This window comes from Rhinolophus hipposideros, assembly GCF_964194185.1.
Source record: "Rhinolophus hipposideros genome assembly, chromosome: 1".
Classification (NCBI taxonomy): domain Eukaryota; kingdom Metazoa; phylum Chordata; class Mammalia; order Chiroptera; family Rhinolophidae; genus Rhinolophus; species Rhinolophus hipposideros.
The window spans coordinates 66,118,572-66,406,929 of NC_138047.1; the positions used below are offsets into that span (position 1 = coordinate 66,118,572).

Below are 288,358 nucleotides of genomic sequence, written 5' to 3' on the forward strand. Positions count from 1 at the left end.
TTACATTTTTTTCCCTTTCAAGAAAAAAGATGCTAAAAGAAACCTATACATAAGGACAATAAAATCCTGTGCTAGCAACAATATCAAATTATTTCTGTTTATAATGAATCAAATGCCCGCAAGACATTTGCGAAATATCAATAGCACAAAAAAGAAACACAACCAGATTATAGATTTTAGTCAAAGTTCTCTGAAAGGCTAAATAATGTTGAGGATATGTTGCAAAAAATTATATAATTTTTCTAACAATGAAAAGAAAGATAATAAAAAATGCCAGGAAATACACTAAAATATGCACAAAGAATGGTCTTTATACTGAACAAAGTAAAATGTGTCCTGTTTTTGAGTTGTCAAAAGAATTTAAGACGAGCGCTATACAACTGAGGCTGAAGTAAAATAGCATTGAATAGCATAGATAGATAGGTAGATAGATAGATAGATAGATATAGATATATGTTCATGGGATGTAAAGTACAGCATAGGGAATACAGTCAACGGTATTGTAACAGCTATATACGATGTCAGAGGGGTAGTAGATTGAGAGGGGTGTTATCACTTTGTGGGAGGTGTAAATGTCTAATGATTACATTGCTTTGTATACCTGAAACTAATAAAAATATTTTTAAAAAGAATTTAAGAACAGAGAATCCATTTGAATTTGATGTTTTGAGTCACAGTAGTCATGGCATTAGACCTATTGAGAAGGAAAGGTAAATTCTAGTACACTCTTTGGCTCAGGATTGGACAAAGACATAATAATGAAATTATAATTTGTTTTTGAACATTTTGATCAAATTTTTGACTAAGCACAGATGAATGAAATGCAATGTTATTGTCCTTTTGACATTATAATAATGAAGGTATCTACATGGAATTTTGAGATTAAAAGAAAATAAAATGTAGGGTCCGTCATATACTTTCTTTACATAGTAGGTCACTTAGATCTCTGTCCAAAGTAATTGTCATAGAAAGAATGGCTTAGAAATTTTATTTAAAATTACTAAGGTAATCACAGGAGTTAAAAATAAAATACCTAGTGTAAGAGTGACAAAGGCAAAAAGAGAGTGAATAATGTGAGAATAAATGCTGATCTTTCAAAGGGAGGGAAGAATAGATAACATCTAAAATGGTTAGTTCAAAAAATAGATGATTTTTTTATTTAGCGTTAAGGAGATAACTGCCAGAATAGCACAAAATAGAAATGGAAAACATAGTTGCCTTTGGGAAATATAATTATGGGCATTATAACATTTTACACTGTCAAAATCTGCTTATAAGAAAGAAGAGATATAAAGAGAACAACTTTTTATTTGTCATTTATATTCTCAGAGTGTCAAAAAATTAGAGTACCAAAAAAAAAAAAAAAAAAGAATAGCTACTATTGAAAAGATAGCTTCTTGAAAGTCAAAAATGTCTTAGCCTTCCACAATTTTTTTCACTTTTGATTTTCTCTTTTAACTTAAGAGTTATTTAAAAGAGTGTTGATTTCAATTTAGGTAGGTTTATTTTATTATTTTTTCTGTCTTTTCCCTGTTATTCTATTCCCTAGAATGTTATTGTGCTCAGAAAATGTAATGCATTGAAATTCTACTTTTGAGAATTTTAAGAAATTTTCTTTGCAGCTGACGAAATTCCTTGTAATTTTCATGGATTTTTAAAAAGAATGTAAATTATCCTTTTTGTCAGGTATAAAGATTTCTGATACCAAGCTATATTATAATGCTATGTAATAGTGTAATGCTTTTGTTTTAAGCTATATATAATTATTTTAGGCTATGTATAATTATTATTTTAGGTTATGTGTAACTATTTCTGAAAGTGGTCTGCTAAAGTCTTGATCCTTGTGGCCTTGTCTATTTATTCCTCTACATCACTGTATTTCAAAAACATGTTTGCAACACAAAGACCATAACTATTTCATATTTAATAAAAAATAAAATGTTTATTCCAGCCATTAATATGTTTTTTCTTATATAAAGAGTATTTTTTAAGCAGTTTTAGGTTCACAGCAAAATTGATAAGTAGAGAGTTCCCATATACCCACTGCCCCCCACACATGGGGCCAAATGGGGAATGCATCATCCCCATTGTCAACACCCTCCACTAATGTACATTTGTTACATCTTAAGAACCTATATTGAAATTTCATAATCACCCTAAGTCCATAGTCTACACCTGGGTTCACTCTTGGTGTACTTTCTATGGGTTTGGAAAAATGTATAAAAACATGTATCCGTCATTATAATATCATGCAAAGTATTTTCACTGCCTTAAAAATCTCTTCTCTGCCTATTCATCCTTTCCCCTCCCCAACTTCTGGTAACCATTGACCTTTTTACTGTTTTCCATAGTTTTTCTTTTTCTAGAATATCATATAATTGGAATCGTACAGTATGTAGTTTTTTCATACTGGCTTCTTTGACTTAATAAAATACATTTAAAGTTCTTCTATGTCTTTTCATGGCTTTATAGCTCATTTCTTTTTAGCACCAGATAATGTTCCATTGTGTGGATGTACCACATCTTAATTTATCTACTCACCACTTATTGCAGGGCACCTTGGTCGTTTTCAGCTTTTGGCAATTATTAATAAATCTATAAAGATCTGTGTGCAGGTTTTTAGGTGGGTGTACGTTTTCAACTTTGAGTACATTACCAACAAGCATGATTATTTGATCTTTTGGTGACAATATGTTTAGTTTCATAAGAAACTGCCAAAATGTGTTCCAAAATGGCTATACTATTTTGCATTCCCACCAGCAATGAATGAGAGTTTTCTTGCTCCACATCCTTGTTAGCATTTGGTGTTGTCAAGGTTCAAGATTTGGGCCATTTTAATAGGTATATAGTGATATTTTATTGTTTTAATTTACATTTCCCTGATTATATATGATGTAAAGCATTTTTTCAAATGCTTATTTGCCATCTGCATATTTTCTTTAGTGAGGTGTCAGTGAAGGTCTTTAGCTCATTTTTAAAATTAGTTTGTTTTCTTATTCTTGTGTTGTAAGAGTTCTTTGTTTATTTTGTATAACAATCTTATGAGATATATGTTTTGCAGATGTTTTCTAACTGTGGCTTATTTTCTCATTCTTTTGATATCATCATTCATAGAGCAGGAATTTTTAATTTTAATAAAATTCAGCTTATCAATCATTTCTTTCATGGATCATGTCTTTGGTGCTTTATCTAAATGCAATCACCATACCCAAGGTCATCTAGATTTTCTCCTATGTCATCTCCTAGGAATATTATAGTTTTGTGTTTTACATTTAGGTCCATGATATATTTTAAGTTAATTTTATGAAGGGTGTAAGGTCTGTGTATACTTTTGGCTTTTTTGGCATATGGATGTCCAGTTGTTGCCATTAATGTTTTCACTTTGAATTTTATTTTGTTGACTCTAAATATTGTCAATTATACATCTTTTCATTGTTATATTTCCCTAATATTCTCTAATTATTCTAAAATGAAAGAAAGAAAGAAAAAGAAGTACTTGCAGAATGATGTGGTAACCCTCCCCTCCACCCCTAAAAGACATTTCTTCATTAAAGAAGCAGGAACACTGGAAAATTTGTCAAAAACAACCTTTTTAGAACTCAAAACTAACCAAAGGCTTTCAAAAATCAAAAGAAATTTTATTTTAGAAAAATCTTTGAATCTGGTTAAAAAAATAAACAGTGATCTTTATGATATTTTAGTTTGCCTTATCCCCATTCCCCTCTCACAAGCTCCATGGAAGGCTTGAAAACCAACAGAGTCATAGTTGCAACCATGGTAGTTGTGAAAACCACCAGTATGGAAGCCAATGGAGAGGAAAGAAGAAGCCTGGAATACCTCCCAAATCCCATCCCATATTATTGTCACCATTTGTGCCTTATGAACACTAACTGAAAAGTGCCATTTTCAGGACTTATCTTCATTTGACCTGATTTAAAACTTGTTCTGTGAGAGACACATATCCTAAAGGTATGTGTCTAAAACAATCATTGACAATTATTTAAAATCACAACTTCCTGAGGTGAAGATACCACTTGATGCTAATAAAAAGCTGACAAAGAATCTTAAAAGGAAAAATTAAAGACTTATGGGCACTGAGAGGGCTTTGGAGAGCTCCACATATTCCTGATAATCTACAAAGCCACATGCGTGTACAGGACTGTGAGTCTAGGGAAATCACCTGAGAAGGTCCAAATCTCTCACTTGTGGCTGGCCTTGAGTCTCTCAATCAGGGATTGAAAATAAAGGCAGAGTTATAAATTGTCTGCTCAAATATTGAAGATATATCCAGTCATTAAGACAGAGCCTCTTGCAAAAGCTATGAGATTTATTGGTCCAAGACATTTAAGGAAATGCCTATCTAATCATTATCTGACAACTACATTAACCGTATAGAGACTTAAGTGGCTGCACATAGCAGAGAACACAGATTAACAAAATTAGTTCAGGAAAATTACAAACTGACAAAAGGAAAGTCATAAACAAAGAGAAAAAAAAAACAACAAAAAGCAAGCAACAAACCCTGGAGAGTAGAGGGAGTCCGATTTCCATCTGATTTTGAATTGCCCCAATGTGTTATTTTAAATGTCTCATTTTTCAATAAAAAGTTATGAGACACACAAAGCAGCAGGTTAGAAGTATGCCCCATATATAGGGAGAAACGGTCAGTAGAAACTGTCCCTGAGAAAGGCCAGATATTGGACTTAGTAAAAGGTTTTAAGTCAGCTATTACAAATATCTTTAAGAACTAAAGGAAACCATACATAAAAAAAAAATAAAGGAAAGTATGAGAGTATTTCAGAGAATATTGATGAAGACAGAGGTAGACAAAAAAATAAGTAGAAATATTTCACTTAAACTAAAATAACTGATATAAAAATTTAGTAGAGGGGCTCAATAAAAGATTTGGAATGGCAGAAGAAAGATTTTTTGAGCTTTTCCAGTCCAAGAAACAGGAAGAAAAAGGGAATGAAACATATTGGTAGAGACCAAGTGGCATGTGGGACAACCTCAAGCATACCAGTATGCACAAAATGGGAGTCCCAGAAGGAAGGGAGGAAGAGAAAGAAGAATTAGAAAATAAGTTAATAGAAAATAATTTTAATGAAAATACAAAAAAAAAAGTGAAGTGACAAGCTACAGAATGAATGTATAAAACCCAATAGCTTTTATATACAAAAGCCTTTACCAGCAAGGAACTATACTGAAAAAGATGTGCAATTTGTGACACTACCCAGTGTGTAAAATATTTGTGAATAGATAAGATTCTGGGACAAATATTTGTAGCTCATACAGTAGAGCTACAAATATTGCTAATGAATCACAAGTAGAAATAAGTATGCAAGAGAAATACTGTGTTTCCTGAAAATAAGACCTAGCCAGACCATCAGCTCTAATGTGTCTTTTGGAGCAAAAATTCATATAAAACCCATTCTTATATCATATTATATTATATCTCATCTTATATTATAGTAAAATAAGACTGGGTCTTATATTAATTTTTGCTCCAAAAGACGCATTAGAGCTGATAGTCTGGCTAGGTCTTATTTTCAGAGAAACATGGTATTACTTACAAATCAATAAGATAAACAAACAATATAACAGAAAAATAGCTAAGTATACAAACAGAATTTATCTGATAAATAATTTAAAGTGATGAATAAGCCACTTTACAAAGTGTAAAACACGATCAACTTTGTGAAAAGCAGGAAAATACTAATTAAATTAGATCCCATTCTGTGTATAACAGCACTGTTCAATATAGTAGACACTGACCACATGTGACTGTTCAAATTTAAAATAAATTCAATTTATGATTCAATTCTTTAATTGTACTAACCAAATTTCAAGTATGAAATAATCGCATGTAGCTAATGGCTACTATATTAGACAGCACAGATATCATTTCCTAACTGTAGAAAATTTTGTTGGGCAGAGCTGGTCATTAAGATTTAAATTGAGGGGGTGGGAAATGGACCCTGGTTTACTACTGGTAAAAGTGTAAATGTGTCCAGCCTTTTTAGTAAGAAATGTGGCAAACTCTATCAAAGTTAAAAATGGACTAAGTATATTTTATATATGTGCAAAAAATATAGTAAAATGATACTCATAGCATTATGTTCATAACAGCAAGTAATTGGAAATACCCTATATATCATTGAGAAAAAATTAATTTATATAACCTATTTGGTAAAAAAATGAAATCACAAACAATAAACAGTATGATATAGTGTGTGTGTGTGTGTGTGTGTGTGTGTGTGTGTGTAAAATCAATGGGTATTTGTAACTGGAAAAAAAATAGGCTTTAAAGGATACCCAGTAAACTTTTTTAATGATGTAATAGTCAACCTTAGATGGAGTTAAAGCTTAAAAGAGACTGTCATGTTGTGCTCTTTCTCTGTAATGTTAGTTTTATTCCTTTTATGACTAAAAAAAAACAGAGTTCAAAGAAGTCAGGTATAGGTGAAAGCAATGCCCTAAGTAATTTTTTCACCATTGTATAAATTTTGTACTTATCAGGGAAGTGGTGTTTGGTAAACATTGCCACATATGCTAAATAGTTATGTGTGTGTATTCCTTATCTTAAACATTGTTGCATTTAGAAATTCTCAGTATTAATATAAGGAATCGCACATACTTGAGAAAATACATAAAAGGATGCTATAATATTTTCCAATGTAATGCTAAATACAGTGAATTCAAATAAAATTCAATTAATGGCTTGATTGTATCTATACCAACACAGCAGCAGATCGAACTATTAAGCAGTTCTTCATCTCTAACTCTTGTGTATGCTATTCTCTTTAAGCCTGATTCATTCCATGAAGGCTCATGGTGACATACCCACTCATGCAGAGAGCTGTTCTAGTGTGCAGCCACGAGAAAGGAAATTTGAGTAATTGATTTTGTAGAAGTGAGTATTATACATATATTATTCTAGCGGCAACCTTAAGTCAGCTAGTGGAAAAAGAGGTTTTATTGTAACATCAGTGCTTACTGATATTACAGTTGCAGCATTAAAAATAAATGCCATATATCCGGTTCTCCTTAAATAAATGCAAATGACTTCTGGTGAGGAAAACATTCATGTCCTGTACCTCCGCATCATTTTGCATGCTAATTTTAATTTTAGCATGGTTCGGATGAGTCACACTTAACATTTATAAAGACTTTTAGTTTACAATACACATGACCATTTTTATGTTTTCTCAACTAATATACCTTGGTATATTATCTAGAAAAATACTATTTGTATTTTCATATCATTATGTTGATTATAAATACTTCCATTGAATAAAACAGTAAAATAGTAGGATGTATTTCTAGGATGTTCTTTGCTAACCTTTTCAATATTTCTCTCCCCACTTTGCTATACTGCTTCCCCCTTCTCTACCTTTAACTCAGGTTTGCTACTGCATTAAGGTTCCTATCACAATGCTCCATGAAAACCAGCCCTTCCTTATCATGGCTTAATGTTTCTTCCAACAAAACTTAATTTTCCCACGTCTTATACCTTTAGAATGTTGGGGTCAGCTAGTTTTCTATTGGGAAGTAATGGGGTAAAATATTGGTGGTAACAAAAAGCCTTTTTCTGAGATGTTTATATCTAGATGTAACCATAGGAAAGAAAAACTAAGGCAAAGTTATAGAAAGTGAAGCCAGCTAAAAAGGGAAAGCCTTTTGAGGGGGAATCCCCAGGGCCCTTTAAGACACATTATCCAAAAGCCCATTTTGGCCCTAATTTATGTTTCAAATTAAGTATTAAAATTAGTACATCCAATATGTTTTATTTGTAAATGTTGAATTTTGCCCATTCATTATATTTCAACAAATGGGGGCGGGATATGTTATTAGCTACAGAATTATTATTGTCCTATAGTGGCTAAGACACAACCTCTCAAACACATTTGTGTCAAAGAGCAGCAACAGAAAATTGACACCAGACGTCCTAAGTTCAGTTGTGCTCAAGCTTGTTTCCAGGATTTTGGGGTATTTTTGCCAAAAGATGATTTCTTAAAGAACAGCATGAGGGATTTTGTGATATTATTAGTACTAAGACTCACAAGAATTGTTCATAAAAAAGTCATCTCTATAACAGGCTATAGATAGAAATGTAGCAACCCCAGAGTTAGAACAGAAAAGAATAGATATCCAGGAGACTTAGATATCAAGGAGTTCTCTTCCAGACTATACATAGATTTGTGTAATAAAACCAGTCCGAGACTGGGATGCTGAGTGATTTTTACAGGCTCTGTCAATAACGAGCTATATATTGCCCCAGTTACTTAACTGCGTTGGGCTCCCTTATATCATTTGTGGAATTATGGAGAATTAATAGTTAAATTTATAATGTTTCCCCCAGCTGTACTGCTGTATGAATTGAGGTTCTCCTCCTCACCACTGACTTTTAAAAATTAAACTTTTTGTTTGAGGTAGTTGTGGATCACATGCAGTCTAAGAAGTAACACAGAGACATCTCATGTACTATTTACCCAGTTTCCTCCAAAGGTAACATTTTATAAAAATATAGTTTCCTCCAAAGGTAATATTTTATAAAAATATAGTACAATATTACAACTAAATATTTACAGAATATTTACAGCGATTCAATCACGATACAGAACAGGTCACTGTAGATTTGATTCCCTAAATTAGTTAAAGGGGGTAAACATTTTTGAGGGCTTATTGTGTGGTATGCTTTATCTGCTTTGTTTCATTTAAATTTAATTATAGTCTATTTTAGAAACGAGGCCCAGCTAAAAGAGGAAAAGTCAGGTTCAAGGTCTGTCTGATGTCACAGCGTTCATTCTTCCTCCCACAGCACACCGCCCCTGGAAAAAAAAAGTCTCAGAGGTCTTTATTGCTGCTTATGTGGCACGAAGTTGCACTATGCATACAGCTGCATCAGTTTCCATCAGGAAACTTGCTTACGCAGCTTTACAGAGCCACAGACCTAGGAAGATTTAAAACATACCCAGGTCTAGGTCACCCTACCCATCAGCCAGGATTTGCAGTGGCTGTCTTCTGGACTCCTTCCTTTCTTTTTCACCTTTTGTACCATAGTTTCATTTTGTGAATGATAAACGACGGCAGAGCACAGCAGAGAAAGAAAAGAGCATTTTGAAAGGAGTCATTTGTATGTTCCAAGGGAAGAAAAGGAATTCCACTGTAAAATTTACCCAGATGAGTTACTTAGTGATGTAAAAAAAAACACACAAAAAACCAAACCAAAACAAAAACCCATATACTTTATTATGAAAATATAAATGCAAAACTGAAAATCATGCTTCTTGGACAGTCTTCTACCATCATCCTTCCAATCTCCCAGGGCAGCAAAAACCAGTCTTTCTGAGCCTGGAGGGATTCTCAGACCACTGATGCCTGAGGCCCTTAGAAGTACAATACTAGAGTAACGATTTATGTATACAACTATGTATTGAAAGCCCACAAAGTGTAGGAATTAGAACACTAGGGACATATAAGTGGACCAGAGAGAAAACTCCTGTCCCCTTCGGCTGGGCATAATTGTAATGAATAATTATATGAAGAGATACATACTTATATTCCATATGCGTTATGGAGGGAATTCACAAAGCATTATGACAATTCATAAAACAGCAATTTAATCGAGTCTGGGGGTTCAGAGAAAAGCTTTTTGAGGAGGTGACATTTAATTTGAGAACTAAAGGATGAAAGGATCGGTTTCCTGCTCAGAAAGAAGCCTTGCGACCTGGGGACTAGTGTCATCTGATGCTTGCCCATGCACTGACCAGTCACTCCTGTCTTCTGCATCCTTAACTGAGATTATCAGCTGGATCACTTACAAGTGGTCTTTCCTCCTGGCCTGGGCTTCCTCGCAGCATGGTGACTGGGTTTCAAGGAGGAAAAAGGAGAAGGGGAGAGAGTTAACATGTGACAAAATCTACTTGTAAATCTGCCCCTTATTCACTTAATTCCTAGAGATCTAAATACCAGGGGTGCCAAAAAAATGTATTCATCTTTTGTTATCAGTATATATCGAGTATTACAATTTCAATACAGTTTTTTTCCCTTTCTTAAAATGTGTATACATTTTTTGGCACCCTCCATATAATTGATATTTGACATATAGTTAAGTAAGTAAATGGAAATCAATATGTGAAAGAATACATGTTAAATGTTTCACTTTTTACAAAATGTAAAATCTAGAATTATACATTTAGATTTACATCTGTAGTACCAAAATGAAATTGTAGCTTTTTACAACTTGGCTAAAAGCATTCAAGGTGACAGCTGAAGTGTGCTTTATTTTATAGGTTTGAACTATGAGAATTAATTCTTTCAGTTTCTGCCCCTCAGGAAAAAAAAAAAAAATTGCCTTCTAAATGAATTGACTCCATTCACAGTAACCAGTGTTACCTTCTTTCTGTTTTGGTTATTCTATCTTGCATGTTTCTTATTCCTGGGTAAGCAAACATAATATTATGACTGTAACAAATAATATTCAGCTGTCCTCAATAGAGAGATTCTCAAGGGAAGATGGAAATACACAAACTGAAAAAAAAAAATGTAGTTAGAGATTGAGCACACAGACTCTGAAGTCAACCACCTGGGTTTGCAATCAAGTTTCACAATTTTCCCTTTGTGTGACTTATTTACTTAATGTCTTTGTACCTTGGTTTCCTTTCTGTGACATAAGGTTAACAACAGGACCAAACAAATCCTGTCGTCTAAGTATAGAACGAGATAAAGTTTATAAAATACAGCCCGGTGCTTGGTACATTTTAAGTCCTCAGGAAATGTTAGCTCTTAAGCCATAATCATTTTTATTAAAAAGAAAAATGACATCCAGTTCGTCTTTTCAATGAGGGTCGGCACAAAGGGAAATGGGGCCTGTGAGTGTTACCATGTGCTGTATTCTCAGGCATGTAGGCTTCTAGTACAATAGGCTTTAGGTAGACGCGGGAGAAGAGCTTAGTATCATTGGGAATATAGCATGCGCACGAGTGATATGGCCTCTCTGTTTACCTAGACCTCTTCTACTTCCCCAGGAATCTGACTGGGTTAGCCAAATTATTACCCACCGGGGCCTCTTCATTTTCACCTCAGCACATATCCTTTGGCTCAGTGTCCAGTCAGGTGAGGTTTGTTAATTTTTGTTACACTGGCTCAAGACAATCGCTTGTGCTGAAAAGGGAACTGTGGGCCTGGCAGGATTCCAGAGTCTCACAAATTCTCTCTGAAAATCGGCATATTTAGGCAAAAAGAATACACAGCTGCATTCCTCCATCTTAGGGAGATGTATATGAGAGAGAGAGAGAGAGAGAATAATAGGAAATTTGTCACAGAAATTTGGCTTGGGTGGTTATGGAGGCTGAGAAGTCCCACCGTCTGCTATCTGCACGCTGGAGGAAAAGCAGTTCTGTCATTCAGTCTGAGCCCACTGAGCTCATGCACATGAGAACCAGGGTCTCCAGTGGTGTATTTCCCTGTTCCATCTGAGGCTGGAGACCCAAGAATCAGGAGGCCACTGGTGTAAGTCCTGGGGTCTAAAGGCTGGAGAACATGGAACTCGGATATCTGACGACAGGAGAAAATGGACATCCTATCTCAAGAAGAGGGAGCAAGAATTTGCCCTTCCTTTGCTTTTTAGTATTTTATTCAGGCCCTCAAGGATGAATGATGTTCTCCACTTTGGTGAGGACATATTTTCTTTACTCAGTCTACTGATTCAAATGCTAACCTCTTCCAGAAACGCCCTCATAGACACCGCCAAATAATGTTTTACCAGTTATCTGGACATCTCGCAGCCTAGTCAAGTTGACACATGAAAAACATCACATTGACCAAATGCCTATCGTTCACCATCATGGACTTGTCTTTGGGACCTAAGGTCAGTCTGCCTCATATCCTGATTTTTGCCAGCCAGCACTCAAACGTAGACTCTTGGACTAAGTGGTGTGTTGTCTTATTCTCATATCAATACCGCTTTATGCTTCTGTTTCTTGATCTATCTTCTCTCTCTTCTATTCTTCCTAAACTTCTTTCCAGGTCCACCATTCCATTATTAATGGATTCCATTATTAATGGATTCCATTATTAATGGGTTTTGAAACCCTTTACAAAATATTTTCTATGTGCAGGATTTAAATGAAATCTTGTTTTCCGTTAGAGGATCTTGATGAATCTTTTCTTTTTTCAAGTACAACTACATATCCTCTTTTTTCTTATCTCTCAGTGTTGAGAGTCACTTTCAGACTGTTATTACTCTTCTGCTTTCTTACAAAAGTTTCAGGCCCCTTAATGGCTCATGCCAATCTGCTATAAAAATCTTCATCTATGTTAGGGCTCAGGAACAACCCAGAAGTAGGTTTTTAAATGGTGTTTGTTCTTTGTTATGGGTTACATGGTCTTGCTCCAGAACCCTCAGGATTTATGCTGTGTAATTCCTACTGGGGATTGCCAGAAATTCCATATATATCTTTCCACTCCAAATGACAAGCCACATTTTTAAGTTTGAATCACTGAAGGATCTGTGATGTTACTCTACTACAAGTTAACAAGTTAGTTGTCTTTTTTAAATCTATCATTATCTATCTATCTATCTATCTATCTATCTATCTATCTATCTATCTATCTATCCATCCATCTATCTATCATCTATCTCTATATCTATCATCTATCTTATTAACAGAAATGGCAGACCTCTGGATGAGAACAGTTTATTCACAGAGCATCTTAGGAGTGCCCTAAGTCCCTTTGGGGAAACGCAGTGAGGGCCAGATGTCACTTGTGCATGCAAAGGTTATGCTGTAAATGAGGAACCCTGAAGTAATAACAGTTTAAGCTTATAGAGTAGCTGACACATCTGATCTCTCCAGAGAGAGGCTTTTGCTCTGGAATATAAACACATTTTCTCCAGGGAGGAGAAGAAAAAGTCTCTAGTTTGTTTGTTGGTTTTTTTCCCCTCCAGTGTTTTGGAATATAAATCCATGACTCCAGGGAAGATTTATCTTTAGGGTTGCTGTTCAATCATCTTTTACTCAGAAAGGCTGGATCATGCAGAAATGTGAGAATGTTAGTAGTTTCCTAAGACTGTGGCCCGAGTGGTAGAACTGCTTTCATAGCAGCCTGGAGCTGCTGCAGGATATTTTCCTGTCCTGGATCCCACTCAAGTTTGGCAGCCTTTCCGGCTATTCACTAAAGGTCAGACTGCTATTCCCACCAGCAGCATATGCTGCCACAGACCCAAAGATGCTTTCTTTTTGGGTTTCCTCACACCTAAGTCATTTTTCTATGTAAGATGTAATAATTTTGTAGGAGACATTTCAACAGGGTCCAGACCATTGGGACCTTCAAAACTTTATCAATGTAAGGGTCCCTGATTCTTCATCGAATTCATCTCCCATCCTCTGAAGTTCATGCATTTAACCAAACCCTCTAACATAGTTGTGACTTCTTGCTCATCTGGTTTTCTTTACATGATTTTATCCACAGAGTGTAATAATGTGGTGTTCAGACGTCCATATCTCTTCCAAATAAATTATGAAGGATGGCAGATTTATCATAGCCCTTGGGTAAGACCATAAATGTATACTGCTGTCTGTGCCAAATGACTACAACTTTTAAAAATTCTCCTTCTGAATAGGGATAGAAATAAAAGCATTTTTTAGATCATTGGCCATATACCATGTATCTGAGCTCATGTTAATTATCCTCATCTCACACAGCAAAGAGACTAAACTATTTTTTTTCATTTTTATATCCTTTACTTTATTGAATCTATAACATACCCAAGAATTGAAACCATTACACCAAGAAAGACAAACAAATATAATCACTTAAACACAATGCAGGCTCTTGAAGCCAAATATAGTGTTTAGATTAGGATTATGGAGATTGGGTCTATAATATGCTTCCTGCAACAAACTGGAAAAACAATTAACAGTGACACCTGAGCAATCTATTGGTCTTAACTAGTTAATTAATTTGGGATATAATGGGAATCATCACTCCTGCATCCTTCAAGTCTTTGTAGGTGGGACTAATCTCAGCCATTCCCTCCAACATACAATATTGTTTTTGATTTACTAACTTGTCCAGTGGGGGTAAGGTGCAATGGTGACAGTTTCAGAGGCTTCCATTTGGTCTTCTCCACTGTAATATCTACTCAGGAGAAGAAACGTATGTGGGGATTCTAAGACTAGCCAGGTATATCCATACCAATTATATATTCAGCACCAGGTACCAGAGACATGATCATTGGGTGGTTCTGGGGACCCAGTGACAGACTGTGAGCCAACCTAGGACAGTATTACTTTTATTATATGCTTCACATCCCTGAGCATCAAGTTAACTCGGAACCAGTGTCCAACATTCTTTGAAATAGTTTTGTATTCCCCCTTCTTAGTATATAGTTACTTGAGTAAACGGCTGTAAGTCGCTTTGCGGCGGGACTGAGGGGATCATTTTTCTAATACTTTCCCATTTTCACGGTCTTGCAGGAACCTTTCTCCTGAGGACTTCAGTCAGTGTGTTTCAGATCTGCAAAATGGCTCAGGTCTGGAAACTGAGCAAGAGTTTGAGATATTTTTTCGATCTGGCTCCCTCAGCCTCCTTTCTTGATTTAAGCATAGGCATTCAGTAATACTCTTGCTGGTTACTTATCTCAGGGGAACTGTGTTTTATTAACCCCTAGGGAAGCTATGTTTTATTAACCGTTTCCATGGTGCCCGATGGTTTACGTCCCCCACCTGCCACCCCAATCTTGCAGCTCATAGAGTTCATTGTAACAGCCTGACATTGAATTTATTGTAACCTCTGACAGGTAGGTGCTACCACTTGGCCTCTGTTATTTTGGGATTCTGTCCTTCCCAATTCTATTATTGAGCCCAGTTGTACAGAATATCCTGCGGTTTTCCATCACTTATAGTAGAAGCAAACTCACCACTGAGCCTTTTAACAATATTGGAGCCCCTCTCACATTCCTCAGCATATCACTTTGGTAGAAGAAGTGTCTTCCAACTCCATCTATGGAACATGGTCAGCTGGCAGATTTTCTAACTTATGTAGATACCCATTCCAGCATGCCTACTTCCATTATCTGCTACTGCAGCTATTCCACTTCTATTTTGCTTACCATGAGCCAATGCCCTCTCTAAACTTCTAAGTGCCATCCAAATTAGAATTAGAACCATCAATTAGTATATTAAGAACTAGCATGTTAGCACCATCTTCTGAGGTCCTTGCCAAATTATTAGATCCTGTATTATGGGAGAATACTCCCATGTCAATAAAACTCTTCATTATCCAGCCTTCTGTCCCATTCACCCACCCACACAACTCCACAGTCTAGCACCTTCAGGAGTCCGTCCCATACAACATTTCCAGGTGGGAACATGTTGGCTAAATCATGCAGCTTTGTGGGGGCTGATATAGTCCAATTCTTCTCTTCCAGCCTCAACACTTCACTGACCATGCTCTATTATTGTTTGATGCTACTTCTTGTTCTGGTAGCTAGGAGGGGAAGTGGGGTTAGAGTCTATGGTGGGGTGAGTGTTCAATCTAGAGGTCGCTGCATTGTCTTCAAGCAAGGGAAACGTGGGAACTTTTGATTCCTCCTCTAACAGGGAGGTGTGGAACCTTCCTGTATAGCGGGTTCAAGGGGGATCCAAAGCTTCAATATTTTCTATCCATGTGGCCCCATCCCGTGTATCAGAGTGTCACTGCTATCCAACCAGAGCTTTGACCTGATGTAGTTGAGACATCAACCTTCTTTGGAAATCCACTACTGACCAAGATCATTTGTCATTTTTTGTTCTAGGCTGTAAAAGGTAAGAGTTGCTTTATATGCCGCCATGGAGGACCTCTAGCTTTCACGTTTTGCTTTGGATTTGAAAAATTACCCTCAGCCTTTCAGTGTCTTTCTCCAGTGCTTCAATTACAGTCAGCAATGCCGTCTGATTCTGTTGTCCTTATAATTAGCACTTCCACTGAACCTTCCAAAAGCCTGAGGTCTTGTACCAGCTTGTGTAATTTCTTTTTCTGATGTTTCATCCATTTCAGCTGGGGAAAGTTTAATAATGATCACTTGCATCAAACTTCATTCTATCTTCTTGTTTGATACTTTCTTTTTGTACCAGGCAAAATTCAGACTGAGTTGTAAGCCCCTTTCTTCAGTGTCTGGCATGCACAATTATTTGATTTATTAAACACATAAATATTAGATTTCTTTTAGGGTCTGTGCAATGACTTTCACAAAGTCCAATAACTTATTCCTTTTTAATATAGTGCAAATAGAATAAGGCTAATTTTAATAGTTTATATTTTGGAATTGAATTCTGTCTATTAGAATGTATCTGATTCACAATAAGATATTGATTGTAGCTAAACCAGTGGTTATAATTGATCTAAAACTGACCTGGTCAGGCCAACCTGGTGTGTTGGAGTCTGATATAGACAGCTACATATTATAAATTTTGCTCAAGTTCGTTGGAAGTAGACACTAGGACTCTTGACAGAGGCCTTTCTACATATAATTAAATAAGCTCCAGTCATACATACCAGGGGTGCCAAAAAACTGCACATATCGTAAGACATGTTGTCTATGTATTACTCTTTGAAGTTGAATTGAATTGTGGTGGCAATGTGTAGTATGATGTTCACTCAAAAGATGGAGTTAATCAGATGAATGCTAGCATCATTCATTGTATTACAATTTTCATACATTGTTTTCCTTTCTTAAAATGTGTATACTTTTTTTTAGGCACCCTCTGTAGTTCCAGGTTAATTTTAGAATCTACTGTGTTGACATTAGTTGAATCAATCATATTACTTACATGGAGAAGTTATCACCACACACACACACAGACACACACACACATCCTATTAAAATTGAATAGCTGTGATTCACAATGGATACCAGGAAAATTCTGGTAATGCAACTTTAACCCATGGAATTTATGGGTTATTTATGATGGAATAAATTTTCGCAGCCTTCCTTATCTACACACACAAAAATCTCTGCCTTTCATTCCCAGTGCAATTCCTTTCAAAGCAGCATGGCATGCTATCACAGAAGGAATGCCATTCTAGCTAGTTTGCATCCTTGAGGGTGAAGGTCAAGAGCTCCAAGATTAATTGATTTTCTTCTTACAAAGAAAGAAAGGACAAGAAAGATGAGTCTTGTGGAAAATCCCACACATGTCATTTGCCAGTGTGCAAAACAGCAAGGCTTTCATCTTCTCACAGACATCCATGCTTGGTTCCTGTCTTCCGTGCACTGCTGGTATCTGGCCCCACATCTAACACGTTGCTGAATATACAATGGAATCCATTGTGTTTTTTGTCATTTCTGTTCTTGCTTGAGCCCCACTGATGCTGCTCCAGCTCAGCAGTCAGCTGCTCAGACAATGAGAGCCTGTCTCTTCATCTTGCAATTTCCTGCTTTCCATTCTCCACTCCCATGATCCAATACAAGGAATTCATTAAAGGAGTTAAGTGCTTGGTTATTATCCAAGGGAGAAAAACAAATTTAGCTACTTTTGACCACAGAGATCTTTCACTATGGCCACTGAAGTCAGTTCTTTCCTCACAGTGTTATAAAGATTCACCCACAATTTTTACTGGTCACTTCATTATGCCACCATAGAATGGGCAGAGAAGTAACTATGGTTTGTCTTATTTAAGATTCAAGGGCAGATTATGGAATTATTTGAAGAACTCAGTTTTTCCTTTTGTTCTTTGCTTATTTATATGCTATTGTATAGTCACTGAATTCTTTGGTATATTCTGAATGTTAAAGCAAGTAAGGCTGACACAGGATTATTAACTCTCCTGGAGAACAAGTTAAAAAAACAAAACTTTAGTAACTCCATGAAGCATAGTTGGTAACAGAGTAAAATCCTTTAATCTAAAAGTAGTCAGCAGCTCTAATATTATATAATACACAAAAGAAAACCCTAGCTTATTTTTAAAAAGACATCGGATCCATATATTTTTGATGTATGTATTAGTATATAGAAGAGTTACTTTATTCTTTTATCATACCATTAAGTTTTCAACTTTCTATAAAATTTAACAGAGTTGAATGATTGATTGCATTTCAAATCCAAGACTTTGCAAAAAGCGCAAGCAAAGGGGAGAAAAGAAACATTAAAGCCGGTTGAGATGAGGTTTGTTTTTTTTTTTAACTCAGGTGTTTACTTATATAAAGAAAATTGCATTTCATAATACTTCTTTCTGTATACTGCAAAGGAAGACTGAGCACATATTTTAGTTGTATCACTGAACTGAGAAATAACCTGCCCATACTGGTAAGCAAAAATTCTTGAAGTTAGAATCTTCAACTTTGATAATTACTGACATTTACTTTGGGAAACTATCACGCTCTTCTTTTTGGCTGTAGGAAATAGTTCTTGGGTTAGTGTCTAGCTGACAACCATTCTCCCTCTCTGGAAACTGACCCAGATACAGAAGAGGGGTCTTCATCAGACGTGGTTGTTTGGGTCAGAGGTAGACACTTCATTTAAGCGTAGCCATCACATAATCCCAGGAATTTATGAAATTGACCTGAGAGACACACAGGCTGGGAGCTTTCCGTAGTTGAGTTTTATTAATGGCAGTGACCCCGAGGCCTGTGCTCCAGTAGCTGAAACCTGTTGTGATACCTACTTTATCTGAAAGTCAGTTGTTCTGCTCTGGCTAAGTAAGTTTCTGTGAGATGGGCCAGTTTCTTCCTAAAAGTATGCTTATTTGTTTAATCCAGTGCCAGTTGGTGTCTGTTACTTGCAACCCAATGAAATTCAACTGACATATGAAGTCTATTTCTATTATGCATATACATTGGTTTTCACATTGTAAACATTAGTATCATTTTACATATCTCCTGCCTATTAACAAATAAATGTATGGCAAATATTTTTCTCTGGAAACTTGTACTCAAATTAAAATGTTTGCATTAACCACAATTAAACAAAATTTCAAGGATATCCATTCTGAAAAAAAAATCTGCATTTAATATTGTAGTGTACTGAAATAATTTGTTGCCAGAGTATGCCCTTAATCTAACTATATAGAAGGTATTCATGTCAGTCAAAATCCAAATAATTTAAATAAATTTAGTTATATATTTGAAAAAACTGTATTCTTAGAGAGCTCATTTTTACTTTCAGTGCACCACATTAATTTTTGGTACTTCAATGTTCTAATGACAACAATGTAAAAGAGTTGTTAAAAGACACAATATAATAAAAATCAGCTCAGCATTTTAAATATTGTTACATGTATAACAAAAAGCTTTTTAACACCATAGATTCTTTAATACTCATAATGTTTATTTAAATGTACACCCTCTTGCCATTTTACACAGAAGGAGTAATAGCAGCTTCCAAAGCAAACTTAGTAATATCAAAATAGCATTTCCCGGGGGGTGGCCGGTTAGCTCAGTTGATTAGAGAATGGTGCTAATGGCACCAAGGTTGCCTGTTCATTTCCCGCATGGGCCACTGTGAGCTGAGCCCTCCTCAAATAAAAGCATTTTCCAAATGAGGAATCAAGTAAGTGATCCCCTATCTCATTTACTACACACCAAAAAAGCCACTTATCAAAAAGTTCATTTTGTTTTTGGTGGATAAAGTAGCAGCTGTTTTTTTTTTTTTGTCCTTTGCTCCCTTAAGAAATTGTCAGCTTCTTCCCATCTTGAAACAGATCTTCCCAAATGCATATATTCAGTCTCATGCTCATTATGTGTAGGTACTCCATAAATATTGTTGAATGAAAACTTACCTCTCTGGGAGGCTAATGAAGAACAGATGCAGGCAAAAACAAGATGGTGTGGCAAGGGGAGAGCCCAGAAGCTAAAAAAAGCATTAGCGCGAGCAGAGGGAATAAAAGAGAAATACCAGTTGTCACCTTAAATGGAGTCTTTGGGTATAAGTGAACAGCTGATAAAGTAGGTAGGAAGAAAAAGGATGACCTGCAATCTATTTTCTCTCTTTAGGTTACAGCTGTGCTTGTTGTAGAACTAAAATGTGTTTCTGATTCATTCATAAAGAAGATAAATCCTATAGGCCTCTGTAACGTAAGAAGCAGTTACGCAGAATATTTGAGCCTTAAGAAGTATAACAATGTAGATTCACTATTGCTCAAGTTTAATTAGTACAGTGATTTTTTTGTTTTTTTTTTTTGATTTTGTTTGTTTTGACATTGATTTAGAATGGATTAAACTTCAAGTCCTGGTAATCCTACAGATAAAAATATAGCTCTTGGCTATACTTAACACACTTTACACAATTTCAGTAATGACTATTTCCTGGACCTTGCTGGTAAAAGTTCTTTTGTTTTTTTCCCTGTCTTTTACTATTCTGATCTCTATTTTTTTTTTTTTCAGTATAGCTGGTGACTAGCTAGGGAGGAAGTAATAAGTATCCTGAAATAACAGAGACAGGCATTTGTTTTTTCAAAGGTAATTTGCCCAGATGATTAAAGAATATGTGGCTATAGGGCTTGACTCAAAGTTAACCACCAAGGTAAAGCCATTTGAAACAACATGGATGGATCTTGAGATTATCATGCTTAGCTAAATAAGTCAGACAAAAGAGTGAAGAACCATATGACTTCACTTATATGTGAGATATAAAACAAAGCAACGAGCAAGACAAACAAAAGCTCATAGACACAGACAACAGTTTAGTAGTTACTGGAGGATAAGAGGTGAGGGCAGTGGTGTAAGATGGTAAAGAGGGTCATGGATATGTTGATGCAAGAATTGACTTTGGGTGGTGAACACAATGCAATATATAGATGATGTATTATAGAATGGTACACTTGAAACCCATATAATTTTGTTCATAAATGTCACCCCAATGAATTTAATAAAATAATAAAAAGACTATATGGAGAATTACTCATCTAATTGGGACCCGCCAATCACCTTCCCTAGTTGTGCAAAACTATAGTAATTGCTCTGGAGAATAGTATGACTTAAAGGCACAGTCACTGTTTTACTCACTAAAAATTAGTGATTTGAATTGAATTATAAAATTCTCACTTATTATGTATCACTGAATGTCTGGTCAGGAAGTGCAGTCTTAAATTACCATATCCCCAAGTATTTTTTCTTAAAATATTAGACCTGGAGCTAAGCAGTGCTGCTAAAAAAGTTTCCCTTCATACGTGACTTTTTGAAGCACTGCCTGCTGTATCACACTCTTGGAGATGAACTATGTTCATTAAAATGTTAATGGCTCTGAAAAATACTGTAGTAGACAAGTTTAATTTATCCATTAAATACTTTTATATCTATTTAACTCCCTAGGAACTACTGTTTTATGGAATAAATTTCACGAAAATAAGGTTTTAATCAGTAATTCTGAGACACATCTAGAAATTACATGTTATTCTTTAATTAACCTCTTCTGAGTCACATCCATTTTAAAAGTGGTGAAGACAATAAATGAAGACAATAAATGTTGCAGAAAAAGTCATATAGACATATGGATATTACATTTTCCATAAAGTTCAAAAATTTGCATGTTATTTAAGAGCAATACTTAAAATCCACCACCATGGATTAAATCCAGCACTATGTTAAAGAAACATGAACCTTTTGGTTCACTCACAAATTAAGCTTCCTTTTTGGTGCTGCTACCATGGAGCACATTCATCTGTGGTAACTTAAGTTTTGTAAAGTTTTACTATTGTCTTTGGCTTAATGTAATATGTGCTTATGCCTTTACTGTGACCCTTTAGAACCACCTGCAAGTGGAAAGATAAATAGAAGTTATCAGAGAACCAAGAACAAGAAAGCAAAGGTTGATTTTCCCCTCTTGTATGTATTCTAAAATACAGAATTTAGAATACAAAATTTTAAATGCATTTCGTTAGTGAATAAAGCTCAAAGACGTATTAGAATTTCCTTACTGTATATTGCTGATATTCAGAAGCATAATATTGAGTCAGTTCAACAGTCTGCAAAACATTTCTGTGCTCTACTATAGCCAAAAGCACAAAATAGATACTGTATTTGGTTGAAGTTCAGTCTACTTCAAATATATGTCTAAGGGTGGAGTATATAGTTTTTCTATTATCCTTTTTTCTCCATGTAAGATGGGATGGTGTAAGTAAACAGATTTTGCTTTCAAATTCAATTTAAATTACTCTGTGTATTCACTAAATCAAAAAGCTTTTTGGAAATTATCAAAGTCTCTCCATCATAATGTATAGGAAGGTATTTCTTCACTTGTAATAAAGTTGGAATCTTTACTTGAAACATTTTCCTCTGGTTTCTTTTTGCCTTTTTCTTTTCTAATATTCACCATTGTAATGGAAGCAGAATTACTACCTTTTCAGCTCAAATGGATATGTTTATTTGAACTGCATATTTATTTGAATAATATCTATATCATTTTAATTTAGTTACAACTTACTCTTAAAATTTTTGACTTTTTTTGTAACAATGAAGATTAGGAAATGGAAATGAAAGACTACTCAATACTAAGAGTAATTTAATGATAGTGGAGTTAACTTAATCTTTACCACAAAGTATATATAAACGCCATTATTTCCAATTTACATCTAATTTTCAGAGAGACTAAGATATTTACCAGGGTCACATTGTTGGGATGTGGTAGAGGTAATGTTTGAACCTAGGCGTTATGATTTTAAAAATACTTAATGGTTTTATTTTTAAAAAGTAATTTTGAAATAGCTAGCAGAACAACTTTTGGCATGAGGTTGCTGAAATAAGAATTTGTCCTTAGAGAAATATATTCCTGAAATTAACAGCATAGGAACTGTTGAATTGGTTTGCACAGTGATGGGGATATGTTTCGGTTTTTTTTTTTTTTTTTTTTTTTTTGTGGTATCTAACTCTCACATTTTTCCCCAGGCCTATTGTCTCTTCTCTAGGATCCAGATTTATGACATGTCATATATAAAAACACTCATATCTTTTAGTGCATTACACAACTGTGTATCTTTTCTAAAATATGCTCATTCCCTAACCTCAATTGTGAAAGGCCTTAAGTGGCTGCCCTAGTTTGGAATCTTGTCTCTTGCATATTTTCTGAGTTCACACCTGCTGCTTCTCCATCTGCTACATTTTCAGATTAGTAAAACCTTCTTGAAATATGTGGGAAATGGCAACTATACTCCCAGAAAAGTGCTGTCTTTTTTCAAACTGATGTTATCCTGAAATGACTGAGGTTTTAGCTTTTCCTAAAGAACAGCACTCACCTCTCCTTTTTCAATGATCTAGAGAGTCTTTCTCTTTTATCATTATTAGTTTCAGGTGATCAATGATCTAGAGTCTCTACTTAAAGGATCAAGACAACCTGGTCATGGTTTAAGACCAGAGAAATGACATTTCAAAAGTAAATGTCATTCTACTTGACAGTAGGCACTTGAAAGATTATCTATATTTATAAGACATTGGTTGTACACTTGAATGATGTTTTAGTCATATTTTCATATATGGCTAGTATACAAAGGGGTTTGTTTCCATCTCAATCTTAATATAATATAGCTGGTAGAAGATGTTTTATGTTTAGGGATAACACATCTAATAGCTTGCTTCAATCATTCAGATATTTACTCTGAAGAAGATTCTACCTGAAACTGTACTCTGAGGGCCCAAAATGTGTTCAATAAGGAAATTGCTGAAATCATATTTGTGTGGGTATATGGGTCATTTTTTAACTTAAATATTCTTATTTTTTTGTGCTTAGAATTTAGACATGGAATTTTATGTCTATTTTCTGGTCTACTCATATATAAACTTGTACTTTTTTGAGAGTACTTAAAAAATGATAAATTTTTCCTCACAAGAAATAAGGAAGATATGGGAGTTAAGAGCGAGTACAGTGGTTCAAAGAAGCAGGCATCAGTGAATCCCGAATCTTGTATAGAATTAACACTAGGGAGCATTATGTGCTTCCAGTATATATTGGATTTTAGTGTCAATATTTTTTATTCCTTCTAGAGACATATACTAGAACATTGCCATGAGCCAGGGTGGAATTCACCTAATAGTTTTTGCAGTATTAAAGTATTATTGGTTGAAAGTTTGTTTCAATTCTATCCACTTCAACACTGTGCAATCTTGGGTTTTTGCTTTTTATAAATTGAAGGCATCAGGCAGTTATAAAGATAGGTCATTTTCTGACCCTTAGCCAACCTACAGCTTGTGGTTACACGGGGGCAGGTTTGCTATTCCACTGGGAAGGGCTGATGGAGGAGGAAAGGTAGAATCAGTCTTCTGGGAGAGCCCTCATCATTGTTTGCTAGACACAGAGGTAGAGAACTGCCGAGACTTATTTTTTTCCTCCATCTGTGTTAGATCCTAAATCTTGACCTGGTCTCACTACTACATTTTTTTGTACCTTTTAACAATTTAGGCTCTTTTGAACTTTTCTCCCTTTGCTGTCTCTTGGGGAATCTCACTATAGCAATCTCACTCACCACTCCTATCTGAACTTAACAGGATGAAGGCATCCACCAAAAAGAAAACTAACTAAATAACCACAAGTTACACAAATTCAGTCAAGATTCTACTGAGGAATTTGAACTTTTCCAAATATGCGCTTTGAGGATTTTCAGAAAACAACACAATGCCAATCAGTCTGCTTCCTGGAATTCATTTGTTAGTGGGCATTGATTTTTCCCTGAAAGAAAACAAAGCATAGAGTGAATATAGCATGCATTGTATCTAAGAGATTGTGAGGCCCAAATACATGGTAAAATAGCATTTTTCACATTTCTGCCTACCTTGGCATATATGAATCATTTGGTTCTTAAATTCTCAACACAGTCCTTAAAAATTTTAAAGTTCTCACAGTTTCGAGAGCATGGTAAGATTATTTTGTCAAATGCCTTTGAGTTAAGGCTAACATTTTGGGTTATCTAGTTGAAATGGTGATAAGGCATTTTAAGTAGAGCTTATTGTTAACCTCTTCAGAACCCTGGTCTTTTGGTATGTGGCCTGACCTTATTATTGCCAATTCACCACAGGTTCCAGAATCCTGCTTACTGAAGCCCTGGCTTGGGTGTGGTAGTGCTGCTGTTGGCCATCAGACTTCCCTGAAAAGGCCTGGAGGAATAATACCTCCTACTGGTTCCTATATCCTTACAGCTGCATTTCACTCACAGGCTTCTGGCTACTTCTTGATAGAGCTTTAGTGTACCATCATTTGTTGGATGTTTTTTCCTCTGTTGCCTATGTATCTAAACTTTTTCCCAGCATTTTCTTCTTCCCAGGGATGGATATATTTCAAAATGTGTTTGCTCTCAACATTTTCTGTACTGCAAGTATGTGAGCTTTCTGTACCTGAATGCTGTGAGATACCTTCACAATTTGTACAGATCATTTCACTGGGCCTTTTCCTTAAGGAAAAGTAATTTTTTTTTTTTTTTAAACTCTGTCACTGGGAAGGCAGCAATTGGGACTTGGGCTCATTTATTCTAAAAGCCTAGAAAAAATGACAAACTCAAACATCAGTCCCTGTCTAGTCTGGTTCTAATGTGGGCTTGCATTAATGGGAAAGACTGTAGTTTGTCTGGTCAGTCATACAGGATGGCCTGGGACTTTCATTATTTCTTCTTCTGGAAAAATCCTGGTTATGAATATGTCTTGACTATATAGGGAGTTATGATTTAGAAAGGTTCCACTTGACTATGTTGCTTTTTTTTTTTTTTTTTTTTTTTTTTTTAGTTTCAGGTGTACGAAGCAATGTAATAGACATTTACACCCCTCACAGAGTGATAACCCGGGCCCCCAATCTACTACCCCTTTGATATCATATATAGCTGTTACAATTCCATTGACTCTATTCCCTATGCTGGTTTTAAAAGAGCTGGTTGATGATAAGTTTCTACCAGACATAAAAATAGGAAAAATTAGAATGGCTCTTCTGCCACTCAGCAAAATAATAATAATAATAATAATAATAATAATAATAATAAAATAAAAAACATGAACAGTAACAAAATATCTTATTCCTGCAGACATTGAAAACTATATAATCTTTGGGTTTCCCATTCAGATTTGGCTACCAAAAAACTTAGATATAAATGTATTGTTTAAATGTATTATTACACACATATTCTCAGTAGACTTATTTCATCACTCTCTATAAATCACTTCATACACACACACAAACACACACACACACACACACACACACACACAATCCACTTTATTTTACAATCCAGTGTGATTTTGGTTTGTTTATTTGTTTGGTGGTTTGCTTGTGTGTTTTATCATAAATCAGGTCTGAATTTTTTGGATGTAAGTTGGATATAAATAAAAAATGCATCTGGAAATCAGAAGAATTATACAGACATTTAGTGTTAAAGGTTAAAACATCAGCACCCTCGTATTGAATGATTCCACAATTAAGCATGCAAGATTGCAAGACTGGTCTGTCTGAAGCTTTTGATGAGTGTATGGGGGACTAGAGATGAAGAGGATTGTCAGTAAAGAAACTGCTCGATGAATTCAAGTCAGTTACAAACTGTCAAGATGATTTAACATTTATAAAAAGGTGCTATCATGTGGAAATCACTGTTATTCTAGAAAGAATTACTTTTAACAAACTGTTTCTAGTACATCCAGGAATTGTTGGCATGAAAACGATCACTAAAAGCTATGTCTAATGGCCTGGAATGATATCTGATAGTGAAAAACTGACAAGAGTATACTATTTCAATGTCTGTTCTCACTATGGGCAGTGACAAAATAACCAGATCACTACTCCTTAATATTAATTAGCATAGACACTCTTAGATATGACTTCGAGTTGTGCTAGGTTCCTTTTCAGAATGGCACCATGTATCCACCAGTATTTCATCTCCAAACATTGCTGTGATAATCGACGCTCAGTATCAGTTACTAACAATATATTGATTTACAATTGCTTTACATCACGTGTCATTTTTGGTTTAAACGAGATTAAGAAAATTGTGGAAAGAGTCTGTATCTTAGCTTCACCCTTTCCCCCATCATTCTCAAGCAATTGGCCTAGCTAAAAGCTTGGTACAAGTTGCTAAGGGTGCCCATGGCAGATTGTCAGGGAAATTTGCCAAGAAGACTTGCCAAGTTTCTCATCTTCAACAGCAGGACTCAGTCCTGCTGAATTACAAATGCTTGGCAGCCTCTCAAGATTTGCCCTCTATAGAGATTTAGGCAAGGCGTTGTATGACAAATAATATGGTTTAGATGCTCATCTCTCTGGATTTAGTTTTTGGTTATTTTTAACACAGAGTTGATCTTTGTTAGGAAATAAAGTCTGAATAATAATTTTCTGTTACTCTAGGCTGTTTCAAACAGACCAGAAGGTAAAAGGACAAGTGTGCACTGTCCTGCTGATTGGTTTTCAATGCATACTGCACAGGATGATCTGACAGAGCAGAACCATGGCAAGTGTTTTACCAGCTCATTGCTCTTTTTAGGGGGGGCGGGGGCAATGATTCCTAGGGATGCACCAAAGACATAAAGGGAAAAGAGACAGAACTTTTCCTGGAACTATTGTAATTGTCAGTATTTCTGTTGCTTCTAATATAAACCAGAAGTTGTCGTGCAAAATATTTCCTTCTTTTGGGTCAAAATTAGATTTTCCAAATGGCAGGAGTATGGGTGAAGACAGTGGAAAATGGATGAGATTTGAGAAATGGATAAAATTTGGGAAATGAATGGAGATTCAAGTGGCTTTTTTTTCCCCTTGTGGTTGATAATAATCTGTTTTAGACCAGTGAATTTTACATATATATGCTTGTCCCTTTTTTTCCCTACTGACCAGAACCAGATTCAGTGAATATATAAATATAGAAATAGAAATAGCAAAGATATCTACTTGGATGTGAAGATAGGTGACTAGAGTATAGCTGAGTCTAAAGATAGATGTGTTCCATAAAGATAGTGTTTGTGGAATTGTGCATATTTACCTCTTAGTAAATTATGCTTTTACAATACTTTTTGGTGTTAGGTGATATTATACTAATATCCATACTGGTTATTAAACCATTAAAATGCTCCCATAGCTATTAGGAAATAGCCTTTGCTCAAGTCTCCAAATTGTCTCTACTATCATCCTGATCTCGATTAAAATTCTCTCTCTCTCTTTCTCTCTCTCTCTCTCCATATATATATATACACACACACACACACACACACACATATACATACATACATATATAATTTTTGATATATAATTGATGTATAAAATATGTATAACATATTAGTTTCAGGTGTGTGACATAACGATTTGATATTTGTATATGTAGCAAAATAATTACCATAATAATTCTGGTTAACATCCATTATGACACATAGTTGAAAATTGATTTTTCTTATAAGAACATTTAAGATCTATTCTTTTAGCAACTTTCAAATATACAATACAGTACTATTAACTATAATCCCCATGATGTACATTATATCCCCATGACTTATTCATTTTATAACTGGAAGTTTGTACCTTTTGATCCCCTTCACCCATTTCGACCACCCGACTCCCTGCCTCTGGCAACCACTAATCTATGTTATGTATCTCTGAGTTTCATTGTTATTCTTGATTCCACATATAAGTGATAATTTGTCTTTCTCTGTCTGACTTATTTCACTTAGTATAATGCTCTCAAGGTCCATCCAGGTGGTATGGCAATATATTCCTCTTTCTTATGGCTGAATAATATTCCAGTGTGTGTGTGTGTGTGTGTGTGTGTCACATTTTCTTTTTTAATTTATCCATCAATGGATATTTAGGTTGTTTCCATGTCTTTGTTATTGTAAATAACACTGCAGTGAACTTGGGGGTGCACATATCTTTTTGAGTTAGTGATTTCATTTCCTTTTGATAAATACCCAGAAGTGAAATTGCTGGATCATATGTTAGTTTTTTTTAATTTTTTGAGGGACCTCCATACTGTTTTCCATAGCGTGTGTAATTTACATTCCCACCAACAGTGCACAAGGGTTCCTTTTTCACCACATCCTCGCCAACAATTTTAATTTGTCGTTTTTAAATTGAATTTATTGGGGTTACATTGGTTAATAAAATTATATAGGTTTCAAATATACAATTCTATGATACATGATCTATATATTGCGTTGTATTTCTTGTCTTTTTGGTAATAGTTATTCTGACAGGTGTGAGGTGTTATCTCATTGTGGTTTTGGTTTGCATTTCCCTGATGATTAGTGATGTTGAGCACATTTTCATGTGCCTGTTGGCCATGTGTATGTCTTCTTTGGAAAAAATATTTATTCAGATCCTTTCCACTTTTTAATCAGATTTGTTTTCTTATTAAATTATATGAGTTCTTTATATATTTTGCAAATATATATATAAAAATATGAGATTTGCAAATAATTTCTCCCATTTTGTAGGTTGCTTTTTCATTTTGTTTATAGTTTCCTTTGCTCTAAAGAAGTTTTTTACTTTACTTTACAAGTCTTTCTTGTTTATTTTTTCTTGTGCTGTTACCTTTGCTTTTGGTTTTGGATACCAAAAAGAAAAAGAAAAAAAATCATCACTAAGACCATTGCCAAGGAGTTTAATGCTTATGTTTTCTTCTAGGAGTTTTATTGTTTCAGGTCTTACATTCAAGTCTTTAACCTATAATATTTTGAGTCAGTTTTTGTATATAGTTTAAGATAGTGGTCCAGTTCCATTCTTTTGAATGTGGCTAATCAGTTTTCCCAACACCGTTTGTTTAAGAGACTATTCTTTTGCCATTGTATATTCTTGGCGCCTTTGTCATAAATTAATTGACCATATATGTGTGAGTTTATTTCTGAGCACTTTATTCTGTTTTATTGATCTATGTCTTTTTTAAAATGCTATTACCATGCTGTTTTGATTACTATAGTTTTGTAATACAGTTTGAAATCAGGGAGTATGATGCCTCCAGCTTTGTTCTTCTTTTTCAAGGTTGCTTTGGATATTATTACTATTTTATATTGAGAAAATATAAATGAATATTTTGAAATATTTTAGTATCTGTTATTTCTTGTTTCTTTTTACAAATACAGTATGCTCTATGACTACTATTACTACTACTATCATTACTAGTATTACTACTACTAATAACATCATTGATCCCTTTCTATGGGCCAGGCATAGTCCTAACTATTCTATTTATGTTAACTCATTTAATATACACAAAACTGCTGTGAGGTATTTTACAGACAAGGAAACAGACACACTGTAAAACAGGCCAACATGCTCAAAGTGAAAAAGGTAGTAAGTGACATACTGGGAGTCAAACTTAGATAGTGAGTTTTAGAATCCTGGATCCTCACTGCTACTGCTGCCAGCCTAATTAAGCAAGCATCTTTGACTATTATAGGTAAAGAGCATTGTATTCTCTTTTAAGATAAACATATAGACTTGTTACTTTATTTGTTTAGATTTGACTTACTGGAGCCCAGCTTAGCTTTGACATTTGCAGATTCCGGTTAGCTTGCATCTCACTGCAAGTTATAAAGCAACCTGGCATTTAATTTACCTGCAAAAGGCAGTTATGAAGCCCTAGAGGAACCTAATTAAAATACAGCACATTTCCAAGGCACCATATCTTGCTGTGTTGCCATAGAAACAGTGGGAATTTCTGGTCACTGACCTTTAAGGGACTCTGGGATATATTTTCATAAGGTTCATAAGAGAAGCTATTCCAGTACATTAACCTGTGGCTGCAGGATGAACTTTGGAATGTCCTTTGCAAGCCTACCTGACTTTAGAAGTATATCAGAAAAACTTACTAGAGGCTCAAACTCAGACTCTTTGAAGGAATTTTTTAAAACTGCTTCCAATATACCATCTGTGCTATTGGAGTTTTCAAAATCAAAGATACTAGTGTAGCAGAAAAAAACATTAAAGGAAATCTCAGATAAATAACAGATATAAGAACTAAAATCATATTTTGAAATACTTTGTCTTGTATCTATTCTATTGCATTTGAATTCTTCAAATCTAGGTTTACTCAAAGGATAAAATAGAGCATTACTACATCCAAAAAATATACCTAGAAAAATCCAGGCTTATTATAAAATATTAAAGTATTAATATTATTTAAAGATACAAATTCTTCATTCATGGCCTTTCTGGTTTATGATTTATAAATTTGTTAACTACATTACTAAGTATAAATGAAAATCATAAACTTTATATATATGTAACTTTATTGTATATATACACATATACATACATATATGAGTATCACTTATACCAGACATAGACATCTGAAGAAAAATAGAAACATACTAATGAATATATGTAGAAAACTGAGGCTACTACCTCATTCCAAAGACTTCTGAAGGGTTCTTTTACATAGTCGTGTGTCCTCACTCTGCAAGACAATGTCACCTAGGTGCTGAGAGTACAGACTCTGGCCCTATATTAATTGGAATTCCACACTGGCAGGAAGATTTTGAGAAAGATCCAACTTGGAATGCCAAACCACACAATGGATTCTTGTGCTGCCAGTTGTATGCCAGAGCCCACCCTGACCTGCTTTGCTAAAGCCCTCATAGAATCATATGAGACTGAGTAACTCAGACTTGGGTGAATGATGTCGGCAAAAGAAACCTATGATCAGACTAATCCTCGGGCCACTTGTCAGGTGACATCTGAGCCATAAATGTGAGACAAGCTTCCTGAAAAGGCTCATGTGCCTTACACAACTTTTTGCTTAAGTGCCTGGCACAAAATAACCACTACTGGTGTATATCTTCCCATGGTGTTTTCTATGCCCATATTGGTATCAGAATGCTTTTTGTACAAAAATTTAAAAAATTTTCCATGTTGTTTTCCTAATTAGGAGAACACATAAATGGAACAAGAGATTTACCAGTTCTCTCCATGTTGAGACTACACAGGCAGCTAGCTTAACATTGGTAGTAGTTTCTTTCCAATTAGCTTAAAAAGAGGTTTCTATGGTGACCATAATTACTTATAATCATATGCATTCCTCCTTAATTCCTCGCCAATGTCCAATCTACATTAAATGACTTATCATTACATATAATCTACCTAGTACTTCTAGAATATTCTTTCATAAAATTATACTTTATACTAGTGACTTTTTTCTCCATTTCCCAACCCCTTCCCTTTGACAACCATCAGGTTGTTCTCTATATCTGTGGGTCTATTTCTGTTTTATTTATCCATTAATTTTTTTTTTTTTTGGATTCCACGTATAAGTGAGATTGTATGATATTTGTTTTTTTCTGTCTCACTTATTTCACTTAGCCTATTACTCTCTCTCTAGGTCCATCCATGTTGCTGCAAATGACAGGATTTAATTCTTTTTTATGTTTGAGTAATATTTCATTGTATATATGTACCCTATCTTCTTTATTAAGATACTTAATAAATGGATGGACGGTTAGGTTGCTTCTGTATCTTGGCTGTTACTAACAATGCTGCAATGAACATAGGGGTGCAGATATCTTTTCAAGTCAGTGTTTTTGTTTTCTGCGGATACCCAGAAGTGGAGTTACCATATTGTATGGCAGCTCTATTTTAAATTTTTTGAGAAATCTCCACATTTTCCATAGTGGCTACACCTATTTACAATCCCAACAGTGTGTGAGGATTCCCTTTTCTCCACATCCTCACTAACACTTGTTATTTGTTAATTTATTGATGACAGCCATTCTGACGGGTGTGAGATAGCATGTCATTGTCATTTTGATTTACATTTCCCTGATGATTAGTGATGTTGAGCATCTTTCCATTTGTCTATTGGCCATCTGTATGTCCTCTTTGGAGAAATATCTATACAGGTCATCTGCCCATTTTTCAATTGGATGTTTGTTTTTGGTGTTAAGTTGTATGAGTGTTTTATATATTTTGGATATTAACCCTTTATTGGATGTATCATTTGCAAATATCTTCTACCATTCAGGTTGTGTTTTCACTTTTTCAGTAGTTTCTTTTGCTGTGCAAAATCTTTTATTATTATTATTATTATTATTATTATTATTATTTATTTTTAAATTTATTGGGGTGAGAATTGTTAGTAGAATTACATAATTTCAGGTGTACAATTCTGTATTACATCATCTATAAATCCCATTGTGTGTTCACCAACCAGAGTCAGTTCTTCTTCCATCACCATATATTTGAGCAAAATCTTTTTAGTTTGATGTAGTCTTCATTTGTTTATTTTGTTTCTCTTGCTCAAAGAGATATATCCAAAAATATATTGCTAAGTGTTATGTTAAAGTTTACTGCCTATGTTTTCTTCTAGAAGGCTTATTGTTTCAGGTCTTAAATTTAAGTTTTTAATTCATTTTGAGTTTATTTTCGGATGTGGTTTGAGAAAATGGTCTAGTTTTTTTTTTCTTTCTTTTTTTTTTTGCATATATCTGTCCAGTTTTGTCAACACCACTTATTGAAGAATCTGCCTTTACCTCATTGTAGATATCCTTGCCTACTTTGTTGTAGATTATTGACCACATAAGCAAGGATTTATTTCTGGGCTCTCTATTTTATTTCATTGATCTAACTACTTTTAAAAGTGTCTGTGCCATTTTTCTCCTGAATAAATAAAATGATAAACCAAAAAAGAAAAAAAAATTCAGTTTATTTATATGGGGTTTTCACTGTCACGTTTACTGTCAGTACCCAGGAGTTATTACATCTTTTTAAACAGAAAAACCTTTCCTAAAGAAGCATACTGGAATTCATCAATTTAACAGAATTTAAAGGAGTCTGTGAGATTTTTATAAATCTGAAGAATTGACACTTCTTAAGGTGATTTTCTGGTAGTTACCAGAGATGTTTGAAGTTATTTCCTGGGGGGGAAGGTGGGGAAGAATTTCTGATTATTGAACAACAAAAAAGAAATGCTGGGTTAGACAGAGTTAGGTTCTTTCCCTCAGAGCCTTCAGTGTGTCTCATAACTATCTAAAGGGGGTGTGGTAAAGATCACATTTTACACTCATCATGCCAAGGAGTCTACTTCTTTAGTATAGCCTCTTAAGGCACCAGTGCACATCAGAACATACTTTGGGTAGTGTTGCTTCAGGTAATTCCCAGAGTAAAGGGTTAATATTCCATTGTGTCTGTTTAACTTCTTTAAAATTTCTCCTCCTTCAAACAGCTGTCAACAACTTTATATTTAAGTTAATTGTGTCAGTTCTTATTTCATGTTGTTTATAAGCATGATTTTATTAGAATAAGATGGATAAAAAAGATTTTTGTAATGAGATAACATTTTAATTTTCACCATTTATATACAAACACAAGTTAATAAAACACATCACAAGACAGTAAAATTTCATAGTTAATATATATAGGTGCATAGTTTCATGCTCACATATTTTTAAGTATTGTATATATTAACAAATTTCACAATACATCATTATTCTTAGAATCATTAAAAGACACCTAAAAATCTTATAATATACGCTAGTAAATCACACCTTTTCAACAAGAGCAACAAAAAAAAAATAGTGAAGATTTAGAAATAAGTGGTAGTCACTTAGGTGTTGTTAATTTGTTTTAATTTTATATTTGAAGCCACAATATCCACACAGCACACAAGGACCCTGCTACCATATATTCACTTCAGTGAGACGGAAGCACTGAAATGCTGAGTGGGGCAGGTACAGATACTTCAATCACTGCTGATGGAAGACTTCAAAATACACTATTAAAAACTTTGGGAGAACGTCATGACTGGGCATGTTGGAGCTGAGCATTTGTACAGGTTGGAACGTCTGTTAACATATCTCGAGAAACTTGGAGCAAAGATATTTCTTAGGCTTCAGGTTCGTAGTCTTGATATCCTTCCTAATATTAGAAAAATCAGAAAGACAACATGCAGAGTTAGTATAGGTGATCAGTAATTAAGGATTTAGGGTGAATGAGCTAGGACATGGCTCACTACCTGTAATAAAAGTTATACACATAATAGTTCTGAAACTATTCTGCTATACACAATATAATTTTATTTTTAAGTTTTGTCTTCCTGTCAAATACTAAAGTGAATTATGCTGGTAGTCAGAGTTAGGGTATCTGTATTCTACTTCCAGATATTCCATTTAACAATCATATGACCTACTCCTGTAGGATAAATTAGTTAGCCTCTCTGGCTTTCAGCTTCCTCACCTGTAAAATGTGAGAAGCAAACCAAAAGGGTTAAAATGCCTCTTCCAAAGTTCCTTTCCTTCTTAGATGGAAAGTAAGACATTTAAAGGTAAGTTACATATTTTTTCTCCTTTCATTCTCCCAATGAAAATTCCATCTTCTTCCATGGCTTTAATTAGTACCTCTATTCAACTCCCCACCCACCATACAATATATGGAATAATTCACAATAAAAACATTAATGGCTTTAACAAAAATGGTCAGATTAGTCCTCTGAAAGAATGACTTTAATAATATCAGGATCCTGCTTAAAATCAAGCAAACATACCTTTAATAACTTGTTGCTTTCTGAATAACGTACAAATTTAAATGAAAAGGTTGTTCTACTACTCTACAATTTGTCTGACCCATTGCTGCAGCTGTAACCTGTCACTATTCTCTCTGTTCCTAAAGCTTGAATCATATTTAATTACTGTTCTTCAGATAAATCTTTATGCACCCTCAGACATACATGCTTCTCTTCTGACATTGCCTTGTGCTAGAATGTCCTTTCATTTTGGCCTATCCTATTTCCCACCCCGCCCACGCAGATCAAAAACTGTCTCCTCTATAAAACTTCTCCTAAGTCATCTAAACAGATAATTTAAAATGTTATATTTTCTTAGCTTGTATAGTTTTGCTTCTGTGATAACTGGCAAAGAAGATGGTCAATAATGTTTGTTAAAGGAATCATGACAAATAAATGAAGGAATGAATTTGTATTTGTTTTTAGCAAACCTACTGGAGTATACACTCCTGTGTCCTGGTCTTATCAGTTACTCTTATTTGTATTTTATGTAGTGTTTAGCATTGTACTATGCATAAAAATATTCTAAAATATTGGTAAAATCTAATTAGGCAAAGAAATAATTGAATCTCGATTTCTGTAAAAAGGATTATTATCAGTATGCCTTTTAATGATGCAGTGAAGAATAATATATAACCTAACTACAACACTCTTTAACTCAATTTTTAGTGACGCAATAATACATTTTCTTTTTCTATGACAGCTTGTTTTGATATCAGGGTAATATTGTCCTCAAAGAATCAGTTGGGGAGTGTGCCATCTTTTATTTTTGGAAGGTGATGTAATTAGTATTAATTGTATTTAATTGGTATTACTGTAATTATTCTTTAAATGCTTAGCAGAAATCACCAGTGAAGCCATCTGGTCCTGGGACTTTTTTTCTGGGTAGGTTTTAACAATAATTCATTCTCTTTGCTATAGGTCTTTTCAGATCTCCTATTTGTCTTGAGTTGGTTTCATTCACCTAAAAGTATTTTTTAATTGCCCTTGTGATATATTTAAAACTAAAGAAACTTCATTTTCAAATAAAATTCATCAAATTATACTGTTTAAAATGCTGTACTGAATTATATCAGTTGCTGCAAGCCATTTATCATCTTTCTACTGTATAGTTTTTGTGGTTAACTTTTTTTTTTACTATGCAAACATTCCACTGGTAATGTATGGCAAATAATAATTACTTTTTTTTTTTGGCAGTCAGTCAGTTTTCTAACTTTCCATTTCAGAATGTAAGATTTCTAATAAAATAATTCCTTAATGCAAGTTGGCAGACTTTTTTAATAAGGGGCCAGTTAGTAGATATTTTAGGGTGTGGGCCACATATGATCTCTGTTGCTACTGCTTTTTCTTTTTACAACCCTTCACAAGTGTAAAAAACATTTTTAGTTTGCAAGTTGTCCACATAAAACATATCCTGGATTTTGCCAACTGGTTCATCTAGAGAGTAAGTCATTCTCACTAAGGAGAAACATAAGGGAAATCTGACAGGGGCAGATTTTGGTACTGCTGATTAGAAAGACCCAAGTTAAACTCCTAATCTTTATTTGTGGAGATAGGTATAGATATATATGTATATATAAAACCTTTTACCTCAGAAGGCATTTCATAAGTCTCATTGTCAGGATCCACAGGCATGTCTTCCAGAATTCCTTCCTGTGGAGCTCCTTCTTCACCCTAATATTTAAATGGAAGCAAAAAAAGAATATGATGAGGTACCATTTTTTACTTTTGAACATCACAAACATTTTGAAAAAAATCTTATGTATATTACTGGCAGGGATCTTGTAAAAATGGCACTCCTTAGTATTACTGCTAGCATTATAAACTATACAGGGCCTTTAAACAAACATTGTGGCAACATGTGTTGTTTATCCGAAACATGCACACGTTTTCTGCCCAAGTAATTCACTACCCAGGAAATAGTCCAAAGGTGGTTTTCACAGGATCAGTGACAACAGTAAAAAATTGTTAAATGTTCAATAGATGAAGAAGAGTTAAAAGAAATTATCATTCAATGACTCAGTATTATGAAGACACGTATTAATATGATGTGAGAATTATACGAATATATATCAAAATGAGAATGTATTCATAATAGAATGTTGAGCAGGATATAAAGTATCATATACATTGTGGACAAAACCTGTGTAGAATTGAGATGCAAAGGTAAAAAGATTGAAAGGAAACACAACAAAATATTGAAAGTGCCTTTTTTTGAGTAGTTGTGTATGTTATTTTTACTTTTTAAATAAGTGTTTATGTTAGAACCATTTATAATGTCAAAGCATACATACTTTTAAACATATTTTTAAATGATGGCAAGTAAATTTTTTCCTGAAATTTCAAGATTTAAACTATATATGTATGGAGGAGAATATATATATATATATATATATATATATATATATATATATATAATATATATATATTATATATATATTTGGAGGAGATATATATATTTCCTATATATATATATATATATATATTTCCTATAACACACACACACACACACACACACACACACACACACACACACACACATATATATATATTTGGAGGAGAAAAATCAAATACATGGTCAGACAATTTTCCAGGTACCTACCCTTAGAAATAAGATACCACAATACTCAACTGGAAGTAATCATGGTTTTATTACTATTCTTCAATAAATGCTTTGCATTTATTCCAGCAAAGTAATTATAAAAAGATAAAGTTCATTGAAAATTGAAAGAGCAGAGAAGCACTGTGACCCTAAACGAACTTACCTAAAGAGATCAAGTAGCCCTTCAGCCAATATACTTGTAGCTTATGTTTAAAAATATGCCTCATGCAAATAATATCTCCTCATGTCTTCATCACGGTAGTGACTGACAGGAAGAAGAATGAGGAAATGGCTGACCATGAGAAAAGGTCAAACCAATGCTCATGCTTATGTTAGCTGGGCAGAGAAGTTTAGTGATCCCCCCTCCTCTGCCCAACTCTTTTTATAAACCAAAAAATCCAACTTATATATAAATAAAATTAAATATAAACCATCCCCCTAAATGTCTTACGTCTAAAGGTGGAGTAAAGATATTGTTTCCATAATGCTTCACCTAATACAAGTCAAGAATACAGGTTCTGTTGTGTGTGGTTAGACAGGAAGGCTATAGCATCAATGAGACTTGAGTTCAAGTCCTAGCTTCTTCAACTTCCAGATCTCTTATGATGTTGGGCAAGTAACATGTTTTCTCTAAGCATCAGACAACCATAATGATAAATCGGGGCAACCATACCTCTTTTAACTAGGAGGAGCCGATAATATCATTAACCCTCTATTAGTATTTAGGTAACTTTTAGTGGCAGTCAAGTATGAAAAAAAATAGGTAAATTTTCTGTTTCCATGCATTTTTAAACTGAGAAAGAGATTTATTTTTCTAACCTGTTAGAAGATTTTATATAGACTGGACAAATAAATATGGTAGAACTGGCTTGTTTGTTGTTTCACTATCACAAATGAGGTACAACTAGACTGGTGAATTTTACTGGTGTGTGTGTATTTTGGTGTGTTGGTGTACAGCCTTCAAAGTTCAGCCAAGTAATGTTGGACGTAACTTGTGAATTCGTTTGGTAGATTGGTTATATATTGGGATCAAGTGAAATCTATGTTAATTTCAACTACTGATTCAGTCAGTTTGCAAGTACATAATAACTGCTTATTTTTAAAAATATGTGCATTTCTAAGCATGCATTTACCCACTCCTTTTAAAATTGTACTTTGAATGTCAGCAGTTTATAAAGTAAATATTTACCCCTTATTCTGATCTAAATACAGGTCATAAAATTGCACTCATTTATGTAACCACGAAAGTTTATACTGAGAAATTATCTTAATCAAAAGTTTAAAAGAATTGTAGAACTGACTTGATTGTGGGGCCAGAGTTTGAGAAACCATAGAGGAAATTCTAATTACAATACCGGGGTGCCAAAATAATGTATGCACATGACGTGTATTCATCTTTTCTTACTGGTACATATATCGAGTATTACAATTGCAGTATAATTTTTTCCTTTCTTAAAATGTATGTATATTTTTGGGACTCTCTGTATTAAAAGAGAGATCAAATAAATGATGAGACAAAGCTATAAGAATAAAGATACATAGATAAATGGAAGGAAGAGGGGAGAAATGAAATAAGAAGGATGAGCAATCCAAGACAAATTCTAAGATGTTCAGTAACTATCAACATGTCACAAGAACAGGCCAATACTTTTAGAAAACTTTACTTGCTAAATGTATGAAATATATGTTGCTTTTACAAGTCTGACTCTGGAAAATGAGATTATTGATTTCATTAAAATAAAAATACATTGACTAGAAAAGAATATCCAACATCGAGGTAGACTGCTTCCTTCCAACACATCAGATCAAGAACATTTCTTTCTATTCCTTCTTCCCTCTCTTATCATGCTTTTTCTAATTCTTATACCATGAAGGCCTTTATGATTTTTTTGTTCACCTATTGTCTTGCTCTGGTTGAAAGATAATGCCGCTGTTCCCATATCTCAGGCTATTACAAGGGAGGGTAATCCAACCTCCAAATGACTGTTGAATTTGACACAATTCTGGTGTTCCTACAGTTGTCAGTCACAGACTTTTCCCTGACTTCCAACGCCTCAGTTTCTCTGAAACAATCTCGGCCTCCTCTCTATCGTATAAGGTTCTCTAACCCTACGGGAGCATTTCCCTGCCTCTGGTTAACAATCTCAAACTCAGGGTACTTTGCATCCAGGCTCTGTACAAAGAAAGAGGCACACAGCAAAGGTAATTAAAATAAAACCACCTGTGCAGTCTCCAGACCCTTACAATTTACTTGCCTCCATGCCTGTCACCTTTCTAGTCCCAAGCCACAGACTCAGAAGGGAATTACAGGAGGAGTTCAGGATTCAAAATTTGTCTTATGTCACAGACCCCCTACTCCCCTGCCTTGAAGTGAGTGCAATCGAGGCTCTGATCAGGAACCTCTTCTTAACTCTTGAAGATAGTACAGAATCTGCTGCTAAAGCAATAACTGCTCAACAAAAATCCCTAGACTCTCTGGCAGAGGTTGCTCTTAATAATAGGATTGCCCTTGATCCCGTTAGCTGAAAAAGAGATGTTTGTGTTCTGCCTGACACCACTGGCTACCTTTAAATGAACACTTCCCGGTAAGTTGAGATTCAGCTCTGTGAGGTCACAGAATAGGCCCCTTGGCTTAAGAAAGGGACTCCTTCAACAGGGTCTTTCTCAGACTTTTTGGATTCTGACTGGTTTTGGTTTTGGGGATGGGGGCAATGGCTCCAAAGTGCACTCCAGACATTAGGAATGATCCTGTTTATAATAACCATAGTAGTTTCCCTCGTGTGCTCTATTTTCTCAAAGGCTTTAAATGCATGTTTGCAGCTGCTAACCACGAAGCAAATGATCTTCCTAAAAATGGCACATAGGAAAAGGTGCAAAGAGAATGACCAGCTTAAAGAATGCGAAACTGAAGTTGTGACCTTTGAATACTACACAGATTTAGCAAAAACTGCAAGAACTGCAAAATGGTAACTGGGAGTAGCACAAATGCTTTACATCTTTGATCAAATCTTTCATTTAGGCTGACAGTTTGAGCAAAAGGGAGAAGTTGTTAAAAACAAACAAACAAAGAAACAAACAGACAAATAAACAAAAAAAAAAAAATAAGGCACGATGCTCGAAATGAAATCACTTGCACTAAGCCCCATGTCACAAACCCAGATTTAACTTAATTACAGTTTCAGCTCTTCCAGATATGGAATCTTAAATCAGTCACACAAGAATCGCCTGATCAGCACTAGTGAGGTAATCAACTTGATAGACGCCTGCCTTCCCCTAAAGGAAAGTAACCTTTCAATAACCAACATGCTTCATTTTTTTATCTAAGTATAACTTCCTAGTTTCCACTCCCTTCTGCCCATAAAAGTCTCTTATTTTGTACAGCTCCTTAGAGCCCCTTTCTGTCTGCTAGATAGATTTGATGCTGCCTGATTCAAATTGATTTTTGCTCAAATAAACTCTTAAAAAATTTAACACGCCACAGTTTATCTTTTAACAAATACAGATTCATACCTTGTGTAACAAAATTAGTTTTGTTCAACTGAATGACTCATATTTCATATTATATATTTAATGTAACTCACAATGGAGATTAAAAAAATGCTTCCCTAAATTGCTTATCCAAAACCTACAGTAATCTGCGGTCCTTGTTAAAAAATGCATACTGGGGTTCTGTGAATGTGTGATATGTTCCTTGGAAATCATTACACAATATTACCATATATTTGTAAACTCTGTGGCATCATTTGGTACAGAATATAGCAATGTACTTGCTGTAAGTATGAGTAGATCAAAAGGAATTTTTAAACACTCTCCCATTTTGAAGTCTGTGAAAGATTGTTGGCAAATGGTCAGGCTTTCCAAAGACTCTGATACACAATACATGATGATATTTATAATAACAAGGCTTCGCCCACTACCTGGTATCTATGCGTTAAACATTCAAAGGAGCAGAAGCACTCTTTTTTCTACAGCTTTTACACTGCAAGATATTTTGGGTAGACCATTATTTTGCTGCACTGTGGAACAATGATAATCAATGCCAGATAACTAAACAGCTCAAATAACGGGAATGGGGAAGAAATATAGCAACCTTAAAAATAAAGGAAGAAACTAAACAAAGAACTCTACTTAAAAGGGAAACAAAACTTCAACATTAGCAGTCATTTTAAAGAATCCAACATTTCTGATACGTCACCAAACTTAGAACTCCTGTTCAAGTGAAAATAGCTTAGACTTTTCAAAAATGGAAAGTATATGATGTGTGTTGGTATTGTATTTCACTAAGAGCAGTGCCATTTATTTTATTGAAAAACTGAAAAATGAAGTAGGTGGGTATGAGAATCCTATTTAAAAGTAAGGTTAAGATATAGTCAATTTTTTGTTGTCAATTCTTAGAGTTCTAATAATTTCATTTGGTGAGGAGCAAAGGGCATCTGATTCAAAATCAGATTAAGTTTTTTTAAAAGAGCTAAGTAATTTTATAAAGAAAAGACATTAAATTAAAAAAATAAAAAAAAAAAACCTTGGGACAATTAATTTTTAAAACCAACACAACATACACAGATAGAATATAGAATAAAATGTAAAATAAAATAATATATAAAATATAATATATATTATATAAAATAATATATAAAATATAAAATAAATATATATATATAATAAATATATAATAAATATAATATATAAAAATAAATATATAATATATAATATATAAGATAAAATATAAAATAAAATAGAATAAAATATAAAAAATTATACCTCTATATTTTAAGTCATAATGTTATGTTATGAAATACCTCTATATTTTAAGTCATAATGTTATGTACAGAGAATATAAAAATAGTAATGTAATGATCACATTTATTGTTAACAAATTATGAAGAGTGTTTAAATTCATTCTACTGATTAACTGACATGAGAAATGATGAAAATTGTCATGTTGTGGTATAACACCCAAAGAATAATAATCATACTAAAGAGACACTGAATGAATCTTCACCTGTTTTTTTCAGGTATGTATAGTTTAATAAAAATTTAATTTTTATTGTTAGTGAAATACAGTTATAGTTTAGATCTAGGGCAGGATTAAAGTGACAAGTGCAATGCATCCAACATGGCAGAATCAGCATTAATGGCTATCTGCCACTAGGGGCCTTGTGGTTGAAGCCCATTGGACTAATCTGTGCCTCTTGAGGCAATTATGTAGACAACGGACTAACAGTTGCAACATTTACTTGTACAGTGAGGTAGATGTAAAACAGAATGGATAAGTGGAAGGGCAAGACATTGGCAGGACTTAAAGAGTAATAAGCCTGGCACAGTCATAGAAACAAGTCTATAATTATGGTATTTTGAATGTTTTTGCACTGGTATTTCAATGGAGCTATATTTTAGATTTTGTTGGCTTATCTTTCAACAAGATGAAACATTTCAAGTTTTGATAATGTAGTGTCCTGTTGTATTTTAGATGTCCTGGCTCAAAATTTTTCTACCAACAATTGCTACTTATACAAGACATGCTCTAGGATGAGAAAACACACACACACACACACACACACACAAACACAAAACATACACTAGATCACTGATTATCTCTGGGACTATATCCAGAGACCATCTTGAGTCTCCTAATTAAAAAGTTCAACCACAGCATGTGATTTTCACCATAAATTGCATATGCTGCAACAAACAAAACCTAGCAACAGGCTGAGTGAAGATGCGGCTCCTGGTTATCTGCTAGGCTTTCTGATTGCTAAAATGACCTGCTCTCCTCATCAGCTGTCTTATACACCTCCTCAGATGGTGTCTCAGAAAATTTATACATTACTACATCATCAACCATCTGGATCACGAGAATAGTCAAATTGATAACCACTGTAAGTCATATAGTAAACACATCATACTACACATAGTTCATACCTACAAGGGAACTATCTCAGATTAAAAATGAAAATCTATTTTTATTAACTGATACTTTTAGAGAAACCAGTCTTACATAGCCATTCGTGCGCTATTTAGGATAACCTACTAGCATATTGCTTATTTTCTTTATTTTTTCCTTTCTAACTACTTCTTTGGTTTTGGCAATCCTGTGTGTGTGTGTGTGTGTGTGTGTGTGTGAGAGAGAGAGAGAGAGAGAGAGAGAGAGAGAGAGAGAGAGAGAGAGAGAGAGAGAGAGAGAGAGAGAGAGAGAGAGAGAAACAGAGAGACAGAGACAGAGAGAGACAGAGGGGTGGGGAGCAGATGAAATGAAAACAAGTTTGCCTGTTTTTAAAAGCTTTGGCAGTGGAGAAGAGAGTAAACCTAATACATTAAATCTATTATGGAGTTATTTTTGGATACTATTTATCAGTATTATTCCTGAACCCAGTTTAAAATGTATTCAAGCACACGTTACAAAATAATTGGTCTATAATTCAAGAATCAATGTGGAATCATTTTTTAGAGGAAATTTTCATTGTAGAGCAAAGAGGTAGTATTCTATCTTAACTCTTTCTTCTCCTTGGTAAGCAAAATCAGCAGCTTGGAGATTGCTGTATTGATGACGGTGCCATGCAATTAGCTGACTCATCTAATAAGGCTTCACAGCAGAGAAACATTGCCAGCTTTCTTCCCCCATTACTTGGATAATGACCTAGTTGCAAATACTGATACACTATGGGACGTCTGAGAATAAACTGTTGTCAGATTCATATCTAAAGATTAATCCCCCTCCTCCATTAATAAAAAAATACTATTATATATGTTTAAATAGATATCTAAATTTGCTTATTATTTTAAATTTGCATAGATAGGATTCTTGTATATCAGCCTATTGTCTAGTGATGGAATAAGACATCAAACTGAAAGTGGGTCAACCTGAGAAAGATCTTCTTGTGCATTGAGCTCAGAAGCAGCCAGTCATTTCATCTTTGCCAATGCACTGATACATGGAGGTGAGTCTTAAAACAACCAACTGAGTGAAGAATCCGTGGGGAGTGTAAGCTTTGACAAAGAAAGAAATGAGTCTATGTTTTAGGGAAGCTAGGGAATAATGAAAGGCTCCTGGAAAGAAATTTACTGTAGGGCTCTTAGTGATTCAAGGCCCAGGTGTTTGCTTTCAAAAATAGTTGGGAAATGGGTCTTAATATCTAACGAGGAGAGAATACTTCAGGCAAAACAAACTGTTCGTACACAAAAGGGTGAATAGCACTTCTAGGGCTGTGAAGCAGAGTGAATAGCTTCAAGATCAGTGGATATAAAACCCAGGAGAAAAACCTTAACAGCAAGACAAAGATGTGTCTTCATCTCAGAAAGTAAAGACTAAGAAAGGCTTTGAGAAAGCCAGAGCACAGTAGAGTCAGGTGCATGTGACAACCTGAGGTTCCAGGAGTCTCCTCACTACTGGGAAATGATGCCAGTCAAATGTGAAGGGCTGTCAAGATCTGGAAGGAAAACTCTTCAAGTGGATCTCAGCCTTCAGTTGGAATACCTTTGCTTAGCATCTCTGACAGACAGGAGGCATTGAGGGAAGGATCCCAGACCACAGTAGTCAATTTCAGTATATGTTGCAATCATTCTGCCCTGTAAATTCTTTCATCATTAAGCTTTGTCACACAAGTTGTGTTGTTACTTTCTTTTGGTTATGTAGAAAAAGTTTCCTCTGAAAACCTCTATGCATGTCTCAACAGATCTGAGATAACAGGTAATCAATTTACAAGATTATCAAGACAGATAATAGACTGGGTATATCCTTAGAAGATCATTCAAATGAAATGTTATTAATATACTTAATTTTTCATCTTACATGGAATAATGATACTAACTAAGGTTTATTTAAGGCTTACTCTGTATTAGGTACTATCCTAAGAGTTTCACATACATTATTGATCTAAGAAGGAAGGAAAGAAAGGAAGGAAGGAAGGAAGAAAAGAAGGAAGAAAGAAAAAAACCCTATGCAGAAGTTACTACTATGATCTCTATTTTATCAATGAATGAACAGAGATAGGCAGTCTGGCTCTAGGGACAGCACTCTTAGCTATTATGCGATATTATTGGTCAAGCTTCTGAAAACAAAACAAAACAAAACAAAACAACTTTATACTTACTAAAAACAGTAGGTTGAGCTGCTTACACAGGTAAAATTAAGTTTCAAAAAATTAATCTCAATGTAAAATATTTTATGATTTAACATCTGAGCTATCTCTATTATTATTAGAAGATTGTCATGATTTTTATCAGAAAAAAATAAGAGGCTAAAAGAATTATATATATACTTGGGGTACCAAAAAAATGTGTACATATTTTAAGGGATGTTATCAATGTATTACTTTTCGAAGTTGAATTGAATTACGGTAGCAATGTGTAGTATGACATTTCGCTCTAAAGATGGCATTAATCAAACGAATGCTAGCGTCACCATTTGACAGGCAGGAATATCAAAGAAAATGGTGGAAGCATGGTTGTCGTTTGAGGAGTGAGGAGCGCAAGATGATTTTGTAGTGGTATTTGAAATTCGAGAACATTGTGGAAGTACAATGCCAATGGAGGCGTGAGTATGCACCAGAACCTCCAACACGCCTAACAATTGCACGTGTGTCATGTGCACCAGGGAAGGTCCAGGAGGCCTCGCACAGCAACAAGTCCTGCTTCTTCTGCTGTGGTGTTGAAACAGTTTACATGCTCGCCACAGAAGTCTAACAGTGTTTACTGTAAATAGAAGTGTCTGAATGCTTGTGGTAACCACTTTGAGCACCTCTTGTCATTGCAGAAGTCAAACATGACTTGTATTTATCTTTTGTTATCGGTATATATTGAGTATTACAATTTTAACACAGTTTTTTCCTTTCTTAAAATGTGTATACATTTTTTTTGGCATCGTGTGTGTGTATCACACATACACACAAGTGATATGTTTACAAGGGCAAAAACAGAATGTATTTTTACTACAAGGCTGTTAAATCTGCAAACACTAAAATGAGTAACTTTTTAAAATTAAAATTATTGGGGTGACAATGGCTAGTAAAATTACATAGGTTTCAAGTGTACAATTCTGTAATACGTCATCTATATGTCACGTTATGTATTCACCACCCAGGGTCAGTTCTCCTTCAATCAACACATATTGGATCTCCTTTACCCTCATCTACCACACCCCTCCCACCTTTCTCTCTGGTAACCAATAATCTATTATCTGCATTTATGAGTTTTTGTTTCTTTGTCTTGTTCCTTTGTTGCTCTCAGTTTTATGTCCCACCTATGGTATCAGTGAAATCATTATGGTTCTCGACTTTTTTGTCTGACTTATTTTGCTTAGCATAATAATCTCAAGATCCATCCATGTTGTTGCAAATGGCACTGTTTCATCTCATGGCAGAGTAGTATTCCATTGTGTATATATACCACATCTTCTTTATCCAATAATCTATTGAAGGACACTGGTTGTTTCCATGGTTTGGTCAACATAAATACAGCTGCAATGAACATTGGAGCACAGATCTTTACAGATAAATGTTTTCCAGTTTTTTTGGGTATATATCCAGGAAAGGGATTGCTGGGTCATATGGTAATTCTGTTCTTAATTTTTTGAGGAACCTCCATACTGTCTTCCATAGCGGCTACACTAATCTGCATTCCTACTAACAGTGTATGAGGGTTCCTTTTTCTCCACAACCTCTCCACATATTGTCTTGTTGATGATAGCCATTCTAACTGGTGTGAGGTGAGATCTCATTGTGGTTTTTATTTGCATTTCTCTGATGATTAGTGATATTGAGTATATTTTCATGTGTCTATGGCCATCTGTGTGTCTTCTTTGGAGAAATGTCTATTCAGGTGCTCTGCCCTTTTTAAAATTGTATTGTTTGTGTTTTTTTTGTTGTTGTTGTTGAGCTGTAGGAGGAGTTCCATATATATATATATATATATATTGGATATTAGCCCCTAAAAGTGATTAACTTTTTGTTACAGGGGGAAAATAGCTTATTATGAATTCAATACATAGCATTTTTTCTGGTTTAGATCTTTTCATTAGAGTGAGTTCAAACAGAATAAAGATGATACAATTGTCAGAAATAAATTGTTCATCCCCCCCCCCAAATATGTGATACAGAAACTAGTTTTCAGATTGGTTTGAAATACAATCACTTGAGTTTATTTCTTCATTCCTTCTGACCAACTACTGAAGTTTTTGCTTGGGTCACAGGCCTAATCTTCACACTGTAAATAGTAATCTCTCTGAAGCCCCCACCCACACCAAGTTCATTTTGATTATCACAATAAAACATAATGGTCCATTAAGTCCGTGGGGCAGATGTTACACTTAGTCATGATGTTTGTTCCTTTACCTTGTCTTATTCCACAGAGAATTTGAAAAGGAACACAAGATTATTTCTTCATCACAACAAATGAACACACTTTGCTTTGTCTAATGTTGTCTTTTTCTTTCTTTAAGCACAACATGCTTGTATTGCTTGAATTACTTTTAAACCAGCCATTATTTCTGGATTACGTTATTGAACTCTCAATCAATACAGAACTCTGTATTTAATTTTTTCAGCCATTCTTCCTTCTTTAATTTGGTTCATTTATATCGCGCTTTGGTTTTTACTATGTGGGAACTCCTGATTTCTGTATCAGAGGGAGAAAAACAAAGAACAAACAGAATATCCTGTATTTAAGATGGGGCAACTGTCTCTATGTTGCAAGAAGATGGGGTGGGTGGATGTGTGTGTGTGTGTGTGTGTGTGTGTGTGTATGTGTGTGTTGGAAAACTATATATTGAGTTTGATTCCTAATTCTGTCACTGGCGAGGAACTCAAACTGTGGTTATACAATCACTCTTCTTCGTATCATAGTATCCTCCCTCCAACAGTTTGTTGTGTGGAGACCCAAAAGAAAATATTCTTGTAAGAGCATGGGATTTGGTGCCCAAATGACTTGGGGCAGATGAAATCTGTGATATCTGTGAGCAATTTAGATGTCTCAACTGGAAAACAGTAATAAAACCTTTCTCAGATTGTTGTATTAAATGAGATGATATGCATAAAATAGCATATGTTAACCAAGGTGCAGTCATGATAATGTCAAATATTTACTGAGAATCCACTAGGTGGTAGGCTGTCCTTAAGCATTTTACTTTTGTTACCCAAGTATCCCAGTAAATGTATATTATACATATTACTGATTGTTGTTATATTTTCATCTTATTGCTAATTTTATTTTTATAAAGATTTTCTTGGAAAAGATTGAAATAAACAAACAAAAAACACTTCATGGAAGCATTTGCCTTATTTCATTGACTAGCTACATTTGACTCTCTAATGCACCTCAGTGTTTTGCCTTTCTCAAACTGGTGCTTAGGTCCTCCACTTTGTTCCCTTCCTCTCAGCTGCCAAGGAATACAGCTGAAAAGTATAGTGCTAAATAACAGATAGACCTTGCTGTATCCTGAGTACATTCTAGTTATATAGATAAGAAGCAAATGCAACAAAGATATTAGTGCAAATATTACAAGTACAGTGTTCTGTTTTTTACTGAAGACTTTTAAGCAGAAGCAGAGTTATATTTAGAGAATACCAAGGGTGAGAAATATGCCCAGCACCAGTACTTGAGGATGAATATAGTTTTCTTGATATTTATAAAGCTGGTAAAAAAGTACCTCTTATTCTTGAAATAACTAGCTTCACATAATTGAAGCAAAACAAGATATGTATTAGCAGCCATGACTTTTCCTTTGTAGACTCGGGGTCAGCCTCATAAAATGGTCACTACTATAGACCATTATATATAGAATACTGTATCAATCAATTATAACCTTTACATAAGAAACACAACATTGGGGAAAAATAAAGAGTACTGAGATCTTAGAAATAACAAACACCAATAGTGAAACATTAGTATATATGACAACATGTCACAATAACTGGTAGGCCTCTGACTAGCTTCCAAAAGTGTGCAATACATTTGTGTTTGCGGAACTGTAAGATTTTTGGAGGTGACTATAGAATTAAAATTGTTTTGTACTAACAAATGATCTAACATGATAATTTTGGTGATGTTATTTATCAATAAGCACCTCCAAATTATATATATATATATATATATATATATATATATATATATATATATATAAAAGAAACGTATGAAATAGAAGATGCTGTGTCTCTGTAGTCTCAAACAGATAGAGTTTTCATATATTGTGTAATGTTGTTACAAAATATGCAATCTTATTGCCAATACCAACCTACTCAATGAATCAAAAGAAAGTAGCACTATAAATCTAATTAACATTCTTACTATGTAGAGTGCATTATAACAGGAATTGTTGGCTGTACAATGCTGTACAGGCATGGTCCCTTCACATCAAGCAACTTCAAGTCTAGATAGAGAAATAAGAGATACGTAAAAGCTGGTAAAACATAGGTGGTAAATGTGATACAAGGCAAAGGGAAGGTAAAAGTAAAACGTTCAGAATGGGGTATTATGACTTCTGTCTTGAGGAAACATCATTAGAATTGGATCTGAATGTTTTAATGATGACTGGCAGCTTTAGAGAAAGGACACATCGTGGACAAAAAACGAAGTGATTTTGTCTGCCAGAGAACAAGGTGTGGAGATAGATAAGTGCCCTGATAGCTATTCAATGTGGAGTTTGAACATTCAAGAATTGTTTTGTGTTATCATGTGAAAAAGTTAACATGGTACAAATTTTGTTTTAGGAAGAATGTTCTAGCAATGATGTGTAGAAGAGTTGAGTGGAAGGGAAGCAGAAATGGATGGATCATGTGATTAATTGCAGCAGTGATTCAGACAGAACTGGTAAAGTGACAGGAGGAATGGGAGTGGAAATGGAGCCAAGGGATTGGAGCCACATGTTAGAGAAGAATGGACAGAATGTAGAAACTGTTGTTTAAGACCTGTGATAAGTCTGAGATTTTATGTTCCTTGCAAAGTAACAAGTTAGTCTGCCAGTTTCATGGATGCAGCCCAAAGACACAAGCTTCGTGGGTCAGAGACAAATGACTTGATTACTCATGATAATAGCAGAAGGCAGAGTATCATCATTTTCTTGAGCTGAGTCCCCAAGACCCAATTCCCACAGGGAAGTTCTGGTGACACCTATACAGCTAGTGAGTTGCATTATAGAAGAGGAATCTAGAGCTTAGGGAGCATGAATATTTTATCGTAAGCAGTAAACATATCTTTCCTTTGCTCTAGAAAGAGACATTATTTCTAACCAAGGGTATAAGCACACCTGCCCTTTGCTTTAGAAGAAGACAGTATTTCTACCCTCCAAGGCTGTTCACTGTACAAAAATAATTGAAATATAGCCTCAAACGAAAAGCAGTTAGTGTCTTCCTTGCAAAATGTGCAGAAATGTGAAATTGGGTCTCCCAACACTGCTTGAATATGGGCAGATAACACAGGACAAGGGGTAAAAACAATTAGGTTTTGAGTTTGACTAGGAAGATGGAGACTGTTATTATTAGCAATTGAGAAAAACAGAACCAAGTAGATGTTAAGGGCAAGTCATGTTTAGGCTGGGTACCCCCATAAATATACATTGAAAATACGAGATGAGTGTCGAGACTTCAGAAATAGCAATGTATTTTGAATAATTACTCCACAGAAGTATTTGAGGAAGTCATCAGAATTCACAAAAGTGGAAGAGAGACAGTGAAGGAAAGCAATATGGCATCACATGAAGAACTTTCTCAGTTAGAAAACAAGGCAAGAAAAAGAGGGAAAACAAAGGCAAAGTAAAAGATGGAAGATGAAAAACAAAAAGCAACAATGTTTCAAAAGCTAAATGAGAAATGCCTTTTATTAATGGATTGGTACTGTCAGTTTGAAGCACGGAAAAAAAATGAAGAAGAGAACCACATATGTGCATTTACTTTTAATACTAAGCATTATATGCATGGGGGATACATACATGTCTAATAAATGTTTAAGTTTGTTGAGTAGTCCAGAAGATGGAAGAAGTCAGATTTCAGGAAATAAAAGCAAGACCATTATAGGCTGTGATGGTGACAAAATTTTGAGTTTTGAGTAGAGAAAATTGTTGGGACAATTAATTTTGAGGGTGACAGGATTTGTGATGAATAGGCTTTTCGTTTTGGTGTTTCTTATTTATTTTGTTTTTCTTTTTTAAAGAAATGGAGAAATTTGTTAATGATTTCAGTACAAGTAAAGTTTCAGGATACAATGGAGAGAGGGATTGACAAAGCATGATCACAAATGATGGGGAAAGGGACGAGTCAAGAACAAAGGTGATGTTTACTTTGGAAGAGGCAGGCCCAGATGAAGGTTTTAGGAGTGGGAAAGGCAGGGGAGGAAACATATTTATTGAATAATCTTGTAGGTAGTTAATCATCCCATTACGTTGATGAGAAACATGAATGTCAGGCATTTTGCCTAAAGTCCCAAAGATGATTAATAGTCAAACTCAGTTCAAAACAATATCAGTATTATGCTAAAGATAAATTTTTAATTTCTGTGGTGGGGTTGTGGTCTTACGGGAAGTGGACGAGTTTTATAATGGATTCTCTGAAAAATAAGATAAAATATCCATTAGAAAGCAATAAAACAACTGCTGAGAAGCAAGCAGGGCTGAGTGGAATCTGGATATCATTGATTTTTAATTGAAATAATTAGCCCAAAATCTTGACTTTTCTTTAGCAGACAAAAGATTTAGCCTAAGTTTTCAATCTTTCACTTGCATCGACTTTATTGTGAACTGTGTTACAGCAATAATGTAATAGCATTCAATAATAGATAAAGAAGGAAAACAAACAAACAAAAAAACACTACTGCCTCAGAGAGCCCTACTGCCAGAGTTTTTCCTCTGGAGTGACTTTCCAGGCCTTATAGCTAGTTTGTAAACAAATGATTTGAATGACTCAGTTATGTTAAAAGCCAACTCCAAAATGTCTATATAATACCATATTTGTATAGAAAACCATCTTCTATTCAAATTCCTAAGACATACAATAAAAAGTTTTTAATAATTCCAAGTATTTGGAAAGAAGAAAAAAGTCACTTTGACATTTACAAAGGAGAATGTGCATAATGTGTTTTAAAATGAAATAAAAATTGAAATATCTTTAATATTAAAAACAATTTGATATAAATCTATTTAGTTATTCTGAATGAATATGTTTGTTTTGTACCCTCCTTCCATATAAACTTTTACTGTTTGCTTACCCTCATCTTAGATTCCTCTTACGTTTGTTTAATTTTGATATCTCTGAATTTTAAGTCTGGGAAACTAGTCAATCTTCTGTAGCTCTAATTTTTCCATTTCAAGCATTCTTTTTTCAAGTTGTGGTTTTTCTATCCCGTTTTTCACACCTCAAACCACATTTTGGTGTGGAGTACCCATGCATCCCATCTCTATGGAAACCAAGATGTGGGCAGCACAAAAATAATTTTATTAGAAAGTCCACTAGAGCAGAAGAGCCAGTGAATGCAATTTACTTTCCTAGCAGACTCAGCAAATTTACCCCAGGAAAGAATGTCTGCCTCTGCTGAGTTTTTCTAGGCAAATGGAATAGTTGAAAGCCACCGAATGTTCCAAACAAAACAAAACAAATGTCAGGCAGTAGAACTGTATTGGTGTTCTCATGGGCTTAGGCCTGAAAATAGCAAGTTAGAGGTTCTCTATGATTAATTGTGATTACAACATAACAATTCCTGCCCAGATTTGACAATCCAATCATTTAAACCTATGTTTTAGCATAACTATTCTCATAACATAACTATTATGAAGTATAAATCACCTATTGCTTTATAAAAAATTAAAAACAAATCTTTGTGTAGATAGATAAATTGTTCCTGCCCATCATTCCCTTTCTCCCTGGAATAGGGGACTTAGACACATTAAAGGAATTCATAGAGTCCTTGGAGCAGGTGTGCAAATCACAATCATCAACTAAATACATGTTTCCATCAAAAAAATATAAACATGTTAATTCATGAAAAAGGTGGCATGATATAATAGAGTATCACTGGTTGCAGAACTTGAAGCCACTTCCAATGTACTGATAAATTATTATAATTTGATAGATTATCTATACTTCGTCTGAATACCTATTGAGACTTTCAGAACACCTATTCCCACAAGTTACACACAAGTGTTGTAAACAAGTATCCAGTGAGGACCTAAATGCAAAAACTCAGACCTTTAGTTTTATTTTCTTCACAGCCTAGCAGAGTATGTGTTGAATGAATTAATAAATTCATGAACAAGATTGACATGGGTTAGTTTTAATCACATGCAGACTAGAAATCATTTCCATACACTGTTTAAAGATGAACCTGCACGTCCATTAACCCTAAATCTCTTTCTTAACTGATATCCGGATTAGCTATTCAGCCTTGGCTGTTAAACTCTGCTCTCTCCTCTGGTCCTCTCTTTAAATGTCACAGCTATTTCTGGCAGGTAAGACAACTGTCGAAGGTAGTGCGAACACACACCACCATGGAGCACAAGGCACCTGAGAGAAAAGGCTGCCAAAATAGGAAAATAATTCAGGAAGAAAGGACAGGGAGTGCAAAATAGAACATTTAAGCATTTGTCTATTTATAATCTAATTTATAGGTCAGGCATTTTTAAAAAATATATATGTATAGGGTGTTTAGAAAATAGAGTGTTGCCTCTGGCTGTAGTTAACACTGTGACCACTTAGTACAAAGCAGTGTCCTCGCAGGGTCTTGCAATTTAAAATTGAAAGCTCAATCTCTAAGGACTAAGGATGGTTTGTACATTCTTGAGACAACAAGGAGATAAGAGTTTACCATTTTCAGAAAACACTGACATTCTCCAAATGAGAAAGAGAGAGCTAAAGGGAAGATTTTTTTAAAAAAGATATAGAAGGATCATGATGGCAAGTTGGCTTTTAACAAAAACAAAATACTTGTATGTCGTTTCTGACTGAATTTATTAAGTCCAGAAACTCACCCAAAGACTTAAGCTTGCTTTTATTTATTTATTTATTTATTTATTTATTTATTTATTTACTTACTTACTTACTTATCTATTGCAGTGGGAAAAAAAAAACGAGTATTATGTTCACTATTAATTGGGAAATTAAACAAAAGGGAAGTTTTGCTTATGGGTGGTTTTAATGTTCATGAATGTGATGCTTCAGCATTTTCTCCAATGTTTCCCCAGCAAGACCACTAATTAATGATCATTTTCACAAATGGAACATATCATTGTCTGATCCTATTTTTTTCTTTGCCAATAGTTAGTACTTCTTATTTTGAATGTTTTATTATTCCAGTCCATTTTCTTTGTTTCTACCCAAGAATTTGTTGATTGTTCTTTTTCATTCAGTCCTCTTATTCTCAGTAAGGGACTTCGAATAGTCTGGTTTACTGTATTGAAATCCTCCAACTGTGAATCAATAATGTCTTCATTTCTAGGGATCCATGTGATATTAAGCTGACTTTGTGAAGCATAAACATCAACATGAAAGAAACGATTTTCAAAATAATGTGCCCTAATCAAACTAAGAGGTCAAATTTTGCAGGGTATTTTGTGTCTTGAAAATTTTCCTGCTGTAATTATCTGAAGCTCTTGGCTAGATAATTATTAAGAGACTCTGGCAATTGTCCTTTTTCCCTACATAGAATGTCACGTTAATTAAGAGAAGATCATTGGAGATGGGTTGCTGTTCCGCATCTTTAAGTAGTTTTAGTTCTTCATTTTCAAAAGAGAAAAAGTGCATGGAGAAAACAGTTGCTTTTTAGCCAAATTTCCTGAAATACAAATAGTCTCAAAAAGTTCTCTGGCATGTGCCTTAATCTTATTTCTGCAAATTTTGAAAAGGAGTTCATAATGAATTTTGCATATATTTTATTACCAGTAATGTACTTATCTGATTTCAGTTGATCTAGTAAAGAAATATGAATCGGGGGCTTGCTGTCACCAAGACGCTAGAAATAAAGTTATACTTACACTATATTTCACTCAAAGTTTAGTGAGACAAGAAGCTAACTGATAACTGATTAGTCTGAGAGCATTGCAAATCTACTTAGAAGTATCTTCCCAGGTTAATGAGGTTTTGGGACAACTAGGTTCCTGGATATAGGAATGTCAACAAATATATCGACTCCTAGACTTTGGAGTACGTCTTATTACATTGTACTGTGTTAAAATAAAAACACAAACAAAAGCAAGCAAACGAAGCAATAGAAACTGCTTCAGTTTCCTCCTCAGTTTCCTTAAGTACCTTTTTCTAAGACCAACCTACATGCCCACTAGGAGAGAAGGGCTATGAGAGGACCCTAAAGTTATAGTTAAAAGGTGACCTAAAGGTTTTCATCATAACCCTATCCTTAGATCCTAGAACAGTGCACACACCTAGTCCTTGGTTTGTAAATATTCATCAAATGACTACAACTCTTTTATAAATTCTTCCATGATACTCTTTATCGCAGCTAATCTCTCTCCTATGTGCTCCCCTAAACATTCACCCCCATGAGTCTACTTCAGTATAAAGTACTGTGTTTTGAGATTACTGGTGTAGGTGAATGTCCTCTACTGGGTTGTGAGTTCATACAATATTCATTTTCTACAGTTCTTTGTCTAGTGTCTGGCAAATATTGCCAAGTAAAACAAACAAACAAACAAACAAACAAACAAGAACAAATAAATGTATATGAGACACCAGTGGAGAAAACAGAAAATCAAGAGTTACAAAAAAAATTAATTCAATTGAATTGTTTTTAAATAGGAATCTCCCAGTGATTTATAGCAGAAATTAGGATTCAGTTTCAAGTAAAAATAGGGTACGATTGCCCCATGAAGATATCACGATTTGTTGTATAGAAGGTAAAAATGTTTGATTTTAAATTTTTGTATCACATTTAAAAAAATCATTTGCCTTTTCTGTATAGCTACAGAGCATTAAGACCAATATACATGGGCATCACCTGTGGTCCTACATTATACTACATTATAAATGTAGATTCTCAGGCTTTGTACCTTAACTACTTAATCCGAATCTTGGGCCAAACCAACAGGAATTTTAATTTTATAAATAAGCTTTTCATGTGATTTGTAGAGATTACAAGAGACTATTTTTTTGTATCTGTTGTTGCAAAATTATACATATGCAATGGCTCGTAAATCTTCTTTTTCTGAGAAAAAAACCTTTTCTCTGGAGAAAATAAAAAAGTAATCAGCTTTCCTGAGAGCATACAGTTCTAGAAAAACCCTGATCCCTATATAACACTATCATCCAAGGCAATGAGAAGGACCTCCACCTCTAAACCTTACTCCATTGCAAAAGAAAGTCCCAAATCCCAAACATAGTCAATCCTTTTCCTGTTCTAGGTGTTATCTAAAGGACTCTAACAGCAGCTTAGAAACCTGGATAAAAAAGGAATGCACAGAACTTAAAGTACTTCATTAAAAAAGAGTGGTCTTTCCGAATTACAAAAAGTGAATGAGTATAAACGATATTTAAATCTAAAATGTCTTGACTATAAAGTGAATCTACAGGCCAGATAATAATAGTAGCTAATCATTTTTGAAGATTTACTACTTTTTAGATACTCATTAGGGGGCTTTACCATAACCTTAGGAGGTAGGTACTAGGATGATATCCACTCTAAAAGCATAACTTATTTACCCCAATTTTCTCAGCTTGTCGCAAATGGAACCAGGAAGCTTGGTTCCAGAAGCTATGCTATGAACTACCAGGCCATGTCACCTCTTAAAGCACATCTAGATGTGTGTGGGTGTCTCTTTAGACACATACGAATACCATAGTGCTATTTATGTTGAAAATGTCTGCCAATGTTTATCTTCATGATTGGGATTTTAAGCACATGAAAAAAATATCTTACCTTCTAAACCATTAAAATTTTAGTGGAATTCGTTAAAAGTCTGCATCCCTATATATTTCAGTAGTACATCTAAAGTGCAACAGTTAGGTGGGTATTTTTAACAAGTGTTTGATTTGAATACAAGCATAAGATATACTGAAGAAAAAACACTTTCTTCATTTAACATCTATTCATAAGTCTCTAGTTCCCTCTGGATTTGACTTTAAATCTTGCCACATTTTCCAGAAAGTAATATCTTCTGACTTCTATTAAAGGGTTTGGAAAAAGAAGAAGGATCGACTACAATGCAAGTGATTGTTATAATACTGTTTCATTCTCCCATTCTCTCTCTTTAGAGCATACCATTTGCTCTAAAATCAGTAAATAACAGTCTCTCAGTATGTTTTGTTTGGTTAATATACATATATACATGTGTAAATACTTTGTGCACACACACATTATGGAATAGAATGCTTCCGTGGAGGTGGTCTTGGGAATGTCTTTATTGATGTCTCTATTGTTATTTAAAATTTTCATAACATAATCATAAGAATATTTTATAAAAATTGGGATAAAGAGGAGTACTACTTGTTCTATAAGTGTTATTTTTAACAGGCTTATCCAATGATTATTAAATTATCTAACAGAGAACATCTAAATTAGACTTTGCTATTAATTATTTGATTAGAGCTCAAACACCTTGAAATAGTATGTTAAATGGTAGATTTTTCTCCAGGAGAAAATGTAATTCCAAAGGTTACTTACAGTCATTGAACAGTAAAATGTTAGCCAGTTTTGTATCTATTAGCCATTTTATTAGAATTCCTTTGACTCACTGTTTCTATAAATCTTTATTCCTCAAATTCTTCTTTGAAGTGTACCGCTTTCCACATTAATTAATTGAATAAAACCTTTGACATGTATTCATTTTATTTCTGTGTGAAAGTCATAAATGTTTACTTTTTGAAAGCTATATTTTAACACTGTAGAAAGCTATACTTTAACACTGTAGAAATCTTTTACTTATTTTGTAGGTTGAACTAAAACATTGTTAAATCATATTTTCTAAATTTAGTTTTAACATTCCATACAATTTTAGATTGTTTAAAATCTTAGAAAATGTTTTAGGCTCATATTTATAGTCTTCCTAAGTAGTATACTCTGTTACCTAAATTAGGAAAGTAAACTTCTCTGGAAGCTTTCATACTTAAAGGTAAATACATAAAACAGTAAGAACAATTTTGCAGATCTCTAAGCCACACTCAATATAATGACTCCTGAATAGGAAACTCAACAAGAAGATGAGGTGAATTTTTTTAAAAACATATCTCCCATGGGATGTTTCTGTTAATTATTTGTATAAATTATATTGTCTCTGCATTTTCCTTATTATTTGAAGTGCACTATACTTTGGTCGTTTCAGAGAAAGCATGTATCTTAATCCAAGCATCTTTTCTGAAGAGCACAGGATAGTATGCCAAAACATGAACAAGAACAATGGCTACCCATCTAATCAAGTGGCCTTGGAAAGAGAAAAGTCAGAGGATCTAAAGCAGGGAAGGAGTCTGACCATTGAGCAATCCCTTGAGAAATGGTTGCCCCATTTTCTTTTTCAAAAGCTTTCCACATAGAGCATCTGTCCACTTTCCTATAAAGATGAGGTTAACTCCCCCAGATAATTACTCTCTCCCTCCACTCCCTAGTCTACATACAAACCCAGAGAGATTAATTAACACTTGTTCCAGGAAAAAGCACAGACAATAGCATCTGACATTAGAATAGTCCTTTGTGAATAAATATAAAACTTACGGAGGGGGAGGGAGATATTCTGAGAGAGGGAGAAAAGCATTGAATTTTACCGCTTAAAGCCAAAAGAAATTGGTAAATGCAGTAACAATATGAACAAAACAATGACATTTTGTATTCAGTGTCTACTATATTTGTGGCAATGGTCTGTTATCTTAAGAGGCTTACATAAATTGAAAACTTATGCCTAAAACATCTATTATGTCACGCTCTGGGAATCTGAGGATCATTAACAAATGGATGGTTGTGATGCTACAGGCAGACACATAAAGGCACAAATAGAAAGGGATTCCGTTTGTATATAATATGAATCAGTTTATATAACAAGTTATAAATATAATTTGTTTTTTTCAAAAGAAAATATAGTCAGATTTCAAATCTCTCTACTCTGGGATGGACACTTGACAATATAAATCCAAGTTTCCTTTTTTTTTTTTTTCTTCCTTGCTTTCTATGAAAGAAAATACTTCTGAGAACTTGACTGAATCCGATCCCATTTCAATAAGTAACTTCTACATTCACTTTTGAGTGATCACTTTGGAAGCTGTTCAGACCTACCAGTTACAATCTTTATAGAGTTACTTTCTTCAAAAAAACAAAATATTTCATAAACTTTCTAGCAATTTCTTCTCACAGCATTTCGGGAGGATTAAGAATAGGCATGCATCATTTCAATAGATATTGAGATGTTTCGCATTAGTGAGCTGCGTTCATGCAATAAATCCTGAGGTTAGCAATAGTCCCCAATAAACCCTGATATTCATAAACTCACGCACACTCACATTTATATTAAAATTTAAAATAATGTTTTACATTGTGAAAATGAATATAGAAGCATTTTGTGACCAAAATCATCACCAGAGTTCCATTGTTGACTTTCTTGGGGGTTTGTTTCTCACATATTTTTGGTTACAAATTATAACACAAATAGGACAATGTTAATACCCATCACATAAAACTTCAATGCCTTCCTAGAAGCCTATACATAAATGCAAACTTCTTAATAATTTATAATCTGGAATAGTTTCTCTGCATCTACAGCCTCTGTCTCTGCCTCTCTCTCTGTCACTCACCATATTCTAGCTACTCTGGCCTTTTTCATGCCATCAAAAACACCAAGCTGTCCCAGCCTCAGGGCCTTCACATGTGAGCTTGTTCCACCTGGGATACTTCTGCTCTACATCCTAATCACCTTGTCCCCCACATTCTCTCTCATCACATGGTTGGCCCCTTAAGATCTCAATTTAAATGTCACCTTCCTGTATAAACTTTCCATAAATTGAATTGTCTGACTGGATCTAAATGGCTAACGGGTTTTTGTTCTCATTATGTGCTCTCTGTGTTTCTATTTTATGATGCATTGTTTGGAAATAAAATGACAGGGAAGTGGTCTTAGAAGAGTGTAGTACTGGTATAGAGGTATGAGAGGGGAAATAAAGTCTGTTCCCCAGCCTGGCTCCAGACATCTTAAGAGGGGGTGGAGAACAGGTGAGGGGAGGGAGAAAGAGAACTGCAGCAAATGCTGGAGGCACTGTTTTGATTAAAGTAATTGGAATACTCAGGGCACAAGAAGCAAGGTCACTGGCAAGGGTGGCATTGGCATGATGCCTCCCTTAGTAACTCAAGGGCAGCAAATTTCAAAAAGGAAGCAGAGGAAAGTGAACAGACTTGTTCTTGAGAACATGTGAGATACCCATGGAGATTGTAATACATCACTGGGGAGACTGAGGGGAGGCTTAGACTCTGCAGATGGTTTTCTGCAATGGAAAGGAATTGTGTTTATCCTCAGGCTGGCAGGTGTGAAGATAGTTGGGTTAAGTAATGACCCCTGGGATGTCACGGTCAGTGATTATGAGCAGTTATAGATCTGTCTCTATATTAAACCAGATAACAGCATCCAGGGATTACCAAAAGCCATGAATCCATCCCAGTGTCTTGTCATGTACACAGGTAACACTTTTCCCTTTCCTTGTAGCTTCTTAATGGATACTGGCAAGCTGTCAAATAGACAAACAAGGAAGTGAAGATAAATGATGCTCCCCATATTTAAGGTGAGTCATCAGTTAGATTTAGTATCGTCAGGGAATTTTATCTATTGTCTGACTAGCTTTATTTTTGCACAACCATAAATCTAGCTGTAATGGGTCTCTAATTCCAATGATTCAATACATTTAAGCATTTCATTTGATTCTCAACCATGAAAAATTGCAACTGATTTGACAATACTAATATGCTCTCACTTGCATGGATATGAGGTTGTCAGTACAACATGTGCTTTCAGTATCTGGTTTTTAACTTGTGATGTCGATAGAATATCACAAACTATCTTATCTCTCTCCTAACCCTCTATGGGTCTTAGGATAGATTTTAGAGGCAAGTTAATATGGTAGAGTTTGTAGCCAGCTATTAGATTTGCCCAATATGAAACAAATTAGCTGTGTGGAAATTGAACAGAGCATAGGAACAATTATTTTTAAATAAATCTACCTACTTCAAACATGACCTCAGTCAATGAAGAAATTATATATATTCTTAATTGATAATACAGATTATTTTTAACTGGGATGTAACAGGCAAATTACTATTTTAATCACTAGGATCACCATTTAAAACAGATTGGTAAACATTTACTTTTTAATCTGGAAACAAGTGAAAGCAAATAATGTTCTATATTTAAATCACATTTAACATGTTTTAAAATAAATAATATACTTTTTAAATTAAAAAAAAATGTATTTGATATTTGTGGGCATTCCTGCACATGATTAAGACCTTCATTTCTCCAGGGATTTTTATTCCCCCACAGATCAAAATATCAAGGTTTTGTAAGGTTTTATCAAGTACTAATTTAACATCTAAGTTCTTTTTAATTAACTTGTAAAGGTTATAATAATGAGATTCAAAGGAAGAGGCATCATCTGTGGACAGCTCCATTTCCAGATTCCAAGAAAACTATAAAAACATTTATAGCACTGAGCATGAATCAGACCAGTACGTGAAGTCGCTTTTGTGGCCATATTGTATAGCAGTGGGGGGCTCAGAGTAATTAGGTTCAGTCATCCATTTCATCTCCAATTGGAGCTCAAGCAACTGCAATTTATGGTTATTATGATAAATTTCAAAAAATATGCAGTATTTGTGGACCCATATTAAAAATTATTCACTGGAACTAAAAAGTCACCCATTCTGAAAATAAAAAGACACAGACATACAAATGAAAAATAAATTAATTTGGAAGATTCTGAATGCCTGCTTGCAATATAATTATCATGAAATGCAAATAGAAAATGAACTCAGCATATATTTCTTAGCATTATATTTTCATTTCATCAGTCCTCCCAAGACAAATGTATGAATTAACCTCCACAATGTATACTCTACATGACCTCAGGGTAAAATTTTTATAATTCTCAGCATATGAAAAGTATGAACTTACTTTTCATAACTTTAAATTATTAAATATATTTTAATAGAAAAGGAACTATATTATTTTACCAATAGTTTAAAATCTTAAATACATATATGACTTCAAAACATACAATGTGAATCTGTCCTGAAAAAGAATTTTAGCGTAAATATCCTCCTAAATGCTTTGTGAGACTTAAGATAAAATATAGTCCTTCAGAGCTCCTGACAAAAGGGGATAGAAAAGAAGTAAAGATGTATATACAGCTCAGAGAAAACTGAAATAAGTCATTTGTCATATATTCCTTATATTTTTAAAGAGCAAATGGTAGATAGGTTTCTAATGAGCCTGAAAAATTGCTAAAATAAATGTTTGAATATAAATGTGGGATGTAGGATTCACTACCCTATTTTTAATTTAATATTTTTCAAAGGCAAATTAAAAGTAATTATAATTTTTTTAAAAGTGCTCAACTATAAATGAATATTATAAGAAACATAGATGTTTAAGAACAATTCATGTTAAACACCCTAGATGACATGCAATATAAAAATAAGTATGTTTACAAGTCATGCATTTGTTTTTGTTTTAAGTGTGTTATCTGAAATTTTTAATACCTTTACCCCTTTTGACTGTTTTATATGAACATTCAGCAAAGAGGTAAGCAAAAACTTAAGTGGAATAACTGGAAAAAACCATTAAATAAACCAGTATCCTTTAACCTAAATAATAGTGATGTTAGATAGGAATTTTCAGCATTATTTGGACTTATAAACTGTCTAATATTCTAATAATAAACATAATGGTTTATTCAAATAATTGGGGCTGACATCCTTAGAGGCTATTAGTAACTCAAAATAGTGAATTCCACCCAAATAAAGAGTGCTTTTGTATAGACGTTTGTTCTTTTTGCTAGTCAGTTATTCTCCAAATTCTTTTAGGCACCAGTTACAAAGATGGCCATATAATAAAGAGAGATAGGTGGTCATTCATTAAAATCAGGTGTCTAATGCCACAAAAATACTTTTTTGTTGAGGCTAAGTTACTCTGGACTAGACAAATATATAGTTGGCTCTCTGTATCCGAGGGTCTGCATGCACAGAATCAACCAACCACAAATCAATAATATTCAGAAAAATTGCAATTAGAAAGTGGTTATGCTTTCTAACATTTGGTGTTGAAAATCATGTGTTCGTTATCTTTGAAAAAATGTACATATGTGAAAAATCTCATTCCTCAGTAGTGTCAGGTAAATCATCCTAACTTCTATTACTTGCTGTATCAGTTATTCAAGATGTGGCCAAGTCAAAAATTCAGTGAAATAGTATATATTATACATTGCAAAATAATTTGACAGTGTGTAGCAAGATCTATGGTAAGACCCATTGAACCTCTATATTAAGAAAATAAAATTAAATATGGGGGGAAACATTGTGAATAATTCACTACTGCAACAAGACGGCATACAGATGGCCAACAGACATATGAAAAGATGCTCAGCATCGCTAATTATCAGGGAAATGCAAATTAAAACCACAGTGAGATATCACCTCACACCTGTCAGAATGGCTATCAGTAAATCAACAAGTGTTGTTGAGGATTCAGAGAAAAGGGAACACTTGAGCACTGTTGGTGGGACTGCAAACTGGTGCAGCCCTTATGGAAAAACAGAATGGAATTCCTCAAAAAATTTAAAATAGATCTAGCATACAATCTAGCAATTCCATTTCTGGGTATTTATCCAGAGAAAACAAAAACACTAATTTGAAATGATATATGCACCCCTATGTTCATTGCAACATTGTTTACAAAAGCCAAGCTATGGAACCAACCTAGGTGTCCAGTAGATGAATGGATAATGAAGATATAGTATATATAGAGGGTGCCAAAAAACTGTATATGCATTTTAAGAAAGGAAAAAACTGTATGAAAATTGTAATACTTAATATATACCGATAACAAAAGATGAATGCAAGTCACCTTTGACTTCTGCAATTACAAGAGGTGCTCAAAGTGGTTACCATGAGTATAATTTTAATACAGTTTTTTCCTTTCTTAAAATGTGTATGCATTTGGTTTTTGGTGTGTTTTTTTGGTCCCTTCTGTATGTACAATGGAGTATTATGCAGCAATAAAAAACATAAACTCTTGCCATTTGTGACAACAAGGATGGATCTAGAGCATATTATGCTAAGTGAAATAAGTCAGGCAAAGAAAGATAAATACTATGTGGATTCTCTTATAGGTGAAATCTAAAAAGAAAACAAAAAACCACCAAACAGATTGAGAAACAGAGACCAGAAGGGATGGCGTGGGGGGAATGGCTGAAAAGGGGTAGAGGAATACAGTCAATAATATGGTGACAAGTTTGCGTAGTGACAGGTGGTTACTAGAATTAGTGGGGTGCTCATATTGTAAGGTATAAAAATGTAGAATCACCATATTATATACTTGAAATTCATATAACCAATATAAGATTATATACCAACTATACTTAAATAAACAATGCAAAGAATTTAAATAACAATAAAAAACAATTAAATATTTAAAAAAATATTCAGAAAGAAAAAAGTGACATTGTTGCTCATATGCGCTATGTAGTTAGGCCTGTGGTGGTAGCATCTGCACTGAACACGTATAGACATTTTTCTTTTTGTCATTACTCCGTAAATAACAAAGCATAACAATTTACATAGGACTTACATTGTATTAGGTATTGTAAGTAATCTAGTGATGATTTAAGGTGCACAGGAGGACGTGCGTAGGTTATATAATCGTGTGCAAACACTAAAACATTTTGTATAAGGGGCTTGAGTGAGCATCTGTGAATTTTGGTATCTGCTGGGGTCCTGGAACCAATCCTTGATGAGGGACAATTGTCTTTCTTCTTGGAACCTTTTCAGTCTATAGTCCTTAAATATTTCATACACATTTACACTGGGGGTTTGGTTTATTACTTCTTTGCACCCCCAGTCTCTTAAACACAAGTATATACACTTGCAGCAAAAGCTGTACATAGGACATTTCTGATGGAATGAGAAAGATTAAAATATTAAAATATAGATGTTTATTTCAGAGATGCTGAAATGGTTTATAAAAATCCTATGACTATAAGGAATACATATATAATGCAATATATCAAGAAAGAACTGTTACCTTAAGCAAAAATGTGTGTGTTTTGAGAGGTTGGAATTTACTGTTCTGTGTAATTTTTTAAGGTGTGCTTAACTCACAATTGACAGCTTGGGTTGAAATAGCCTTTAAAACAATGTCAGTTTTAATGCAATGAATCCTGACATGGAAATTCTTGGAGCTGACCATGGTACCTTTTATAGTCAAAAATGTTTATGGGAGGAAAGGAAGATTTGAAATTTAGGTATTAGAATAACCACCATAGCAAACATTTAAACAGTGGAGTTCAGAATTGAAGTTGTCAATTCTATTAGTATCAAGTGTTATAAAACATAAAGTGAAATAAATGTTACATAATTTTAAAACTACAATCAATCTTATTTCAGAAAACTGCTAATTTCCTAACATATGCACAGTTTTCAGTGTCTTTGAAACTGTAAACCCTGCCAGTGTGACTAGCAGATGATGAACAGGTGGTGTGATATTATCAATTGTACAGTCAGAAATCAAAGTCTTTTTTTCACTTTATAAGCTGTTTGGGAAGAAGGTGGATGGGAGGGCGAGTGTCTGCACGTGCGTGTGCGCGAGCAACAGAGAGTAAGAGGAGATTAACTGGTAAGCCATTATCTGGTGCAAAAACAGACATTTACTGTCATCTATGAGGAGATGGTTCAATAATAGCTAAGCATTCATATAAATCTTCAGGGACCCAGATTCTCTCAAGTGTGACAGAACATTCCTCTTCACTGCCAGCACTCCCATTTAAAAATACCTCATTTGGCAAATGGCTGTGGTGTTTTGAGTTCTTTTCAGTGACAGGTTTGTTTTCAATCTGATTAACGTTATCTGAGAACTAAAAAATGACCTTCGATTAAAACCTCTTCTAAATTTTGTCTGTGTGAGCCCCACCATGGTTGGTGTTTAGCTATACTTTAAGAATAATCTTTAAAACGTTCAAAGAGGATGATGAAAGAGATGTCTGGGAAGCCATGGAAAATAACCAGCGTTCATTGCTGTTCTGTGGTCCACCAGTAATACTATATAAGAGGACAAAATATTATCCCTGAAAAAGAATATTACCTAACCACCAGAATCCAAGTGGATTCAGCTAAGTGGACAATGCATGAAACAGATTTGTGGTGGAAAAATGTGATGCTCCAGTGCATATATCTAAGGTTCTCACTCCCTGTCCATCATCTAATCTATTTGATACCTGGTCTTTTTATAATACAGTATGTGAACAATGTCCCAGTTACAGAACTTGGACGCATACATCACACATTTCTCTAATTGTGCTTGTGTAATCACAAACCAATGGACAAATGCTTCACCGGGCTACACTAACTTCTGCCTACACATCCACATTGGTTTTGTGAATTTTGGAGTAATTTACATGGGGCATGGCTCCCTCATTTAATGCCCCTGGGGATAAATAATGCTGAATTAACTGGGGCCCTTTATACTTCACATAGAGTAAGGAAATCTAATCAATAATCCTTCATTTGAGAAATCCATTTAGAATTAATTATAGAAAAAAGGCAGGTTATTTCTTTACTTTTTTATGACAGGGAAAAGACAAAGGTAATATTCACATAGAGGGAACAATCTAAATTGTAGACACATTTACTTATGTTTCCAGACCTGTGGCCAAAATCATTCTTTTAAAAAATGCTTTCATTTATGATACCGTACCTCTTTGCTATACAAAGCAGGATATTTCTATACACATAATAATACTATCATTTTCATTATTTATAGTTCCATACATCTCCCATTTAATGTATCCTTTTAACACTATTTTATTTATTTGTAATGTTTTGAGATGGTTATATTTATTGTTCTAAATAAAAGATGTACACAAAATCTATTAATATTAGGCAGGAAATAGTTAAGAGATTTTATGTGAAGAAAGCTAGAGGTTTACAAATGAACTACAAGCTCTTTAAATTTGACTTTGATCTGAGCCAGCTTTAGGAGGTTAAGGAGAAGGCTGTTTGAAGTGAAGAGAGGACAAATATATGGGTCACTCGATTGCCTGATGGGTTATTCTTTTTTTTTTTTTTGGCCCATTTATTTTTATTTATTTATTTATTAAATTTATTGGGGGTGACAATTGTTAGTAAAATTACACAGATTTCAGGTGTATAATTCTGTATTACATCATCTATAAATCCCATCGTGTGTTCACCACCCAGAGTCAGTTCTCCTTCAATCACCATATATTTGATCCCCCTAACCCTCATCTCCCTCCCCCCACCCCACTTTCCCTCTGGTAACCACTAAACTATTGTCTGTGTCTATGAGTTTTTGTTTCTCATTTGTTTGTCTTGTTCTTTTGTTGTTTTTGGTTTATATACCACATATCAGTGAAATCATATGGTTCTCTGCTTTTTCTGTCTGACTTATTTCGCTTAGCATCATACTGTCAAGATCCATCCATGTTGTCACAAATGTTCCTATATCATCTTTTCGTACAGGTGAATAGTATTCCATTGTGTATATATACCACAACTTCTTTATCCATTCAACTATCGAAGGACATTTTGGTTGTTTCCATGTCTTGGCCACCGTAAACAAAGAGGCAATGAACATTGCAGCACACATGTCTTTAAGGATAAATGCTTTCAGATTTTTTGGGTAGATACCCAGGAGAAGGATTGCTGGGTCATATGGTAATTCTATTCGTAATTTTTTGAGGAACCTCCACACTGCCTTCCATGACGGCTGCACCAGTCTGCATTCCCACCAACAGTGTATGAGGGTTCCTTTTTCTCCACAGCCTCTCCAACACTTGTTACTATTTGTCTTGTTGATGATAGCCATTCTTTTTTTTTTTTGTGATCAAACAATGTATTTACTCTAGAAGTCTGAGACACTTACAGAATATTGTAAAACTCTTCAATTTTCTTTGAAGATCTAATTGTTAGATAGGAATTATGTGTCAAACAATAATAATCTTCATAAATATATGATCACTACCTTGTCCAGCATATGGCATAGAATAGGTACCAATATATATTTGTTGATGACTCAGACTCAGAAGTTAGAAAATGAGAGTGCTCATTAATCATGATTTACATCTACAATGCAAATTATTACAACAGCAAAGCTCAGAAGGGTACAGTATTATTATATGTAAAGAGAAGACCAAATATATGTGGGTAATTTATAAGCTTTGTCCATTTAGAAAGAGTCTACTAATTTTTCACTACTTCTTATTCATTTTTTGTTTTACCCAAATCAGTTTAAACTAAGTCAACCAAAAATATGCATGTAAAAAATCATTCTTCTTTTACCTTAGCCATCTTTTGGGAATTACCTTAGCCATCTTTTGGGTTATTCTTTCTCATGGCACTTTACCTAGAATTTTTGCCTTTCCTCATAAAGCCATAATAACTGACAAACACCATGAAGCTGGGTAGGCATAGCCAATAACTATCTTAAGAGCCAGTTGGTATGAGTTACATGAATAAAGGATTAGAAGTGTTATCTGAACAGTGTGACCAGAGTGGCTAGGAATGAGAGTGGAAAGTAGACTAGATGTGTGTCTAGATATGGTTTGGAACAAAAGAACAAGTATTAAAGGCATTCCTAAAATGATATCTACTATTTAGAAACTGGGTCAAGAAGCCTATAATTACATATCTGCTATATTTACATAGTGCTCATTCATCAGAGGGCTCTTCCAAGAAGAGATGTCAGTGCATAAAAAATAAATTCCATTTTTTTTCTCAATCCCAAAGTACCTAAAACTTGGCATGAGATATTTTCCAGCTAAAAGCAATTATATATTCTAACATCAGCTTTAATTTCTCAAAAATCCATTTTCTCCTACAATAAAGTAACAAAGCCATTTTATTTCATGCACATTTGTTACATCTTATTCTTTGATTTTCATTTAGATAAATAGGCCTTTATACCCTAGGTACTGTAGGAAATCCCAAAGCTAAGAAAATCACTAATGAGACTAGAAGGAATTACCCATTATGAAAGCTGAAGCATGAATCTACTATGCAACATTGCTCAGAGTTCACGTAACAGTGTTATCAGTGTAGTAAGCAGCTGTTGCATGAGCTTTATTAGATCTTGAGTTTCATGTCCTAAATCTGAAATATCTATTTTTAATCAAAGCGATAACTTTATGTTTTGCAAAAAAAAGGTCCTCAAATGTCATTTTTTTAAAATGAATTAACCCTTGGTCTTTCTTCAGACCTTTTCTCTTCTTTCTGTTCTTATTATTTTTAATAATATTTCAAGGATAAGCCTACAGAACAGTGTAAACTCTTGGTACAATGCCTCATTCATGTAAGGCACTCAACATATATTTGTTCAATAAATAAGTTTGAATGGGAAATCATACTGAATTTAAAATGGGTTTAGTAAATTAATCTCTAAATTAGCTGAATTACGGAGGGTTAAGCATATTGATATATTTTCACTAAATTTCTCCTTATTCATTAGGAAAGGTGATGGTGAAGAGTCATATAGTTGATGTATTATCTATAGCTTTCAGTATACCAGAGAACATGAATTCTTGTAACATGTAACTTACAATATAAGTTCTATGATATTTAAAGCTGTAACACTTTTGACTAGTCTTTTAAGGAATTTCAGATCAATATTTGCTTTCCATAAGAAAAAGCCTATTAATGTACAAAATAATGAAATTTAATACAACATAAATCCGATGTACTATTCTTGCAAGAAACCTGTAAGAATGAAGTCATGAATATAGATAGCAGCAGACCCAAACAAATGACTACATCTTTCAATAAAGCTTTATAGGTACCCAAAGACTTCAAAATTCCACTATGTAAAATCAAAAGAAAAATGATAAAAGGACCAAAGATATGGCTAGTAATACATTGCTGCCTAACTACAAACTATTTATTGTAAAAGTTGTGCTGAAACCAGTATGTTATCTCTTTTAACCTTAGCTAAAGATTATTTATATACACACCTTACTATGGAGAGTTATCTTAAACCCGAGCTTATCCTTGAGGAAAAAGGTAATGGAAAGATATGAAAGTTCTCACTTATTTCTAATCCCAACAGATATTATTTCATTGATATTCAATTTCTGTATAAATTCAGGCAGAATGTGAACATTTATCATAGCTTAGTTTTACTGAAAATCAAATTGCACAGATCATTTTTGGGCTATGTAGTACCCAGCTATATTGTACTGTTAATTGATTTGACATCATCAAGTAACATTTTAAAATGACGAGGTTAAACGTACTAGTTGAAGCCTTGCTTGGACATTAATAAATCATGTACTTGATCTCTAAAGAGGTGTATTCATCTCTTAATAAGCTTTATTCTTATGTTATCTGTACAAATTTGGAACCTATTATTTTTAATTTGCAAACTTTTATTTCCTATTAGAAACTTAAGCTCCAATTGTAATAATTAAATGATGATTTGAAATGCAATACTACCTATGGTTGCCTCTTACCTTTTGGGTTTTTTCCAGATTTTTTTTAGGGATGATAATTATTTGGAAACCAGATGTTACAATTGTCCTAATTTTTAAGCCCCAAATTTCTCATTTCCATTTTAGCAAAAGAGGCCAAAAAACAAAAACAAAACAAAACATGAATAACCTTTTGGTCTTTCCCTATACTAACTCCCAAACTGGCCTCAGTCTTCCTGCCATTGAAGGTTTACATTTTGCAGTCATCCTTTATTCTTCCATTACTATCTTTTTAAGGTTATTCTATAACCTCATTTTATCATTATATTTCTATTAGAATATATGGATATTCTGGATATCACGGATATAAAGTCAATAATCTTCCATTTATAATAAATAACCACCACTGAATTTATAATTGTTATGCTAAACTCCTATTTAGCCCTTAGCAAGTGTACTATGCTAAACACTTTATTTAAATCATATGAAGTAGGGTCAACTTTTATTCTCATCTCACACAAGAAGAATTGAGGCACATAACGATTAAGACATCTTGCCCAAGGTCTCATAGTTGGCAAATGGGTTGACAGCAGAGATATAGCTCTCAGTCACTATATTATAAGGTTTCCTATGTTATCACTTAAGCCTTTTGTTGCATAGTCTTTACATTTGGGATCTTCAGTCTTACATTTGGGATCAAATTTATTTATCATGCAGTCATGGCATTGGGTTTTCACTTGCATTGGGAATCAATTGCTAGAAAATTAGTCTGCAGAAGAAAATAAAGCTAGGCCATAGAGTACCTGAATGTGTTAATAAGAGGTATGGAGTTTATTTTGCATGGGGTGGGATGTCACTGAAGGGTGAGGATATGCTGGAATGCTTTGTGGAGAGCTCTAATTTCAGGCTAGAGGAAAGATAAGGAGGACCTGAACTACGTTAATGATGATAAGTTTGGGAGGAGAAATGGAATCAGAAAAAGTATTTGGAAAGTGAATTTTCTAAGCCCCAGTGATTGATTGGAGGGAGGGATGGGGGGGCAGAGCTGTTGACTGGTATATATTAGATACTTAGGATTATCACTGTAACTATATTAGAAAGGTGGTTTGCTTCTGGGCCTGCTCCGAGTCCTACTCTCAGCATGGACTAAGCCCTCTCACTCTCATTGACTGCTTCCCAAGTAATAGAACTCCTATTTCCCAGTCACCCAACTGGATCGTAGAAATAGGAGAGAAAATGACGTCTGAGGTTGCTGGGCTGTGACTGAACAGGTGGGCTGTGTTTGCCTGTAGATTGGTGTATATATCAATCATTGACAAACTTAATTCAAATAATGTTCTTTACAAGAAAAATCTGGTCAAAAATACGATTTAAATGGTTCCTTATATTTCTAAGTAAAACTCCTCTTTGCTTCAAAGCAGCATTCAGAGCACCATGGATGGTTACCAAATTTAGATGATGTATTATCATGGCTATGCTTCTATAACTTAGGGCGATCCATAACTCTCTCCGTCTCTCCGTCTCTCCGTCTCTGTCTCTGTCTCTGTCTCTCTCTCTCTCTCTCACACACACACACACACACACACACACACAATATAATTAAAATCATGTGATTTGCAAAACAGCCATTTGCAAAAGTAAAATAGCTGTCATATCACTTTACCTCTACTACTTCAGCAGGAAAGCTAATTTCAAAATTCATCTTCCTTAATTTTACTTATGAAATCCTGTGACAATCCATGCTTCATACCAGACAGGTTAGGCCAGGTTAGGAGGACTCTGGAAATACATAGTGCTCACCTAAGCTAATGCTCACGTAGATCAAGACAATATCCATGAGCCAGATAAGAAGGAAAATGAACTAAATCAAGGTACAAAACAATGCATTCATATAAGAAAAAATTATTTACATGAATATAATTGTCTATGTGTAAATACAGAAAAATTTCTGGAATAGTACATTCAAAACTTTTAACAGTAGTTCTATTAGGATGAAATATGTGTTTTGGATGAAAATATAGTTTGCTTAAAAAATGGTTTTGAGAAGACAGAGATTTTCATTTTTTTTTTTACTTCATATGTTTATGATTTGAGGAGTGGAGGGAGCAGAAGACAATATAAGAAAAGGCAGATCAAGCAGGGACTAGCACAAAGAGAAGCACATAGTAGGCACTTCATGAATAACTGGTGAATGAAGACTGAAAGGGTAGCAGCAGTTAGGGCTTTTATGCCGGTGATACACAAATTGACTTGGCAAGGTGCTGATCTAAGATGCAGTTTTGACTTTGGTTCCAGACTGAATATTTTATTCTGAGGAAGTGCAGGTGTATGCAGTAAAAACCCACTATACACAGAATTCCCTGGACTTAAAAATATATGTACAAACTATAAGAATTTTGACTGCTTAGAGGGGACAATTGCTTCCACTTGGGTAGGCTCCTGGGCTGGATTAGACTCTGGGGCTGGGGGTAGAAAGTGTCTACCTCCTTCAGGAAACTTTTTGCAGCCAAATGAAAGCCTGTACCTCTTCCCCACCAAAGCTGCTTTATCTGACGATGGAAGCAAGAAGCCGGAGATCCAAAGGTAGGAACTCAGATATGCTCCTTTGTTTGAAGCTGTAGTTGAACTGTCTTGTCTTAAACGCACATGGCAAGACTCCAGAAACACACTCTTAAACAGATGTGTAATTTTTCCATTTCTGTCACCTAGGGGGATATTAGGGACATAACTTCGATAGTTCCACTCTCCATTTCCAGAGGTAATAAAATCCAATGCTCATTGAATGTTAGCATTGAATGTTTCTAAACACATTGTAGCTTGTTTATTTCATGTGAGTATTCCTATTTTCCCCCATTGGAAAGATTTAGGAGAGAGGCAAAGTGACTTGCCCAGAATGGCAGGTTGGTAAATGGGAAAGCATAACTCTAACACCAGCAATCCAACCTGGAAACGATTGTTTTAATATGTTTACTATATTCCTCCTAAGAAAGCAGAGCAAATTAAAAGTACATCATGTCCTATTAATCTGAAAAATCTCAAAAAAATCCAATATTTCGCAAAATGTTTATTAGTTATAGAACATAGTTTCTTTAAGCAAAGCAATCTTTTTATGAACTTTGCATGAGGAATTTTAAGTGTCTTGATAGTTGTTTCCCTGAGTCTGTGACTAAATGCCTTTGTTCGTGGGCATATTTCACATGCTTTCTCCCTCTGGTGTAGGCATTTGTTTCTATGCAGATACCACAGACCTATGAGTATCTGCATATTGTTTCTTTTTTTGTTATGTTCCACCATTGTAAAGGAGCACAGGAAATAGATGTATTTGTAACCATGTCCTTGCATATCTATAAATAAGTCATCATATAATGTGAAAATATGAAATGCTCATTAATCTATGAACTAAGATGAAACAACCATTTGAAAATAAAGCTTAGTAAGTGGATACATTGGTGATACTAAGGTTATGACTTGTCTTTTAACATTTGGATTGCAAATAAATTTGGGAGCTAATGTCGGTAGTATAGTGGTTTAAAGCATGAGCTTTGGAGCCAGACATGTCTGTGAATTCTAATTACTAGGTCTTTGATCAAAGGCAAGTTATCTAATTTATTAAAATAGCTACATCCTAGGTTGTTGTGAAGATTAAATGAGATAATGCATGCAAAGGCCATAACCCAGTTCCTGGAACATATTAAATACTCAGTGTATATCAGTGATTACAATAAGTTGCTACCAAGTCATAGTAAACTCAGTAATTTAAAATATTGTGTTTATTTGATTTAATGACCCACAATTTTCCATATTTTTCAGTTTTCTGATATTGAGACATATTTTAAAAGTTAGTATTTATATCCCCTTTTCCTGTCTCCCCAAGCTCTTTCAAACAATGTTAATGAATCCATAGTGTATCTCATTATTAGGTGTTAGATTCAAGAACATATGGAAATAATATTATGCTGTTTTGTTCAACAACGGAAATCTAAGGGCAGCTAATCAAGAGATGAAATATTATTGATTGCTCTGAAGATTTACCCTCCAAGGCTGCTCTTTATGCTGTTAATTTTCTCCAACAAAGCTAATTCTGTCCCTTGTACATAATTTTATTTAACTCTTCAGCAAACATCTTCCCTGTGACTAGCATAGTGTGAAGCGTTGGAGTTTCCTGGAAGAATAAAATGCTATCTTTGACCTCCTAGGATCTCAAAGTCTACTGGGGTAACAGACACATGAAGACATACTTACAGCATAGCTGTTGTCTATAGCAATAGATAGGGACCCAAGGGATGAAAATATATGCAGGGGAGAGAGATTTGCTTGAGAAATTCTTGTTGTATGTTTGAGTATAATTAAGTGCTCAACCACTGGTAGAAGACAAATCTGTGATTTTGCAAGCCATGTGATCCCTTTCTTCTTCAGGACACTGAGGCTCTTTCTCACTCAAATGTAATATTGTTAATTCCTTACATGAAAGGGGTACAACTCCCAATCACAAATTCCCTGACTAATGGAGAATATCCATTAGTTACAGAGTATGTGGAGGGAAAGTCTGCTGATCTAAGAGTAGCCCAGTGATGTAGATGGCCAGGCAGTGATTGTACTCAGGAGCCATGTTACCCCTTCTGCTGGCGAGCACAGAGCCAAGATGCAAAAATGTTATTTAGATTCTTGCCCACGTGGGTAAAAATTTTGACATTTGAACTGTGCACTGAACTAAATTTCTTTCTAGATATTCCTCTCATAAAATCTGAGGAAAAGAAAATGAGCGTGGAGCTATTTTTGAAAGCAATGAGAATTTGTTGTAATTCATTTAATTATTTGCAGATATCCTCTTTTAAGTTATTAGAACTTCTATATTAGCTCCTTTTAGGTATATACATTATATTCAAGATGCTTACAATTGATTAAGCAAGAGCAGATTTAAAAATACAGAACAAAATTAATTATTTTAGGTATAGAAGCAGATTCTGTTCCTCTGTAAACAGAACTGGCATTCTATTTCATCTTAGTCTGAGATATGTATTTTTGTTATTACTAGTATTTCCATAGGACAAGATTAGTGTCATTAGCATCTAAATGTTAGTTAAAATATTTAAATATTGGGTGGTGATATTAAGAAAGAAATAAGGTAAACAAATAGCTGGCTACAAAATTGACCTTATAAAGTCTCTCAATCTATTGAAAATATACTTGATATTTACATGGAGAAGTAATTGTTTTACAGAATTATTTATCTAAAAGAATAAAATGTATAGCAATAAATAGATCTATAAACTAGTAAAATCAAGAGTTCAGCTATCTTTATCCTTTCCCTTCTGCAGTTCATTCATATATATATATATATATATATATATATATATATATATATATAATTTTAGTTTTCAAGTCTGCTCTTGCCTAATCAATTGTAACCATTCTGAATCTTAGTTTAGAGGCATAGAAATTCATCTTCAAGATTAAAAAATTTGTTTTTATCGGGGTGGAGTTACAGAATTGCCATGGCAACAGCTACTATCCCCAAAGCAAGTTAGCAACAGAAAATTTTAAAAATGCAGAAATCAAGGTAGGGCAGTGTAGAGAAAGAATATTTTCAGTTCCTTTTTACTCCACATCTATTTTACAAGATTTGTAGTACTTTTAAAACATTTTGAGTTCATATATATATATATGTGTATATATATATATATATATACACATATATATATATATATACACATATATATATATATGGCAAGAGAGAGACAGCAGAAGTAATCTTAAAAACTATGAAATGTAAAGAAAATGGCAAATGACTATAAAAGCAAAATGACTATAAATGGCAAATGACTATAAAAGCAAAGGACCCTTATTCTGAAAAATGAGAGCGGTCTCATATAATCCTGCCTCTTGCTGCTTCTTGCTTCCTATTATTTATTAATAGAATTCTGTAGCCAGAACCAGAACATTTCTGGTGTTTGTTCTGGAATCATTTTTAAGGTTAAGCCTGGTGTGTGATACTAAGCACAGAAAATTTGGCATTTGGTTCTAAAAATATGTTTGGGATTAGTTAGACTCAGCAACAGGCTCTCAGCCAAATAATTTTTAATCAAATATCAGAGCCCAATTTTGCTTTAGCTACTGAGATTCTATTTCAATTTCTGATCAAGATAGGGGGAGAGTTAAATACAGACACTTGTGAGATTCGAAGACAAACTAAATCCATACATTTTTTGTTTCTACATTAAAATTAAAAAAGATATATAAAAAAAAAGTGTAATATTTTCTACACACTTGATTGGTTTCTTCTACCTTAAAGTCCTAGTGAATATTTCTTCCTTCCTTCCTTCCTTCCTTCCTTCCTTCCTTCCTTCCTTCCTTCCTTCCTTCCTTCCTTCCTTCCTTCCTTTTTTTCTTTCTTTCTTTCACCTACACTTGGCGGAAGACAGAGCATCAACATTTTAAGCAAAATATTAAACTTCTAGAATAGCCAGTCTCTTAGAATCAAAACCTTAGATATTCCTTATACTGAGTCTTCAATTTATGTTTTACAAAAGTAAAAGGAAGCTTAATTTTATTTCTAAAAGATTCAGGAAAAAAGAATAAAAACCATTTTGCCTCTTTCATGTACTTAATACTGATATTCAGTTCTTTAAACACTACGTTAAAATTCCGTATTTTCTTTCCAAACAACAATGAAATGAAGTATTTTCCTTTAATGTGTAATTAATAAAATTTAAATAAGAATTATGGATTATTTTCCATCTAATGGTATACCTATGTAGGTGAATTTTTTTAACATTTTTTAAAATTAGTTTCAGGTGCACAAAACAATGTAATAGTTAGACATTTATCATTTATATCCCTCACACAGTGACAACCCCCCATCCGTTACCCCTCTGACATCACACACACAGCCATTACATTTCCACTGTCTCTATTCCTAATGCTGCACTCCGCTTCTTAACCTTTGTTTTTTTCTTCCTTAACCATGAAACAGTGGTTCCACATCTTATTTATGTCTTAAATTAGAAGTTAGGACCTATAATATCTTTATCTTAGTCTCTACCAAAATTCCAAATAACCAATATTCTACATGAAGTGGTCAGAGCTTTATTTATCTCCCAAATTGTAAAAGAGTTCCAGGATTTCACCAAGACTAACATTTGTAGATTGAAAGTCTGCCTGCTTTTCTCTTTCTCGCATTTTGCTATGACAAATGTGCATGCTCACTAGGTTCTGCTAATTATTACTTTAGTTCTAAATCATCCCTCCCACCCCAAACTACCCATGTCCACACCAATCTTCTCCTTTGGTTACTTGTAAGATTATCTCCATCAATAAGTATCTCCATTTATGCTGTCCTGCTTTCCTAATACATAGTAACAGCTGAGGTGCATTACTCCCCTCTGAGAAAAGAAGAAAGAGAAAGAGGGCATTACTCCCCTCTACCTAGAAAGGAAACAATCAGCAAAGTGTCCCTTCTTTAAGGCGAAGTGGCTTTACCCCAATATACTTTCAAGATATACTTTCAATATATTTCAAATTATATATACTTTCAATATATTTCAAAATTTCAACAGATCCTTTTCAGTTATTTTACTTTCACGTATTACAGAAAAGGCCAACTTTTAGATTGAGGCAATGGAAGCCGAGACAGTTTTACTGCAATGGCTTCTGGCAAGAGCGCTGTTTGCTGCCGCAGGTGTACAGCCTACTTCATTGTATTGTGCATCACTTTATTGCGCTCCACAGATGTATTTTTTGCAAATTCACCAGCAAAAACTCTACAACTCACTTTATTGTGATATTTGCTTTATTGCGGTGTTCTGGAACCGAACCCACAGTATCTCTGAGGTATGCCTATCAATCGATAGCTAGCTATAACTGTTCCTCTGTATAGGTTTGGGGAAGTTTAGGGAATTTTGACTCTGAAACATGTAAATAACTGCTTTTCTCTTGAGCTTGGAGTACAAATTACAAGTGAATAAATGATAGATGTTTTTATCAACTTTGATAACATTTTTCTTCTTTTCTTCTTTGTGCCACAATCTCTATGGCCATAGAGATTGCATATTTAGAAATGTTTTTTTAAAAATTGTCAGGGAGGATTATGTAGATTGATCATAATGAATAATAAAATATATAACAAAGATAGCTCTAGTTAGAAAGAGAAACACTTTCCAGCTAGCAAAATGAGTCTAGATATAGATATCATGTACAAAACCACAAAACATTGCCAGCAAAGAACCAGGTCTTTTTTCTCCCCCAGAGCTGGAAATTTGCTTTATGCTTTATCATTTTTTCCCTAATATTTTAATTTGTTCACACATTTATAAATACATAAAGGTTTGTTTGTTTCTTCAAAGAGACAAATATGAATGCTCAGAATCTTCTGGTATAAATCTTCATAATGTCATCCACATTCAGAAGGAGGGGATGAGTAGAAAAGAGGATAACAAACAAAGACAGATTATTATTTTTTTTTCTTCTCCTTTCATATCCAATCTGTTAAATCCTCTTGATTATACATAAGTAGCTTCATGCTTTGGTTCAAGATGACATTTCTCTTGTATCTGAATTATTAATCTTCAAAATGATTTTCTTGTTATTAGTTTTTGATGCTCCTAAGTCAGACCTCAGTATTGGTGAGAAGATGCCACTCTAAAGTACAAATTTAAGATCCTTCAGGAACTTCTCATCCCTTGTGCGATAAATTTTACTCTCTCTAGCATGAGCCCCTCCTTTCACAGCTTCCTTTCTAGCTTCTTTCTTTCACAAGCATACCTTTTAGTCAGAAAAGGCACAGCACATCTTGCCTCCTCCTGAAGTTAGTTTGTGCTCTTTGCCACCATGTTTTTTACACATGTTAATCCGTTTGTCCAGCATGCCTTAGCTCAACTGTACACAGGAATGACTACACATCAGATCAAAGTGCCACTCCTCACAGTCCCTTCCCAATTCCTCAGATTCCAGCCAGTGCTGGAGACACAGTTTCTTATGGGCTTTGATTCATTTTGTGCCAGCAACTTGCCTTTTTGCTTTTGGCCTAGTGGTTTCTCCTGTGCCAAAGATAAGACGATAGCCCTGAAGAATTGTGGGGAGTTAATATTCTAGTGGCAGCTCTAAAAAATGGGAGACAGGAACTGATAGATAATATTTCTTCCTCCTGTCCTTCAAGCAGATAATTCAGGGAAGCTGTCTATATGATTCTTCAGAGGTTGCCCTCAATAACATCCCTTTATATTGGCTCTTTTTCCTTCCATGTTGCACTCTCTCCTGTTTCTTGGGATTACCGCCCAAATAAATTACCTGCCTTTCCCACCATATTTCAGACTCTGTTTTCCTGAGGAAGCCATCAAGGCTAAGACAAGGCCCAGCTCCTGTTTAAATACACCCTGCTTCTGTGCAACCAGGTCCTGTAACCCACTTCTGTTACAGAGCTTACCATAGAAATTTCTTTATGTATGAAGTTTCTCTTGTTCATCTTTGAATCGCTTGTGTTAATACAGTCCCTGACAAACCACAGAAGTTGAGTAAATGTTTGGTGGGTAAATAAATGAACTCATAATTTCCATTTATGGACTTTTCATTTATGGACTGTGAGATTTAGGAAATGGACCTATAAAACACTTGTAAGTGTTATAGCACCTAGTACTGAGTGACAGCCCCAAAATACTTGTGGAATAAAAGAAAAGGAAGATTTTCTTTTAAAAAGAACAGACATGGCCACATTCTGAAAAAGTAATATTCCCCCAGTGTAACTTCTGATAGTCTGTGAGGGAGAAAAAAAAACAAGGTGGGCACATTTTCTCTGGCTTCACATCTAGCAATATTAACATGGGGAGGGGAAAAAAGTGTTGCCTGAAGTAAAAAAGAGACTAAAAGCAAGTGTCGCCTCCTTTTACCACTCTCAGCCCTGCTGCGAAGCAGCCCCAAGACAGCTGTTCCTGACAAGGTATTTGAACTGTGACCATCTCCATTTTCATTTTAAGACCCAGAGCTGTAAATATCTAGTGTTTCCCAAATTTTCTTCTTTGTCATTTAAAGTTTTAGGAAAACACTACAGAAGAGCGCAGATACTGATGTTTTTCTGGATCCTGCATAATTTCACATCCCTTTGACCTTCTGATGGCGGTAGTCAGCCTTAATTGTTGTTATTCAGTCTCACTATGCAACATTCACTAATCCACCAATGAAAAGTTTGAGATTTGTAATAATCAACCCAGAGGCTTCTGACCATTTCCTTCATTGCCATTCTATAAGTTTGAAAGTGAAATTTATATTGGTGTGCTTGTACATAAAATACAATAAAATCTTTTACTTGAAGTTAAAATCCATGCATCTTCTTATAACTACATTAGCAATAGCCTTAAACAAATAGTGTTCAGATGTAAATGTGGATTCCAGTATGATGGTTAGGGGTGCAGAGGTATGCCTTCTAAGGTTTAGAGAAAAGATTAGTCCTAGTAGTATAAAACTGTGAAACTATATAAAAAGCATCATTAGAAATAGCTAGCAGACAAAGTTGAAGTATTTTTCTCATCATATCACTTTTTAAGTAATCCGAAATATTTTACATAATAGTTATTTGAAAAATGATTTAATTAGTTAATTGTAAAAATAATTTAAATAATATTTCTGTTTTTTATTTGTTTGTTTGTTTGTTTTTTAATGGGGAAAATACTTTTACCCAGTTGTAAATTTTTCAGGTTAAGGAAATATTTTGCTTACTTGAACTATTACAAAGATCAATGGTTACAGTAAAAATTTATGAAGGTATACATAAAATTTCTACCCATACTTAAGACACCTGGTTAGAAAAAAAAGGCTATAAACTTTTCACATAAGATTCTGAAGAATAAGTAGAAGTCATTTGTTTTGCTGGCCTGGGATTACAGTCGTGTTTGGAGGTAATGGGGATGGCTGGACTCCTTTGTCAAATCAGGTATATGAAAGAGGTCGTGAAATGAAGATTTATATATTTTCAGTCTGCAGTTGAAATGAGACGTTGCAAGCATTTTGCTTTGTTCAAAAGATTAAGCCTAATTAGCTCACATACTCAATTTTTTATTCACTCCTTAAAAACAGTTGCACACTTAGTCATTCTTCACACCTCTCTCTCTTTCACCTCTCTCACATCCAAATTGTTAATCTTTTTTCTCCATTCTCACATTAGCAATCTACTTCAGACATTGAGTGATCTCTCACGTATACTTATGCTTAAATTTCTTAATTGGACTTTCTGTCTCTAATTTCCTCTCTTAATTCTAAGTATACCATCAGAGTTTTATTTCTAAAATCCAAGTGTGATTTCACCACTTCCCTGTTGGAAAACTGTCAATGTGCCATATTGTTACTGGCTAGAATTCAAATTCAAGTGGCATAAAGAGTCACTCACTACGTGGCTCAGGATGATGCTGAGGATATAAGAGTGAGTACAACAGCCATTGCTTTCAATGAACTAGCTGAGGAGACAGACAGACAGATCATTGTACAACAACTGGGCTAGTGCAATGACAGACCTGCCTGGGTGGCATGTGAGCATAGAGGACAGATATATAATAAACCAGGCTGGGAGGAAGAGAGGAGTAAGGGAGGGTTCCTGGAGGACGCAGTTCCAGTGTAAAGTCCTCAAGTGTAGGGAAGAGTTGGCAGAAAGAAGGCAAAGGAGAGAGCAGCACAAGAGCACCAAGGTAAGAAAAGCCTGGTAAGAAGCTGCTGATATTCAAATCGCACTCTGTGAAGCTTTCTACAGTCTTCTTGTCCAGAGTTCAATTCTTCATTCTCAGTGTTCTCATATCACTTTACACCTACTTCCATTACTGTACCCATCACATTGACTGAGATGCCAAGACCCCTACTCGTATCTCCCATCTATACTTTAACCCACACAAATGTTCTGTGAATGTATGGGTTGTATAAAATTAGATTGTTCATTTAATTTAGATTAGATGGGTCTGGAAATTTTATGACCTTCTGTTGTAGAATCACAAACTGGGAGACAAAAATTCCCTGTTGTTAAGACGCATGTGCTCAGAAACTATTCTTGTAAACTATTAAATCTAATAAACTGTGTTAAAAAAGTAGAGACAAAAGAACTAAAATCAAAAAACATATTCCCAACAATTTAATATTTGGTGTCTCAAACTACCATAAAATTAGTTATAATCAAAAACAAAATACCCCACACCATTTCTCTAAATTGCTGTACTTGCTGGACCCACTGATTTCTCACAGGGCTTAGCCACGTCTCACATTCTAGAAGCTTGACTCAGTGCTTCAGATACTTAAGCAGCTCAAAATGCCTGTCTAAGATACCACTCTAATGGATCTCTTTCCTATTTCTCTGCCCATAATATGTCCTTAATTCACTTCTCTTTGGTACTCAGACCTGGGACCCAATAAATGTCAAGTCACCTTCCTAATTAGGTTAATCATGAAAGATCCTGGGAACGTATCACTAGGTATCTACCTTTTTATTTAAATCTTCCTTAATATTTATCTGTTTACAGGCTAATGGTAGCAACCTGTTCCTTGCTTTCTGTGTCCCACAATATACATACAAAACCCTGCGTGACATACAAGGCCTTGTCCAGAGAGGAGCGTTTCAAGTCTGTATTACAGAGATATAGTTCCCTTGCCTGAGGTGCCTCAATTTGTAGAGCTAGGATCCTACTTTGAATCCTGCTTCTTAATGCCAAGTACCTGTACGCACTTAGGCTGGTTCCACGCCATGTTCCTGTGGAAACAAACTGAGTCCTTGATGGCCATGCAGGATGCTTGTCTATATTGTCATGGCCCTCCCTTCCTGCCTCATAAATGCTTACTGAGGTGTATGTGTGTATGTGTGTGTGTGTGTGTATGTTTGAACATAAGTGTGTGTGGTTTTCACTGGAATCCCGAGGAAGACCTTCCATAGATCCCTATTCACATATTCTGCTACCTATTGGCAAACCCTCAGTATAGACATTTGGTATCACTGGGTTTTCTGACCTATGCTATATATCTTGGATGCTGGTTCTTTTTGATGCCTGTTGAGATGTACATCTCTAATTCAAACCCAAACACGAAGATAACAAATGTTAAAGGTTGATTATTACAAACCTTAATCTTCCATCGGTGGATTAGTGAATATTATATAGGGAGACTGTGAATAACAACAATTAAGGCTACAGCTATCAGAGGGTCAAAGGTAGATGGGATTATGCATGATCCAGCAAAACATCAATATCTGTGCTCTTCTATAGTGTTTTCCTAAAACTTTAAACATGATGAAATTATTTCAATAATATGAGAATGAGTATGATCTAGAAAACAATAGAATCTTTAGGTTTGAGAACAGGTTGTTAATAATTATAAGAGCCAAAATTATATCCAAGGTTGATGACCTACATGCTGAACTTGTTTTCCTTTTTAAAAGCTATTACCAATTGAAAATATGCTGCTTTAGTTAAACCAATACTTACAAACCTTTAAAAAATTTTTCTTTGTATGTTTAGAAGAGTATTCTTGCCACTGATATCTCTGGAGCCACACTGAGACCGCATGTGGTTACTCCTTTTTGAATACAACATCCGTATGGAATGGGCAGTTTCTTCAGGCATGAGCAAACATGTTATAGCATACCAACACCTTAAATACTAATTTTACTGGAATAATTTTATTAGAATTCCAAGGCTAATTCTAAGACTGACTTCTATCAGTGGTACATTATTATTTACCTTCTAGCTAACAGCTACTATAAAAGTCCAATAATTACAATGTTGGAAGACTCAGGTGAGACAAAAATTATGCTTGTTCTAGTTAGCAACAGAATGTTAAGAAAGATCTGTAAGAATAAGAATGGTGTTCTAGGTTGCAGTTATTTGATACATTCCACCAGAGCACAGGAAAGACAAACAGATTAGGTCTACAATAAATTTTCAAGGTCAAGGTCTACTATTTAAAATTGATTTTTATAGAGGTGACTTTAGAAAAAAAATATATTTTCCTAATATTTATGTATATTTTTGATGGATCATACACTCTTATTCGAGCTAGGTGATCTCATGTGATTACCTGCAACTATTTTTCTTGTCATCAAGTTAAAGGGCAATCAAGACAAACTTAATTTTTTTTTTTTAGTCCAAATTTAAGTACACCTAAGGTTACATCATGGGGAAAACTTTTCATTCATATATGAGATAAATCTAAGATTTAAATATTTCATTATCTCCAGCATCAATATATGCCTTTACTAAAATTTAATTTTTTTAAGAAAAAGAAGTATTTGCCATTAAATTTTAAAAATCTAACATGTAAATGCATGCTTAGAAAACCATATTCTCAATTGTGGGTTTATGAATTGAACGGAGAGCCTGGTATTTATAACGATAGGCCTTTATCCAGAGTGAATGTCTTAAGATAACTTTTTTTTTTTAATACTGGCCTGCAGAATGGGGATGAAAGTAGTAAAAACTACTTATATTATTTATATGAAACCTATATCTATTTTCAATATCTGTATTTGAAATATTTTAACTATAATTTGACATGGTATTAGAATTTATATTCTGTGGTGTACAGTAATCTTTGGATCATTTTTCTGAGTTAATTTGATAAGTGAATAAGCAAACAACGTGAGCAAGAGAATAATCTATGTTACAGAAATTAAACTATAACAAACTTAAAGCACAACAAAGAGGCTAGGGTCAGGGCTAGACAAGATGGAAGTAAATCTGCTGAAAAAGAAAAGAATATGCTGTGGCTTCTCTCCATATTGCTCCATGACAGATGACAGAAACTAAACCCAAGAGCAACATGATAGTAGCTAGTAATTACCAGCTGAAGGAGTGGTTGGATTGGTGGGTAGACGAATGGGTGAGTGGGTGCTTGTGAGGACCCTTTGCCAACTTGCATCAACAGTCCAAATCTCTTAGACAAATGCCATGTGATGTGTTTCCTTCACCTGTGAATAAACTAGGACAATATGGGACTGTGACACTCAGATTGTTAAAATAAGAGGAGGGAAAAAGCTTGGAAGTTTCTTGTTGAAGAAAATTTTTGCACTTGATAATTGTGTAATAGTTCTACTAATAATAAACAGAAACCGTGCCTCAGAAAGAAACATTTTTATTGAATGTCATTTCTATCAATCATCTTGCAGATAAGGAGGGAGGATGACTATATATTTTTTAACAAGTGCCTTCTAAGATAGGCTAGGAAGGGGGCTAGAAGGATTGTATTTTTACTGCTTAGAACTATGAAACATATCAAGGAAAGGACATCAACAACAGAGAGTTTTCAATATTTTCAAAACATTAAGGGCTTAGTAATAAGAAAACTATAGCACTAGGGAAAAATACCTATCCTAGTGTTCATAAGATTTAAACATTCATTATCTCTAGCTTCAACATATGCCTTTACCAAAAGTTTTAATATTTTTTTAAAGAAAAACAGTATTTGTAAATCTTAAAAGTCTAACATGTAAACCATATTCTTAACTGTGAGTTTATGAATTGTATGGAGAGACCTTCTAGTTTTGTGACCTTGGCTAGTCAGTTAATTACTCTGAGTCTAAAGATAAATCCGAAGATGAAGGTCCATGATAGTCCCACCCAATACTAAAACTGGTGATTCTGCAGCCACAGTTATATCTGGAAAAATCTCTGATATTTTTTAAGCTTCCCAAGAGTATTGGGAATTCAGCATGCATTTATAAAATACCTATGGTAGCATTTTCTTAACAACACTGCCATGTGTGTGAAGAGATAGCTTTATTAAAATTTCTTTTGTTCCTTCCCAAGGTACAAAAGCAGAACAAATCATAGAAACTCATATAGAATTAGTGATCATTCTATTTGATTAGAAAACTTTAAAATCCAACCATTTTCCTTTTTTAATAACAACATATTTCATTTGAAATATCTGAATAATCAGTTTAATCTATATGCATAAATTTACCTTAAAGTAACTTTTTTTCAGAAATACGGAATGGGACTATCAACCAATATTTATCAAGCAATGTTAACCCGTTTAAGATAGTATGGGAAGAGAATGTGAAAGTTTAGCAACATAAAAGAGATTAATCCCACAAATCATACAGGTTAGGAAGATGGGTTGGGAAATTTTTATTGTTGTTAAAGAAACAAGCTGTTCTTAAGGAACAAGAACACTGAATTTTCCTGTTTTCTGCTTCTATTCCCACTATGCCCCTGGCATCAGATAACCGCTGCCAATCAATCACATCCAGAAGGTGGGATAAGATGCCAAATTATACTTTTGGCAAGATTCCACAGATTCTGTTTTTTTTTTTTTTTCTTTCTCTTCTTTAAAACTTACCATATGAGCTAGGTTTATTTTGAAATGTCCGTGAAAAACAAGTCAGATTTTTCTTGAAATTGGCCTTCTTAGAGATGAAATGTTTCTGGATATGCTTCATATAAGTCCATTTGTTCATTTTATTGTTTTTAATCTTTCTTGTTCATAATCTGTCCTCTATAAAGCATTTCAAAATTTCACCATGTTCTGACATTACTGTAAAAATATACCCAATATGTTCATAGAAAGACAGTGATTAATATTATTTATTAAGAGAAATGTCTTATTCATCAATCGTAAGAAATGTTAGAGGGAAACCAATATAACCTGAAATTAAAATTGAAGGTCATTCAATGAAGTTGACCATTTTATTTATCAAAAATTAATGATAGTAATTAAAGTATGCAGATGCTCTTTGACTCACAATGGGTATACATCCTGGCGAACCCATTATAAATGGAAAATAAGTGAAAATACATTTAATACCCTTATCCTACCAAATATCATAGCTTAGCCTAACCTACCTTAAGTGTGCACAGAACACTTACATTAGCCTATAGTTGGGCAATATCATTTAACATAAAGCCTATTTTATAATAAAGTGTTGAATAGCTCATGTAATTTGTTATGCATATTGCTTTTGCACCATCGTGAAGTCGAAAAATCGTAAATCAAATTATCATAAGTCAAGTACCATCTGTATATTGTTTTATCACTTGTAAAGCACTTTGACTTACGTTTCTGTTTGATTGTCATAGTAACCCTGCTAGATCAATAATATTATTTTCTTATTACAAATAAGATTCAGGAGGGTAAATGACATAAAATCACAGAGCTCTTAAATTATGTGATACAGATTATAACTCCTAAATTATTTCTATATGTGCTCGCATCGGCAGCACATATACTAAATTATTTCTATAGCTACCTCCATTGATATCAGCAGATATATACAGTTATGGCTTGTAAAATTCTTCTCTTCTTAGTGACCTTATATGGGTTTGTTCAGGAAACTACTTCAAAAACAAGGTGAATTAATTAAAAAATAAAAAAAAGATATTTACTAAATGAATGTGTTTCTTGTACATCAAGAGTTATCAATATTTTGCATCTTCAATATTTACTTCTCCAATCTTTCCTAAGGAATTTATAAAGATATAAACAAAGATTTAAATGTAATGATGTTCATCAAAACATTTATTATACATCAAATTACAAATAAACAGTGGCACTTTATGTAAACTGAGTATTGAGTAAACTGAACAAGTCAATTGACATCCATAGAGGTCACAGGATTTGATCTTGGAGCACAGTAGTTACAGACATATTTGAAATTCCAACCTATGTTATCTATTTCTAGATATAGAACTCTGTCTACCAGGACACTCTTTATATCATACTCTAACTTCAGGATTGATGGTTTGCCCAGTAGTTTGTTGGATATGAGTATGGATTTATGTATAATTGTGATTTAAATTATTATTCTTTTAAATTAAAAGGGGAGGACAAATATAGCACAGCCAAGTAGTACATCAGTGTTCTGCTACGTGTACCAAATGCTAGATAATACACTTCAAATTAAATATATTTTCAAGGTATATAAGGAGTGTACCTCAACATAAGCAAGGACATGTATGACAAGGCCACAACTAACATCACACTCAATGGTGAAAAGCTGAGGTTTTTCCACTAAAAATCACGAAAAAGACAAGTGTGCCCACTCTCACCACTTCTATTCAACATAGTACTAGAAGGTCTATCCAGGGCAGTTGGCAAATAAATAAATAAATAAATAAATAAATAAATAAATAAATAAATAAATAAGGCATCCAAATTGGAGAGAAGATAAATTGTCTCTGTTTGCAGATGATATGATCTTATATATAGAAAACCCTAGACTCCACCAAGAAACTGTTAGAACTAACAAATAAATTCACCAAAGTTAAAGGATACAAAATTAACATATAAAAATCAGTGGTGTTTCTATACGCTAACAACAAACTATGCAAAAATGAAATTAAGAGAATGATTCCATTTACAATAGCATCAAAATGAATAAAATACTTAGGGATATATTTAACCCAGGAGGTGAAAAATACATATGTACACTGAAAACTACAAGACCTTGATTAGAGAAATTGAAGAAGATACAAATAAAGGAAAGATATCACATATTCATGGGTTGAAAGAATTAATATTGTCAAAATGTCCATATTACCCAAAGTAATCTACAATCCCTATTAAAAATATAATGGCATTTTTTACAGAAATAGAAAAAAAACAATCCTAACATTCTTATGGAACCACAAAAGACCCTGACTAGCCAAAGCAATCTTGAGAGAAAAACAAAGCTGGAAGTATCCCATTTCCTGATTTCAAACTATCTTACAAAGCTATAGTAACCAAAATAGCATGATACTGAGATTTAAAAAAAAAAAAAGACAATGGAACAGTACAAAGAGTTCAGAAATATATGATCAAATAATCTTTGACAAAGACTCCAAGAACACACAATGGGCAAAGGGTAGTCTTTTCAAATATGATGTTGGGAAAACTGTATATTCACATGCAAAAAGAATGAAACTGAATCTCAATTTTATATCATTCACACACACAAAATAACTTGAAGTGGATTAAAGACTTAAACATAAAACTTGAAACTGTAAAATTCCTACAAGAAAATATAACAAAAATCTCCTTGTTTCTGGTCTTGGCAATGATCTTTGTTTTCAGATATGACACCCAAAGCACAGACAACAAAAGCAAAATTAACAAGTGGGACTATATCAAACTGAAAAGCTTCTATGCAGCAAAGAAAATAATCAACAAATTGAAAAGGCAAACTGAGGATTGGCAGACAATATTTGCAAACAATATATCCATCAAAGAGTTAATATCCACCATATATACGGAACTCATAGAACTCTATAGCAAAATAAAATAAAATAGAACCCAATTGAAAACTGGGCAAAGGACCTTCCCTGAATAAATATTTTTTCCCCAAAGATATACACTTGGGCAACAGATATGTGCAAAGATGTTCAACTTCACTAGCTATTAGGGAAATGCAAATCAAAACCACAAGGACATATCACCTAATACCTGCTAGGTGATATCTATTTGATATCTATTTGATATCTATTATCAAAAAGACAAGAAATAACAAGTGTTGGTGAGGATGTGGAGGAAAGGGAACTGTTGTGCACTGCTGAAGGCAGTGTAAATTGGTACAGCCACTATGGAAAACAGTATGGTGGTTTGCCAAAAAATTAAAAATAAGACTACCATATGATCCAGCAATCTCACTTCTGGATATAATCTCATGCATAATAAGAGATAATATTATCTATCTAGAACGGTTATTGTGAGAATCAAATGGGAACATATGTGAAAGTGCTTTATAAGCAGTAAAACACTATACAGGTGGTCCCCAACTTATGATATTTCAATTTACAATTTTGATTTTACAATTGTATGAAAGTGATATGCATAATAAATTACATGAGATATCTGAAGGAAATAAAATCAGTATCTCAGAGACATACCAGCACCCCCGTGTTCATTGCCCCATTATTATTCATAATAGCCAAGGTATGGATAAAACCTGTTGATAGATGATTGAATAAAGAAAATGCATACGTATACGTGAGTGTGTGTGTGCACAAACCTTGGAATATTATTCACTCAGGAAGAACAAGGAAATTCTGTTATGTGTGACAACATGAATGAACCTGAGGATATTATGCTAGGTGAATTCAGCCAGACAGAGAAAGACAAACAGCATATGATATCACTTATATGTGAGATTTGTGTCCAAAAAAGTTGAACTCATAGAACTAGAGAGTAGAATGCTGGTTGCCAAGGGTTGGAGGATGGGGGAAACAGGGAAACGTTGGTTAAAGGGTGCAAACTTTCAGTTATAAGATGCATAAGTTCTGGGGACCTGGCATACAGCATGATGACTATAGTTAATAATACTGTGTTATTAGTATTGTGTTCATATAGTATTGTATATTTGTATTCTCACCATAAGTATATAAAAAAAAGAAAATGGTAAAGGTGAGGTGATAAATGTGTTAATTAATTTGATTGTATTAATCATTTCACAATATATATGTGTATATTAAATCATCACCTTAAAAATCATGTTGAACAATTAAAATACATACAATTTTTATTTCTCATTCATATCTCAATAAAGCTAGAAAAAGTATATTTTCAAGGTCTTTACTCCATCAGCAGTCGCAGTGTAGTATGATAGTCTGGTAAGAACTAGAAAGTAAATATAGACCTTCTTATTTATATTACAACTAAATGACTGAATTAGAAGGGTCTTAAAATTAAGTTTATTAAAAGGTTAGGGATAAACCAATGTCAATATTTCACCTGAGTTTTTTTTCAGAAATAAACTTTACTGACTAAAAAATGTACTTTGGATGCTTTTAGGAAAATCAAAGAGGAATGACAGAGAAAAGATAACTTGGAGATAATAAATGAAATTCTGAGCTAACATCCACAGAAGCTTCCAATGCTCATCTGGCATCAGATGCTGCTAAGAATGAATTATTTCCAAGAAGCCAAGTTCAAGCTGGTATGAAACCTGCATATTAATTACTTGAAAAAATGCCCAGTAGGGCAACATCTATCTATCTATATATATATTGCAGTGAAAATAGTATATAAAGTTGTTATGAAGATGATGATCCAGCCAAGAAGGTGCCTGACCTCCAAAATAAACCCACTGACAAAGACCTAAGGAGCATTCGGATAAGAGTAGATAAGGAAACCTACAATACAGATGGGTCTCCACATTTTGGCCTTGTCTGCACATGTAGCCAGAAAAATCTTAATAGTTCAGTTCAAAGCAGTAAACATGATTAGTTGGTTGTAAAAAAATGGAGCTCTTGGGTTAAGAACATTTTCTATTCTTGTCATGGTTATAAAAACACAGTCTCTTCCTCCTGAATGTTAGCAGCTATAAATATGTTGAAACGTAGAAAAGTAAACCTAAAACAATTAGGAACTGTTTTTAACCAAAATTATTAACTCCTAAATCCAGAGAATCTTCTTCTTCTCCCTGACATAACATTCAAAGATGACTTTTAATCATCCCACAGAAATTTATTGCTAAAATTATACTCACGGATATTCATTTTTCTTAAGTGACACAAGCCCTATTTAGGTACGATTATATTACACATCCTTTCTGAGCTCCTTGACGTAAGTAACTATGTCTGCTTGTAAAATCACCTAGCTCAGTTCCAACCAGTGGAAACGTGTTCAATATATATTTGCTGAAGGGAAGAATATCTCATTCTAGTCAGCATCTATTCACAAACAATGCTTAATAATAGTTTGCCAGCTGTCCACCAAAATCTATTTTCCCTTCTTTGTCAGGGCATGTGGCTATATACCACATATTCTAGTCTACCTTGAATTAATTGTGGCCAGTATCCAATGGAAGGAGAGAGGAAACAATGTATAGACTTCAAATTGGGGATGGATATGTCCATCCCCCTAGAGGATGTGAGGCTGCAGAATGGGAGGAGTTGGGTTCTTCAATCACCCCATGGAGGAAACATCCAACAGCCCAAGACGACTATCATAGGTTTACATGAATGAGAAATAAACTGCTATCGTGTTTAAGAATTTTTGTAGAAATTCATCCTATTAAATTCATCTAATATACAAATGTTTAGTAGATATTCACTGAATGAATTAATTCTTTTTTGTGTTCTACAGAAAAGTGTCAATAAAAATACAAAGAATCCCAGTATCCCCTTCATCCAGAATCCTTAATTATTAGTATTTGATTCTCATTTGCTCTCCCTGCCCACCACATATATACACGTGTATGTGTATACACATATATATGGCATCCACCATATGTATATATAGATATTTTTTTCTGGCATTATGATGCATTAACCTAAACATTCTAATATGTACTTGCCCAAAAGATTCTTGTATACTGACACCATACAACTCCCAAAACCAGGAAGTCAGCACTGATACAACACTACCATCTAAGCCAGAGGATGTTGAAATTATTATATACTTATTGTATATTTAATTATTTGTTCAGTGTGACAAATATTATAACCACTCTGGCTGCCTCTTTCACCCACCATTCCTGCATCCCTCCTTTTCCCCTCCCACTTCTTTGGCTGCTAGGCACACTGCAGCTTGGCAACCCCTTCCCTCAGGCGTGTTCAGATGTCAGGCACCCATGTTAACATGTCTCCATACTAAGAAGAGAGGAAAATGAGAAAAGGAAGGGAAAATGGGGAAAGCAAGGAGAGATGGAGGTATTAATTCATTTTTAATATAATGCTACAGGAAAGGAAATGTCAGCATGTAACATTTTTAAAAGTCAGTAGTAAAAACATCCCTCAAAGACTACCTGATGTGGACATTTATATTTCACTTAGATTCTGTCTGAATGGAAAAGAATAGCTGAGAGGGCTGAGAAATCAGAGTTGGCTGCCTAGACTTGTAGTCTATTTGATGGCCAGCATCTTGGATCAAGCAGTCAAAGCTGAATTCTTCACTCAGATTGAAATCTAAATCTTCTCTCATTCTCTTCATTGCGAAATATCTTCTTAGGCTTGTTACAATCTAAAGATTGTCTGAACACTGAAAATTCTTTTCAATTGTCGAGTAGCATAACTCATTACTCACAAGCCCATATTAATGATGCTTAATGTTTTTTATATTTTTATTTCCTTTATCACAAACTAAAACACTGACAACATAAAATATATGTGTAAGCCAACTAGACTTCTTTTTATCAAAGCAAAGCTTTTCTCTGAAACATAGCTATGAAATAAAATAGGTTTATAGGAAGTGTATAGTACACATTCAGAAACATTTTGTCTCATAGATGTTTTGGTAAATGCTTCATGTCTATGTAGGAGGTAGAAGATTCCTGCTAAAAATATATTTCTTGCCTTGAATGTTCACAATGGATGCCAAAAATTCTCACAAATGAAGAAAGACAGGTCTGATTAGCAATATCTTATGTAATGTAATAACAATTTAGATTTTATACAATAATTTCAACATCTACTCATGTTAATCTTATAAAAAGCTCTTGATTAACGTACTACATATAAAATGTTATCTAGTACTTTGACAAATTAACAGAAAAATAAAAGTTTTCGTCAACATCTGTAAAAAAAATGCCAAATTGGGCTAAAAGGTACCAATACATGTGAGAACATATAAGAAAACAAATTATGGCTTACAATTATAACAGGAAGAGAACATTGTTACCTAGGTTACTGTCTTCTCAATTATAAATGTGTTTCCTCCAAAATGTGTTTGTAAGTCATTTGCTGAAACAAAGACCTTATTTCTACCACAGAAATTACATTAAGGATGCATTTTAGTTCCCGAGACAAAACAGACTCTCATTCATTATGTCATGAAACCGCAACGTGGTATTATCAGTACTATGTATCTAACAAAGAAATGCTAAGTCTACTTTCAAGACCCTGGTTTCTCTACTAGTTCTAGTTGTACTGGCAACTGTAGTTCTCAGCAGTAAAAATTCCTAGTTCTCAATAGTAAGCTGAGAAGTCCTGAGATTCTAAGCAGGAGAGGGGATCCTGAGTAACAGTAGGGAGGCTGCAGAAAGGAATGAGCCACCTTGGGCAGCATGCATAGTCCAGTTCTTGGTAGGAAGTGAATGTTTTCTAAATCTGTGTGTTCTAGGCCTCTAGCACCAATTGGCAGAAAGGGGACCAAATATTTGGTGACAGTGATGGTGAAAGAAGCGTGGTGAGAGGTACAAGTAATGGCTAAGGACAATGGAAGGGTGAAAGGACAATTCCAGCAGCAGCCCACGTGAGTAACGGGAAAAGGGAAATCACCATTGATATGTATATGTGTACATACACACATGTCAGGTATTAATTTAATAATACTAATTGAAATATTGCAAGGTAGTTCAGAATAATAGTTACTTTTCAATATTTTAACTGATCTAATACCCTAATGCAATATTTTATAGCATGCTTTCTGACATTAGTGAGAATTATGTATACTTATACATATTTAAGTAATGTTTTGGTATATAACTGTTACTAAAGATTTTGTGCTATGTGATATTTGTGGTCTCATCTCACCTATCTCGGGGGACACACTGACATAATTGAGATAGCTCAGCATGTCATGTGGAAAAATCTCTCATACGATAAAGGTCAAAGATTAAGCAGGATAGCCATTGAATTAATTTGCTTTTCTTAAGAGGAGTTACTCCACAGGTCAAAACTAAAGTCACTGATAGACATGTTTCTCATCCTGTTTTGCGGGTATGAGGAGAACAAGTCATTAATTTCCTTTGGTGGGTTTTTGTTTGTCTCAGAAGAATACATTAATAAATTCTACACAGCTGTGATTTAGCAGTGTGACAAAAATGAAGAATGTGTTCTCTGTTCACAGAGAAAACACAATACAAATCCCCTCCTCTTGCCACCCTCCCCCATCATCACCACTTAGCCATCTGAAGTGTTTTTAGCCCCAACCACTTCAAAGTTAATGATACACTGTCCTCTCAAAATCATGCTGATTAAAAGTTTCCAGCTTTTTGTAAATATACCTCCTACTGAATTGACTGTTTTTATGCTATATGGCTGTTGTTCCTACAGGTAAAAATGTCTTGCAGACAAGTAATTTTTGACCTAGCTACCCTCAAACTTGGGTACTGACCCTTCCAAATTACTTCATTTAGAAAAATGAAAAGTACTCAAAAATGAAAGGGGCTCTCCAACTTCAGGAAATCAAATCCTTCCAACTTGTACTAATACTATCACATTTTCTCTCCTCTGGATGATTAGTATTATGTACACTTTTGAAGAAAAATAGTCAAAGCAATCTAAACATTTTCGATGTTTACTTCTAGAATGCTTATTTTTCTTTTTTTTTTTTTTTAAGATTTTATTGGGGAAGGGGAACAGGACTTTATTGGGGAACAGTGTGTACTTCCAGGACTTTTTTCCAAGTCAAGTTGTTGTCCTTTCAGTCTTAGTTGTGGAGGGCAGAGCTCAGCTCCAGGTCTAGATGCCATTGCTAGTTGCAGGGAGTGCAGCCCACCATCCCTTGCGGGAGTTGAACTTGCAACCTTGTGGTTGAGAGGACGCGCTCCAACCAACAGCCATCTGGGAGCTCAGTAGCAGCTCAGCTCAAGGTTCTGTGTTCAATCTTAGTTGCAGGAGGCGGAGACCATCATCCCTTGGGGGACTCAAGGAGTTGAACCGTCAACCTTGTGGTTGAGAGCCCACTGGCCCATGTGGGAATTGAACCGGCAGCCTTCGGAGTTAGGAGCAGGGAGCTCCAACCGCCTGAGCCACCGGGCCGGCCCCAGAATGCTTATTTTTTATATTTTGTTTTTTAAATGAGTGTTCCTGATATCCCATAGATTTAAAATATCTGTAATATAAAAGTAAAAGTCCACTTTGGAGACAATAGAGATTATACAATTTTACAGTTGGGAAGAACCTTCGAGATCCTGAAATACATACCTTCATATTTACAAATGGAAGCCTGAGTGATTTACCTAAGCCTAAGCTAGTGGGAGAACTGGGTTACATCACCCATTCCGTTCAATTTCTCCTTAGTAAAACCTAGTGATGCAATAGGTACCAAATTCCTTCACAATAGCCCAACTTCTGACCGTTCTGGGGACATGCTCCCATATTAACACAGTCCCTGGTTTACTTCTGCTATGGTTCATTATTCATAATTAATTCACTGGTCATGACTGTCACTAGTATATAAAGTGTGTCAGTCTAGTCTCTTGATGTTTCTATCATCTCTTTATTCTTAACACATACAGTAGTCAGAATCTAATCTATCCTTTAGCTTGCATTTTCCTTTTACAACCCTATCAGGGATCTCTTATTGCCTTTTAAGTTAGATTTAACTCAATAAAACATTCAGTTTTTCCTTATTTGATAGCTGTCATCTACAATTATACTCTCTATTTAACCTCTACTTCAGCAAGGAAATCTTATATCTCTTTACATGTATGCCACTTATTATAGACCTTAAAATTTGATAATGATGGTAATATTACAGCATGCATTACTTTATGTCAAATATTGTCATTAATGCTTTAAATCCATTGTCTTCTTTAGCATTTGCAATTTGGATTACTTGTCACATTTACGTTTTATTGTTTTACGATATAAATATTTTGATACAGTAGTATTCAATTGCTGCTATAAGGAATTATCACAAATTAAGTGGCTTAAAAGCACATGAGTTTATGAGATTAGCATTCTGTAGGTTAGAAGTCCAACAGGATTTTCTCTGGGTTAAAATCAAGGCATCAGAAAGACTGTTTACTTCTGGAGGCTGTAGGGAAGAATCTGTTTTCTTTCTGTTTCTAGTTTAAGGCTATTAATAGCTCTTATCATGACCCAGAAACCTATATATTATACGTTTTTGTTTGATGATTGTTTGCCTAACCTCTGTGAGAATATTAATTCCTTGAGAGCGGGTTTTTTTATTTGTTCTGTTCGTAGCTATATCCTGGTGTCTTAGAACAATGCCTGACACATAATAGGCACTCAGTCAACATGGATTAATCAATAAATGCTACTTAATAACTCTGCTACTTAATAATTATTTTATCTCTGTGAAGATAGACATTTTAAGCCTCAATTTTCACATTTGTGAATTGGGGGTGTTAATAACCAAGATATTTTGAGGATTAACTGAAGTTGTATTTGTGAATACTTAGTAGCATAGTGCCTGAAACATAGAACAAATTATGTTATTATTGTTATGAATAAAAATGTACTTTGTTTAATTTTCTTGGTAGCACCTACAGCAATCCAAATTAACTTGTTTATTTCTTTACTCATTTATTACTTATTCCATAAAAGCAGAATCTTTATGTTTCCTCTCTGTATCTCTAGTACCTAGAATAGTGACTGGTTTATAGTAAGAGTTGAAGAAATGTTTGTTGAACTAAGTTGTGTATAGGAAAAGAAGCTTTGGAGCTTTTTACCCTAACACTTCAGGCTGTACCCACTGTTACGAGGGCTCTGCTGTTGTGTTCTTAAGGATTCAGTTTGGGATACGGGGTGTAGAATTATGGTTAAGTTGGTGTTTGGTATGGAAGAAGCCTTGTAGTCTCCCTACTGTAAAATTTCTTCATTGTTGTGTCTTAGTTAACCCTATCAGAACCTGATGAAAGCTATGAATACTTCCCCCCCAATTTGCACATCCCTACCTATTCAGAGCATTTTGCATAAATGTCTAATGACCGCCGAGGATCTGAAGACTATTAATTGATCTAACAGATGTTCCCAAGTCTCAGATTAAGAACTGTAGGGCAGGCTCTTTCCTAGAGGTTATAGTGTGTGATTAATACAGTGCAGTATGTTGATGTAGGAGGAATATGCTATAGTGAGAGAGAGCACATAGAAAGTTATTATTACAGGCCAGGTGCAAAGCCAAATCAGTAGGCTGGATGTTTTGGAGAGTGAGGGAGAAGTAATCATCTTTAACTTCAATATCTGTATCCTCTGTAGATCCATATTTTGTGCATATAGGTTGAGTAAGTTTAAGTAAATATATATATTTACTTAAAATGAAGAGAAGGGACAATATTGCCTATGAGAAGACCTTGTGACAAAAGAAATAAAAGTTCCAGAGTACTTTAATTTACTTTTCCTTCATTTGTGTCCCACATAATAAACATTGAGCTATTTTAGTTCTCATCAGATAATAATCTAGAACTCATTCACCACATGATTATTATTTGGGGATTCCCTGACCTATAAAGGGTGGATTTAACAATTGTTAAAAAGTCTGTAATACATGATCCCATGGAACTATTTCAATTACCACCGCACTAGAGTATTATAACTAGAAATATCACTGATTCATGCAATGGGCATAATACTCCTTCTATGTCCGGGTGCTAGAAAGAACCCTGAGCTAACTGATCTTCAGATAGAGATAACAAACAGCTGTTCACTTCACAGGAAGTAGTCACCATTGCTTACAGGTGACAGTAAATTTTATTCTCTTTGTGGAGGATTGACACCTAGAATTGGTTCAAATACATATAGAGAAATAGACTGAAAAATATTAAGTCATCTTCTTTGATATTCCAAAAGAAGAAAAACAAAAATAAAAACACCCCCCTGGGAGGGTGGGAAGTCCAATTTGGAAGCCTTTTTGTGGTATTCCAAGGAAACTAATTTATATTAGAACAGAAAAATCTAGATTGAGATTTGCCCCTATTAAAGGTAGAGAGAATTTAAATAGATCCTGAGCCTTATTTGTTATAATATCATTTCATGGGAAGGTAATGAAAGTCTTAATTTTTTTCCATTATCTTGCACCTTATGGAAAAATATTTAGGAAGATGATAGGAAAAATAACTTAGTTTTTCTAAAATGCATGTCAAACTCAGCACTATTTATTTTATGTAATAAAAAGATTATAACTTTTACTTTTTATTAAAAATATAAAGAAAAAGAGAAGTAACCCAACAAACAACAACTGCTTTATTTCATTTTGGGCTCTTCTGTGTTCAAGGACTTTGTAAACTGCTGAGGATTTTTTAAAAATGAGAAGGACACAATCCTTGCCTTCAGAAAGTTCAATGTCAAATTTTGGAAATAAATTATTAAACAAAGTTCCTATGCATCAAACACCGTAATATTCATGAAAATATATGCCAAGAGAGCACCAACTAACCAGAGTCCAAAATATGGGGCAACAGAGGCAAGAGATGAGGTGGGAGCGAGCCTGAGCTGGCACACAGAGGGGCTTGTACAGCCAGGTCCATATCCTGGAGTGTCCTGAAATTCAAGAAGAGCTGCCAATGGGTGTTAAGCAGGAGGCAGCTCTGACAATTATGAGACATGGATTTGGATGGCGTCAGGGAGAGGAAAAAAATATATTAGTTGGGGATAATTGCAGTTGTCCATCTAGAAGATTCTGAAATTCAGAGATAAATTCCAGAAATATGGAGTATAGTTAGTGAAATCACAGAACCTGGTGATTGACTAGAAGTGAGCAAGGTGGGTGAGGCAGAGGAAGAGCTGAAGATGATTGAAAAAAAACATTACAGGAGGAGGAACAATTTTAGGGTGGAGAAGGTCAATTTGTTATATGACAAGTACGGAAAAATCACTCCTGTATAGCCAACAGCTTCGTTCCACATGTTCTGAAAGTTAAATATCTCATCAAGCAAAAAGACCCTTCATATTTTATTTCTCTGGCCCCCTTAAAAGATCTTCAGTGTTTTATTCCCCTGAACAAACAAACAGTCTAACCCCTTTGTAGATCCAAATTTTTATACTCTATTAAAATGTATGTTATTAAGAGCCCTGTTCTGTAGCATTTTTGAAGTTTGTTCACTTAGGACAATGCCTATCTTCCCCTCCCTTGCTAAATGTCACAGGTTTCATCTTCCACAAGGTACCTTCTGCTTTACTGATCACAAGGCAATTAACTTTTGGAGGGGAGGGGGTTCTAAGTTCGTTCTCATATATCAAGAAAAACCTGTGAGTTTTTAAAAAGTCAACTATGAGGAGGTATAATTTACCTATAATAATGTGCACTAATTTTAATTAATATTTCTAGAGTTTTGATGCATTAGGAAGCCCATTTATTCCTCACTATAATCAAGAAATTATATATTTTCATTATCTCCCCAAAATGTCCTTTGTGCCTGCCCCCAACCTCTGCTCTGACCCAGCATGGTAACCACGAAGGTATATCTCTTGGATCTCTACTCAAAAGCCAATTAGCTGCAAGAGGTGCTGTCAGTCTCCTGCTGCTGCAGGTATAGGATCCACTGCAGGATATGGAGCAAGGCCAGCCTCCAGCAAGTGACGAAGAACAGCAGTGTAACTCGGGACTGGACATTTCTGCTTGGTGCATGACTCCTCAACAAGCAATCTTTGTATCAGAACTTCCTGTTGGAAGCCAAGACTTCCTCAAAGCGGCACTGCAGCCTGAGACTCTCCTGACCTTATTTTACATAACATATCAATTCAGGCTAGCTACATTTCAAGTGTTTATAGTAACATGAATCTTGTGCCTACCATATGGGACAATACAGGTATAGAGATCAACAGGAAACATTTATTGAGTACCTATCATATGCAAGAAATTGTACTAGCTACTAGGGAAACCAAGAGAAAAAATATCACAGTCCAGTATTAAGGTAATTACAATGAAATTGTAGAAAAAGATTTTGTAGTGGAAAAGATAATTAACAGCAGCAGCCATCTTTGACAAGTTCAACAGGAGTAGTATAGGCAATAGGTGCTATAAGAATTTAAGGTAGGGATTTTGAAATCTTGAACAAAAGTATGTGTTTTAGATAGCTGATATATAAAACTGGGTTTTAGGCACAAAATATGTGCACATACACAAAGGTAGGAAAAGCCCAAATTGTTCTGATGATAATAGATGAGCCAGTTTTAGAAACTTAATATGATGGATATGGAATGTCCTTGGCGTTCAAAGATTAACCAATTCTTAAATGTATGAATGAACAAATGACAAAAGATACATTATTGGAAAAAATGTAAACACTAAAATATCAATTTTATGACATGAACTTTGGCTTCTAATAAATGAGGAGCCTCTTAAATATGTTTGAATGGGATATGCTGTGGGAAGCGGTACTTGTGGTAGTTAAGTTTACTGGGAGGAAAAGAAAAGGTAAGCCACGCATAGATGAGCTGACAGCCTGTTGCACCAATGTAGGCATGAGCTGATGAGAGTTCCTTCCAAACCCAATGAGAGAGATGGGAGAGAGGCTGGAAGGGAGAATGGAAAAATAACATCCTAGAATTATGTTATGGCTAAATGTGGGAATGAGGGAACTATGAATACACCATAGGTTTATATTGTGGGTCATGTGGTGGGTCACAAAGGTTTATATTGTGGGAAAATTCTGGTGTCAATGGTGACACTTGATATGGAGGGGCTCCTGATAACTGATATGTTTGAGGGAAAGATTAAGTTCAACTTTAGACCTGTTGAAATCAAAGTGACAGTGTGATATCTTAGTGAAAATGTGCAGTGGACAAAGAGACATATGAGAGTGTATATTAGGAAAGAGATCCCGCTAGAAATGTACAAAGGGATAAATAACCATGAGAATATATGATAACGCTGAGGGAAAAAAGGCAAGCCTCGGGGAATGAGTCAGGAATCTATACAGCGGATTAAAGGCTTAGATTGTAAAACTGTGAGAAACAATTTTGGTAGTGAATGCTCTTGGGAATAAACTAGAGATGAATAAAACAATCAAATATCAACTAGGTAGAAAGGCCATGCATATCGGTGTGTGCAAACATATAAAGCTGAATGTCAAGTTTACTATCTTACATAGCTATGTTACTATGTACACGATAGCCTTTAACAGTACAGAAATGAAAGCAATAGAGGATTGCCTGTAGTCATGAAATCCTTTATTCTATTACATTGTCCATGTTTTGCATAACGTGACTGACTATTATCTGAGTAGTCTGCCCTTTATTAATAAATCCTTGAATAAATATCATAAGGATTTCTTTGAAAACAAACTTGGCCTGCTAAATATTATGCACTGCAGGTTGAATTTTAATAAATTCCATAAAACACTACCAGATATATTTTTGAGACATCTGTTTTTTTCAGTGCTAATTCTTCTCATGTTTGCTATTTCATTGGTTTATTTGTGGAGTGTGCTGGTTTCTTTCCTTTTGCCCCTTCAGAAAATCTCTCTACTCTCTTGCTCTGTGCCCTGGGAAGATAACTTGTATGGACTACATCAGGGTTTCTCATCCTTGGCACTAGCGACATTCTGAACCAGATGTCATGGAAGGAGGATGTCATGGGAGGGTGTCCTGTGCATTGTAGGATATTTAGCAGAATCCCTGATCCCTATCCACTAGATGCCAGTAGCACTCCTTCTCCTCCCCTAGAGAAATGTTTCCTGGGATCAAAATCACTCCTGTTTGAGAACCACTGGGCTATATCAATGTACTCCTCTGTCTTTCAGTTTCCATGTCCATGTGTGTTTGGCCAACAGGAGCACCAGAAGGGTAATATAGGGAGGTAGGAAAGTAAGATCAGGTCACTCTCCCCCCACCCCCCCAGTTATTCACTCCCAGCCAGGTAAGCACAGGCAGGCTATTACTCCAAAGATCACAGATCCTGTCAAGTAGCAATCTTCACACAGCCCTTGTTTTTTCACTTATAGTCTCGTTTTCACTTCCCCTCACCTCCAACACCCTGCCCTAAGAATCTGTCCCTACTCAATTCAGCGTAGAGGTTGTAATAGTGCCTACTGTTACTATCCTGAAGTACTATGCTACTTCTGCTTTTCCTAACTCTATCCAAACCTTCATAATTACTTTATAAAAAAGTCCCTGTAAATTACCTAATTTGTGAGCACCATCTGTTTCCTGCAGGAATTATAATTGATACAGGGTAAGTAAATATCAAAATATTTACAGAAAAGCAAAATACCAAATAGTTTTCTCCATATCAGCCCCAATCATTGCAATGTTTTATGCACACAGCCTTATAATAATCACTGATTGACATCCACATTGCTTTTTGTACTGTGATTTGATAGATGAAAGCTAGCTATCGATAAAAAGATCATTAAAAACATTTTTTTCCCATATTACTTTCATGTAAAATGAGGATATAAATTTATAACAAAGAGTGGCAAGTCAGTGGAGCTGTAAAATAGCAGTATCTCATGGGAGAAGTATTAGGATTATAAAGAAATGAGACTTTCACTATGTCATACTTGCACCTTATACATAAGCAGGGAACTACGTATAAATAGATGTTTGTTCATTAATTTAATTATGCAGTCACTGAGTCAACAAATTCTTGGGGCCTATTGTTTTTGAAGACAACGTGCTAGATTCTGTGGAGGCTACAAGGTGGTTAAGATACAATTTTCATCCCAAAGAGAATTTATAATCTGAAGTGAAGAAAAACAAGCAAGACTGTAGGTGAAAATGATATTTGTATATTAAATCACCATGATGACAAAGAGTATCAGTGTCTAGCGAGGGCTACGCCATAGACCCATAACAAGTGTTAGTTGAATGTGTGGTTAAATAAAATTTGAAGGAAAAAGAAAACACACACACACACACAATGCCCCACATGCTACATGAGAACTATTAGTGTAACATGGTTCTCCCAGGTTCTCATTTCATTCCTGGCATATCTTATGTATACATCAATCTTCTGTTGATTAAATGAACATTGACTGCTCTGTTCGGCTTACTTTAGAAGCAGACCATTAATTAAAGATTATTTTGAAATTGAAATAATTCCCCCATAAATATTAAATTCAGATATTTGCATACTAAGTCTTATTCAAGTGAAGCACAACTATATATGCAGGATAGGTGAAATAATGTGAAATAAGGTTCCCACCATACTGGTATCAAATCTGGACTTTACAATGTTTTAAATGGACTTTATTTTTTAGAGAATTTTTAGGTTTACAGAAAATATGGAGAGGTGCCATATACCATGCCCTCTACAATTTCCACAAGATGTTATTAACATCTTTCATGAGTGGTACATTTGTAAAATTGAACCAATATTGATCCCCTATAGTTTACCTTAAAGTTCACTGTTTGTGTTGTATAGTCGTATGAATTCCAAGAAATGCGTGTCATGTGCCAACCATGACTGTATCATAAAGACGAGCTTCACAGCCTCAAACATGCTCTGTGTTCCCTTCATTCCTCTGTCCTTTCCCCGAACCTCTAGTAACCACTAGTCTTTTTATTGTTATCACAGTTTTGTCTTTTCCAGAACGTCATATAATATACAGCCTTTTCAAACTAGCTTATTTCACTTAGAAATATGCATTTAAGTTTCCTCTATGTGTTCTGCGGCTTGATGGCTCATTTCTTTTTATTACCAAAGTATTTTCTATTGTTTAGAGGACCACAGTTTATTTATCCATTTGCCTATTGAAGAGCATCTTGGTTTCTCCCAAGTTTGGGCAATTCTGTATGAAGTTGCAATAAACATTCATGTGCAGGTTTTGTGTGGATGTAAACTTTCAGCTCCTGTGGGTAAATATCAAGAAATGCGATTGCTGGATCATATGGTAAAAATATGTTGAGTTTTGTAAGAAGCTGCCAAAGTGCCTGTACCATTTGCATTCCCATGAGCCACAAATGAGAGTTCCTATTGCTCCACATCTTGGCCAGTGGTAGGTGCTGTCCATGTCTTGGATTTTAGTCCTTCTAACAGTGTGTAGTGGGTTTTATGGTTTGATAGCTATTTTATGGCCAGGAAAATGGGCAAGAAAAGAGCAGAGGACCAAAGATTCTGCTTTTCTGTTGAAGTGATAAGGAAATGTATTGAAATTAGAAAAGGTATGCAGGATTTTCTAACAAACTGTTTAACGAGTAGTTGAAAAAAGTTGATTTGTGACATGCACATAAATCTTTCGTTGTCCATTCTTGCATTGATATCAATGTTTCATTTGGTAAAGATTTAAGCACTGATGACTGTTAGTACCTGTTAATTGTTATGTTGAGTAGCAAGATACTTTTTCTGATTCATACAAATATATAATGAGAATCATATGATACAACATTTCAAACTGTCTGGAACATGTAATGGTCTCTGTGATGTTGTAAGGCAAGCACTGAGCTTAGAATCAGTGGATTTCAGTTTGTTCCATCTGAGCCACTCACTAGTCATGTGCTCTTAATTCACTTGATTTCTTTGTGCCTTGAAAATGCATTTGTAAAATCGAATATATATATATATATATATATATATATATATATATATATATATATATATATATATATACATATAGTTTTTTTCTACCCATTTTACTGTGCGGCTGTTATAACAAAGGCAACAAGCATTGAACTGTCCTGTGTATCTGACACTAGGCCAACAACATGGAAATCATAAAGCGCTATGTAATATAGGGTCATATCGGTGATGACCTTACCCAGAAGAGTTCAGAATTTGGCAGAGAAGCACACGTTATCCATAGTACAATTTGATCAGTTTTGTAGGTGTGATGCAACTAATGTCCTTTGAAGTACTAAGAAAGGACAGGAAAGGACTATAAATATTAAGTTCTTTGTGACAGGCTCTCGGCCCACATTTGTCCCACGTAATCTCCATCACACCTCTGAGATTTGAATTTTTTAATTCTCTTTTCATACAGATGATATAAATGAATAATGAAGCAATTTGTTCATGGTCACACAGCTAATTAATTCAGTGTAGTTCTATTTTTCATAGAAAGTTGGAGAAGGGTATATTATACATCCTTAATTATAGAAATGGCAGGGGCCATTTCTATAACTCACATTTCTATAATTCAAAATATATCACATACAATAGATTACTCCACAGCTCATTGATGGTGGGAAAATGTGGGGTCTCTTTAAATACATGGAGCTCAGTAAGAGTAGGATTCCTATTTATTCAAGAATCAGTTTTAGACATTGGCCCAGTGCTCATATTCCTGTTTTATTTTTCTCTTCTATTAACCAAAAAGAAAACAGAAAAAAATCAGACACACAACAACCTCATTGTATTTGTGACCTTCAGTACCAAGCAAGACTGAATAGAATATCACATTTGTGGCAGATTTAGTATCTTCTCTGTCTGATTTTCATGGTTGCCCAGAGGTTAAGAGACTTGGAATGATTCCAGTCTGATAAGGAGAAAAAGACATTGAACTAGGTGTCTAGTCTAAAATAGCGCTGGGAAAACTATTCCTTTAGCTTTACTGAGATTTGTCAGAATAACTGTTATACAGAAATGCTATGTTCCTTTTCCCCTATGATCTAAGAACTTTTCTTATCAATTCATATATCCTAGAATTTATCACAGACTATGACACTGTCCATAAATTTATGAAATATTCGTTGAATGTTAGATGTGAAAGGAGGTAGTGATATAAATAGGACCTCATATAATTTTTGTGGGCTCACTTATGTTCTGTATTTGCCTTTATGGTTGCTTTTTAAATAGTGTCACTGTTAGAATCATTACTGGTTGCTATCTAGTGGCTTGCTTCAACCTTCGTTCAAAATGTAATGTTTAAAAAGAATGACAATTTAAAATGTAAATGTGTATCTAACGTCGATCACATAAAGGATCTGAACTGGGCAAATAAAAGATGACAAGTTTTAATATCTATGCAATAACAGGTCCTGAAATAAGTCCCTGAAATAATATGTACTGACTCTATCAACTTGTGTGAAATGTGCCTGAATGAAGCAAAACAATGGTATTCTCAGAAGCAATGCATTAAAGGAAAGTTAATATCATATCTACCAAGTATGTTATTAACAGTATCATGCCAACTTCTCTCCCAGTGCGATATACAGAAAACCATGTATCTCTAACAGGAAAATCTCCAATACTGTGTTAACTGTTGATTACATTTAAAATATTTTACAACACATTCCCTAAAGTATAATTCTAAACAAATATAATTCTAAAATAACTAATAAATCTTCTTCCATAATGTGAAAAGGAAAGATAGCAAATTAAGAAAGGATATTTAGAAATTAGAGAAGTTCTTAAGAACTAACATTAAAAGCAGACTGAAAATCAATTTGAACAATGAAGAATACAAACATATAATTAAAGGAAAAATGGGGAAAGTTTATAAAAAACACTACATGAGTAAAATTTTTCAAAAGCATATTTTACCAAATTTTAAAAATTAGCTTTAAAATAAGAATTACCTGCATCTTAGTAAAAGCCATCTCTATGTATATTTAGCTGATTTGGGGTCAGTCACATGTTTGAGTAAAGAACAACTAAATGAAAATTTGGGGCTGAAATAATTCCATACAACACAATGAATACATCAAACAAAATTTGGCATGCCGATTCATATAAACAATTTTCAATATTTTTAATGTAGTGTAAAGTCTTAATTCCAAGCAAATATGCAAATTTGGGCATGAAAACATGAGGATAATGACCATCACTGTAGTTGCCATTACTTCTTCCTTTGAGAGGCAAAAGAACTAGGGCCACAATGGCCTGCTTGAGGACTCTTCAAATTTTACTCGATCAATTAGAAGGTGTCGAGAACGGGAAGTAAAGAGCTGTGGCCCTCAAAACATCTTACTCACACAATTTTCACTGGCATTAAGATCTGAGAGATATGTCTTAGACTAAGAAAGAGCAAATATATGCACAATTTGCATATGATGTGAACCTAGTGGCCATTACTTATAATTTTGCTGTGGGTTATCAGTTGATTCCTACAGAGGAGGAATTTTTAAACTAAAGTGGTTTCAACCAGATCAAACATTACAGGAGGCAGAATTTATCTGCTGTTTAGAATGGGAGTCTTCATTTATTGTTAAGAAGATCTGTCACAACTAAAAATACTCCTGAGATTAGAATTTTCTAGGTAGATGAGCAGAGCCTACAGGTAAATTACAAAGCCTTCCTCTTGGATCTTGATCAATATTTAGAGATGACTGCTCCACATCACAAAAGCTAACTAGTTTTTAAAGTTTCTCTGCTTCTAATGGAATCTTTATTGCTGAAGTATTAGAAGAAATAACAAATCCCAGTCTCATCCATTGCCTTTCAGAGGTCCACATGGCTGATGAGCCACAACAGTGAAAAATGGCACACTGTGCCTCAGTGTGCAGCCTTTTTCTCCTTCTCATCTTGCAACTGAACACTGTCACATCCCTTGCAGAGGAAACATACATTTCACAGCTGTCATCCGTGCATAAAAGGCAGAGGGAGGGAGAAATTTCTTTTTCAATCTGCCTAAGCTTTTCATTTTATTACATAAGGAAACACTGAGTATGTGTTTGGATATAAAACATGGAAAGTTATTTTGGGAGTAATTACTTTCAAAGGAAAACACATAATGGAGAGTCAGGAGCAAAGGATCATCTTTTTCAAGAGCAATCAGAGACTTCCTGCCTCCACATTCCTAATCTTCTTTCTGGTATCATACACATTCTCACCAACTGCCTAGTATTGGATGCATGTGGTTCTGCCCATCTGTGCAGCAATCAATCTCATTTGTGTGATTTACTAAGAAAATATTTAATGGAATATGAATAATGTATAATGATAAGCAGTTTTTAAATCCCCAACATTTTTCTCATGAGTGAAACAATTGCTTTGTTCTTAAGGAGAACGCTAATTTCATGTATACATGTAAAATCAATTAGATTGTTATAAAAGTGTGGAAAAGCAAGAACTTTGGTGTATGAAAGATACAAGTAATTTCATTATAATGGGTTCATCTTCTATAATATACTAAATTGCTACTATGCACATGGCAATCTGAAGTAGAGAATGATATCGTTGTCATTTTATAGTACATTCCATGTAGTTTGTCCTTCAAAATTTAGATCATAATTCTGGGCAGTCAGTTTTTTTCAAGAAGACTATGCTATTTATCATTGCCTCCAGAAGAAGGAAACAGTCTACAACTAAATGAATAAAACTCATTTTACATGAACTTATTGAGTATTGGAAATGTGCTTGGCAGCTCTGAAGAATAGCAGGGAGGCCAGCATAGCTGGAGGGCAGTGTACAAAAAGAAAAGACATGGGAAATAAGAACTTAATGAGCTCCAGATAATGTAGGGCCTTTAAACCAAAAAAAGGATTTGTGTTTCATTATTTGTGTGATAGGATGCCATTGGATGATTGAGAGCAGGGGCAGAATTATTCGGTTTTTGTCTTAAAAGAATTACTCTGACTGGCTGGGAACAAACTAACTAGAATGTATGAGTGGGAGCAGGGAGATTAGTTAGGTGGCCAGGAAAGAAGGCCTGGTGAGAAATGAAAGCCTAGTCTAGGGTGGTAGCAGTGAAGAAAGACGTGAGAAGATCGAGGCTGTATTTTGAAATACAGGTAAACTGGTCAGCTAAAGGTTTTGGATGGAGGACGTGAAAGGAAAGGAATCCAGGATACTTTCATGCCTTTGGCCTGAGCAACCCAATATGTGCAGTATATCTGCAAATGCTATGAGAGCTAAGTAAAGTGAAATTGCTATGTATTTGAACAGTTATGAAAAGCTTTTTGGAGTTCTGGAGACGTGAGCCGGACTTTTTAGCCTGAATGAAATTCAGATAGTAGGCATAAAAGCCTTCCCAAAAGTAAGGCAAAGTTAGAAGTTGCACATTGTATTAAGTCACTGGGAAGTATTTTTGAAGACACTTGTCTGCCTGGACCAAAGAGTTTTGCTGAGTAATTGGGAGCCATATGGTTGAAAAGGAAGGAAGGCTGGATAAACAGGGACTTAAATAACAGGATTAGGACTTGGGGTTTGCTGCTACAGATAGTGTACAGCCAGTGGCAAATTTTCTAGAACTAATCTGGATAGTAACATCCAAATTTTCAGTGTACGATATTAGAGGAAGTACTGCCAAAGGCCATTTCATGGATTCCAAGATAAAGATCTGTGTAGACGCATTTATAAAATGCTCAAACTCTGAGAAGGTCAAACATATTTCGGAGAAAGTGCTACCATAAATTTCATTTTACACTAAACCACCAGCTATAACATTAAGCCAGTACCTCTCTCCACTGAAGTCAGTCTCTTACAGTGTCTGTTTATAAAGGTACCTGTTAGTTTCTAATACAAAAGAGGAATATGTGAAAGAGGGATGACATTTCAGTCTCCCGATAAAGGATAAAAGCACAAATATTTGTCGGATATAAGTAATACACTTTTTTTTCTAATAGTTACTCTGGGCAATTTGTCCCCCTAATGCCTTCAGGTTTTTTTTTTTATACATTGTTGACTATATTCTTTAAATCTGAAAAAACTGCTTTCTATTTGCAACTGCATTCTACTTCCAAATACACACATCAATGGTTCAATCCTTGTTATGCTTCAATAAACCAAGGTCTTAGGTCCAAAAATACAACTTATTTAAAAATGTGACCCTAAGCATTTGATATGATCAAACTTGTTAGTTACAGATAACAAAAAGTAGTATCTGTTTACGAGATGATATTCAGAGGTTATAGGGAAACCTTAAAAAATATAAAGGCCATCCCAGTACTGGTACAAAATATTTGTTCACATGCAAAATAAACCATATACTGTGAATGGGGTTATCTAACTCCAGTAGAATTAAAATTACTACAGTTAAAAAGTTTACCAAGAAAGTGTATTTTTACAACTTCCTACACATTTATCAGATACGTTAACAAAAAGCATTGAAAGGTTATTTGGGAACTTAGGGGTATTGGCATGCTGTAGATAAAGGATATTACAATGAGAAAGGCAAATTTTTGAGGGTACATGAATATAAGAGGATGACATACTTCTCAGAGCCCAAAAGGTTTGTAACACTTTGCAAAATCAAATTGTGAGTCCCTGAATGATCAGACATACTTGTCAAAATTAAGACAGCAAATTAATTATTCAATTCATTTGGGCAGTACCACCCATTACTTCTGAAAAATCTTGTTAAAATTTCTCTGAAAATTTGGATGTGGTACACGGTATAGCAAAACAGAGAATTGCTGAAATGATATTTTAATTTGGTTTGATAATTGAAATCATGAAGTGTATTGTAACCACAGTTTTTGGAGAAATAATAAGAGACTATGAATACTATGATACCTTACTCAGAGATGGCCTTACTTCAAACTTGAAGGGAAGAGAAGGGGTTTGGAGAAGAACTATTCAAACAAGGTCCATAATATTCATAGACTGACAGACTCCTACATATACCCATTATGATTAACAGCCAGATGTCAATGTCTAGAGCATAAGAAATTGGTCTTATATGTCACTGTAATTCTGATGATGCCTGCACAGTATTTTATATCTAGCATGACTTTAACAGATCTGGCCCACATGAATGAATCAATAAATAGATGAACGGATGAACAGTGAATACTATAACTATACCTGTAATATACTATAACTATACTATAACTATACCAGTACCTGTGAAGCTACGATAATTTTTTTGAATCACTCAAATGAATGTAATAGCCAAGATATGGAAACAACCGAAATGCCCATCGGTAGACGACTGGATTAAGAAGCTGTGGTACATTTATACAATGGAGTATTACGCAGCCATAAAGAAGAAAGAAATCTTATCATTTGCAACAACATGGATGGATCTAGAGAACATTATGTTAAGTGAAATAAGTCAGAAAGAGAAAGACAAGTACCATATGATCTCACTTATATGCAGAATCTAAAGAAAAGAATATGTGTATGAAAAAATCAGAAACAGTTTTGGGGACACAAAAAACCGAGAGTTGTTAGATGGGCGGGGGCGAGGGGGTTGGGGATGGGGAGAAGGGTGAAGGGATTGGGGGGCGGCTGGTGACCACAGGATGGCCTCAGGGTTTTTTGAGAATTACTTTGGGGAACTTATTCAATAGTGTTTGGGGATTTTGTTGGGTGTCCGATGGACATGTGTCCTGTTTGGGAGACCACCTCAGGGATGCTGTGGATGCCTGGTCATGACATTGTACACCAGAGGCTGGACATTAATGAATGCCAACTATAATTTTATGTGTATAATGTGATGGCTCGGTGTGAGGTCAGGGTGGTGGTGGATGGGGGGAGGGGGGTTCACGGTGTGAGGGATGTAAAAATAAAATAAAATAAAATAAAACTAAAAAAAAATGAATGTAAGTGGGAACTGGAACACTAAGAAGGAAAATTTGCAACTTTAGTTTCTAATTGTGGTTAAAGCAGCAGGATGCTTAATCATATAAATGTTGAACAGTGTGAAATATAAATATCATTTATTATGGTTTTGTTAGGAATCTAATACATAGCTATTAAAGGAAATTGAGGAAATATAAATAAGCAAAGGGAGACCATAAAATGACTGCTATGCATGACCCAGAAATAGTCACTTGGTTGCAGTGGTTCCTCAAGGAAAATGTTGAAGGTTTGTGTGTGTGTGTGTGTGTTTTTGTTTTTGTTTTTTTTTTTTTTTTTTGTGGTTGCTACAATGCCTGGGGAGCATTACAGGCATTGAACAAGTAAGACCTGGGGCTGGGAAACATCCTACAGTGAAAGAGACAGTTCCCCAAGCAAAGAATTATTCAATTAGAAATGCAAACAGAGCTTTATTAAGGAGAACCGAGAGCCTGATGATACATTTACTTCAGCTTTTTATAAATACATATACTGTGCACAGAATTTTTAAAAACAAAAATAGGTTATCCTATACAAACTATTCATACTGTTTTATAATCTGTTCTTTTACTTAGTGCAGCAAGAGCATCCTTCCACTTTATTAACTATTCTTCAACACCAACATTTTAATGGTTGCTCAGCCTTTTAATGGCTACTGACCACTGCATGGGTCAACCATAGTGCATTGAGCACAGTACCTATTGTCAAATTTCTACCATTTTCCCCTCCAATTTTCTAACAGAATCAATGCTGAGATGAATATCCTTATATTTAAAATTATGATCATTTAAATTCTTAGAAGTGAAATTGTTGCATCAAAGAGTACACATAATTTCAATGCTCTTAATACAGATTTTCACTATGTCCTCCTGAATGATGTGTATCAATTTATTGTCCAACCATATTATTGGTGATTGAATGGACATCTGTCATATAAAGTTGCTGGAAATGTGAAACACCAACTGAGGGCATTATGACCCTGAGTGATAGCTGGTCCCTTCCCAATCCCACATCTAAGTAGAAGGTGCAAGGATTTCTACGAAATAATCTCACAGCTGAGACAACAAAACTAAATTCCTAAAGTCTAAGTGCCATACCCTTTCATTATTTGTCCACCAGTAAAATAAGAAGGAAGGAGAAGAAGTTTTCAGGGAAACAAATTTAAAGGGAGGTATTGGTGGAACATTTCCTCTGTGGAGGCAAATGTTAACTCATGAGATTTGGAGATGTCTGTGAGCAGTATGGATTCATGCCTCATTCCTTGGTGTGATGCTGCCTGAAGAGCAGGACCTGCTGATCTTTCCCAGTACCATCAGAGTGTGAACAAACAACCATACAGGCACGGGGGCTGGCATACCTAGTTGGAGAATTTAAGCTTTCTTTTCCCCCACACACTCTAATTCCTCAGAGTTGAGGCTGGTGTGATAGAGATTCCTAGGTTTCCTATGGGCCCAGGTCAGGCCTTGGAAAGAAGAGTAGTCATGGGCTGGCCAAAAGAAATGTGGAGGATAGAAGCAATGAGTAACAGGAAAGTGTGGTTGTCCTAGACATCTGAGGTTACGAGGGTACCAGCCAAGCACATGTAGACCATGTAATATACCACATCAGAGAGTCACCCCAGGATATTCGCGATTGTGTAGGATGAAAACCAGACCTCACCAAGAACATAGATAGTCCTATTCTTATCCCGCCTCCTTTACCCTTTGCAGGCATACTACTTTCACTTTCAAGTGAACTTAGGGAGAGGGAACTTTGAGTACCTATTAAGCTCTGGCAACAAATAAATCTTGAATTTGATTGAATATTAATATAATGAGTCTGTTACACTAGAGATAACTAAAATATGATTAAATACAAGGTTTTAAACTAGGCCTTGGTGCTTATCATGAAGGTGTCAAATTCAGATGAACTTGAGGTTGTTCCTTCTCTGGAACTGTTCACATTCTAGAAAGTTCTAGCACCACAAATTAGCTTGAGGAGAAAATCTCTGACCTCCTTCTCATTAATGGGCATTCCTGTCTTTGGGCATATGATAAAGGAGCCAAGAAAATGCCTCAGTCAATTTTCACAGTTCCAAACTACTTAAACCTGCCCCATTTAGGTCAGGGAGCTTCATCAGGATTTGGCAGAAAAGCCTCATGTGAATGAAGGAGGTCATGTCTTCTGCCTTGTCCCAAGGGATCTTATAGAAAATAGCTATATGTCTTCAATTTCTTTTTGACTCTGAGTGGTGAATTCACAATATGATATATAGATGATGTATTACAGAATTGTACACCTGAAGCCTATGTAACTTCACTAACCGTTGTCACCCCAATAAACTTTAATTAAAAAATAATAAAACAATAAAAAATAATTTAAAAATTCATAGCAAAAAAAGAAAAAAAAGAAAGAAAAAATAGCAATAGAAGAATAGGATCCAGATATGGGATGCTGAGTCCTGATAATCTCTCTAAATATCTCTAATTCAGGACCTAAAAATCAGCCATTATTTAGAAAAGGAGGAAAAGTGTGAGTGGGACAGTGTCAGTTAGCCCAGAGCATCTCAATTCTGTTTCATTGAACACCGAGAACTGTTCTCCCTGGCTTTGGCATCAAAAAGGCATTAGGAAAAACAGTACCTGTACCCCTAACATATTACTGCTTTGAGATTGTCTTCAGTTTCAAAGAAAACTTCTTTAACTTTGTGAATCCAGCATTTCCCAAAACCATTTCTTCCTAATTACAACAGGTGTGTAATAGTCAATGGAATCACATTACTTTCAGAAAATCTTAGGACAAATAGTAGTGTGACTTCGTTTTATTTAACTAAATAAAGTGGAATGTTCAAGGAATAGCTTTTCCCTCTTTGTGTTACACAATTTACTTACTGATTATCATCAAACTATCAACAAATATGGAAAAAACCCCTTCTATAATCATTTAACAGAACTCTAAGAGAAAATGCAGGCTTGTCTTAGAAAAATGTGTTAACTGTATAATGCATTATAGTTGATTGTTTATCTTTTGCCCACATTATTTCATCTCATTCACACTTTGTGCAGTGGCTGGCCAGTTACAGACAAGCAGCTTTCATTTAGAAAGATTAAATGAGTCGCTAGAGGTCTGGCAATGTGTAATTGAACATATTGACCTAACATTGAAGCTATTAAACAGACTGAAAGCATTTCAGACTCGTTTAATTCAACACTTTTATTTTACGGATGAGAAAAATCCATGCTCAGAGAGGTGAAATGATATCATCCTGCACAGGGAGAGTGACAAGACCAACTCCATATTCCCTGACTTGAAATTCATGACCTCTACACTAAGCCATGCTTTCCCTATACCAGGGGTGCCCCAAAAAAACATATGCAAGTGGACACTTTGGTCAGCGTTGCTCAAGCAATAGATTGTTATAATCAGAAGTATCTGAACGCTGATGGTAACCACTTTGAGCACCTCTTATAATTGCAGAAGTCAAATGTGACTTGTATTCATCTTTCATTATCTGTATATATTGAGTATTACAATCTTAGTACAGTTTTCCTTTCTTAAAATGTGTATACATTTTTTTGGCACCCTCTGTATATGACCAAATCAAATGGTGCAGGTAAACAAGGGACCTGATATGAAGACAAATGCCAGCTGGCTATCATTGTGGATCAAACCACAGATATAGAGCAGCATGAGTCAGAACACGTATGAACTAACTGCCTTTGTTTCAAATAAATAAATGTTAGTTTCCCTTTGCAGGAAGAATACCGTGGAGAAGAATTGTTACTATGAGCAGTTGTTAGTATTTGGCAGAGATTAATTTTTAAAGGTGCCTACTTTACATATATTATAGTATTAGAAAATAAAGATAGAGCATTTTCAAATGTCATTATATGCTTTGCATGGCAAGTATATTAATCCTCATAATCAGTGACATACCTTCTGTCCAGTTTTCCTAGAGATAGAAAATAATATATGATCCTCTCAGAAAAAATTGGAGTCTCAGGTAAAGCTATATAGACATGATCAGAAAACCCATGTGGCATGAAATATTATAGTGTATATTGAAAGATCAATTTTCCTTTTTTGAGAATTCCCAACATCAAATAAAGTGTATATACATTATATATATATATGTATATATATGTATATATACATGTATATATATATACATACATATATATGACATATATAGAAGATTATTTGCTATTATGGATTTTCACTTATACCATTCCCATGTAAGCATACTATACTATGCTTATATAATCAGATAGTTAAAATCTGATTTCCTTAAATTAAAAATTCATATTATCCTTCACAATCCATAAAGTTACAATTGAATTCAATCTTATGAATTAAATTCCAAATAGATTTATCATACTGTGTTAGTATAAAGAACACAAAAGAAATGTGAGACAGTTTCCACCTCTAATCAGGAAGATAAAATATATACTCTTGGCTTTATTTATTTCAGTCATTCATTTAATTACTTGTTCAACAAACATAATTCCTGGCTCAACGTTCTTTGTATTAACATACAGTATAGCCTTAATAAGAATTAAATACTATTTTTGGAATGTTCATAAACATTTGTTAGCGATTCCAGAATTACCTGGTAGAGAGGTATTTAAAATGAAACTTAAGTATTCAAATGTTTGGTAAACTTTTAATAAAGTTCATTATAAAAGAATTACCTCATATATGAGTTGACAAACTACTCATTTTTCCCTCCTACCGTAGAAGAACAGTTAGGTTTTTGAGCTGTATCATTCAACTCTAGTTCCCATAATTATATAATTGCATGCAAAACACAACTGGCATCTCATTTACCTTTGTTCTACTTACTTGAATTCAAGTAAACATATTTTGTCCTCGATTTTTGTGTATTTCGAATATTTGAGAACCATAAGCTCTCTTTTTCTATTTTCTCTTGGTAAAACAAACATACCATCAAATGTTTCCCTAAAAATTAGAAAACTAAAAGCTTATATTTAAAGGGGGGAAATCAAGGTATTTCTTTCTTTTAGGGACAAACAAGTTGATTATCATTGAAATTTGGAATAAGACTCTTGTATATCATAATATATATAAACACATCTCAGTCCCTTTATGCCTATCGCCTAAACACATTGATGCTAGTTTTCCAAGTTTCCACTGAATTACAAGGTGAAAATATGGCTCAGATACTAATAGAAGTTAAAAAAAATACCTAAGTTTGAAATCATCGTACATATTATAGTATCTGATTAATAAAACACTATCAAAAATAGGTCATCTTTACATGTAAAGGAACGTTAGCAATAGATGTTACTACATGCACAATGAAGACAGGTTCATAAAAGGATGACCATTGTTCTCACATTGCATTCAGCAGAATTTTAATCCACATTAAGCATATATGAAGTAATAATCCAATTGCACAAATACGATTTAAAGCTGTTTGTTGGTGTGACTTGAAGCCGTTCTATCACACTCTTGCTATGTTCCTCTAACAAACAAAACTATCATCATCATCAGTTCTTTGAAGACTGAACTTTGATTTGCAGCCATATATATGCAAATATTGTGTGGTTGTAATGCTTACAGATTATTAACCATTGGTCCTATGATGCTGGTGGAAGCATTTGTAGTTTTCTATGTCCAAACAGCTAAGTTATCGTGGCTATTATCTCTACATGTATGAGGTAATTTAACAATACATTGACAAAAACAAAATTTAAAGTACAATATATATTGAAAAATAGGTCTCTGTCATTTCTAATTTCTAACAAAAACCATTTTTTTTCCGGTGATGGATATATACTTGTTATAACTGCATACATGTTTTCAAAGACTAGAGATGTTCTCTTCCCCAGGAGTAAATATGTCCGTCGTCCTCTCTGGACTGCACATTTCTTCAGAGCAATACACAGACAGGAGCCATCCATGTGATTCACTTCTGTCTACTCCCCACAGTGCCCAGCTGACTGTCCAGCATGTAAAAAGTACCCATTAAATGACTGAATGCTATTGAATTTTAATAATAACAAAACCATAAGCCTATGTTCCTTACCTCTTTATATATAATTATAGTGTGCTTTCCCATTTACAACCTTATAAGATTAAGGGTCATTAGGAATTGTGATTCATCCATCTTGAGCCCAGTGAAATATTAGATACAAAGAAAGCCCATCATAATGGATGTATTTCTAAGCGGAGACAGTGTGTGCAGCATTAGCAGACTCTTACATGAGTGTAAAATATTGATTTTTACATACCATGTGGCAAAATGTTACTGATTTTATATATTTTGAAATAAATCAATTAGGTCAGTTAGGTTTTTTCTTTAATTAGTACATTGTGCTTTAATCTAAGATTACAATGCTATTAATAATATATGCCTCTCTCACCGCAAATACAAATCAGGGAATTCATTGTGCCACAAAGATTTTAGTTTAAGTGTTATCTTTAGTTTAGGCTATCTTCTGAGGTCAAGCACAAAGGCAAGAATCAAACTTCTAACCATTTGGGACAAAAATGTTATTAAACATTTAAGGAGAAAGTTTACTATAAATTAAAATATGTTACTAATGTTGACATCTGTTATTATTACCTTCTTATAAATAATAAGATTACGCCTATGATCTGTGTATGCTTCTTCAAAGAAATCTGAAAGTTTGTGACCTTTGACTTATTTGCGAAATCAACATAAAATGAGTTAGGTGATGGCAATATCCATCATCTGTAATCATTAAATCAGAAGGTCCACAACACTCAAGTGTTTAAAAATAAATTGGTGTTAAGCTAAACGTGATAGTCAAAGGAAGTAAGTAGAAGGATGCTTAAATGTTATAGATCATAATGTCAAACATGACATTTGACTTTCCCTGCTTTGTTTTATTCATCTAGCACACACTTGGTTGGTTATCCTCTTGTGAATTATGGCGGGATTACATAGTATGCCTGCATCTATCCATTCGAAATCAACATTTTCTATGCTGGGGAGAGTAAAAATTCTTTATAATCTGATCTAATTTTTTCAAAATGGCACTTTTAGGAATTTTTTTCTGATTCTAAAGAAGACAAAAAAACATAAACCTGCATGTTTCAACTATCTGAGGCAATAAATATTTCAAGCTTAATTCTTGCATGAAAACTATCCACCTCTGTGTAAATTGGTCAGTGCCTCAATGAGATGTGATAATTAAGCTGACTGCTGTACTACTTGTCAGGTAGTGGCTTTGTAGTTTACTCAAGACTTTCACTATCTGTAAACCCAGAAAACTATAAAAATATAAACTTCAGGGACACTCAGGATCCAACTCTACTAGGGCATTCCAGATAGCATGAGAGAAACACTCATTTGTTCAGCAAGTGTTTGCGCCACTCGCAAAACACTGTTGAGGGATTGAGATTGAGCAAATGTTCTAGTGACTAGCTGTGTATTGTAAACATAGTGGCACCACAGAGCAACTTTTATTCAAATTAACTGTCTTTAGGCAATAGTCTTGGTACAAAAATTCATTTGTTCCCTGTAGAAGTGGGAAACAAATTTTATCGCTGGTTATTTGAACTTAAAACTTGAATATTTCTGTGAACACATTTGTTATCTGTGTCCACTATGCCAATCAAATGAATGAGCTTCAGGAAATGAATTGGGTGGCGGATAACCGCTTGTGTGCACACAGATAAAATGTAGATCAGAAGATGCATTTACTATTTTGGAAGTATTAAATAGATCTAATAATATTTGAATAACAAATTCTTAAAATTCAAGATATCTTATTTGTCCTTTAATCTCCAATAATTAGAAATTATTATTAAGGGTGACTTCATTCATATGATCAAAGTCACAAAAATACTTAGGTATCTGCCATATCTCTATGTTAACATCAAAAGGAGACAGAGTACACCAAACCTAGCATGTCCCAAAGGGATAGATTTAGCAAATAAAAAGAGAAAAATAAAAATGAGCTACTAGAGCTCTTGTTTTAAAAAACAAAGCAAGGAAACACAAAATGGAACAAAGAAGAAAAAGAATGAGAGAAGGATGGAAGGAAAGAAGGAAGGAAGAAAACTTTGTCCCCTCAATCAGAGAGTAATGGGCTAAATATCCTTAAAAGTCATGAGGTCTGAACTCTCTCACAGCCACTCCTCTGCAGTGTTCCTGGTTTTCAAGAGAAGCACCAATGACCAAGAGACTAGCACAGAATTTTATCCACTCTGCAAGTTAACACCAAGTAGCCCCGATTGTCACATCCCTCTTCTCCCAAACCTCATGAAATGCATGAACAAATTTTGTTGATATTACCTCCCACATAGTCTTTAATCCATTTCTTTCTTCTTCCCACCAATACCTTGGTATATGCCATCATCTCCTCTTTCCATCACAACCCACTAACTGTTCCCTGGTAACCCTCTGATCTCCCTTAAATCTGTTTCCTCCCAGTCAGGCAGAGACATTTTTTTTTTTTAACATGCAAACCTATAACCTGACATCCTTGCATAAAAGGTTGAATAGATTTCTTTAGTCACAGAATGAAGACCAACATTTTTAACATGGCCAGCTATGATGTGGTCCCAGCATACCTCTCCAGCCTCTTCCTCCTTATTTTCTCTGGTGCCAACCACTTTCCTCTTTGATTTCCACATGGTGCCCCATACCACATGAGGTGTGCTCCTGTTTTTGCTTTTGCCTGGAATGCTTTGCTTTTAACTTCTGTTTGTTTATTAATTGCATATATATATATTTAAAGATATCAACTCCAATGTTAATTCCTCAGGGAAACTATTGTGATGCCCTCCCTTACCCTTATCCCACACTAGCTGGGTTGTCATCTTTTTGATAATTGTTGGCATTACGTATACCATAGCATTTATCACAGTTAATAATCACACACTTATTGTGTGATGATTATCGATCTTTATTACTACACTATACGCTAAACGAAGAGAAAACCAGTGTATGGTTTTCTCATTATTTTAACCTTAATACCTAGCAAACTTTCTGGCACATGGTTAGGAAAAGCATTATTTCTTGGAGGAAGAATGGGTTTCTCAATGGGGTCATTAACACATGGTTAAAACAATAATAAATTGCTTATTTCAAGCCATAAGAATGACTTTGATCAGTTTGAATGATAAAATTATTTCAAATTTTCTAATGAACAAATTCAATGGTTTTATTTGAACTCCCTAGATTTTTTTGGCATCCCATAGATGTGGCCACAGTGAAAGAAGTTTATTGGTGTTTTCCTTAAGTTATAGAAACACAGAATTTTATTGTTAAATTGGGCTTTGACACAATTTTCTAGTATAGTTTCCTCATTATACGAGAAAGAGTCTTAGGAGATCTGCAAAAGGTCATCCAGCCTCATAGTGACAGAGCAGGGATGGAAATCAGCCATTTTAACTCCCAGTTCAATGTTTTTTTTCTATAGCTATACTGCCATTTCTAGGTTTTATGGCTTTATTTTCATATTAGAAATTTGTAAGCACCTATAAGTACCCATAGGAGAAATATCTCCAAATGGTTAATTTTGTCACATCATTTAGATTTCTGCTTTAAAAATTAAACAGCAGTGTTTTAGAAGGATAAAAGAAAACAAGCCTTATTTTGTAAGAAAGAAAGCACTTTCATGCCTTATTTGCAATTTATGTCACATGTTTTAAATGGGATGGGAGGGGGGTGTGGTACATATTTTCCTGGTTTCTTAATATTTTAAAGCAAAGAATTTTTCCAGTTAAATCTGGTGGTTCACAATTTAGTTTATAAAAGCCCCAAAGGAAGCTATGTTTTGATGGATGGAAAAGCATTACTTATATCTAGTCTGTTGGAGGTGGCAATGTTACCTTGGACTGCTTACTTCCCCTCTGTAGATTTCCCTTTCCTAATCTGTACAGTCAGGGAATTGGTCTACGTCATGGGCCCTATCTGTCAGTGGGTTTCTGCGATCCTGCTACGCCTTCTGGTGTGTGTATGTGAGTGCACATTTTTAATGGGAAGAGGGTCTATCGCTTCTATTAGATTGGCAAAAGGGTCTGGGACACAAAACAGGTTAATCATCTTTGTACTAATATTTGAATTTCTCCTAGCTTTTGCAATGTAATAAGGTTAAAAATGTAATTCCAATTTCAGATAGAAAATAGGAATCAGTATAATTATTGGCACAAGTAATAAGATTATTTGAAAAGCAGAGGCTGCACCAAGGAGTACCACCATCATCAACCATAGACTCAAATGTTCGCTTCACTAAAAGCCCAGTCTAGATTTTCCATAATGAGCATCAATTGCCCCAGACAATGTAATTCCATGAAATCTAAATATGTCACAGGTTTTTGGTCCTGTTTTTTCATTATCTATGTTTTCACAATCCATCATGGTAGGCCTGCTAGATAGGATTAAATAGAATGGAGGCAGCCCGGCATAGTTTGCCAGCAAATAAAGCTACTTTCTTATCGTTTTCAGTATATCTAGTCCCAAATCATTTTGATTATAATTTTTGGATGGTTGAATAGCCACATTTACTATACGATCTGTATAATTGTTAAAGACACAGATTAAAGATCACTCTGGTTATTTACTTATCTCTTTCCTTCCTTTCCTCCTTCATTTAATAAATATTCCTTAATTGTCTACTGTGTCAGGCACTGTTCTAGACATGTGAGATATCAGTGAACAAAGTAAATATGTTCTACCCTCATGGCACGTATATTGCAGAAAGGGAGAAATAAAATAAACAACATACATAAAAAATAAGTAAGTGATTTTTCACTTTTAAAGGTGATAAATGCTTTGGCAAAAAAGGAAAAAAAAACTACAGAATAAAGAGATTAAAAATACAAGAGGTGAGGAGTATGGTTCCAATTTTAACCAGGTCAGGGTAAGCCTCATTGAGAAGGTGTCATTTAACAAAGATCCGAGGAGATGAGGGAGTAAGCCAAGTATATAAGACCTTTCCAGGGAAGAACTTTCCAGACGGAGGGAGGAGCCAGAGCAAGGGTATGCTTGATTTGTTTCAAGGAATAGCAATGAGACCATTGTGGCAGGGAAAAAGCAAAAATCGTTCTGTTGCTACGGTCATGAAATTTATAAAATTTCATCTAGTCAACACCTTATTTTTTATTCTTTATCTGTTTAAAATGAAAGTCATAATATATTTTATATAATCATACGAGAGTCACATTTGCAACCAGAAATGAAAAGTAAAATTTTTTTCTGAGAATTCTCAAATCACCCCAAAACCATGATTTCTGGTTGTTACGCCTTTTAAGTTTCTCAGTTCCCATTAAACATATATTTGGTAATAAACTCTTATATGATAAGCAAAAATGCCATTTAGTAGGTGATGTCATCATAAATAAATCAAGTAAAAGATCTTAATTTTGAAAATTTGGAGATTGGGTACAATGTGATTTGCTATATTTCAACAAAGAGAAATTCCAAGATTCATAGCTAACATGAAAACACCCATTCTTTCCGAAATGTCACTGTTCCTTTGGCATTTATTACATTCATTTCATTAACTTTCTTCCAGAATATGAAACAATCATGATTATTGTACATTTTTCATGACATTTATCTGAGTTACCACCTCAAAAAAGAATACCCATATAAAGGCAGTTCATTTTAATGATGGGAGGGTCAGTCAGCCCTCCCTAAGTAAGCATTTTAATTGTGTTTAGTGCCTTGCATGAAAATGCACTGTGATCTTACAGGCTTGCAAGTGTAACATAAAATGCATGCAACCATACCTTGCCCAGCTGGTCCTTTTTGCCAAAGCCAGTAGCGGCTGCAATGCTTCCTGCTCCCTCCACTGTCTTCTGTGCAACTGCTGTCACCCCTGTCACCACTGCCTCTCCAACATTTGTCACTTGCTCTTTGGTTTTCTCAGCCACTGGGATAAATCAAGAGCAACAACAGAATAAGGGATGATGGAAAGACAGCAACTTAAAATAATTTTATTTCCACTAGCTGTCAAGTTCTAAACATCTCTATTTACATACACACACCATAGAGAGCTGAAAAGTCAGAAGAAATAAAAGCTACAGAGCTTTCTACATAAGTGTGGTTCAGCCAAATACTGAATCTTTGTTAAAATATTTTGTTTTAATTATTAAAACTTGCTTCAAGTTTAATGATCATGAATTTAGATCCATGAGTGATTTGGGTTTGGTTTCCATTTTGTTAAGAAAAGTTTGCAGAAAGCTAGGCATGCAGGTACAGTTACAGTTGTATCAGACTCGGCATGAAATGTTTCTTTATTTCAATTTCAGTGTCAATTCTTTTACCTCACTAAAGAGGTTCATTTTTACCATATCTTCTGAGTCACGTGACATATCCATGCTCATATATGTCACTATCAGATATAAACAGTAGAGTAAGGGATGGTTATGAGGAAGCTTTGATCTTCCATAAAACTTCAGGTAGTTGAAACAGGAGAGTTTTTAATAATAAGATTGGTTTTCAATAATTTTAATGGAAACAAAGGAGCCAGACTTTAAGTAAAGTAGGAAAATGAAGAGGTTTGTTGAACACACTTAAAATTTCTTTTCATAAAACAAAATAGAATATGGTTCTGCAGTAGATTTTTTTGAAATAAGTTAAAAACTGAGAAAGACATTATAAATAATTTGAGATTGGATTTAGGAGAAATTGAATCTTATATCAAAAATTCTCCAAGACACTAGCCAATATAATTGTTGAATTGATCTTTCTGTATTACCTGCAATTTACATGCAATTACCAAGTAAAGGAAGCAGCAATAGAAAAGTTTATTTCCATTAAATGAGGAGTTCTGTGAAGGAGCGGCAAAAGATAAGAGAATCTGCTCTTTTAATAATTTCAAGGTCAATATAGAAATGAAACAACCCCTCTTCATCTAAACCTTATAACACTTGTGCTTATAAAGCCTAGGACTTGCATCTCTTATTTCTATCTATGCAATGATTGCCTTCTTTAATTTTTTCTCCCAAAACCCATTTTTCGTCTGCTTTTTCCCCACGTTTCAGAAATTTGGGGTTTTGAATGATACTCTTTCTCCGGGTCTCTCTTAAGCAAACAGAAACACAATTTCTTGTTATGCCTTATGCTTCTATACATCCTCTTTAGATAAATCACGGTCTGAGGAACATGAGGAATCACACTATGTCAGCTGTGAAATGTTATGTTCTTGTCACATGATTATTACACAGATTTCGTGTCACCAGTTGGGAGAGGCCAATGATTAAACAGTGTGGACAAAGCAATTTGGTTTTGAATAGACTATGTAGGCCATGCAAGCTAAAGTGGTCTGTGAGAATGGATAGGCTTATGCTGTGGTCTTAGGCAGTGTGGGAAGCTAAAGAGGCCCTAGAGTCTAAAATCAGGAAGAGTACACCTCAAGTATTGTGTAATAGTTGCCTTTTACCACTTCCGGTCTATGGCTGTTGCCTCCTAATGAGTAATGGCTATTCACAAGGCAACATTCAATTTAAATGCCAGTGAAAAGCTACACTGGAAATTTCATATTTTAAAGCATTTCAAGAATATTTATCCTTTAAAAATAGTGAATTATGTGCAAGCTGCCATTTTATCCCAAGAACATGAGTAGAACATTTTGTTTGCTAATGAACATTTTTGTTATAAAATCACAAAGACAAAAATAAATTTTGATCTTTTTACAGACTCACAATTTTTTTGCTAGCCACAAAAATTTAATTTTACAATATCTAGATAATTCTTTATATGTGAATAAAACAATCTAATGTAGGAGTATATTACTCCTGTACAGAAAACTATACAATAAACTGTGCTTTGTACTTTATTATAATTTCATTAGATTTTACCATTGTAAAAATAAGTAAATTAGTTACATTACAAAATGACAAAGTGTACAGGTAGCAATAAAAGATATATTTTAAAAGATTTCTGTAGGACTTGATTTATCAAGTGGTTTATACATTAACCTTGGCTCCTTTTTTCTCCTATTAAGGCCTTTTACACTGTTTCTCTGTTTATTGACCTTCCAAAAAAAAGGGTGAAAAACAAAAGAAAAACAGACACTTAAATTAGTACATTTTGCATCTAATAAAACTTTTTTTTTCTTAAAGGAAAAGACCTTATAACCAGTATCAAAAAGAATAACTTTCCTCCCAACCAATTGATAGTATATTTCAACTCGCTTATGTTTTCCTCCAAATGAACCAGTTTTTCCCATTTTGGTTCCCATTTTAGTTCCATCTGGCCAGAAGCCTTCATCCCTCTCAGCTATCTGTCTGTTTACTCAGCAAATTTAAGTTGGTGTTAAAACCTCTCAGATTCCATTTTAAAAACCTTGTTTCTCCTCCTGTGGTCCAATGAAATTCTAGATATATCTCTACTATTGAATTTTGTACATTGTATCATAATTATCCATTTCCCAGTGTGTCTGTCTACTTCCACCGGAGTATTTTAAGTATATTAAAATCACATTCTGTTTTATTTTTCTTTATATTATTTCACAGTAGGTATTCAATAAATAATTTTGAATGCATTAAAAGGAATTTTGTATATATCTGTAATTTATACATTAACTTCAATAATTAGATTTATATTTAACTTTAACTTAATAAAAATCTAGAAAGAAACGTGTTACCAACTTTTAGGATATAGCAAATCTAACCTTTGACATTAAAAATATATATAAAATTCACCTGAAACTAATAAAAAAAAGTTAATTTAAAAATTAAAAAAATAATAAAAATAAAAATATATATAAAATTAAGAAGATCTAGTCCAAGGAAATTTAAATGGTAACTTGTTGAAAGTTAATCGTGTTCATTATCATGTAATAAATTTCTATGATCAAAGTCTTCAGTGAATCTCCAAGAGAAATCTCTTTACACCATACATTTATGAGGGGAAAAAATGAATAAGCTGATACCATAATTTATTTTTAAATCACCTCAAAGACATGCCATTCAATAAGTCCAGATTAAGTACACTCTCATATTTTTCTAAAATGTGATACATTCAGTTCACAAGTAAAATAATGTCCTGAAATCAAAAACCAGGATTTAAGGTAGCGTTTTCTGGATTTTGTCTTGAGATTATCTAACTGGGAGAATTTATTTCCCTTGGTTTTACAAGTAGAAAAATTCCTGACCTAAGTTTACTAAAGTCTGTATTTCTGAAAAAAAACAGCTAATGGATGAATCTTGGGGAAGTTTTAACATGAGCTGATAAGGTATACTATATAATTGTTTCTCATTTCCATACTTTTAATAACTAAAAATAACACTTAATTCGCACTTATTATATACCTATAATAACCACTTTAGACCAAGTATAATGATGAGCAACCAGTTCTCCGTCTCTTTAACCACTGGAGTAATTATCTTAATCTTAGTTATCTTCATAATTGGAATTTGGAATTTTATAACCCTACTCAACACGTTAAGTAATTCATTTATTTGATATGGAAGAGGGATGATACTATTGCAGCTGATTTATACTAATACATTTCTCTTGCCAGACTATTAATGATAACATTTTTGATTTATACTAGTACTAGGCTGCTTGATTGGTACAATGGCTGTAAAGATTTTGGCAGCATTTTCCATAGTGTTCTGGGCAACACTAGTATTTAACAACAATTACTAGTAACTACTGAAAAAAGGTCAACAAAGTTTGAGAAACCCGGGCTTAAACTAAATTATGCAAATTCTTTATGGGAGGAAATCTCAGTTTCTTTAATATGCTATAGAAAGACACAATATGCAGTTTCCCAACATTATAGAACCATGAAAACATAAGCTGGTGGGCTACCATTCTTCAGAAAATATTTTGTAAAATATTGCCTTATTGTTCAAACCAGTTGCTGTGCATGCACACACACACACACACACACACACACATACACACACAAATACATACCCAAACCCAACTTTACATCCTATCATTCAGAAGGCTCACAAATTCTAACTTTGTCAGTAGTTATCCTTGCAGCCCATCTCCATAGTCTCTGTTAGATGATAGTGTTAGTTGTATTCTTTGATTTTTACCCAGGCTCAACCTTGTAACATGCCTATCTACTTTCCCAACATAGATTCTCCTTCAACTATCAGAATGGAATACTGTTAATCTAGGTAGGCCCTCTTCAAATAGTACAGTCTCCAACTGTCTGCTATTTAATTCTTATTAAAATCATGCTTAATAACATCATATTTATGGAAGGTTCCCTAAAAGGCAATTTACTTGTCTTGTCCAATACTGGATTGCAATAGAGCAAATGTAAGCTGCATACTTTAACTTAGCTTCTCGCAAAATCAGTTTCAATGGGTTCTGATTTAATTTTACACCCTCTTTTTTCATCAAAAATATGTATAAAATAGTCATTGAAATACTTTTCTCCACTAGCTGTAAAAATGCTGCTCAAGATAGGTCCGCTATAAAGTAACAAACAACACCTATATAATACATATTATTTGCCTTCAGTATTCTAGATGCTTTGTATACATTAATTTACTTACTTCTTTTAGAAAAATCCTCAGCTAGTAAGAAGTAAGCAGAAATTTGAACGGAGGAGGTCTGGCTCCAATGATTACAGTCTCAGCCACAATACTATTGTATTGTATAGTACTGTTAAATCTCCCCTCTGATTTTTCCCCATTTCAATTTTACAATTCAGTGATAGAAATATGTTATTTTTGTGAGGCACTATTATATTTATTGCTTTCTGATCATGTGAATTACATTTCTGATTATATCTCTTGTTTGATCACATTTCTCTGGAAGATTGCAGTACATACAACATGAAACTCAGTTATAGCAGGTATGGGCTCTTAATGTAGTCAAATTTTGGTCCTCCTTTGTTTTTTCTATTCTTTGACTACCATCCTCCTTCTCCTTATCAGAACCATGGCAATTTTCATCAGTTTTGCTGTTTTTTTCTTGTAATCTTCTTATAGATTTATTTAAATTCTTGTTGAAATTAGGCCAAATAGAGATAAATACAATAAATATTTTACTGATCATCTCAAGAGTGTTTCCTAAAATGTCTTCTGAATCATCATATAAATGTTATGATTAATATAGTTTAGTGTAATAATATTTTACTGTATATTACAAGAGGTTTTACTTTGAAAAATCACTCCTTGCATGTTATTTATGTTAGCAGTTTGCCAGAATATTAAGTTGGTCATAATACTCACCTAAAATACTATACTATTTTATTAACTACACATAACTGTTAATTCAGAGTCATGATTCTTGACAGTTAACTATATTGTGTTTGATTTATTTATAGTAAATACTTATTTAAAAATATTTAATAAAGAATTAAGGTTACAAAGTTGATGTTCCTTTAGAATGCTCCTCTATGGACACAGTGATTGATTACAATTGCATTCTGAATGATCTATGCAATTATTAGATATTTTCAATATCATCTCTGGATATAATAAGCTGATGGAGCTTACCTGTTGTCACACCGTGAACCACTCCTTCCTTGGTTTTGGATCCTATAAAAACAAACAAATTCAAAACATGAATTTCAAACTGGACTATATTGCTGATAGCTCATTTTAAATACAACTAACCAAAAAAAAAAAAAATCTCAACCTTTCAAAGCCCATATGCAAAGATATCCTCAGAACTACCAAACCTAAACCAAGGAAATGCGATAGTTACTATAACGGATAGAAGGAAGCAAAGCTAACAGGAGGTTCACGCCAATTAAGATTTTAGCACACATGTTGATTTTTTATCCCCTGGTGTCCCACTTCACATATCAACATAGAGAGAAGAAGAAAAACGTGAGATTACACTGGGCCTGAGCAGGAAGATGATTTTGGAATCAGAATGTAAAAGTTTTACTCAAGTTCAGTACAACAGAGAGATTACTTAACTCATGAAAAACAACTAGAAAGGGGAGAGAAAGAAGGAATCAACATTCCTTTGAACACATATTATGTAAAAGGCATTTTACATCTTATTTTATTTGATCTTCGTAACATACATTTCATATAGGTGTATTATGTTCATTTTGTGTATGAAGAAATTACAAATCAAAGTTAAATGATCCGTCAAAAGTTGCACAGTTAATAACTGACTACAAGCACATTCAGATTAAGATCTCTATGACTTTAAATGTATATATACTCTTCCCACTAAGCCAGGAAAACCTTTAGAAGGAATGCAGTACTTTATCATTCATGTATTACTAATGAAAGTTTCAAGGAGGGGCAAGATAGGATCTTTCTCGAAATCTGACCAACTTTTATACAAATAGTTTATTAACATCTGTCATTAAAACTGTTTAAATTTTTTTTTCAGAAGCTCTCTAATGTTAGATTTTTCAGTGTAATTCATACCAGTTTTTTAATAAAATATTTTTGAAGAAAATAACAATGGATTGGAAATTCATTTGAGAACTAACTAATAAGTCAAATAATGAAGTTCTATCAGATATAGAAGAATACAAAGAAGTGCGGACATAAAAAGTAGGAAATGATTGAAACCTGTATTTAAATATTAAAATAATCACCAATCTTAAGTTTAAAAACGCAGTTTTGCAAACCCTTACTAAGTATGCTAGAAATAACTGTAAACACATTTGAAAACAAAAAGTGTGAGCCTCAGTTTCCTTATCAGTAAAATTAATACATAAGATGAATTAAATAATTTTTAAGAAGGTGGGTTTTCAACTGGCAAGTGCAGCAGAATTAATTGGGTGGGAGTGAAGTTAAAAATGCTGACTATTGAGTCAAAACCTCAAATATTCAGTAAATATTAGCTACAGGTATTTACATTTTTAGTAACCCTCATGACCTAATGCAGGTAACTCATGGATTAAATTTGAGAAACAATGGTTCAAGGCATTTTCTAGTTCCAAATTTACTTAAAATTTAGAAGTACATAATTATGATTTAAATAATATGATGATCGATAAGATGTTCTAAGTAAATATACAGGATCACATTGAAAATGTTCATAAACTATATTTATGAAAATATAAAAATATGGCATTAAGTGAAATTTGCCTGTATCATATTTCAATTTCCATTTTACAAAATAGTCAAGGGAAGTTTCTACATTTAATAAAATAATTTATATGTATTTAAGAGCTTCCAATTTGAGTTTCTTTAAAGAAGTCAATTAAAATAAAACATACTCTATAGTTTTGTAAAATAGTTAAGATTGTCGGCTCTGGATTCAGAATTTCCAGATTTAAATCTTTATTTCACTATATAATAAAATATACATGATTCAGTCAATTTAAAGTTCAAAGGAAATTATACAGAAAAAGGTCTTAAAACTGGTGCATAGTAAATACTTAGTAAGTGATACTGTTATCATTATTTAAATACAATATTTATAAAGGGATTTGCAGTTTAAAACAGGGAAAAAATCACCAAATTATAAGTTCATATAAAGAAAATTGCAAAGTGTTAAATATGTTAAAGAATACAGGATAGTAATATATATACGCATATGTATATCAATGTATATATGCATATACATATACATACATTTACATACACATATGCATACTATGGTATGTGTGTTTGTACTTTGCAGGCAATGCTCATTTTGCATAGTCCCATAGGATTATAAAATGACTCTACACCAGCTGAGTTTAAGTTGTGGAAAGTGATATTAATAATCACTGATAAAATGAAGAATAATTAAGTGGTAAACAATTGTTCCATGACCTTTAGTATTTTTTATCAAAACTCTCTTAATCATTTATAAATGTACAGGGGAATAAAACATTAGAAAATTAATATGTACTTAGTATACTATAATTTAAAACACTGAAAATTAAAGTGTTTTATTTCTTTGTAAAAAACTTACTGAGTACTTTAAACACTGCTGTCTTCTTGTTCTCATATAACTTCCTATAGGGAGAGAGCATCTTTTCTAAACCTTAGAAAATTTGTAAATGTGGAGCAGTTTCCACAATGTTATCCTCTATGCTTTTGATGTCATGACATGTCTTTGACTATTCTTTGAAATGGAGGTGTTTTTGTGGCACCACTTCCTCTGGGATATCTTCCCCTTATTCATCACATGAAAAGGAATTCATCACAATTCCTTTTCAGTTATGCATTTTTATAAAATATTGTGTGAATTTTTTACTGGGAGACAGGGCAGCAACACAAGTACAGGTTTTGCTCTCTGCATGAACTGACAAGCAGTTGTGCAGTGACCAATCACCAACAGACTTTGAAAGAAGCAATGTGATTTGATCATGGATTACAATGGGTTTCTGTTATTTATGCAGTGATTTGTGACCTAAGAGCTAAGAGCTGTTTGTATTTTTTGCAACCACTCGCAGTTTATGTATTGTGGTCACAGAAATTTCAACTGTGTTGTTAGGGACTGGTGTTATTTGATTATCTGTGGTGACTGAAATTCGTGTATCCTGGAACTATGTTCAGTGAAAACAGCCTGTACTTGAGAGCATATTTCTTATCACTACCCACCTGCCACCCCTTGCTACCCATATGGTAAAAAAAATGACTAGCAGAAAAAAAACGTTTAACAACTTGTCTATGGTCTTTCCTCTCTGCCTCAGTAGTAACTAAGAATTTGACCATTGGCTAAATTACAGACTGTATCCTGAATCAAGATAAATGAGAGTCTTGATAAGGTTGCTTCTTTTAATTGATGAAAATCTGTAATTGAAAACATGTAGCTACAAAATAGGTGTCAAGTGGCTATGTGACTAGAAAGATATAAAAGCCAAAGGAACACTAGAACTGATGGCTTTCTTGAGCTAAGGTGGCCCACATGTAGCCCATCTTTTCTCGCATGGCTTCACAAAATTGTGAGTGGAAAGTGTCAGAAGTAATGCTTAGGAGTCACAAGAACTCAACTATGCTGTCGTTGTGCATGTTCTGTTGACTTTCTGGTGCAGGTTAAGCACATTGTGAGTTGAGAGTTTGATTTTAACCCACACTCTGGACTACTATTGCTTATTGGAAAAAGTGTCATTTAGAAGACTTTTGAAGGTCATTTTCTCGCCTTTACTGTTGTAGTACTTGGCATTATACACAGAGAACAAATTTTTTTCTGCTTTTGAATTTGACTTGCAATATATAATTTCTGAGGCATTTGATTGAGAACCTTTGTCTATTAAATTGAAGTATATTAATTGAAAATTTGCATATATCACAAAAGGAGAATGTACTTGCACAATCATAAATAAAACATTGGTTCTTATGATAGTTCTTCAATTAATTAAAATATAGCTTCCAAAAGTATGATACTATAAACGAATAACATTATTTTTTACATGATGTTTATGAAAACAGTGTGCTAAACTTCTTCAGCCATAGTGAAATTAGAAAATATATTTTAGTCACTTCCACGCTTTCAAACTAGTATTGATAATAGGTTTTGTAATAAAGGATGAAAAGATAAAAGAAAATATATTGATAAAGTAATTATTCTGTTGCAGAGTTTGATAAAAATAGCCATGGCTCCTACATATATTAGTGTGCATTACAAAAATCCTCAACAAAATGTTAGTGAATTAAATCCAGAAATGTATAAGAAGAATTTTATATACCATAACCTAGTGGGATTGATTCCAGATATTGAAGTCTAGTTCAATGTTCAAAAAGTAAAGTAATCCATCACATCCACAGGTTAAAAAAAGACAAATCACATGATCTTATCAATAGATGCAGAAAAAGTATTTGCCAAAATTTATGATAAAAACTCCCAGTAAACTACAAATAAAGGGGAATTCCCTCAACTTAAAAGAATATTTACAAAAATCCTACAGCTAACATAGTATTTCATGGTGAGAAACTAGAAGCTTTCCTACTAAGACCAGGAGCAAGGATGCCCTTTTCATCACTCCTTTCCAACATCATCCTGGAAGTCCAAGCTAATGCAATAGTACAAGAAAAGGAAATAAAAAGTATATTTGGAAAGAAGAAATAAAACTGTCTTTATTTGTAGATGACAATAGTGTATGTAGAAAATCCAAAAGAATCAAAACAAAACAACAAACACAACAAAACAAACCCTTCTGAAACTAATAAGTGATTACAGCAAGGTTGCAGGATACACAGTTAATAAATAAAAGTCAACTACTTTCCGATATATTAACAATCAATAAGATGAATTTGAATTTAAAAGCAAAATGCCACTTACATTAGTACCCCCAAAATGGAATTCTTAGGTATAAATTGAACAGAATATATACAAATCTATATAAGATAAAAGACAAAGGTCTGATGAACAAAATCAAAGAACTAAATAAATATAGAGATAGTCTGTGTTCATGAATAGAAAGACTCAACATTGTCAAGATGTCATTTCTTCCCAATTTGATCTATAGTTCAATGCAGTCCCAATCAAAAGCCCACCAATTTATTGTATGGATATACATAAAACAGATTCTAAAGTTTATGTGGAGAGGCAAAAGGCCCAGAAGAGCCAATACAATATTGAAGAAGAACAAAGTTAGAGAACTGACACTATCTGACTTCAAGACTTAATATAAAGCTAGAGTGTAGTAGTGACAAAAGAATAGACAAATGGATCAATGGAACAAGAGCCCCAAAAAAGAACCACATGCTCATAAATATAGTCAACTGATTTTTGACAAAGTAGCACAGGCAATACAAATGGAGCAAAGATAGTCCTTTCAACAAATGATGCTGAAACAACTGGACATCCATGTGGAAAAAAAAGAATCTACATACTAACTTTACACTCTACACACACACACACACACACACACACTAAATAAATAAATAAATAAATAAATAAATAAATAAATAAATAAATAAATAAATAATAAACACCACACGCCTCGAAAGGAATCATAGCCATAAATATAAGATGTACAACACGTAGAAGATAACAAAGGACAAAACTTCTATGACCATGGGAATGTCAATGGCTTTTTATATACAACACAAAGATATAATGCAGGAAAGAACCAATTAACTGGATTTCATTAAAATTAAAATCTTCTCTGGGAAAGACAATGCCAAAAGAATGATAAAACAAGCGACAGGCTATGAGAAAATGTTTGAAGAACTTACATCTGAAAAGGGATTGTTATCCAAAATATACAAAGAACTCTCAAAACTCAACAATAAGAAAATAAATAACCCAATTATAAAATAGGCAAAAGACCTGAACAGACACCTCACCAAAGATTTACAGATGGCAAACGAGCATATGAAAAGATTCTCCACATGGTATTTCACCAGGGAAATGAAAATTAAAACAGCAATGAGATGCCAGTACACACTTGTCAAAAGGGCCAAAATCCAAACACTAGATGCTGGTGAGGATGTGAAGCAACAGGAACTCTCATTCATTGCAGGTGGGAATGGAAAATGGTACAGCCCCTTTGGAAGAGAGTTAGCAGTACCTTAGAAAACAAAGCATATTCTTACCATACGAGCTAGCAGTCGTATTTACCCAAAGGAGCTGAAAACTTATATCCACACAAAAACCTGCACATGGATGTTTATAGCACCTTTATTCATAATTGCCAAAACTTGGAAGAAACCAAGATGTCTTTTAGTAGGTGAATGGATAAATTTTGGCACATCCAGATGATAGATTATTCAGTGCTAGAAAGAAATGAGCTGATAAGCCATGCAAAGACATGGAAGAACCATAAATGTGTATCACTAAGTAAAAGAAGTCACTTTGCATAGGCAAAATGCAATATGATTCCAACTATATTACATTCTGGAAAGGCAAAACTATGGAGAGAGTAAAAAGATTAGTGGTTGCCAGGGGCTAGGCGAGAGGGATGAATAGACAGAACAGAGAGCATTTCTAGGGCATTAAAACTACTCTGTATGATACCAGCATGCTAGATACATGTCATTATACATTTGTCCAAACCTATACAATGCATAACACCAAGAATGAACCCTAACGTACGTTGTGGACTCTGGGTGATAATGATGTGTCAGTGTAGGTTCATCATTTGTAACGAATATACTACTCTGGTGGGGGGTATTTATTAATAGGGGAGGCTGTGCAAGATTGGGGACAGGGGGTGCATGGGAAAACTCTGTACGTTCCTCTCAGTTTTGCTGTGAATCTAAAACTGCTCTAAATAATGTGTTTAATCTTTGTACAGTATGCTTTATTACTCAAATGTTGTTTAATTATGACATTCTCACAAAAATTCTGCAAGGTAGTTGCATTAATCAAAATTGTGGTTTTACAAATGAAAAAAGTGACATTCAGAGAGGTCAAGTAACTTCCCTAGTATCCTAAAGGTAATAAATAGTGTAGGTTGTACAAGAATTTAGGTTTGTCTGACATAAAGTAGAAAGTTTATGTTCTTTCTATTTTACCAGGAGTCAACAAATGACTGCCTGTGGGCTAAATCACCTCACCACCTGTTTGGTAAGACTAAGTCTTATAGGAACACAGTCACGTTAATTATTCTCTGTGGCTTCTTTCACACTATAGCAGCCAATGAAACAAAGATATCATGGCCTAAAATATTCATTATCTAGCCCTTTATAGAAAAAGGTTGCCAACAACTGAACTATACCATTGTGTATTCCCATGGTCATTTCTCATCCTAAGTCCTGTGTTTGAGTTCAACTTTTACTTAGACATCATAACATAACTAATAAATAATTTACACAACATACCATGTGTTAAATACCATGATAGACATTAAACATGATTTTTTAATATGACATGTACACAAATTACAATTTTGTGTAATAACCTCAGAGTGAATAACAGAATAATTTTTGAAAATAAAATTTGATTTGTCCAAACTCATTCTTGACAATGAAAACAAATAAGTATTCCAGATGATAAAAATCTGTTTATTACCTGGAAAAGAACAATGCAGTAATTTAATATTAGTAGTTTCTGGACTCACTACAAACCAACTGAGTGAATGTTATCATCGTAAAAGAATCTTTATAGTTACTAAGTTATAAGTTAGTTATAGTTAGTTACTAAGTTATAGTTACTAAGTTCAGTTTGAGTAACTGAACTCAAAGAATAGTTGCAAGCATGTACTCACACAACTTGGAAAACTGGAGACAAATATAAAGATACTATCTGCATGTCACTGATTCAGCATTCTAAATTCCATCTAAAAAGATATAATTCACACTTCACACACACACACACAAAACAAACTTGAAATTAACTCATCAATTTTTTCTCTTGTAACATTTTAATTCAATGACTTTTCTGAAAAATATGTTTTCAGATCTAGAAAGTAATTTAACTGAAGATTTGTGGTAAGATCAACCAACATTGAAAAGTTTATGAACTCTGAACAGTGAGAAAAAAAATAATATGAGAGGCATTCATAAAAATCATTCTAAGTATAACTTTTCTCCAGCCCATCTCTGTTAGAGAGACAGTGTAGGTTTCTATCACCCCACAGATAGGCATGGTACCCAATATGTTCATCCTTCACCTTTCTGTTCTTCCTGTGGCTACTGCTGCTACCGGCCAGGGCCACCAGAGAATGTGGAAAAACTCAGGAGGGGAGAGGAAAGGCAGAATGGGCTCTGCCTGAGTGTGTGCGTGTGTGTGTGTGTGTGTGTGTGTGTCCCTGTGGATAACTGTTTATATATGTGTATTCCTTCCCCCAAAGAATTTAAAGTTTGTAAAATAACACACAACCTGAAAAAGTTCAAGATAAGAAAAAGAGAGTCAGGGTCCGCATGAATACTCCAAGGTGGGAATTGAGGAACAGGTAGAAATGTTAAGCAACAACCTCATTATTTATTATATGTATCAGTGGATAAATGAACTATATAAATGTTTTTGAGATATTAGTAGCTGCCCTCAAGCACTCCTTTGAGCTTAGTTTCTAGCTTGCCAAATGGTCACAGGAATAACTTCTCCAAAGGTGGTTCTGTCCTTTCCTTTTCTGGGCCATAGTAGGTCTCTTTTTAGGTATCCCCTGGCCATTTCAAGGTATTACTTAAAAAAAAAAAAAAAAAAGTATACCCTAAAATTAACAAATATTATTCAGGATAATAAAAGAAATCAACCCATGAATGATTTTGATTCTTAAAAATATTGATTATTTTTTAAAAGACTGAATTTTTTAAAAACATCCTCTGAAATATAGTCATTTATGCACAGAAACGTTTTTAAAAAGAAACAAAAAAAATCCCAAGTTTTATTGAGAAATTCAATAATCTGGAAAAACAAAAGATTAGACCCACTTTTTGCTATTAGCTCAAACATACACAGTCAGGTATCTCTGACTCAGTCTATCCTTTTGACAAGTGATGATGAAACAATGAATTAAGTGAGAAATACCACCATTGAGAGCATCAATTATCCTAACCCATTGGTCACAAATAAATGTCAAAATGGCATTTGGGGCTTACCTACCTACATAGAGAACACCCTCTTTTGTTTTTCCTGCTGCTTCTGCCATACCCTGTTTGGTCCAATCAGCAGCAGCCACGACTCCCTCCTTGGCCTTCGAAAGTCCTTTCATGAATACATCCATGGCTAATGAATTCCTTTACACCACACTGGAGAACACAAAATGCACTTTGAATGAGAACTTTTGGGTAAAACAAAACAAAACTATAACCACCCAAAGTAAAATCCCCTGAAAGGTCAGTAAAACTCCCCAAAGCATGAGACTTTTTTAAATGCACCCTTAGACAAAGAAGTCTTCTTTTTCTTTTTTCTTTCAGTTGTTCCATTACAAATTTAGCACCCCTATCCATCTTGGCTAGTAAAAGTCTAGCCGCCTAAACATGGTTTAGGATGAATCATCTCAGCTGTTCTTACTGCATTTCCAAAGTGGAGGTGCATGACCTCCATGCACCCCCTCTTTCAACTTCCCAGGGTCCAAATGGCGGCAGTATAACGTTAGAAGTACGTTTAGAAGATGGATCACAAGGAAAGAAAGGGAGCTGGAGGCATGGGGTCAAGGACACCTAAAATAAATCCAAGAAGAGGGCTAATAGGTTGATCAGGGAGAGCAGGGAAGAGGCCTCCTCACCCTGGGTGTGGCCGAACCTCAGGCCCTCTGCGAGCCCAGCCCCGGTAGCTCTAATCCACAGGACCATCCACCCCCGCCCCCAGCTATCTACACGGAGCAGGCGCCTGTTCACACCCGCCGGCAGTCTGGAGACTCCCGCCCGACACCTGCGGGGGTGTTCTCTGCGCGCGCGTAAACCTACTCCCTACCCCGCACCTGTTAACCCCTTACCATCGGTTGACTTGCCCTCTCTGCACTTCCATTTCATTATTTACCAAACACAGGTAGTTGTGGACTGTACTGAGAGAACCGTGAGGGCGTGCTGGGGTATTTAAGACAAGAGAGAAATAAAGTTGGACGCTCACGCTCCATCCAACATCCTTGCGTTTCCCAAAGGAAAAGCGATTCCTTGAGAAGCCTCATCTCTCCGTTTCTGAGGACGAGACGAGGGAAGTCTGTAAAGCTAGAGGAAAGCCTGGTCACTTACTTTCTTCAAGCTACCAAAGGGACATACCCATCTCCCAAATTAGATAGAGCGGGTCCTCTCTGCCTGCAGCCCCCCCCCCCCCCAGGCGTCCACAATGACTCCTCTCCCACCAAGTGTTCGCCAGGCTTTCCAAAGCTGCCCATTCAGATCCACAGGTACTTACCCGAGTGCCTCTGTTCCTCAGAATTACGATACCACCACCCCCCTCGCGTAAAAAAAATTAAACAATTCCCAAATCTTATTTAAATGGGAAAAGGGAGGGTAAGGAGAGCACGGGAAGGGCCGAGGCGGCACCAGACGAGGGACAGTCCCCAGAGGAGGCCGCCGTCAGCACCACCCGGCGACGAGAGGCCAGGGGCATGGGAGGCAACCCGCGAACCTGTCGTCCAATAGCCACTCCCCGTCCCCAGCGCGAGAGCATCCCAGAGAAAGAGGCAGAGGGAGGGAAGGGAAGGCGGGGGAGAGCACGGAGGACGCTAAAGGAAAGGCTGGGCCCCCAGGTCGGCTCCAAAACCAGCACACACCTCACCCGCGTCCCCGCGCTCAGTCACTCGTCCCCTTCCTTGGGTCCCTTCTCGTCGTCGCGATCTTTCTCTTCTTTTTCCTCCTCCTCCTCCTGTGCTCAACACCCCCGCAGCTGATTTGTCAGCGCCTCTCCCCTCCCCTCTCCTGCCTCTCGCTGCTTTCCACGCCGCCTGCACTTCACTCCTCTTCTGGTTGGGGATGGGGATGGGGATGGGGATGGGGATGGGGATGGGGATGGGGATGGGGATGGGGATGGGATGGGGAGGGGGTGGGGGGAAAGCGGTACCTTCAACTCCAGCCACCCGCCTGGTCCTGGAGGCAGGAAGGTGCGGGTGTTCCGAGCTTCACCTCAAGTTCAGAGTCACAGGGAGCCGTTAAGCTTGGCTGACAGCTCTCTCCCTCTTTCCCTCCCCCGTCTCTGCCTTTCCTTCTGGATCCTCACGGGGACCCCCAGATCAGAACCTACCTGCGGGCGTGGGGGTCTGAGGGATCAACCACCAAAACTAGAGCCAAGCTCTTGGGGAGCGGCTGAAGGGGACAGCTCAAGAAGGTCCTCACATGGGCCCCGCCAAGAGCACGTTTCCCTCGGATCGCTAAAATTTGATTAATGGTCGTAGGACCCAACGTTAAGGGTGCTTTCCCTTAAATATCCTCTATTTTCGTTTGCTCTGAACCTTGCCTGTACCCGAAAGGACCCTGGGGGTAGAGAGGAGACAAATAAGGAAGAGTTACAGGTTGAGGAGGCAGGAGAAGGCTTGTCAAATCCTCTTCCCACTGCACTATCACCATTTTCTTTTCCACCAATCAGGGGCTGCCAGACGCAGGTTTTCCCATCAGCTGAACAAGGAATAAATATTCCTTAGCCGTCGAAACCAAGCGGTCGTAAGGCTTTTCGATATCGAAATGGAATTTACTTTGAAGAGTCCAGTGCCTGGTGCAGGAGACAAACCTAGCGTGGTTTATGCTCCTGAACCATCATATCCAATTTCTTCTTGGATCCCTTCTGAAACCGCGATTTTACACACCACTCACCTTTCTGACACCTGATTCACGTTGTCCTCGGAGCTGACACCCCCCTTCCGCCCCCCACACACAGACACACAAACACGCGACAAACCCGCGCAGGCTTCAAGACAATTATTGCATCGTTTAATACATTTTCACCTCTTTCAGAGCTGGAGGGAAAAAAACTGTTCCCGGATCACACCGAATGGAGATCCAAGCTCCTCCTTTGCTTTTTTCTGCCTGGATTGGGAGGGTGATTTTTAGCACTGGAAGGGAAAAATAAGTCTTTACGATGCGTTTTTATTTTGTTTTATATTTTTTGGGGGGTCTTTCACCCTTGCACTCACTTGTGTTTGAAATCTGAGTAAAATGCAATTTAAATCTACAAAGTAACCATTTGAAATCAAAAGGGACAGGAAGCAAGTATACATTATTGATTAAACAACTCCTTGCATCACTGGTCTACACTTTTTAAAAGTAGGCTTTCCAAAACTCTGTGTTGTTTCCTTGGGGTCAGAGAAAGAAGGTTAAACTTGAAAGTTGGTTTGTTGTATGGCTTTGAGAATTTTCTACAAGTTTTGTCCTCTTTCAGTTTTCTTGTAAATGAGGAGTTAACCCAAATAACACCTCTCTTTTTGACCTTTTATTATGGGAAATGTTTAAACATATACAAAAGTAGAGAAAATAAAAGACTCTCTTGTGAATAGTACACAACTTCCACCATTTTTTAATTTATGGCTAGTCATCTATATGCCTGTCCACTTCCCAATTTTTATCACTTCTCCTTCTGCACTTTTTACTAAATTCCAAGAATTACATGTCTTTTTCATCTGTAAATATTTCAGCATGCATCCATGACAGATAAGAACGAATAATGGATAACAACAATAGTGTTTAGATGGTCTTTTTTTTAACTGAAGTATAATTTATAGACAGTGAAATGATCAAACCTTAAGATCTTCAAATTAGTTTTGAAAAACATGCATTTATGTAGCTCACACCATTTTGAAGACAGAACAGTTTCACAACCCCAGAAAGTTCCTTCCTGTCCTTCTTAGTTGTGCATATTCAAGAATTTCAAAAACGGAATCCTACAGTATGAAGTTGTTTTTTGTATCTGGCTCCTTTCACTCAGCATAATATGTGTGAAGTTCATTCATGTTGTCGCATACATCAGTAGTTTGTTTCTTTTTATTCCTCTTGGTTATTTTTTTTTATTACTGACAATGATAAATGTTTTCCACTGTGACCCATCACAGCTAGGTCCCTTGATAGACCATTATGACAATTATTTAATATATTATTTCATATGACATATTTATAGTTTAACAAGAACTTCTGAAGGGGAGGAAATGACTAATATTTTAGGCCCCACTGCAGACCAATGAGAGAATTATTTTGAGCAGTCGTTACTTTTTTGTCTTTGCTATAGGACACCATGATTCCAAACCTTTAAATTGTACTTGGCAAAGGACCAATGTACTATATTATTTAATCATAACAAGTGGGTAAGTTAAGTTTTATTATGTTTTATTGACAGGGAATCTGAAGCTCAAAGATTTTCAGTAACAGAACTAGATTGTCTAGTTCTTGAGTAGCAGAGCTGAGATAATCTAGCAGGAACTGTTCCAGAAGGCACATTTGTCTCCAGAATTAGCATTTACTCTCTGGAACCTTACAAATGGGTTATGTTATCAAATGAGAAGGAAAAGGTGAGATCCACCTGTGTTAGACATAACCTTTAAATTTGGATGTAACAATGGAAATACAGGAGAATTTATGTTATTATAAAACAGTGCATTCATATTTGACATTTTGCCTTTTCTATATTGGTAATTTTCAGCAGGGGGAGATGATTCTTCACAACCCACACACACAAAAAAATGCAAAACAATTTTTTTGTCATTTTAAATTACAAGTTTATGTTTTACTCCTCTTTTCGCCCGTTAAAGTGCTTTGAACATAGTAAGCATTCAATAAACTTTTAATTACTAATAATATTAATAGTGACATTATTTATGTTCTTCCTGTAGTCACTTAGCTCTGTATTCGTAAAGCGGCAGAACTACTCAAGAACAAAGGGAACTGAATGCTACTAAAGATTTTTTTCATCATGGATTGATAGAATGGCCTTGAGTAAAATTTTAACTCTCTGAATATAACTTTAAAAATAATCTTATTGAATGGCCTGTACCTCATAAGGGATATAGAAGAATAATCTATTGGGAAATATTACTAATTTGTACATTTTCTTAGTGTACATCATACATGTTTGGCTTTCTCTTTGACAAATGAATTCTAAATATTTTGCTACTCTTATATAGGATTGTTGTATTTGAGTTTAATACAGTAAATGAGTTACAGATTAACATCCTATGAAACGCATAGTTAACCTAAACTCTCTTTGTCTTCTCATTAAACACGGATTTTTAGGTGTGCCATGTAGCAAGCTTGTGCCGCAATGAAACAACGTGAAAAATGAGGAATCTGCCCATGACCAAGTGATTAAAGAGATTTTAATCTGTTTCTTATCTTCTCTTTGCACCTTCCTCTCATGCTATGCAAATGTATGAAAAATATCAGGTAGTGAGATCTTGGTTGGCTCCCTTGTAATTTCCTAGTGGGCATAGAGAGGAAAGCCTAATGCATATAGTTGGGATGGCACTGTGTATGATTTTGGAAAGAGGCTGAGCTTGAAACAGGGCAATAGTGTTACTCGAAAGAGATATAAAGAGCAATGAAGAGAGAGTATAGCATTCAAAGAAGATTCTCTAGTTTGACCCCAGGGACAATTTCATGTTGTTGTTACAGTACTGTTGGCAACACAAAATAATGGACATTTATTCCAGCATAATATAGTTTATTATATTTATTAATATGATAATATTAGTATATCCTCAACAATGTAGAAATTGTGACCACAGGAAAGTGCCATGCAAAGTACATAAAATTAAATTGTGTATCATTTTAAATATCCCTGTGTTTTTTGTGGTACTAAAGATATGAGGACATGCAAGAATCCAATTTAAAGTCTTCAAAGTCAGACAGAAGAGACATTTAAATAATTTAGGATCAAAAAAGTTGAGATGAGTATTAGAAGGAGAAACATTTATGAGTTCAAGAAATGCACTAAAACCTGGTGAACATCGTTGACTTCTAAGAGTGGAGAAACTGCATACAAGTTAGACTTGTATCACTAATCCAGAGCAAGTATCTAACCTCTCTAAATCTCTAATTTTTTTATTTACAAAATGAGGATGACATTTTACTTGTGTGATTGTTGTAAGGAATAAATAATATAGTTTTAGTAAAGAACAAAGCAAAGTGGAATCTGTCAATACAAGTAGTTATTATCTAGCCCCCATGTTTCAGGGTGCCTTAAGAAATACTTTTTCATTGCAGTAGTTTTCAACATTTTTCCAACCGCCCCCAACCTCCCATCTCACCCTAAACACACTTAGTTATCTAATGCCTCCTCATCAATAACTTTGGCTTACTATGGTATGTAGGTAAAAAATTTCCCACCATGGATGGAAGTTCTGAGGAGATAGGATGGGGGGATTTAAGGAGCATTGATAGGAGTCATTAATTTAAAATCTGCCAAAAATCTTTTTTCACCCTAATGTGTGGATTACATCATTCACAGCAGATCACATCAGTAGCCCGAAGAAATATAGTGACAGTGGTAGAATTAATATTCTCTATCTTTATTGACAGTTTTATATTCTTGGAAGCTGGTTTCTTTAAAGGCGCAGTGTAAGAGCTCTGTATAAATTCTGTTGATTTGCCGAGGGAGAAAAATAAAATGATGTAACAAATGTTGTTCCAAGTTAGCCACACTTGTGACAGCAACTCTAAAAGGCTTCAGAATGAATATCCAATTCAGAGATAAACTCAGCCTCTAATGTTCCAGGTGAGTGAAGAATGGACAGACTGATAAGACAATGACAAATCTACTTCTGCTTCTCAACTGCATTTGTGTTCAGAAAGGCAGAAAATAAATGAATGAAAAAACATTTCAGGGGAATTTGTAATGATTTGCGCAGTGTTTTGGACTGAAATAATGCCTTTGCCAAGACAGAAATCATAGCAAACTAATAAAATGAGCATGTTCCATATAATATCAAAATTATCTAGACGTCTACAGATAATTTGCACATGCAGTGGCATTTAGATATTTTCTTCCATGCTATTTAAAAAGCACATCATTAATGTTTTGATAGCTTGTTACCCCACATTATTATTGAGATTAAGAAAGGGAAATTATTCAGAGAAGAAATTGTATCTTAATGGTTATTTGATATGTACTTTAACATCAAAAACTATCCATGACAATGATTACAGATTTGTGATGTCATTTTTATTACAAAACATTACATTGTAACATGTATTTAATCAATAGTCTATTTTTAATTTTTATAAACATCACTTGAGTTAAATTCTCTGATTATCTTCCCAAAAGTGGGACAAGAGCTTGTCTATATATTCAGTCTAATAATTCTTCATAAATATATAAATATTATTCATGAGTTCCTGTGGGGACCGAGCCAGGAGTGCAGTTTCCAGGCTCTCGGCCTCACGTGGAAAGGTGCTGGCTCAGGTAGTAAATGTCCATCAACTGTGATTGGATGGCCATCAACTGTGGCTAGTTGGCCATCAGCTGTAACCAGTGAGCTATTGGCCACTAATATAACTGCTGTGACCATGCTAGGAGCAAATGGGGGCTAGCAAGAAGATGGTGGCTGAGCTAGCAAGCGGTGGAGGGTTGTGGATAGTGTGGCTCCTGTTTCCTGTGTCTCCAACCCAGCCACAAATGAGAATATAGTGGTATGGCTCCCCTATCAATGGCTCCATGAGTGTTCCTTTTTGGCCTCACCCAATCCTGCGTTCTTATGTGGGGAGCAGGACAGGAGACCCCGCCTGCCGCCCTGCATGACAGTTCCTCTTAAATCAACTTCTCTATGATAAACCATGATTTTTCTTTAAGTCTCTCTGACTCTTTTTTGAGCCCATTCCTATTTAAATTCCTGTTCACTTTCCCCATTAACATGTTGGATTAAAAGCTGTTTTGTTTGGGGTTTTTTTTGGTCAGGATTAGGAGAAACTGCAAGTAATCAGATTAACCACAAATGACTTTCGGATAGTAGTAGCTATTAAATAGTTATGAACAAATAGTTATGAATTTTTATTTTACCTTATCAATATTTAAAGTTCAGAAATAGACCAGGTTAAATATGCAAATCTCCAATTCCTAAAGGAAATCTAACTTGATGTCTCACAGATATGTCTTCAAATACACGTATAACAAAGAAAGAATGGCATTCAAACATCTTCACATAATGTAATCATCAAAAGGAAAAACTAATTCATACAAAATTCTCTCGTGTTACTCAAATTGTGCAGCTGATTTTCAAGTAGGGAACTAGCATACACCTACAAGATCATTAAGCTATAGACAAATACTATGATAGACACACATATATACATATAATGCAGATGAAAGAACAGTAGTGAAAGATTTGCCAATTCTTTTTAAATGTGAGAGGGACCTGCATTTAATGGCTTAGTTTATCTCTGTGCCTATAGCAGCTCAATCAATTAAACGTGGATTCAATCTCTTTAATCATCTTGGATTATGGTCTTAACCTGTAGGGAACATTTTCAATTGTTAACACTCTCAAAGACATGTTAAAAATCAAATTGGATTTTTATGCCAGGATAGACTGAAATGACATTCGATAAATATTACTCTCCTTTATCTTTTGTTACATAAGTAGTACATGTTCATTAAAGAAAGGTAAGTAAATGCATACAAGGAAAGGGAAAAAACAAATACAGCCGTACCTTGCACATATTGTGGTTCAGTTCCAGAGCACAGCGATAGAATGAGTACAGGCATACTTCAGAGATATTACAGTTTTGATTTCAAATCACTGTAATAAAGTGAGTATCACAATAAAATGAATCATACTCTATTTGCTGCTGGAGGGCCTTGTCCTCAATTTGTAAAAAATGCAACACCTGTGAAGCACAATAAAGCAAGCTATGCCTATAAATTATCAGTATGTCCAAGAACATGAGATAAACTGTTGATTGTCACACGGGGCGGCCTGCAGGGTCTCTGGTCCCACTCCCCACATAAGAATGCAGGATGTGGCAAGGCCAAAAAGGAACACCCACGGAGCCATACCTAGGGGAGTCATACCACTATAGTTTCTCTGGAGGCTGGAGTCACAGTACGTGGGACCTGCTGTCCGCTTTTCTGTCTACCTACTGACTCCCCTCACTAGCTGCCATCCACCGTGCTAACTGCAATCCGTGCTTGCCAGCCACCATCTTCTTGCTAGCCCCCATTTGCTCCTAGCATAGTCACAGCAGTTATATTAGTGGCCAATGTCTCACTGGTTACAGCTGACAGCTAACTAGCCACAGCTGATGGCCATCCAATCACAGTTGATGGCCATTTATACCAGAGTGAGCACCTTTCCATGTGAGGCTGAGAGCCTGGAAACTACACTCCTGGCTCTGTCCCCACACTCTCTTATTGAAAATTACCTTTTTTAAAAGATAATTTAAAAATATGTATCAAAATCATTCACTATGCCCATACCTTTTGACTGAGTTAGTTACTTCTAGAAATATATCCTAAGAAAATAATGTTACATACTCAAAAAACTGTATTTTATGCTGTTATATACAATTTGAAGAATGCCCCTGCAATTTCCACAAAATATTTTCACCAATGCAGTTGTCCAAGTTTCTGATTAAGTACTTACTTTTTGCCACTTATATATGTGACACAACTAGTAAATGAATGAGGAGGCATGTTGTTTTCCATATTCTTTCTCCTTAAGCAGCACACAATACAGCTGCAAATACTTGCAGTTGACCTTTTTCTCCACTTGTTCTCTGCTCTTTAAGAGATAGAGGTTAGCTCTATCCACCTCATAAATTTGTGAAAATAGATTGGGCTAATGTGTGTAAATTATTATGATGGTATGTAAAAGACCTGCTTCTATTTAACTTATAAAACATACTTTAGGGAAAGAAAACCCGGAAGCATACTGATTTTACTGCTCTTCGCCTGCGACAGATGCTACATGTGACAAAATAATGCTTGCAGATGTGAAGGATGGATTTAGTTCTGGATCAGAAAAGCTACAAATTAGATGAAAAGAAAGTCAGGTCATAAAAACTTTTTCAGTTAGTCAGAAAAACACCAAAAACAGTCACACATCAAAAAGATTCTACCTAAAATAAAAGAAGAATGACCTAAGTGTATAGTGTATTTATTATTAATTTTTCAAAATAATCTGTTTAGAAACATTCAATTTCAGTTAAAATTACAACTCTTTAAGAAGTGATTGACATCAGGATGTGAGGTTGAAAGAACCAGAGTTCAACCATTTACAGCATGTAGTATTCGCCATCGTACTTTCAGCTAGAGATTTAAGCATGTGTGAAAATTTAAAACAAGTTAGAAGAGTCAAAAGTTAAATCAGAGATGAAAATCTTTGAAAACATTGAAAAGTTCCGTCTAAAACAATTCTCTTTCCTTCACTATCATTAAAGGCGGCTCTACTAGAACAGCTTCAAAAAACATCTGAGTATGTTGTATATCAGTACTGCCAGGTACATCTTGGCTGTCATCAGTTAAAATAGTTGATGAGCTTTCAACTTTGTTTTCATATATACAATATTTAATTAATAATCATATATATGTAATTAAGAATCATTTAGCATAAGTGCATTTAAAAGGTACTGTTTTCCTCCCGGGAATTTAGAAACTTGACTGAGACTATTGCAAGGGGTTCCCCAATTTTTACTACGAAGCTGCAAGATATATCTTGCAATGGTACAGAGAGACTTATTTGAAGAGTAGAGGCTCACAGGCATCTTGTATTATCGTGGTCTGAAAACATCCTAGCAGAGGAGCAGAGGAGAGAAGTAGTGAAACAGCATACATGTTTCTCTCCATTGTGGAAAGGGTCAATATCTCAGAGACTGCTCTCCATGGAGAAACATCTATATGTGTTATTAGAAACATTATATGATAATTAGCTAGTCACTATCAGAGGAAGAACCATGCTCTTTAATTGCTACCCAAGTAACAGAACATTGCAGAACATGTATTCTATTGATTCTTGCTTATAATAATTAGCTAGCAACATTCATCGAATAATTTTATGCATAATATTTTTCTCTGTTAAAGCATTGGTTATTTGGCCTACATGACTTATACCCCCATGATCACAATAGCCCTACTTCTCAAGATTTCTTCCAAATCTTTCTTTTCTCCAAGGGGTGGCGGGAATGCATTTAACACTTTCCAAATAGAGCTTAATTGCATAGAAAAAAAATGTTATACCTTTTTGAGTGCTAATTAGAACCAGTACTGACAAGTCTCATCTAAAATCCTTTCAAATTATTCTGTTGAAATAGTGTTGAGCTTTTGCACACTTGCCAAATATGCAAATTAAGTCTTTTCTATGGATTTAGAGAGGGCATTATGAGACAATTTCCTGTATGTGAAATGCATATTTTAACTGACCTATTGAGACCTCTCACGAAGGTAAAGATCGATACAGAAATCTTTCTGTATACACAGATGATAGAATTTAGAAGATTCACATAATTAAGGGGTCTCTCATTTAGCCAGATTTTTCCTTCCCTCTTTCACCTTATCCTTTCTCTCTTTCAGTCGTTTCCTTTTATTTCTCTTTTTTTCTTTCTAAAATATTTGCGTTGATTTAAGTAGTAGAAATTCATTTGTGAAGACACTAATAGCCAGTGGAGGTAACATCCCAAGTGTTATGGGCTGATTTGTGTCCCTTTTAAATTCATATGTGGAAGTCCTAACTTTGAGCAACTCAGAATATGACTGTATTTGGAGATAGCGTCTTTTAAGAGGTAATTAAGTTTAAATGAGGTCATTGGGGTAGCCTTAATCCACTGTGACTCATATCCATATAAGAAGAGGCGATTAGGACACACATAGACACACAGAGAAAACAATGTGAAGACACTGGAGGAAGATGGCCATCTCCAGGCCAAGGTGACGTGAGAAGGAACCAACCCTGCTGACACACCTTGATCTAGGACTTGTAGTCCCAGAAGAATACGCAAAAAATCTCTGTTGTTTAAGACACCCAGTCTGTGGTACTTTGTTATGGTAGCCCTCGTAAACTAATATATCAGTGTAATAGTCATATTTTTAAATACAAACTATATGGTTACATGATTTACCTTGTCCAGGAAATCTGAAGTTTGTAGAAGCTATGTGACTGGCCCCAAATTATCCAACCAATATCATACCCATGGATGACATGGAGTTCATATTTTTACTATATATACTAATCCCTTTGTTCACCCTCTCATAATCAAATATGCCAGGGAATAAAATACACAGATTTAGCACCATCCCATCCTCTCCTCTATAAGTGCTTGTTTTGTACTCTGCAGGCTTCAGCGGGTGGGAAACAAAATACGGGGGTACAGAACAAATGCTGGCACTAAGGCTATTTTAAGATAAATATGAACAACTAAAGTTCTAAAGCTGAAGTTCACTGTGCTCTACAACCAGCTTCACCAATATCCTATGACTGTCACCATTTTAGCTCTCATTGTTTGTTAAGGGTGGGGTGGGGAGGTTAACCTAAAATAAATCATTGGTATAATAAACAAATTTTAGGGCTGAGAGTTTAAATAACTGAATTATAATCAGGTTATAAAGAACGTGTTTTCTGATTTTACCAGCCTTTTTATAATCAGCGGAGGAAGACCAAAAGCATCCACTATTAATTCCTGAACTTCCCTGCCTTGTAAGCCTTTCCATTCTAAACTGCTCAATTTAGTAAAAAGTGTGCATGTTGACTGCTAAATAGGGTATAGACAACAGAGAACACTGCTTGTAATCTAAGGGACTAACCTTTTAAGTATATTTTTCTAGGCTTTGAAATTCTGATTGTGGACCAATGTGTTGCTGAATATTCAGTTCAAATCAATGGCTATTGAATAATTGAGGTCCACACATTTCTTATATCTTCAGTGCCTAGAATGTGCACCTAAGAGGTTCCCAAGCACTTCTTCACCCATTGATCTCCAGTTTACATGACTCAGCTTACCCTTTGCTTCCATTGTTTTGTATTGTAGGAAACCATTACTTACCCAAAGGACCCCTGTGAGTACTAGCATCCTGATTTGGTTTGGATAACACTCATCTTTAGAACCTCACAATTTGTTCCACAAGCTTCCTAAGTACAGACTGCTGCCTTTGTGAAAATACTCAAATCTTATTTTGATTTTGATTCAAAATGTTATTTTAACTGTTACATTATAATGCCAGTTTTGTTAGTTGGTATTTTCATTGAAATAGTTTCCTTCAGGCATTTTAATTCTTTCCCTTTTGTTACCCACTATTTTCACCGTTACTAATTTTATTATTCTTACTCTCCTATTGAAGAAACAAATTTATCGAGACAACAAGAATTATTGATTCTTTATAAGATGAAGAATAAGAAAAACAACTTTGAAGAACTCACACATTTTTCTCCATGTTTTTTTAACCTGGATGTTGGATTGTTTATATCCCAGAACTTCTGAAACTATCGATTGTAGCAGCAACACTTTTCAAAGACAGAACTGTTGGCGACTGCAAAGAAAATGAAAATGTGAGAGCTTCCATCCAATAAGGTATAGATTCATGGATTCTTTGGGCAAAATTAGACCACTGTGGCGAGCGTGTCAGTTTTATACCACAGTCCTCAAATTTCCTATCCTTCCAACCGCAATAGAATGTGCTTTGTATCCTGTTGTTTATACTCGGTGACGACATGGTGATTCAAGTGAAGCTTTAAAATAAATGCAGCCTCACAGGTGCTGAAAAGAAGTGCCAGGAACAGAGATGATTACAGAAGCAGGAAAAGTTTTGGCAACATGAAGGCTAGTCTCAATATACTAAAAGCAAACATTTATAATCAAATCACTGTCACATTTCCCACCTTGGAACACAGTAAGTAGAGGAGCTTGATTTCACCATTTGGTTGATTCAAAATACAGAATGCTGCTGTAAGAATAAATACCACAGCAGAGTACTTGTGCAGTAGATAGTAATAATAACAATAATTTATTATTAATAATCATTTATAATAATAGTAAACTATTTATTCTATAGAGTCCTAAAATAGAAGATATAGCTTATTAATGAATATTTATAGTTTTGATAACAGATAACAATTTACCAAAATTAATGCCAGTTTCACAACTAGATCTCATATTTGGATAATCAATAGAACAGCTGATGGTAATTCAAAAGTTCTCTGATTGTATTTAAATCAAGACATTTAAAATTATACTAAGATGATAGTTTGCAGTCCATGAACACCAGATACTCAATTCTTTATTGATGGCTTATCACAAAATAAGCACACATTGATATCTGAATAAGTACATTTGATGAACAAAATTGACAATGAGAAAGATTTTTCTGAACTTGCTAAATGTCCCTGTGCAAGTTATGAAGCTGGTGCTCCAAAGTCCAAGTTAATTTTCCTTTCTTTTCTCTACAGTGCTGGGGTTAGGACCCACAAACCATGTTCCTTTGCCATCTGATTTTCTGTTAAATTCTGCCAGTTGAGAACTTCCAGGCATAGTGGAGGTCTGGGGAGAAAGGATTTGATCCTTCTGTTTGATGGTTGTTATTGTCATTGTTACCCAAAGCCAGGCATCTTCCTTCATGCAAGCAGCAGCAAGTGGTTCCAGCCTCTAGCTACTTTCTGTAATTCCAGAAACATTCCAGTTGGTACCCTCTGGGTTTCCATAACAGAAGGGCCTCAGATGTCTGAGGCCCAATGCATCTGGGACTCTTCCCCTTGGCTTCTGAATTATCAGCATTGGCCATCTAGGCAGTGCCCCTTCCTCCTGGGTCTGATTGCAGTTGTGAGCTCCTGAGATGCCAGCACAACTTGGTGGCACCCTATCCTCAGAAGTGAGAATGCCAGCTCTAAGAGTCCTGTTTGAAGATATTAGGCTCTGATAACCCCAACTTTTGGCTTTTTTTACTGTAGAATGATACTTGCTTCTTTACATACTTGTTAATCTTTGTGTTTTCCCAGTATGTCTTTTTTCAGTTCTTCACTATAATTTAACCAATTCTTATATTAAATTCTCTCTGTTGAAAAACTTACTATTGTTCCTGTTTTCCTGACTCAAACTTTGTTGATATACTCAGTGATTTGGATAAAAAGTAGTTAAGACAGTTCTGAACTAATAAAAAAATTAGTTTACAAAAAGTTTATCCTAAGAACATAAAAACAGATTGAATAAACAAAGCTTTTAGGTTATTAGTCTTATTTAGTACCTAAAATAATGAATAATAAACATTTTAATCTCATGTACAGTAATATTTCTAGTGTTTTTTTCAGTGTTATTTTTGTAGTTCTTTCAATAAGGCAAGAAAAAGTAAACTTCAGTCTCTACCTCAGTAACTGATTTAGAAATTTGAATTAGAGAAGTATGAACAACAAAAAAAATTGAATTCTTTTAGAATTCCACAGTGGAAATTCTGCTTAAACTTATATATCTGTAGAATTCTATTTTATTATTTTTGGCTGCACAAAAGTCTGACAACTAATATTTTACTAGGTAGTATAGCAAAGTCAATGGAGAAAGATCATTTCATTGAAAACATGTTTTCTCCAAATTTCAGATTTTAAAACACTCAAGATAATGTCTTGCCTTTCCCTACCTGTATGTTAAACAAACAAGAAAACATACAAAGATTTAGAAGCCATTGTTTCCCATATGGAAAAAGAAAAGGATATTTCTTGAGCACTAAATTGAAGTATGTAACACGGTCATTGATTTATGTAGCATTCAATCCTCACATTAACTTTTGAGGCATGAGTCATTATTCACTTTCTCTCTTTTGCTTGGAACAGGAGGAAATGGAGTCCTTAGAGAGCTTTAAGTGTTGGTCCCAGATTTGAACCAGATCTCCTCCCTCTAATCCCTGTGCTTTTTCTGTTAACGCATTTCTAGACAACTTGGTGCTTAATAGTCATTACACGACAGAACGAGTCAAATTTCTACTTGCCAACATGTGTCATTTTCTCTATTACATAACTTTTTCAGAGTGCACCAATTTATCACACTGCTTATCTCAGGGGTATTTCCATCTCCCTCCTTTATTTCCTCTCCTTCTCCAGCTCCAGCTCCTTCTTCACCGTTAGCTTGTCTTCTTCATCCATTTCTCAAATGTTTGCCTTTAAAATCAGTGAAAAAGTTTAAGAGTTGCTTTCCTATTAATGCACACTTACATTTTTTAAATTCATGTAGCACATAGTATTTATTCGATATGTATGTATATGTACAAATATATATGTACATATGTACAGATATATATGTACAAATACACAGACACATGCATGTATATATGTACATGTATTTATAGTCAACTCAGTGATCAGTAGGAATTCATTGCAGCAGCCATAATTTTCATCACCTATATTTATTTCTAAAATCTCATTGTAGATCCATTTGATTATTTAATTGACATACAGTCTAAATTAAACTATTTGGTTTTAATTAAGAATACCAAATTAAATGCTCATTTGTGTCTGAATGAGCATTTTTTGTTTAATATCAATTGCTGAGAAGAGTTTTAACTCATACTCTTTTCATAAACTGTCAAGTCTGTTAATATATAGATCTTATGTTTCTTTGAACTCATTTTGGTAATTTAATAAGCCATTGTTTGAGTGCTTCAGCTGTCTCACATCCTTTGTTGCTGTTTTTTGAAACAAATTACTCTTTATTATTTATTGACAAAACACACTTTGAAAATTCTTGAATGAAGTCTTTAAATCTTTAACATTTAAAATATTGCAGTGTTTTTCACCTGATTTAACATTTTAACTTTTAGAGCTAGCAGGTATTGAAAATCTCAACCTGAGAAAAGGAGATTATTAAGACTTTTATTAAAAAAATTAGCTAACATACAATATGATAGGAGTTTCAGGGGTACACCATAACTGTTCAACATTTATATACCTAAAGAAGTGATCACCATGATAAATCCAGCAATCATCTGACACCACACCACACTATCAAAATATTGACTATATCCCCCATGCTGTAGGTTACGTCCTCATGACTTATTTCTTTTATACCTGGAAACTTGAACTACTTAATGCCCTTCACGTTTCTCCCCTTCCCTTTCTATGTTTTCAATTATAGTTGGCATTCCAAATTATTTTATATTAATTTCAGGTGTACAGCATAGTGGTTAGACATTTATATAACTTAAGAAGTGATCCCCCTGAGTAGTCTAATATCCACTTGACACTATGTGTAGTTATTATGATGTGATTATTATTGACTGTATTCCATATGTTTTACATCCCTGTGACTATTTTGTAACTACGAATTTGTGCTTCTTAATTTGTTTCACCTTTTCACTGTGTACCCAACCAGCCACCTATCTATCACCCCAACAAATCTAGTACCTATTTGACACCATACATAGTTATTACAATATTATTGACTATATTCTATATGCTATACCTTACATCGCCATGACTATCTTGTAACAACTAATTTGTGCTTCTTAATCCTTTCCCCTTTTTTCACCCACACTCCTAAACCCCTCCCACCTGAAAACCATCAAAATGTTTTCTCTATGGGTTTGTTTCTGTTTTGTTTGTTTATTTTGTTCTTTAGATTTCACACACAAGTAAAATCACATTGCATCTGTCTTTCTCTGTCTGACATACTCCCTTCAGCACAATGCCTTCCAGGTCTGTCCATGTTGCCACAGATGGCAAGAATTCATTTCCTTCCATGGCAGAGCAATATTCCATTGTATGTATGCACCACCTCCTCTTTATCCATTCTTCCATTGACAGATACCCAGACTATCTCTACATCTTGGCAATTGTAAACAATACTGCAATGCACACATCCCCTCTAAACAGCGTTTTGAAAACCACAACGATTTCTTCAGATAAATACCCAGAAATAGGATTACTGGGTCCTTCTTTGTCTCTTTATAGCCTTTGTTTCAAATTCTGTTTTGCCTGGTATAAGTATGGCTACACCAGCTTTTTTTCTTTTCTTTCCATTTTCATTAAATATTGTTTTCCATCTCTTTACTTTCCTTCTGCATGTGGGTCTTTAAATCTGAAGTGATTCTCTTGTAGGGGCCATGTGTAAGAATTTTGTTTTCTTATCTATTCAGCCCTCTTGTATATTTTGATTGGAGCATTTAATCCATTTATATTGAAAGTAATTGTTGATAGATATGTAACTTTTGGCATTTTATTGTTCCTAATTTTGATCTCCTCCCCACCCTCCCGCCCTAACTTAAAGAAATCTCTCTATCATTCCTTGTAATACTGGTCTGATGGTGATGAATTTCTTTAGCTTTTTCTTGTCTGGGCAGAACTTTATCTGTCCTTCAATTTTAAATGATAGCCTTGCTGGGTAAAGTACCGTTGGTAGCAGGTCCTTGCTTTTCATCACTTTGAATATGTTGTGCCAATCTGTCTGGCATGCAACGTTTCTGTTGAGAAATCAACTGACAATCTTATGGGAGTTCCTTATAAGTTACTAGTTGCCTCTCTCTTGCTGCTTTTAGGATTCTCTCTTTGTCTTTAACCTTTGCCATTTTAATTATAATGTATCTGGGTTTAGGCCTGTTTGAGTTCATCTTGTTTGGGACTCTGCCTTCCTGGGCTTGTATGTTGTCTATTTCCTTTGCCAGGTTAGGAAAGTTTTTAGTATTATTTCTTCAAATATGTTCTCAATCCCTTGCTTTCTCTCTTCTTCTGATACCCCTATGGTGAAAATGTTGTTATATTTGATATATTTGTTATATTCAGAGGTCTCTTAAATCTGTCCTCATTTTTTTGGATTATTTTTTTCTTTTCACTGTTCTGATTAGGTGTCTTGTACTACTTTGTTTTCTAAATTGCTTATTTGATTCTCTGTTTCATCTAGTCTGCTGGTGATTCTTTGTAGTGCATTCTTCATTTCAGTTATGGTATTCTTTACTTCTATCTGGTTCATTTTTATGGTTTCTATGTCTTTTTTTTTTTTTTTTTTTTTTTGGTTGAAGTTCTCACTAAGTTCCTTGAGCATATTTATAACCATTATTTTCAACTCTGTCTCTGGTATGTTGCTTGCTTTCATTTGTTTAGTTCTTTTTTCTGGAGTTTTCTCCTGTTCTTTTATTTGGGATGTGTTTCTTTGTTTCCTCATTTTGGCTGCCTCCCTGTGTTTGTTTCTTTGTCTGAGGTAGATCTGCTATCTCCCAGTCTTAGCCAAGTAGTCTTATGTAGTAGGTGCCCTGTAAGGTCCTGGCACAGTCTCCCTGGTCACATGCTCTGGATGTTCCAGTTATAGGTGAGCCTTGGTTGCTATTGGCATGTTAGTGGGTGGAATTAATCCTTAAACTGACTAGCTGTGGGGTTTAGCTACATCCACAGCTTACAGGCTGCTATACGGGGAGCTTACCACACTGAGTGGGTTTTGCCCCAGCAAGCTCTGGTGCCTGTTGAGACTACCCTTTGCCACTTGTGGGCCTAATTGAGTGGTGCTCTGCTGTGGTCTGAAACCAACCTCCAGGTGTGTTGGTTCTGGGGCATCTGGGGAGGGGGTCTGGTGAAGGCCCAGGTCACCCACTGTCTGTGACAAGCTGGGGACTACCTGATAGTTGCTACAGAGTGGTCCTAACTTGTTCGCTGCTTGTGTTAAACCTGGAGGCATAAGGGAGAAGCCACTCTGTGAACTGAGGATGTCTGAGACCAGTACCAGGCCCTGGATAGCTCTGCAGAAAGCCAGGACACCCAAGTCCTGTTGCCACCTGCTGGGTCCCTTAAAGTTCAGCAGCTGATAAAGCCTCATGCAGTGTGTAAGTTGGATGAAGCAGGGTCTCAGGGAATCACCACAGTGGGAAGTATTGTGGTCACCAGGTTAACGTAGATTCTAGTTTGGAGACAGTGCTAAGCCTAGAGCTACTCAGCAAAAGTCTCCAAGCATACCAAGACTAGTTATCACCTGCCTGGGGCCAGTGGATTCTGATAGTTTTCCAAGAAAGAGCTTAATGCTGGCAAGCTGGCTGCTTGTGGAGAAATTGCCTCAGGTGTTGGTGGAGTTGGGTGGGGTGGGGTCGTAGGGAGTCAGCAGGGTGGAGCCCTGGATCTCACCAGGCCAATCAGGTTCAGATTTGGCTGTAAGCATAGGGGGAGGGCTCAACACATTAACTATGGCGGCCACCTGCTGGTTGCATAGGAGGAGGACCTCTCACAGGGAAAATAGGACTGTTCTCCAGCCCTGGCTTCAAAGCCACACACCTCAGTACACTCCCCACATGCCTCTGATGCCTTCCGAGTCACAGTCTTTGTGCTGGAACCCAAGGTTAGTGCCTTCGAGCGAATGAGTCTGTGCACGGGTTGTTTAAGAGTTTAAGTGCATCTGGGTTTCCTGCAGATGGTTGGAATCCCCAGTTTTTCACAGTGAGATGTTGTGGTAGCTCCTTTTCCTGGCACCAGTAGTCCGGGCTGGGTGGCTGAAGTGGGGCTGGGATTGTTTGTTCCTCTGGTGGGCACCACCCCAGCTGAGGTATCCCTCCCAATTTTCATCTGCCACACGGAAGTTTGGGACCATCCCGTTTTGCGTCCACCCCTCCTACCAATCTTGATGTGGCTTCTTCTTTATATCCTTAGTTATAAAACTTCTGTTCTGCCAGACTTCAGATGGTTCTCCAGGTTGATTGTTGTATAATTTAGTTTTAATTTTAATGTGTTCACAGAAGGAAGTAGTCATAGTGTTTATCTATGCCACCATCTTGGATCTCCAAGCTCAAGGAGATTTGGAATACATTAATATTAAGCATGTACTTAAAATATGAGGAATTCCCACAGGACAAAGAGCCAGACAGTTTCTATCCAGGGAGTATGCTGAATTCAGAGGAACTAGCAGAAAAATTATTGAATTCACAATGCTAAATTTAAAGCTAGATTTTAAGTGATCAGAATGATAAATGACCCCTTCAACAACTTTCTCAGTAAACACAAAGTTCACAAGAAAGAAAAATAATATTTCAAGTGGTGAAAGTAGGATTTTGTTTTCCAAAAGGTAATAACTCCATGTAAGACTACTGGCTCAACACCTTCATGATGGTATCATTACCCAGGATCAGAAAGTATCTCTTCCCCTATCTCCAAACACTTTCTTCCCCAAGCCCCATATCCAATTGACATTGGCCCTCCAGTATATTATGCTTTTAGGATTAGGACTAGTGCAGACCAGTGTATCAACTAACCTGAAAAATTTACACATATTTGGAAAGGTTTAAGATGTGTTAGGTAACATAAACATGCACAGGTTTAACAGAGCAAAACTGTTGCTACTACAGTTGAATTCAATATTATCACCAACTGTAGTTCTAACAGGACAGACAATGATAGTATTTACAAATTTATGTTTTATTGCAGGGAAGTGACACAATGTAGAAATGACATTAAAGTAAGTATATGCATTAGAGGCAAAGAATGTTTCCTCAACAAGGGGTCCAAAGAGGTCAGGCGTGTGATCCTATTGTCCTCCTTTCCCTAAGAGCTGTCTACTTTCTCTCTCTGATTATGAAAAACCTATATGTGCACAGAATTCCTCTGAACGAGGGACATAAAATGGAGTCTAGGTCAGGTTTCTCATACTCTGTTGGTCAAGTAGGCTATTCTTGTTATATAACCATTCCCGATGGTATAACTCTCAGGTGTTTGTCTCAGTAGGGCGAGGTGAAATCACTGATCTCACAGTACTAAGAAACAATGCTGACAAGCAGACACAATGCACTCTGAAACTTACTTCAGACTCATGATTACAGAGCAATACTATTAATCAGTATGTTTTATGCCTTGAGCAGGTGTCAGAGACATGTGGGTAGAGCTCTTACTTTGGCACAACTAAAACCAATTCCAGGATCACTGGAATTAGCCATTATTGGGGAGAGTGTTCATGAAAAATTGATGAGGTTTAGTGACTCTCCTGCTCCCTGTTTGGTTTTGCTCCCTGGTTCAGAGTGATGACAATAGGAATTCACACCTGACTTATCTGAACCCCTTGTTGGGAAACAATGTTTGGCTCTGATATTTTACTTACTTTAATGTTGTTACTATGTTGTATAATTTTCTTGCAATAAAACCTAAATTTGTAAATAGTACCATTTTGGATCCCATAGTTTTTTTTTGTTTGTTTTTTGGTTTTTTTTTGGCAATTAAACCCTGTCTAACTGCCACCATTAGAGCACACTATAATTATGCTGTGGAGATAGTTATTAATTCTGCCTGTTAATAGATTCATTTTTCATTATAAATAAATAAATAAGTCCTCATAAATAAAATCAAGCACAGTGTCAAAATGAGAAACAGAGTTTTAGAGCATAACTTTGTGTCTTTTTTTTTAAAACCACATCTGCCATGTCCACCATCCTTGCAATTTATGCTTCAACAATTAAAAAATACCCAAATAGCAAAAAGCAATACTTTGGAGTTCCTAGAACAACATACAATGAATTTTCTTAAACCTGAAGTTAAGCCCAAATTATTCATTAGTCTGAAGTTTCTTTTCTCGTTGCCTGAACGAGACCTCAACGTTTCTTTTCCATTTATACCCCAGAGCAGAGACTTTTCTGTGTTCAAAGCCTCCTGCCATGAACGTTTTTGTATCCTTTCTGGTCACACATGGGCCTTATGTAATCGTATTAGGAGTGGATTCGTGACATATGTTCAGCTACTCACCATCTCTCTTTAGGGAATTGTAAAGACAGAACAACATCTGGCTAGTCTCCTGGACTAACTTTAATAGCTGAAAGTTGTCAGAAAATTATCATTTCTACCCAGATTCTGTTAAGAGACGGGAAACAGAAAGTGAACATATTATGATCAAAGGCAATAAAGAAAATTTTAAAAGCTTCACATTTATTTTCAATCAAGGTGAGACTGCTCAATAAAGTGGTTACCTTAGCCTGCATGTTTGCTTTGCCCTTCTGGAGCTAAGAGTCCTTGAGTTTGGTCTGATTTACATCACTATTCACAGTTCTTAGCCCAGAATCTGAAATGTAGAAGAACTAACTCCAATAAACGCAGGTGTAACTAGATAAAATTTACACAGTATGCTATGGTTTTGTCAAAGGCATTTTTTTAACTCTGATGCTTATATCCGAATATATTTCTTATTTTCAATCCTTACAGTCTTAGACTGGCCTATATCCTCTTTTACTGTTGATAATCCTCTACAGTTTGAAATCTTCCAACCCTAAGTTTCTACAACATGGTTCTTCCCTGCTTCTCTGTTTCTTAATAGTCTTCTTTATACACTCCTCTTTCTTAATTCATTACTCTTCTAAAACTCATTTCTCGTGCTGATGTTCTCATTTTGGTGAATGGCAGCACCAATACTAAATTCGCCAAAAGAAACACCTGCATGGCCATCTGTCTCTTTACCCTTCACATCCAATTAGTCAATAAGTCCTTAAAATCAACCTCCTTAATATTTTGCGCATCACTGGTTACTTTCTATTTTCCATTGAGGGGTCGAAATTTGCACCTGTTTCACTTTTCTGGATCTCTGAAATAATCTGAGTCCCAAGGGCAACTACCTCCCTCCTTCAATTTACCCACTACCCTGCAACCAGTCTGATCTTACTGAATTTCTAGACTGCTCGTGCCCTCTCTCATCTGCCACTTATCAGAGTCTCACCATTGTTTATAGGGACAGGCCAATAATCCTTTTTGGGCTTTGGCCTCTGTGTGCCTGTCTAGCCTCATCTATGTCTCCTTTAACGTCTGTTCCAGTTCTACTGAATAGTTACACCCTCCTGAATGTGCATAGTTCATTCATACCTTCATGCCCGGGCCTGGCTCAGACTCCCCCATGTTGTCAGAGAAACAATGACTTCTAGGGCTCAGCTCAAGAGTCATTTCTTTCATAAAGCCATTCTTTGCTCTCCATCCCCTCACACTTGATCACTTCCTCTACTGTGTCCTAACAGTGCCTTGAGTTTAATTCCAGCAACTTCTTGTAACACTTGTGCCTTTATTTGGTTACATGTCTGTGTTTTCAATGTCTCCAGCTCCAAGCATTCCTAGGGCATTGCTCAACTAGTACATATTAGGTGGTCAATAATAGTTTGTTAAAGGAGTAAATTAACATGTTAAAAACAGTGACATAAGTTACATGGCTATATTCAATAATCTAAAGATGATACACATAAAATATCACATCACTCATAACAAAAACTTTAATTTTAAATGCAACTATTAAAAATTGGATAATCATCAAATGCCTATTCAATGCCAGACATGGTATTGAATATTAGAAGCACAAATATGTTTAAGACACAATCCATGATTTTTTCATTTTCAAAGTTGTTGTTCTGATATAGCCTTGATTAAAATATAATCAAGTATAACAATAAAAATATAATCAAGTATAACAATAACAAAAAAAAGTGAGAGTTTCTTAGTGTTCTGAAATAGGCAGTTTTGAGCAATATTCTGCCTTGCCCTAGAATAATGGCAAAAAGTTTTAAGATTCCATTTTGAATATCTGTCTGGATTATAATAGCTTTTCTTTTCCTAAGATGGAAATAACATTTAATTGATACTATCTTTTGCAAAAATGTCTTTGTTGCTTATGCACTTTTCTTTTTTCCTTTAATTTTTTTGAAATTTTTCAATTATAGTTGACACTCAATATTGTATTAGTTTCAGATGTATAGCATAGTGGTTAGACATTTATATAACTTACAAAGTGATCACCTCAGTAAGACTAATACCCATCTGACATCATACATAGTTATCACAATATTATTGACTATATTCCCTATGCTCACAATCTATGATTTTGATGTACTCAGATTTTATAGCAGAGAAATCAGGGTATGAGATCAATCTTGCTTCTCTTAATAACAGGACTCATATTATAAATGAAGAGTTTGTATGTCAAATTATAAAACTCAAACTAAATAATGAAGGCAATAAAAAGGGTAATCATATAATTTATTATTTAATCCAGACACTTGTAAAAGCAAAAGGGAACACTACAAATAATCACATTAGGAAAACAAATGTAAAACTGGACTGTCAACAGTTGGACAAATTGGGATGTATGTGTATTCTAGTAATAGGGAGAATAATAAATGGTTCAAACAAGAGAGAAATGAGATCGATTTATTGTGTTTAAAGAGCACACTCTGATGTTATCCTGTAGATTTTCAGAAGAGATGAAAACTACATTTAAGGAAACTATTAGGAAGGTGTTATACTGGGTTAGAAAGAAACTATGAGAGCTAAAGAGAAGGCACTGGTAGTGGGGATGTAAAGGGAGAAAATAGATTTGAGAAACACATGGAGATGCAACGGGTATGATTTAAGGATAGCAGGGATGTGAGAAATGAGGGAGGAGGGGAAGTCAAAATGGCTTTCTGATTTCTGTGTTGGGTATGTGAGGATGTTGAGGGACTCTGACAAGAAGATGGCTCCAAACATATTTGGAAGTACTTTTAAGTTAGCAAACTTTTTATTTAAAAAGAAAAGATGAATGAGACAAATCTATTTTGCTATTGAAAACGTAAAAAGATGTTATGAACTAATTTGAATAAAGCATGCTACTTTTATTATTTATAGAACATATGAATGTTTATTACCTTTTGAAAACATACTTAGCAGTTTTAAAAGATTCAGATTTTATCATCTCCAATTAAAAACCTTTACTGATCTGCTAAATTGGCATTAGAATTCACAAGCCCCTGTCGTGTACTATTCTGTTACCATATCTGTGACTCTTTGGATGCACACTCTTTTAACACAGGAAACATATACTGTAATTTTTTTCTAACCAATGCATTCTCAAACGTCTAGAAGTCATTAGGCACTCAATAGATACTTGTGACTTGAAGTAAGCAGTGTGTATACACTATTTTTGCTGAAAAAAGCATTTCAGAATATGAAGTTAGAATCTGGGGAAAGAGTTCTGTGAGGGCAGAGAAGGAGACTGGGGTCCAGGAGGAAGTGGGCTGAGAAGAAAATAGATAGAAAATAGGCTAATACTGCATTGACATTAGGGCATTAGGGTCCAGGGGTGAACATTTCCCTAAATATAGAACATAATCCAGGCCACACATTGTGAACAAAAAAATTGCAACTTTATTTTTAACAATATCATTAGATCTGGTTTCTGTAAGAAGAAACTTTTATAGGTGAAGAAAATATTCATTAATAATAGAATTCATTTTACCCCAAAATGCTAAGCAAAGTGTTTTGGTTGATTTTCCTCCAAATACACTCCATAAGCGGTTCTCAGTGGGCCTGGGATGGGGCCCCCAAAAAATGTACATTTCTAATTCATCCCCCAAGTGACGTTGCGGCTGCTGGTCCAGGGACTACACTTTGAGAAAAAGGGCACAAAACTGACTGAAATGTCCAGGTGGCTGATGAACACAAGTTAAAGTCAATGACAATTTTACTACTTTACTTTCAACCTATTGTAGCACCTTAAACTATTTTGTGAGAACTAGCTTTTTCTTATACTAATCCTGTGAATATCTAAGTTACACATATACTATCAGTGTATCATCCAAATGAAAGTAAAGATTGTTACCCCATTATGACTCAGGCTCTGACCTAAGTGCTTTAAATTAATTAACCTCATTCAATATTCTGAATTATACTGGGCATTAATAATGCCATTCACTTTGCAGATAAGGAAATGGAATCACAAAGGGCACAGTTTGGGGGGAAGAACCTAGGCTGGGAGGATCCAGTCTTGCTTTTTTTCCACATGCTCTTTTGTTCTGCTTTAGGCAATGATGCAGACGACATACTCGCACAGGCATCATGGACATAACCTAGAATTACTGCTCCCCTTTTTCCAGCTCTAATGTTCCCTGCTTTAAAATATCAGGTCCTTTTGGCAGTATCATGGTGTAACAGCATGCTGCTAACCCGATGAAAAGCACATCAAGCTGCTGTGCGTATTTATATGTTTAAAGGCAATGGGTATTTATGGTCCACAGTTTGTTCCCTAGACAATAAGAGAGGCCAGATGAACCCCTGTTTGTGGCTTCTGGGGCACAGATCCCAAAAGGGAGTGTGGGGGGTTCTATCTCAGGAATATATGATAATGCTCCAAACTTCAGTTTGAAGTCTACCCTCCTCCCCCAAGCCAGGGGACTTTTGTGGCTGAAACCAGTCATATAAACCGGAGGTCTCAAAGCAGGAAAAAGTAGGAGTTAGCCTTTTCCACGTGGCTTTTAACTAGGCAGCTTTTCATATGCATCACACTCTCCGTTGACATAGGAGGTGAACATGCACAACAGAGGGATTTGTACCTTCCAAAAGGTAGTGGGGGAACTGAAGATTACAATTTAAGTGAGCCGGTTTCTTAGGCATGATTTGTAAGATGATCAGAAGAGAACAAGGGCTGAAAAAGGGGGAGGATGAGAAAACACTCCTCATCATACACATATTGCTGTGAGATTAACTTTGAATAATATAGACCAAAGTGTTAGCATGTAACAGTGGAAGTGTATGAACTTCCTACATTTTATTTGGGTGAAGAAGAATGTGGCTATCTCTACTGTTAGAGATAAACACTTTCTCACATTTTTGGGGTTTTCATCATGAGGGATTGTCACTAAATTGTCTTGAATTCTTTTCCTAACCCTTACTCTGCCCCAGGGGAGATGGGGTAATTTAAACCGTGGGCAAAACTGGGAAGAAATCCTTATTCGGCTTGGCTTGACTTCCTATTACCCCTCAGAGGAAAACTGTTTTCCTTCTATTTCTTCAGGACAGGGTCTAAACACCAGATTCTGCTGTGTTTTAGTGCCTTCTTCAAAATTATCTAAAGCCTTCTCCCTCCAGGGTTGAACCTGCCAAGTTAACAGAGCTTTCCAGAACAGGATTCCCAGGAGCCAGTCCCTTCTTCCTGTTTTCTGACCCTGTAGTCCCACTGTTACATGCCCAGTTGACCTGATACCTCAAGGAACCCATGGGGAGGCTCACATTTGTAGATCCTGAGTCCTGAGACCCTATGGTCAAGACAGGTCCAGGAGTGCGGCCTGGCGAGGGGATCACTTTCCTCTGGCTGGAGAAGTGTTTCTTTAGTGAGGCTATGCATGAGTGGGCAGTCAGAGTCTTGTCCACACACCTGTTTAGCTGACCCGCTCATACTGGACCCAAGACCAGGTAGGTCAAGGCTCTGGGCTAACTACCAACTATTACCAGCCCTAGGCTTGAGCTGTGTGTCTGAACTCTTACTGCACTCTTGCCAGTCCACATTCCTTCAGAGTGCCACTTGTGGTACAAGAGGCAGAAGTGCTGGAAGGCATTCTTTGCCCTGTGTGCCCCACTCTGCAGGCTCTGTGCCACCAACCAACAAATCTCCAGGGGCCACTGTACTTGTCTCCCCTCAGGGCCTTTAAGACATTTGCTCAATGTTACCTGTGGGTCTTTCTGTTCAATGTTCTCCCTTGCTTCTTCCCCTCAATATGGTGAAATCACGTTCTCATGAGTTGTTCTTAAGCTATGCTGCAGGTGGGAATGGATGTTTTTGCACAAATGTCTCTCAACATGTTGCCTACATCTAATCTATCATTGGGATTTGTAGGTAGATTATAATGCATCCGATAAACAAGAATCACCATATGGCTGTGTGAGGTAGCCAGGGGAGTGTTAAAAAATCTAATTCTTGCTTTCTCAATTCTTGCTTTCTAATTCTTGCTTTCTCAAGAAGCTTACGAACTAGCAGAGGACGAAAAGCACATACAAAGATGATGCTAATAGCAAGTGCTGAGCATGTACCAGAAAGGCTTTCTCCATAGCTAAACAATTCCAAAACATATTGTTATTAGACTGTTTATATGCAGTCTTTGATCTATAAAAGTTTAAGTTGTTAAATAAGTTAATCTCTTTATTTTTTTTTAAAAGTCTCTTGAGTCCTGGAACTTAATAGGCATGTATTAATTGTGTGAATAAGTTTTCTTTAAAAGGAAATGAGGAGATCATTTATTGCTCTATGATTTAGGGAAAAATTCATGGTAGAGATTCTTCAAATAGAATATACTTTCTGGAGTAAACTATACTTTTGATTCGTTGAACTGACTACAACTGAATACTGGACTTCAGTACTGAGCCTTACAATCCCTTAACATGTTTATGTGTATGTGTGTGTGTTTGTGTGAATGTTGGGAGGGTGGGGAAGCGCATGAGGGAAGGCTGGAGATATTGATGTGCATAGTAAAAGCTGATGATACTTCATGGACTTCTTGGTATTGTGTGAGTAACAATAAAAAGTAGAGACTAGGCGGGAGCAGATGCCAAACAGTCCAGATCGAGAGCAAGCTGGACTGGAAGATATGAGGGAAAAGAGGGCTTGAATGTAAACAACAAACCTGTATCTTAACAGCCACAGAAATACATTTCTGAGTTAATTTTTTTCTCTGGGGAATCTGGCAAAATGATAGTAGCCTTCATTGTGAAAAAGAAGGTAGTAAAAACTTGGGTTATGAGGGAAGCTAAATTAGATTTTCCTTTTTTTAAAAAAAAGACTGATTAATTTCTGAGATAAGTATTTCTTTTGACACTTACCTTTTAAAGCTGGAGATCGCTTTTCACAAATATAGGGTGTGCTTTCTCTAAGACAGTCTGGCACAGGAGTTAAGAGATTGTGGAACTTTAATTTCTGGACATGTTGTGAATCTTTTATAGCCAATTCCCGTGCTGTTTAAATGCTGAGTGCAACCATGTGTTTAAGTTGTGAGGTGACATGAACCTACTTGAGGTAAAGTTGATAAGGCTAAATGTGAATGGCTTAAAACAGTCATATTCAAAATATTTTCACTCTCTATCTGTATGTATTATTAATGTATTAGCCATAACACCAATAACACTTTGAATAAACATTTCTAATCTATTTCAATTCTGGACATTTTAAAAAAACGTTTTTCTTTTGAGATAGTATGAGATTTATAAAAGAATTATAAATTACAGTTTCTGTATATCTTTCACTCTGTTTTCCCTAATGTTAACAATATATAATCACAGTATATTTATCAAAAAACTGAATATTTAAAATTTTCAACCATGGTCAAAAGTTACAACTTCCATAATTTTTCACAACTTTATATCCACTTATCCATATGCATGTGTCATAAAAAAAATGTTGTTTTTCCAAATATCTGGACTATAACATTCTATGGAGTATAAGAACATAACCTTAATCTGTAGGTTACTTTAAATCACTAGTGACATTGCAATTGGCCATGTTCTTTGTGAGATAGCTTATAGCCAGTGAAATAACTTATTTATTCTGATAAGAGATTGTAAATAAAAATTATAAGCAGTTCAAATAATAAATTCAAATTTGAATTTTTCCTGTTTAGACCTTTACATTTCATTTCCAATTACTCATTGTAATAAAGGTTGAAACAAATAATTAAATCAAATAAATTACTGCTAAAATTTGTCGTATTTGTCAAAACTATGTTTTTTCCCAATAGAGAAATAAATATTTCTTTATACTCGTGCTATGAAACAAACCCTGAAGCAATTTTTTCAAAATACACAATTAGAATGTATCATTTGCTTTGTGAAAATAATGCATACATTTCAACCATTCTAGTTACTCTAACAACAGAGTATAATGCATTTTCCTTTATTTTAGTTTCAATGAAATTCATTTGGGTTTGATTGCTAAAACCAAAAATGAGACATTTGATACAGCATTTGTATTTCCACTGAAAGGTAAAGAACTAGGTTCGTGTTCGCTGACTTTTTGATACTGGTTCCAAAGTTCTCTATGTTAATAAATACTCTGGGATAATGTCTAAGTAGAGTAGAGAAAGGTACATTTTCTACAGTATCTCGCAGTTTGATGTGATATGAGATTAAGTTTTGGCCAATTCAACGTTAGCGTGTCATATAACAGATCTGGAACCTTCCTTCAAAGACAGCTGGTGCACACCTTTTCTCTTCCTTTTCTTTTTCACATATTTCTTCATTCTACTTCCTGAAATACAGGTATGATGTGGAAAGCTCTTACTGTCATTTTGGACCCTAAGACATGGGTCATATACTAACGATGGCAGAGCAGGGGATTAGATGTAGCTCTGGTCTCTGAAAACTTTTTGGAACAGAGTTGCCATCCCAACACCTGACTGCGTCTAAATTTCTCCATAAGAGAGAATTTTTTCTATTTTACTTACGCCATCGATATTTTTCATTTTTCTGTTGTTTACAGTTGAAACTAATCCTAACATGCCACATCTCTATGAAAAGTGGAAATAGGAAAGAGCGCTAGATATCTCTATTTTTCAAGAAACAAATTGACCCTCATTCACGCACATTCTTATGTGTCACCCGTGAACACTTGAGTTTGCTACCTCTGCTACTGCTATTGTTTTCTTGGTGGACTCTAGATTGTTGGCTGGATGCCAGCAGCTGTGTCCGTGCTTTCAACCCTACCTTTCCCTGAGCCTGCCTCACAGCTCTCAATCCATCTTACACGCTACTGAGTTTTGTCTCAGGTTAGTTGGTTGGTTTGTTTTTGAGAAATCATGACATCCTAAAATAGTAATGCCTTGAAGTTCTGCACAACCAGGAATAGCGAGTGGTTTACTTAAGACTTTTTTGTTTTTCAATTCTGGGAAAATAGATAAAGAAAGTTAAATCTTACTCTTGATGTTACTAAATCAGCACAGCAAATGTATGCTGTTTATAGTATGGTCAAAATAATTGAAGAAACCATTTATATAAATTCAGTAGAGAAGTGAAAACAGTGAGTGTATAAACTGCAGTAAGGAGTCTTCTAAGCTGCACATGCAGAAGTATTCTGAAATAGAAAAATGTATTAAATGGGATTAAAATGGTTTTGTCTTATTTAAAATCTATTTTGTGGAGCATAACAAGAATTTGAAAACATAAGGTAGGAAACATAGAAATTGATAAATTATTAATATTTTGCTAAGTGATAAGATATATCACGTGATAAGATATATCGTGGTAAGGTATATCGTGATAAGAACAAAGATGTATGATGATTGACTTTTAAATGATAAAGAAAACAGAAAGAAAAAGTGTTTTTAAATAAAAAGGATATAAAGAGAAATGGGATAATGATAGATCAAGAGAATATTTTAGGCTAAATTTCCAAAATATTGTTGTAAGGACAACACTTGGTACACTAGAATGATATATCACTGAGACTGCTGACAGTGGGTGTAATAGAACATATCAACAGATAAGCACCTGAAGTTGACAACTCTACATCTGGTTTAACCTGGCAGCACCAGGGTGAACCAGAATAGAGGGGTCATTAGGATAAAGTTGCTGACTCCAAATTCTTCTACCGAAGAACTCATGTTCATGGTAAAATTATATAATAATACATTCATCTGTTCTTCCTATACCAGTGGAGTATGTTTCCTCTGTGAGATCTAAATTATTTTTTTTCCATATTTCTTCCTCTTCTCAGCTTTTCAAACATTTTCTAACTACAGTTTCCTACAGTTCTTGAGGGAAACAAAGGACAGTTTGGCAAATTTTATTTTATTTTACCTTTTAAAATCTATGTGACCATCAAGTTTTGGGCTTGCCCATGGTTACTCAGTTCTAGTGTACTTTAATTTAGCTTTTACCCTCACAGGCCGTCCTAATCTCTAATGATGCTCAGAGGCGATTATCCCGGGTTTAAAGTGGAGGGTCCAGTGCTATTAGTACAATCAATTAGATTATGAGCTTGATTTCATTTGTTTTGATGTTAATGCCTCTAAAATTTGATCGATCAGATATTCAACTACTGTCAGATATCCATTCTAGAAAAACAGTATTTTGTACAAGACACTGCAAATATTTTACTTCAAGACTGAATATCACTACAACTGTATTTTCTGAATTAAAGCTAATTTTGTTTCTGAGGCTGACCATCGTTACAAATTTAAAAAAGCAAAAACAAAAAAAGACTAAGAAAGGAAAAACAAATAGAAAAAGTACTCTAGAATTTGATACTGCCATCTGTTGTTTAGAAATAAAATTGCATGTGCTATATAGCTACAATTTCTTAATTTTTTAAAAAAAAGTGTGGGAAAAATTTAGCCTATGTCATCTATACATTATAAAAAGAGAAAGATATGGTGCTTTGATGAAAGAGATGTTATTGTTGATAACAATTTTAATATTTATTTACCATTTTCTAGACGGGAAGCCTTTTGGTTAACCTTCGGTTATGTCATTTATACTTTACAAAAATTATATGAAGCAGGTATTATCGTGATCTTCATTTTACAGATGAGGCAACTGGGGAATTGGAAAGTTTAACTTGAATGACACACACTTTGTTCATATTGCTCCTCTACTTTTCAAGAAACTTTGTGTCTTATATAGAAGGCAGTTTTCATGATGTTCAGCTCCAAGTTGAAATGTATTATTATCCATCTATGTGCTAACAGAATCATAGAATGTCATTGAGTGTCATATTGTGGCTTGAATGTACAGTGGTACAAGCAGACGAAATTTTTGCTCTCGGGGATCTTTATTTAATGGGGAGACAATTAAGCAATAAATAAGTATATCCTACAATATTAGAGAGTAACAGTGCAATAAAAAATAAAAACAGTGCATAATCAACATGTCATTTAATGAAATGATAACCAATGTTTTTGAGCACTCACATTACATGATTTAAAATTATTTTTTAAATAATTTATTTTTTCATTTTTCAATTATAATTGACATACTATAGTACTTTAGCTTTAGGTATATGACATAGGATTAGATATTTATAAATCTAGTACCCATCTGACACCTTGCATAGTTATTATAATATTATAGACTATATTACTGTACTTTATATACTGGTGGCTGTTCTTATAACTGGCAATTTGCACATCTTAATCCCTCCCCTTTTTCACCCATCCCCCAAACTCCTCCATTGCATTTTGATAATTTCTACATTATGAGTTTTGACCTTTCCCAAAATGGAAAATAGAAAACTTACTTTCCCAGCCACCTTTTATCTAGGATGCAAGCAACATCTTGGGTCTTGTCAAACATATACACTAGCATAAGATTTCAATATGAAATTGAAGATCTTTGTTTCATTCCGGACATTGAGTTTCTTGCCTGATGTTGTAGTGGTAGAGGAGTCTACGTCTTCAGGAACATTACTGGCCACTTCTAGTATTCAGTCCCCCCAAAGATTGATGTGAATGGGGCCCAACTATTGGTAGGAGTTGTGGTGTTGATATGATGTATGTTACTTAATATATTTTAATACATTTATTTTCTCTTAAACTACCTATGGTGAGGTCTACTGTTTGCAGCTAAGAACTATGACTGATACACAGTGATAGATGTGATATGTTGGTCATAAAAGGACACTTAAAAAAGATGATATGTCAGAAAAGACATAAATGGAGATCTGGTCAAGATGGTGGAGTAGCTTAATGCTGCGCTTACCTCCTGTCATGACCACATCAAAATTACAACTAAACTACAGAACAACCATTATTGAGAATCACCTGAAGTCTAGCTGAACCAAAGCCCTACAACTAAGGACATATAGAAGAAGCCACCTTGAGCCTAGTAGGAGAGGTGGAGATGCAGAATGGGCTGGTCCCACACCTGCCTGTGACCACTAAAAATAGGGATGTGTATCTCTGCTATGGAGGTCCCCCAGGGAGGAGCGAGGGGTCTCAGCCCCACACCAGGGTTCCCAGCCCAGAGTTTCAGTGTCAGGGAAAGAAACCTCCATAACTTCTGGCTGTGAAAAGCAGCAGAGATTGTGTCTGAGTGAGATGGAGGGTGGCTGGAGTCCCAGGTGTTCCTTTTAAAGAGCCACACATAGATTTACTCACTGACAGACTCACTTGCTCTGAGCTCCATCACTGGGGCAGGAGCTTGAAATGCACCAGGGACATACATGGAGGAACTGAATTGTCTGGTGAAGGCTGGAGGGGCAGCTTTCTTGCTGATGGAGTTGCTGTTGGAAGCTATTGTTTCTTTGTTCAAACCTCCCCCGCCCTATGTGCAGATGCAGGCAGCCATCATATGTGAGTCTCCATCAAACTGGCTATCACCTTTCTTCTGCCCTGCCATAGTGCTTCCCTGAGACCATGCCCCACATAAATTTTGGACACATACAAACCACTTCCAGTGGCTTTTCCATAAGAACAGCCTGCCTTGGCTCATGTTATAGACTTTACTAAAATCACTCAAAGATTCACAGACCCCAAACAAGCAGCATCTGGCTTTAGCATGTCCTGTACCTCTGGCTGAGCAGCCCTAAGCCTGGCATTAGTGACAGCCTTCAACAGACTTTAAAACAAAGTTTATAAGAAGAAACAAAAAAAGAACCCAGTAATCCCACTTCAGGGTATTTATCCAAAGAAATCCAAAATGCTACTTTAAGGGGTCATGCTCATCCAGATGTTTATCGCAGTATTGTTTACAGTGGCCATGATGTGGAGGCAGCCTGTGTGTCCATCAGTGGATGAATGGAGAAAGAGTACGTGGTACATATATACAATGGAATATTGCTTGGCAATGGAAGGGAATAGGTTTTTGCCATCTGTGGTAGAATGGACCTGGAGGGTAATGTACTGAGTGGAGTATGTCAGACAGAGAAAGACAGATGCAATGTGATTTTGCTTATATGTGGAATCTAAAGACCAAAATGAACAAATAAGCAAAGCAGAAACAAACTCATAGTTACAGAAAGCATTTTGATGGTTGCCAGATGGAAGGGAGGTTGGGGGTAGGTGAAAAGGGGAAGGGATTAAAAAGTACAAATTGGTGGTTACAATGTAGTCATGGGGATGTAAGTTGTAGCATAGGGAATATAGTCAATAATATTTTGATAGAAAGCAAGAAAGGAAAAAAAGGAACAAATAAAGAAACAAAAACTCATAGACACAGAAAACAGTTTTTTGTATCTCACCAGAGGATAAGGGAGTGGGGATGGTAGAAGAGGGTAAAGGGGGTCAAATATATGGTGATGGAAGGAGAACTGACTCTGGGTGATGAACACACAATGTGATATACAGATGATGTGTTACAGAATTGTACACTTGAAACCTATGTAGTTTTGTTGACTGTTGTCACCCCAATTAATTTTTATTAGAAACAAATACACTACTGAAACCATAAAAAAAAAAATATTTGGATAGCATGGTATAGTGTTAGTTGGTTACTGGACTTATGGTGATCACTTCTTTAGATATATACATGTTGAATAACTATTGTGTGTACCTGAAACTAATATAAAATTGTATGTTAGCTATATTTTAATAAAAATCTTTTTTAAAAAAGACATAAATGTAAGGGACTGATGTAAAAGAAATGAAAACAAAGGAAGCAATAAATAAAAAGTCCTGAAATGGGAATTTGCTTGATGCATTTTTAGAGTAGGAAGAACATCAGTGTGGTTAAGAGGATTAAGCCAGGTCATGGGCAATAAGATGAGGCAGAGTGTTATGAGGAGCGTGAAAGAGTATGACAAAGAATTGGATTTTATAGTGAGTGTAATAGGAAGTCATCTGGTAGTTTTAAGAAACAGTTTTATAATATGACTTCCATTTCAAACAATTACCCTGACTGCTGTGCAGTGTTGATTATAGGGAAACCAGAGCAGAAGTGAGAATCACAAGTCAGAAGAAAGAAGATAGTGAATTAAACTAAAATGGAAATGGTGGAAGTCATAGGAAGACGTTAGACTCCAGATATATTTTGAAAATAGAGGTGTCACTTTTCTTTGTGCAGTGGATGTGATCGTGAGAGAAAGTAATTGGTGATTTATGTTTATTTGCTATGAGTGAGACAGCTACAGGAGGGGTGTTTTTGTTGTTTGTTTATTTGTTTTATGATGGGGATGGGGAATGAAAAGCTCAGTTTTGAACTTACTCACTGAAGGCCTAAATGGAGACTCCAAGTAAGCAACTTTTTATTGCTCTGAGAGTTCAAGGGGGAATATTGAGTTAGACACATAAATTTTGAGTCATCTGCACATAGATGATATTTAAAATCTTGATGACCCAAGATGACCCAATGGGTACTAACAGAAGACAGGAAATTCAAGAAGTCATGTACTAAGCTATGGAACATTCTAATATTCGAGGTTGAGGAGATTATGAGGAAGGTGGTGGAGAGAGAGAAAAATGCTGATGACATGAGATAAAAATGTACGACAGTCTTGCTTCCCATATTCTAAGTTAAGAAAGTGTTTCTAGAAAGATGGGGTCAACAACCACGTCAAACATGGCTAATAACTGGAATAAGATGAGGCCTGAGAATTTGACCACTAGTATTTGGCAGGAAAGAGGTCACTAGGGAGTCAGGTCAAGAAGACCTTGAGAATAACTGATTCAAGTGGAATAAGAAGCAATGAAAATCCTGCAGGTAGGGTATGTGGAGATACTAGGGGATGAGGAAATGGACACATGGGATATATAGTCCACTGGTTTTCTTTAAAGAAGAACAGGGAATGGGGGTTATGTCTGAAAGCATGAACATTAGGGAGAATTTTTTCTCTCTCTCTCTCTTTTTTTTTCTTTTTTACCATATTCACATTGACAAAGAAAGCCATTAAAAATAGCAATACATGGTTTTTCCAACTTTGAAAATTTTCACATTATTTGTTTTAGTTACCACTACCTAATCGTTCACTGAAACACAAATCAAATGGCAGGTATCTTGATAGTAATATACTAAATTTCATCAATACTACTCAGGTTATTTAAAAGTGGTTTTAGGGTAGATAGACAATTTTAATGTGTTGAACAATTTACTTCAAAGAAAGCTTCACTTTATCTTATCAAAAACGTTTTGTTTTCACAAGCTAAACGGCTATAGAATGAAAAATATAGCCATAATTTTTTTTAGGTTAAGAATATCTAAATTTTGACACTAAAAAGAATGCTTACAGTATTTAGAAAATAAAGTAAAAAGAACACAAAGGTCAAGAGAAGATCAGGGAAGTATGATATTCCCAAATTAATAATAAAACAATCTCCAAAGGCTTTACCTTTGGCCTTATTGTATATATTCAGGAACATGCTAAGTGGTATAGGAAATTCTTACAAGTATGAGGCACGGTTCTATACATCACACAACATACAGATAGAGTTGGGAAAATAAGGAGTATACATGAAGGAGATAATAAAGCAAAACAGTAAATAAATGGGCAGTGTAGACAATATGTACCATAAAGGTTAGGGCAGAAAAAACAACTGTGAGATAGAATCATTAGTCATCCTTTATAAAGGCAGGAAATGAGCAGCATGCATAGAATCTCAAAAGGCAAGTAAGATGAGAAAGGACATTCTCAGAAAAGACAATTTTGGAGTGAAGCAGTAACAGTTCAATTAGAAATACTTTCCTTGACTACTGTTGTATTACATATTTAAGAGTAGGTATACAAAAAACAATGAAGCCCCTCCCTCACTAGAATAACTATACTCATAGTCATAAAGATATAAAATAACTTTGGGAAGGTGTTGGGAAAGAGGTAGGAAAATGGAAACTTTGTGCATTGCTTGTGGGTGTGCAAAATGGTGCAATCACTTTGACAAAATATGAGAATGTCACAGAAAGGTAAATGTAGAGTTACTTTATGACCCAACAATTCCATTCCCAGGTGAATTGAAATGTATGTCTACATAAAACTTATACACAAATGCTCTTAGCAGCAACAATTATAACCAAAAAGGAGAAATAACCCAAATGTCCATCAACTGATAGATGGATAAACAAAATGTGGTATATACATATAATAAAATATTATTCAATTATAAAAAAAGAACAAAGTGCTGGTACATGCTACAATAAGAATGAAACTAGAAAACATTATGCTAAGTGAAAGAATTCAGACACCAAAGGCCACATATTGTATTATTCCACTTATAGGAAATGAGCAGAAATGGCAAACAGATAGTGACAAAAAGTAGATTAGTGGTTATTATACGTTCGGGGAGGGGAGAATGGAAACTTATTACTAACGGGTATGGATTTCTTTATGGGATGATGAAATTAGATAGTGGTGATAGTTAAACAGTCTTGTTAACATAGTAAAAACTACTGAACTGTCTGTGTATTTTGGAGCAGAAGTAGATGAAAAATATGAAAAGATACTGGGTAGACTAGGCTGACAGGAGAGGAGAATTTAGGCTCCTGAGGACATAAGTAAAATTGTAAAGATGGGTTATGCCAATCATATGAGTTTTAAAATAAATAGCATGATGTCAAGAATTAGGAAAAACTGAAAGATCTAAGTCAGTTTATTACAGACTGTGATATGTAAAGAACACATTACCATATACAACCTCATTTAAGAGATGGGGAAACTGAGATGTAGGTACGTGAAGGAGCTTGCCTTATATAGAAAATAAATGATAGACTCAAGATTTGAACTGAGATCTGACTGACTCCAGAGTCAACACCCAGGAATATTTTTTCTTCCTTTGAATAATGACATATTTTATCACGATGACATTTACAATATAAGTAAAATCAGTTTTATAGTACCAAATTTTATTATTTTTCTTCCATTGTGAGATGAATAGTTAAATTTGAGTTATATTTTACTAGTACACTAGAACAAATTGAATTTCACCAAGTGCATGGAGGAGTGTCAACTTTTTTAGCATTACTTATTCTTTTTAAAGTTGAATGATTTTAATAGTGTTTGCTCTTAGAGGACTGTATAGAATATGCTATTTTTCTTAGAACTTACCAAAAATATCTCAGAAGGTCATATATATATATATATATATATATATATATATATATGTATGTATGTATGTATGTATATATATATATTACATGCAAAGAGGAAAGAGATACAAGAGGAAAATTTGGGCACTAAAAGGAGGATACATGTTTTTATAGTTCTACTCAACGTCATTTAAACCAAACATAACATTCTATATTGCTTTTTTTTCCTGCCTTCAAATATAAAATCTTAAGGAGCCATTTAAAGAATAGTCCCATTTTTAAAGTGTCTTTAACAATGCCTTCTTCTGTTCTTCCTTTATCTCTTTGTTATATTCACAGTGAAAGCTTGCCTCAACATTGGAACGTTTCTATAATTACTTATTCATTTATTGATTCAAATTTCAAAGTTATTTTCAAAGATAGTGTACAATGTTTGAAGTTCTGTGTCAGTTACCATGTTAGTCAGCATTTGAGTTGAATGCCGATCACTGAAAACACCTAATAACTGTGGGTTAAACTGGACAGACGTTTACTTCTTAATCCTATTCATGAAATCTGGTCATGGTCAGTCCAGTATTGGAGTGATACATCACAATGTCCAGGAGCCAGTCTCATCCATCCTAATGCTTTGTCCTGCATGAATTTTGATTCCAAGTTATTTTTTATGATTTAAGGTGATTGTCAGAGCTCCAGATATTCCATCCAATAGGAAGGAGGAAGGGACAATGAAAGGTGTGAGTGCATTTTTTTCCTTGAAGGACACGTTCTAACAGTTAGACAATTTCTGCTCACAACACACTGAACTTAATCACATGGCCACAATAAACCACAGGGGAAACTAAAACATGGAGCCTTCATTCTGGGTGCTACAGCTAAAAATGAGGCATTCTATTACCGTGGAAGAGGGGGGAAATAAATATTTGAAGTTCAATTTCTCTGGGAAGCTATTCTGAGAGGCAGATTACTTCCAAGGAAGTTTATTAGAGTGTTCTCGAGATCAACACTTACGTAAGGTTGCGAAAAGGAGGAGTTGTGGAAAGAGGGAGCAGTTGAAATGCTCTGCCATCCCAACAAAGACCTACACCAATCCTACTCAGAATTATCCCTAGTCAGTGTGAGAAAGGCTGAGTCTTCATATTTCATCTTTGGTCACCTGTTTCAGACTACTGCTTAAAGGAGACAAGGCAGTGGGCAAGACAGTTCTCTTAAGCTGATATAATTCTCAAAGAAGGATGACAGTTGAAGGCTGTTTCCAGAAGTTGGGGGAATAAATTCTTATTCCTGAGGAGGGACCTGGGTAGTATATCACAGCATCTGCCACAGCAGACTACTAGCAGTATCTGTGCCGTGGAGGATGTAAAAAGGAAATAAAACACATCTTGCTCTGAACATATGAGGACCTTATATTGTAGTTACATTCCATAATGCTCTAACACAAGGTAGAAAGGATTAAGTATTTAAGGAGAAATACATATGAAGAGCTATCGGTGTTCAAAAGTTACTTTTTACGTACTCATTTGCAATTCTTATTAAGAACCTACTGTATGTTAGTGTGCTGAGAATATGGTAAAAAAATGAATATATGATGGACATGTTCCTTTACCATCATGGAATTCAGTGACTCATTTGGAAGAATGATTGAAAACAGTAAATATGTGAAATAACAGCTAATTATGATATATGGTAGGAAAGAAATAAACACTAAATTAATGACTGTGAAATACATATTTGAAGGAGATTGTCATGGAAAACATGGAACTATATAAGCTGAGAATTAATGATAAGAAGTAGCAGCCTTGGGAAAAATGGAAAGACATATTTCTAGGTGGGGGCCCAAAATGTTCAATGACAAAGTGACAGATTTGAGAATTGAAAGAACACCTGAGTGACTGGGACATAAGTAGGCAAAGAAGAGAATGATGTGGGATGAGATTGGAGTAGTAAGATCATTCAGTGCCTAAGAATCTGGGTTGTGTTTTTGGCACCATGGAAAAAACAAGGATTTAACACACACAAGAACATGCATAATCTGATTAACACTTTACGTAAATTACCTCTGGCTGCTGTACAGAAACTGATATTTGGGGATTGAAAAGGCTTCAGAAAACTTGACATTCCTTTTGAGAACTGCTTTCCATAATTATTTAATAAATACAAATGTGCCACATTCTAGAGAGTGATAAGATCTAAAAGGACAAAATCTTTTGCCTCATGAAGCTTACTTTTCCATAAAGAGCTTCTCTCTATATATCACATTTAATCTTTATCTCTGTCTCTCACCACACACACACACACACACACACACACACACACACACACACACACTTATGAAAATGAATGGACAAAAATAACCTCTGAATAACCCCCATAGCTTTTTATTTATTTATTTATTTATTTACTTATTTATTTATTTACTTATTTTAGTTTTGCTCTTTAGAATACTTATTTCTTTAACTTGTATTACAGGGATTTGGGATGCGCGCATAATTTTACATAGATATATAGCTATATAAAGCTATATAAAATTATAGATATATAGCTATATAAAATTATGTGTATATTCTATATGCTACACGTGTATATTATGTTTATGTGTATATATTATATATATATACACTATATGTAGTATATGTAATTCTACATGGATGTTAAATATAATATGCTGTTTACTAAATATGTATTAATATTAAGACTTCATGTTTTTTTAAATTTTTGAGTAGATATGAACTTTACTAGAATAATTTGTACAGTGTAATCCAAATTGTCTCATGCCCAATACTGTGCATCATGCCAACACAATATTCTGTGTTGAATTAACATACTTGCTTTTATATGTTTCTGTGAACATAATTTTATATTTTTACTGTAATGAACAATTATTTTAAATATCATTGCATTTTTAGAAACGTAATGTGAAAATATATCCATCCAAATATAATTTCTTATTTTAAAGAACAATGTTCAAATCAAACTTTAGTGTTAAAGCAAAACATATCTTTATTTACCTGTGATTAATTATTACGTAATGGATTCTATCTGTTATGGGATGGTATATGTATAAAGCAATTTAGAAGTTTTCCACCCTGACTCTAAACAGGAGAGGGTGGAGAAGCACAAAGGAGAGCTAAGTGCAGTGCTCTTCATGACTTTTACACATTACATTGCATTTTCATCGAAATCTGTGACAGAATTTTGGATTACTTCATGTAAGAGATTTATGATATTATGTTATGGTTCTACCCATTTCATAAAAGCAGGTTAACTGATGGACTGTTTGCTTCATTAAAAATAAAGAACACTGTGCTCTAGTTGATTTTTTTAAAATAATCTTTTGTTTTTTTCATCTTTCAAAAGCAAAATATTGAAAACTCATTGAAATTTAGGTACAATGACACTTCCACCCACATGCTTCTAAACTTTCAAAAGGGTTTCAGACAGAGATCTGAATGTGCTAACATCTGGAGACTGTTTTTCAACAACGAGCAATGTGCTCAGTTGGGAGTCTCAGCTGATCAGAGAGAGAGAAATCTCTCAGGGAGCAAAATATATGTGAGGAAGGACTCAAACTCATGTCTAAGTTCCCATTACTTTGAGCTACAGAAGCAAACACCACATATTTATTGATCACCAATCATGTACAAGATTGGGCCTGAGGTATTAAAAACGACTACAAAACACAAGGCTCTTCCACCAGCCAGCAGAGGAAAATCTATTTACTCAACATAAGAAATATGACAAATGCTGCAACAGAGGCAGAAGCTAAGTGTAAAGGGATTCAGCTGACTAAAATTTCTCTATGCTCCAGAAAAATTCTGCGTGAAATGTAGACTCCCAAGAACTCATTTTTTCATCCACTTCAGGAGCTACATAAGAAACCGTAGAAAGCTTTAGCAAAGAATTAGAGTAGATTTTATCAGTGAGGTGTGGCTGACTATGACATGCTATCAAGAATGCAACTCAAGGCTGCAAACAGCTAGAGCAGATCACCCTATCGTGTCTTTTTAATTTTTTTTCTTGTTTCTAAATTGTTTAAATTATAATACATAATACATAATACATAAAATGTGTATATGATCCCTATTGTCAATACCAGCTTAAATATGATTAATTAAATATATATATAATACCAACAAGATATTTGAGAAAACTCCCTTAGCCTTACGTTATTTAGAACACTAGTCACAGTGGCAACTAGCCCTTCAGGTTGGATAACAATTTTTAGTGAAAGCTCTAGGGTCCTGTGCAGCACAGAAAGGACACAAGACTGCTGTGGGTCAGTGCCCTCAGGCATCTTAGTTTCTGGGTCTCTGGGCTTCTGTTGCTAGGCATTCAGAGAGAAGAATGGTAGGGCCCTGAAAGGGTGCTTGCCCCCTGCCCCTCTTAAGCTCCTGTTTCTCTGATTCTGAAAATAAATGAATATTTGGAGACAGCCTGAAGAGAGACCAATAGACGTTTTCACATGTTGTCATCTAGTTTATATACATGGGCAACGTATATTAAGGTAAGAGCTTTCAATGATTTTTTTTTTAATTAACATTCCACTTTAAAGAATTTTCTTTTTTAACAGAAGTTTGTTATTGTTGCTTCTAATGAAATTACAGGTCTATTTAGAGTACAAATAATGTTAGTACTTTGTGGAACATACATTTAAAAAAAAAACACATTGATTAAAAAAAATTGTGGCACTTATCATCATCCATTAAGGTAGTATGTGCAGAAAATCTAGCAGAATGGGACAATGTTTATGAAAACAGCCCGAAGAAAAGCATTTATGTTGAAAACATGTTATTACCGCATATGAAACAATTATTCAGCTATTCTTTTAGTTGATAGACTAAATCAGCTACCAAATCAACAGACTTCATACTGTGAAACTGTTAATCTTTTGGACATTGTATGTTGCTGCTTCAATTTTACAGAAATTCTGACTTCTCTGTGTACAGAAACTATGGGGGAGGACAATTGGTGCATTGCAAATACAATTGCTTCCGTTTCATTTGAAACTAAGCTCTGTGTTTGCTGTTTCTATCTGTTTTTTTTTTTTTTTTTTTGTTAATTAATTTATTTATTAGTTTCAGTCAGGGTTTTTCTTTTGAAAATTAATTTGGGGAAGGTATTCTATAATGTTGTAAAGATTTTGTTGGGTATCCGATGGACATGCGTCCTATTTGGGAGACCACCTCAGGGATACTGTGGATACCTGATCATGGCATTGTACATCTATCTGTTTTTTAATGTAACAGAAATTGTTTTCTATGTGTCAACAAAAACTAAGAATCTAAATTAATACATGATATCAGGTTCACCTGGGGGAGAGGGTTTATTTTAAGCCCAAGAGCCAAAGGACCTGGGTTCAAATGGCAGGTCTGTCACTTTTCAGCTGCCATACCTTGGGCACTTGCTTGAATTATTGATAAAATGGGGATTCTGAGTCACAGTGTCATGGGTTGTCAGAGATATTAAATAATACCGTTTATATGCCACTTAATACAGTGCTTAGCACAGAATTAGTGCATAATGAGCTAACAATTATTATAATTATCAGGAGGCAAACTGGTTTTAATCTGTCCTCCTATTGTCATAAGAAGAAAGAACTCAGAAAATGTATAATCGGTCCAATGAGAATTTGTAGAACAGATGAGCCATACAGAAGACTTTCTAATACTAAGAATAAGAATAACTGTGCCTCAAAGATCAAAGAAATTCAAGGAGTGTTGGGCCCAGGCTTTTGCCATGGCAAGAGGAAAGAAAATATAATGGAAATTAAGCACAGAACTGATAAAATATAGCTCTGGTTTCTTGATACAGTAATATCCCAACTTTTACCAGTCTCATATGCACCAACCCATAAAATCATCGGAAGAATACAGAGGAGAAAACTGAAGCTAAATATGGTTTGAAAAGAAATAATGAAAGGATTAAGAGAGATGGGGTCTATAAAAATATGAGAAAAACGACGTATGATTGATTAGGGTGAGGTAGATGTAGTATTCCGGAGAGAGAGAGCATTATCTATTGGGATTTGGGAGCAAAACCACTGATAAACTAAGGGAAAGGCCTGCACTGGCAGCTTCAATGAAAATCTGGAGTATCCCTTTGCCTCTATACATAGGAATGGTTTGACTGGATAATTTCCTTTCCTCTTTCTTTAATTAAACCAGTGATACATAGATTCGCATATAGTAACATAAGCAACAAACTATAACTGCTAATGGAGGCAATTTCTTAACTTTATTGGAATGTATGCTAGTATCTAGTTAAGTTTAAATTCCAATCTGCCAAATATATACTTCAAAACTAAATTTTTTTTTTTGAAATTTGAAGCAAACACATTTGTAACACATTTCTTAAATTTAGGAACTGTTTATTCTAAGGTACTAAAAGACTCTAAGGGAATTTAGCTGTTTTGTAGTCATGACATATAAAATCTCCAAAATTTGAGAATTAATATTGGATGTACTTGTTTTGCTAAAATTAGTTCTTCCAACTGTAACAGGAATGTTCTCATTTTGTATGAACGCTAATGTGTATATGAATGAATTATATGTTTTCTTTCTTTTTTTTTAAGGAAAGATTGAGACAGAAATTTTAAAGGTATTTTGTGTTTGTTAAAGTTGCCCGTGATGACTGTATTAGGTTGGTGCACAAGTAATTACGGTTTTTGCAATTAATTTTAATCTTTAAACCGCAATTACTTTTGCACCAACCTAATAAGATATCTTATTGTAATCAGCATTATTACTACAACTCGAGTAATGAGCTATCTAGCATTGATTTATACTTTTACTCAGTTAAGTATTATACACTTTCCTCCATCCGTTGATGTATTATTGCAAGTTATATACTGAATCCACTTCTGCAAGGCTACCTTTCAATGCATAATTTAGCTTTTGAAAACTAAACAATAAAGATACAACTAATGAGGAGCTGAGTGTCAGTTATGTATCACAATTACTGTGAACACTTCAGATGAATACATAGTGCTTTGTGAGCTATTTTTGTTCCAATTATAAATACTTGTTTAAAACATCTGGTCATTTTCTAAATTTATTACTAACGACAGTTTGTCAGCAGCCAGGATATCTCTAAATTTGAGTTGTTTATTTAAATCATGGTCATATAATACCCACTTTCCTGCTGCTTAAGAAAAGTAACCCTGTCAGAAAGATTATTATGATATTTTGGTGATGTCTATGTGTTACAATCAGATTTTAAGAGAATAACCACACTTCTTTAATTCCTATAAGATTGGACTCTTCATTTACCTACTTTAAGTGGCTTTTGTCATGGTAAAAAACAAAAAACAAAATGTTGGATTGAAGTTCAACGATTTATTATTAGGATTTGTTGTTTCCGTCTTTTTGTAAATCCATATTCCTGATAGTGAATCATTTTTATCAATATTATTTAGGCTCAACAGTAAATATGTAAATATACATGTTTTTAGAAACAATACTTAGCATTTTTCCTCCTTTGATAAAATTAGAATGAATCTTCTGAGCTCTTAATTTAACTGACTTTAGAGGTTTTAAAAGAATGCATAGGAAGACAGAATTAGGTGTAAAAAGACCACCTGATTTTAGGGAAAAAAACGGATTTTTGTCCTTATTCTAACAGTGAAGTTTTCTCAGTGCTCTACCGTATTTTTTTCCTCTCCATTTGATGTTCTAGGCATATTACATTTTTGGTAAATATGAATTCAATTTAAGTTGATGGCCTGCCCTGTAGATCATCTCTGCTCTACAGATGAATGCAAATAATAGATTTGTCATATTTGGTAAAACAAACAAACAAACAAACAGACAAAAAAAAACGATGAAAAAAAAACTTGTATACTTGATTTAAGTACAGCATAACTATGTGAGTGGTCAGATGGGTGCTAGACTTATTGGGGTAATCACTTTGTAAGTTATATAAACGTCTAACCACTGTGTTGTACACCTGAAACTAATATAAATTATATGTCAACTGTAATTGAAAAATAAAACATAGATTAAAAAAAAAACAAAGTGGAACACACTGCCAGGAAGGGGTAAATATTCTTGATTTCAAACTTATTAAATTCTTCTTCTTTCACTTAAAAAGTTAATGCGTAAATTGCATACAATAAAATGCACAGCTCTTAAGTGCTTCAATGATTCAATGATTAAGTGTTCAATGATTTTGACAATTGTATATATTCAGTACCCACAACCCAAAGTAAAATGTGAAATATTTCCATCCTCCCAGAAAGATGTTTCATATCTTTTCCCAGTAAATCTTCCACCTCCAGGGGAAATTACTTTCTGATTTCTACCACCATAAATTAATATTTCCTGTTCTTGGCCTCCATATAAAAGAACTATAACATTCTTTTCTGTCTCAAATCTTTTATTCAACTTATTGATTTTAAGAGTTATTCATGTTATTGCACATATCAGTATTTACTCCTTTTCATTGCAGAATCGTATTCCATTGTTATATACATTTCACTCTTCATTTATATCTTAACTTGGACATTTGGGTTGTTTCTAGTTTGGGGCTGCTATTAGAAAGAAGGCTGTTATTAATATTCTTGTACAAGTCTTTTTGTGGGCATATTTTTATTTCTCCTGGATAAATACCTCAATGTAAATTTCCTTTCTCAAGGTGAGATGTATGTTCAATTTTATAATTGCCACACAGTTCTCCAAAGTGATAGTACCATTTCACGCTTCTACTGGAAATACCTAAGTTCTGATTGCTTCACTCACTTCTGATATTTGGTGTTGTGAGTCTTTTTTAAATTTTAGTTCTTTTAATGGTTGTGAAGTGGTATCTAATTACAGATGCTCCTTGACTTCCCTCTCCATAAGCACGTAGTAAGTTGAAAATATCTTAAGCTGCAAATGCATTTGATACACCTAACCTACATCACAGGTTAGCCTAGCCTACCTTAAATATGCTCAGAACACCTACTGGAGCCAACAGTTAGACAAAATCCTCTAATGCAATGAATATACACTACAGAGGGTCAGTTGTTTATCCTTGAGATTGCATGGCTGACTGGAAGCTACGCCTCCCTGCCAGTGTCCAGCATCATGAAAAAGTATCTAGCGCATGTCACTAGGCTAAAAATAGATCAAAATTCAAAATTTGAAGTATGGCTTCCATTGAATGTATATTGCTTTCACACCATTGTAAAATCAAAAAATAAATTGAGCCATCTTAAATCAGGGACTGTCTATACAGTTTTAATTTCCTTCCTTTTTTCTGATAACTAAAAATGCTGGGCACATTTTCATTTGTATGTTGGCTATTTGTATATCTCCTTTTGTTATATCTGTTCAAGGCTTTTGCTAATTTGTTGATTGGATTGTTTGTGGTTTTATTATTGATTTTTAGAAATTTATTTTACATTCTGGAGGGTAATTTGTTCAAATATATAAATTTTTATCATTTTTCTTCAATGAGAGACTTGCTGTTCATTTTCTAAATTGTGTCCTCTGATAAACTGAACTTTTTAAACTTGAAGAGTTTCAATGTATCAATTTTTGTATAGTGTATGTTTTCTGTCTTATCAAAGAAATATTTTTCTACACCAAGATGATGAAGATATTCTCTTACGTTTGCTTCTTAAAGGTCATGGTTTAGTGTTTATATTTAGACTATAATCCATTTTAAAGTAAACTGGGGTTTGGAATGCATTAGAGATGAAGATTATTTTTTAAATTTCCATATTTGTTTTAATATATTTTATTAATAAGGTTTTAATATTATTATTGAATTAACCTGGTGCTTTTGTCCAAAATCAGTGTGCATTGATATCTGGATTCACTATTTTCTTCCAGAGTTCTATTTTTACTAGAACTCTCTTAGCCTTACTTTATTAGGAACCAATGTCACACTGTTCTGAATACTTGAAATCAAGTAATGTGAACCATTCAATTTAGTTCTTTTTGAAAATTGCTTGGCTATTTTAGATCCATTGCAATGTGAACTTGCCTAAATGTGTTGATTAGCAGTTTTTTTTTTTTTAATTTTTGAGGATTACATCTCTATGTACATGAGTATATATCATCTATATATAACAACATTTTTCTTTTTCTTTTCTCATCTCTCTACTTATTTCTTTTGTTTGCCTTGTTGCGCTGGCTAGGATTTCCAATACAATACTGAGCAGAAGTAAGAGCAAACATTTTTGCTTGTTCTTTATATTAGGGGAAAAGCATTCAATGTTTCATCATTAATAATGATATTATCTGTAGATTATTTTGCTGATGACTTTCTATTCCTAGTATGCAGAGATATTTTAATATGAACTAGTGTTTAATTATCAAATGCTTTTATTGTGTCTACTTAGACATTTACACATACATTTTTTTCTTTATTTTATTTTGCTAATATAGTGAATTACAATTGCTTGATTTCTGAATGTAAACCAACCTTGAATTCTTGGAATAATCACCATGTGGTCATAATAAATCAGCCTTTTACATAGTGCTACTATTTATTTAGAGTATTTTTATTTTTACATTCATGAAGGATATTAGCCTGTAGTTTTGTTGTTCTGGAAGTATTTGGTTTTGCAATATTTGTTATTAGTATTTTTCTGGCCTCATAAATTGAGTTGGGATATATTATCTATTCTATTTTTGAAAGGAGGTTGTGGAGATGTGATATTTCTTCCTCAAATGTTTGATAGAATTTCTAGTGAAGCCGTCTGGGCCTGGAGTTTTCTTTGTTATAAAAGTTTTATTTTGAAAGAGACATTTTAGTTTTTTTGTGTCTCTTTATACCAATTTTAGTAACTTTTAAAAAAAGGATATATCCATTTCATTTCAATTGTCAAACATATTTGCATGTAGGTCTTCTGGAGACAAATTCTTTCAGGTTTTGCCTATTAAGATGTCTTTATTTCCCCTTTACTTTCAATGATATTTTTACTAAATACAGTATTCTAAATTAACAAGTTATTTTTTCTTTGAGACTTCAAAGATGTCATTTCATTGTCTTCTCTAGTTCATTGTATTTAATGAAAAGTCAGCCATAATTGCCGTACCCTTTATGTAATCTCTTTTTCCCTCTCTGTCTCTCTCTCTCTTTCACTCTCACTGAATGCTTTCAATATTTTCATTTTTTCTTTGGTGATTTACCTACAATATACCCAAGTATAATTTCCTTCTTGGGGTTTTCTGAACTTAAGTGTTTAGGTTGATGTGTTTCATCAATTTTGGAAAATTCTTATCTGTTGTCTTTAAATTTTTACCTTTTGTCCTAATCTCTCTTTTTTCCTTTATTTTTCTCCTTAATTCCAGTCATATATATGTTAAACCATATGAAAGTGTCCCACAGATCTCACTTTTCCTTTGTTCTACATGTTTATCTGTTTTGTATATTTCAGTTTGAATAATTTCTTTTTGACTTGTCTACAAATTAACTGATAGTTTTCTTTGATATTTCTTATGTGCTATTAAGCTTATCAAATATATTTTTTATTTCTGTATTATTTTATTTCTAGCATTTTTATTTATTTTTTTTGTACAGTTTTCATCTTTGCTAAAATTTCCTTTGTGTTCAAGATATGTTGCCCACTTTCTCTACCACATTCTAGCATAGTTATTTCATGTTGTCTGCCTGATACTTCTGAAATCTAGGCCTTTTCTGGATCTTTTTATTTATTTATATTGTCTTTCTTGACCATGGGTCACAATTTTTTTTTTTAATTTCTTCATTTGTGTTTTATCCTTTGATAATAAGACAGGCATTACGATCAAAAGAATTGTAGTAAACATTTACCTCAGAGAAGGTCATACCTCTTTTCCTGTCAGGCCTCTAGTATGGGAGCTGAGTCACATCATTTGTAATCGAGCTAGGCCTAATCTAAACTAAAGGTGTTGCATCTTTAATTAATTTTAATTTACCACAGTTTTCAGATTCTGTGAAAGCATGATCAGGATTCTCCTTTCAACTAAGCTTGAGATCTGCGCATAAGCAAAGCTCCAGAGAGTTGTGTACGAGTATACTTTACAATACAGAAAAGAAGAAAAACTCTCTGACCTTTGTGTGGTATACGGTCTAAAGTTAAGATACAATATTATGTTCTGCCTTGACATGTGAAACTTGGAAGGCCTCCAATAGCCTAACCACAATTTCCCTCTGCTCCAGTGGATAAGGCCCTCTAGCCAAACAATCTTCTTATCAAGGGGACCAGGCACAGTTTCTACTTATCCATGAGTAGTGGGTTTCAATTCCCTGCTAGTCTATAGAATTATTTAAGCAAGCCAATCACATCCTCTGGTGGGAGCCAGGGCGCAATCCACACTCCTGATATTACAAAGCTTTCCTCCTACACCGCTGTTTGTTCACTCTGTCCCTGTGTGGCCCCATGTGGTAAGTGGTCCCCCCCACCCCGCCCTGGCCTCCCACCCAGAGCTGTGAGTATATGTATAAACTGCTGTCAATCTCATCCATCCAGTGTCAGGTGTCATGTGTTCAGCCATCCCTGTAACCCTAGGGTGGGAATTCCTCCCTCACCAGTGTGGTGAAAAGGAGGTGATTAAAACCCTGTGGAAGATCTCCTTCTTTACAATAAAAATTATTTACACATATATTTTTAGTCTCTGATGAGTTCTCTTTTTTTGCTCAGACCCACCCTTGGGTTTCTAAACCATGGAGGTTAGCTCTCTAACCTGTTGCTTTATTTTCAGTCTTTGGGGGGCATTGAAGTGCACTCAGTGAAAGCCTGGCATGCTTCAATACTAATTTTTTCTTTTAGATCTCTTGCTCTTTATCCAGTCTTTGGAAGGCTGTGGCAGTGACTGAGTAGAAACTTCTTTTTTTTTTAATTATTTTTTTCAGTTATAGTTGATATTCAACATTCAATATTATTCTATATCACTTTCAAGTGTACAGCATAGTGGTTAGACATGTATATAATTTATGCAATGATATCCCTGATTAGTTCAGTACCTGCTTGGCACCATACACAGCCGTTGCAACATTATAGACTGTGACTCTTTTTGTAACTACCAATTTGTATTTCTTAATCCCTTCAACTTTTCACCCAGCTCCCCAAACCCTTCTCCTTTGGTAACCAATAGTTTGTTCTTTGTATCTATGAGTCTGTTTGTTTTGTTTGTTCATTTATTTTATTATTTAGATTCCACATATAAACAAGATCAGATGGTTATTTGTGTTTCTCATTTTGAGTAATTTTACTTAGCATAATATCCTCCAGGCCCATTCATGTTGTCACAAATGATAAGATTCCATTCTTTTTATGGCCGAGTAATATTCCATTGTACACAGTACCACTCTTCTTTATCCAATTGTCTATCTGCAATAACCAAGATATGGAAGCAAACCAAGTGCTCACCAGGAGATGATTGGAGGCTTCTTGATAATGAAATGTATGGTCCTCTGTTGTCCTTGTCTGACACTATCCTGGGGAAGGGTGGGGGCTGAGATATCTTGCTACAACTGTGTAAGGCAGGGAAGTCTAAGTTCTCCTTCCATTCAACCTTTGCTGATGGGGTGAGGCAAGGACCACAGTTTTTGTTTGTTTGTTTGTTTTTTGTTTTTTTCTTTGCGGTATTAGGTGGAAGTAGAGCAGTTATCATCTGAAAAATTTTCTGTCTTTTAAAGCTGACCATTTGCTGTCCTTTGGCTTTTTGGGGGGCTTTTATTGTTTGGACCATTGACATTTCTAGTTTGCCAAGTTCTCCAGTACCTAGTTTAGGAGACATGAGGCAAATAGAAACTCCAGAAGACTCAAGGCTGTGTTGTTCCTTGGGTCCACTAGTCAGTCCATTAGCCAGTCTGCTTTCTTTTCTTCACCTTTCAGTCTTCTTATGTTTGTCTTACATATAGTGTCCAGAATTTTTAGATGTACTTATCAAGAGGAATAAGAAAGTATGTCTATTCCCTAGTTCTAGAAGCAGAAGTCATGCATAATAATCACTTGCCGACCAGACTTAAATTGTCATTAAGGAAATTATAATATTGTAATTAATAAATGTTTAAAAGAAATCAGTCTTAAAGACTTTTAAAATTAACTCTTTTATTTCAAGTGCATTGTTCTACTTAAAGGAAAAATACAAAATCAGTGATAGAATACCTGATTTTGCAAACTACCAATAGACATTTTGCAAACTACCAATAGACATTTTCTTATGAGGGATATTTGGTCATGTTTGGTCAAAGTGTTCTTTATATTCTTAATTATAAAGTCAAAAATTTCATGTCAAGAACAAAATATGTTGTGCTTTTTTTTCCGACAAACTAACATGTTTCTCTAACTAATATTAAGAATTAGGTAACTCTTTATATTTCTGTATTCCCTTTCCTACTAACCCACTTAGACCTAAATGTTGTTCTTAATTTCAATTCATTTTCGTAGCTTAGATTTTTCTGGCATTACTACTGCTTAATTATGTTTTGTTATACTGCTCTGAGTCTTTCTTCTATGATTCTCACATGTCTGTGATGGTTTCAAAATAAACCATCTCAAATTTATTTTGAAAACAGATAAGATAGAACAATAGGCTTTCTGAATTTTATTTACAAAGGACTTACAAAAGGCAGTCCGATTGAAAGGGTATTCTAGAAGATTTGTTAAGCTACATTCATAGAGTGAGTACATTGTATTTACTTAGATAGCAAACTTACCTAGTTCATTGTTTGGCTCATCAAAATCACATGTAAATCTGTTTCTTTCTTTCCCCTAGAAGTTTTACTATATGCTTTTAACTCCCTTTGTTCACATATACATTTAATATGTTTTTAATACTCTTTTTGTTTTTTGAATTGCAGATATTCTTGACGTCAACATTTTATTTTATTTTTTAATTTTAATTGATTAGTTTCAGGTGTACAAGACAAGGTAATACTTAGACGTTCATCATTTATATCCCTCACACTGTGAACCCCCCTCCCCCCATCCACTATCCCTCCGACCTCGCACCGAACCATCACATTATATATATAAAATTATAGTTGGCATTCATTAATGTTTAGCTTCTGGTGTGCAATGCCATGATCAGGCATCCACAGTATCCCTGAGGTGGTCTCCCAAATAGGACACATGTCCATCAGATACCCAACAAAATCTTTACAACATTATTGAATACGTTCCCCAAATTAATTTTCAAAAACCCTGAGGCCATCTTGTGGTTACCAGCTGCTTCCTAATCCCTTCACCTTCCCCTTATCCCCAACCCCCCACCCCGCCCCCGCCCATCTAACAACACTCGTTTTTTTCCTTTTTAATACTCTTTAACCAACATAAAATTGAAAAAGACTTAGAACTTTATTTTCTGCAATTATCTTTTGACAGTGACAATTTATAGAGAAGGACTATAATAAAATTTTATTTTAGACGCTTAAACTATTTGAAGAAAATAAGAATTTCTTGTATGAAAAGGAAAGCTGCTAAAAAACAATCAATCCTATGAATCTAGTGGAAGCTATACCTTACCGCTAACATTTTACAAAGAATAGTAACTTGCAGCCATAAAAATGGCTTTAAGTAATACATAGCACAATCTACAAACAATGAACTCCTCAATCTAAGATTCTTTTTTAACTCATATTTATGTTTTGTTTCAACTTAATAAATATTTTCATTTTTTCTTGTGATTAGAAAAGTAAATACTATGTATTATAAGGTAAAAAGAAAAAAAGAAAATAAACCCGTTATCACCTAGAGAGAATCTATTTTGCAATATATATTCAATCCTGTTTACAATACAATGAAGATTAACATAAAAACCTCCTAATAGCACAAAGTATAATGAGTTTCACAGTTTCTTTCTTATAAAATTACTAAAGGAGAATAAATGGCAATAGGGTAAAACAATTCATTATAAACAATACCATGGACAAAGGGGGTAGAGTAGAATGATGGGGTGCAGGTGTACAAAACTTTGATGCTATACTTTAATCCAAGGATAGTATTTAGAGTATTTAGATAGTATTAGAGATGAATGGATTGAGTATTCTACAAACTGTAATCTCAGGAATATTATTTTTCCTAATTGTTATTTGATGAGTAATTAATGGGTTTCAGACAGCAGAATTTGAGATTATACCTCTGACAGTTTCTGGAGTACAGTTTGTGTCTTCAATTAAGGGATAATCGATACACGTAAAACCATCAAATGAGCTGGGGATTCTCTGGGGAGTTACAGCAGCAAGATGGCTGTAATGAGATACAGAACCTTTAGCCTTTTGATCGCAAGGTCCTTGTAAGGTAGGATGGGGGTAACCAAAAGGCATTATTGGTCAATACCTTACAAGAGGAGAAACAAACTGTTTAGCTCAGTTCAGTTATTATTAACATTGAGAACTATTTGTTACTAGTTGTAGATCCAATGAGTGACCCTTTACCTCTAAAGTTCACTTATCCTGAACAAGATTAAGATTTTTTTTCCCAAAACATAGAAGCAAATAAAAAATGTAATAAATTGATGATGCCATTACTCTTGTTGCTTCTTAAACTTTCACGACAGTCTATTCATCTACTTTTACTAAATGTAAGGAAATTAATTTAAAATTGTACACTAAATAGAAAACTTTTATTTGTTTTTTTCCAAATTTATTTATTTATTTATTTATTTATTCCAAATTACTATTCTGCTCTAAACAAATGCTAAGACACAGTTGCCTATGTCTTTTCCAGATAAAGAAGCTGTGATGTCTTCTTCTCAGTACTGAAAACCGTGTTTGTACTATGAAAATTATGCAGTTTCATGGCTCTTTTTAGTAACTATTAACTGCCTGAATTGTCTGTGTTGGACTTTTTTTGCTCTTTTACTAACGTGAGGTTTGTGGGATTGTTCTGTGGTATATATCTGAGAAGCAGACACTTTGTACACCATATCAAATTCAATGAGGTTGCTGCTGATTAATGTCTTTTAGTTTAAATAAGCGTATATTATATACTCTCTAATATGTTAACTATGTTCTCCTAGAAATTAATGGCAAAGATTAAGGAGAGAAAAAAGTACTAAGACCAAGTAGTAATTAAGAGAAAAATAAAGTCTTGTTTCAAATCCTGGTGTCCTGTATCCAGGATTAGGGACAAAAGTATGTGTCGACAATAATACATAACCAAACAAGTACTAGGTATTACGTTTTTCAGTTCTGAAAGCAAATATCCCATTACTAAATATGTAGCAAGAGCCTAATACCTTGCACAGAAGTTAACAGAAAGATTAATTATAGATGTATCTAGCTTTTAGGTAACATAATAGAATGCAAGCAAATTGAAAGCCAAGGATATTCTTGCTTTCCTTTTTCATCTCAGTACCTAAGAAAGTGCCTTGCTGAAGCCAACTGAGGGTTTGGAGAATATATTAATTAATTAATTAATTAATTAATTAATTTCCTTATAATTTTTTATTTATATGTCCAAAGAGTCTACTATGGAATTTGTTATAAATGAGAGAACTTAACAGAAGTCTGAGAATCGGAGATTTGCTAGAATAGTAAGATCATAATCTCATGAAGCATATCTACTATCTATTAGATAAACAGCCATAGAAAAATGATTGATTTAGTTCTGTTATCTATAGCTAGCATACTTTTTAAAAATACATACATATTTTATATGATCCCATTTTAATGTATTTCATGTGACTTCACTTTGTCCTCATATATTTTTTAGTGGTAAAATATTAACTACCCCCAACCACTAGAATATCAGAATTACAAAGCAGAAGAAGTGAAATTCTTATTATTCGTTCCATTAATTAATTCTGGTAAAAGTTCTAAGAACAAAATTTAAAGTGAATTCCTTGTATACCTGCATAATTTAATTATTTATGCTTTTCTTTTGTATTACTTGTGATCCAGATTAACTTCAAATAATGCTACAGCTGAAGTGTATTTATAAAAATGAGTTTAATATGCTTTTTTTAAATCATAATTAGGACTGTGATGTGTGAAAGGGCAGAGATACTGGAAATTAGTTTTTGTTTATGTGTGTGCATGTGTATAAGCTCTTGAATAAAATGTGGCCTTTTGGGTGGGGCAAAGTGGAAAAGAAGTGTCACTTTTTTTTTCTCAATTTCCTGTGTAGTAGAACAAAATGTGAAACTCCTTGATTCAGCCCATAATCTACGTGAAGTATCTCTTCAAAATCAGCAACATACGAAAGATGAGTGTACCTAGGGAAGCAAAGTTACTTCATGTTTTTCTCACAGGTTTTCCTGATAATAATTGCCTGTGTTTTCCCATTTACCCTTAGCTTCGTCAGAGACCCTTCACTGCTTCCATACATCCATCCTACCAGAGGTCACAGATCACACAAAACCTACAGAAACAGGAAATCAGACTTCCTGAGTCCACTACAAAACACAGAAACCTGCTTCCTCTACACATCTCATTTTGGCAAGCTCTGTCTTAGCAGATTCAGTGTGGAAGCAGCTGTTGAAAAGCCCTGAAGAACTTAATCCCCAATTTCATCTGAGCTTTCGTGCTTCAAACTACTGAAATGAAGAGAGCAAGGCTATTTCTCCTGCTTTCTAGCATATGGAGTGGGGGCTTTGGACTGAGAAACACTACACAAACATCTGAGGATAAAAACTCCAAGAATATGACTGCTGCTTTGGTCCCTCTAAATAAAATACAAAGCCTCCAAATGCTGTCAACCACTCAGATCATGTCCGCTGAGACAGTCACAACTCCTGAGGCAAGAACCTCTGAAGAGAATCTTCTCAAGTTAGCACTGCTTCGCTCAGAGACAAGTTCATCTCCTGAAGGTGGGAGAAACCCAACCATCACATCCACAGAGAGGACAGAAAAAGGGGTGCTAAAGTTTCAAGCTCTCCTCTTCCCAACCAAATCTAGCATCAAGTTCAGTCCTAGAGCAGAGTCGGTGGTCCTTTCCAACTCCACGCTGAAATTTCTTCAGAGCTTTGCAAGAAAGTCGAATCAACAAGTGATTTCTCTAAACTCAGTTGGCCGTGTGGAAAATCGATCCCCACGGGAAACATATCTCAGCAGAGGTGACAGCAGTGAAAGCCAAAGAACCAACTATCAAAAATCAAGCTTTGAAACAACTAGAGGAAAGTAAGGAATTTGTTTTCTCTGCCCTCCCCCCTTAAATGTAAGATCTATAAGATTGTAAGCTAACAGTTAAACGATCTCACCCCCAGGAAATGATTTCATGTTCAAGGTGAAATTAGGCTGTATTTCAGTTAGATAAGATAATTAAGTGTTACCTTGTCTGATGGAGAAAAGATGAACAAATGAAATGCAGCGATTGTTTTAATTGAAGTTGTGAATGACTTATACAGGTGCTTTTACTTGGGATAGTTACTAGCAAAGAATGCAAAACCACAGTGACTATTAGTTTAGTTAATTCAACTTAAGTGTATGTTGGTTGTGCTCAGAACTACACCTACAACATGAAAGAACAAAAATATCAGTTTGGTTGGGATATGAACAGATTTAAAAATTGAAACAGCCTGGTGCTGTGGAAAGTATAGTTATCGAGATCAAACCAAGCAGAGCTTGGTTGGAATCTTGGCTCCAGTACTGTCTTAGATCTGTGACTATCAGTCATTTCTTCTCCCTGAGCCTCATCTGTAAAATACAGATATAGTATAAGGAGTATAAATAAAAATGCCAACTTTGCATAGTTATCATGGAAGATTCAAATTAATAGAATGTCCTTAGAGGCATGCTTCTTACAGAACAACAAATTCTATGCTACTAGTACTAGTACTGTTATGTTGAGTTATGCCATTGTCATGAATATGATGAATAGAAAAGCCAATTTTTCAAATTGATTTTGATTTAAAATTACAGAAAATTCAATTTGAACTGTTGAAGTAAATAATAAGACAAAGCTTCAAAGAAAATCATTAAAGAAAACTTTCAAAAGGAGAAAAAGAAAAAAAACCCTGAAAAATGTAGGTCAATATTTTACTTATTTAATATTCAGAGTTATCTGTATATTTGGAATACTAGAAGTTTAATGTTATAAAACTAAAATTTCAGATACCTTTCACCTATAATAAAATTATTTTAAAACACCAAATAATACTTTGAGAACTTAATTGAGTTAAAACCTTACTAACTATATAACATAATTCAAGATAATGATAGCAGCTCACACCTGCTGTGTGAAAGGTATTGTATTAAAGCTCTTGTTGATATAAAGTTGAGGAGATACTGAGAAGAATACAAATCAATAGGTTTGTATTTATGTATTTGTTGTTATTCAAATCTATTTTTCTCTGTATTTTAAAGGGTATAGAATTTTTAAAATATATAAGTAAATCTGATTTGAATTAAAACCACTAACTTGGTGGAATTTAGAACAATCCCAATTTACTGTAAAGTAAACATAACAAAATGTTCAACTTGGGATGGGTAGATCTTATCTATAACAGACATTTTAACAGATATAAATTAAAATTTCTCATGCTAATGGACAACAGAATGAGGTCTGTTAAATAATAATAACAAATGCCACTTATTGAGAGCTCTTTCAAAGTCACTTACATGATCATTTCTATTCGTCGTATTTTGTTAGACTCTATAACTTAATTTTTTAAAACAATTATATAGAACTCTTAGGAGCTCACAGGAAATGAATGAAAAAGTTTGGAGATGCTGTCATCAGGAGATTTTTCAATGGAATAAGAAAAAAATCAAAAGAAGGAGACAACTCAAATTAAGATATAACAAATTTTATATAGCACATAAAAAGTGGCATAGTTATTTCATAATTATAACTACTAATTGATCATTTGAATAATACTAGTTTTTAAATAAATTCTAGCTGTTTAATCTAAGGTCCTCCTCAGTTAAAGCTTGTGAAGGGAACCCTTATTAGTTTGATCATTTTTTATGCCAGTAGATTACCTATTGTATATTTAACACTGTACTAGTCTCTGGGGATACAGATAATTTTTAAAATAAGAATAATTTCTGCTCCAAGGAATAGGTCATATAAAAAGTAAGCGCCAACATCTGAATTAGATTTTTTAAAAAATTAATACATATTAGGAAGAAACAAAGTATTAAGGGTTGAACCTGCTGAGCAGAACTTTATCCCATGGATTTCCCCATGAAAACAATCATAAATTATTTCTAGAGAAAAGTACCAACTGTACTTAGAGATTCTACAGCCTGAGGTTCTGGAGAACCTGAGGTTTTTCTTTTTGGTAATCCTTTCCATGAAGTCCTAATGACTTTGTACTCATTAGGCCATGCAATTAATAATGGGGGTAGGGAAAACTTAAGTTTGTCTTTTATGGACACAATGCTGATGTAAAGAAGCCTGATAAGGTCAAAGAGGTCTTCATATTTTCTCATTATTATTTTCTCACTGAATAATCATAGCAAACACTTTATGGCATTTGTTCCTACTATGGTACTGTTCTGACTAAAAAAAAAATAAAAATACGTGTTTTTTTTCTTTTTTCAATCATTTAATCATTACCATACCTCCATGAAGACGATTCTGTTTTTACTTCTTTGCAGAGAGGTTAAGTAACTTAACTAAGGTAACTTAACTAGTATATCTCAGGGCAAAGATTCAATCCAGGCTGGCTGACTTCAGAGACATAGCTCTCAACTCCTACATTATACTCCTTTAGTGTAATCTGTTTTCCCAAGTATAATCTGTTTTCTCAAGTCACTGGTTTATTTCTCTACTTATGAGTCATACAGGCTATTCTTTGCCTCCAGAATAAAGTCCAGATCCCTTACCCAGTTAGTATGATGCCATCCTTATCTGGCTCCAGCCTCATCTGTGACTGGAAGGCCATTAAAATTTGTAGTTCTCTGGACCACAATACGATGTTTGTTAAACCTACCTTTGTTCCCTATGGCTAGATGGTCTTCTTTTCCCGTCACCTACTTCCTTTACACCTAATAATAAAACCTCCAGGAGCCTTCTCAGACTAAGTTAGGTGGCCCGTCTAAGTCTTCATATAATTCTCTTTGAATACATCTATCACTGCACTACAGCAGTGTTACAATGAACTTGTGATTTCCTTGTGTACAGGAACATAGTTTCCGTGCAAGCAAGGTCTCTGGCTTATAGTAGGTACACAATAAATATTTAACAAACTGAATATAAAGTTTATGGATCAATATATGAATATAAGAAGAATCCTTCCCAAAGAATTATTCTTATTTCTCTATGATAAAACCTGGTTGATTTGGGATATACTTATCTCTAGGGGGTGTTGTTTTTTTTTTCCTGGCATATTTTTGTCTCATTTTGTACTTTCTCTCATCTTAGCACCGCAGGAACTCCTGGCTATACCAGAGCTGTGGTTTCCTGTCTGGCAGAGTGGGTGTTGGTCAGGGACCAAGCACTTTGAAATAGGCAGGATAAAGAGAAGAAATTAGGATTAATACATTTATATTATACATTGAACACGTATTGGCTGAGGACCTAATCTATCCTCAGCACTGTGCTTATACTGAGGTTAAAACAGTGAACAAACATGCCCACCTGTCCTGCCCTCATGGAATCTACAGACCAGTGGGAAGGGCGTGGGGAGGAAAAACAGGGAGTCACAAAAGCTGATGTTGAATTAAAATGGTAATAAACATTCTGAACGAAGCTTATGAGAATATATAACAGGGTGAATGGCCTGCCCTGTGTTAGTAAGCCTTCCCTGACAGGATAATAGGTGAAATGAGGTACCAATACACACCCACTGCCTAATTAAGTTCTCCCACAACCTCAACACCAGGCATAAGTACTTGAATCCTCATCATCATCGTAAAGGGCTGGTTCCATAGCTATAAACCTGGGATACATCTCTGACATTTTTCGCTCCCTTCCAGGAGTGAAAATTCTTTATCTAATTTATCAAGAAGTCTTCTTGGTGCCCCCTTCAATATATTCCAGATCCCTCAGCTTCTCTCCATCTTCACTACACCATCCTATTCCTAGCTATCTTGTCCACATTTCCACTCTTGCCTCCTATAATCCATGCTCCACACAAGGCAGAGATCTTTTAAACCTTTTCATTAAGTTTGACATATAACATTGTGTATTTAAAGTGTTTAAACTTTTTACATCAGATTAATGCATTTCATTGGATGTAATAATTCATCAAGTGTGACATATTATATTACATACCAATAGGGAAGAAAAGTATGACATCATTATTTCTTAGTATTTTTAGATTTATGTATCGCTTAGGCTGAGAGATTTTTTTAAAATTATGTATCATTGTTTTGCATACCTAAAATGAAAATGTAAATGAAATTGGTTAAAGTATTTCTAAGGGAATAGCAATAACTATTGTCTAACCAATGCTGACTAAAAGACACCATGGATTTCAAAATATACTCTTGATTTCAGAGATCTGTGTCTTAACATCTGTGGAATTTAGTATTTTGCTCACATGCTCAAAATCTGTAGCTTTCCGTTACATCACCATGGTCCACAGGCTTGCTTAAATCCTCACCATGGTCCACAGGCTTGCTTAACATAACTCTGCCCATCTTTAAGATCTCATCTTCCATCACGTGCCAAGTTCACTTTATTTCCTCCAGCCACCTTGACCTTCTTTCTGGTACTGAACATGTCAAGTTAATATGCACCTCAAGGAAACTTCCGGTTTGCTCTTGTTAGAATGTTTTTCCTTTAGTATTTAGAATAAAGGACTCCTTCTCCTCATGAAATTTCAGCTTTAATGTCCCTCCTCAGAGACCTTCTCTGACTACTCATTGTAAAGTTACCATCCTTACACCCGTTTCTTCATAGCACTTATTTGATATTATAGGGCCTATTTATGTAGACAGTTGTATATTTTATGTCTTACCCCAATAGAATAAACATCCCATGAAAATAAAAACCTTGCCCTCCTTATTTCCTATTCTATTCACTGCCTACAACAGTGCCCAACACATAGAAAGAACTCAGCAAAACTCTATGGAGTGACTGATTATTGAATGGATTTGGAGTTCAAAACAGACATCAATTAGAGATATACATTTTGGAAATATGGAAAATATAGAAATATGAACTGCCTATTGTGGAGATTTTTTTTAATGAAAGGGTGGAGAGAGTGCAAAAATCAGAGTTAGCCTAGAGAGTTTTCCACTTTTTTGTTTATTGTTTTATTTTATTTGTATGCAGAATGATCATAAATATGGTAAAATGTTAATGAAAAGCGCTAGAAAGCAAAAAAAGTTGAAACAACATGAATATTTTATTTGCTGAGTTTAATAACTTGATTTCTTTCAGAATTTCACTTATTCTTTTTCTATAAGCTACATAACATGCTTTATGTACAAATACGTGACTTAAATGAATTATGACTTCTAATATAATGTCTAAAATTGTAAGTTCTACAAGTCTTTCATTAGACTACTTATAAATGGAATATTTAAATACCACATTTTAAAAATTAATGTTTTAAAATGACAAAAACTAACCATTAAGCTAATTCTGCTGTCAATCATAACATGCATTTTTCTACCTGTTTCTGTGAATGATGAGTAGATTTTAGATATGAAAAATCTGATCCATAAAATTTATCTGTTGTCTTAGGCTGTTCAGGTCGTTGTAACAAAATAACACGGATTGGGTGGCTTACACACAACAGAAATTTATTTCGCACAGGTCTGGAAGCTGGAAGTCTGAGATCAGTTTGCCAGCATAGTTTGGGTGAGGGCTCTTTCCTGAGTTCCAGGGTTTTCATTCTATCCTCACATGGTGGAAAGGGTGAGAATATCTCTAGGGCCTCTTTTATAAAGGCGCTAATCACATCATGAGGTCATTGCCCTCATGATCTAATCATCTCCTAAAGTTCCCACTTCTCAACACTATCCTATTAGGCATTTTGATTTCAATGCATGAAGTTTTTTGGGGGACACAAGCATTCAATCTGTATCATATATAGTTTGCAGTTATTTTCAGGCCTAATAGCATCCAAAGGGAATTATTCTTACATGCTGTAAAATTCTAAAGAGAACCATACCATTATGTTAAAAAGTATTTTTTTAAATTCCTTAGCAAATAAATGCATATACTGCATTACTGCCAGTGAAAACTAATACTAAGTAAGGCATATTCTGTATCTCAATTTTTTCATTGTTTCCTTTTATTAAGTTCCTTTGATATACCTACTCAGTAAATTACTACTAAATATATAAATGCATATTGTATTATACATGCTAGAATTGAATGAGTGCTTATGTAGTCCAGGTTATTGAACAATAAATTTTTGTATTTCCATGTTCGGTTTTTTTATTAGTATTAAATTTATTGGTGTGACATTGGTTAGTAAAATTATATGTTTCAAGTGTACATTTCTATAATACATCATCTACATATTGCATTGTGTTTTTCAATATAAAAATATTGTGTAAAACTTAATTATTTAGGGGGAAATGCTAAAAGAGTCAGTTTTCAGGAACAATTGGGTCACATATAGAATTAAGCATCACAGCCTCTGTTTGCCTGCCGTTCCCTAGGCTTTGTGGTCTGCAGACTGGGAAAGCCTGACACCTACTGGAATAGAAACAATTTGCATTGTCCTCGAATATGTTAAAATCACAGTGTGGAAAAGGAACAAAAAACTAAAGTTAGCTAAAATAAAACAAATATATGACAAAGGTTATATTAAAGTAACTTTAAGAATTGTCGCTTATAAAAATTATGTATGTTATACATATACATATTTAATTCAGTGTATCTCTTTAAAACTTGGAAAATAGGTTGAGTCCAGAAAGCAACCTCGATGCATATCCTGGGATGGGGACACGTTCAGTTCATTTTCCCAAAATTTTACGTTGAAAATACTGTATATGCACAACAATTTGTGACTCTGGGACACTGTACAGTCATCTATCATCAAAAATTCAATTAAGTTCATCATACTGCGCTCACTGTGGAAGGCAAATTAATGATACCTGACAAAAGACTTTAATTACAAAAGTTGATATACAAAAAGAAATATCTCCTTAAAACTTAAACCAGAATATTAAAGTATCAGAAATTCCTCATGATCTGACCTATGCATAATTGCCTTTCAAAATTTGTTTCAAGTATTTATATACATGATTCTTTCATAAAACTAATACTTCCCTCTGTTTTTGGCACAGGGGGGAGGCCAAAAAATGTATACAAGTGGACACTTTGGTCACTGTTGCTCAAGCAGTAGTTCACCATAATTAGAAGTGACTGGACACTGATGGTAACCACTTTGAGCACCTCTTGTAATTGCAGAAGTCAAACATGACTTGTATTAATCTTTCGTTATCGGTATATATTATTACAATTTTAATACAGTTTTCCTTTCTTAAAGTGTGTATACATTTTTTGGCACTCTCTGTACTATGTACAATTTTGAAAAAGGATGGACTATATAAAGACACTTACAATAAAAATGAAACACAAACAAATTATTCCTGTTTGTTTGAAAAACAGTCATTTTCTTAAGGAAATTATGTAGTATCAAAGATGAATTTGTCTTTTGGACTATTAGCCAAAACCAAATATAAAAAGTCTAATGCTTTATTTAAGTCTGATTTACATATCAAGAAACTTTTTTCTACTAAATCTGAATAATTCCAGTTTCTACTATTTTTTCTTTCACGTTGTGTATGTTTCTTTTGGACTACTTTATCATTTATGACTGATGAACTACATGTAAATTCTAATCTCTCAAATTAATAATTTGATAAAGGTCTTCCCTTTTGAGTTTAATTGAAAAAATAAAGACTTATAAAATAAAAATTTCAAAACATTTTGGAAATATTTATGTTCATAACTTCTTAAGACTATAGAGGCAATTTTAATATATTTCTTTAAGAGGTAAGCTTCATCATATGAATTGAATATAAATCTTGATCGTAGTCTTCTGTAATGGTTTTCTGGAAATTATTATTGACCTGATATATATAAGCAAGTATGCTTAAGATGTATTTATCAGCTCATTAAAGAAGCAAAAAAGGAGCCATATTGCTATTTACATATGAGTAAGTAATTTAAAAAATTGGGAGATATATAAATGTAGAGATATATAGATATCTAGTACCTTCATAAAAAATCCTACTGAACTCTCTGAATCATTTAATCATTATTAGCAGTAGCAAGTGTTTTACATACATTTATATTAAATCAGTCTCACAACAATCCTGTGAGGTATGTAATATTATTATGCTTATTAGATAGATGAGGAAGCCACATTTAATAGACAAGCTAATGGCTAATAAGCTGTAGAGTCAAGATCTAAAAGCAGGCAGTCTGGCTCCAGCATCAAGTCAACATCTATGTTACATACTTCTTTCTATTCAAGGAAAACCTTGCTTTATTAATTTATTTCACTAATGCAGTTATCCCCACCCTTGCTCTTTCCCTTGTGCTTAATTTGACAATAGAAAACAAACAGAAAACTCCAGACATAGAAATGCACTCTGTTTTTCCCTGTGTGTGGAATAAAAGAAAAGAATTAAAAAATCTTGTTCTGTAGGGAGTCCTTCAGATTTTCTAAATCTGTCAGGCAGAAAATGTATGTTGAGAGAAACCCCCATTTCCCTTCTCTTCTTTTTCCTTCTTCTTCCCTTTTCTACTCTATTTTGTTTCTTCTATCTTTACTTTTTTTCCCCTGTATTTATTTCTCCTTTTTCTTTTTCAATTCTCTGATTTTGGCAAGAGGCACGCATAAATATTTATAGCTTTCTATGACAATTTTTTTAGTGTGTATCTGTTTATTTTATTGTGATAAGATACATGTAATATAATATTTACCATTTTAACCATTTTTAACTGTGTGGTTCTGTGACACACTTGCTGTTCAACGTAAGTACTTTACACTTTTATGCAGCCATCACCACCACTCATTTCCAAAACTTTTTCATCTTCCCAAACTGAAACTTTATACTCATTAAATAATAACTTTCCATTCCTCTCTCCCTCCAGTGCCTAGCAACCACCATTCTACTTTCTGACTCAATAAATTCAACTACTCGAGGTACCTCATATAAGTGGAATCATACAATATTTGTCTTTGTAGCTGAGTTATTTCACTTAACATAATGGCTTCAAAGTTCATCCATCCTGTTATAACATGTAACAGAATTCCCTTCCTTTTTAAAGCTGAATGATATTCCATTGTAGGAATAAATAGATGATACATGGATGGATGGATAGATAGATAAATAGATGACAGATAGATGATAGATAGACAGATAGATATAGTTCTATATATTACATTTTGTTTATTCATTCATCTGTCAATGGACACTTGGGTTGCTCCCACCTTTTGGCTACCGTTATCCATGATATTTTAATAATACTCTTAAATTAGCATAGTATGCTCGGGAGAACATTTACCCTGACTAATGGTGCTATCTGAAATCTGTTCTCTCTTTACAAGCTTAGAACACGTATTTATCCTCAGGAACTTGGTAATTGGACCAAAGATATATTGAACCTAAGGAGACTTTATCTGAATGTTTTCCTCCCTGATTATTATTCTTATTTTCTCCCTAATTATTAACACCAGCAAAACTATGTTTTGTTAGGGGATAATGTTGCCTTTAAAAATGTATTTTTCTCTTAAAACAAATGACTTTTTACTAATTTATACAAAGAATAAAAAGAGGTAGAGAAGGAATTGACCGTATATTTTGAACTTCTCAAAGAGTTGAGAAAGAAATGAGCAGGTTGGATTTACAAACGACGTAAACAATTGGCATTAAAAAATACATGATATATTTAGAATGTTTATTTCACCTATCATCATTGAATTTAGTGAGGATTTAATGGCTATGCACTTGTGGGGTTTATAGTTTAATGGTACACTATAGTGTAATTTCATAATTTTGTGATTAGTAATGGTCAGACTTAGCTCAAGTAGGTTATTGTTGAGATGTATTTCCATGCAACTGTAGTCTTCTAATTAAGACAATAGTGTTCCTCATAAGATAAATTAGTGACAACATGAATGAGTTATTCTTTTATGAAGGATTAATTAATATTTTTCTCTCTAAGTTAAATTCCACTGGAAGCTTAGTCCCTTCCCTGACTACTTATGAGTTCATTAACACATGTATGTACTGTTGGATTTGTAATTTGTAGTCATCTTTAGGTACAAGGTAAAGAAATGGTTATTTGAGATCTTATACTTTTCAAGTAATGGGTGGGTGGTAGGTCAGGTGTGAGAGGCTGAGAGGAGAGTTACCAGATAATCCTGTTTCTTAGAGAATGTTTCAGTTTTCAGAAGTATCCATATCTGCCTTGTTTTGTTTCATTTTCCTCTTGATCCTCTGAGAATCTCTAAATTCATCCCAATAAGGGGACGACAGGAAACAGTCATTAATGTCCTTCATTTGTAAACTCTTCCTAAACACAAAGTCTTTCCCAACTTCCAAGAGAAAATTACATACTACTGATTAGTGTGTGATGGAGATTTTGTTCCTTTACCTTGATTTGAAATGAATATCCTCAGGACCTGGTATTTTCATGCTGTTATGTCAGTTCAAGCCACAGATTATCAATATAAATGTTTAAACTTTCAGTTTTTTACCAATAGGATAGCAAAATTTATTAATCTGAGTTCTAAAGACTAGTATACTAGTATAAAGGAACAACGTAAATTCTTAGATTGTTATCTTTTATTTCTTAAGGAAAATATTTGTTGTGGTCATTATTTAAATAAATTCTTTGTTGCTTCGGTCCACTCTCAGTTCAGGATAATAATGTACATGGTTGGGACATGGTTTGGTCAAGGTACATTTCAAATGGCAAATGACCAATTAATGAAATTTTCTTTTTAAACTTAGTCTTTTCTCTAACTCCCTACAAGACTGAGTTTCTAAAATGTTTCAATCAAAAGGGACAGACAGTAGGTTGCATATTTATGATTCTTCTCTTAGTTAGTTATCTACAGGACTTCAGATTGTATAAGTCAAAACAGAATCATTTTTCTACTTTCTATTTTGTATGTCCTGCAAGATAGGCTCCTGTTTCTAAATAACCAGAGATGTCTGCTTTTTCCTAGGAACAACCTTTTACCTATTAGCTTGGAAAAATCCGAAGTATCAATATAAGCTTTTTTCAGTACATGTTGCTGCACAAAAGCAACAATGTTATTGCCCTTAAAGAGAATCCCAAATGCAGTGGGCTGTTTGGAAGGTTATGACCCCATGGAAAGCTAAAGACTTCAAAGTGATGATCTCCATCCACCAAATCAGACTGGAAAGGTACAGAGGATTTTTTAGATTTAAGCAAAATGCTCACCTGGAATCATTACATTTGTCTTTATATTGCCCGTCACCATTTTACCATGCTTAATTTTCTATTTTTAAAATTATATTTTTGGATATAATTTGGTTTTCAAATTATATTTATATTTTTTAACAACTCTTCATGAGTTTATTTCATCATAGCATAAATCTAATTAGAAGTCACACCAGGAGCTCTTTGGCTGTGAATAGTCCTTCCAATTTACACTGGATCAAAGACGGCTGGGCCATGAGCAATCTGATAATTTGCTTTTTGGCCTACTACTCAATTATTTGAGTAATGGGATTGTTTTACTATTTAGGATCTTAAAAGATCTCTGCAGGTGGCATGTGATTTATTTTCACAAATAATACCTATATCTATGTATCTAGCTAGCTAGCTATCTTCCCCCCCACCCCAAAACCCAGAATATGTAGGGATGGTGGTACTTTTCTTTTCCTGCCTCATATTTGACCCTCCATAATGATTCAACCAATTTTCATGTGACGTAGAATTTAACTGTACTTCTATTGAAGTTAGTCATTCCTGTAATTAGGATAATCAGTGGATTTGCTTGAGGAATCTAATTAACTTTTTAAAAAATATATCCCTTTATGGAGTCTTCTTAATTTCAAATCTTACTTATTTTTATTTCTTGCTTTTGCCAGTTCTTTGTTTCACATTAATTTTGCAAGTACCACCATGCCTAAACAAAATGTGCCAACGTGTTTTTTTTCATATCTTTATGGAACAGAATTTATAAACTTCTTATTCAAAAGAGCTGTGCTAAGCTGTATGGTGCTCAGTTTATCTGTCTTAGAAGGACGCATGACTGAGTCAGCTTTACTTGTCGAAGGACATTTGGTCCTAAGAGGCCTAATATTGCAAAGCAGATGATTACTAACTTCAGTGGCTCTACTCTGGGGAAAAATGTGTTTTCTCTTTGGTCTTTAACATTCAAGTTGATTTTTGCTTTAATTATTATATTTTTATTTTTAAGCAGAATAGATTTCTTACATTCTACTAATTCAGAGGCATACATCTCATAATGATTTGAACTTGCAGTGGTTTGATTTCAGTCATATAACATTCCCTTTAATATTGTGTTCTCAAAATCATCTCTGTCCCTCCAAGAGGGAAAAAAATCTCAGTCACACATGAGAGGAAGGAATATAAATTAAATGTAACAAGATATATATTCACAATAGAAAAAAAAAACCATAGAAATAGAAAAGTAAGGAGGAAAAAAACCCAGATACAATTCAATAATTAATTCAACCTATAGTTATTGAGGACTTTGTATAGTTCGGTATAGGCTATTTTATGATAAAATAACTGGTATTGCAGCCAGGCACGAGGCTGCTCCTTCTTTTCCTAAATAGTGTCTATAAATTCTATTGTATATCTTTAAGAATTAGAGAAGTAATTTATGTCACATGTTAAGCACAAGACAAAAAGTTTTCAGACTTCTACAGTCACTAGGTGTCACTCATTTGTGTTAGATAATTTATTTTTATTTCATAGGATTTATGGTTAATAATTTACTTTTATACAATTACAAATAACGTTTTCTGTGTCAGCACTTATTTAATAGTAAACATTTAATTCTCCGTCCATTCCCTACAACTCATTTGTAGCATTAATGTATATTTTCAATTTAAACTTTCTTGAGGTAAGGAATATTTTTAAATATCTTTATCATTTTGGATGGCTTCCACCAAAATATCTAAAAATAGGTATTCTAATAAAGGCTGGTTTTGTCTGATCATGACATTTTTGTGGCAAATGACTTTGATGCTGTTAAAGTTTCTCAACTTTGTTGGAGTGTGATTGAATCATATTCCTATGCTACCTTATATGTTGAAAAGAATAAGCACACACGGATGGATATAAACAAAGTTTTTTAGGAACTGGCTTGAGGAAAATTATGCATGTAATATAATTTAATTGATAAGATGTAGAGATCAAAACAGCAAGTCTGCTGAATCTTTCTGTAAGACAGGATTTATTTGTTATTCTTAATCATATTTTAAATTGTGCTATATTTGCTACATACAAAATATATGAATCATTAAATATAATATTACCATATATATGAGGTCTGACAATTAAGTTCATGAACTTGTTGTAACGATGTTGCTAAACTTTTTTGATATCAGAGGGATTATTCATTATGAATTTGTACCATCTGGACAGTTAACCAAGCTATTTGGAAGTGCTGAAAATGCTGCGTGACAAAGTTAGATGACCTAAACTTTTTGCTAACAATTTATGGCTCTTGCATCACAACAATGCACCAGCTCACATGGCACTGTCTGTGAGGGAGTTTGTAGCCAGTAAACAAATAACTGTACTGGAAGACCCTCCCTAATCATCTGATCTGGCCCCCAATGACTTCTTTCTTTACCAAAAGACAAAGGAAGTATTGAAAGGAAGACATTTGGAAGACATCAAGTGTACTACAATGATAGAGCTGATGGCCATTCCAGAAAGAGTTCCAAAATTGCTTTGAAGGGTGGACTAGGTGCTGGCATTAGTGCATTGCTTCCCAAGGGGAATATTTCGAAAATGACCATAGTGATATTCAGCAATGAGATATGTAGTACTTTTTTTAGGATGAGTTTGCAAATTTAACTGTCAGACCTTATATATGTATCACTAAACAAGGTATCATCAACTTATTTTTAAGCTTTATATAAGAAAAAAGCATCATAATGTATTTCTTCTGTAACTTTCTTGCATCCCAAGTTTGTTATAAATTAAATTTGGGTTATTAGATAATATTACCAATGAATAATATCCATTGCATAGGTGTTTCAGACTATATTTCTCCATTTTACGGTAGATGGACATTTGAGTTACTTTCGGGTTTTGATAATTATGAATAATGTTTGCTTCTATAAATATTCAGGTACATGATTCTTAGTCCACATGTGCAATGGTTTCTCAAAAGTATATATATATATATATATATATATATATATATATATATCCAGAAGTGTAACCACTGTATAGTGAGTATATGGATATTTATTTTTACATGATATTACCAAATTGTTTTTCAAAGTAGTTGTACCATTTTATACTTTCACCAATAGTACTTGAGAGATTTCAATTCTCTATATCTTCTGACCAAGTGAGATTGCCAAATTTTCTCTTTTTTTTACCATAATATTTTTTTTAATTTTTTAATTATTTTTTAAAAATTTATTGAGGAGACAGTTGTTAGAAAAATTACATAGATTGCAGGTGTACAATTCTGTATTACATCATCTATAAATCCCATTGTGTGTTCACCACCCAGAGTCAGTTCTCCTTCCATCACCATATATTTGATCCCCTTTACCCTCATCACCCATCCCCCACCCCCTTACCCTCTGGTAACCACTAAACTATTGTCTGTGTCTATGAGTTTTTGTTTCTCATTTGTTTGTCTTGTTCTTTTGTTGTTCTTGGTTTATATACCACATATCAGTGAAATCATATGGTTCTCTGCTTTTACTGTCTGACTTATTTCACTTAGCATCATATTCTCAAGATCCATCCACGTTGTCACAAATGTTCCTATATCATCTTTTCTTACCGCTGAATAGTATTCCATTGTGTATATATACCACAACTTCTTTATCCATTTGTCTATCAAAGGACATTTTGGTTGTTTCATGTCTTGGCCACCATAAACAAAGCTGCAATGAACATTGGAGCACACGTGTCTTTATGTATAAATGTTTTCAGATTTTTTGGGTAGATACCCAGAAGAAGGATTGCTGGGTCATGTGGTAATTCTATTTGTAATTTTTTGAGGAACCTCCACACTGCCTTCCATAATGGCTGCACCAGTCCGCATTCCCACCAACAGTGTATGAGGTTTCCTTTTTCTCCACAGCCTCTCCAACACTTGTTACTATTTGTCTTATTGATGATAGTCATTCTGACTGGGGTGAGGTGATATCTCATTGTGGTTTTTATTTGCATTTCTCTGATGATTAGTGATGTTGAGCATTTTTTCATGTCTATTTGCCATTTGTATGTTCTGTTTAGAGAAATGTCTCTTCAGGTCCTCTGCCCATTTTTCAATTGGGTTTTTTGTTTTTTTCTTGTTGAGTTTCATGAGTTCCTTGTATATTTTGGATATTAGCCCCTTATCGGAGGCACTGTTTGCAAAAATCTTCTCCCATTCAGTCGGTTGCCTCTTTATTTTGTCGATGGTTTCTTTTGCTGTGTAGAAGCTTTTAAGTTTTACACAGTCCCATTCATTTATTTTAGCTTTTACTTCCATTGCCTTTGGAGTCAAATTCATAAAATGCTCTTTGAACCCAAGGTCCGTAAGTTTAGTACCTATGTTTTCTTCTATGCAGTTTATTGTGTCAGGTCTTATGCTTAAATTTTTGATCCATTTTGTATTAATTTTGGTACATGGTGACAAACAACAGTCCAGTTTCATTCTTTTGCACGTGACTATCCAATTCTCCCAGCACCATTTATTGTAGAGGCTGTCTTTCCTCCATTGTATGTTTTTAGCTTCTTTGTCAAAAATTGTCTGTCCATATTTATGTGGTTTTATTTCTGGTTTCTCAATTCTATTCCATTGGTCTATGTGTCTGTTTTTCTGCCAATACCATGCTGTTTTGATTATTGTAGCCATGTAGTATAAGCTAAAGTAAGAGAGTGCGATACCTCCAGTATTGTTTTTTTCTTAAGATTGCTTTTGCTATTTGGGATCTTTTGTGGTTCCAAAAAATCAGATGATTTTTTGTTCTATTTCTTTAAAAAATGCCATTGGGATTTTGATGGGGATTGCATTAAATCTGCGTATTTCTTTGGGTAATATGGTCATTTTAATTATGTTGATTCTTCCAATCCATGAGCACGGAATGTCTTTCCATTTCTTTGTGTCTTCTTCAATTTCTTTCAAAAATGTCTTATAGTTTTCAGCATATAGATCCTTCACATCCTTGGTTAAGTTTATTCCTAGGTATTTTATTCTTTTTGCTGCAATTGCAAAGGAAATTTTTTTTGTATTTCTTTTTCTGAGATTTCATTGTTAGTATATAGGAATGCAATGGACTTTTGTACGTTGATTTTGTAGCCAGCAACTTTACTGTATTCGTTGATTGTTTCTAACAGCTTTATGGTGGAGTCTTTAGGGTTTTCTATATATAGCATCATATCATCTGCAAAGAGTGATATTTTAACTTCTTCATTCCCAATTTGGATGCCTTTTATTTCTTTCTCTTGCCTGATGGCTCTGGAAAGGACTTCCAACACTATTTTGAAAAGCAGAGGTGATAGGGGACAGCCCTGTCGTGTTCCTGAACGTAGAGCAAAGGGCTTCAGTTTTTCACCATTAATTATGAGATTTGCTGAGGGCTTGTCATAGATGGCCTTTATTATGTTAAGGTATTTTCCTTCTATACCTATTTTACTAAGTGTTTTAATCATAAAGGGATGTTGTATCTTGTCAAATGCTTTTTCTGCATCAATTGATATATGATTTTTGTCCTTTATTTTGTTTATGTGATGTATCACATTGATGGATTTGCGGATGTTGAACCATCCTTGTGCCCCAGGGATGAACCCCACTTGGTCATGATGAATAATCTTTTTAATGCATTGTTGTATTCGATTTGCTAAAATTTTGTTTAGGATTTTTGCATCAGTATTCATCAGAGATATTGGTCTGTAGTTTTCTTTTTTTGTGTTGTCCTTACCAGGTTTTGGTATCAGGGTAATGTTGGCCTCATAAAATGAGTTAGGGAGTACTGACTCTTCTTCAATTTTTTGGAAGAGTTTGAGCAGGATTAGTATTAGATCCTCTTTGAAGGTTTGGTAGAATTCACTAGTGAAGCCATCTGGTCCCTGACTTTTGCTTTTGGGAAGGTTTTTGATGACTGATTCAATTTCTTTACTGTTGATTGGTCTGTTTAGATTTTCCAGTTCTTCATGGTTCAGCCTTGGAAGGCTATATGTTTCTAAGAACTTGTCCATTTCTTCTAGGTTATTGAATTTGGTGACATATAGTCCTTTATAGTATTCTTGGCTGATCCTTTGTATTTCTATGGTGTCCATGATAACTTCCCCTTTTTCATTTCTGATTTTGTTAATTAGTGTCTTCTCTCTTTTTATCTTAGTGAGTCTAGCCAAGGGTTTGTCGATTTTGTTAATCTTTTCAAAGAACCAGCTTTTTGTCACATTAATTTTTTCTATTGTCTTTTTGTTCTCTATTTCTTTTAGTTCTGCTTTAATTTTTGTTATTTCCTTTCTTATGCGGACCTTGGGTTTCACTTGTTCTTTTTTTTTCTAGTTCTTTAAGGTGTAACATAAGGTTATTTATTTGGGATTTTTCTTGTTTCTTGAGATAGGCCTTTAATGATATAAATTTACCTCTTAAAACTGCTTTCACTGCATCCCAAAAATTTTGGTAGAATGTATTTTCATTGTCATTTGTTTCTATGCATCTTTTGATCTCTCTTTTAATTTTTTTTTGACCCAGTCGTTCTTTAAAAATATGTTGTTTAATCTCCATGTATTTGTGTTTTTTCCTGCTTTCTTTTTGCAGTTGATATCCAATTTCAAAGCCTTGTGATCAGAGAATATGTTTGGTATGTTTTCAATCTTCCTAAATTTGCTGAGGCTGATTTTACGTCTCAATATATGGTCTATCCTTGAGAATGTTCCATGTACACTAGAGAAGAATGTATAGTCTGATGTTTTAGGATGAAGTGCTCTATACATGTCAATTATGTCCATTTCATGTAATGTGTCATTTAGCGATGCTATTTCCTTATTTATTTTCTGTTTGGGTGATCTATCCATAGATGTCAATGATGTATTTAAGTCCCCTAGTATAATTGTGTTTTGGTCAATTTCTCCCTTTAGTCCTGTTAGTATTTGCTTGGTATATTTCGGTGCTCCCTGATTGGGGGCATAAATATTGATGAGTGTTATGTCTTCTTGTTGTATAGTCCCCTTTACCATTATGAAATGTCCATCTTTGTCTCTTGTTATGTTTTTCACCCTGAAGTCTGTTTCATCTGATATCATTATGGCTACACCTGATTTTCTCTGGGTACCATTTGCTTGGAGTGTCAATCTCCACCCTTTCACTTTGAATATGTTTGTCCTTGTAGCTGAGATGTGTCTCTTGTAGACAGCATATTGGGTTTAGTTTTTTGGTCCAATCTGCTACTCTGTGACTTTTTATTGGTGAGTTCATTCCATTTACATTTAAGGTGATTATTGATATGTGAAGATTTCCTATCATTCTATCTTTGGTTTTCTGGTAAGACTGTGTCTCCATTGTTTTTTGCCTTTTTGTTGTTGTCTATTATTTCTGGTATTCTATGACTTTTCCCTCTGTCTCTTCTTTTATTACAGTATATATTTCAGTTCTGGATGATTTTTGAGTGGTTACCCTTAAGTTTATGTAAAATAAAGTTTCATATTTAGAGTATTCCATTTTCTTCAGCATGCTTATTTTCTCCATTCCCATATTCCGGTTCAGGCCTTTACTCTCCCCCTTTTCATGTTTTGGTTGCCACAAATTGTCCCTGTTGATGGTGGTCGAATAGCCTCCTTTAGTATTTCTTGTAGTGCAGGTCATGTATTAGAAAATTCTCTCAGCTTCTGTATGTCTGGAAAGGTCTTTATTCCGCCTTCATATCTAAAGGAGATCTTTGCTGGATATATTATTCTTGGCTCATAATTTCTCTCTTTCAACAGTTGAATATTTGGTTCCATTCCCTCCTAGCTTGTAGAGTTTCTGCTGAAAAATCTGATGATGATCTAATGGGCTTTCCTTTGTATGTTCCCGTCTTCTTTTCCCTGGCTACGTTGAGGATTCTTTCTTTGTCGTTGATTTTAAACAGCTTCAATACAATGTGCCTTGGTGAAGGCCTGTTGGGATTGAGGTAATTATGTGTTCTATTTGTTTCTTGGATTCAAGGATCTAGTTCTGTCCACAAGTTTGGGAAATTCCCGTCAACAATTTGTTAGAATATATTCTCTGTCCCCTTCTCTCTTCTCCTTCTGGTATGCCCATTATTCTTATATTGCTCTTTCAGATGGAGTTCTTGTAGAGTTCTTTCATTTCTTTTAAGTCTTAAGTCTCTTTATTTTTCCATCTGTGTAATTTCTAGCTTTCTATTTTCGATGTCACTGATTCTTTTCTTCATGTGGTCAACTCTACTACCTAAGTTGGTTATTTCATCCTTAATTTCTTCTATTGAGTTCTTAATCTCCAGAAATTCTATTTGTTTCATTTTTAAAATTTCAATCTCTTTCATAAAATTCTCATGTGGTTCTTTGATTGTGTTTCTGAGTTCATTAAACTGCCTTTCTGTGTTTTCTTGCATCTCGTTGAGTTTTTTCAGAACTGCAATCTTGAATTCTCTGTCATTTAAGTCATATATTTCCATATCTTTAAGTTCCTTTTCTGGAGACTTTTCAGTTTCTTTCTGAGCTGTCTTGTTGCCTTGGTTATTCATGGCAATTACTGATTTATTATTTCTCTTCCTAGGCATCTACAGGGGTGGCTTCTGCAACAGGTTGATAGGAAGAGGTCTGTCTTTTGTTTTCCAATACTTGTTGATAGAATGTTTTGTTTTCTCTCCGACTGCAGCCTTTTTTTTCTCTCTCACACAGTAGTGCTATGTTTTCTCTGCACTATTCCAGCTTCTCACACAATGGGGGGGATTCCTTGGGAGACGGGCTTCTCCTCTGTTAACAGTTCTTCTGGGTCAGAGGGCAAAGTATCTGTGTGGGTATGTGGAGAGCTTTTGAAGTTCCAAAGCTCTTCCTGCACCAGATTCAGAGCCCATATGTTTTAGCAGTTCTGTTTACTTCTGCAGGGATCCGCCCAGATAGGTGGGGTCAGGGGCACGGTGAGTCATGAGAGGTGGCCCAGAGCAACGGCGGCAACCACCACCACGGCTGGTCCTGCTTCCACAGCTCCCTCCCCTTTGCTGGAACTAGTTGGGCTGCGAATCTGTGTCTGCAGTCCACAGTTCTCAGAAGAGCAAATATTCTATTCTTTTGATCTGACACTGCTACTTTTCCTCTTCTAGCACCAGGCAGGTGGGGGCAGGGTGAGCTCTGGGAGGGTAAGGAGAGGGCGGCTAGTCTCAGTGCTTAAGGCTTCCGTTCTCTGCTCGGCAGTGAGGGCTTAAACCACCATTTTCAGCCTTCTTCCCTCAGTAGTTTCTCCGAGGTCTCTGCCGTGAGCGTTTGGGTTCAGCTGTGTTATATGCTGTCCCCCAGCCCTGTGGGCCGTAAGCTGAGCCCTAGCAGTCCAAGTTCTTCTCTCTCCCTCAGCTGCGGTAGTTCCAGGATGCAGCGAGCTCGGAGCACTGAGCTAGGTCTGCGTCCTGCGCCCCAGCGGCTCCGTCTCCGCACTTCTCCCTTCCCTCCTCTCCCCACTCGCCCGTTTCGCCCACCTTTAGGTGAATTCAGTAGTGGGCCTCTTTGTCTTACCTGTCTGCTGTGCAGGGAGTCCTTTGTGGAGTTATTATTGTTCGATTAGTTGTAAATTCCAGGGGAGCTTTACAGAGGCTCACCTCACGCCGCCATTTTGATGAGTCCCATCGAGACTGTCAAATTTTCAATGTTTGCTTAAGTTAAGGTATTATTCCATTGCAATCTTAATTTGCATTTTTTTGCTACTAACAGAATTGACATTTTTTTATATGTTGCATGGCCATTGGCGTTTCCTCATATAAAATACTTGTTCAAATAGTTTGTCCATTTTTCTATTCTATTTTTCTTGTCTTAATTATTGGTAAGAATTTGATATAAGTATATATTATGGATGCTAATACTTTTTAAGTGTGTGTCAAGTATCTTCTCCTGATCTGTAGCCTGTCTTCAAATTACTCCTAGTGTCTTTTCAAGAACATAAATTCTTAAACTTTATGTATTTAAGTATTTTAGTTGTTACATAGAAAAACAATTGATGTTTTTGTATATTGGCCTTATATCTTACAACCTTGCTAAATTCACTTGTTATCTCTAATAGCATTTTTTTTTGGTGGATTTGTTATGATCTTCCATATAAAACTTATATTTTCTGCAAATATATATATATAATTTTGCTTATTAATTTCCAGTCTGCATGACCTTATATCTCTTTCTTGCCTTATTCTTCTGACACGATAATCTTAGGTCATACAGTTATATGCCTATGCTTTCCTCTAAGAGTTTTACAGTTTTAGCTGTAAAGTTTTAGCTTAACAGTTTTAGCTGTAAAGTTTTAGCTTTCAGTCTTTTTAAGTCTTTGATCCATTTTTGAGTAAATTTTTATATCTGGTATTAGATAGGGGTCCAATATTATTTGTTTGTGTATGGCTATCCATTTGTCATACCATCATTTGTTGAAAAGAATATTCTTTCCCCATTAAATTGCTTGGAACCCTGTCAAAAGTCAATTAACTGTAAATGTAAAGGCTTCTTTCTGGACACTGAACTCTGTTCTATTGATTTGTATCTCTATCTTTATGCAGATCAAATACAGTCTTAATTACTGCAGCTTTATAGTAAGATTTGAAATTGGACAGTGTGAGTATGGAGTCTCCATTTTATTTTTCTAGTATTGCGTTGGCTATTCTGAGTTCCTTGCATTTCTATGTAAATTTTAAATTTCTGCAAAAAAAGCCATCTGGGATTTTGATTTGGATTGTGATGAAGCTATAAATCAATTTGGGGAGTATTGCCATCTTAACACTATTAAGTTTTCTAATCGATGATAACTTTTCATTTACTTAGGTTGCCTTTAATTTCTTTCAATATTTTGTAATTATTTTTTTAAACTTCTTATACTGAGGGGTGTTTAGTAAGACCTTCCTCCTTGAGTGGTCAGAATTCTGCACTGCTAGGTGATACCTGGGATCTCAGTTCAGCTCATGTTGAACTTGTTTATACACATAACTTGTTCTCTGCCAGCCTTGCAAAGACTATTCTTTGCAAGCACAACCTAGTAGTCATCCCAAGATTCAAGGGGACTCTGATGCTGATTTTTAAAATGACAGCTCTGTCCAGTCCCCTTGTTTCATGAACTTTTCCCACATACACTAATCACCTCAGCAGCCCCACACACAGTTTCCTTCATCCTGTGCTCTCTGTTTTTTGGGGTCTACTCCTCTGTGATGCAATTTGAAAATTGTTCCCAGGCAGAAAACTATATCAAATGTGGAGTTTATGTCATGCATATGTTTTCTTTCTTTCAGGAAGCATATAACTGCATTGTTTGTGGTCCAACATCTGAAAACTATAGCTTTACATATCTTGTCCAGCTTTATAGTTTTTACCAAAGGAAAGTAAATCTGGCGCTCTCTTATATCCAGAGCCAGAAATTTCTGAAATTTATAGTGTTAGTTTCATACATAAAAAAAAAAATTATAGAACAGGCTTCTTAAACTTGTATCAAGCTAAAGTTTGATTTAAAATGCATTGAATCTTAGATTAAATTAAGAGAATTGATATATTTACATTGGCTCTTCCCATCACTGAGCAGAAGGTACTAAATTTTCTTTCAGTCTTTTCAATAAAGCTTAAAATTTTTATATGTTAAATCTTACACATTTTGTTGGATTTAATAATAATAATGTTATTTTTGCTATTGTAAATAGTGTATTTCTTCCTCTAATTTGTGTTTTAAACTTTTATTTATTTTAAGTGTGTTTTTCCAGGACGCATCAGCTCCAAGTCAAGTAGTTGTTTCAATCTAGTTGTGAAGAGCACAGCTCACAGTGGCCAATGTGGGGATCAAACTGGCAACCTTGTGGTTAAGAGCACTGCACTCTAACCAACTGAGCTAACCAGCCACTCCATAAATAGTGTATTTCTTGAATGTATTGTTGGTACATTGAAATATAACTGATCTTAACCATGTGGCTATACTTTTTTATTATAAAAATTATATATTAATACCAACTATATTGTTGAACTTTTGTTTTAATTTTAATCATTTGCATGTAGACTATTTCATAATTTCTTTATTTACAGTCATATCATCTTCTAATAAGCTATTTTTTCCTCCTTTTGATTTTTACATCTTTTATTTATTTACTTCTGTCTTACTGCCCATTGTTCTATAGAAGTAATGAACTTAGGTCTGAATGTCCAGTTTCAGTACTCATATTGGTATTTGCTCTACAGTAAATCTTGGATTTTGACTTAGTTTACACCTAAACAATAGAGGTTCTAGTTTTAGTTCTGATTTATCCTTAATTTACTTTGATCTTGCAGTGTCCCTTTACTTCCTGTGAGTACAGCAATGTAGTAGCAAATATGTTCTTTCTCATCTTTAGATATTTTAAAGTTAAATATCATTTTTTCAAGGTATCCGATTTATAGTACTAGCAGTAAGATATAGGCCTGTGAAAATAGTTTTGATTTAAAGAATTCTTTGACAATGTTTGTTTTCCTAACAAAAGTGATTTATTCCTTAGGAATTGGTGTGCTTATGTACATACCAGATTATCTCCCACAGTGATACTGGACAACCAAGTCACTTACCTACCAAGTGGGAGAGGGCCCTGTGGCTGGAACAGTGGATTCTGTCCTCAAAGGTATGTAAACTTTCTTGAAAATAGTGACTTCTTGTACCATAACCATGTATATAGCCTGAAATATATAGAGAAAGTGAATCATCTAGGCATTATGTATAGTAGGGTCAGGGTAGGGTCATCACGTTAAACCAGATGTATGCTCTTGAGTATTATAAAATGCAAATACTAATAACACTTGCCTCATATGGATATTTTCAGAATATGTCAGATAATGCAGTGTACCTAATTATTAGGTACACAGTGTACCTAATGCAGTGTACCTTAGCCTAGTACCTGATACTTTGTAAGTCTTCAGTGTTAATTCTCATGCTTGTTTCTTTGTATTCTTACCACTATTATTACTTTTATTCTATAACCTGATCAATAATCTGTCCTTTATTTCCTTATGAAATTCATACACAGCTTTAAAGATTTATTGATAATTTCCCTTTCATGCTAGGTTAGAGAGAAGTCCACAACTTGGCAAGCCATCAATGGCAATTATACATGGTAAAGCAGCTAAGTGAGACCTTTCTTCTTGTATTTATTCTAATGACACATGTTATTTAGTTTTAATTTTTTACAAAAATGTCTATGTAATTGTCCTAAAATGTGAGACTGAGTAACTGATCAATTCTCTGTATTCATACAGTCACAGTAGCTCAGCTGGGGGTATTTCAGAAGAACCTACAGTAAAAACTAAAATTGTTATTCAGGTCATGATGGCTAATGTTATGCAAATTATCATACAAATAACTCAGGCAATGAATGTGACACATTGGCAATCTGGAACCGTGTGCAGTAAGAATACATAAAATCAAGGTGTTTCTTAGTCCCTTGAGGAATAGCTAAGGTTCATGGTCCAGAGAGCTAAGCACATCTTAGGGATGTGGGCAAACCTGAGCTCCAGTTCTGCTTTCAGCATTTACTCCCATTGTGACAATTTCCTTGTCGACAAGAGATACAAAGAATGCATTGTTAATTTTTAGTAATGAAAATATTACCACAGTAACCCATGTCATACTGTCCTTCTGAGCTCAAGATGAGCTTTTGTTTCCTCTTTAAACAAACTGGAAATACGTATCTTTTTCATCCCTTATCTTTCTCTACCTTTGAATGGGTCTCTCCATTCATTCACTGTTTCAGTACAGAATACAATGTTTGTGACTTTTTTGTTTATTATGTCTGAGCCACACCCATCAGAAATCCAGTTTCCTAAAGGAGGGATATTGATTTCAACAATAATGTAACTATCTACTTGAGTTCACCCTTATAAACTCGAAAGAGTCCTTTTCCAAACTGCTTTCCTTACTGGACTAGAGATGACATTTCACTGGACAGTTATTTATTTACTGAATATAATTTACTGAAATAAACACAGATAAATGATTAGCCTACTTTTAGAGATGAAAAGAATCTTATAGCTCATCTTAAAATTGAGGAATAACTCACACATTTTGAATTACCCATCAAGTTATGGCAGAAACTAAAACCCAAGTCTCCAAAAGCCTAATCTGTTATGATGCATTTCCTCTACATAATCAGGGTTTAACCATGGAAGTGACTACTGTTGTCTCCACATAGCTACACGTGACAAACTCTAGATCACAGAGGGGATATAGGGGAGCCTAACACATACAGCATGGTCTAAACTCCAGCTCAGTCACTTTTAGATATGGCATTTTGAGCAAGTTATTTCATTTTTTCTGTTGCTCAGGTTCCTCAACAGAAAATCAGGATAATAATAGTACTTTCCTCATAGGACTAATATGATAATTAAATAACACAATATATTCCCATTTCATAAATATTAACTAAATGTTGAAACTATTGAAAACATAGGGATAAAACCAATATGGCAACATTATATTTATGATTTATATTTACATACATAGAGACTGCGATTTAGTATCATTTACTATTTATAATGATTGTTGAAATGTTATAGTTTCTTTATTTCCCTTCCATTGTTTCTTCTAAGAAATAATAGTTTCTCATGTTAGATATATCTCTCCCCCCAAAGAAATACTAGAAGATAGAAATAATAGTATGATTTAAAAACTTGAGAAATGAGAAAGCTCAGATTGAAAATAATAATTGTTGTTATAATTTCAATTAGATCACTAATATCCAATTTGTTTTAAGGTATTTGATGTTGCTCTATAGGAAAACAGATCTTTTTAACTATAATGATATAAGAAATAATAAGAATTGAAATAAAATAGATTATCCCATAAACTATTTAAAAATTTGAATTAAAATGAGCTTTAACATTTGTTTAGTGAGAAGCACTATAAAGGGAAATGATATAGTATCTTTAGAAAATATAATGAGAGGTATAAATTTAAAATACTAAATAATATGGTCCTTAGTACATGTTATAATGTATTTAATTCTAAGTTTGACAATAATATTGATGATAAAGATAATAATGATGATGATAATAAGAGATAACATTAACTGAATGCTTATTATATTTCAGGAATCATCCCAAACACTTTACATTAGTTATTCTAACTGATAATTTAATGTGAGAAAAATAATCCATTCCCCCCAATGGCTTTCCTCTCTAGATCTCAGAGGACATCAAATACGGTCTATAGAATGCAGCATAAAATTGTTACCTCATTGGAATGGAAGTGCTGTCCTGGATTCAGTGGAGCAAAATGTCAGCTAAAAGGTATATTCAAATGTTAATTGTATAATAACAATTAAAAGCATAAAACATCGGAAGAATAAGCAACTGATTCCAGCAAGGAAAAGAGTTGCATTTTCCCTTTGAATCTGTTAACATGTAATCAAAATATTAGTACGGTTATATTTTTAGAGCTTCCTAAATTGGTAGCTATTGTAGCCCCCTAAAGTGTCAGAAGCTGTCCTTTAACTTTTCCCCTCATTTTTATGTTGGTTTTACATGATGAGTAAATGGAGATCTGACCAAGTATCTTAACTTTTTTTGTGACTATGTGCTATAGAAGCATGCCTTACTAAACTATCAGAAATCCTAATTTTTAAATAAATTATCATTAGACATGGCCCTATGTAAAAACAAACAAAATTACTCTATTTTCGTTCCAGTTCTGTTATTTGAAATAATATTGTGTCTATGAATGAAATTCAGTTTTAAAAAATATGTATACATATGACATGAATTATTCTGCCTTTTTTATGTCCTAATGGAGCCATTTGTTTCAACTGAGATTCTAAGGGTTTTCTGGTGGCAAGGCTGATCAAACACATCGTAACCTGTTGTGGCCTAACATCCATGTGACTATTATTTTGCTTTTTGACTTTAAACAGGTTTCCTTTGAAAAATAAGATGGCATCAGCATACATATTTACAATGAATGAATATTACAATAAAGGCCATTAGCAGTGGTGGGGAATTCAATCAGCAGTGTAAGAGACTGTAATTAAAAATTAATGTATGTGTAGAGAAACCATTATGATTCATATTTTTTTAAAAGTTGTAATACAAATGATCTAGGAACCCTGTAGTTTAGTTAGAGATATTACATATAGTTCTTCTATCCTAATTCAATAAGAATCTGTAGGTAAATTTCATTGTAATATTATTTGTTCTTGGTCTAGCTTGACTTTCAGAGATGTTAAAAAATTTAATACATCTTCAGCATATAGCACAGATATGTACTTCATTTGTAATCAGGTTAAATAAACAGAATATCATCTATACAAAAATATTTGCAAACAAGATAATTTAACATATTCTTAAGAAATCCAAGTATGATACTGCTTTCAAAGGACTTCACATTTCCTTGAGGTGTACAGATATACTCATAATAATAAAACATATTTCTTTAATGTCTGTATATGACAGATGGCTAAAAAATTTGGACAGTACTTAGAATTATATTTCTAAAATCTAAGATTAGTTTTTATATTTCTCTTCTTATATGAAGAAGGATTTCTTAGGGATATTAATTCCATTATTATTTCTTAAAGATTCAAGTGTTTGATCACAGCATACAGTTCTAGAAATTTAGAATGTCATTACACATTCTATTGTACTTAAGAGGTTGAATATAGAGATGTGGCAGGAAGCAAAATCTGTCTGTCAAAGAATGTCGTGAGCTCCAGCTGATGAGGACTGCTGTTTCTTCATGCTGTATCCTTTTGTACCTAGTGCAGTTGACCCTTGAACAATGCAGGAGTTAGAGGAGACAATACCTCATACAGTTGAAAATCCACATATAACTTTGACTTCCCAAAAACGTTAACTACAGTCGTTCTTCAGTACCTGTGGGGGACTGTTTCCAGAACCTTCTCAGATACGATAATCCACAGATGCTCAAGTCCCTTATATCAAATGGGGTAGAACAATGTATACCGTGGGACTTCTGCATCTGCAGATTCCAAACCACCAATCGAAAGTACTCTTTTCTACCCTGGTTGGTTGAATCCATGGATGTAAAACCCTGGGATATGGAAGGCCGACTGTATATGTATTAAAAAGAAATCCACATATGGGTGGACCCACACAGTTCAAGCCAACATTGTGAAGGGCCAACTGTAATCAATTATTAATTACTATGGTGGACTATATCCATTAGGAAGAAAAAAAAAATTCTTTCATTATAAATATACACACAAGAAACATGACTAATTGAAGTTTTGAGTATCTTCTATATAGGTACTGTCATTCCCTTTTTCTCAAAGTATTATATGAAATATTTAAATTGAATTCAAATAGTTTATCTTTGATTGTTTAGTGATACCTTGTGTTCTAATTGGAAGCAACCTGTGGATATCTTTAATACTATATTTATAAATTGTTATCTTGAATCCCCACTAATAAAAATGTTCCAGAACAGTTTTGACTGTGACCTCCTGTCACAATACTACAATTAGAATTACTCATAATTCAGGTATCTGCTGATTCAGCTGCTGTGGGAAGGTCTTCTTTCTTTTGAAATCTATGGTAGGAATAATTTTCTGATGGCAGATATGACCGTTGTGTTATGTTGTCAAACAATCAGTTCTAATATAACTGAAATTCCAAAAGAACCTCCTGTTGCTCCCTACAATATTCTGACCATCCTACTCTTCACTTTTATTGAAGTACATAAAAACTGTTGAATTTTTCATCAGTGCAATTGATGTCATTGGTAGTATCAAGACTACTGTGACCCTTTATCCCTTGAACCAGTCTTCATTATCTCATCTATCCTGGAGTTTATTATTTATTATTTTTCACATTTTCCCCTCCTGATTCTTACCCAATTACATGTCAAGTTTCCCTCCCCCCTTTTTTATCACACTTTATATATGTGACAACAGTTTTTTATTATTATATAGGAGAGAAAATTGTCAGCTTTCCTTTGACAACACTCTCCACGCTGTCTCAGATGACAAGCAGCCCCAAATATGGCAAGAATAATCAGTGTGGATGATCCATTCTTTAATCCTCTTCAGAGCCCTCAGGGGTTTGGAATAACCTGGTTGTGTAGCTACCATGATAATTACTTCAGTGTTAGTCTTTCACAACATCAGGAAATTATTTTATTCATAGGAAATTTGGAAAATACTACATAAATTGTACAAATCCCTGCTTCTCCAACCAGTTGCCTCTTCACAGACAAAATAAATTTTTTAAAACAAAAGTAATGATTTCATTTGAATTTATATTGCAGTATAGAGATCTTTTTAATTATAGATCAAGAATAAATCGGAGCTGCTAGCAACTCTACTCTTACTTCTTCTCCACTTGTCTATTCCTCTCTCTTTTTCTTTCTCCCTCTTTCTCTAGGTCCATCCCCAATCTGTTAGGAAGAGATGTTGTAATTCCAAATATAAGGGACAATTCTTCTTGCTGTCTTATTCTGCAATGTTTTTTTTTTTTAATAATATTACTAAACTTCCACACATGCTCTTTTTGCTAAAACTCAGAGAGTTAAAATTCTGGTAATAAGTTCTAGATTAGCTTATTAAAATTATTAGTCATACCCTCAAGAGGAAACTAATTTTTTAAAAGTCTAAATGAACAGAACTTTGTTGAAAAAAAAGGAGCATCAAGTCCAACAGTAAAGTAATAACTATAAATATATATAGTTATATATAGCTATATATATAATGTAAAATATAGCTATATATAATGTAATATATATTTCTATAATATATAATAAATGTAAAATTATATATATTATAGAAATTATATATATATATATATATATATATTACATTTCTTATAACTTTTTGAGGTCACAATTGTTTGTCTTCAGAAAGAGATCTAATTTTGTGACATGGTATCCAAGACTTTTTAAAAAAATGTCAATAACAACACACTTTTTAAACCTATTTTATAAAATTTGCAATAGTGTGCTTTTCCAGTAGGTGTCTCTCAAATGTTCTGAAGTAGAACAAGTCAACTGTGGCTTGTTCTAATGACACAAAGAACAGAAATTTAAGTTAAAATAATGTTAGATTAGAGAGGAGGAAAGAACATCTTTGCAAATCCATTAAAAAAATTCAGTCAGCTTTAGTCTGATCCTCCATATAGGAAAAGGGTATTTTATAAAATTATGCTTTATAAAATCTATCACAGAAATTCTGAATGCTGAAAAAAATGTAATCATACAGTTATCAGAATAGCCTGACCCCTGCCATATGTTATGAATATGAACATATTTCATTTCACACATATTGTAAAATAATTCAATAAATTATATAAGAGCTATTGTAATTAACATTAAAAAAATGAGGCTTCTTCAGTAAGATTGTTTAAAAATATTACTTCAATTAATAGGAAATGAAAGTTATAGTATTTAAAAGAAAAATATTTTTTATATTTTTACATCTCTCATTTTTCCAAGTGGTGTTTAATACTTTCCTATTTGAAAACAAACAAACAAACAAACGCACTACCTGTTGTAAGCATTTTTAAAAATTTTTTGATACATTTCATCAAAAAGCACCGTATACCTTAAGTCTTTGTCGTACCAAATTGCTTTCTTTGATTTAACTACTAAACCTTAGTAAATCTTTATACATGTACCGAACGCCTCCATGCAAGCATTCACTTAATATTTCAGGAACAGCTGGAAACAGGTCTTGTCAAGGCACACAAGAGGTTTCTGCTGCTAAGAAAGGGCAAGTTTCCTCCTTACTGAGTTGCCTTTAATGACTTCCTCCATATGTCTCAAAGGCCTGGAAGGGGGGGGGGGGGGAAATCCTCAGAAATAACACCTGTCTAATTAAAAAAATAAAATAAAATAAAAGGAAGAGGAAGAACTAGGAAAGAAAAAAAAGAAAAGAAAATGCACCTAATGAGGAAGCCGTTACTCTTGACACTTGCTGACTGCTTGCTTCTCTATGCCCTTGATCCATCAAGGTCAGAGTTTCTAGCGCAAGGAAAAAAAGAGTAATTGTATTGGGAGAAGAGAAAAAAAGGAATCCAATTTTTTAAATACATTGAATTTTATAAGTGCATAAAGATCTTTAAAAGTCATTTGAGTTAAATAAATGCCCTCCTGTCCTTGCTTCTATCTCTTAGAAAGGAACAAAAAAAAAAGAGACTTAGAAATCTACACCCTATGGAACAAAGCAAAGGCCTGTGCTTAAGTGTAAGATAAGACAGATTGCCTGGAAAATCTAAGATCTGTGGCAGTCCTTGTAGTAGAGAATACATTTGGGAAGACAGAAAGATTGCTAAATGAAAAACTAAAAGAGCATCGATTAACCAGGAACCTTATCACAGGAGAGTAACTGACTCCACTGTCAGAGATTCTATCAGCGCTTCTCCACCGGCTAAACACTGTGCAAAAAAATTGGGATGAATGCAAGTATTGAACTCCAGTCAACAGACAGAGCTAGAAAAAGATAACAAACTATTGAATTTGTTAAACAGGCATTTCACGTTTTGAACAGTGTTGGCAGGGACCCAAGCCAATGAATACCAGAGAAAAGAGGTTCATATGACAATTGAATTCCAAAGATCTTTGTGTGATGCTTAATAGTTTTCTGTTTTTCAACCTAGGAGTACAAATTCCTCACCTATTTACACCTAAACATTTAATTTAAAAACTAACTATAGCTAAGACCAAAAGGGAAGTTTTATGCTCACACACACAATCACATGAGATTTTATCTTTCAATGTTTAAAGTATGTTTCCAATTACATTTTCTTTCAAATTAGTCTTTTTAAAACTTCACAAAATACAGAGAAATTTAAATTTTTCTTAGTTCATGTATGTTATTTTTGCAAATAATGGGGAGTGAATCACTAAAGATTAGTATGCAAGAAAACTAAAGACTTTCACTCGATACTTCTATGTATTATTCTTTATCCCTTTCAATTTCTTTCTTTTTTCCTTTCTAAAAGATTTCTTTACTTTCTCTTCTCCCACTAGCTACTGATTCAAATTTTTTTCTGATCTTTTTAGTTTTTATTTCCAATATGCTGATTTTCTCGAGTATGTCACTTTCTATCCCCTTGTTTATAATGCAATACCATTTTTTCCAGATCACATGAATGAAATTTATTTGAAATTCTTTTGACCGTAAGGCAATAGAAAATCAGACTTTAACTCATTTACTTCGTTTCTATTCTTGATACTTGACTTCTTATCCAGATGTGTTTTCACTTCTTGCACATTCAGGATCTTGCTTCCACTGGGTGACACAGAGAGAACTATAAGGATGAAGCCCATCACTCAAATATGACCCTAGAAGACTTAAAATACTTCCCACATCTACTCTTGTGAGAGAGAGAGAGAGAGAGAGAGAGAGAGAGAGAGAGAGAGAGAGAGAGAGAGAGAGAGATTCTCTGGTTTGCCAGTCCTTCTCAAATGGAGAATACTAAGTGAAATGCAATGTTATAATCTCCACATTCAATATACAACATGCAATACTTTGGAAAAAATGAGAAGAGGCCTGATTTTATTAGAATATAGTGATACAATATAAAATAATGCTTTACTATTTATAAAAAAGCCTTAGCAAAGTATTTTGAACTCCTGGAAATAACCCTATGTAGAATGCTGGTGTGATTCTTATTGAGGTCACTCCACTCCAGTTAGGGTCATGAGCACTTAAACCAATCTTCCCCTTGATTATGAAGATGCAGTGGGAAGGGGCAGGGACATATTCAAACATTTAACAACTAAATTATTAATATTAATTCAGTATCAATTAATGTATAAATCAATATGCAAATCAAAAATTAAGAATACATTGTTTTATTTTCTTAATACATATATTATCTATATTGTAAAACTCCATACCAACTAATATAAATCATAATAGAAAACATACAACCTATTGTTCTAATAATTTCTGAAAAATTTATTAATTTCTATAAATTTTGGGGGTGTTTTTTTTTCTTTTAATATGGAAGATACCAGCTAAATGATTTCCTGTCAGACAGATGATTTGGTATACGAAACTGCCTCAACCTCCTTTTTATTTTTAAATTTTAATTTATTTTCAGTGTGTTTTTCCAGGACCCATCAGCTCCAAGTCAAGTAGTTGTTTCAATCTAGTTGTGAAGGGTGCAGCCCACAGTGGCCCATGTGGGGATCCAACCAGCAACCTTGTTAAGAGCACCGGGCTCTAACCAACTGAGCGCGCCGCCCCCTCAACCTCTTTTAAATACTTCTCTGTTAGATTTAGAGCCATTGGGCCACAAATGATATCTTTATTAACATCAGTGATATTGCCTTCTTGTTAATTTATCTATTAGACCCTACTAAAATACCAGTGATTGCATTCAAATTTTCTCCGGCCCTTGAATAGTGTGTACATTTATAATAGTCAATATATTTATTATTAACTAAATCATAGAAATTCATGTAAGAATGTTCTATTTAATTAATTCATAGAACTTTGCTAAAATAATTTGGCCAAATTCAGGGTACCATAAATCAAGGAACCTAAAAATTTATTATATATTTGAGTTTGGTCATATATTAATGGATTTCATTTTCATACAATTTGTTGGAAAATCTACATTTCTCATGTCATTGATCCTTTATTAATCTTTGTTTCAAATAGTTTATATAAACATTGTTTATATCTAAACATCTTTCATCAGTATTAAAGTTATCTCTAGTTTAATAAGGGGAACATTTTTTTCCTATCTCAATTAGAATGTCATTTCTAAAAACCAATTCTCTTAAAAAATAAAAGATTATTTTTCGAATGCTAACCATAAAACTGATTTGCAGCGATATGCCTGTATCAGAATTATTCTATAGGTAAGTTCAATAATATTATTTTCTGAAAAAAGTTTACTATTTCAATTATATGATAATAAAATTCTAATTTTCTCTTCTAAATATTTTTTATTGACTTTTGTTAACATATTTGATAAAATATTTCGAAATTTTGCATTAATTCGAAAGCTTATTTTATGAAACTAATTTTATAAAGCTCTTTAATATTTTCCTCTTGATTGCAAATTCACTTTACCAAATTGAATGCCATTAAATGAAAAATAGGCCGAGTGATTTCAAATGATACAAAATTAGATCACTATTTCAATCCAACATCTATATAGCAAGTAAAAATTATCCATTAATTTTTATTGAAAAGTTGACTTTTATTCAAAAAAATCAAATTATTTGTTTTATATTTAATTGATTTTTGATACTGGTTTTACATTTTTATTTTGATATTTTATAGATCATAACATGTTCCAGACTGATTTTTGTACTGTATGATTAGATGATCCAGGACTAGGTTTATTATTAATAAAATGTCTGTTTTTCTCTCAGATTCAAAAAATTCATACTCATGATATCCGAAAGAAATGTTTTGAAAATTTAGTTAAACTTTTGTCTCTTTTCTGGTGTTTTTAATAATTTATTGTAAATTTTTGAATAATAGTTATCAAAAACTATGCACTGATATGCAGTTTTTGATAACTATTATTATGTATTAACAAGTAAACTAAAGTAAGTACCAAACAATTTGGAAATTCTAGCTACTATATAAATTAAACATAAAGATAAAGTGATGATTGTGCTAAAACACTGAATGTTTCATAAAATCTATGTAGAGCATAATATGATCCCATCCTATTATGTTGGTCTGAAAAACATTTCCAGATGTGTTATAATAGGAATTCCATTCATCATGTATCCTATAAGACATATCCTTTATTACTAACTTGGAATAAGTTAATATTATAATTTCATAACTAATTATGTCACTTATTACACTTTACCTATTTTCCAACAGGTATGGCTGTACTTCAATATTTTAATAATTGGTAGGCCACATTGGTGTACACTGAGTAAATACAATCTTGGAAGTAAGTGGGGTGTATGGAATGTTGATAGATTGAAGCTGGGAGTAATAGCTTCGATTTTCAGTAGAATGGGCCTTTTTTTTTCTGAGACATTCTAAAATTGTCAGTGGGCTCTAGATTTAATTGCTGGGAAGGCGGCTGCCACACTCGTCACATGCTTCTATGCTTCGTAGTAGCCCTTTAAGGACCATGTGTCATAACAATGCTAGAATGGTACTATCTACTATCTTAAAGAAATGTTTTTAAACAATATCATGTGTGTTCAGAGTTCATGAGAGAAGAGGAAATTTGAATAGCAACCTTGTCTGTATGCCACAAAACAATACACTTTGTTTTTACTGTAATTATGTATTGCTTCCTAACAAAGTCTCCACTGCCTATCAAGTTATGGTGTGCCTTTCAATGCATCAGCTGTTTTTGTTTTCCTATGATCTATCTCAAAAAGGTAAGCGATAAGAAAATGAATAGACCCACCTGTTCCTTTTGCTGTAATACTTAAAGGTCTGTATGCTGGATGCTTCATCACTGTTAGGAGGAACAGGGAAGGTAGGAAGATGGGAAGTTGTTAAGGAAAATTCATCTTGATGCTCTACTCCAGGGATTCTCACACTGAGTGTACATGGTATCACCTGGAAAGCTTGTTCAACAATACATATTGCTGCCTCACGTCAGCATTTTGTAAATTAGCAGGACTAGGGAGGGGCCTCGAAGTTGTATTTTTAGACTCCCCAATGACACTGATACTGCTGATTGAGGGAGCTTGGTCTGAGAATCATTGCTTTACTCTATAGTTACCCTCTTGGGTAGACAGATTTTAGCTGCCAGAAAAATGCTTTATAAGATCATCTAAGGAGGAATCTTGATTTTTAAACAATCATGCAATTATTTAATAGATATATTTGTATGAATTAATTTGAATTTAGATTATAAGAATTTTATTGCTAGGACTTAGCAGAAAATTAACATTTTTCCATCATCTACCACAGCCCCCAAATAAGTGCACTTTTCCCCAAGCTGCAGATTGTCTGCTTTAACCAAATAAATCAACAATTATGCAGGACTTTCTATAATATAGTTGGGGGTTGGTGGACAAAATCAAACCAAAATCCTTGGATATGAATGGAAATTCATTAATTTAGCCCAATGCTCTGAAGAAAAGCAACACAAAAATCAGTCTAACAATAGAGACTAACTCAGATTAGTGCCCAATATGTTATGCTTTCTACGGAGTGGAGATGCTTTAGTACTATTGTCACAGCCACATATGCCTTAGGGAGCAAAATTAACATGTGCCAGTTTCACTGGTATATCTTTTTCACATGGGAAGAACCAAACACTTGTTTTCTCATGTTTGATATGCAGACTTCAATGAATAAATTTGTTCATTAGAAGTCTGAAAATTACAGACATACATTACTTAATATGTCTGATATCTTGCTTTAGATTGTTTTCCCCAACGAAAAATTATATTGCTATTTAAAACATTATTTGATTCATGGGAAATGAGAAGCGATTCTTTAGTAGAGTAGGTTTATTTTATAAGCATTTCCAGTTTTCTGAAATTTCACTGATTTTACAGGTTGAGCCCCTTAAGGGAGATGTGTCCTGTAATAGTTTACTTTTACTTGTAGTCCTTATGTTTTGAGTCGGTGTATTTCTTAAAAATCTGGGGAAAATCCATTTAAGTGGCACTACTACTTAAACAGATATTATTTCAGTAAGGAACCTGTAGCTCTCTCTTCTTTCCAAGTAAACACCATTTGGAAATTGCGTTGTTAAACAAGCAGCCTTTGTGGCTGCCCACGTATAAAACTCTGTAGCTTTCAACACAGCTGATTTTCAAGTCCCTTAATTATGCAGGCAGTTTAAGCCTGCAGGTTTACACTTTCCCCAAACGACCATCCATTTTCCCCTAAAAGGAGAGACTTGAATACTTTTATTTTTTTCATACACAATTAGAGTCCTGAGCTGCCGCCAAGAACGACGTGGTAGCACACTGCGCAGTGGGTGGGGGCAAGCAGCTTACTGTGCAACCACTGCGGACCACCGTGCGTCAGTACACCGGAAAATGAACGTCAGTCACATTGTTGCTCAGGACTGGAAAAAAACGAGGCAGTCCCAACGTTTAACTCCTCTCTTTTTACTTCCGTCTAGCCCAGGAACAACAGCCTTTGCTCCACACCCACCAATCTGAGAGTCACGAAGCTGTTCGCAGAGGAACAGCAGAGCAGCAGCGGCAACAGCAGCCCCAAGACTGCGGTGACCCAGGTTGCAGATTATAATTACTGTCATCCCTAACCCAATTATTTTCAACACTGTGTATGACACTTTCCAAAAAGAAATCACTTGGCTGTCAAATGTTTGATGAAATATTAACGTACCTCCGAACCCTTTTCTATTGGTGCTGCATGTTGGGAGAAACTGGATGTGCTGCAGGTGCCCAGCCTGAAGGGACCATGTATAATTATTGAATCACTGTGTGCAGACACAGGCGAACAAAAATGCTATTATACTGGGTTGGAAGGGAAGCACAGGTCCCTAAAATGTAATCAAACTTTTGTCCTACGAAGAGTGCATTCCTGGAAGAATCTTGACATGGAAGAAACTTGATTAAGGGAGCTAAGAAAGCTCTCTTCCATTGGTTGATGAGAGATCGCTAAGGGGTGTTGATCACTGACTAAGGAAAAGAACTATGACTTAGAATCAACAAGAGTCTCTGGTTGATCCAAAATTGTCCTGTCACATATTTTCTCATCTTTCTAGCCACAGTACTTTACCATTTCTTTTAGGCTTAGCTTTATCTCTTAGAAACATAAGGTTGATCACTGATAAAAACATCTTTTCAGTATGTTTGGCATAGATCTAGTCATACAAAATCAGGCACTCAAATTGAGAAATGATGACTTAAGGGGATCTTTTTAAGAATGCAGGTGAATATATCTTAGAAACTGCAGTCTAATTCTTTTATGGGATTAAAATTCAGTATCTTCATAAAATACCATAAAATCCTCCTTGAATTATTGAAGTGCATGTATAAAGGCATGGGAAGTATCATTGCTGTATAAAGTGGTTTAAACTAAATTTGGAATCTTTATCTCTCATGAAGCAATATCTCAACGAAGAATAAAATTTAGATACATCTACATACATGTAGGTATCCAATGCTAGAGTATTGGATCTGAAAGCAGAAGATAAGGTATTGTCTCTGTAACCTCAAGCAAGTTATTTTGGTTTCCTGACCCTCAGTTTCTTCATCTATTGAGAGTATAACTATAACCCTTTGACGTTAAGACATATAGAGAATTCTGGCCATAGTTAAGACATTTTCTAAATCTAAGATATTATAATACCTTTTTTTTTCCCCCCAAATTTGTACCTCTAAATTGTGTAAAATTCAGGTTGCCATTTGCTAAATGCATATAGTCTATCTTTTCAAATATATAGTGCAAACATGGTTTATTTAAATTATCATTAAACCTATCATGAAATTTGAGAGGTTTTAAATATGTATTTTTAAATGTTTCTAATTTTCTCTTCTTCATATAGCAGTGATACAAAAAATGACTGACCAGATGAACCACCAGGCAATGAAAATGTCCCTTCTGCAGAAGAACATTGACAATATTTCTTTGGCTGTGGCTGATGTAAAGAACACGTACTCCTCCCTTGAAGAAAAAATCAATGAAGATAAAGGCAAGGAATTTCAATCTTTTCTAAAAGGTAAAAGTAAAGGAAAATAAATTATTCACTCAGCTAAGACAAAAGGCAAAGCACTCATTTATCTTTTTTCATTTCACTTTGGTGTATCTTTGTTTTAGCTTTGGTGGTATATAAGTCTAAGGCAGGTATCTTTTGACGAAGATATTTTTAAATCATTCCATTTCTGAAATAATTTGAAGCACCGACATGTTTTTACTATATAGTCAAATCTTTGAAAGGTTCATCTGATTTATTGACATTATGTACCTAGTGAGTCTAACTCATATTTCTTTATAGTTAAAATGAGCCATACTTAATTTACTTTTATTGTGGTTTCCAGTTCAGGATAAAATGAGGTTAGGGGATGATTAACAAGGCAGTTAGATGCATGGTTTCTCAATGATATTGATGAGAATATTGGTGATTAATCTGAAGTGCATTACTATCCCAGAAATTATCTAGCTCCTAGAGCATAATCAATAAAATATATCCTAAAACATCTCAGGTCAGAGAAATAGTATTTTCTTTATAAATGTGAACCAGCTTCACTTGAATTTTGTGCTCTTAAAGCAGCACACTGTTTCTTTCTGGAGGCTCTGCAGGGTAATCTATGTCCTGCCGATTCAAATTTTTGTCAGAATTAATTTCCTTGAAGTTGTAGGACTGAGGCCCCGTTTTCTTGGTGGCTATAAACGGAGACTTGTTTCCAGCTTCCAGAGGCCACTGCGTTTCTTGGCTCATGGCCTTTTCCCTCCATCTTCAAAAGCCAGCAATAACTGTTGAGTCCTCAGGTCATCTCTCAGACCCACTCTTCTGCCTTCCTCTTCATCTTTAAGGATTCATATGATTACACTGTACTCACCTGGATAATCTCATCTCAAAGTTCTTAACCTTAATCACATCTGCCAAGGCCCTTTTGCCATGTAAGATAACATTGTCCCAGGTTTGTGGAATTCGGGTGTGGACATCTTGGGCAAGGCAGCGTTATTCTGCCTCTCACAGATATATTTTTTGACTAAGATATTTTTAAATCATTCGATTTCTGAAATTGAAACAGCTATAGTTGCTGTGGTAGTGCTATGCACAGGGTACAATGAGACTATTTGATAGTTTCAACGACTCCAGTCTAAGATGACCAGGGAAGGCTACTCTGAAGAGAAACCATCTCAACTGGTAAGTGATGAATCAGGAGCAGTTAATTAGCCAAAGGGGCTTCAGGTAGGGCATGAATATTCTAGGGAAGTACTTACTAAGAGTGTCTCAGCCCTCTGGGTTTATTGTATGTTTCCAAGTTTCAGGATTACTGGTCTCTTCCACTTTGTTTTACAAATTAAAAAATACTCACTGTACATTTCTATCACTCACAAGTTATTTTCTTTTTCTATTTTTTGCCTGTGGTTCGTAGGTAAAAGAGATAAAAAGGTGGAGTTTCCATTTCCATATCACCTATTGGTACAGCTGCAATCATGATTGTGTTTTTAATCATATAAATAACTTGTGCTATTAAGTCACTGAACGAAAGACCATGTCATACATTTTTGCCATGTCCCCTATTGCCAAAACTCACTGAAGGCAAGCATGAGAGAAGAAAATATTTTCCAGTCTAATATATTCTCCTAACAACATGAGAAAGATGTCAAATAGAAATAGTATATAATTGACAGTAACCACCATAATGAAATTGTTCAGTGAAAATTGCTCATCATCACCTCAGAGAATTAAGCTTATCAACTGCTTTTTGTAAACCTACTAACAAAAATTCTGGCACCAACACAGAAAAAAACACACTCATTACAACAACCACAAAATCCCCCCCCCACCCCTGCATTAGAGGCATTGATTGTGTACTGAGCACAATCAATTATAAGAACCAGAGGGCAAATAGTTAAGGAATGTTTGTACAGCAACAAAACTGAGCTCACTCCCCCAGGTACTGTGCTTGACTAGCAAAACCACACCCTCTCCACTCGCTTACTCTGCATCTGAGTTGAGAAACACTGCTTTATCTGTTAAGAGCCATAGAAAGTGTTCAAAATCAAATGCCCCAACTCAAGAGGTATCTGAACATTATGGTATCTGAATAGGCCATACATTCAAAACCACAAAAGGGACATGTCAAGATGTTTGATATCAAATTATCTGTTAAATCACCAAATACTGTATCATCTTTTTTAGAAACTAGAAGCACATGAGTCATATGAAACAGAATCAAATAGATTTAAAATGATGTGTTCATTCAGATGTTGACATAAAGCACTTTGATATATTTTTGCAAAATCAGATTTTTGCACAGATGGTTCTTGGTCACAAGTTATAGAAATGTTATCTTAAAACCTTCTTATCCTGAAACAAGTTTTTAACCTAATAATCTGATTTCTTTTCAGACACTGCTGTGATTTTTACCCTTTACCCAATATATTTTTCCATTATATTTTAAAGTATAACAGCTAATGTGTCCTAATTTTCATTTTCACTGTTTACTTTTTTTCCCCTGATCGAGATTCCATACTGAACTTTACTATTTATGTAGTTTTACCTACCTGCTCATTTTTTAAAAAATTTTTATTGGGGAATAGTATGTTTTTCCAGGACCCATTAGCTCCATGTCAAGTTGTTGCTTTCAATCTAGGAGGGCACAGCTCAGCTCCAGGTCAAGATGTTGTTTTTTGTTTTTGTTTTTTTGTTTTTTTGTCAACCTAGTTGTAGACACTGCAGCCCACTGGCCCATGTGGGAATGGAACCGACGACCTTGGTGTTATGAGCACTGAGCTCCAACCACTGAGTCAACTGGCTGCCACCTACTATCATTTTTATTCGGACTTTCAGATCATGTAGTTTTTCACTTGCTGAAATTAAGCACCTATTATTATTGTCCACAATTAATTCAATTACACTTAAGTTTTATTTTACCTTTTCAATCTTGAAAAACATTTTAAAGCCAAAATTATAACATTATAACTTCCAAGAAATTTGATTTCTAACCTTAAATATTTAATTTTATTTAATCAAGTTGTCATGAGAATTAAATAAAATATTAACTAACGGGAAATAACTAAATAATCCTACAGGAAGTGCAATAAAAGTAACTTTGCTATTGAGAAGCACTTACACTCAGTGAAGCTAACATATTGTATTTTTAATATCAGAAATCTAATTTTTCAGATTTCATTTTCTGTGTAGCATATAGAATGTACTCAATGAAGATGTATTGTATAAATGGGTGACTGGTTAAATGCTAAGTAAAATTTAGAAAATAAAAATATTTTTAAAACTTTCAGGTGTGATTATTCAAATACAAAAGCTAGGACTGTTTCAGTATACTTTATCTTAATAATGGCTTTTTAATCTCTGCTAATTAATTTAGCCTTTTCTTTAGTACGTTGGTGTTGTGTGTCATTGATTACTATTCTATACTTCATGTTTTTGTTTTTTTCTGTTACATAAGAATTGATTTTCGCTTACTTATAATATTTTGGACTTTTAAATTTATTTTCCTTTTCACTATGTTTAGAAATATAACATAAAGTTTTTTACTCTGAAAATCCTAGACTGTAAGATCAACTAGCAACATTGATTTTTAGGGTCTCAGATTTCCAGGGAAATATTTATTCATATAAAGAGCATTTACAGCTTTGTCTTAGTACCAGATTAAATAAATCAAGATGCTCAAGCAATACATCATTCTATTTGATATAATTGCTCTTTCCCCGATGCTTTTTCTGTAAATCTTTCATGCATCATAAATACTTTTAGAAACTTGCTTACAAAATAGATACATGTAGAGACTATATATTTTTTGTCTTATTATCATCTTTCTTGAATAGGCTTCATAGTAGCTGTAACTCATTTCACAATTCCCCATTGTACAAGCCTTGTTGTTTAAAATGCTTTGTATTGTGTTGCCTGTATTTCACATTATAGTCATTGGTTATATTTTGGATTTGAATGAACATATATTCCATTTATATGTGCTTCATATGTACTATAAATATGCATCAAACGTGTTTTATTATTTCCTATTTTCTGTTTTTGTATGTAACAGGTTTTTTGTTTTTACACTTTTAAATATCCATTTTCTATTCTAAATAGTTATGGATAGTTCCAGGCCCCCGCCCCCTTTTTTTAGTGACACTTTTAGAGCTGTCCACAATTCTGGCTTACAATCAATCTATGATTTCTAATGCTGGGGATACTAGTATGTGCTTCATTAGTGGCAAGTTTCTTCTCCTCTTTTTGTTAAGAATTAATGTCATGTGATATTAATCAAGGTATATCTTCGATTCCTGTTTTCATTTGACTTAGTTTTGGGAGTCCCCAAAGCTCTTATTATTATGTTATTGTTATTATAAACTGTTGTTGAATTTTGTGACTATTATTTCATATTGTTCCTCATTTGCAATTAAATTTGTTCCTCATTAAATTTGTTTTCTGTTGTCAATATATTAGGTTTTATAAGCACAAAACAAAAGCTCTGAAACCTAATTACTAGAAACCTAATAACACAATCATGAGATAACACCAAGTATTACTTACTAAGGCAGAAAGCCCAAAGCCATTTATTTTCATACAAGACTAAGACTAGGCCTAGAATCATTGCATACAAAGGTCTGTTAACTGAAGTCAGTAGTAGTTCCTTCATGTCTTTTGTCCAGAGAAGCTTAGTTTATGGTTCTAGCATGTTCTGTACGACAATTGATTTCTCTCCTCAAACTTTTCAGTTAAGAAGGTGATCATCTTCTGTAAACTATGGTAATTTAAATTTTTTCATAAGTAAATGTAGTCAAGAAGTATTTTTATTATTACATCTTATTAGTGTTTGGCCTCAAACATTTTATCTTTTTATAGCTATCTAAAGTTTACATAATTAAAAACATATGCCATTTATTATTGTTTATTATTTCTTTCTCTAGGTCTAAAATCCAAAAGCATTAATGATCTGGTGAAGGACACAGTAAGACAACAATTTAAAATTTTCCAAAATGACATGCAAGAGACTGTAGCACAGCTCTTCAAGACTGTATCAAGACTTTCAGAAGACCTTGAAAACACCAAACAAATAATTCGACAAGTGAATGAATCTGTGGTTTCAATAGCAGTCCAGCAAAAGTCTCTTGTAATGCAGGAAAATAGGCCCACTTTGACTGATATACTGGATCTAAAAAATCGCATGGTGAATTTAAGGCAAGAAATGATTTTTACGTATGAGAAGCCTATTAAAGAACTAGAAGCAAAGCAGATACATTTAGAAGGTACGCTAGAATGGGAACACTCAAGAAACATACTGTATCATGAATCCCTCAATAAGACTCTTTCTAAAATGAAGGAAGTGCGTGAACAGCTTTTATCAACTGAACAAGTCTCAGATCAGAAGAGTGTTACAGGTGCTGAATCAGTTAGCAATAATGTCACTGAGTACCTGTCTACTCTAAATGAGAATATAAAGAAACAGGGTTTGATGCTGCTGCAAATATTTGATGATTTGCATATCCAAGACAGCAAAATTAACAATCTCACTATCGGGTTGGAAATGGAGAAAGAATCTTTCAGGGGTGAATGTGAAAATATGCTGTCCAAGTCCAGAAATTATTTTAAATTTCAAATTAAGGACACAGAAGAGAATTTACAAGTTTTAAACCAAACATTGGCTGAGGTTCTTTTTCCCATGGACAATAAGATGGATAAAATGAATGAGCAACTAAATGATTTGACTTACGATATGGAGATCCTTCAACCCTTGCTTGAGCAGGGAGCATCATTTAGAGAGACTATGACATATGAACAACCAAAAGAAGTAGTAGTTACAAGGAAAAAAGTGGAAAATCTAACTAGTAGTGTCAACCGTCTAAATTTTCTCATCAAAGAACTTACAAAAAGACACAACTTACTTAGAAATGAAGCACAGAGTCGTAGTGAAGCCTTAGATAGACGTATCAATGAGTCTGCCTTAGAAATGGAAGATGGCCTAAATAAGACAATGACTATTATAAATAACGCCATTGATTTCATTCAAGATAACTACATGTTAAAAGAGACATTAAGTAAAATAAAGTATAATCCCGAGGTTCATCATCAATGTACCAAAAATATGGAAACTATTTTGGCATTTGTTACTCAATTTCAACATTTGAATGAGTCTATTCAAATTTTGGTCAATGACAATCAGAGATATAGCTTTGTTTTGCAAGTTGCCAAGGCCCTTGCAGCTGTGCCTAAAGATGAAAAACTAAGTCAGTTCGACTTTCAAAAGATTTATCAAATGGTCAATGAAACCACTTCCCAAGTGATAAAATCCCAGGAAAATATGAGTCATTTGGAAGAAAAAATACTCTCAGCTACAATGAGTTCCAAAAGTTTTGAAACCCGGTTGCAAGACATTGAATCTAAAGTGACCAAGATACTCATACCTTATTATGTTTCACTAAAACAAGGCAGTGTGGCCACAAATGAGAGAGACCAGGCTCTTCAACAGCAGGTATTAAATTCTAGATTTAAGGCACTGGAAGCAAAATCCATCCATCTTTCAATTAACTTCTCTTTACTTAACAAAACTTTCTATGAAGTTTTAACAATGTGTCATAACACTTCTACACGTGTATCAAAACTGAATGCTACCATCCCTAAGTGGATAAATGGTTCCATACCAAATATTCAGCTTCAGAAAGGTCTGACAGAATTTGTGGAAACATTGATTGAAACAAAAACTCAAGTTGCCCTTTCTAATTTGACTTGGTATATAAATCAGTCATTGTCTAGCACTCTTGCAAATGTTGTCAAGTCTCAGAAGCCAGGAAAATCATTGCTGAAGAAACCCCATACACTTAAGAAACCAACAGTGAATCTTACCACTGTCACGATAGGCCGGAACCAAAGAAACACAGACAACGTTCTATTTCCTGGTAAGCTATCATTGAATTTCAATCTTTCTATTTAGATGGTATTTATTCATTTGTATGGTTTAGCAAGAACATAAGATGTATATATACGCATTCATATGTGTATCGAAATTCAAGTAAGTGTATATATATATATATATATATATATAAACTCCTACTTGAACTTCGATAGTTAAGTATTTCAAAGATCACTAAAATATTTATTGAATCTGATTCTATCCTATATAAATTAAGAATCAATACAAAACAAATGCTTATAGTCCATATATTTGTCTAGATTGCACTATATTATAGTGCATATATTTGTCTAGATTTTTCCAAATGTTGTCTGACAAGATCTGTAAAAGCAATCAGATTTTATCCTGTAGAACACTTTTCTTTGCATATGTAATTAAAGAAAGCTATTAGACAATGAGCTCCTTGATGAATAAGACCAGACTGCATCTTAGTCATTTTAACATTACCTGGCAAATTGTCTGGTATGAAATAAGAACTCCACGAATATCTGTCTGACTGAATGAATGCATAAGTGAGCAGGAATTTTATTTGGGTGGATCACAGAAGACCACTAATGCCAAGCTAACTGCCTTAGATCATTAGGCATGCTATAACAAAATACCACAGACTGAGTAGCTTACAACAACAAAAATTAATTTCTTGCAGTTTTGGAATCTGGGAAGTAAGATCAAGAGACCATCTGCCAGCATGGTCTCATTTTGGTGAGGGCCCTCTTTCTGGTTCATAGCTGGTGACTTCATACTGTGTCCTGGAAAGGGTGAGGGAGCTCTCTGGGGTCTCTTTTAGAAGAACATTAATCCCGTTCCTGAAGGCTCCCCCCTCATGACCTAAGCACCTCCCAAAAGTCCCACCTTCTACTATCATCAACTTTGGGGGTTAGAATTTCAACTTACAAATTTTAGGAGGACACATTCAGACCATTGCACTAAGGCATTTAGACACGATTTTGTAAAAGGTGGTCTTTGAAAATTTGGAGCAGAGTGTTGAGTGTGGTAAGAACTGTCTCAGAAGCATGAAGCTAGCAGAAATAGCGTGTAGCCGAACTGCAAAGAATGAAGTTTAAAGACACCAGTTAAACATTATTGGCAAGAGCAATAAGAGCCAGATCTAAGGAAGAGGTAGTTGAAATGAAGGAAACAGATGTGAGAAATGTTGTGAAAGTAAAATCAACAGAAACAGAAAGATAGTGGAAAAACCAATGATCTGAGGATCAACCTATCATGATTCTGGTCTGAGTTGTTTCAGTTTCTGTGGCACCTTTAGTAAGGTCACTTCTCTGGATCATACTGTCTTCCTTTTAAGTGATGAGAGTGCAATGGGTATTTTACTGAGTTTGTTAAGCAGAAATATGTTGCAGACTGCATCACTGTTAAAACATGTGAGTTGTTCACAGCCTGAATGCACAGCACGTGGACAAGGAGAGACAGAATATTCTGAGGTTTTAAATTTAGGAAATGAGAGGATAGCAGTAACATTAACAGATACTGTAAACACTGGAGTAGGACCATAAATTTGGGAGGAATTCAATGCAATGCATATAAACTACTTAATAGTCTCTCTATATGAAATGTGTTTTATGAATATGTTTGGTATATGAGTAATATTAAATTATCTTTTCTCCATGAAAAGAATAGCTATTGATTTGTACTAAAAGGAATAGTAGTGTTCCTTTCTTATAAATTTGCTGTTAAATTATATACTCATTTGGGTGAATTTTGTATTTTATTGATTGTTAATTACAAAAGAGTGATCATTATCCTAACATAATATGACTCCTTATATTTAATTTCTGAATGTTTTTATAATAATATTAAAAATCATAAAGTGGTACAAAGTTGAATTCTCTAAACTATTTAAATTATTGTATTTATTTATGACTCCCTCCAAATTAATCTGACCCAGGAGGACTAATCTTGCCCTGTGGAATCACAAAACTGTTTAGACATAATGTTTCTAAGAGAAAGTAGTATTTCAATAAAAGATGTTCTTATAATAATAATTTTAGGAAAAATAATGATTGTTCTTTTTCCATACTATTTCAATCCTTGGTCTTCCAAGGACACTGAAAAGGAACTTCAGTTAAACTTTGTAGGATGTGTAATCATATATCAGGCAAATAATGGTGTCTTATTTTGTTTCTTTTAAACCAAAGAATACCTGGATTTAAAAGGTTAAATGAAACAGAAGAACTTTAAACTTTTAGAGAATAATGAATGCATGTTAGGAGCTTATAAAAATTGCATTTGGATTTCTATATGGCAGTTGACTCAATATTGGGCTTAATGGGCTAATAATTAACTCAATTCTGTTTTTTTCCCAATGATGCCTTGATAAAATTGCTTCCTGTTCCTTTATTTACTGTAAGTAGAATTTTATAGGCTTAAAATTAATAATTAAAAGCTCTTTATTTTATTTTAGTGAAGATAACCAATAATGATGTCAGAGCAATATAGATATATTGGCCTACTTTCATGTGTGGGGTACATATTCACTTTATGTAGGACCAGCGATGTAATTTTAAGCAGGTGCATAGATATGCATGCTCATTAAGCCAGACCTGCTTTTATGGGCCATAAAACTGATGGTATTCATTGGATAGCCAAGCAGGTAGAATCTATGCACGGTGATGAAACCAGTAGACTCAGGCTAAGTTCTCCTATAAAAATAAACCACTTGCAAAATAAAGTACTTCCTTTGATAGCCTGTTTTATACCAGGGATGGGGCACACTGATACACTGGCTAAATTTGGCTGTGTTTCCTTTCAACTTTGCTGTTATATTATAAACGCCACATAGCCACATTGCTTCTCTATATAACTAATACCATAAGATAATTTATCATCATTTTACAAATGTCACAATATTATTCAGATTACAGCTCCCATCATTTGAAGAATAAACGCAGTTTGTAGAAAGAAATCAATTTAAACATCATTTTTAAAGTTTAATCTTAGTTTTAATAAATAATTTACTTTGAAGCCTAATAAGTAATATTATAATAATATAATATTGGATACTACTTATTAATACTTACTAAATCCCAGGCGCTGTACAAATTATACTCTATATGTTATTTCATTTAACAATGCCTATGAAACAGCTATTTTTGTTCTTATTTTGAAGGAGAGCAAACTAACCATCAGGGAGGTGAACTAATGTATCCTGCCCAAGGTCATGCAGCTTAGTAAGTGACACAGACTGACTCCTTGTCTGTTGGATTCGGCTCAGTCTTCAACTACTACACTCAGAGATTATGGAGTATGTTCATCTGCCTTTCTCTTCCTTCTGCTTCTGTTTGATGCATCATATCTGATCCAGAGTCTGGCCATATCAGAATATTCCAAAAAGCCAGAGTTGATATTCCCAGGGAGTTTCCTTTCTTGAGAATCCACATACTGCCCCTTGTTTCTTTGCTGACCAGGCGAAAGTAAAGGTGCTGCTTCTCAGTTTGGTTTTTCTGTGATAGGGCCAGTGGGCAGTTGTTGAAAGTCACCATCAATTATTCACATGATCCTCTTTTGACTGATGCAGTAGAAGGGCAAACTTCAGAGTGCTCATTCTCTTCACTTCCTTTGGAGCCAGTCCTACGTTCACTTATGCTAATGATGATTCCTCCTAGGCCAAAGCTGAGAAGCTATTCCAGTTGATTCTCTAAATATTTGATTTGTTTCTAAACAATGTTCCAATAGACACTGAGAGGGTTTTGTTTCATCTTTGAAGATTTGTTTGTATAGCAATTGACAGTCTTGTCCCTGCAGGGAGAGTCTGGCTACTTGCCTTCCCAGAGCAGCTGAATCCTGCTGTAATTGTCAGCAGCTCCTCTGGTAAGAATGCAAGCCTCCTGCTCTTGAGACCATTGCCTTTTGCTTTTAACCATTTCCCCAGTATTTACCAAAGGCATTTAGCACTCCTTAATAAACCTTTTTTACTCATAATTACCCCCTTTAATTACTCCTCTTAAGAAAGATTACACTCTATAAAAGATTTGGTAGCATACTAAATACAACTTTTGGAATTATCATTACTGTGAATATAAACAGTTTAAAAGAGAAAAATAAGAACCTAGTGAATATTTAACTGTTTTATATAACTTTAAAACCATTTCCAATTTTTGTGACTCTGCCCAGAGAGGCATTTGGGCTGACTAAAGAGCAGTGAATTTGGAATTGAAAAAAAACAAACAAACATGGTTCCAGTCCTGCCTGGCAACCCATTTATTTGTAATACGTCATTTATTTTTCTAGATCTTACTTTCCTGATTTATAAAATGAGAATAACATAACCACCTTACAAATTCATTTTGAGAGTCAAGGAAATAATGTAATACAGTGTATTAAGTTTGTTATAACTATGTGATTTAATTTTCTTAACTGTATTCAATGTTTATAGTTTATTTTCTCTAATGTTTTCACTTAATATTTGCTATATAATTATTCTCATATATCAACATAATTTACAGACTCATGGTGTTTTATTGTTCCCTATCTTTACTTTTAGAAGTCACTGTGTTTTAAACTCAACATGTGTATAAATGAGCTTATGCTTACTGCATAATGAAAAATCAAAAATAGGATACAAAATAAGGCTTAACTGTATAAAAATGCATGTGCATTGACAAGCACTGAAAAATATCTGCAGAAAGTTTTTAACAATGGTTCCTTATATGCTTTTCCATATTATAAAAAGTTAACCTTTTTAAATATGCCTCAAGATAACCAGTAAGTTGACTTTTGTACAAAATAGTTAAATATAAGCTAATTAAATTTTAAAGGATATCTGCTTAAATTTAGAATTTATGATAAGTTTTATGAGGTTTCCAAAGCCACACATAATTTTGGCAATCTGATAGAAGCACTCATGGAACTCAGCTAAGGTTTACTATAGTGAAAAGATACATGACGGGGTCAACAAGGGAAAAAGACACAGGCAGAGTCTGGAGAAATCCATTTATATATTCTCTTCTACTCTCTCTCTTCCAAGAGGGGACAAAATTGTGTGTGCTCTTTTATCCAGTCATAAAAAATTACAATAGCATGTATGTGGTATTTCTGCCCAGAGAAGTCCATCAGATGTTCAACCCCCAAGGGTTTTACTGAGGCTTGTTAGTCAGCTCGGCTTGCTAGAATAAGTGCCATAGATTGGGCAGCTTATAAACAACAGAAACTTAGTTCTCACAGTTCTGGAACCTGAAGTCTGAGATAAGGCATGGTTAGGTCCTGGTGAGACGTAATCAGGACCTCTTCTGGGTTGTAGACTGTCAGCTTCTTCTTGTATTCTTGCATGATAGAAAGGAAAAGAATGAGAGAGCTCTCTGAGGTCTCTTTAATAAGGGCATTAATCCCATTCATGAGGCCTCCACCCTCATGACCTAAAGGCCATCCAAAGGCCACACCTCCTAATACCATCACATTGGGGGTTAGGAGTTCAGCATATGAACTTGGGGGAGACACGAACATTCAGTCTATAACAGCTGGTCATGTAGATACCCTCTGCCTAGCACATATCAAAACTCCAGACTCAGAAGAAAAGCCAATGTTCAGCATACACCATATCATTTGTACAAAGGGTCTGGGCATAGTGAATGACACTTACTAGTTAGGAAATAGAGAGAAGCTAAGTTTCCAGATACAAGCCAAGAGCAAAACTTGGCAAGTAGGCCTTTCCAAAGAAAGCAGCCTAAGGCCTACTATACTGACTCTTTTCTGCTCATGATAGTAAAATTATTCTTTGTGTCAGAATTGGTTATCAAGCCTGTCCACTGGGGATAACCTCCCCAGTTGGTGTCAATAAAGCCTATTAGTGTTAAAGGGAATATTAAGTGAACAACTTTTTGTTCATGGTTCCCTGGGAGAAGAAAAGACTCCCCTATCATTCCATAGGATTTCCCTTTATGTGAAACAATGATGGTTGAAGAAAGGATGCTGACAAATTGACAACCCTTCCCTGCACTTTGTCTTATAATAAAGTGGTTATGATACCTGAGGTGAATAGTCAGAAACCCATTTGATGCTCACATCTGAATCAAAATTTATGACACATGGTCTGACAATAAAAAGGAAGTAGGACAAAATAGTAGGTTGCATTTACATAGTCACTGCATATGCTTGGGTTCTTTGTTTAACAAGAATCACAGGAGCTATATCACAACAATAGACTATTTCTTTGACAGCAGCGACTTAAAACCAAATTTGATTATGAATTAGTCTGTAAGTACAATGTATAGATGTCTTTCTATTGGTCATTAACAGCATTATAAATTCAAAATTACACATAATATGTTCTGCCATATTGATTAAACATGAAAAAGAAAGTGCAGGGATTATTAAATAACAGACTATGACTTTGTTGTATAATCGTGTAAGTGAACATGATACTTGCATCTTGAGAAAAAATTGCAGCATAAAAATAATAACTGTGCTATATCTTAATTGCATATGAAGTTTGCAAAACATACTTTACAAGTTTTTAATTGGTAATTTTATTATTATACACAGCTTAAAAATGGTTCTGAAAAGAAATAATATTTATTATAAATTTAATTTGAATTATTCAAATCTGTTTATTTTGAATGTCATTGTTTAGGAGGAACTATCACATGACACTTTTTTGATATCATTATTGATTAATCTAAACTCTACCCTAAAAATAATTACCAATAAAATGATTACAGTGTTTGGAGAACTAAAGAAATCAGTGAAAAAAAGTTATTGCATGTCATTTGGTAGAATGATGAACCAAAGCACACATCTACATTTCACAAAAAAGGAAAGCATTTTTTATAATTAATCAACACTCCTTTAAGAATCCCTTATGTTCTATGTTTTAGAATCTTGAGTGTTAAATTTTAAAGTTAAGATTAGAGAGATTGGCATAAAGATGGTGTTTGACACTCTGGGTGTGAGTGTGATATGCAAGGGGTATAATACACATGCTGCAGAGGGACCAGAAAAAGGAGCAGAGTCAAGGAAACAACAGCCTTTGAAGGCAGGTTGGAGAGAGAAAAATCAGGAGAGAATATTGAGAGGAGACAAAGAAGTAGTGGAATGAGTACATTTTATGTGGACATTATCATCTAATTGTATTTTCTAGCTATCACTACCAGAGTAAATTAGAAGTCATGAAAAATACTCAATAACCCAAATAATTACCTGAGAAATAATGAAGAGACATCAACTCTATCTGTCAAACATAACCTAAACTCAGTGCCTCTATTGTAAACTAAGACATTTACGAAACCATGTGTATATTTATTTAGTCATTCATTGTAAGCTAAGAATTTAGCTCAAAAATGTCAAACTGCAGATCTGCCTCAAGAACTTTTTAAAACACTTACCTAGATTAAAGATACAGTAAAAGTACAAGATCATTTTTATGGTTCAGTATTAGATGAACTCAAAATATCATGCTTAAACTCATTTAGGTAGTTTTTCTCTTAGAATCAAAATTAACTATCTATGAAGTTATTACTCTTATTTGAAAATCCTAACAATTCATAACTGTTAAATTCAATTTAACAAACATTAATTAAGTGCCAAATTGTATCAGATACTATTCTAGATGCTTTGAGTACATCATAATCTTAAAAAAAATTCTGTCTTCCAGGATTATATAACAATATAAATTACATAGTATATTAAAAGGTGATAAATGCTATGCATACAAGAAAAGGTGGAGAAAAGTGAGGGAAATCAGAGTACTGTGGGATTACTGGGATGCATTGGGAGCAGATTCCATCATTATTAAACAAGATGATAGGACTGACTTCCTGTGTTGGAAAACTAGTGAAATCTGCAACAAACTGGGAGTAAAAAAGGAATAGAAAGCTAGGTGCTAGCTCAGAAGCTTTGTCATTTTGCATTAGAAAAAGTTGACAATGGAAGGGTGTACCTATTGAGCAATGTGATGTTTGGTTGCTGTTATGTTTCATATTTTTTTTTGGTCATGTGCTCATGAATGCTATGTTATAAAACTATTTTTTTAATTAAAATTTATGGCGGTGACATTGGTTAATAAAGTTACATAGGTTTCAAGTATACAATTCTGTAATACATCATCTATGTCACATTTTGTGTTCACCACCCAGAGTCAGTTCTCCTTCTGTCACCATATGTTGCATCCCATTTACCCTCATCTACCAGCCCTCTCCCCCCTTACTCTCTGGTAGCCACTAAACTATTGTCTGTGTCTATGAGTTTTTGTTTTTTGATTTGTCTGTCTTGTTCCTTTGTTGCTTTCAGTTTTATATCCCATATATCGGTGAAATCATATGGTTCTTGACTTTTTCTGTCTGACTTATTTTGCTTAGCATAATAATCTCAAGATCCATCCATGTTGTTGCAAATGGTACTATTTCATCTTTCCTTATGGCAGAGTAGTATTCCACTGTGTATATACACCACAACTTCTTTATCTGATCTTCTATCGAAGGACACTTTGGTTGTTTCCATGTCTTGGCCACCATAAATAAAGCTGCAATGAACATCAGAGCACATATATCTTTATGGATAAATGTTTTCAGATTTTTTTGGTAGATACACAGGAGATGCACTGGATTGCTGGGTCATATGGTAATTCTATTCTTAATTTTTTGAGGAACCTCCACACTGCCTTCCATAGTGATTGCACCAATCTGCATTCCCACCATTAGTATATGAGGGTTCCTTTTTCTCCGCAGCCTCTCCAACACTTGTTACTATTTATATTCTTGATGATAGTCATTCTAACTAGTATGAGGTGATATCTCATTGTGGTTTTTATTTGCGTTTCTCTGATGATTAGTGATGTTGAGCATCTTTTCATGTGTCTATGGCCATCTGTATGTCCTCTTTGGAGAAATGTCTATTCAGGTCCTCTGCCTTTTTTTAAATTTTATTGTTTGTGGGTTATTTTGTTGAGTTACATAAGGAACTCATAAAACTATTTTGAATGTGAAAGAAAAGAAAGAGGATGTACTAATCACTAGATGAGAGTTATAAAAGTTCATTATCATAAGAGTTTAGTGTCTTATTAAGAATTGGGTGTTTGGGCAAATCTCATAGAAGACACAGACTTAGACTGGGCATTCATTCATTCATCAAACATTTACACATCATGTTGCATGTAGCATGTTTAAGTTCATTCTGTTGGGAGCAAAGATTTTTGTCATGTAAGAGCATGACATAATCATTTGTGTGCATTACTGAGATTTATTCTAGTTCTTCAGACTTACCAGTTAGATAATCTTTTCTTCAACTAAGTGATAGAAACAGGAATAAAATACAAGCTGGGAATGTTAGTTAAATGTGAATAAATATGTAATGGGAAAATGACAAAAACAACAAGTAGTTGAAAATGCAAACTCTTAGAATAAAGAATAACACCAAAGTTCAATTAAAGCATCAGTGATTGGGAAGTTAATCATTGCAATAGTGGGGATAGGAATACTAAGGAGGAATACTTATGTACACAGGAAGAAAAGCTTAGTCTGTGATACATTAGGTTAAAGGTCTATTATTTCTGCCAAAATGTCCAAAAATCAATTAGGAATGTGGGTCTGGAACCAAATAGGGTTTGTAGATAAAAGTTGGAAGTTATTTACACAGAAATGATACTTGAAAATGCAGTAGTAATTAGAGAGCTAGACAAAAAGAATAGAAATGAAGATTTTCTGTATTTGAAGATAGAGGAGAGAGAAAGAGCATATATATATAAAGTTGAAAGACATTTTGGTATGAATAAAGATGCTATAAACATTCATGTACAGGCTTTTGTGTGAACGTAAATTTTCATTTCTCCTGAAAAAATATTTAGGAGCAGTGTAGCTTGGTTGTAAGGTAAGTGTAGTTTATAAGGAATGGCCGACCCCTTGGCATTTGTGCTCGTAATGTATGGGAATTCTAATTGTGCCATATCTTGCCAGCACTCGGCATTGTCAATATTGTTTATTTTACCATTTTAATAGGTGTGTAGTATCTTGTGATTTTATTTTGTGTTTTTCTGATGACTAATGATATTGAACATATTTTAATATATTTTCCAGTGTTTTTAATTATTTTTAATTGAAGGTTTGACTCTAAGGAAAAGTGAAAACAGTTAATGATATCAAAACAAACAAACAAACAAACATATTGAATCTCTTAGGTCATGGCTTAAGTTAAAATAATAATAATTAAATGACAAAGGTAAATCTTTTGAGACAGGGCTAATACATTTGGTAAAGGTTGCTGATTGATTAAATGAGCTTTAAAATGATATTTAAAGGGTTGAGAAAAAAGATCCCAGAAAACAACATCAAGAACAACAGAGGCAGTATAAGAAGAACAAAATCAAAATTGATAATTTGGAGGAAAAGTAGTAAAGATAGTCAGAAACAATATTTCCTTTCATCTGTATACCAGTGAACATAATATGAGTAATTAAAACAATGAATTTAAAAATGTAAAATAAGCAAATAAATATTGGCATTTCTAGTTGTCAGAAGGGACATATGAAGTATTTCTAGAGTACTAGGGAGGATAAACCTTGTTTGATAGACACAATCTTGATAAATACGGAGGCAGATAGCACTGAAAATTGATGTATCCATAAATATGATTGTCGAAACATTTTGGAGAACATCGGCAACAGGATGAAAAATAAAGAAAAATGCCAATGTTGTGTGAACATATTACCTAGAGCAGAATTCTATAGGGGATTTATGTAATGCTTTCCTCTGGGTATGACGAAACCAGCCCAAAGGCAATGACAGGCTCCCTCACTAATCTGTTGGAAACTCCATTCTGCCTCAAGCAGGGGTCAGTTAGCTGCTCTGCAAAGTTATTGTTTAAATGAATAAATTAAAAAAAAAAAGACCTTGATGCTAAAGCAGAACAAAGCAATAAAAGTAAAAGTTAAATATTAATTAGACTAAATAAATAAGATAAAAGTAAAATATGTAAATCATTATACATAACATGTATAATACAAATAAAAAGATGAATGAAATAGAAGGGACACGATACAATGTGCATTAAGAATGAGTGGACAGAGTGATAAATTCAACGCAGTCTCTCTTCTCATGGAGCTCATACATTAAGCAAGTAATTACAATAAAGAATGGCCAATGTTAGTAAAGACAAAGTAATTTGAAAGTGTAGGAAGCTCTTCAATCAGTTCAAATTTAACATGAACATTTATGAAATCTGGAAGTAGAATAGAAAGTGTAACTCGAACACCTATCAGAAAGCAAACTCCGGAACAAATTGAGACTTATGAAACATTCCAAGACAATGAAAAAGTAATTTTAGTCATGTTCAGAGCAGGGAAATGAAAATTGAAAGATCAGTTGTACTGCCTGTAAAAGACAGTGGAATGTTGAGTTGGCAGAACTGTTTAACTAATTGCACTGATCTCCAACAAAGAAAATAAATGGACTAGAAAGCCCTTAGGAGGTTTTGAAGCCTACAGTAGAAAGAGAAGTTGTAGAAAGTGTTCTTGAAATGAGTCCAGATCTCTAGAAAAACATGCCAATGACATCATGCTACCTCTAAGTTCTAAGTTCACAGAACACATGAAAAATACCGGTTGACTTTTCATCTTAAAGTTCACACACTCCTGGCAACTGAGAAATCCTTATTTTGTCATTGTTCTGCTTTTGTTTTGGAGTTTTACAGAAATTTTGAATACACTGGAAAGACTGCTTCAGTAATTTTCTTCCAGATAATCAAGTCATTTTGATTATAAAATAATGAACATGTGAAATCTATGTAGTTTTAGAATATTTTAAAAATTATAACATGAATTATCAGTGATTTTAGTGCTTTGATATTTGAAGAGATATCATGAAATTTATAGGTATATAGATTTTTGCTTTTTGTTTAAAGTAGGCAGCAGAAATGGCTATAAACTGACTCTAAACCAGGATTCCATGAATAACTATTGGAATTAAACAATAAATATCGCTTGGTGATTTTAAAAATTTTTATATGATCTTTGAAAAACTGTGAAGAAGGGATAAAGTATTGGAAAAGAATGATGTGGTCATCTACTCAATCTCTTATTACTTTGTTTACTCATCTTTAAAAAGACATTTTAGCACTTCTCTGTCAGGCATAGTGCTATTCAGTAGTGACGGCAAAGTTTAACGATAAAGGACCTGAGACCTGACCTCACAAAAGCTCACACTCTAGTTGGAAAGAAAAAGGACATGTGAGCAATTGCAGTAGAGTGTGATAAATTCAGTAAGCGTACTTCTGAGCATCAAAAGATAATTAAGAAAGTGACTGTAATTAATCTTTTGACAGGGATGGGGAAGATGTCAAAAAGAAAATGATGCTTTATTAGAGTCTGATTTTTGTTGTTACTTCAAGAACAAATTGCCTGTGGAGCACATACATGCACAGGAACTTTCAAAGGTCTCCATCCATTTTAACATATTTTAGAAATAAAGTAGAAAAATGCAAGTCATTGATGTACAAGTGTAGATTTGCAGCAGATTGTGTAACAAAGTACAAATAGTTTCAATTAACAAGTCAATGCCAACCATTCTTTCACTGTTTGTTATGAGGTTGTGTACTTGACATTGATTCCTCAAGTATTTTTATCAATGACTTGGGTGAACACATAAAACATAAATTTGGAAATGATAAAGCTGGGAAGGGTGGTTAAAACATTCCTTCAAGTCCCACATGGTTTAATAACCTCTTGAAGGTTTAATAGCCTCTTCATGTGGTTGAGAAATGATGTTAAAGAAATGTGGGCCAGTTTGAAACATTAATTAAAAGATGTTGCATATATGTAATATTTCAATAGGTATCTTAGTTTGGAAAATAGTTTATGGGATATTGCAGAGAATATATCAAAATAATTTAAATCAATTTCTAATTGCATCACTAGTATATTTTCTTTGCAAAAAAATCTAATATAGACATACAGTTTGGTCACATTTAATGTGAATTTGAATTATTTAAATATGAAGTAGAATATATATAAAATATTTGTAGATTTCACTTCTTGAGAAAAATGTTGAAAAAAATAACCCTAAATTTAAAAACCGTTGAGAGAATTGAAAACAGTTTACACTATTGCCACAAGGTGGTGCCATAGTGACAACTGTGCCCAGTACTGTAAATATTCTTCCAATCTTTTCTCTGCGTTTACATAATTATGTATTATGCTTATAACTGTATTCATACTTTGAGGCTTTATAAGTACATTAAATGATTACATATATACATATATAATTAAATGATTATGTATATATATATACTCTATTATATATTATATATATAATTATTATATATTATATATTATATATATATATATATAATTGCAAACTGGAACTTTCGGACTTCAGTAAATCAAATTTGTTAGGAATCTGCCTCATTCTTTAACTGCTGTCTAATATTCCTTAGTGAGGAGATACTGTAATTCATTTAACAAGTCCTGCATCAGTGGTCATTTAGGTGTTTTACAATTGTTCCTTAATGAAAATAATGTCACAAAGAACATTCTTGAGCGCTTATCTTTGTATACACAGGCAGGTGTGTCTGGAGTATATATTCTACCAGAAGAAATTTCTGTCTCAAAGCAAGTGAACGTTTTTAATTCTGATAAATTTTGCTAAATTGTCCTTTCACAGGTTCTAACAACTTAAGCTCTAACCAACAATGCATAAGAATGCTCATTTTCTTTCACATTACCATGACTGAATGTTGCCACCCGATATAAAAAATGTTGTTGGTAGTAATTTATTATTTCTTCATTAGTAATGAGATTAAATAGAGTTTAAATTGTTTTGTGAGCTTTTGTGTTTTTTGTTCAGTGATTTGCCAGTTCATATCATTTGTCAATTTTTCACTTTTTTTTAGGGAATTACATTTTTTTTTCTTTTGGATTGGTCAAAACTTTTCTTGTTATGGATTTCAATAATTAGATCGTTGTGTCTGGTTTTTTCCTTCTCTTATCCTGTCACTTATCTTTAAAGTTTGATAATGGTGGCTTTCATTGCAAATAAGTTTTAATTCTTAGGTGGCTAAATGTCAAGATTTTTCTCTTATAGCTTCTGGGTATTGTTTTGTTTTGTTTTACTTTGAAAGAATTTCTAAAATTTTAAAGTTCTACAAAGGTATTTCTTTTATTTGACTATAACGTGATCATATGTTTCTTTTAAAACATTTTGTATTTTTGTACACACGTAATTTGTTTTTATGGATATCCAATTATCTGATCACCATGTATTGAATAGACCTTTTCCTTCTCCAATGATTTGAATTACCTTTACCATGTACCAGTTCCAAACACATTATTCTGCGATCAGGTATTTTATACTGTTCTACAGCTGGCCAAAATGTTAACATGTCCATACAAATAAATGCAATGGATCACAGAATTATCCCCACTTCCCAAGAAGCAGGAACGAGCACAGCGAGTTAAGGGTCTTGTATGAAGTCCCCAGACTACATTGGTGGCCAACCTGGGCCTGTGAACACATTTTTCTTATTTCTTAGTGTTTTTTCCCATTCTACTGCAAACTATGATTTGAGATCAAATAAAAATAGTTAACTGTTACCCTCTTTTATCTTGATTCATTTTCAGTAACAGAGGAAGCCTGTAGTAGGTCCCCATGCCAGAATGGGGGCACGTGTATAAATGGAAGAACTAGCTTTATCTGTGCTTGCCGACACCCTTTCACTGGTCACAACTGTACTGTCAAGCTGATAGAAGAAAATGCTTTAGCTCCAGGTAAGAAAGTGCATGTTTCCTTGGATTTGTTCAACATCATAAACAAAAATCTTTTTTGGAAAATATTTATGAATGAATATTTAAGACTGCTTAATCTGGACTCATATGAGGATTAATTCCCTCTTCTGAAACTTATTAAATAATGCACACGATTTACAAGTGGAAATATTTCTTTGTCAGGTAAATTCATATTGATGATGTGCACTTGTTGAAATTTTTAATACTGGTATAATAGAGGCAGGTATTATTTTCTCTGTGCATCTTAAAAGAAAATACAGATGTATGTATCTAACAGGTGTAAACTTTTTCTCCTCACACAAGTTGTTAAGCAATATACCTTTGATTTATATCAGAAATGGTCACTTAAATGAAGCTTTAATAAATGCTTAGCAGCATATCTTCCAAGAAGGTTAAGCTAATAGTGCCTTTTGACTGAGTGAGTTAGAACATGCTCAAATGTATTGAGGAGAAGATGCCTTTTTTGTCCATTGACCTTCATAAGTGTTGGTGCTATAAATTTACTTCAAGAGGGCACCACTTCTGATTTTTATACAAGAAAATACAGTCAACATTTAAAATGTGTTCTCTTTAATTAGGGCAAAAACATTTCAAATCAAGCTTTTCTTAATAGGCTGCTTAGTGAAGAGTAAATTTTTAAATCTCAGCCTTTGTAAGCACATTTGGCATTAATTACATAAAAAATTCCTTTTGTCTACTTTTCTACAGTGCATGTGACTTCATTTGGTTTCTGTTTAGCCTCTAGAAACTGTTTGACAAGGTGCTGGAAAAATTGTTTCTACAGTCATGTCAGCTTCAATTCCTTCAAGGGGCTTTAAAACATTCTGGCATACCATAATAATCACTGAGTGCTTTGAATTTCTTCATCTCTGAAGAGATCAAAGCAACATGCAAATTAATCTTTGAGGCATTTTTATGAGGGTAGAATCAAGTGTTATTATCATTCTTTCCTGATCTAAATGGAGAAACTGAGGCTAAGTGATTCGGATAACTCAGCCAAGAGAAGAGGCAGGCATCTAGACATGCCTGCCCTTGATGAATGCCTTTTTTTCTCCTTCTGCTAACCCCTTTTGTAACTGAGATAAAATGGTAAGACATGAGAAAAGGCAAAACAAGATAGAAACATGAAAATTAACTCTTTGCATTTTTTTCCTCTAACAGATTTTTCCAAAGGATCTTACAGATATGCACCGATGGTGGCATTTTTTGTGTCTCATACATATGGAATGACTACACCTGGTCCTATCCTATTTAATAATTTGGATGTCAATTATGGAGCTTCATATACTCCAAGAACTGGAAAATTCAGAATTCCATATCTAGGGGTGTATGTTTTTAAGTACACCATTGAGTCATTTAGTGCTCATATCTCTGGATTTTTAGTGGTTGATGGAAGAGACAAGCTTGCATTTGAATCTGAAAATGTTAACAGTGAAATACACTGTGATAGGGTTTTGACGGGAGATGCCTTATTAGAATTAAATTACGGGCAGGAAGTGTGGCTGAGACTTGTAAAAGGAACGATTCCAGCCAAATTTCCCCCTGCTACTACATTTAGTGGTTACTTGTTATACCGTACATAAATTAGTATGAAAGACAGACTATCACCTATCCTGAGAAGCAGCCAGTGTTGTTATCTATCTTTGCATGCACATCTCCTCTGTTTTTCAGTTTTTCTACATGAAACGGTAATCAATATTTTTTAAAATCTGAGTAAAGCTGTTTGTTATTTCATAAAATTATTTGAATATCTTTTGGATAAACTGTATATGAAGTTCTTGCTCCTAAAGAGATTTAGTGGCACAGAAAACAAAGTGCATGTGTTAGCATAACTATTTTTGTTTTCTCATGTTAAGTCATTTTGACGTAAAGTAATAGTATACAATGTCAATCACTCAATATTGTTAGTCACCATAGTCTTTCCAATAAAATATCAACTTGTGTTATTCCTTGTATATATAAATATATAACATATATTTCCTAAATTCACAAATTTGAATAAATTACTCAGACTAAGACGTATTTCTTTTTTTTTTAGTTTTGATTTTTACTCTTTACCTTTGAGTTGATCAAAATATTCAAATTTTTGTTTGTAATAAAAATTAAGAAAGTTGAGTTTGGCATTTTAAATATGCTTAACTATTGTTCTCTTCCTGTAATTAGAAGATAAAGTAATAATCAACAAATATTTGAATACTTATAGTAAAGTATAAGGATATATATAAGTGGATCTTTTACCTGCTTCCATTATACAATATCTACAGGGGAAAAAAAGTGAAATCTTTCTCATAGACTGTCCTTTTGCAGCAGCACATGCAGACCTGCCCAGTTTTTTATACAGGGTACCTAATGCTTCATAGTAATATTATGGTTTGTGGGATGCTCTTTATGTTCTAATTCTCTTCCAAGAAACTCACATGTCATATCTCATTGATTCCTCACAAAGACTTATAAGGCCAGTATTATTATCATCATTTTTATAGTTGAAGAAACTGAGACAGAGAGATTAAGGAATGGACCAATCTCCACAACTAGTAAGGACTGAGGCAGAATTTATCATCCGGCCTAGTACCCACATTCATCCTTTCTCTATATTCCCTCCTACAGATATACCACGATTTATTTATTCATCCCTTATCAAAGGTCATTGAGATCATCTCCAATGTTTTATTATAACAATATTGTTGTAGTGAACACCCTTCAAAATACATTCCGTACATATTTGAGAAAGTGTTTCTGAAGAATGGGTTCCTATATGTAATAGCAAAAAATAATACTGAAAAAAAATTGACATGCAAGCATTTTTCATAAATTAATTTATTTAATGTTCACTATAATCCTATGAAGTATGTATTAAACCTATGAGATACATACTATATATTATTATCCTCTTTCCACTGATGAGAAACAGAGGCACATACAGGGTAAGTAATATTCCCAATATTATGGAGAACTTCTGGAACAAAGGATAAGCATGGTATTCTTATTTTGATAAGTACTATCAAACTGCCCTTGAAAAGATTTGTACCAATCCATAGTCCCATTTTGTTCATGTCAAAGAGTGCTCTTTATCCCCGACATGTACTCACCAAAACTCACAATTTTTAAAATACTGCCAATCTTCCAGGTGAAAATAGTATTTCCTTGTAACAGAAACTTGAAAACTTCTCAAATTTGCTGCAACTTGAAAGTATATGTTTAAAGACTCGTACACAAATGTTCATAGGAGCTTTTTTTTATGGTGAATATTAGGTACCATTCACAGGTCCAGCAACAGGTGAATGGTTAAGCAAATTCTGGTGTATTCATACAGTAGAGGACTTCCAAGCAATAAAAAGGAATTAACATCCTACAAAATATATGAAACTCATAATAGTTTTGTAGAAGATTTCAAACTGCAGCCTGACGAACCTTAGCCAACCGGTAGGGATGTACGAAGTGAGCAATTTAAAAAAATATATTGATGTATAATTGACATATAACATTGTATTAGGTTTAGGTGCACTATATGATGACTTGATGTACATATTGTGACATAATTACCACAATAAGTTTACTTAACAGCCATCACCTCACTAGTTAGAATATTTTTTCTTATAATGAAAGTTTTAAGATCTATTCTCTTAGCAACTTTCAAATATATGATACAGTATTGTTATCTTCAGTATTACCCATTAGAATGTCTCAGATGGAGCCAAAATAGCGGGACATTCCTTCCTTAGCCGCCCACAATAGACTCAGGCATCCAGGTGTGTGTTAGATGCTGATGAGTGACAACTGGATGATTGACTATTTCTAGTCTGTTGTGTATAAATTGTGCTATTTTCAAAAATATTTTGAAAGTTTTCATAGTTTCTTTAGTCCTTGACTAAAATTACATCACAATCTAATATGTTTTTCATTTTATTTCTTCAAGGACTTATAGACTAAATAGAATTTTCATCTTTTAAATATTCTTTTCAACATAGATCCCAGTGATTACAATGCACTGCCTTTTCTTCACTATTAGCAAAGCAGAAGGAATTAAATCATTTGATGATATTTGTCATTGCCGTGCACAATTTCGTTCATTGACTTTGTAATTAGATAAGAACATTTAGCATTAAATGATGCTTTGGTGGTTAGGATTTTAATTATTAATATTATTCTTTATTTTTATAAGTATCTGTAGGAATACACAAATGACAAATTGCTACTAATAGTCAAGAGGCATTGTAGCAACTTTTAAGTTTCTGTGATATTGTTTGGTTATATTTTCTTAAAATATCCACCCAACATAAGTCAATTAATTTGTAACATATTTCTAATTGTCATGATCTAACTTAACCATGTGTCTAAAATGTAACACTGAGACATTCTTGATTTCACCTACGAAGACAGCAATCAGCAATGAGTATCATTTTGTAGACTGAATTCCAGAGCCCTTCTCTCCCACCAGACCTTGACCAGCAGCCCCCTAAAGTACACTAGGTCCATAATTACTGATGACAATCTCATATTCATTCATTCATTCATTCATTCATTCATTCATTTATTATTTAGTAAATACCTACTTTATGACAGGCAGAATAAATCATATATAAAAATAAATATTAAGTAAATCTGTACAGACAGATGCTGCATTTGAATACATTACCCACAGTCATGAGGGTATTTACTATCCGCAATGTAAATACCCATTCTTACTGAGGTACTTCAGTAAGAATGGCAATATATCTTTAATAACCACTCCCTCTTTTTCCGGCACCTCTGACCAAACTTCCATTACCTCCTTTTGGGTCACTTCAGGAATTGAGGAAGTTCATATTCAAAGGTAATGTTCTTCCTTACTATCTTTCACCTGTCAAAACTCTCATTGGACTAATAACATTTGGGCATCAAAAAATTATTAAAATAAGCCATACTGATTTTTGGTTGTCTAACCTATTTAATCCTTCTAGAGATGATTTTATTGTTCATCTATTTTAAAATATAAATTTACTCAATCAACTTAATTTCTAGTTTGTACAAGATCAGTTACATTATATATTATTTATATATTACATGCTATGTATCATATGTTATATATAAAATATATATTATATATTAATATATCATTTATATATTATATAAACATCCAATTAATTATATACATATATAATAGGTTTTTATTTACTGAACATATCTAATATAAGTATGTATTTTTATCTATGTGCTATATATATGTATGATATGAAAAATCTTAAGTGTTTTTTCATGCACTTTTATCTAAGTCTGAAGAAATGGGTACACAACTTGGTAACTTTCTTTAAAAAATTGTTATGGTTTATTAGTGTCAACTTATTCACATTAGAAGCTGGTTGAATTATACTCTTTGTCTTTATTGAAGGCAATTTTTAATGTAATATGATTTACCTATTATTCAAAACTGTTTGCCTATCTTTTGTACTTGCAAGGTGTGTGTGGGACACAGGAAAGCAGAAATGATAGGCCTACCCTTTCTAGATTGTACATTTAGTTCAGTTGACCACTCCTGTTGAAGGCAGAGATGTGTGCTGCCCCAGTGGTTTCGAGCCCAGGGTTTCGTCAATGAGCCGAGGAGTGTTATCAAGCACCTTCCCTTGAGAGCTTTTACCACACAGCTCAGTGAGAATCTTCAATGAGCTATAGTCTTTGTGTTCAGAGAAAACAATCATAAAGTAGTGTTTATTTCTCTGGGCTGACATCCTAATTAAACAATCTCAAACTCTGGAAAAATTCCAAATTTTGGAGTTATTATTACATTTACTCATGCATTGCTTTATCACTTGTCAAAGCCTGGGCTTTAGTCGAATGTTTTCCAGATACCAACTATTGAATTTAGTAATATTTAGAATGTTTTGAAATGTCATTTGCATAGTTTTTAAAATGACAGTTTATAGCAGATTCTGGTTGTAATGTGATTTCCTATTAGTAGTTAGATTGAAATAAATATTTTTATCAAGCTCACTGAAAATTACAGTGGAAATGCTACATGACGCAACCTAGAAGTCAGTGTAGTTTTCAGTATATTTTCAGTGTATTTGAATTAAAATCCAAAAGTTTTGATTCAAATACTTATTTGAATTTTCTGTTTTTTAGATGCAAATAAATACTGTATTAAGTCCACCGTATCAAGTTAAGAATGAAAATACTACCTGACACAACCTGAAGGGTGAGTGTTCTTATAAATACTACTCTTTAGCCACTAATGAATAAATTGACTCACTAGATTCTTTTTACAGAATATAGACACTTACAGATAGATTTAAATTTTTATTTTTGTATTTTGCTTTCCCTCATTGAACTTTGCTGTCACCATCATCACCGTGACAATATTAATTATGCAAAATATGTATAAAGAGGACTACATGTTTATTTCTTCATCTACATAAATTTATGGATTAAGGATGATAGTAAGTTGCCAAAAAACATATTAAGGAAAAAATAATTTATTTGTATTACTTAGCCATTTCCAAAAATGATTGAAGGTAGCTAGGTGGGTAATATATGATAAGAAAAATATTAAACTTTGATAAAGGCAGTTGCTACTTATATTTCAAATATATATAAAAAATATATGTGCTTTTTAAATCCAAATTTCAGAGATATGTTCACATGTATGAATTTCCATGATTTGTCATAAAGTAATCTTGCTGTTAACAAAGAATATCCTACAGAGAAGCCTCCCATTGTCTCAACCCCTCTTTCGATTCCCCTTTATACCTTATTCCTTATCCTACTATTGGAGATTTGCTATTTATGTAATCAACATGTTTAGATCTCTTTAATCCTGCTGAGGAGGCAGCTAAATAGTATGGAAATTATTCTGTAGACGAAATTTAAAAGACCCTCCGGAGATTACAATTCTTTTTAATGTGACTTTCATTGCCTTTCTGAATCTTATCATTACATTTTTTAAATCATGATTCTATTTCACGAACTCTAATTCTACTTTCTTTAAATGGTTAGCACACTAACAGATAGTCAGTGGGTTTTAGCCTAACATAGAGCTCTACACTAACAGCAAACTATGAACTCCACCATGTAAAATGGGAAACAATAAACAAAGACCATCACTGCATTTCTGCATCATTTTGGCTTCTTTCTTCCCATGTGGTAGGACATGTTTGAGAAAACAGTATCTTTATCAACAATACACCTATACCCTAAAGGCATTCTTGAATGTCACAAAAGAACCTATACCTTTAAATTTAAGAAATACATTGTAAATATCACTGGAGCAATACTGGTATCTGAAAACTGATTCTGTGGTCTAATCTGGACAATGGGCAGACTCAGGTGCCTACAGAGCACCTTAAAATTCCATCAGGTGGGGTCTCCATCACCCATCAATAAAATTCTTGGTACTGTAGCAGAAGATCACTGAGATCAGGAAACGCAGAGAACACATGAGGAATGTGAAAATAATTAAATGTCTTGAATTCATTAATTAAATTTTAGAAATTTAGAAAATTTCCTAGTAAAATTCAGTTTACTCACCCTAATGTACATATATTTGGATTTGTAATCACCAACCCAAAACTATTCCTGATTTCTCTTTTTTTGAATCTAGAAAATTGAAATGTGACATCTATATTTGGCTAATTTTGTTGTCTTTGTTATATAGAGGCTTTAGGGCTATGACAAAGGCATCAAAAATTTCTTAAAATAGTCTCATTCTGGGCTGCAACAAACAGCTACTACATGCCCTAGCCGTGTCCTTAATATGTCCTGCACCAGTATGCAGTTTTGCCAATGAGATGCGTCTTTTCACACCAATGGAAAAATTATCTGGCGAGAGACCTTGTGAGAAACCTAATTTGCTATAGGGCCAAATAGTTACTGCCTCAGGGAGAAAACTCTTTCAACAGTAAATAATTATGCGGAATCTGATAGGCCATTCTCTTTTTGAAGTGTACCTCACCACGAGTTACTAATTTCCCTATATCACTAAGGTTTAAAGTTGTATATTATTTCCCCTACAATTTTAAAATCAAAGCAGTACCAACTTCAGGAAGAAAACTCCTGACTATTTTCTTACCCTAGAAAATATTCTGGCAGCTATAAGGCAGAATATGCATGGTAAAGACAAGAGGAAGAAGAAGAAGAAGGAAGAGCAAAACAGAAATGAGGGGGAGGAAGAGAAAGAAGAGGGGGAGAAAGAGAATGCCAATGAGAGGAAAAAATCAGTAAGAAAGAGGAGAGAAAACAAGTAGAGTCAAATTGGTCAGTGTTGAGAGAAAGAGTATGGCCGGACATAGGATGAGATAGTGTGGAAGAGTGAAAGCCAGCTGACATATAAAATACTGGTAACATTTCATCAAGTTCCCTCTAGCCTAGATATAAAAAAGTAGCAGAGTAAATCTGTGATAGGGGAATTGCTCTTGTCTCTACTCACTTTAGCTACCATTTTGAAAATCTGTGAATCTGTCTTGAAAAAATGTTAGGGCATGCATTGTCGTTTGGACTTTGTGGAATGCTATTCTCTGAGAAATGTGTAATAGCGTCACCACCGAGGAAGGAAAGAGCCAAGGATTACTTTATAATTTCAAAAGTGGTAGTTACGTGTTCTCACTTTATGTCTCTCTTGTTCCTTGAAAGTTGGTAAATTGTCTAACAAGAAAAAAATGTACCATTCCCACAAATTTTCTTTTAGTGGAATCCCAGATTATTTTCCAGTATAACGTGATTATCAGTGTGCTTACTCAGCATACTCCTTAAAGTCCTATGAGGCTGCTCTGCATATTAAAACAAAAGGCATGAATGAATAAAGTGGGGACATTTTAATAAATGAAGCGTAAGCTTCAGTAATGGAATTGCCACTTTCTATACTGGCATTGTGGCTAAATAAATATAAGAAGTTAGAACATGTATTTAAACTTTTTTATATGTTTTCTGAGCTGTAAAAGTGAAGAACATGCTATATATGGATTTAAAAAAAATATTTCTTAGAGTAATGGCTTTAAAAGGAATCTGCCTTGAATTCAGATCGCCCTTATATAAAGTATGTTCTGTATAAATATTGATCAGAACATAATTTGTAATAATATATACCTTTCTCTCTCCCAAGCAGCTCCTAAAAGATAAGAGATAATAAATTTCTACCTGTGGGAGAGGAAATAATATCTTCCTTCTTTCCTTCTAAATTTTTCTTGCTGGACTAATAATCAAATTAACATGAGACAGATTAACAGGAGAAAATAACCAAATTTTTTATACATACACATAACAGGGTTCTCCAAGGATTAGGGACCTGAGGACAGAGGCAGTTAAGGTTTATATTGCCATCTTGATAAGGAGAAAGCAGGGGTAGGGGTTTAGGACTTCAAAGGGTAGGAAGGCAATTTGCACAAAGATAGAAAAGCAAATATTTGGTTAATGAATGTTTGCTGGGCCATCTTAACAATGGGACACAGAAGGGACTTTGATCAAAAGAAACTTGTTAGGTTCCTCCCTATCATACTTAGTTCATACTAAACTATAGTTATTTATCATAATAGCTCCCTTTCTGGAACAGGCCCTTTACCTAAATTCTTTTAGGCAGTTGGAGGGAAGGTCAAATGTTCTTTCTGAGTCTTTTGTTTCTTAAAAATAACCAGCTTGAAACAATCGATGCTTTAAAAGGCATATTTTAGGGTGGCAAACCCTGCCTCCCTTTCACACCTAAAATAAAATTTCACTGATTTCAGCCTGCATCTCTTTTAGAAAAGAATACTAATAAACAAATATTATACAGAAGGTGCCAGGAAAAAAATACGCATTTTAAGAAAGGAAAAAAAAAGTATGACAATTGTAATGCTCAGTATATACCAATAACAAAAGATGAATACAACTCATATGCAAGTGTTGTTTTTGGCACCTCCGGTATATATATATATATAATTAGTTGGGAAAAGGAGATGTTTTATAAAATCCCAGAACACATATCAAAGGCACATTGTTCTAATTTTCCCTTTCTGAAATATACCATCATCCAAGATTAAACTGACAACTTTTCAGAATGAATGGAAAGATGTTCTGGAAGGCACATTATTTTCTTTTTCAACCACCAAAAGTTTGGAAAAGGCAAAGAAATAGGACAATTCTGTCCTTTTTTTGCCCATTGTACACCTTACTTTGACCTCTAGATTCACCCTCTCTGTATTCTTCTGTTACTCCCCTATTTCCTCAGGAACCTCTCAAACTGCTGTCATTTACTCAGCAACCAAGACCTTCCAGGTGCAGACAAATGGAAGTTGCAGTACCTGAGAACTAGCCAAGACCTAATTGCCTCTCCCCAGGTCCATTGGCAGGAACTTTTATTCATTTCTCCCCCCACATACACTCTTTTTCTATGAAAGCAAGACTCAAGGCAAGGTATAACCTTCTCATTACCCAACAGCTTGATTCTCCACATGAGCCTCTGAGTGTCAGCAGGAGAATGTCTGGCCTTGCAAGTTAAAGGAAAAGCGTTTTGTTTTTTTTTTAACTTTTATGATCCCGCTTCTCTTTCTGTGTTTTCCTTCTCTTTCCCCTCTGCTTGCCCTTCTCCTCATCCTCTTCTTCCTCTTTTTGTTTTCTAACTGCCTGTATTATCTCTAGAGCATTCCTCTTCCTTCATTTTCACTTTGTCTTTTTTGTTCTCTCATCCTTTCTCCTTCCCACCCTCCATTTCTGACACACATTTCCATGAACTATCCTTAAAGAATGTACTGATTATAAAGTCCTGTGGTTCCTTTTTCTTTTTTTTTAATTTCTTATCCCATGTTTTCTATAATAAAATAATAATTAAAAACACTCCCTAGGTAGTACTATATTTTCAACGGAATTTATTTCCATAGTGTATAGCACTGAATTAGGCCTAAATTGTATTTTTAATGAAGATATTACTGTTAATATGCTATTCAATAGGAATCTATAACTAGCTGAATAAATTAAACTGCCATCTGAGTAGTACATTTCAAAGAAATAAATTAACATCATTACTTACAAATTGCATCCAGTTTTAGCATAGATGACATTTTACTTATGTAGGTGAAATACTTGTCATGTGCAAAGAACCATCGGACAACCAAAAAATAAATTTTAAAAAGACTGCATCTATAGAAAACAATAGCCATCATTTTAATCAAGTAATCATGAAAATAACAAACAACTAAAAATTATTTACAATAAGGGATAAAGAAATCCTTGGGGTAGATTAGTCACTATACAAAAAAAAAAAAAAAAAAAAAAAATCCCAGTCAAAATTTTTTCTTCCTAAGTATCAGAAGCCTTTTGAATTTGCAGAACTCACATTATTGAAAATCAGTACATTTCAATTGATGAAGATTAAGCGTGATGAATGCTTAATTGTCTCGGATGAAATCACATGAGCTGCCAGAACATCTGTTACAGCCTTCCCTCTTGTTATTTTATTGGGAATTTACAACCTATTGCCATTAAAATAACATGGTTAAATTACAGATATTTTGAATAAAGAACGATTTATAGACTTCTCTAAATAGTCAAACCTATATTGAAAATGACCGAAATTTTTAATAAGGAAAGGTTTCTGAAACCATATATATATATTGCTTTTCATTACAAAGAAACACTGGTATTTAGTATGTACAGTCAGACACAATTACTGCAGGGGGAAAAAAAAAAAAAAGGATCCCAGAATTTGAAACCTGCCATTCCCACTTAATTGTTATATTTCTTAAAGCTATTTCACAAAGGCTTAACCTGTTTTTTTGTTGTTATTTGCAGTAGCCACAAGGTCCAGCCAGCTGGCCACCATATACTAGTGGACACTTACTTACTGTTTGTTTACTAATGTTTGACTTGAAGTATGAGTGAAGTGTTCATAAGGACATGTATGTTTTAGGTGAGTACAAATATATCATGTTGCCTAAGAAAGTAACTAAAATTACTTCAAACAGAATGATGCCATAAATAATTGCATGATTTAAACATGCAGGGGTGTGAAACAGTAAGAGTAATATTAAATGTTTATAAAAACAATCTTCTTTGTATAACAGGCTGTGGTGCGGGGGTCCCTGCTCGCTGCGCCATTTGTCGTGCAGGGTCTCAGCTCCCACTCTCCGCCCAAGAACGCAGGACATGGTGAGGCCAAAAAGGAACACCCACGGAGCCATAGATAGGGGAGTCAAACCAATATATTCTCGCTGGCGGCTGGGCTGGAGACACAGGAAGCAGGATCTACATAATCTGCCTAACAGCAGTCCGCGCTTGCCAGCCACCATCTTCTTGCTAGCCCCCATTCCTATTCCTTCTGCTAGCATAGCCACAGCCGTTATATTAGTGGCCAATGGCCTACGGGTTACAGCTGACGGCCAACTAGCCACAGCTGCTGGCCATCTGATCACAGTTGATGGCCATTTACTACCCGAGCCAGCACCTTTCTATTGTGAGGCCGAGAGCCTGGAAACTGTTTTTTGGGGCTTTGTCCCCACACAGGCGTTCCCTGTAACCGTCTGTCTGCTCAGTGTGACAAATAAATCTATGGAACTAGATCGACTCCAAATAGAAGGCTATAAGAATCACTTATAAACTACACCTTAGCTATTTGCATGTTGCTTGAAGTTCTAATTCCATTATTTGTTTATCTTAAATCATTTTTTCTAACCAGAATGAATCACAGAATTAAGTGCCAAGATAATCAGCTTTTAACAAGCTTGTCCATAAGTCCTAAAATCAGTTTTCAGTTGGTCAAACCTGAGGGTCACAGGGATTTTACATCATAGTGGGTCTCTTAATGGTGGGGGACCTTATGGGCATGGATTGTCAGAGGTCAAACTCCAGTCACAAGTTATTTGACTTTAACTTTCCTGTGCTTCATTTTCATTATCTGTAAATGGGCATGCAAATTGTTCCTGTTTATCATAAGGATTCTTATACAGATTAAATATGACAATGCATGTGCAACATGAAATGCATGATCAGCCCTCAGCAAATCCTTAATGATTGGCTAGCACTATTATGCTAGAAAGAAGATTGTAAAGGGTTAAGGGGGAAGCACAGGAAAGAAGAGGAGACGATTAGCAAGCTTTCTATATCTGTTTAGTTAAATTTGAGTTTTAACAGAGAAAAAGAGAGGCAATAAGATGAACAGAATTAGTAGAGTAAGAAAGTTTATGAAAATGGATATGATGAAAGATACTGTGCTGCCGGAATAAATTTGCACAGGCATCATTTGACCAATTGAAAAACTGAGAGAGGAAAAAAAAAACAAAAACAATAGCTGAAAAGATATAACACATCTGTGTTTGGGGGGAAGACGTAGGAAAAGAGGGCACATGAAGAAGAAAATGCAACTGGAAATTATTTGTTGAACTTCAGAGTCTCCATTAATTATTCACTTCCCTTTACATTATAGTGACACAAACCTTGCATGGGTGTAAAGAAGGGTTAACTACAAAAGGATATGAAAACAAAATCACTGCCGAGATGAAAAAGAAGTTCTCACATAAATCAATTTTTAAAATCTATTTTAGCCTGATTGTCGCCTTTTAAAAATCACTTTTACCATAGTATAGTATTCATAGAGTCTTCAGGTCTTATATCAACCATAAATGTCAAAATAACAGATCACATAAAACAGGTAGAAGATAAAGCTATAGAACTTTACGAGCTGTTATAATGCATCAAAATTGCATGGAAATTAAGGAAATCATTTTATATTATTAAAAATGTTTGATTCATAGTAGTAAAATGCTTCACTAAAATGAGTGCTATCTAAAGTAACAAGTTTAGTGTGTCGGATTAAAAATATGCCTCCTCCACCCTAGCACACTGGAAAAGACACTAAAGGGAAAGCAGATGCATGTAAAGGTTTTATTTAAGTGGTTACACGAAAAAATGTTTTGCTCAAAACCTGACTCTGAGACTGTTTCATCTTCTATAAAATGAGTAATACTAACAATATCTACCTCATTGGGTTGACACAGGGATGAAAGTGATAGACATGCATCATTTAGAATACCAGTTGGTACATCAGTACTCTTGAAGTATATTCACCTTTGCTATTTCTGGGGTTCTTCACTGAAAGATGATGGTAACAAATATTTGAGGATCTTGAAGTTAAACAAAATATGATACAAATATTTTGGCTGTCAATACAATGTTGCTCAGAGTTATATACACTTCAATATATTATCTCACAAACTATTTTGTTAGAGATTTTACTTGAAACAAAGATTTTGAGATTCTTAAAAAAAATCTCTCTTGAAACAAATATAAGGACAAATCTCCAGGAAATATTTTATAAGGAATCTCTTCAGTCAGTGTAGAACAGAAATATTCAAATACTGAAATGAATTTCCCAGTCATGGTTTCCATCTACCTCTGTTGTCCCGAAGCTTTTGCATAAATACATGGTGAAGTTCCTCATTATGATACAGGTAAATCACAGATTTTGGACTTACTCCACAGGATTCCTGCATGCTTAATTTAGTTATGTGACACTCAAGCAAAGCACAAGGTCAGAAATGATCTCATTAGCTGTTTTACAGAGTGGTTAAATCTACTTGTGATGTTGTGTTATAATAATATAGATATAGATATTGATGATATAGATGATATAGATATAGATAATAGATACAGATATAGATAATAGATATAGATATAGATATATAGATATAGATTTGGTCTTTATCCCTGGCTCCTGGCACAGAACTCCTAAAACTCTTATAAATTCCTATGTGACAAAGGTGAGAGGGGTATCCTTTGTTATTCATAACCTCCTTTCAATCTGAGTTTATGTAAATTACACAACTGGTGGCAGGAGCCTCTAAATAGCTTCAGGATGAGGACTGGTTGCTGAAGGAACGAACTGTGTGATTAGAGTACAGGTCTTCCCTAACTCTGGGTAGTGTCAGAACTGAATTAAGTCATTGGACACCCAGTTGGTGCCCAGAGAGAACTGGAGAATTGCTTGGTGTAAAACACACACATTTAATGTCAGAAGTGTTCTGTATTGGTAAAAAACAGATCATAGTCGTAGATCCCTATAAAGAGATATTCTGAGTAAAAAAAGTATTGATGAAAGAATAAGCATATTAAAACAACCCAACACCCATTGACAACGAATGCATGCAATTAGGTGGAGTAAGATGGGGAAAGAAGTAGGTTGAGACTGACTCAGAGGTGTTGTCAGATTAGTTATTTGGCAAAGAAAGAGAAAAGCAGAAAGGTGAGAATTGACAACAAAGGAACAAAAGATACCACGTAGTTTGTTATATATGCATATATATCTGAAAATTTGAAGTGCTGGGAAAAACAACAACAGCACTGGGAGAAAATGGTTTTGCACTCTGGATTTCCCATCTACTGCTTAAATGCAATTGTGTCATTAACCTCTAGTAGAACAGTTAGTCTGTTTGGGAAAAAGCTGGAAATTTAAAATGCAAGCATAAACAAAGGAAGATACAATAGCAAATTGTTTTCTGAAATTCAGAATTCCACTTATATTTATGCTGCTGTACAACTCAAGTAAATATTTATTCCATTTAGAGTTAAAAATAATAACATCTACATGAATTATAACATGTATACTTATAAACTATTTTGATTATATAAAAATATCTAATCTTGAAAAAAATCCCATGGTTATGTTTTTTATTGTTTTTGTGATATGCTATTTGTTCCCTTGACTGTAACAAAATATTTTGGGGAAAATTCAACCTAACATCCGATATACAAGAAGTAGCAACTTACTTGTTAGAGGTAGCCATTTGAATCTCAGGCCACAGATTCAGGTTTCAAATCTATATCTCCTTTTCCTAGTAATGGTTCCCTCCTTCCCCTCAAGCAAAACCTCACTCTGAATTCAAGATCCTATACAGGGAACACAATACCCTGGGAAATGTAATTCGGTCCTTCCTTTCAACCCTCTTTTCCCATCTTTTTCCCTTTTATGTCTGCTTCTTTCTCTCTTGGATCGTAGCTCCCCCAAGCAGATGCTTTTCTACATCATTGGGAATAAAAATGTCTTCACTTCATTTGGGCTAGTCATTTGATTTGTCATACATTAGGAAACAACACAGAGAGCAAATATACGATCAGAGGAGGTCAACAGTTTTGAAATTATTCCCCCAAAACATTTGTGTATTATGATAAGCTATCATAGTCTTAAGCCACACAATGGATTGTACAGTTAATTCTCTGAAAAAAAAAAAAAAAAGATGTTTCGGTGCATAGTTGTTTTTATAGTGAGGAGTACATAATTACATTATACAAAGAAAATCACTAAAAATAAGTCCTTTGTAAATTTTTTAATTATCAATTTTATAATTTAAAAAATCCTTAAAATATTGAACAGCTGAAGGAGAATAAGGTGGTGTCCATCCCATTATATTTTATAGTCTTTGGCCTTCCAAAATTTCTGGATGTCATCAGATATTAAAAAGGTACTTAGCTTTTCACTTATCTACAGGTTTGTCTTCTCTGGGAGGAAACACATCAATAATTACATGCTGGACTTAGATAATGTACAAATTATTCAGTTACACTAATAGTAGAAATTGAAAGAAAAGAGTATTTCACAAAGAGTGGTCTGGGGATTATTCAGCCTCTGGATACTTTATTGGTTGGGGATGGGGGGACATGTATTTCATAATGGGAAGTTCATTCTTTTTTAAGGCACATATATTGTTACCAATATTGAGGTAAAATACATTTTACCTCAATACACTTGTTATTGTCACAAATGAGTTTAGTTCTGTTGTGTAGAGTCATTTAGAAAATAATATGTATGGTCTTCCTATTGCTTGTCAATGCCTCTTTTAGAGTGTCGCCCCCAGAAAGGAATGCTGTGGTCCAAGGACCAGTTCAATGTCATGTGGGAGGATGCTCAGAAACTATGCCTAACAAGAATTGTCAGGGGTGTCGGGCTCTTGACATTGAAATTGCCATGTCCACTGCTCAACAATTCCAGTTTCCCTGGAAGTGTCAATCAAGAATCATTTGAGATAGGACTTGTTGGCATCTTTTCCAATTATTGTAGCAGCTGAGATTAAAAGTGAGTCTAAAACCATTTCACATTATTTAAGACGTTCTATAAACAAAAATGAAACACTGAATTTAATGAATGGTAAAACTAGCAACTATAATCAAACTATATTAATTAGGTGGTTATACACATAATTAATATAAAATGTATTATTATAGGCTGAGTTGTGCCCCCCCACAACAAATTGATGTTGAAATCCTAGCCCCCTACCTCAGAATGTGATTGCATTTGGAGATCAGGTATTTGAGAGGTGATTAAATAAAAATGAAGGTCGTTAGGGTGGATCTTAATCCATTGACTGACACTATAATATGAGTAGCACACTCATAGAGAAAAGATCATATGGGGATACAGCAAAAATATGGCCATCTGTAAGCCAAAGGGAGAGGCCTTAGAAAAACCAGACCTGCCGACATCTTGATCTTAGACTTCTGGACTCCAGATAAAACGCATTTCTGTGGTTTAAGCCACTTAGCCTGTAGAATTTTCTTATGACAGCGCTAGGAAAGTATTACATATGTATTATATATAATTATTTATATATATATTCATATGTATGTACATGGACATATATGTATGTATCCATTATGCACGATATCTTCATGTTAATGTTTATGTTATGTTAATATATTGATAACATTATATCTATGTCTATATCAGCTATTACTTATCTATATCCATAATTGTTCCAACAGGCTGCATTCCCTTGGAAGAGATGATATTAAGATCAATATAACTTATTTATGTCAGCAAGCAAATTTTTATATTTCTCTATATTGGAAAACTCTAACTGTGAATTTGAAAAAATAGCATGCAGAGATCATTCCTCATATATAGCTTGTGGGGAATGTATAATTCTGCTTTCCTACCAAGCAATTTGCCTTCTCTAGCCAAGAGCATTTTAAAAAGTGCTGACAACATACTTACACAATTGCCTCCACCCTAACAACTTTAATGAGAAATTTCTATCTGTGTTTTGATCTTCCCTCAGCATGATGGCTGCTTCTTTCAGAGTATTGTACCAATCATTTGCTCATGTATACTGATAACAGCATGCTGTCAACTTCCGCATTGTTCAACCTGTCTATTGTATTTGACACACTTGATCATGAACCCTCACATTCTTATATAACATATGTTATTGCCTTAAATAAGGTTTATTCTTTGCTAATGCAATATATATGTAGTACCTTACTGTTAATATTGCCAAACATTTTCCCATTTATTTTAAACATTGCGTTAAGACCCATAGGATTTAATTCTTGAATAAAGGTGGCTCCAGAATTGTTGAATCTAAGATATATTTTTCTTCCAAGACCATAATTCGGAAGTGCAGTTTCAGTTGACATTGTTATGTTGATGACATGTGAGTTTATTTTTCATCTCTCCAAAAGCAATTTAAAAATTGATTAAGTATCTGAGTGTCATTTGGAAAGTGAAATTGTGAGCATCCATCCGTCACCTGAATGGTGCCTTATAATTCTCACTTTCATATGCATTGTATTTATTCCACAGCTATACAGACATTTTGATTCATATGTTAGGTGACAGCAGGGAACTTCACTGGATCCTACTATATAATTCATGTTGAAAAATTTCTGGTACTTCTTTTAAATGCTTACAAAAGTGACATATTATTAATAAAATAACATCATATTAAGGCATCTTATATATAATAACAATTTAAAACTCAAAATGAATCTACCAGGTAGACACTGTGATTTATATTTTGCCGGAGCCTGCCGGCCAGTCGAGCAGATGACCTGACTGAGGGGGTGAGGATACAGAAAAGAGACAGAAACGAAAGATGGGGTTGGGAGGACTGCTAGTCCCGAAGAACCCAGCAGCCCCGAGTTTATTTGTCTCAGCCAATTTATACAGCACATAAGCAGGAACATTCCCACCGTTATTTACAGAATGTGGTGACTTTTGTGTTTTTTATCTTCCTTGTTTCTTGGCGTTTGGAACATGCTGACCTTCACATGTAGCCAACCTCCCTGTTCTTGTAAGCTTCTAGATAAGCAAGTTACTGTGAAACTCAGCCAAATATTTCTAAGACAAACGCCCTAGGGGGGGGGCGCATCAATGGCTCCCCGCATCTCCCCCCTTTTTATTTTAACCTGTGGTCTGAGAATTCCTGTGTAGTTGTGTTGACTGTAACTGCGTAACTAACATCTCAACTAATTTTTTTAATGGGTAATTTTTTTGTTCTCTCTCTGTTAAAAGAATTAAATCCTCTCCCTGGTGGTAATGGGCAGCCTCATCCTCCAGCTCTTGAGCCTCAGCAGGATCCAATTCTTTCCCAAAAGCCTCTACCGTAGGAGGGGTAGGGGGAGCACTAGGAACGGCCGATGCTAGAGGACCAGAAGCTGTATCTTTTAGGAGTTCCTTAAATTTAGTCTCTTCATGTCGGGAGTCTAGACAATCACGGATTAGTGTCCACAGGGAAAAAGTCTCCACCGGCACCTTTTGGGGCCCATGTGCTTGATAATAATCCTTTAGCCTCTCACCAACCTTTGTCCATGTTTCCGAGCTAACTGTCCCTTCTTCTGGGAACCATGGACAAACCTCCTCTACAAACTGCAGAAAAGAGTGCAGCTGTGTGGTGCTAACCTTAGTGCCCCTTGAACGGAGCATGGTCTTTAAGACCTGTACAAATAGCGCTTTGCTATTCTCTTGCCCCATAATTTTTTACTCCCAACTATATATCTACTAACCGCTCCCTTACCGACTCACGTGTCCGAGTCACTTGCGCGCTTTTCCCGAGCGGTGTCCTCTACCGTGGTCCCAGGTTTTCAGGTCCCTGTTCGGGCGCCACTTGCCGGAGCCTGCCGGCCAGTCGAGCAGATGACCTGACTGAGGGGGTGAGGATACAGAAAAGAGACAGAAACGAAAGATGGGGTTGGGAGGACTGCTAGTCCCGAAGAACCCAGCAGCCCCGAGTTTATTTGTCTCAGCCAATTTATACAGCACATAAGCAGGAACATTCCCACCGTTATTTACAGAATGTGGTGACTTTTGTGTTTTTTATCTTCCTTGTTTCTTGGCGTTTGGAACATGCTGACCTTCACATGTAGCCAACCTCCCTGTTCTTGTAAGCTTCTAGATAAGCAAGTTACTGTGAAACTCAGCCAAATATTTCTAAGACAAACGCCCTAGGGGGGGGGCGCATCAATGGCTCCCCGCAATATTTAACATAAGAAGTTACTGAGAGATTAATAAATGTTAGATTATCCACTAATACGAACTAGATGTCAGAGTGAGGGTATGAACCATGTCTGATGCCAAAACCTACCGTCTTACCTGCTATGCTACACTAACACATAGCTCTCATTAAAATAATTGTGAATGAATTCTAACTGGTTTCTGCATCCACCTGAAGATTTATTATTTTAAGGTTGATTTTATTCAATAAACCAGGTGTTTCAAAATAGTTATGTAAATTCATACAGCTGGTTGATCATGTGATTAAAATGAAGCATTAAAAATAGTTGTATAAGCCCTATTACAATAGAAAAAAATTAGATATTATGTTTGATATTAAAATTTATATTTGGTCCATGTATAAATATAACACTAAGAAAATGAAAAGACAGCCTACACAATGGAAAAGAGATTAGCAATACATATATCCAACAAATGATTTATATTTAGAACATACAAAAGAACTCCTACAAATCAGCATAAGTCTTCCACAGGAACTTGACCAAAGAGGATATTCGAGTGGATAATGAACATTTAAAAGGTGCAAAATATCAGAAAGGCAAAACAAAAGCACAATGAAATAAGTGAAATAAGTGTGCATACCACTGAATTGCTAAAAATAAAATGATTGAAAGTATCAAGTATAGGTAAGGATGCAGAAGAATTAAATTAAGAATTTTCCTGAGAGAAACAGGAATCTAACATGGTATTTGCCAAAGCTCATCTATCAGACAAGGTGTGATGGGCCTGAACATGTTAATATTTGGAAAAGCTTCCTCAGCATATATTCACATGTGAGACTTTCAAATAGCATTAGGCCTGACCCAATTATTTTTAAGATACACTAGTATCGTCGTTCCCTGTAACAACTTTGACTGTGAGATAATCAACTTGAATTTGAATGTTTTTCTCTTGTATTTTTTTTTACCTCGTAGTACTGATGTGACACTTAGAAAATTTTGCAATGATGATAGACAACAGTAATTTTACCACACCAGCACCCTCTATAGTAATTTTTAACGTTTCTCCCTAGGAAACCATACGTGTGTAACCATACGTTGTTTACGATTGTAAACAAATAAAGTGAAATAGTGTGTGCTGATCTGGTTGTGAAAATGGTTTGGGAAGCATGAAAACCTTGCTAGCCTTTCTTGCTCCCTCAACAGGGAGGGAGGATCTTGGCCACAAAATGCTTAACTCTGTCTCTCCAGGAGATTGAGGGAAAATAATATTTAATTATCTGAATTGCTAATGCACTGAAACGCTAATCTACACCACTGTTTTCAAATATTGTTTCTTTAGAAGAAAAGTTTCCAGAACCCTGAAAATTATCTACAAACCCCAGCTGATAAACACAAACTGAAGACACTAAATTCGTAACTTAAAAAATCTTAAATTACGAATTAGCACCATAAGTGAGAAGTTTTATCTGTGTAATTTAAAAATAAATTCTGGGGTTATCATTGAAATTAAACCACACAATTTATTATTTCTTCTTGAATTTTTGATTCTCAGTCTCTGTGATTCACAAATCTCTAACTTGCCTACACAAAACCAGTTTTAGAAAACAGAAAAAGCATCATTTTGCTTCTAACTTAATGTGAAATTTCTGCAGCAAGGAGGCTGCCACCTGGCTTCAGTAGGTCACTTCAACTTTGCATCTTTCGCTCTCATCAAACATGAGTTACAATGATCTCTGAGGACTGATGTAGGCCAAATGATACCCCTCCGTCCCAGACATAACCCCTGGAACCTGTGAAAGTTACTTAATATGGCAGATGTGATTAAAATGAGGATCCTGAGATGAGATTATTCTGGATTATCTGAAGAGTCCTAAATGCAACTACATGTCTTTATAAGAAGAAGAAAGAGGGATACTTGATTTAAAAGAGGAAAAGGCGATGTGACCATTGAGTGATACAGCCACAGGCCAAGCAATGCCGGAGTCACAAGAAGTTGGAAGAGGCTCAAGAAACATATTCTTCCCTAGAGCCTCTGGAGGGAGCATGGTCCTGTTATACCTTATTTTGCCCAGTGATACTGATTTCAGACTTCTGATCTTTGGAATTGTGAGAAAATTAATTTGTTTTTTGAAGCCACCAAGGTTTTGATAATGAATTACAGCAGCCAAAAGAAACTAATACAGGACCCTCCAGCTTTAAAATTACATGATTGACAAAAGCAAATGAAGATGTGAAAGTCAATACTCTCAGAATAATTATATTTTATTAACTAAAATTCTGAAGTACAACTGGGTGCTAAGAATTATGGGCTTCTTCAAGATATGGAAGCAACCCAAGTGCCTATCAATTGATGATTGGATAAAGAAGATGTGGTACATATATGCAATGGAATATTATTTGGCCATTGAAAGAGAATAAGATCTTATCATTTGCAATAACATGGATGGACCTAGACAGTATTATGCTAAGTGAAATAAGTCAGACTGAGAAATACAAATGATGTCACTTATATGTGGAATCTTAAGAACATCAATAACAACAAAAAAAATGAACAAACAAAACAGAAACAGACTCATGGATACAGAGAACAGACTGGTGGTTCCCAGACGGGAGGGAGTTTGGAGATCTGCACGAAAAAGGTGGAGGGATTGAAAAATACAAATTGGTAGTTACAAAATAGTTACCGGGATATAAAGTACAGCATAGAGAATGTAGTCAATAATATGTTGTTACAACTATGTATAGTGCCAGGTACATACTAGACTAATTAGGCGATCACAGCATAAATTATATAAATGTCTAACCACTATGTTGTACTCCTGAAAGTAATATGAGAAAATATTGAATGTCAACTGTAACTGAAAAAATAAATATTTTTCTTAAAAAAGAGCTATGAGTTTCTTGACATCTCCGACTCTGATTGGTGGAGATATTGGCTCTGAATTATTTTTAATTTAATAAAACTAAAATAAAACCAGTCATGTTTACTAGTCTGGATCTTACCGAATTTTAACATATGATACTTACACTACAGTCCCGTATGACATGGGCCCTTCATGACGTCTGGCATGTCCTACCCTGAAGCTCATTCTGTGACCAACATTTCCCGTTTACTGAGGGACAAGTTGGTTTTCCATTTCATTCAACAAATATTTCTTAGGAGCTCACTCTTTCTCTGTTTTGCATTATTGTCTTTAATTCTTCCCCTCCCTCTCACTACAGTCTGCTCAGCTGTGGGTGTTGCCTCTACAATTCATATAGAACTGAATCGTTTCTCAAAATGATTTTTCTCCATACTGCCAAATTCAAAAGGCACATTTCTGTTTTCTTAACTTTACTGCCTAGCAGCATTGGACATAACTGATTCCCTTTCTCCATCATAAAACAATTTCCTCTTTGATTTGCACATCACTGTGCTGTCTTTTTGGTGTTCCTATTTCACTGTCTACAGCTTCACAGTCTCCTCTGATACTCTTTTATTTATGATTTCAAGTTTTTAGAATTACTCAGAGCTCAGACTTCGTCCTCTCTTTTATCTTTACACACTCAGTTTAGTTGATCCTATCCATTTCCATGGCTTTAAATGCCTTCTGACCTCTGATGAATTCCTGAATTACATATCCGAATTTCAGATTTACAAATCCAATTGTGAGATTCATATCTCCTCTTGAGTACCTAAAGGCATCTGAAATTGAAATTGTGCAGAAAGGACCCCGCTTTTCTACTTACATGCTCCCTTTCCTGTCTGTTCTTTCACCAACATTTCCTATCTTAGTAAATGGTGCCACCATCCACTACGTTTCTCCAAACAGAAATCTGAAGAGTTGTCTTCAGTACTTTCTTTTTCATCAGCTATCATATTGGATCCATCATCTAATTTTGTATTATGACTCAAATATATGTTATGTTTAATCACATCTCTCCATTTCCATGACAACCATTGTCTCTAGCCTGGACTACCTCCTAGATGGTCTTCTTCACCCCAGTCTTGCCTGTGTCCAATTAGTTCTCCAAGTGGCCACCAGGTTGATCTTTGGGTAAATTTATTTGCCTGCTTAAACATTCTACACTTCTCAATTTTTTTTTTCTTTTTTATAAATAAAATCCATGCCTTATCTAACCTCTTTCTGTTTCTCCTAACTCATCTCAAACTTTTCGTCACACCCACTATGAATATTCAGGCCTTCCTTTCATTTCTATAAAATGTGAAGTTGTTCTGGCTTCAAAGTCTATAATTGACATTTCTTTTTGCATGAAATATTGCTTCATCCCCAACCCCAGCTATTCTCGTGCATGACTTTATATTCTGGTTTCAACTTACATTTCATCTCTTTAGAAAAACAGAGAAATTACCCCTGACTAACCAATGCAAAAAAACCCACAAAAAACAACCAAAAAAGTAAAACAAGAAAAAGAAGTCTCCTCAGTTACTCTTTTTTTTTTTTTTTTTTTTTTTTTTTGTTGAGAGCCCACTGGCCCATGTGGGAATCGAACCGGCAGCCTTCAGAGTTAGGAGCATGGAGCTCTAACCGCCTGTGCCACCGGGCCGGCCCCCCTCAGTTACTCTTTATCAGGGTGCCCTGTTTGTTTCCTTCATAGAACTTTTTAGAATTTGTTTCATTATTTTATTTTTAAAAATTGAGATTTTTATTAAAATATAGCTAACATAATATTAGTTTCAGGTGTAAACCAGTTATTCACATTCAAATAGTTATTCACATAGTTATTCAACATTTATAGACCTAAAGAAGTGATCATCATGATAAGCCTAGCAACCATCTGACATCATACCATGCTATCACAATATTGTTGACTATATTCCGTATGCTATACATTACATCCCCATACCCTATTTGTTTTATACCTGGAAATTTGGAACTCTTATTCCCCTGCATCTTTTTCCCCCTTTTTAAAAATTTCAATTACAGTTGACATTCAATATTATTTTATATTAATTTCCAGTGTACAGCATAGTGGTTAGACATTTGTATAATTTAAAAAGTGATCCCCCTGACTAATCTAGTACCCACCTGGCACTATACATAGTTATTAACCATATTATTATTAACCACTAACCATATTATTGGCTATACTCCCTATGCTTTACATCTCCATGACTATTTTACAACCAGTTTGTACTTAATCCCTTCACCTTTTTCAATCAGCCCCTCAACCCCCTTCCATCTATCACCCCAACAAATCTAGTACCCATGTGACACCATGCATAGTTATTACAATATTGTTGACTACCTCATGTTATACCTTACGTCCCCATGATTGCTATGTAACAACCAATTTGTACTTCTTAATCTCTTCCCCTTTTTTCTCACCCTCAACCCCCTGCCATCTGTCAACCTTCACTATGTTCTCTGTATTTATAGATTTGTTTCTGTTTTGTTTGTTTATTCTGTGCTTTACATTCCACATATAAGCAAAATCACATTGCTTTTTTGTTTGTTTCCATTTTCATGAAATATGCTTTTTCCATCCCTTTACTTTCTGTCTGTGTGTGTTTTTTAATATGAAGTTATTCTTTTGTAGGCGCCATATGTAAAGTTTTTGTTTTCTTATCATTCAGCCCTCCTGTCTTTTGAGTGGAGCATTTAATCCATTTACATTGAAAATAATTGTTGATAGATATGTAGCTATTGCCATTTTATTATTCATAAATTTGATTTTTTTTCCCCCACATTTGAAAGAAGTCCCTCTAACATTCCATGTAACGCTGGTTTGGTAGTGATGAACTCCTTTAGCTTTTTCTTGTCTGGGAAGCTTGTTATCTCTCCTTCAATTCTAAATGATAGCTTTTCTGGATAGAGTAATCTTGGTTGTAGGTCCTTGCATTTCATCACATTGAATATTTTGAGCAACCCTGCTGGCCTGCAAAGTTTCCATTGAGAAATCAGCTGTCAATCTTATAAGATACTAGCTGCCCTTATAAGTTACTAGCTGCCTTTCTCTTTCTGCTTTTAGGATTCTCTCTTTGTCTTCAACATTTGCCATTTTACTTATAATATGTCTTAATGTAGGCCTGTTTGGGTTCATCTTGTTTGAACTCTCTGCACTTCCTGGACTTGTATGTCTATTTGGTTTGCCAGGTTTGGAAAGTTTTCAGTCATTATTTCTTCAAATAGGTTCTCGATATCTTCCTTTCTCGCTTCTTCCAATACCCCTGTGATGCGAATGTCAGTATACTTGATGTTGTCCCAGAGGTCTCTTAAATTATCCTCATTTTTTAAAAACTATTTTTCTTTTTGCTATTCCAATTGGGTGTCTTATGCTACCTTGTCTTCCAAATTTCTGATTCAATCCTCTGTTTCATCTAGTCTGCAGGTGATTCTTTCTAGTGCATTCTTCATTTGAGTTATTGTGTTCTTCACTTCTGACTGGTTCTTTTTTATGGTTTCTATGTCCTTTTTTATGCTTGCTGTCTCTGTTAAAATTCTCACTAAGTTCCTTGAGCATCCTTATAATCATTGGTTTGAATTGTCTTAGGTAGGCTGCTTGCCTCCATTTTGTTTAGTTCTTTTTCTGGAGTTTTCTCCTGTTCTTTCATTTGGGATGTATTTCTTTGTTTCTTCATTTTGGCTGCCTCTCTGTGTTTGTTTCCGTGTATTAGGCAGATCTGCTATGTTTTCCAGTCTTGGCTATGTGGCCTTATGTAGTAGGTTCACTGTGGGGCCCAGTGGTACAGTCTCCCTGGTCACCTGCTCTGGGTGTTCCAGAAGTGTCCTGTGTGGTTTGTGTGTGCTCTGTTATAGTTGAGACTTGATTGCTATTGGCATGTCAGTGGGTGGGATTGATCCTAAGGCTGATTGGCTATGGGGTTTGGCCACGTCCACAGCATACAGGCTGCTGAACAGGGGGCTTATCCCACTATATGGGATTCACCTCAGTGGGCTCTGGTGCCTGTTGAGAGCGCCCTTTGGGTGTGTCACTCATGGGGCTAGTTGTTTGGTACTCTTCTGAAGCCAGCCTCTAAGTATGTTGGTTCTCGGCCCTCTTGGGAGGGGCTCTGGTGCAGGCCCATGTCACCCAATACCTGTGACTTGGTAGGAGCTACAAAGCAATCTGTGATTGTTTGCCACCTGCGTTAAAGCTGGAGGCACATGGAGAGGCCACTCTGTGACCTAAGGATGTCTGCCACCAGCACCCAGCCTGGAGTAACTCTGCAAAAAGCCAAGACACCCTGAGGCCTGTTACCACCTGTCAGCTCCTTTAAGGTTCATCCCTTGATAAAGCCTCTTACAGTATATGAGTTGGATGAGTCAGGATCTCAGGGAGTCATTAGAGTAGAAAGAGTTATGGTCAACAGGTTAATGTAGATTCTGGTTTGATGTCAGTGCTGAGCCTGGAGCTACTCAGCAAAAGTCTCAGAACACAACGAGGCCAGCTGCTGCCCACCTGAGTCCTATGAACTCTGATAGTTTTTCAAGAAAGAGTGCAATGCTTGTGGGGCTTGTTCTCTCATAGAAAGTGCTTCTGGTGTTGGGTGAGTTGGGTGTGGTGGGGTCTCAGGGAGTCAGCAGGGTGGAGCAGTGGAGCCCACCAGATCAATCAGATTCAGATTTGGCCGTCAGCATAGGGGAAGGGCTCAACACAGAAAAGATGGCACCGCTTGCTGGCTGCTTGGGAGGAGAACTTCACACAGGGAAAATTGTGACTGTTTCCAGCCCTCAGTCTGCAGTCACACACCTCAGTCTGCCTCAAGTATGTCTCTGACACCCTCCCCTACCTCTGCTGGAGCCCAAGGTGAGTGCTTGTGAGTCTGTGTGTGGGCCATTTAAGAGGAGGTCTGGGTTTCCCATAGCCTTCTGTCCCATCCAGATGATCAGAATTCCCACTGTTTTTCACAGCCAGATATTGTGGGTGCTTGTTCTCCCAGCACCAGTACTTTCAGCTGGGGAGACTGGTGTTGGGGTGAGTCCCTTGCTCCTCCAGGGGGAACATCCATCCAGGTTCTCAACAACCACACGGATGTTTGAGGCCCGCCCATTTTGCCTCTCCACCCCTCCTCCAGTCTCGACGTGGTTTGTTTATATCCTTAGTTATAAAACTTCTGTAAAGCCAGACTTAAAATGGTTCTTTAGGTTGACTGTTCTATAATTTAGTTGTAATTTTAATGTGTTCACAGAAGGAAGCAGGCAGTTGTTGTCTACTCCACCATCTTGAGTCTCCTCCTGGAGAGCTCATCATTATTTTATTTATGTGTTTATTATTTGCCCGTTTCCCTTATTAGCCTATAAGTCCTATGAGTGGTAAATCATCATTCATCTTTGTTAATGTTTCATTTTTATTATGTTTTGCTTTACATTTTTATTAAAATTTTACAAAAAAATTTATAAGACAAATAAATGCATAAGCTTGGTAACAATGAAAAAGCAGTCCCCTGGCACCCTCTTCTACATTTCTTTTTCTTTCTTTTTTTTTTTTATAGGCACTTTTAATGAGTTAAAACTGATTGCTATGCTACTTAACTCCATGGTTTTCAAGAATGTGTTTGCATTCCTACTTCTTGGTATTTCAGTTTTAGGAATCATTTGTGCACTTCCTACTGTGGAAGATAGCATTTAATTTTCTTTCTCCATGCCTCAGAGACACACACCCATCCCACCATCAAGCCTCCGAATATAGGTATGCCATTTGTTTGATTAGATTAATGTTTTACTATTTTTTTACTTTATGGTGATTATGCAAATGCTAGTCACAGATGAGTTTTCTCTGGAGTGAAAAATCTTCCTTGTTTGTTTGCTAGTTTTCTCTATACTCATCATGAATTCAAGCCCAAATCCTTTGCCAAGTGTATAAATCATCTCCTAATTTATCAGATTCATGAGTTATTCTATCAGTTTCATTTTTTTACTCCAATTGAGTTTCTTTGCCCACTTAGTTTTAGGCACCTCTGTCATGCAGGGAATCTTTCTATTCTTGTAATGGAGGTTCCCTTCATGTCTTTCCAAACAATCTATTCTGTGTTTTCCTCTTTCTTGTTTTAGTCTTTTGTTTTAATGGGTCACTTTCTGCCGCTTTTTTAGAAACAGTACAAGGAACATAATTCTTTGCTATCCTGCATGACTGAAATATCTTTATTATATCCTCATCCTTGATTAAATGTGGATTGATTTCAAATTTTCAATTTAACATAGTTTTCTTTCAACAGTCTTAGCAAATTATTCATGAACTTGTTAGCTTTCAATGTGAGTATGGAGAAATTCAAAGTCATTTTGAACCTTCATTCTTTGTTAGTGTTCCTCCCCTTTGTGTTTTCTTTTCCTTTCTAATGGCTTATAACAGTTGCTCTTTGTCCAGAGTCTTCTGAATATTCTATCTATATATTCTATAATATATCTATTATAGGTGTAGATTTATTTGTATCAATTAATTTGGGAACTAGATGAAAGGAAAGGAAGAAAGAAAGTAGCAGCAAGTATATTTGTGCCTGAGTTGGCAAAAGGATGGTAGGTTCCGGTGTTTATATTTTTATAATAAAGTAAGGTTTTCTACTGAGAACCACTAGAATTTTTGGAAAGTTGTTCAGGTCTATTGTGGAGAATGGGTAAGTTCTTACTAGGCAAGTTTATTGTTACCCCTAAGCAAGAAAATGGGACTCTTTGGGCCTCTATTTTAACTGAGGGCCCAAAAATTCAAGGACTTGTTGCTAGTTT

The 288,358-nt window shown here is 34.6% G+C and overlaps 2 protein-coding genes across 9 annotated transcripts; one reads left to right on the forward strand and one right to left on the reverse strand.

The window, feature by feature from the left end:
* Positions 1 to 34,177: 34,177 nt before the first annotated feature.
* On the reverse strand, positions 34,178 to 142,530 carry SNCA (synuclein alpha). 6 transcript variants are annotated; one of them, XM_081030457.1, is made up of 7 exons: positions 142,483 to 142,530; positions 141,737 to 142,146; positions 139,835 to 139,980; positions 130,936 to 130,977; positions 125,251 to 125,393; positions 37,009 to 37,092; positions 34,178 to 34,775 (listed from the first exon to the last, which is right to left on the reverse strand). In XM_081030457.1, exons 3-7 carry the CDS (start codon positions 139,953 to 139,955, stop codon positions 34,743 to 34,745), a joined length of 423 nt encoding a protein of 140 aa, XP_080886583.1. In that variant the 5' UTR covers positions 139,956 to 139,980; positions 141,737 to 142,146; positions 142,483 to 142,530; the 3' UTR covers positions 34,178 to 34,742. The 6 variants fall into 6 exon arrangements, with proteins under 6 accessions (XP_080886583.1, XP_080886586.1, XP_080886581.1 ...); XM_081030460.1 differs by lacking the exons at positions 141,737 to 142,146; positions 142,483 to 142,530 and adding exons at positions 140,804 to 140,901; positions 141,089 to 141,312; XM_081030455.1 differs by lacking the exons at positions 141,737 to 142,146; positions 142,483 to 142,530 and adding an exon at positions 141,450 to 141,678.
* A 54,900-nt stretch (positions 142,531 to 197,430) lies between these two features.
* On the forward strand, positions 197,431 to 262,515 carry MMRN1 (multimerin 1). 3 transcript variants are annotated; one of them, XM_081031037.1, is made up of 8 exons: positions 197,431 to 198,254; positions 221,841 to 221,960; positions 224,513 to 224,619; positions 235,360 to 235,473; positions 236,752 to 236,925; positions 241,815 to 243,800; positions 258,369 to 258,515; positions 259,695 to 262,515. In XM_081031037.1, exons 1-8 carry the CDS (start codon positions 197,677 to 197,679, stop codon positions 260,114 to 260,116), a joined length of 3,648 nt encoding a protein of 1,215 aa, XP_080887163.1. In that variant the 5' UTR covers positions 197,431 to 197,676; the 3' UTR covers positions 260,117 to 262,515. The 3 variants fall into 3 exon arrangements, with proteins under 3 accessions (XP_080887163.1, XP_080887165.1, XP_080887164.1); XM_081031039.1 differs by having other exon boundaries at positions 236,752 to 236,898; XM_081031038.1 differs by having other exon boundaries at positions 236,755 to 236,925.
* The last annotated feature ends 25,843 nt before the right edge of the window (positions 262,516 to 288,358 follow it).

Coding starts and splice junctions, on each gene's coding strand:
- SNCA (XM_081030457.1), bottom strand. CDS start 139,955: ATGGATGTATTCATGAAAGGACTTTCGAAGGCCAAGGAGGGAGTCGTG. Junction 130,978..139,834: donor AGAGGGTGTTCTCTATGTAG/GTAGGTAAGCCC, acceptor TTGTTTTTATAG/GATCCAAAACCAAGGAAGGA. Junction 125,394..130,935: donor GGTTCACGGTGTGACAACAG/GTAAGCTCCATC, acceptor GATTTATCCCAG/TGGCTGAGAAAACCAAAGAG.
- MMRN1 (XM_081031037.1), top strand. CDS start 197,677: ATGAAGAGAGCAAGGCTATTTCTCCTGCTTTCTAGCATATGGAGTGGG. Junction 236,926..241,814: donor ATTTCAATCTTTTCTAAAAG/GTAAAAGTAAAG, acceptor TTCTTTCTCTAG/GTCTAAAATCCAAAAGCATT. Junction 258,516..259,694: donor AGAAAATGCTTTAGCTCCAG/GTAAGAAAGTGC, acceptor TTCCTCTAACAG/ATTTTTCCAAAGGATCTTAC.